The sequence below is a fragment of the Glandiceps talaboti genome, chromosome 5, assembly GCF_964340395.1.
Source record: "Glandiceps talaboti chromosome 5, keGlaTala1.1, whole genome shotgun sequence".
Taxonomy (NCBI): domain Eukaryota; kingdom Metazoa; phylum Hemichordata; class Enteropneusta; family Spengelidae; genus Glandiceps; species Glandiceps talaboti.
This window is the reverse complement of record NC_135553.1, coordinates 14,997,875-15,275,000: the sequence shown is the minus strand read 5'-3', so window position 1 is coordinate 15,275,000 and position 277,126 is coordinate 14,997,875. Positions and strand designations below refer to the sequence as shown.

The 277,126-nt window shown below is 35.7% G+C and overlaps 11 protein-coding genes and 1 non-coding gene across 15 annotated transcripts; 5 read left to right on the top strand and 7 right to left on the bottom strand.

The window, feature by feature from the left end:
• Window positions 1-33,735: 33,735 nt before the first annotated feature.
• Window positions 33,736-40,105, bottom strand: LOC144435783 (Golgi to ER traffic protein 4 homolog). Its single transcript, XM_078124403.1, has 8 exons — window positions 39,984-40,105; window positions 38,398-38,476; window positions 37,744-37,825; window positions 37,139-37,294; window positions 36,025-36,163; window positions 35,394-35,534; window positions 34,538-34,692; window positions 33,736-34,163 (listed from the first exon to the last, which is right to left on the bottom strand). Exons 1-8 carry the CDS (start codon window positions 40,094-40,096, stop codon window positions 34,090-34,092), a joined length of 939 nt encoding a protein of 312 aa, XP_077980529.1. The 5' UTR covers window positions 40,097-40,105; the 3' UTR covers window positions 33,736-34,089.
• A 264-nt stretch (window positions 40,106-40,369) lies between these two features.
• LOC144435604 (diphthine methyltransferase-like) lies at window positions 40,370-47,595 on the top strand. The gene is made up of 10 exons (XM_078124195.1): window positions 40,370-40,493; window positions 40,993-41,393; window positions 42,103-42,272; window positions 43,105-43,183; window positions 43,480-43,574; window positions 44,151-44,308; window positions 44,622-44,694; window positions 45,292-45,357; window positions 45,770-45,942; window positions 46,407-47,595. The coding sequence occupies exons 2-10, from the start codon at window positions 41,127-41,129 to the stop codon at window positions 46,556-46,558; spliced, it is 1,233 nt and encodes a 410-aa protein (XP_077980321.1). The 5' UTR covers window positions 40,370-40,493; window positions 40,993-41,126; the 3' UTR covers window positions 46,559-47,595.
• Window positions 47,596-47,690: 95 nt separating this feature from the next.
• LOC144434946 (protein flightless-1 homolog) lies at window positions 47,691-72,116 on the bottom strand. 3 transcript variants are annotated; one of them, XM_078123475.1, is made up of 32 exons: window positions 71,852-72,116; window positions 70,312-70,419; window positions 69,919-70,071; window positions 69,337-69,422; window positions 68,663-68,739; window positions 68,163-68,247; window positions 67,460-67,680; window positions 66,876-67,092; window positions 66,194-66,275; window positions 65,620-65,776; window positions 64,911-65,005; window positions 64,548-64,621; window positions 63,812-63,945; window positions 62,312-62,329; window positions 62,082-62,128; window positions 61,493-61,558; window positions 60,949-61,188; window positions 60,184-60,299; window positions 59,596-59,725; window positions 58,603-58,684; window positions 57,978-58,065; window positions 56,429-56,542; window positions 55,971-56,081; window positions 54,541-54,658; window positions 53,940-54,020; window positions 53,367-53,463; window positions 52,755-53,023; window positions 52,284-52,477; window positions 51,695-51,815; window positions 50,889-51,068; window positions 50,035-50,148; window positions 47,691-49,908 (listed from the first exon to the last, which is right to left on the bottom strand). In XM_078123475.1, exons 1-32 carry the CDS (start codon window positions 71,912-71,914, stop codon window positions 49,774-49,776), a joined length of 3,873 nt encoding a protein of 1,290 aa, XP_077979601.1. In that variant the 5' UTR covers window positions 71,915-72,116; the 3' UTR covers window positions 47,691-49,773. The 3 variants fall into 3 exon arrangements, with proteins under 3 accessions (XP_077979601.1, XP_077979603.1, XP_077979602.1); XM_078123477.1 differs by lacking the exon at window positions 55,971-56,081; XM_078123476.1 differs by lacking the exon at window positions 62,312-62,329.
• Window positions 72,117-74,414: 2,298 nt separating this feature from the next.
• LOC144435400 (cytosolic Fe-S cluster assembly factor NUBP2 homolog) lies at window positions 74,415-78,002 on the bottom strand. Its single transcript, XM_078123996.1, has 6 exons — window positions 77,806-78,002; window positions 77,328-77,437; window positions 76,479-76,633; window positions 76,027-76,137; window positions 75,120-75,189; window positions 74,415-74,575 (listed from the first exon to the last, which is right to left on the bottom strand). Exons 1-6 carry the CDS (start codon window positions 78,000-78,002, stop codon window positions 74,415-74,417), a joined length of 804 nt encoding a protein of 267 aa, XP_077980122.1.
• Window positions 78,003-80,355: 2,353 nt separating this feature from the next.
• Window positions 80,356-83,094, bottom strand: LOC144434942 (small ribosomal subunit protein uS5). The gene is made up of 5 exons (XM_078123471.1): window positions 82,843-83,094; window positions 82,435-82,542; window positions 81,470-81,643; window positions 80,847-81,006; window positions 80,356-80,638 (listed from the first exon to the last, which is right to left on the bottom strand). Exons 1-5 carry the CDS (start codon window positions 83,068-83,070, stop codon window positions 80,475-80,477), a joined length of 834 nt encoding a protein of 277 aa, XP_077979597.1. The 5' UTR covers window positions 83,071-83,094; the 3' UTR covers window positions 80,356-80,474.
• A 385-nt stretch (window positions 83,095-83,479) lies between these two features.
• LOC144435681 (uronate dehydrogenase-like) lies at window positions 83,480-87,032 on the top strand. The gene is made up of 2 exons (XM_078124287.1): window positions 83,480-83,836; window positions 85,719-87,032. Exon 2 carries the CDS (start codon window positions 85,725-85,727, stop codon window positions 86,661-86,663), a length of 939 nt encoding a protein of 312 aa, XP_077980413.1. The 5' UTR covers window positions 83,480-83,836; window positions 85,719-85,724; the 3' UTR covers window positions 86,664-87,032.
• Window positions 87,033-90,481: 3,449 nt separating this feature from the next.
• LOC144435573 (guanine nucleotide-binding protein subunit alpha-12-like) lies at window positions 90,482-117,829 on the top strand. Its single transcript, XM_078124158.1, has 3 exons — window positions 90,482-90,968; window positions 109,568-109,618; window positions 110,034-117,829. Exons 1-3 carry the CDS (start codon window positions 90,507-90,509, stop codon window positions 110,601-110,603), a joined length of 1,083 nt encoding a protein of 360 aa, XP_077980284.1. The 5' UTR covers window positions 90,482-90,506; the 3' UTR covers window positions 110,604-117,829.
• A 1,587-nt stretch (window positions 117,830-119,416) lies between these two features.
• On the bottom strand, window positions 119,417-123,400 carry LOC144435866 (essential MCU regulator, mitochondrial-like). The gene is made up of 3 exons (XM_078124505.1): window positions 123,321-123,400; window positions 119,903-120,136; window positions 119,417-119,682 (listed from the first exon to the last, which is right to left on the bottom strand). The coding sequence occupies exons 1-2, from the start codon at window positions 123,387-123,389 to the stop codon at window positions 119,936-119,938; spliced, it is 270 nt and encodes an 89-aa protein (XP_077980631.1). The 5' UTR covers window positions 123,390-123,400; the 3' UTR covers window positions 119,417-119,682; window positions 119,903-119,935.
• A 2,068-nt stretch (window positions 123,401-125,468) lies between these two features.
• On the bottom strand, window positions 125,469-127,329 carry LOC144435966 (uncharacterized). Its single transcript, XM_078124610.1, has 2 exons — window positions 127,041-127,329; window positions 125,469-126,421 (listed from the first exon to the last, which is right to left on the bottom strand). Exon 2 carries the CDS (start codon window positions 126,404-126,406, stop codon window positions 125,630-125,632), a length of 777 nt encoding a protein of 258 aa, XP_077980736.1. The 5' UTR covers window positions 126,407-126,421; window positions 127,041-127,329; the 3' UTR covers window positions 125,469-125,629.
• A 1,433-nt stretch (window positions 127,330-128,762) lies between these two features.
• Window positions 128,763-146,995, bottom strand: LOC144434990 (hydroxyacylglutathione hydrolase, mitochondrial-like). 2 transcript variants are annotated; one of them, XM_078123522.1, is made up of 9 exons: window positions 146,925-146,995; window positions 133,918-134,123; window positions 133,072-133,136; window positions 132,542-132,659; window positions 131,951-132,056; window positions 131,447-131,550; window positions 130,790-130,891; window positions 130,045-130,124; window positions 128,763-129,458 (listed from the first exon to the last, which is right to left on the bottom strand). In XM_078123522.1, exons 2-9 carry the CDS (start codon window positions 134,020-134,022, stop codon window positions 129,362-129,364), a joined length of 777 nt encoding a protein of 258 aa, XP_077979648.1. In that variant the 5' UTR covers window positions 134,023-134,123; window positions 146,925-146,995; the 3' UTR covers window positions 128,763-129,361. The 2 variants fall into 2 exon arrangements, with proteins under 2 accessions (XP_077979648.1, XP_077979647.1); XM_078123521.1 differs by lacking the exon at window positions 146,925-146,995 and adding an exon at window positions 135,890-135,957.
• LOC144435399 (equilibrative nucleoside transporter 4-like) lies at window positions 136,820-148,862 on the top strand. The gene is made up of 8 exons (XM_078123995.1): window positions 136,820-136,834; window positions 137,416-137,917; window positions 143,453-143,527; window positions 144,615-144,856; window positions 145,304-145,475; window positions 145,913-146,100; window positions 147,558-147,798; window positions 148,717-148,862. The coding sequence occupies exons 1-8, from the start codon at window positions 136,820-136,822 to the stop codon at window positions 148,860-148,862; spliced, it is 1,581 nt and encodes a 526-aa protein (XP_077980121.1).
• On the top strand, window positions 148,062-148,135 carry Trnat-agu (transfer RNA threonine (anticodon AGU)). Its single transcript has one exon. It is a non-coding gene; the product is annotated as a tRNA-Thr (tRNA).
• Window positions 148,863-277,126: the final 128,264 nt, after the last annotated feature.

The window sequence follows — 277,126 nt, the reverse complement described above, 5'->3', positions numbered from 1 at the left end:
TTTTTGTGGTTAAATTGAATTTGTGTGTGTGATATTGATCAATTGACAGATTGATTTTAATGGTGATATAAAACGTTTAATCCTTCTTTCCCTAGCTACTTTTCTGTCTTTCAGCTGTGTATAACTACCTCTTTATTGACTAAACAAAGACACCTTGTCCATTCTTCTCCTCTTATCTAAATTAAAACAACCATAATCTTATAATTACCAAGGCATCGTTTACAGCACAGACAAGTATCTTCTTTTACTTGTCTATGATTACAGCAACAAACGCCTTTATCTCTTATCTTCTGGGAGATTATCCCACCGAACAAACACTCAGCCATCCACAAACTAGTATGTCTTTCTTCCTTGTTTGTGCATATGGCTAAATGTTTGTTCTATGGGATAATCTTCCAGAAGATGTTTTTCGTGCATAATGCAAACACTGTCACAATGGTATTTTAGTGTTGCAATTTTTTTATTAAATCTTGGGCACATTAAATAAGAACAAGGGAATACACACATGCATTTGTATAATCCCTTAGTCATACAGAAGTAAAAGTGTTTGTGTTTTTTATACCAAGACTTGTTTTGTACTAGTTCTCTTAAAGTTCGTCCGCGTTAATCAACTGCATTGCAAATTACAATGACGTCATCATGTAGAGTGTAGAAATATATGTGCAGTGCATTGCGTCATGCACTGAATTTGACACGTATTTTATACTGCATTGCATTCCTTTATGACACATGAAAAGTGAGTGTTGTGTGTTGTTCATTGTATAGAAACTTGTTCAAAGTCAATTAAGAATTCTTACTAACCTTCTTCGGAGACATCGGGCTTAGGTGTGAAATCAAAAGACGGTAGTGTTATAGAAATGGACAAGGGATTGTCTAGTGCAACACTGCTTCCAAACCAGCGATGTCTTCCATCGTCGTACGACTCGTAGTCTTGGATCTGTTCCCTTTCGCTGTCTGAGTAATTCACAGATTCCACGTCTCTTCTCGCTCTCTCCCTATCAAGACGTTCGACCTTTACTTCGATATTGGTGGCTGTGTACTCTAGCGATTGTTGAAGGTTAAGAAACCGAATTCTCTCAAAATAACTCTGCAGGGCGTGAGTCAACCTGAAAGGAATCACTTCATAAGGTTCGGCGGGAAGAACTCAACTAGGTGATTGGCCGAACTGAATTTGAATATCCACTGTAGCCAATGATGTTTCGTGTTTTTTTTCGAACTCGTTTAATACACTTGCCTTTAAGTGCTGCCCAGGTGTTGCGTACAGGTGGTTCATGTACATGAAGAACCCAAATTTTGATTGAATAGAATGAGTCCGAGGGAGTCATAAACTACTTTTGAACCACATCTTGAAAAACAATGGGAATTCTCATACAAAACCCTGCTTGCGATGATACAGTCGAAATCCCTTGAGTGAATGATAAAACTATTGGTATCTCATCCTGCCTGTAAGTGATTATCTTCAATCACATGCCAGGCAATGTACAGGGGGTGCATGAAAAAGTGACCCTATCAAATGACCTTCCACAAAAATTACTGACCCCCTCTCTATCATTGAAAATGTGATGAAAAAAATCGTTGTATAGAAAATAGTGACCCTTCCATAAACAGTTGCCTGACAATGATGACCCCCCCCCTCAATAAAAGTTTTTAAAATATAACAAATTAAAAAATCATTGGCGCCTATCCATGTAATTTGTGTCCAGTCCCTAATTTCTTATATTACCTGGAGCATGCGTAGTTAGCAATTCGTAAAACTTCGATCTCGACTTCAGACAACTGACTGATTATTTGCACAAGTATTTCTCCAACATCTTGCGTCAAAGTTGTATCCAAAATAGTCGTAATCCTCATCAAGGCAATCTCAAAAATATCAGCTGATAATTCCACATCAACTTCATTAATTAAGTGTGGATGGTTTAGTACATGCTTAATGTCCGACATGACTTTCAGGACTTCAGTGGCATTCATACCATCATACGCCTGGAACTGTAATAATAGTAAGATGTAGATTGATATTAAGTTAAGGTAGAAAGCGTCTCAAAAACAAATATAATGGTGAAATAAAATCGTGGTTGCAAGGAGTTATATATGCATTCGTATCAATAAACACGTAGTACACCGATGACATTCTAATACATTATCCAGATATAACTGTAAAATATACAGTCCACATTATTTTCTCCAAAGTTAGTTAATTGTGTTTTTTCATTGTGGCAAACCTGGGCGGGTTAACATTACTTTGTTTTTCCTGTAAACTGTAATGGGTACTGCCCACTCCCTCCCCACTTGCCCATGTTGCGCTCTCTCTCTCTCTCTCTCTCTCTCTCTCTCTCTCTCTCTCTCTCTCTCTCTCTCTCTCTCTCTCTCTCTCTCTCTCTCTCTCTCTCTCTCTCGTTCTCTCTCGTTCTCTCTCTCTCTCTCTCGCGCTCTCTCTCTCTCTCTCGCTCTCTCTCTCTCTCTCTCTCTCTCTCTCTCTCTCTCTCTCTCTCTCTCTCTCTCTCTCTCTCTCTCTCTCTCTCTCTCTCTCTCTCAAAAGAAAGACTGCATGGTATAACCACAACTCGACTACATTGATGAATAGAGGAAGTTGTTCCATAAACTAGACAAGGAAAGAGAAAAAGGGTAATAGCGATGAGATGTTAAGCCTTAGGTTAATAACGTTGTACGATCAATGATATTAGGGTCACGATTCACGTAAATGACTGACATTCAACGTCCGAGTAATGATTGCCAAGGGAGACGTCAAGACCGTATATATGGTTTTCTATCTGCAATAAATATGCTAATCTATGTACGTCCATGTACATACTTACTAAATCTTCTTTCAATTTAACGAGGTGACGTGTTATAGGAGACTTCCAGTTGCAGGCGGTTGTGACTGGTTGATCCCAGAACGTCTCGTACTTTCCGTCTAGTGTCGAAAAAAAATACTCGCATCGCCTATAGGCTACATCACTGAGGTTGGAGTCCATTGCTCCATGGGGACATTCGACTGTTACATTTTCACCAGCTCGACTGCGAGGCCAATAAAACAAGCCCTTCAAGTCTTTCCATTCTTCGTATGGACATAAATCTTTTAAAAGAAAATGAAAAGTAAGAATCATTATTGATGAGCAAAATTAATTTTGTCTACACGAGTTATTATTATAATGTGTTATGACCGCAACTTATCATGTTTTAAAGCTAACAAACGAAAAGATATATGTATATGTGAATGGTTTTCTATCTATTTATTATTAATAATAATGTCAGCAAATTTAAACAAGTGTTTCCATTATATGGATATAGTTAAATGACAATAAACAAGTATAGAAAAAGACAGGCTGGCAAACAGACAGACAGACAGACAGACAGACAGACAGACAGACAGACAGACAGACAGACAGACAGACAGACAGACAGACAGACAGACAGACAGACACAGACACAGACACATACACAAAACCCAGACAGACAGACAGACAGACAGACAGACAGACAGACAGACAGACAGACAGACAGACAGACAGACAGACAGACAGACAGACAGACAGACAGACAGACAGACAGACAGACAGACAGACAGACAGACAGACAGGCAGGCAGACGGACGGGCGGACGGACACAAACAGATCTAGACAGACAGACAGACAGACAGACAGACAGACAGACAGACAGACACACAAACCATACAGACAGACAGACAGACAGACAGACAGACAGACAGACAGACAGACAGACAGACAGACAGACAGAGAATCTCACTGACTATCATTACATAGACCAATACATTAGATTTAGTGTTTGACCACAGCTACGGTTACGACAGGATGTCCATCGTTATAGATCGCCCTCTGGCAAGTGATGTGATATTGAAGACAGTGCAATATTGAACCATTCACATTATCTTGTACAGTGATAGTACATTTACAGTGTGGTTTGTCTGGTTTTAATGATAGTTCAGTTTGTTTGACAGGTGATAGGCTTTGAACGGAAATGAGATACAGTAATTGCTGATCGTCTCAATTGTTCAATATTTTTACTTCCATTACGGTTTGACATTGATATCTGTAAATCGTACATAGCTTTCTTTCTGTTGATGGGATCTTTGACAGTATAGCAATGATGAATCATTCCGTCAAAGCTCGGAGGTGTAATTTGCTCACGAAGCTGATAAGGTTTTAACACATCATCCTATCAAGATCACTTCAAAATGTAGCCGACGTTGACAGCAAATATTAATTTTCTGATTTTGCGTTGGGATTTGGACAATCACAATTAAAAAATATACTTGGGGATGTATGTTTACCGGATGTACTAAACACGTTGTTTGCAACATTGCATGTTGTCTTTCTTTTGCTAGAGGGAAATCACCATTAATTTCGTGAATTATACTAGGCAGTCGTTATTTCTCCTTTTTTTTAGTAAACCTTTAAGCTTATGTTTGCAAAATAAGAGTTTCAAATAGTATTATGGGTCATATTTGTCCTGTGTTGCACTCATAACCGCCATGGTGCCATTTTATTAGATTATTGGATGTGTTGTCGATGAATACATCTACATGAAATAACTCGGCTTATTCAGAAATAATAAAAAATACCTTTTCGTAATCAAACATAACACGAGCACAAAGCATAGTATACAATTTTGAAAAATGAACTCGAATAGGAGGGTGTGAGAGGGTGCATCCCCCCCCCCCACCGGTACCACCACCACCACTGAAACATTTTTGATGCTGGAGGCCATTTTAAGGCATATAATAAAGAAAATAACAAACCGTACAATTAATTTAAAGCAGTTGAAAAGTTGTATAAAAATATGGTCTTCGATACCTCACCTGCACCTACAAAAGCTACAAATGGAATATTATTTTTTCGATCATATAACCAACAATATATTAACTGAGATTTGTTTACAAATGTAAAATACCAATAATAAGACACTATATATGTAAATTAGATGTCGTTTTGGGTTTTATCTGTAAGTAGTATAATGATAAGTTGAACAGTGATTCAATGGGATGCTGCTCAAATTATGTGTAGCTCTCTCTCTCTCTCTCTCTCTCTCTCTCTCTCTCTCTCTCTCTCTCTCTCTCTCTCTCTCTCTCTCTCTCTCTCTCTCTCTCTCTCTCTCTCTCTCTCTCTCTCTCTCTCATAGGCACAACTTCATCATCCATAGTTACAACTAGTGTACTATTGTCTGTAGAATTAAACGCCTGGGGTATTTTCTCATGAAAATGACAAATGAATAACGCCCATTGTATAGTAGACCGACTTGTCTGAGATCTGACTTTGTGTGAAAACAAATAGACATTTCAATCATTGTAAGATTAGGTAAGCAAAGACAGGTTTGTCAATTCACACGTCTTCGGTTATCAAAACGAGACAGGAACGTGACGTGGTTGTGTACAACACATTACAATCAACGTATTCCTAGTCTAGTTCCTATACAACACGAGTTACGATTACATCCACTCTCTCGTCTAGTCAAAGTAAAAACAATTACCGCTAAACCCCATGCTGGGCGAAGGGTACACGGCGCATGTCAGTTGTAATCCATCACAAACTAACATGCAGTTGTAATTGTTTACTTCCTTCAGACAATTGCTCATTTAATAATAATATTCAATTGGTACAGCTGTTTTGACTATCGCGGGAATTTACCACCTCAGTCTGAAACTAAAATCATGTCTGGACGCGATAACGTCATCACCTTTGTATGAACACTGTGGCAGGTAGCACAGATTTACATGTATGTGCTAGAGTAACGACCTTATAGAGGGAGTGGATGTAATCATAACTCGTATCTATAGAGCTGGAGATAACATTTCCAACAGCTAGCTGCAAAGGTCTATGTCCATGTAATATAAAGTCCATGGTCTATGTTTGAATCTCGAAACTATATTATGACAACTATGTAATCGAATCAATGAAATTATCTGACAGAAATGTTTTTCAATTCTTCGAAAAATGCTTCAAATAAATGTGGCTTTAATTACTACATCAAACTTTGACTGTTTGGTATGATGAAATCAAACGTAATATCGAAAACCATATGCCGTGAGTTGCAAATTTGATTTCGAAAAATCCAAAATATATTTTACTATGGGGATTTCAATTGAAGTCTCTACACCTGTTGCCCAATCTGATTAAAATCAAGGAGAAGGCTCGATTAACTTTATTGACAGCATTTCCTGTCTACTGTGTTTGCTCATTTAAGTTCTCTTTTGTTCATATTTCTCGGGTGATCGCCTTCCTCACCTGTTGCCATACAGGAACCTTCAATGAAATGACAATGTACTTCGACTTGTTTGTATGATTTGACACAATCAAGTGTAAAAGTATACTGTTTTAAATGACTTTAAGTCATTATCCCAGTATGTGGGATCTCAGGGATTAATTTACAATCAATCAGCCAGTATCTTTCTGATTGAAGTATATGTACACTTTCTTTCATTATTATGTGGCCTCGACAAACAAAGGACATTGAACTAAGAGACCTTCGATTACAAATGGTTGTTACGAGCTCGTGCTCCGTTGAACAGCTGACTAAGGCCATGCAATTAAAAGAAATAATTAGAACTAAATTATTCATACCAAAGGGCGAATGAAACTATTAAACTAATAGCACAAGTGTATTTACTACCAAACCTGTGGAGTTTGTGGAGTATTTATTAGGCGGCACGGTGCTTTTTACATTTCACACGAATTGGAACAAATTATATTAGGTACTGATAGCGCACACACGCATGAAATGTTACATTTTATCTCACTGTGAACACAAATTTACAGTTTTGTGTTTGAATCTTACTTGTTTCATCCGACAGTGATGTTGATTTGTGTTCACGGTAAGATGAAATATATCATTTTATATGCTTGCGCACTATCAGTGCTAGACTGTCAACAGTCGTCTTGACTTTTTTGTAATTTGTCTTTAATACTATTGTTGCCGTTGAAATTAATAGAATTAAACAACCAATGGTGTGGGCAGGACTTTCCATGAAGTCAAGACGACTGTACGCTAGATTGTATTTTATGTGTTCGAATCCTCAGTGTGCATGCTGACTATTAAGATTGTATGTTATAGGTTATGTATTTGCACACAACTAGTATTTAAATATATATATTTCAGAAGGTTTTTTTTAGGAATACGACAAGTGGACAACATACAATCTGCGTCTAATACAGACTATATCAGTACCTGTATTTGTTTTTAATGTGTCATTTGCAACAAAAATCCTTGTTTGAGACGTAAAACACACCATACTGCCTAATTGAAATGCTATTGTTACTCTGTTTGGTAGTAAGAGATGATAGCTGTTTAGGTGTTTGACTGTTTTGTTAGAAACCTGGTGTAAATCGAGCACACCTTTCCTATTTCAGTAGTCAATGGTTGAACCATAAACACCAATTTACTAGTGTGTTCTCTGTGGCATATCGTGTACAGCTATTATGAAAGCAATAAAGAATTTATAGATTTAATTACCAAAAACTATCGGATGTAATTACATTGGTTACACTCTATGGCCGTGAAGTTGTATGGTTATTTAAAATGATAATATTGGTTGACGATGGTAACCTTGTAGGAATATACACACGTGTCCGTGACCTTATAGAGGAGGGGAGGGGTATACTCCTTTTAGATCACCACTCACCAGGACGTAAAAGCTCTAATTGACAATTTCCCAGTATCTCCAGATATCAATTCACGTTCACTAAATATAATTCACCATTCACCAGTAAATCTTGGTTAAATTCACCAATGTCAAACATACAAAGTTCGTCATAGTTTGAAATCATTAACACTGATATAGTACATACAACCAATTTACTTTTTTTAAAGTCTACGTTTTCTAATTTGGTTGTCTGTCAAAGTACATTACTATATCATTGAAGTTCCAACCTTATGAACCTGTTTACTGAAATAATACTGATGTATATATGAATCCAACATTCTAACATTTTCCATTTGCCTGTCTGTCTGTCTGTCTGTCTGTCTGTCTGTCTGTCTGTCTGTCTGTCTGTCTGTCTATCTATCCAGTAGTATTTTATCGTACTTCCAAACTAGTTTACCTGTTATCTCTGTACAAGAAAGACTGACAGATTAGATCTACATATAAACACAAAATCCTACCTTACATCTTTCACCACCACGTTCTATACTTCTTCCTTATCGATGATAACCTTTGCCAGTGTATGTGCAATGTTAATGTTGTGTTAAAGAAATCGTTACTGACGAACTTGACGTGTGTCTTACCTTGCCTGCACACATCGGGCAAATCTTCGTTGAATTTGTACCATTCTTCTGGCGACTGAACGGATACATCATTTGCCGACAGGAGGAATGGTGTGATGGAGTAAAACTGAAAAGTATCCGTGGAACTGTAGTTATCACTATTATCTGTATAGTTGCTAATGCCATATGGGGATACAGTCGTAATGAATCGAACAAAGACGAGAACTGCGTAAAGCTTCATCTTACAAATGCTTTACTTCGTTCGTCAAGTCGCTCAAATAATTTACTACAGTAGTTGAATTATGCGCATCTCGTAGTCGCGTACGTGTAGTTGCTCACTCGAGGAATATATTTATGAAAAGCTCTCGGCCGTGAGTGTCAAATCAATCAATCAAGCGATACCTCTTGTGTTCTGAAAAGCTCTCAGCCACGAGTGTTATTTTAACATTACATTCTCATCTTTCGTTGTCATTTATCAATAATGACATACTTGTCGGCGATATCCCCGATTTCGGTGCATCGAACGATTGGTGTCTGGAAGAAAAAAACAACACGCTCTAGTGTGATTTCAGATTGATGATGGAACCGTATGAGACATATACACCTGTTGATCTATATATTACACATCTACATGTAGCATATATTTACCATGGATGACAGAAAAAAGCTTAACCTTTCAACGAGAAACAACGCGTACAGTGACGACGTGAATCATTTTATAGGCTGCTTATTTTGATATCATCCTTGATCGTTACCAATGTAATTATAATATGCTAATTATTACATGATTGTAGACCTACATATATAACATAAATTATTTATTTCTAAACATGTAACTCTAAAAACACAGTATTTGTGTAGACAGACAGACAGACAGACAGACAGACAGACAGACAGACAGACAGACAGACAGAAAGACAGACAGACAGACAGACAGACAGACAGACAGACAGACAGACAGAGATAGATAGATAGATAGATAGATAGATAGATAGATAGATAGATAGACAGACAGACAGACAGACAGACAGACAGACAGACAGACAGACAGACAGACAGACAGACAGACAGACAGACAGACAGATAGATAGATAAATAGATAGTTCATGTGTTCAGTGTGTTTGTGTATAAGTACACACACTTCAATGTAAGGTTTCAAAGAGCCTTGACCAAATACATTGATTGTTATCGTGTAGTCCTGTACATGTAGTCTTGAATTCTACTGTAAAGAGAATGATATTGGCTATTTGAACCAAGTAGCTGTTGTATTAATAATAATAATAATAATAATAATAATAATAATAATAATAATAATAATAATAATAATAATAATAATAATGCTTTAATTCCCAAATAGTAATCGGATATAAATATTTTAGAAAATGTATACAGCAATTACAAGAAGATAGATGGAAAAACGGGGAAAACGGAAATTAATTGTCTAACAAAACTCGACAAATATCTCTGGGCGAACTTCGTATTTTCTGAAAATAAATGTACAATGGATTTCTTCATTACTGCTGGGGTCCAATATTTACAAGCCTTCTCTCAAGAAGTTCACAAATGTTTAACACTGAACTTTACAGGTGTAACAAACAAATTGAGGGAAAGACATTCATTAAAAGCTGAAAAAAGACAAGAACAAGTGTGACACCGAGTGATGAAAGTTGAGATGCAGTTAAGGATAATACATAACAAGATTGATTATTAGTTGAACTGAAGATGATCTCTGTATAGCTGTTTAACGTGGCCTCTACAATGTTGTATTCTTGATTGAGTCGGGAACGCTATTCCAGAAACTCATGAATATTCATGAAGTGTATCTAAAATTGGGCATACTCACCCAGCTATAATTCAGCGGAGTTTCTGTTCGGAGAAAAGGATCGATGACAACCAGACATTCAATTCATTTTGACATAATATGGACGAAACTATTAAATTACGTGGTTTAGACCAAAATTAATTATGTAGACAATCTTTTTTTTTTAATGACGACAACTTAAGAGACGAATATCACACTGCGTACAGTGATGACAAATTATGAAGATTAAATAGAATGTTTACTGAGTCGTTGTTTTATTCTTTATTGGTTTTACCTTGGGATGTAATAACGTCTTTACCATTATTACAATCACAGAAATATACAGTTATGTTAATGAAAGAAAATATATTGACCGTAGACTAAACACTGCCAATAACTTCACAAGCTAAAGACGTATGAATATACATCGTTTTAAACTACTAATGCCACCAGGACAGACAAGAATTACATATAATACACCCTGGATAATATTTCTAGGTAATTCATAACGTTTCTCGGTGTGTGTGAAATTTTACATGAATCTCGGGTTTTAAGTCTAAGAATCTAAACAGGTCCCTCGGTCGACATAACATCGTACACAAGTTGTAACTCCTTATTGTATATTGGTAGTAAACGTTTCTTTCAGTCAAGTCGTTGTTTATTAATTAATGTTTACATTTGAAAACAACAGAGTATCAATGTATACGGCTTGGGTCGCCACTAATATGCATCCATCCAAGCCACTGAACTGTGTACGTCTTATAATAACACACACTTTAAATGAGTAAAATGTGTGTGATTAAAATATGTCTGGAAACGGTTGGTCTTATAAAAGTAATCCTGTGCACTCTCTTATGGCCCTAATGATACACGTAAGAGGAGATGACACTCATGTGAGAACTTCGGATTGAATCATTGGCCTTTAGATAAACCAGTTATGTCCGTAAGTGCTGGGTCATTGGCTGTGCAGTTATACCTTGTAAGGAGTGCTATTTTGGTGAAGATAACCATCTTTGCTCAATTAAAATCGGTGTGATATCCATTGAAGAGTCATGAGTATGCCTAGTGTACCTGGACCTACTTATCACATGAGATTATTTGTAGTCGTTCATTTTCGTGATTTACGTTAACATCTGGAAGGTATTTAATCGTCTGGATGTCAACGTGGTCTCTAATGAAACAATGTCTGGTCAAAGACGTCCCTCCAACATCACAAAGGGTTGTTCATCCAATCATGAGTGAACCCCAACTGTTATATTAATGACGTAAACAGTGTATAGCATCTTGAGCCAAATACTGTATACCTCTGCTGTATACCATATTTTAACATTACATAACTGCCACAATAAAGACTAACTTTATGAGAGACTGTGTTATTGGTTAGAATTTTGTGATTGATTAACAGACATGATGGTAATGACTGTGTGGGTGGCTGTGCATGAATTTTAAATTGCATCTCATGCATCTCAGGACTTCTAGAGTAACGACTTTGACTATACTGTGAGTGGAGGTGTAAATGGCAACGATACCGTATAGGAACTAGACTAGAATTTTAAAGGATCATTTGTATTTCAAGAAAACAATTGTCTATTGCCAAGTTTCGACAAATGGTGTGGCACTGTTAGTTATTACTAGAGCTTACAATAATGAAACTATCGCCATGTGTCCAGGGTGAAAAGCCTGGGGTGAACGTTAGACTCAGCATGCATTGAAACACTATGACACGGTTCGACTGATGTAACTATCGCTATATTTCCAGGGTAAAAGCTGAGGGTAAATGCGAGACTCAGCATTAAAACACTATGACAGGGTTAGCCACAGTCACTTTATCTGTGGTTAGACTGACATATTATGAACAGGAGATAGAGAAATAAAACCAAAACTTACCAATGTTGATAGAGGAATAATGATATATTCTTAGTCCGTACAGAGTCTGGTATGGCCTTGTTGAACTAATACGGTGTGTTTATAACGAAGACCTTCTAACCTGCACTAGTACTGTTATTCAAACTAGTTGTCTGTAATGTATATTCGATGGAGACGTTGTTGTCCGTTACATGGTTTGATAACACGCTAATTATTCATAAAATCAACGACAAACCCTCCGCCAACCAACCAACCAATTATAGATGAGACCGAAATCATCTGAGATAATCACAAAATGGCATTCCGGTATTGAGACAACATGTGATAGTGTGTTTGTGGGGTTTTTTTTTACGTAATTGCCATTCATTATTCATGCACACAATGGTCCATCCATTACCTTTTCCGTCCTTTTCAGATTCTAATGGTTAGTCTGTGTAAACGTTTCTAATTGTTACGCTATGTAAATAGTGTCTCGGAACCTCGTTTTACGCTTCAAGTTGGACTTGGAGATTTCATTGTAATTTGCTCAACTAAACGGAAATGTGTTGTGTTTGATCTCAGACCACCGTCATCAACAACACAATGTTTGCTGGTTGGTTGTCTGAGGTTCGATCCCGTCGACTACTGTTGAAATAGTTCAACCCTTTAAAACTGTAACTACAGTAAAAAATACCATCACAGTGTATTTATAACATATCAATTTGAATATATGCTAATGATTAAGCATTACGTAATATGTTAATTATACACACGTGTACATTAAAACTTTGATATTTGAAAAATGAAATGACGATAGTGGATGGATTGATGGAAACCCGGGGATGAAACTCAACAAACACACACACACACACACACACACACACACACACACACACACACACACACACACACACACACATACACACACACACACACCCCGGGGGACACACACACACATACATACATACATACATACATACATACATACATACATACATACATACATACATACATACATACATACATACTTACACACACACGCACGCACGCACACACACACACACACACACATACATACATACATACATACATACATACATACATACATACATACATACATACATACACTACTTACAATCGTAACATGTAACATTTGATAAAGTGTTCACTTCCATTAACAGACTTCCGTACAACGCATTTTGGCGAAAACTTGTTAATATTTATTTTCATGTTATAATCAAGGAAAACTTGGTAATTGAATGGTTTGTTGAATTACGCAATTATTTAAATACGTAACCCAATTATCACAAAATGCGTTTATTTCATTTTTGCAATTCGAAATTATCGACTTCTTTTTCAAAATATTTGTAATTCTATTACCTATTATGAAGTTACGCGATTACGTTGTTTCGAATTACGCTGACTAAAGGACAATGTTGATAATTAATATTCCAAGTTACTGACGACGACGACAACAACAACAACAACAACAACAACGACGACGACGACGACGACAACAACGACCACGACGACCACGACCACGACGACCACGACAGAGTTCAGAGTGAGTGACGAGATTACATGATATTGAGTGGACCCTTATATCAGTCAGATCAGATCTTACACATTTCCGTTTCTCTGCTGTTTTCGTTAAATAAAATTGAATGCAAACGACGCCACACAATACTTATTTTTAAGTTCATTTCCGCAGAAAATGAAACTGATGATTACAAAATTCACAAAATCAACACCAACATCTGTAATATGTAGAGAAGGTTATACTGAAGAAATATATTTCATCTGTCATATATGATAAATAAGATAAAACAGGAGAGAAATGTCAACATCTAAAACCTACTCTATATGAATGAAAACTGTCATACTCCTTCAGTGAGATAATATTGTATTGTATTAAACAGATAGAAGAGAATAACATTGCATACATGCTACACTCTGTATTCTTAACGTCTATATGTCAAAAACATAACTTGACCCCAAAAAATGATTCCAAATCAATGATCAAAAGGACTGACCACTTTGATTCACACAAATTAATATTGTTAATTGCGTGCACACTTGTTTTGTTTATTTGTTCCGAGACAAATAATGAGTGAATCAAGGAGGCTTATATATTTGTGTATATATGTATAAATATATATATATATATATATATATATATATATATATATATATATATATATACATATACATATATATATATATATATATATATATATATATATATATATATATATATATATATATATATATATTTATGACTGATAGACAGGTTATATACATTTCTTCGATACCAGTACAACCATAAACGCTACTAGCAAAGTAGAATGTCCAACTTACAATAAAATATATTCAAACAGTGTGTCATAACATTGTTGGTTTTGTCATAGAATCTTAGATGTTATTCATTTTTTTGAATTGACACTGGTAAATTTGTACATTGTAAGCTTTTCCCTGGGTGAAAGACACATCATTCCATGTATTGATGTCCAACATTGACTTACAACGATACATTGAGACACGTTGTTTGCTTCTCACGACTGCGAGTGTGCTTTAAACGGTACCGGTCTAGTATTAGCTGACTACACTTTAGTTGAAGGGACACAACTTGGAGGTACTGTCGTCAGGATGGGATCTGACGATGTTTCCAGCTTGGTTTGTTTGCTAGTAGTCAGAGAACTACTGTCTCTAGACAACGGTGATCGTGTCATTGAACTCATCCACGTCTTTCTGATTTCCTTCTGACGTGCACAGTGGAAGATAAATATGAAGAAACCCTGGAAGGCCACACATGTCACAAACAACGCCTGTAAGAACAACAATAAACGTAAATCACGGTACTGCATTTAAAATGTTTATTCGGTTGTCATACAATCGAAGGTAAATTTGAAAAGTAATCTTAAAAGATGGTGTAAACGTGTGACAAGGGGATGTCAGCAGAAGCGAGACTGTGGTTTGGTTTGCTTGTTACATACAGTAATAATAGAAAATTTATAAATCATGATAATACATAATTTAACATGTTAAATAACTGCGGATTTAGCGACCAATAACTCATCTATTTAACTTTTTAAATATTCATGAGCCTTCACTGTATGGTTTCAGATCCCCATTATTTAAGATCCTCAAAGTCACCCTTTTCAACAACAACCCCCCCCCTCTCCCCTCCGAAATTCTTCCTTACCTGGAAAACCACTTGTATGTCTTGCAGTCCCTTACCAACCTGTTCGTAGTTAATAGCCGCAAAGCCACTGAATGCCCATCCCACACCAAGTAACACTAACATAGAAACAGCGCCACGCAGTTGATCAGCAGTATGAGATCGTACAGCGTCTGTGTGAAGAGTGAGAGGGAGGTTACACATGGTGGGAGGGGGGGGGGTTACACTTAGCGGTATACTTTGCCAACGTTACAGGACATAAAAAGTCTGATGTAATGGATTTACTTTTGTCAAGGTTTCTCTTTCTTTCCACCCAATACTATATTTCATGTTTATGGCATCCGTAGCCACATTGAGACTAATCGTTGCCATGGAGATGACTCACCGGTTGCCATTGTTGTCTTTCTGCGCAGAATTCGCATGACCATACAGAAAACAACGCTGTTTGCCAATATAATGACAGCCATGGGTACCAGTAATACATAATACAGCGTTTTTCGAGGAAGCCTACACCTGTTTGGAGGCAATAAAAGAAGGCTATCACGTACTCGGTCTCTTGTTGTACATCTTTTCAAGAAACTAATATCTATCTTCAAATTAAATTATATATGTAAAACATGTAAATATTGTGTTTTTTGTTTTGTTTTGGCACACGAACGCACGCATACATACATACATACATACATACATACATACATACATACATACATACATACATACATACATACATACATACATACATACATACATACATACATACATGCAAGTTTATTGACTACATGGGGCGTTCTGTACATCAACTTCATTGCACTCGGGGATGTTTATCAACTGAAGTGTACGGGGTCCATTTGTTAATTGCACAGTACGAGTAGGCGCTTTACTACTACATACTTACATGAAGGTACAGTTAGATTCCACAGAGTAAAATCCATCATACGCAGTTCCAGACTCAAGTAATGGTACAAGCACAATAATTACTGGAACAACTGAACAAAGATATTATGGTAAAATGTCACCCTTCGCGTATCACATAAATCATAGTTTTGACAGTTATGGCAATCAGCGTTAATCGAAGTGACGTGTGATAAGATAGTATACAATTGACTGAAATAATATCCTGTGATGACGTAACTTAATATCCATTATATTGTATGACACTGTGTAGTGTCAGAGGAAATTCAAAACTTACAAAAATTGAATTATAAATAAAATGAACCTCTGTAACTTTAAACTCACTCTACGAAACATGACCCGAGAATAAGGCATTGGCAATATGTCTAGCAACATCCATATGATGTTTTACTACTACAGGATGTTAAAAACATTTGACAATAAACTGTCGCATGTATTTCCAAAGGAACTCATAGTATGAAATTATCAATTACTACATTTTTTTTATAAAACTGTTTGCAAACATCGCCTTACAAATTGATTTGTGTGAATTGGGACAACTTCTACAAAAAAATCAAAATGTCAGTTAGGATATAGCAGAAATTGTGAAGTAGCGTTAGTCCTTCAAGTCTACAGGTAGGCTAGCTGTCATCTAACTTTTTGTCAACAGTGCAGCAATGTATTCTCCAGTGTCAAGAGTCTCTCCCAAAAAATACTTACCCCACGCAATGATTGCACATTTAAGTACAAAATGTGAGACGGAGATCGGAAATACCCGGATTAACGACAAATACATATTTAGCCCCTCAACACCATTCCACATCAGTGCAACAAGGATCAAGTACACCCGAAGAAAATTGGCAACTCGGCAGCCATCTTGGTTGTGTACGAACGGGATGAACACTAAGAAAGCCACCATTTGGACTGACAGAGCGATACACAGATTTAACAGTATTAGGGTGGGTCGACTTTTACGGAGTCTCCTATGGAACAAGGGAAATAAAGGAAGTTATGTTACGCTTTATCTCGTCTCCGTCGTTAAAACCATGTTTTTTTTTCAATAAACGGGACACCTTTTATCATGAATTCCAGTGAACAGAACACTGCAGTTTGAACACAATCAAAGTGACTTTAAGTGTTAGTAAAACTTGTTAACCATCGCAATGAAACTAACCATTAGTACACATGTTGCCATGGCTAAGACTTTTTTCGATGGTTTTACACCTGTTCTTGGTAAGCACGAGTCCATGAAGTGTGCATAAAAAAACGTTCGATATTTCAGCTAATTACCTCTCTAGAGATCAACAGTTCAATGAAGGCTAAAAAACTCAATTCTTTTAGTTAGGCCTCAGACCCCCGCTCCGACCCCACACACTTCTTAAACTACATGTTGTAAATTGGCCAAAATTGAAAAACATTTCATCAGACCGAACAATCAATTTCAAATCAGAATGTAGTAGTATGTAGTGCTATGAATACAAAGACGCATCTAAATGAGTTACTTTTTCAAGGAAACTGTAGATTCAAAGAACGAGATGATGGACACGTATAAATAAATTGTAACATTCAACAACTTCTTAGACAAGTATCACTGGTTTGCGCAATGAATGATTATTTTCCAGTAATAGCGCCCTCTAAGGTCAATCCTAACAAACGACACACATCTTATTTGCATTTCGATTATGCAAAGTTACATGTTGAAATGCAAACTAAAGTAAAATACAGTGACGTGATATAACTTGTTCGTTTCAACTTAACCATCGAACGTTGACGTTCTTCAGTTCTTAACAATTTAACAATGACCTACCTGAAGATGGTAAAAGTTAAAATAGTCGTAACTAAGGATAGCAGTGATATTCCAAAGCCAGTGTAACTGTAGATAGATATTATCTTTATATTTTGGAATCCCTGTAAAGTTCATACAACAAAAAATGTCCAAAAACAAATAAAGAAAGATAAATGGTGAATAAGCTATCAACAAACAATTAGTATCATTAGTTACACTTTTCCCTCAAATTATGAAGTAGACCGAGCCAGACCTGTATATCAACTCACTCACCCATCAATTTCTGATTTTCTGACAAAATTAGTCTTTGATGGATGGATGGATAATTTGATTGGTTGACTGACTGACTGACTGACTGACTGACTGACTGACTGACTGGTTGTTGGATGACTGTATGGCGGGATGTTGGTTGGTTGGCTGGCTGGCTGACTGACTGACTGACTGACTGACTGACTGACTGATTGACTGACTGACTGATTGACTGACTGACTGACTGACTGACTGATTGGTGACTGACTGACTGACTGACTGACTGGCTGGCTGGCTGGCTGGCTGACTGACTGACTGACTGACTGACTGACTGACTTAGTGATTGAATGTGAGGCAGTTGGTCAGATGGACGGACAAATATACTATACGGTAGACAGTCAGACGGACGGGCAGGTAGGTAGTGGGTAGGTAGGTAGGTAGGTGGGGGTCGGGTGGATGGGTAGGTACTTCTAGGTGGGTAGGTGGGTTGGTAGCTAGGTAGGTAAATAAGCAGAAAGATATAATAATTACTTACCAAAAAGGCCATGCCGCCATCAAATATCTGAGAAATAAATTTAGAGTAATGTTATAAAAAGATAATATTGAAAGTTGCACTAGCTGCTACTGGAACGTGTTTATTTAATGGTTTGTTAAAAACAATAAATTACTTGTAATATCGTACACCGTGAATAGTATTGCATAATATAACGTGTCGGTAAACGTATTTTTTGTAGCTGCATACACAATAAATGAAATCAAATTGATCCTGGGTCCACATCCAAAAATCAGTGCCCTCAACGGTGATCATTATTTCAACCTGTTTCTGTACTGTTTATGGATAATATCGACCACTGATTAACATGTGCAATATCTAATTATGTTTTAACAATACGTTGTGGTTTTCTGATCGAAAAATGACACTCCAGTTATAACTAGTACAGTTAAAGATGGTGACAGATTCAAAACCGAGCTTCCGCTCAATATTTAGACTTGCCACTACACTACCTACATATAATATTGGCCACTAATTAACAGATACAATGTCTTTCTATAAGTAACTTACAATTGTTTAGTCAATATATCTTTGGTTATTTGCTTTAAAAATGTTCTAGTTGCAGGTAGTGCAGGTTTTAAAACTTAACAAAAACAAAATAGAATTTAATGTATGTAAATTTATGGAAAGATCATTGATCAGATTACATTATCCCACTCGGTACCCTAAATACAGAATACCATACCAAAAGTACATTGATTGTGTACCACGTATCTTTAAAACCGCAAAATGCATACGTGTAGTAGCTATCGTTGCAGCTCTCAACCTATTACCACACATTGCACTTGGTAACGCATATTGTCGCGTCTTCAAATATGGAAAAATAGAACAAAAAATAAAACACGTAATCTTTTTTAGATGGAAAATATGAAACTTACTACTGAGGTACCAGTTACCGTATCCGATTTGTCTATCAATAGATAGTAGGTGCCAAGTAAATAACACACACAGCTAGTGGAGTATTCAGTGTTATTAACCCGATAACACCCTTCTGTATAGTCTGAAGGTCAAACACACAAGAACATATAGGGGGAATATATATAACTTGTAATCTCTCCAAAATTCGAATTATTCACACCATGGTTTAAACAAAGTTTAATACTACAAGGGTGTGTGACTAACGACGTCCAAGTAAAATCCGAGTCTATCTAGAGATGACATGACGTAATTTCAAACTATGAATTCGTATTAAGCGATCAACAGTTAGAATTACATGTGATTTTGGAATTTGGTTTGGAGTCAAAACTTAGGTTTTTTTGCGTATGATAAATACCATTACATCACTGACAGATGAGAGGTAGGTAGTCGAGACATCACACATTTTACTGTTGAAAAAAAGGTTAAAGATTTTTGACGATCCCTTTAACGTGTCCTATTATTTGGCTGACCAATAAATCTAATTAGGGTGGGGGTGGGGGCTTTTGACAGATTTGTATGACTGGACACTGAAAGGTATTACATTATTATAAAAGTGGTCATCAATGTTATTGTGTGAAACCACCACTTTACACACGATTGTTTTTTTTCTGAGATGGGTTTATAAAGAAATATGATAGAATAGAATAGAATAGAATAGAATAGAATAGAATAGAATAGAATAGAATAGAATAGAATAGAATAGAATAGAATAGAATAGAATAGAATAGAATAGAATAGAATAGAAAAGAAAAGAAAAGAAAGGAATGGAATGGAATGGAATGGAATGGAATGGAATGGAAAGGGATGGGATAGAATGGAATGGAAAAGAAAAGAAAAGAAAAAGAAGAAGTGAGGACACGTTGAATCCATGATACATAAAGTGTTTAGAATCGTTGTGTATATCATTCTAATCTGTAGATGTACTTACTTTCCTTTCCAGTCGATAACATATTTGGGTCAACACCACAGGTAATGTTCTGCCAATTTATCTATCAGAAATCAAAGAGAACAGTCTTCTGAACAAAGGTTTGTAGATATTAAAGGATATGTAAATATAGACAGATATGGAAAGTTAAATAACAATAATCAGGATTGAAAGGATTAATAGCATGCAATGTAGAAAAAATAGATAGTAAGACATATGTTGGATTGTAAAGATTGGAATTTTGGTGAGGAAAAATGATTTTTGTGTGTGGCTGATTTATACAATTCTGAACAAATGGATGATCCTAGTTAATCCTTATGGCTATACTGATTAAAGTCGCACAAGCTGGGTTTATAGCTTTTTACGCAAGTGAAAATATTTGAATATAAAACCCCGATTAAACAATTCTAGTATAATGTTAATGTCTATGAATGCCTTCTATGACATTAGTGATGTCTTATGGCATGCATTGTTTGAACAGTTGATTGCATTGGAGGGATTTCTGCGATATTTCATACGTATTATAAATGACGTCATCGGGTCGTTTACAAGCTATATCTTAATACCAGGTTTGAGTTCAGTCAATTAAGGTAACGAGTAAGTATGCTTCAGTAAGTAGAATACCGAGAGTATCTTTAAATATGCAACAAAACTTACATCCAAAATGTATTAAATGTATAAACTCACCCTGTGACCCTTCAAAGATAACACTGTGACTAACACGAAACACGAGATTGAATGACAGGCCTACCATGATAATCATAGTTACAAACAAAATACAATTATGAATGTATCTTGCGATCATAAGATAATAATACACAAATAATAACTAAAAAAAAAACCTGTCACATATGAATATAATATGTAGTTACTTTATACACAACTTACCAGTTTGTTGACGGACTTTTCATATCTGATGTTGATTGGTTCCTCAAGTTCAGTCTTCATTATTCCATCCACTCTAATGGCAGAGTACGTGACAACGCTCGACACGGCAGTCCAGACAGTTTCTTTTGTGTCGTCACCCGGCAAGTTATCGTGCACAGCAAACAAATTGTTCTTGAAGTAAGTAATAAACATCAGTCGATCATCCATTGGTTTTTGCGTGTCTTTTTTACCTGAAATAGCGGTATCGGGTCTATGTATTAATAATTTGATAAGCAAATTTCATCAGCTTTAATATGTACCGCTTTACGGTATTATTGAGGTAATGGTATGTACTCATGTCAGCAAGGCATTGATTTATACATCAATAAACTTGATATGTACCGTTTTACGACATCGCTTTGTACTCACCGTGGAATTGCCGGAAATGACGTTGGTGTGTGATTGCCGTTGATTTTCCATATTTCTTCACATTGCATTTGTAGTTGTTTTAGTAATTGAAATGAAGGCGAAAGTGACAGTAATTGTTGTTGAAATGGTACAAGTAATAGAGCATTATTAGGGTATAACTTAGTTTGGTATGTACCACCATAAACATGTAGTTGTCATTATTTATACAAGTGAGCAATATTTAGATATTATTCCTTAATATTTTGTTCGTTAACGTTCAGTCAAGGAAAACTCCTGACCTAAGGGGCTTGGTCTACCGACTCGTTGTGACAAGGCCCCTTAGGTCAGGAGTATTTTCCGTAATTATACCTCTTCAAGTATAATTTGGACTATGTACAATAGACAACATTACACGATGTATTTACGTATGACGAGCACCCGTTAAACTTAAGAACAAGACACAAATCACCCGTTACCTTGGAGACCGAATGCATCCAATGGAATTGAAATAAAAGATGACATAGTATTGTTGTTAGGGAAAGTTCTCTTACTGGACCAATGAAAGCTTCCTTTAAAGTCGTCTTCATTAGCATAATAGCTATCGTTACCAATGGTTACGTAATCTGTATTTACGTCTCTTTCGAAATCTGTGACGTTGCTTGCATTTGGATTTCCGTGATTCAGTTCCAGTCGTAGTATTTCAACCTTAACGTTGGACGATACATACTGAAGTGTCTGTTGGCCATCACGGAGTGGTAACTCATGTACGAACCGTTGAATGACACTTGTGATCCTAATGTTAAGGGATATATACGTCATGTTACAAATCGTATAGTTTAGCCGTCTTGGATAAAGATACGTGAGACAAGATAACTAAGATTGTCAGCCATTTCTTGTCCTCTGTGACATTATCCATCGATCCAAAAATGTCTCTAAAGTATAGAAGCATTCGGATAACGAAGTAGCCATAGTAACCTTGGGTAATGATTTGACGTCAGATTCTTACTTATGAAGAAAGTTTCATAGACAAAGTTTTGAATTATGATGCATTGCATGTGTCTTTTTAAAATAATACAACAGAAGTGCGGTACGTCTACCAACCAGCAGATATGAGATGTTTCTATGGTTACGGAACATGTATCCCATGATAAGATGCTTTGGATGCTATTATGAATCACGTGACTAGAATACTTTTCTATCGTCCATTTTGATTTGCTTACTTATAAACAAGATACCTATAAAAAATGTTAACGAACGAATGTATTTTCATTTACCTCGCACATGCGTAGTCTGCTCTTTGCAGTATTGCAACTTCGATTTCAGATAATTGGCTGACTATTTGGATTAAGATTTCTCCCAAATCTTGGGCGACTTCAAGTGTCAGATTCGTCATATCTTCTAATATAATTTCAAAGATATCAGCCAGAATTTCAACGTCGTCTTCGTTCAGCAGTTCAGTTTGGTTATCGAATTCATGCATTGTTAAAACTGCAATACTAGAGTTGATGTTTCTGTTCGTCTGTTAGGGTTGCCAAGAATAATGGAAACATAAAAACTGAATCAAAATGATATATTCGGGGAAACACCGATAAACATGTAATAAACTGAAGCTCCAAGAAACACACAATACACTGAAACACCAACAAACACACAATACACTGAAACACCAACAAACACACAATACACTGAAACACCAACAAACACACAATACACTGAAACACCAACAAACACACAATACACTGAAACATCAACAAACACACAATGCACTGAAACACCAACAAACACATAATACACTGAAACACCAACAAACACACTGAAACACCAACAAACACACAATACACTGAAGCACCAACAAACACACAATACACTGAAACACCAACAAACACACTGAAACACCAACAAACACACAATACACTGAAGCACCAACAAACACACAATACACTGAACCATCAACAAACACACAATACAGTGAAACACCAACAAACATATTATAAAATTAAACCATCAAGCATCACCAATGTCGAGTGTGAATTATCGTTAGGACTAAAAAAAATTGTTTGGTTCCGGTTATCCACCCCCCCCCCGCCCCACTCTAGTTTTTCACTGCCGACCCTAAACTTTCTCAAGGAAAAAATAATAAAATCGCGAAAACTGTGGCGAAGTCTCGCCAGAAACAGTGGACGCGGAAACTGATATCAATATAAAAAGACAATGTAAAACTGTAATGTCTGTACATCTGATGGGAAGAAACCAATAACACAGACCATATGGAAAACAACGGAAAACATAACTACCTGAACTTAACTACTCACATATGAAAAAATAAAATTATTCAAAAAATAAAATAAAAAATCTACCTACCCCATCTATTCTAAAATTGAATGTAATCGGAACCACACAATTATTTTTTTACGCCTAATTTATGTCCAAGTCCCTTACTAATCTTACACTCAGGTAAAGTGATGCACAGTTAAGATTGTTATAGAAATATTGATGAAAAGATTGGAATGAATCTTAGGTGATGAAATATGAAACAAGTTTAGAAGGGCTAAATACAATTATAAGTTCCTCACCAACTCAGCCCTAAGGTGATATAATTCTCGTGTTATATAGGACTGCCACTCACAGTGTGTTGTAACTGGTAGTCCCCATGACACTCTGTGTCTCCTATTATCAAAATCGTACACGTAATGACACTGTCTGTAGGCTACAGTTGATACGTTTGGTTTGATTCCTCCATATGGACATTCCGTTGTTACATTGACTCCAGCTAGAGACAGGGGCCATTGTATTGTACCCTTCAAATCAGTCATCTGCTCACCAAAACATACATCTAAAATGAAATATATAAATTGGAAAACTTGCAAGGGGGCTGACGTTCTCTGTGTACTAAATAGAATTAACCAAGTATAATTTGATTTCACAATCTAAGCCAGGCTCCTGTAAAAAGATTTACTGTAAAATTCACTAGATACTCGAGATACGTATGTTCACATGACGTTTATTTCAATTGCGTCCAGGAAAATGTTGACGTCCGTTTAAAAGTAAAACGAAATAAAATATCTAGGAGTTAATTTATCTGAAAATAATTTTTTACAACTGCATTGAAAAGCCAACATATGGCTGCTATATAACCTCTAATCTGTTTACATGTATTTCACTTTAGTATACTGCAAAGTATACTGCACTATAGATAAAATTACATTAGCCTTTTCCTACCTGTTCGACACACATCGGGCACATCTAAATTGGCTTCAAACAATTCCTCTAACAACGCATTTTGAGCTGATTTCTTCATACGTTCTTCTTTTAATACGCTTGACACTGTGGAAATTAGTCCATCATTTGCTGCCTTTGATAGTGTTACTCCAAATACAGTAAGCAAGATAGTCGCAGTATACATGGCCGATGAATATTAGTTACATATACACGTCACATTGTGTGCAGCTCCATCTCTCACAAGTACAACAAAACTATCACTGCAAGAAAGTATCAGTGCTAAAACGCTCGTCGCCACTTTTGCTGCGATGTCGTCATCATTCACTTATACCTCGAAATAAAAGAAATAATTTAAAGGCAATATTCGATAAGAAAAAATATGTGAGAATATTGTCCATCACTTTCACCTGTTGAAATATACGTTAATAAAAAGTAATGGTGGACATTAAAATCGATTATTAATGTGAGTATCACTAATGGCTTTGATTTTATTAAGGGATCAAAAAGAAAGCATTTTGAGAGAGGGACGGGGAGGGGGTGAGAGTGGACAGAGTCAAGGGGACGAAGAGTTATAGGAATTAGGCCAGAAAGATCGACAGGAGAGACATGCATAAAATTCACTTTACCTTACTCAAACCAAGTTATATGACGTTAACATAATTATCGGTTCCGTGGATGACGTAAATTGACTTATCGGTTCTGGGGATATCGATAATGATGAAATTTCAGTTCTGTTTGTGATTCTGTGCAGCATGACTTAATGGTACGTAGAGTTATTAGTTAATGCTACGGATGACACATTCGCAATTGTTAGTAAAATTCTCTATTTTACCCACATCAAGTCCTACTTTGATTGAAAAGTGAGTAAAAGTGTACTCGGGGTCATGATAACGCGGTCACTACGAGCCAGTTAAGAAAACAGTATGCACTTCTCACATAAACTAGAACTTATGTTGATCATGAAGGACATGGCAACTCCCTTCTATGACTCTTATCATGGTTTACATGAATTATGTAACCATTCATGTGCGTTCATCCATGTAAATTTGTACGTACATATATCAGAATAAACAAGAAGTAAACTTGAAAATACGACAGTTGTCAAGTAAACTCATCTATCAAAGCAGCTGTATAAATCGTATATACTAAATATTCACATATTCTAGGAATACCTAGGCTAACGACCGAGTTAAAATGATTTGTTGGATTAATTTCGTATTTTTACGATTTCCCATTTAATTTCTGTGTAACTAATCCACTAGTGTGTAAGCAGTACAGTACTAGTCTACTTGACCTGGTTTTATGGTTACTTGACTAGTACCGTATATGTATAATTGATTTATGTCTGATATTAAACTTTTTTGGAAAAAAAAAAGCAAATAGAGAGAGAGAGAGAGAGAGAGAGAGAGAGAGAGAGAGAGAGAGAGAGAGAGAGAGAGAGAGAGAGAGAGAGAGAGAGAGAGAGAGAGAGTGTCGTTACGGTAATGCCTGAGATTTCGTCTCTCTGTGTAAGCAAGTTTAATGCTTTTCGACTACCTTCTCCATTTAACCATAGACAGTGGGGAAGAAACTTGAACTTCAGTCTTACCAATTGTGCCCAACTATTACAGTTTTTGTCTGCGAGATTGGCATTGGGTACGATATGGATTGTCAAGCAGGCGATGCTCTCTCTGTCTCGGTCTGTGTGTGTGTGTGTGTGTGTGTGTGTGTGTGTGTGTGTGTGTGTGTGTGTGTATGTATGTATGTATGTATGTATGTATGTATGTATGTATGTATGTATGTATGTATGTATGTGTGTCTTTGTCTGTGTCTGTCTGTATGTCTGTCTGTCTGTCTGTCTGTCTGTCTGTTTGTCTGTCTGTCTGTCTGTGTGTGCGTGTGTATGTATGTGCCTGTGCGTGTGCCTGTGTCTGTGTCTGTGCGTCTCTCTCATCTCTTTTTCTCTCTATTTTCCCCCTCATTTTTATCCCTCCATCCGTCCGTGCGTCTCTCTTTTTTTGCCAATAAACTACTGGTTTAGAAGTCTCCGTTTCTGAAGCTGAACACTCTTCAGTAACCCTTTGTGACGTTTAGACATGACAACATGTATTCCAATACAGAACAGGGATATGAACATGTTACCATGCACATCTGAGACGCTCAGACTTGACAACACCTATTCCAAATATAGAACAAGAGGGTATAAATGTTACCATGGATACGTTCTCGGCGTAGAACAACCATACGCAATCGACGGAAAGTAACACGTGCACGTTATTACCATAATCAAATATTGACGGCAGAATATCTTCAACTTTGAAGGCGGCAAGAATGACAGCTTTTTATCCCCGTGTGCGATCAACTCCCGCGTTCAGACGGCCAGTCTATACTGATCATTTCGATGTTTCAACAGCGACCTCTACTGACATAGAGAGGAGATTACGTCATCTAGAGAGCGCACTTCATCACTTTCAACAAGTAAATTCCGGCATAAATTCTGGCATAAATACAGCCGATGATGAAAATGTATATCTAAGAAAGGTGAGGCAATTTCTTTGGATATTTTCTTTTAGAAAGTATTCTCCAATAAGTTGAATGATTAATGATAGAATTATAACCTTTAGGGCACGTATGATAGCAATAAGACCTAGGCTAGGTGATAAAACAGTCTAAGTAGATGCAGGGAAGCCTACCCTGGTCGAAGACGACATATCGCTCTTCTGTTTGTATTATCGCTCTTCTGTTTCAAAATCGCTCTACTGATTGAAAAATCGCTCTACTGAAAACAGATTGAAAAATCGCTACTGATTTAAAAATCACTCTAATGATTAAAAAATTGAATCGCTCTTGTTTCAAAACGCTCTACTGATTGAAAATCGCTCTGTAAATCAGTAGAGCGATATTTAAATCAGTAGAGCGATAATACAAACAGAAGAGCTATTTTTGTCGTCTTCGGCCACGGTAGAAACGACAATAAAGTTGAACACTGCTTTGTGAATATCAGTTTGACGATTTTTAGAAGATTGCCAAATCCCTTTTGAACAAATCAAGGAAAGTGCATATTATAAATGTAAGAGTGAGAAGGCAACGACTAGGACGTCACAAGAGGGTTGGTTAACCATTTAGCTGGGTAATATTTACAGGTGTAACCAAACGGTTTCAAAGTAAAGGCACAAACGCTAGAAAGATTGACAAAATTAGTGGTCAAAAGTCTGCATTTCATCCAGAAACTAAGGGTTAAAAATCTCGGGAAATGTGAAAGTTGGCATCTTGGAAACTACATTGTCCAAAATATGGGATCAAAAGTCATACGTGCATTCCAAAAAATAGGGGTCAAACATCTAGTACATAATTCTTCAAACATCAAGAGTCAAAAGTCTAGAAAAGAGGGGGAAGGGCGATCAAAACTGCGGCTTGTACGATGTAGATACCCTTACTACGTGCCAATGAGTACCCCTCATAACCCCATAACAGTGATTGTAGGTCACAAGTAATGTGTAACGATAGCTATAGTTTAGTATACAGAACGACTTTTTTCGAGGTGTCTGACAACTGGTACTGACCGAATAATTGGCATGAAACTGTACATTGTTTCATCACTACAGCTGTGAATACCAAGAACAACTTTTTTTTTTAAATGTCGAATTACCAGTATTTCACCCATTTAATGCATACATCCTCATTTCCCTACTCATTAGGATCTACTGGTTACTAGGAACAGAACTAGGGAGTTGGAACAAGAAGTTCAGGTGAGATAAAATAAATCTATACTTTCAATATAATGTTTTAATATAACGGCTATAATATCATATCCTGGAAACAATGAAGAAAGTGTGTATTAAGTAGAGATATATGAATGTTTCGTCAAAATCTCATAGGAGCGGCAAAGAAAAGAAGTGTTCCAGTACACGCTTTACTTCTCGATCAGTTTAACCACAGACCCCAATCTGATTAAAATCTGATGTTAGATAGGCTGGTATTCCTGTACTTACCTTTATTCCATCGTTATTGCGTCTTTTACGTGAGGTTTTTTTTTTCCTGGGCGTTCGCCCAGGAAAAAAAACTCACGTAAAAGACGCAATAACGATGGAATAAAGGTAAATACAGGAATACCAGCTTATCTAACATCAGATTTTAATCAGATTGCCACAGACCCCTACGGTGGCCCACAGGAGACACAGAATAATTAATTGTCCCTGTGTCTTCTATGGGCCACCGCATAGACCACCTGTAGATTTTCTATAGTGGTCTGAGGTTTAAATTTGTTAATACTTCATATTCAAAGATTTCATATTTAAGATGTTATATCGAAACGTTTTATATATAAACTTTTCATATCAACGAAATGAGTAAATTAAGATAAGAAAACAATTCTAGCATATTAGACTTTATCTCTGTTCGTTAATCATAGCAGTGATCATTGTCCTGCAGTCCGGGTGATAATGAAGATTCCATTTTCTTGCAGGGAATGAAGTTTGATGTTCATTGTTTGGAGAAAAGAATAGATATATTGACAGAAGCTGGGAATATAGCAAGAAGTGAGAGAGACGCCGAAAGAGAGGCTAGGCGGAAAGCAGCATGGGAAAATTTCGATTTGAAAAAAGAAAATACAACACTCAGACGAATACTTGACAATTGTAAATCAAGGCATGTGGTATGTGTTCAAATTTGGACGATGTGGACTGTTTAGGTTTCACTTGCTTCTTTTATTATTATTTTTTTTTTCTCAATGAAATGACTTTCTATTCTAAGAAAGAACGAACTAGACATCACAAAGAGGTGAAGTGGAGAAGATGAATGATGTCCATGTACAAGACATAACACGCGTAAGGGAGTAGATATGGTGGGAGGGGGGGGGGTATCTGTAACTGTACATTTTGGTTTGTCCTTGGAGTATTTGTTGGAAAGTACCCTCTTGAAACATAATGTCATACATCGCTTGACGCTGGTGTTAAATACCAGTCTGTCAACTTTGACCTAACTGATAAAGAGAGTTAAAACGATAAATTGAGATGTTCGTTTTAGTTCACTTTCCAAACCTAAATTGACTGTGTAGAAGACAAAAAAAATGTGTGTGCTCTTTCTCACATTTCTTTCTTCGACAAATAAAACAAGTTCATTCTAGACTAGAATTAGGGAAACAGTACTTAGTTATCAATTGGGATCAAAAGTTCAAAAGATCACCTTTCTCGCCCCCCCCCCCAACCCAAACAACCCCCTTCTCTAATCATATTTGAGCACAATAGTCAGGTCATGAACAGGTGCCAAGTTTTAATTAACGAATGCACTCTCAAATTTCAGTTTCTACTTTAATATGAAATATGATAATATATGCTTACTACAATATCTAAGTTAATTATTATTTTTTTTTTTACCTTGATGTACTTTTCAGTTTTTGTTTTTCTTACAGAAATTCTACGGTGATTTCGGCGACTCGTCTAGTGAATCAGCGTCGGCGGGAAGGTATTATACCCCAGACTACATCAAAAGACGATCAAATAAGCCATATGGCGAAAATACGCGATATATAGATTCATTGTATTTTAGGAATAATACATTACCTCAATACAGAGCACGATTTAATCTTCACGACTCTAGTGACTCAGATTAGGTGAATATTCAATAAAAGTTGTCGTGTTGTGTTCAATGTCTTTGCAGTCTCATCGCCTAGATGCGTGTTCATAACATGACATATTGTGTTCTTAGCGATGTGTTTTCTGAGTGATATATAAAAGTTGCCATGGAAACAAATATACAGCCCATTTCATGTTAGTGCTCATAGGCTGTGTTTGATATAACCACACAGAAACCATTAAGAACTTATTGCACATTCTACATTTTCAGATAGCAAGATATCAATTTCTTGCTACATTTTGTTGGAATGAAATAAACCATACTGCAACTAGACACAGACACAAAGGCGCCAATGTTTTGATGTCTATATTTAATTTGGTGTCTGCATGGTTGCACATTAGTTCATGCCATATCGACAAAATGTAGCAAGAAACTGTATTCATTCATTCAATCTTGCTATCCTAAAGTGTAGCATGTGCTGTTTCCTATTGGCTTCTGCATAGTTGTATCAAAGAGTCAGTGTACACTAACATGAAGTGGGCTGTACTAGTATTTGACATACCGAAGGAATCCCAATTATCATATGTTTGCTATTATTGTCTAATCAGAAGTTTCACTTTTTAAACAAAGAGGGTACAACAGCAGGTTTCATTCACAGAATAAGATTGTGATTCCCAGAAATTCGATGCACTGAAATAGGGGCGAGTTTAAATTGGGGCGAGTTGACACTAGGGCGAGTTGAAAATGGGGAGCGTTGAATGGGACAAGACTAATTTTAATGAATTACTAAGCTTGGTGTAGCACTGTTTATGTACAGACAAGGCATTTTAGTCAATAGCAATATAAAGCGAAAATAAGTCTTTAGCAAACATTCCCAGCATCACCGTATCATGTTCATCCATTTACTACTGTCATTTTTGAAAGTTTTGGTTGGGATTGGCAACAGATTTCCAATATAAGGACAAAAATCACAGAATTAAAAATGTTGATGAAAAGACAAGACTAACCATGGCACACTGACCAATTTCAATCATGAATTTAAGAATTGCAATTTATTCAAAAACTCGTCAGTTATATATGGCAGAAAAAAGTTGAAAGAGTATAAAATCATAGAGTTTTATATTCCACAAACCAGTTATACTATTATATGAAGGGTTTTTTAATTAAAACAATAATATACAATGATGTAAGTCTATGGATTCAATGCAAAATATACACTAACTGTACAATTGAAATGAACCAGTCACCCCCCTGATGAAGATGTACAATCTGTGTTAGAATACCCACAATGTTGCATATACTACGAAATCACTTAATGTTTTGTAGAAATATCTCCTATCAAGGTTTCAGGCTCTTTGTCTGAAAGGGAAACTGTCCAAAACTTCCTGACGTGTGCTCTTGTTTTTTTTTTTCTGTTTGTGTTGATTTTATCTACCTGCATAGTGTAATGAAACACTTTTTTTTTGTGGGTAAAATTACATAAACTGTGTTTACTTGCGAGTCACCACACAGTAAGAGATATAGTCTTGGTTACTCAAGACTATAAGAGATAGGGGAACATTAACTTATTGAGGGTCACTCTCAAGAACTTTGCTGTGTATCGGTGACACTTTGACGTTAATACCCAATATTTTTCTTTGATCGGCCAAGGAAAATATGAGTGACCTAAGGGGCCTTTGTCACTACGAGTCACTAGACAAGTAATATCTAAATATTTGTGTTCAAACAGGTTAAACCTGGTTTGTGTGTGTGTGTGTGTGTGGTACAATCACAAAATAACACCTACTGTAGTTTTGGACTGTGTCCCTTTACTATATCAATGATTCAATATATTATTTTTAAAAAATTGGACTGTTTGAAGTGTATAAACAAAACATAATGTGAGTAAAACTTGCAGGTTGAAAGTATAGCATATTGTTCTAATCTGGTACATGTTCTATCCTTTACAATGTACCTTTGGTATGACTTATGACCCAGGAGTTGTTTTCACTTTTGATAACAATAAAATAATCCTCATATGAGGGAGACATTGCTTAGCAATCTGACAGAAATCGTCGAGTTTGACATATGTTCAACCAGCGGTATGGAATAGCGCCCTCATTGCTGAACCTGAAATTACCTACTGTTTTTGGTTATAACTATGTTACATCTTTCAAGTTCACTATCGTGACTTCCTTATACATGTTTTCCATAAATTAATTTTATCTTTGTTCAACAATAGTACTACTCTGGCACTCTAGGTCTCAATTTACTAAGATGGACATAAATTAAAACTACTGTGACATGCTGATACGTGTATAAGCTATCGAATGTGAGTTTGTTTAAATTGTATTCACATCAGCATTATTGATGACTTCCATGATCTTGTAGAATACATTTTTAGGGATTTCCTATGTTTACACTATCTTGATCACCTGGTGATTAGACTCCAACAATGGAGACACTGCTATCACCCCCTTGTGTGATCTACCACACTGAACAATTCACCAATAGTTTTAGTTTGCGTCTAGTTTATCTTAAAGAAGCGAGACCTCAATTGCCACAGTAGTATCAGCATTAAAGGCAAACAAATTGCCCTTTGCGTTACAAGAACTGAATAATCAGCAGCGGTCGGTTAAAATGTGAAGCTCAGACTTAACACTTACATTTACAATTTGTGTTAAAACCTGTAGAATGAGAAACCTGAGACAGATTGAAGTTTTTTGTTATTCAAAAAAAAAATCCAATTGGTTTAAACTTCATCAAAGGAGGCAAGTCTGTAGTTTGGTGGACCCTCCACATTGAAAGAAGCTAGGGAGTTTAGCTTGGGTAAGAACTTAGAACTAGACACCCTAGCATTAACCTGATTTGTATTGCTATTGACAGTGGGTCCATTACTCTGCCCCCCTAGGATGACATAACCATTTGATATTAGATCAGTCTATTGGTAAATTCTAGTGGATTTCTCTGAAAGTGTAGCCTAGATTCTATGCTGGTGGTTTGTTTGGCTAATACCCATAACTTGTGCCTAGAATAACACCTTCAACATATCACTTTAACGAAGCTACAGCCAAAAGACATGTGCAATCTTTCAGCAGGTTTCATATTTACCTGTGTCACACACATTAGCGTCACCACAATACATGATTAGAATTGCCGGGGGGGGGGGGGGGGGGGGGGGGGGGGGGGGCAGTGGCACTGTGCAAGTTTAACACAATTTCTATACTCAATGGTAATCACAAAGCCAATCACAAAGGATGGACTAATACATATCTAAGTAGGGGCCAAGCCTTTGCTATTTGAAATCATAGTGTAATTCTATGTTTGAATACAAAACCATTAGCACCATTCTAGGCAAGAGTTGTGGGTAATAGCCCAAATCAACGACAAACATAGACTTTATCCTAGTAAAAGGTTTGAACTGAAAATCACACCTCTACCATCTAAAATACCTTTCCAAAACTTTTTTTAAATGGTAAAAAATGTACACTATAGGTTTGTTGCTTGTGACTGTTTCAATACTTGATTCCACGTCACTTTCCAGTGCTTGGTAAAATGGGTTTACGGTAAATCAATCTGTTAACTCTGACTTGAATGGAGTATGGATGTAGCAATAAATTAGATATCCTTTTCTTGTCGTATAATCGATTACCATTAATCTGTGTCTGGATTAAAAAGGAACTGAAATGTCTGATCTGGCAGTCTAATCCAAGTCAGCAAAGTTGAAATCTTCATCAAGAATTTCTTCATCTGTGAATAAACTCTGAAGTAAATTTCCTGAAAAATAAAAACCAAAAAAAAGACAACTTTCAAAAATATGACAATCAACAACAGTATATTATTAACTCTAAAAGACAGATTAGAAAAGCAGGTTAAAAATGTGAGAGCTAAATTCACTAAATATATAGCTGGCACAGATATGATTACGGGGGTCAATGCACATACAACAAATATGGCCGCCATTCAGCCATATTTGATTCAGTCGCAAAACAAAGAGACATGCATATGTATTACATAGCAAGTAACCTTTGTGCCAAGTTAAACTGAAATCGCTCTACATGCCAGAGATATGAGGGTATTCTCGTCATTATGAATGTTGATTTAATACATACAGTAACATATTTGTAACTATCTCTAGGTCAATGACATACCTAAAGCTCCACCTGGCTGTGAGTTTTCTTGTTTTGGTGGTGGCATACCAAAGAACAGTTGTCCAATTCTACCTATATAGTCCATGTAACTTGGATCTCTATTTAATGAGGGCTGGTACTTTTCACACAACACTGAGAAAACTGTCAATTTACCCCTGTAAACAGAGTAGAAAACAAATGATAGAGTTGACTTCATGATGAACATTGATTGTGATGTTCATGCACACACACACACACATGCTTACATAGGCACACATGCAATGTATACATACATACATACATACATACATACATACATACATACATACATATATACATACATACATATATACATACATACATACATACATACATACATACATACATACATACATACATACATACATACTTACATACATATATACATACATACATACATACATACATACATACATACATACATACATACATACTTACATACATATATCCATGCATGTATGCATGCACGCACGCATGCACACACACACACACACACATGCACACACACACATGCACACACACACACACACACACACACACACACACACACACATGCACACACACACAGACAGACAGAGGCTGTAAATGTTGTACGAGTGTTCATGTACCACATGCACCCAAATTCAATACAATCGCATGGATATTAGATTGACTAAAGACTATTGATGAGAAACAGACAGAATGTGAGAGAAACTCTGGTAAGACATGCCTACTAAATTGTCAAGCTTCGTTTCATCTGTTCACTATCCTTGACAAGTAAATTACATGGTACCAATCACTACAAATACCCCCGGTACATTGCCAAATATCTAAGTATCTCACAACATTGTCAACTTACCCCTGTACTGCAAGCAATAAAAACCAAATGAAATTCAACAATGGCTTTATAAACGGTGGCCCCTTCTCTATATCTGGGTGTTGTTCTGTATATGCATAAAATACCACTGATGCAGTTTTCTCATTTTTCAAACATAAAAGTCTGTAAAAAAGAAGAAGATATAAATAGAGAAATTAAAATTTTACAAATTTACTTCTTGTTTGTTTTTCATCTAAGCTTGTCAACGAGTGCTCATTAAAACAACATAGCCGTGGGTGTAGCAAATCGAGATCGACAAAATTTGGCTGAGCCAGGACTTTATAGATTATAACAGGGAGCTTGCAAACCCACCATGTTGAATGTTGCATCATGGGAAATGTGATAATAAATACTAATCAAATAGTATTGTAAACAATACTGTTACATAGTTTTTAACCACAAATGACCAATTCATAGTCACCCTGACCATTGTGGGAGATTTATTTTATCGATAGCTCCTGATTAGGTATTACGATAACTTGACCACAGATAATCCCATAGTCTTTTGCATCTGAGCATGCTCAGTCTGGATGGCAAGTTCCCTATTCAGTTGTGCTATAGAAAAAACCCAGCAAACTCACTGAAAAAAACACACACAAAAAAGACTACTTACTGGAGTACTGTTTGTGCTACAAACAAATCTTCTTCATTTCTAATACCCTTAACTGTTGAAAATTCTACAAGCATAGTTGCACAAGCTTCGCCATCCGATGAATGTAAGAAATGATACCTGGACTCTCTATAATTCTTTTCTGTTTTAATAAATGATAACAAGTGATGGTAGTGTTAATAGTATGCATTACTGATGATAATTCCAATGGCATGAGTTGATTGCTGAAAATGTTAGGGCGTTCCATCCACAGTGACAAAAGTGATGTACTCAAACTTGAATACTTTTGTAAAGGTTCCAGAAAATGGTGTCTGAGGGTGGGGTGGTGGGACCAAAGTCTGGTGAAAGTGTCATAGATTCAGCATCTTTGGTGGGGAACCAAATCACAATGTCACACTGTGACAGTATTACGAAATGCACAGTATACACAGTTCATGTTCAATGAAACTTAGTCATCAGTGTGTCTGATATTATGAAACGTACACAGTTCATGTTCATTAGAACTCAGTAATCACAGTGTGTCTGATATCATGAAATGTACACAATACAGTGTTTATTGGAACTTGGTAATCACAGTGTGTCTGATATCATGAAATGTACACAATAGTGTTTATTGGAACTCAGTAATCACAGTGTGTCTGATATCATGAAATGTACACAATACAGTGTTCATTAGAACTCAGTAATCACAGAGTGTCTGATATCATGAAATGTACACAATAGTGTTCATTAGAACTCAGTAATCACAGTGTGTCTGATATCATGAAATGTACACAATACAGTGTTTATTGGAACTTGGTAATCACAGTGTGTCTGATATGAAATGTACACAATAGTGTTCATTAGAACTCAGTAATCACAGTGTGTCTGATATCATGAAATGTACACAATACAGTGTTTATTGGAACTTGGTAATCACAGTGTGTCTGATATGAAATGTACATGTACATAATCATTGGGATTTTGTAATCACAGTGCGTCTGATGATAGTGCCATGAAACTTGATGTGGACATACAAAGAATAGACTAGTACAAATGTGTGTGTTCTATAGTTTTGTTTAACAACTGGCATTCAAACCAACCAAGTTTACTAAAAGTCTACAAAAACTTGACTAACCTTGCCAAAATATCATTGCTAACTGTCTATGAAGATCTGGGTGACCCGTTTTGTAAGAATTTTCACTTTTTGTTGACCATTTTAATGATGCATTAATATATTGTGGTCTCTCTGGTGATTCAGGATCTAATAATCTGTATAAGCTACAAAGTTTACCTGCAAAGATAAATATATACAATTTCACTCTATAAAAATAAATATTTTGATACCCAAAAGTTTCAGTGCAAAAGTATCTTTTCAAATTTGGGCATTAATTTAATCGCTGGATTGACGGTGACAGAATTCCTACACAAAAGAACCATCATAGTGCAAAACATACATATGTCTACACACACACACACACACACACACACATACACACACACACACACACACACACACATACACACACACAGACAACCATACACACAGACAAAGGCAGACACACACACAGACACACATGAGCGCACACAAAGAGACAGAGCCAGACACAGACAGACACACACAGATACACTCACACAGACACACACACAGACACACACACACACACACACAGAAACAGACAGACAGACAGACAGACAGACAGACAGACAGACAGACAGACACATACAGGAGACTTGACTTACCTAAGATATCTTTATTTACAGGATGATTTGTCTTATTTAATGCTTCAACTAACAACATGGATAAATCTGCTCCACTACCATGCTGGAATAAAACATACATGTAGCATTATGTAAGAATTATATCAAGTACAGATAATTCAACTTATTGACAAAATTTTCTATCAGGCAGAACAATTTCATTCTTGCCTGTTATTGTGTCATTCAGTTACTATTTATGAGCTGTTGTCTTAACTGACAGACATTATTTAGCTCCCATTCTAAGTGCTCATATGTGTAGTATTCACTGTATTTATTAAAGACAGTACATTTTGTATTTGGCTCTCAGTCTCAGCCTAGGCTTATAAAATGTAGGTGTGGGATTGAAACACTTTACCAAATCATTGATAGTGTTGAATGCATTGCCTGTGAGAGTCTAAACATACAGTGTGTGTTATGTCTCTTGCAGGCAATGTATTCATCACAAAGTAACAGTTAAATGCTGTGTAATTATACATGCTATAATATAGTGTTTACTTTGCCTAATCACATCAATATTTTTAGTTTCAATTATCGCCATAAAACAGATGTCATTTCAAATGATTTGTATCAGATGAAATTGGTATTTCATTTACATGTAAAATGTCTTAAAAATAAAAGAAAAACAAGCAGCAATACCTGGTCATGTTTCAATAGGAGATGAGCACCTGAATATAGTAATTCTATCACTTCTGCATGTTTTTTCTGTGTCATATACCTAGAAAGGAAAAAAACAACATACGGCCTATTAAGATTACTATACCACATAGTCTAGGAGGTATCCTTGGTTTTCAATCTCTCTCCCTACATCTAGTCAAATGCCATGTGGATGTATGTTGAACAAATTGCAAATTACCATCACAGCTGTATTTAATCCAATTGCCACGAGTTACATTTCGCATTTCTGAAGTCTTCATCTTCTCATGTTAGTCTGAAGGGCCTAGTCGTTGGTATATGTTACCAGTCACTATTATATAAGCGGAAACTAAGACTGGAACTTTCACTTTCAGTCTACTACTAGTCATGCTCGTATCCTCACCAAGCTACCCTCACCAATGTCCCTACACTACAGCTGCAATAATTGTAGCTTTGTTTTCATTTACAATATTTTTTTAAATATTTTATGGCGTGTGCCGCCACATTTTTCATTTTTATTTTCTTACGGGGTTTGCAAAGGAAAACTAGCAGAGGACAGCGACGGAGCGAAATCTCTACAGTACTACAATGGTATCCAGTCAAAACGTCCCCGGGTCAAAACGTCCCCGGTTTCCATAAGTCAAAACGTCCCCGGGTCAAAACGTCCCCAGGTCAAAACGTCCCCGTCTTTCCATTTTCCTCGACCCAAACTATTTGTGTGAGTGAGTGTGTGTGTGTGTGTGTGTGTTACATTATATCCTTATTTCTTACTATTTCTTACATCACAATACAGTAATGTGACTGCGTACCCACCTCAGGTGCCCAAAATACGTTTATGCGGCTCCCATGGATCGGCTAACACAAGTGCTAATTAGCGACACAAATGAAGAGGGCGGTAAGGTTTGAAGTCACGCGTGGCGACGCTTCAAATACTTGAATGTTGCGATTGATCAATGTATTTAGCACATCATGCAAATATAGTTAATCGTGATGAACGAAAGTAGTATGCACTGGCAAGTCGGTGAAAACTAAATTGTATCTTTCACGGTAAATCACGAACAGAAAATGGTTCGGAATATGGGCATCGATACTTGACCGTGTTTTAGGGAAGGAACGGAAACTGTTACACAGTCAAGTGTCTTGGTTAAATTTTGGTCATACCCGAGGACGTTTTGACCCGGGGACGTTTTTGACCCGGGGACGTTTTGACCCGGGGACGTTTTGGTCATACCCGGGGACGTTTTGACCCGGGGACGTTATGACTGGTAAGCCTACAATGTCCCATCTCTCCGAGAGTCTGAAACATACCATACAACTATTGACACGTCATTCATAAAATGAATGCATTTATTCACTGAAATACAATAACCCATCGGTTATGATACATTCAAATTGTTGTTTCTAATGGAAACGTGGAAAGTACGTTCATCTCTGGGACACAAGCACGCGTTTACCAGAAAATAATGCAAGTGCTACGAAGTCAAAGACCTCCATCGTCCGGTTATTCTGAAGATGTCCGAAGTGGTACAGCTGGTTGGACTTTGTTTCTGACGTTCTGCTTTTATATGGTAAATAATAACAAAACGTACCTGAAGTAAAGAGTCCTGTACATTTGATGGGCTTCATAGTAATTGCCCGCCTCGACACTGGCTTTTAATTTCCCTAGTACTCGTTCAACTCCACCACCTCTGCTCGTCGCCATGTTGTTCTTCACAGTGAAAACTCTGTTGGACCGAAGGATTCGTTATTTGTCAGAAGTAACTAAAATTTGTTCAGTGTTATTATTCGTCAATACCCCAATTTGGGTAAATAGTATATCAAACCAAGTGATTTATCTATCCCGTTGTCAATATGTCGACAAATACCCAAAAAATTGAGATTTGTCTTTCTGGTCCTACAAATAAAGGTGAAAGGTTAACATTTCTGTAGGCAGCTGTGGTGGCGCCATTTATATTTATCCACACGTGAAACGCAGTACACACACAGTGCGGTTTATGTGTGTGTACTCAGCTGCATCAGTTCTACTCGTGTAAAGTAATATAGTGTTTTCGATACAGGGTTTACACATGGTGTGTTTATTCACCAAGGCCTAGTCAGTGGTATGTATGCTTATAGAATAATGATCTATTAGATGACTGTATCCACATTATTTATCAAACTGTATTGCTGTTAAAAAAAATTAAAAGTGATATAACTTATAAGCTATATAACTTATAAGGCATGGGCACTTGAATTAATTATCTGTATGAAAATTGTTTTAAAAAATGTCTTGTAAAAAAGAGCTCTTTTTGATATCTTTTTTATGACATCAACATGATATCAAAATTAAGTCATTTGAGAGTCAATTGTGGTTGCCAAATACTATGATGTTAACTAGAGATCTATGGGAAAACAAAAGATTGACAATTTCCTGGAAACCGGTAATAACCCTGAATTTATTTTATATATTTCCAAATTAGCTCCAGAAACAAACTGTATGATATAGCACATTTCTGCTAAAGCATTGCATACATCTTTATCAAACTAAATTTATGTTATATTAATTTTTTGAATTGGTGGAAACAAATGTTATTAAGATATTTACATTCTAAATTTCAGATTCTGTGCAGTGCACTCTGAAGTCAGACATAAGGCAATGGAATATGACATACCAGTATTGCAATAAAAGTGACTTGTGGTCTGTGTAGATGAAGATTCTAAGGGTGTGACTGTCTGCAGTTACTATTAGTCTCATGGCCTCAAGTATGACCTCGGAGTCACCTGAAGATGTTGATAGTTCTGTCAGATCGCTATGGAAACAAGACACAGAATACAGTGCTGATGCTGTTGAGTGGTGTCCAGTTGAGAACTACAAGCATGTCTTAGTCTGTGGAACTTATCAATTGGTAGACCCTGACAAAGTGACTGAGGCAGAAACTGAAGTGACAGAGGCAGACCCTGACAAAGTGACAGAGGCAGAAACTGAAGTGACAGAGGCAGACCCTGACAAAGCAGCAGAGGTAAACAGGATGAAAAATGCAATGAAGAAGTATATATTGCATTATTTCCCCCCCCCCCCCCCCAAAAAAAAAAAAAAAAAAAAAAAAAAAAGTTTGATTTTTTTTACCCTGTAATAGCAGGATATCAGATTGGGAGAAAATCAACTCATGCAGGACAGCACTTTCACCCAAATATCAACAGCTATATGTACAATACGATACAATATTCGTTATATTCAGTGAATATAGCTTTATATCATTGGTTAAATTATTTTTCTACATTTTAGTAGCTAATCACAAACTCCCTTGTATCCTTATAGGAGTAATGGACAATGTAGACTCTATATATTACTGGTCAGCTCTGGGAATAATTATAATGCTCTGAAAACTTGAACGCATCTCCATTCTCAGAGGGACAGAGATGTGTTGGAGTTTTTAGAGTAGATATTTCTAGAGCTAACTGACTGGTAAATAAAACATCCCACACTTCAGTTTCAATGGATGTACTTCCTAATTAGGATGTACGACATTGACTGATTTTTTACACTTAAATTTTGAAGATACACTTTCAGGGCCACCGCGAAACGGATCTACTATTTTCACTATAGCCACTATTTGGACAAGAAGTGTTTTGTATCGTTGTCAGTTCGTATGACTACACACTTCTTCTGTAGACTTTAATGTGACTTATTTATAATGTTCTTCATCTTTTTAAATCTGAATGCTTCAGGAGGATTCTGTATCAGTGCCCGATGAAAATGTTGACCAGCCTAAACAAAGAAAAGGAAGACTTTTAATGTACAATTTAGAAGTTGTAGAAGATACTGATGATGGTACAGGGTCAGTGAAGTTAAATGAAGTGTTGAGAGAAGATTGTCCGGCTATCTTGGATTTAAAATGGTAAAAATAATATGATTCAATGTTTTGATGACATAATGAACTACATGTATATATATTAATAAGCTGTAGAAAGAACCCACACTATGATAAAAAAATTTACATTTTGAACTTCCACCTTGTATCTATAGACATTAGTGAAGATAACTTGATTTCCTTACCAAACACACAAACTCTGAAATAAAAATAGTATTAAAGCAGCACTAGCTGCAAGTAGAACATTTAAAAAAAAACTGTTTTGTTAGATATAATGACATTCATAATATTGTACACCCTGAACAGTATTGAATCACCTGTGGGTAAATGTATTTGTATAGCAGTACACATAGAATAGTGCTATATTAGCAAATGAAACAGTATACTTTTATACTTGATATGGATGCTATAAACAATTGTGGTACATACAGAAAACGGTGTTATGGGTTGTATATTCAATCAAATTGTTTTTTGGGGTCTGCACTCAAAAATCAGCAATTCCAATGAATCATAATTTCAAATTATTACTGCACTACTTATAGATAAAATAGACCTCTACTTTGCAAGTACAATGTCTAATTATTGGTATTTTAACAATTTTCATTGAATAATATTGTTGGTTGTCTGATAGAAAAAAAATGATATCCCAGTTACAGCTAGTACAGTTTTAACAAGATAAAGTTCTTTATCACTATTTGATCATCTATGAGTAAATGAACACCTTTCACCATCACATGTTTATGCCACTGCCACTAGAGGGAGCTCTTTATGTAAGAATGTCTGTCAGTTGGTTTCCACTGTGTAAAATTTCAGTTTTATTCAATGTATTTCTTTTCTTCTTATCTATCAATATCTTCAGGGCTCATCACACTGTGAATGACAAACCATGTCTTGGTATAGTGAACGCTAGTGGAAAACTAGTCCTATACCAAATTCAGGTAAGACCATAGGGAACAGGATGAAAAGTTAATTTTCACTGCGCAATATGTTAATTGATTGAGCAAATGACATGTGAGTTTGTTCTAGGATTAGCAATCTACTAATTAATGCAAAGTTGCTGCTCGGCAAAAAACTCAAACCTAGTATTAAGATATAACATGTAAATGATCCAATGACGTCATTTATTTGTTTAGGACAAAACCTTAACCATCATACTTCATAACAAATTCTTTCAAAATTATTATTCTATTTATCATGTTTTCTGAAATATTTCAAAGCTTTGATATCTCTTCAGGATGACAAGGCAATATTAGAAGAAGAGTGTAGTCTTCAAATTGGTGGAGAAAGGTTGGCTTTATCTTTAGATTGGTCAACTGGTGTAACTGCCAGGTAAAAACAATTTAATGATTTCCTGTCATTTTTATTGAAGATTGCGACTCACTTCGTCCCAATTTCCACTCGTCCCTTTCTCAACATGCCCCATTTCAACTCGTCCCATTCTCAACTCGTCCCTTTTCCAACTCACCCCAATTTCAACTCTTACCGGGGGTACCACTCTTTCAAAATCATGTAGGAAAGTAATTTGCAGACTTTTGCAATATGATTTACGTGTAATTTAGTTATAAAAGATGTTACGATACTACGTCAGTCATCTTAAAGACGTAAAAAACACTGTCTTAAATCTATACTGACTTATCTGTTTGGTTTATCCCTCCTTTGTTTTGGTAGGAAAACAATAAAGGTCTTGTTACCATCCAAATTTTATCAAACTTAGTGAATTTACAAGCTATCCTTTCCTGTTAAACACATCCAGATCAACTTACTTGTATTTTGACAATCCTGGTTGCTATTTGCAGTTGACCACTAGATGGCAGTGTTTATCACTCCAATCTAGTTGTTGGTACCAGCATAGAAAGGTGCAACAAAGATATAATCTAATGCTTGTCATATGTTTGCATTTACCAGTTCCACTCCTAGTATTATAGTCAGTGATTCAGCCGGTGAATTAACACTATGTCAATATCAACAATCTAATATTGTCAAGACACTGCAATGGTCAGCACATGACTTTGAAGCATGGATTGCTGCTTTTAATTATTGGCAGCCAGATATAGTGTATTCAGGTATGTCTAGCTAGTATGTATCTAGCTATCAAGTGTCATTAGCCAGATATAGTGTATTCAGGTATGTTCAGCTATAGTATGTATCTGGGTACCAAGTGTTAACATCAGCAATGAAGTTGATATCTTTGTGGATAATTTGGTGATTTTGTCATGCAAACACATTGCACCCAGAAGGACTGCTTTCTCTTGTATCAGAGAAAATATAGTATGATGTAAGCAGTTATTTTTTATCACACTTTTTTCGGATCCTTTCCCAAAACCGATAAGATGGTAGTACATGTACAATAAAAGCCAGCGTTTTGTTACATTATAGGTGGTGATGACTGCAAACTAAAATGTTGGGACACAAGGACAGATTGTACACACCCAGTCATTGTTAGTAAAAGGTAAATAGAGGGGACATCTTTACACACCTCAATATATAAATAATGCAATCTTATTGCTATAGGAACTATTCCCATAGCAATAGTTCCTATAGCAATCTTATTGCTATAGGAACTATTGCTATGGGAACATCTGAGATACTTTTTAATTAGGTGAAGCCTAAATTAACCCAAGGCAATATACCATAAAAAGTTGTACCTTGTGGAGCCAGTTATCTATTTTCCAGAGTTCATTTCATGTTCCAGCCACAATTTAATCCCCCTTAAGTTTGACACACACACACACACACACACACACACACACACACACACACACACACACACACACACATGCACACCTACACACACATACTCACAAATACACACATGCATACCTACACACACACATGCACACACATACACATGCACACCTACACACACATGCACACACACATACACATGCACACCTACACACACACACACACACACATGCACACACACACATGCCCCCCCTCCCACCCACACACACACACATCCACACACAATTTGTATTCCAAGACATTTGACCTTGAGTCATATGGAAAAGACATGCATTTGTTTTTTATCTCTCTTGGTTTATAGGCATGATATGGGTGTATGCAGCATTCAAAGCAATAGATGCAGAGAAAATATACTAGCAACAGGAAGGTAAGCATAAATATACCTAGCAACTGAAAGGTAAGCATAAATACACCTAGCAACTGGAAGGTAAGCATAAATATACCTAGCAACTGGAAGGTAAGCATAAATATACCTAGCAACTGGAACTTAAGCAAAAATATACCTGGCAAGGATAACATATACCTAGCAACTGGAAAGTGAGCATGATACCTTGCAAAATAATGAATACAATTGAAAGATATTCAGTTTTAAGAGTTTTTAACCCTGAGATGCCGTAGACTTTTCATACAAAAGACTCCCTAGGCTAATGACTTTTATCACTACAGCTATGAATACCTACCCTATTGTATTTAGTCAATGCATAGTTAAATCAAATTACTGGACCCAGCTTGTAGGAGTGAATTTAGTAGATTAAAATATGACATCATTTGTGTTTCAGCTATGATGAGAATGTGTTGCTATGGGATACAAGGCAGATGAAACAACCGTTGTGTACAACTGATGTAGATGGTGGTGTATGGAGAGTGAAATGGCATCCACTCCATGGAGACTGGTTACTGACTGCCTGTATGCATAATGGGTTCCATATATTAGACTGCACAACTATAACAGGTATAAATATGGAAATACTTCAAATTTATATATATACTTGGATTATTTCATTACATTAAAATAAAATGTTTTTATATAACAATTAACAAAGAAGGGAGATGTATTCAGTGATATGAGATGTACAGCAACCATGGGCATGCACCATAGCAACAACCAATCAATAGTATGTATATGTATATGTTTTTAAATCTATTTATTTAACTTTGACATTAGTCAGGTAGTCCACACAGGTGAGGAACACCTATAAACGTGGACCCCAAAAACAAATATACATAGAAATAAAAGACAACTGGCAAGATAACAAGTGATAGGTACTGAAAGATGCCTCCACCCCCCCCCCCACCCAATCAACGACTTTGAAAAATTATTTTATTTGTTACCCAACCACTACTTTTCTACCAGTGCCATTAGCACTATATTTTTAACACAGCTTAATTTCCACTGTCTCCTTTCCCTTTCTACAGAAGGAAGTGTGGAAATCCTGAAATCTTACCATGGCCATGATTCCTTAGCCTACGGAGTGGACTGGTGTCAGATGGAAGTACAGAGACTTCAACAACTTGTAGCTTCTTGTTCTTTTTATGATCATGTTCTTCATCTTTGGGGTTGGAGTTAAGAGATATTGCATGGTGAACTGATGATATATATATGCTGGTACAAGTAGTAGGCAATTGTATTCAGAAAGACGATTGGGATGGGGTAGATATATGGCTGCATGTTAACTCAAAAACTGAGGTTTTACATATGCTAATTTGTTGTAATTTTAGAAGGGAACAAAGACGTGGCTGATTTTGACCTACTTTAGTTGATGACAGCAAGTCACCAAAAGTCACTTCCACCACCTCTGCACCACAAAACTTCTCTAAAAAATAGGAGAAATATATTAAAATTAGCTATAAACTGACCTCTTTCATTGGGTAGGGAAGTCTGTGTACCATACCCAATTACTTATGCTATTAATGTCATCATTAGTATCCCAGTCACCAAGAGCATTAGAGTCTGTATCTAATGTTTCCACATTACAGGTCTTAGGTAGGAAGAGACTGATAGATAGGGGTACTGGTGACATCAGCATAAGTAATTGGGCACCATACCCAGAACTCCCTACCCCTGTCAGAGGTCAATTCACGGTTCAGTTTGAATAATTCTATTTTTAGAGAAGTCTTGCAAATATAGAGTAGTGAAAGCAACTTTTTATAATGGGACATCAACTAAAGTAGCCGTGACAAAAAAGCCACACCTTTGTAACCCTACAAGTTATTGAGAACTGCTTTCAAAATGATCATGCATGTAGAGTCAAGAATACAGTTTTGTTTGACTAAATATGAATAAATTACATATAGGAAGGGCTCTGTGGTATATCAACAAATGATACTTTGGCCAATATAAGTGATGTCAAAGGAAAGTATTTATAACAAGACATTCCAAATTAGTTGTTTGATATCATCCACAATAATACTGTTACACTGTACGGATGAGTTGTCAATGATCTGAGCATTTACAACATTTATTTTGTAAAAACTACTTCAGAACTTTTATGTTCTGTTCACTGATTATCCCGTAAAAAAAAGTTTTTTATCAAATACTGAACATGATTGGACTCTGAGCAACTCTTTCATTGTGATGTGACTTGATATATATTTCTCGCAAAACATGAGATACCATTAAATGTAAAAATATTTGGGTTTTTCTTAGAATAAATAAAGAAAGACAAATGCACAAAAAGATGTAAATATTCTGACTCTGAGCTTTATTCTTGGAATATGAAAGAAGTAGTCGTACAAATAATAAATACAATAGAGAGATGACAAAAACCTAACAGTAAAAGATGAATTAGTGGAACATGTGAAAATTACATACTGAGAAAAACAATCGAGTCAAATTTACAGTAAAATAAACTGGATTTCCAAACAAAATTCAGAACACTTACATTTTACTAATCGAAAAATGCACACCATAGTCACAAAATGGAAGCACATGGCTATAAAATTTATATTGGAAATTAGAGCATAACAGGCCACTGGCATGTTTGCATGACCCTTTATGTACCAGAGAGGGCGCTGTTGGTAGGTAGGTGTGAGTTATTCTTTCATGTCCCAACTTAAGTTACAAGGCAAATTCAGAGCCCATCATATTGTTTGATACTACTTGGTTTACACTGATCTGGCAAAATATTAATTATGGCCTGGATTAATGGTGCTTCCTACAACTTTATGTCATTCTTAAGGTGATTTGGCAGTCAGTAGAAATACTAATACCTATCATTATCAATAAACACATGATTGGCTGCAGTACAATCTATCTCAACATCTACATAACATACTTATTCTAGTTCACTTAATCACAATTTTAAAAAAACATGTTACATTATATAAGCTATATATTAATTATAAAATAAATAAAAATCAAATTGCACCAATTATTTAAACAAAGTAAAACAACTTACTATAGCTGATTTCTGTCGTATAAGATTGCAATCACATAATAGAGAATTAGCAAGGTATACAATACACAGTATTGAAGAACTATGCCAGGACTATAGGTCAAAGGTCAAAGGTGACACAAGTGTAATTATTTTTTAAGAGCATATCTGATTTGAAAAACACTGCCTATAGTGTATACTAATCTTTGCCTACATACTACTACTCTGGCAAGATCATTTTTTTGACAAAACTACAACATAAACATTGTGATACATTGATATCTGTAAACCTGGAATTCTTTTGCCAAAAGACTTATTTTTGCTCATTTCGCTGGAAAACAAAAGCGCAAAAATAAGTAGTGACTACAACGCCTTCTTGTACATTAACACAATGTACCAGTCTCGTAATTATAGTAAAATTTAGTTTTTGAGAACTAGTTGAAGACTGTAAAATTACAAAAAATGTTCTAGTGGTGAATACATCTAGGTTTACAGAATCATTGATATGATTACACTCACAGTACAATGGATAAGTCTATAGGAAGACACATATAGTTTTTCCCTTGTGCCAACTTCCAATGTACATTTTGGGGCCGTTCAGTATTTACACTCTCTTCATTACAGTGTGGTTATATGCACATCACCAAGGCACCAATGTCACCCATTTTATGTAACCTTTTTTAGTTTGTCTGTTTTGGCTAGTTAAAACTAAGGGTACACCCATTGTAGACTACACTGTAAGACATGTTGTGTTGTTCCGCCCTCACCGGCCTGTGTCAGGGCGCCCCGTAATGGCATACCTCACAGACTACTTGTAGACAGGTTAATATTAAACAGGATACAAGCAAATACAACAAAGACTTGATCCCCATTTCTCTAAACATTTAGCTACGGTTAATAGCACCAGAGTCACTCACAACATGTTAGCTGTATGTAGATTTAATCATTCTGGATGTTAACTTATACAACTACATGAATAATGTGCTAGTGCTGTATAAGTCTCTGCCTTTGACTTAACTTTGAACGTTAATATATTGTTATATTGTGTACAATACTAAATATTATTACAAAGTTTAGCAAAATACAAGTGCAATAATGGCTTAATGGTTGGATGATTATACAGTAAAATACAACAAACTGAAGAAATGTTATCTATTGTTATGCAAAACAGACACAAAATCTCAACAAACACAATCTGTCTATCCAAACTACATCGCACTAAGTACAACATGTGACGTTGTAACAATAGTGAATCACTGTCTTTGCTATAGTACTGATACACAGTTAAATACATATACTACACTACAGTGTTTGCTACCTACAAAAACAGTCTTAATACATGTATGTGTTGAGATGTCCCTGTTTGTGGTGCCTGATGTAATAGTCCCCATCCATGGAAACATCTGACTTTATTCCGGTGCCTGACGGAATAATCCCCATCCATGGAAACATCTGACAAATTTCCAGGGTTCCTTACTTTTCTTCACCATTAATAACTTCCTTGGATTTTCTGGATCTTTATTCTTCAAATGTTGGATGTAAACCTACAAAACCAAAATCAAATTTGTGTCAAGATTTACAGGAAGGAAGTCAGATGTACACGGGTAGCTTTAAGTCAACACACTGTGTGTTTATTTGTAGTTTTGATGGAAGTACACAGAATGACATACCTGAGCACTCTTGAATGATAGTTTGATTTCAATATCACTTCCAGCTGATCCAACCCACAGGAAGACTTCTCTGCCAGTGTCTAATATCATGATGTCATCATCGGCAAGATCATCCTAAAAATCAAATCAAATCTAATATCAATCACATCATCCCTAGCATTCACCACTACTTCAGGAACAACATCTTAGGAGTATGAAACAAATGTATTTATGGTAGCATAAATGAGAAGAAATCTCTAGTATATTTTGGCTAGCACACCTTTACATGCAAGTGATGTAACTCATGTTTTAGGAATTATGATGTAACTACCAATATTTCAATTTTATGCAAGTATTTCCGAGTGGTTGTACAATGCACTTGCATTTACATTATGGAAAATTCCATCACATGTAGTGGTTATGCTATTAGCCTTACATATTCTTCAAAATGAAATATTCAAATCAGGAAGTTAATTGTCACAATTTGTTACAATGTATCTGCACGGTTACTTTTACATTATCAATGTATTAATATTGTATGCATCTTTTCACATATGGTGACATTAGAGTAACTTCAACAGTCTCCCTACTGATTCTATCACTCACCTGACAAAAGTCTGAACACTTCTCAGACACTGTAAAAGAATCATTTCTCACTGGCACACCTAACTCACCTAACAAAAGTCTGAACACTTTTCAGACACAGTAAAGAATCCTTTCTCACTGGCACACCTAACTCACCTGACAAAAGTCTGAACACTTTTCAGACACAGTAAAGAATCCTTTCTCACTGGCACACCTAACTCACCTGACAAAAGTCTGAACACTTTTCAGACAGAGTAAAGAATCCTTTCTCACTGGCACACCTAACTCACCTGACAAAAGTCTGAACACTTCTCAGACACAGTAAAGAATCCTTTCTCATTGGAACACCTGAAGAGTCTAGACTTCCTCATGTAATCAGCATCTGTGTCATATGACTTCTTTCCACCAATACCAACCCAGAAGAAATTCTCTGGTTCTTCACTTTCCAATATGAGTTGCATACTGTAAGTCTGTATGGGAATACAATGACATTGATTGAAAAGGTATAACACAAAATAAATCACAATACTGGAGATGATAACTGAAATAACTAGTCACTTTGTGGTACAACAAAGCACTGAAGTTGGTAACAGAATTTTATCTAGTGTACTGATAGTTGACTTTTTATGCTATGCTTTCAGATTGTGTAGCAAGATCAAAACTTTATTATTACTATTGTAAGTTTTGCACATTTTCTGCTGTTTTTATTTTGATCATCTGATCCTTTGACCAAAATATACATTTTTTGTTCATCAGACCAAGCACAATAGGGTCAGTGACCCACAGTTCAAATAAACAAGTAATCATCATTTGTTTACCATAATAATAAAAACAACATTCACAATTTGAAAGTCAAAAATTGTCTGCCACTTTTCAAGATGGCCACTACTTTTCAAGATGGCCACCACTTTTCAAGACGGCTGCCACTTTACAAGATGGCTGCCACTTTTCAAGATGGCCACCACTTTGAGTTAGATACCACAAAAATTGGCTATCGTAATTCTAAATTTACCATTTGGTCTCAAAATGGTTTCTCTCTCCCCCAATGCTGAGTCTGTATTTGAAAATATTTGATAACTGGAAAGAGTAAGCTTACTTCAAACAGATCCCTAGCAATTTCTTCAGTCAGCTTGGCTTCTTCTTCATCAGCCTTGCTACCAATCCATATGTAGATAATACCATTTTCTTGATTATCAAATGGAACTTTCAGAATATAACTGCAATAATAATAATATAGTAAAGTACATTTGTGTATAATAACAAGCCTTCACTCATTTTTTTAGATTCTCGCAATTCATTGAGTTACAAACACAGACTTTGTTTATGCTGTTTCACTTTTTTTTTCAAGTAAGAAAACCCGGTACATTGCTTAATCAAAATCCAAAATTAATACCCCATTTGTCGTCCATGTGGCCACTTCCAAGTTGAGTAATTTGGCTGAAGGGTTAATTTGTACACATTCATGACATAATACTCCATTTTATCTCCCCCTCCCTCCTCCTAACTCAAACTACAATCAAGTTACCAACTTACCAGAATTCTAAGTTGAGTAATTTGGCTGATGGATTAATTTGTACACATCTAGTACACAATGCTCCATTTTATTTTACAACCCCCACAAACACCCCCACCCCACCCCCACCCCCACACCCAACCTCACAACTACAGTAAAAGAACCGACTTACCAGAATTCTGAGTTGAGTAATTTGGCTGATGGATTAATTTGTACACATCTAGTACACAGTGGTCCACCATTAGATCTCACATGGTATAATTCAGCCATCAATTCGCTACCTGGTTGCTTAGGAGCTTTTCGTTTCCCCCGTTTGATGATAAACTTCCTCTTGAAATGTGACATGAATTTCAAGTTTTCTTGTTGCTGTAAGTCAACAATACACAAAGTAATACAACTAACTCTACTATCTAACATGTCCAAGTATGATGAAATTTAGAGTCCTGACTTTTACTAAGATACAAATATACTAGAGTGATGAAATTCCACTCTATAAGGATCTTCTATCAGTAATCTCGTTGTTAAACCTGGAAGTTATTTTCCATCTGTTGTGATCATTAATCTCCAGAATAGTCCTCTGTATATACACTTTCTACCTCTTCTCTGTTTGATTACATAACGCTAAATAATGCGATGACCCTACCTGACATAACCGTACAACTTCCAACTTGTCACCAAACAGACTTTCAAATTTCTTCTGTAGACTGAAGGTAAACGTAAGCCATCCCATGTTACTGGCATCTCTACCTTGCCAGAAATACACTACATACTGGAACTCATCGACCTCATCGCTTCCCTCCTCTTCATCCTCATCACCTCCACCCTCTGCATCATCTTTGCTATCATCATTAAGATCCTTGGGGACCCAGTAACGACATAAGAAGACATAGCAGTCCCCAGAATGGAACAGACCTTGAAGGAGAGAGACAGGAAGTAATGTACTTGTTATCACATTTTAAACCTTTAGGAATGGGGAAATAATGCACCGATTATCACACATTATTAACCCTTTGGGTGGGGAGGAGAGAGAGGGAAAGTAACATATTGGTTATCACATATTCAACCATTAAGAGGGGGAGGGGAAATAATATACTGGTTATCAAATTGTAACTATTAGGGAGGGAGAGGGGGAGTAACACACTGGTTATCAAATGATAAACCTTTGACTCACAATGACAATGCACCTCATTATCACTCCTATCTTTCTTGACTAAGCAAAGAGAACTATTGATACATAATATTAATATCTAATTACCTGTTTCTTCTTCTGGTAACCTGACAAATTTCTTGCCTTCCAACACAAATGGCTCCATACTGTCTAAATCCTCATTCCATTCTTCCATCAACTGATCCTAGAAGTTAACATTAAACATAACTATTAGTTTGCATTGAACAGTGAACACTTTATATCTCTCACAATAATGAGTAGAAGTCACCTGTGGGCTTTCTTGTAAAAGACTTGGGAGGATACTCTTGTAGGTACTAGTAAGATCTCAAATCTGTGCTTGGAAGGTTGTCAAACATAAGCCGAGTATGGCAGCACCCTCTGGTATCTCAGGCAAGCCCTCAACGACACTTCTGGCACTATGAGACCTGTTGTCGCTTTCAAAGTGAGCAGAACTACCTAAGGGTCTAGCAGCTAGACTACTGGGAGGCCATACAAGTTATCACAACATACATGCAACTCATTATTAGTAAAATACAGTATTTACACAGTAGGTATCCATAACTTAAGGCTTGGCCATAAAAAAGATATAGTGAAACACAAATCTGTGATAATTTTACTGACTTCAGATTTCATGATGGTATACATGTAGTATTAACTTACAGCTTCTGACTGTGACATAGGTGGTTGTCTTGGCATAAATAGGGCAGACAGATCTGTCTTGATCTGATCTTTCTTGGCTTCCTGCAAGGATATGGTTAAAACACATTGAATTACACACAACGACTATTACGTATATACTTTATACATGTATAATAAAATTGAGTATTCAAAACCTACTGAAAATAGTTACAAGTTAGTTACCAGTAATATTGAAATGACTATGAGTAGGAGAATGGGGAAAATTTTACATGACCATTAACTATGAAACAGATATTAAGGTGCTAATACACCTGGGATATTAGAGAATTCAACTGGGATATTAGGGAATACAACTGGGGTACTAGGGAATACAATGGGATATTAGGGAATACATTTGGAATTTTATGGAATACAACTGGGATATTAGGGAATACAACCAGGGTATTAGGGAATAAAACTGGGATATAAGGGAATACAACTGGGATATTGTGGAATACAACCTGGGTATTAGGGAATAAAACTGAGATATAAGGGAATACAACTGGGATATGAGGGAATACAACCAGGGTATTAGGGAATACAGCTGGGATATTAGGGAATACAACTGGAATGCTTGACATACCTGGCCCTTCACTGCAGCTTGTTGAGTTTTGAATATTGACTGTGCTGTACGAGTATAGTCAACTGCAATCACGTCATCCCAGTTGGCAAATTTGGACTTAAATACCATGGTTTCAGTCCTGTAAATTGACACAAGATATTCAAATCACTTGATTGATATATAGTACAGTGTGGTAAGACTAGCAATACAGTATTAACAAGTTTATATTCTCATTCTTACTTTTCAAACAGTTGAGAAATAAAAGACAGAATTTCTTTACATTTCACTTGCAATGTGCGGCACATAACATTCAATCCAACCAGCACAAGCTATACAAGGTGCTGTAAAATACAACGGCAGGGGATTTACAGCCAACACACAGCTGCCAAACAACAAACCTGCTGGAAAAAACAATGGGTGATTAGTACTTATACAACATATATTATAATTATATCTCTGCTAGATGTTAAACCTACAAAGCAATTTGTTTACTAGAAAGGGAAACAACATCCTGGACTTTAAAGTTTGCAAGGAAACACTGGTGATCAACATTTTCATTTCCATTAATTTTGTACAGTTCACCATACAATCTGTTTTCTGCCAAAAGCACTGAACTGTACTGTAAAGAAAATTGTCACAGCAAAAGTTGGCAGAAATCAAACTTGGTATTGTAACTCTTTTTGTTTTTATTACTCAATACCAATATTATATTTGGTATGAACTGTAGTTTATGATATTCATTGGACGGTGTTTACCAAGTTCAATGTTTGACTTGAACGACATATCTGAATACAAGACTAGTTTGGTTCTGACATCACTGTTAGTCTATGTTCACTTTGCAGATACAAGACCAGCTTAGCTGTGACATCACTATTGGTCTGTGTTCACTTTGCATAGATACAAGACCAGCTTAGCTGTGACATCACTGTTGGTCTGTGTTCACTTTGCACTGATACAAGACCAGCTTAGCTGTGACATCACTATTGGTCTGTGTTCACTTTGCACAGATACAAGACCAGCTTAGTTGTGACATCACTGTTAGTCTGTGTTGACTTTGCACAGATACAAGACCAGCTTAGTTGTGACATCACTGTTGGTCTGTGTTCAATCGATAGCTTTACATTCAAAATGTCACATCTTAAAGTTGTGACAGCGACAGAAAAATGCAATGAAAATGAAATACCAGTGTATCAATTATAAATATTTACTTGCAAACTTTTTAAGTGTAGGTGTTATTTCCCTTTGATTAAGGATCAACTCCTCCATTCCTAATTCTCTCTCCATGCCTTTTTTTTTTACAGAATTGTAACTGTGCCTAGAGAAAACTGTGACATTATCTGTGTTTAGTAATTACATAGAGAGTTAGTTACATGCATAGATTAGCCTTGTGATTTTTTACACTTGAGTAGTAGAGTTGACAAGAGCAGAGGCAAAGCATAGCACTGTCTTACCCCATTCCCTCTAATACCATCTTCATGACTTGTTCAGCTGTTCGCGAGTAATCAACGTATAAAACATCGTCCCAGTCGTCAAACTTGGACTTAAAAAGCTGGCCCTCATGTCTTATATAAAGAAGGGTATAATGAAATGAGAGAAACAGACAAAATACAAAGGCATGGAGGAGATATGAAAACAAAACAGAAGAAAATATAAAAATATACATTTAAAAGTGCACAGAAAAGTTTATCAAGCAATGAAGACGATGGAAGGCAGAAAGGAATATAGATTTATTTTATAAGGGGAAAGTAGAGGACACAGAACTACATGATACTGTACAGACAGAGAGACTATCTGGACGAAACATGTTTTACAAGAGAAAGATTACCTTAAAGAATAGTAATTATCCTTTATCAAATGCAGAACAAGAGAAATAGAATTCATCATGCTATATACTATTAGTATTACTTACGCCTCAAGGTTTCTAGTTACCATGGCAATATCTGGTCTGCGAATCAGGCTGCATATTTCTTGGGATAACTTCAATGCTGCTGCCCTCACTAATCGACTGGATTTTCGACCGATCCTAAAAACCAAAATGAGGATTGACAATTTGATTATTGACGTAAATAGTAGTTTACACTTTGATGATAGAATCAGAGTCCAAATACTTTATGTTTTACTGGGTATATATATATATATATATTGGTAATGACCACTTGTTTCAATAAGCTAATTTGGATACCGACTAAACCTAACATTGTGGCATATATTATAACATATGTACCAGAGATTACTTGCAGTGCACGCGCATACTAGTAGTATTTTCACAGCAGTGCAATACCGAAAACATTATTGAATACAAGCATGCAAATGATATGTAAATGAGGATGCGGTTGTTTGCTACACACGAAAACGTATGTAATAATAACAGAACCCTATGACATGTGAGTTCCAGTGTGGGTACTCAGGGGTATTTGCACTCATGCTTGCAGTGTTTTCTGTTGCACTTTTACTCGCTACACTAGTGAAAGTAAGGGCACAGAGAACACTGCAAGCACTCATGCAAATATCCTGTGTATGACGCACTTGCAATTGTGTGTAATGGGGTTCTGGCATACTACTACATAAATAGGTGATATCGACACTTCTTGGTAGTGCAAAACCAATCAAATACTTGTTGTGAATGTAGTACATCATATAAATGGGGGATAGCAATGCCTTGGTGATTTGAACACTGTCCCATTATAACAGCAATAGTGCAAATACTGATAGTCGACAAAAATGTTCTCTGGAAGTTTATAAAATAAAATTACTGCAAGACCTTCTTTAGAGTACACTATTCTTTCATGACTGGTAAAACCTAGATATTGTGCTGGTCTAAGACAAATTATCAGAGACACATCACCCTACTGTAGGAGTAATGATCAATGACCACTGATAGATTACAGTCAGCATATTATGGTTATGATAAAATAAGTTAGAATGCACCTTAGGGACAAATTTTGTTGAAAATTGAAATTTTTATAACCTCTCTGAACTTAGTCATATGAAAGCTTGTTCCTGTCGTTTTATAATTATAAAAAAAATAGCGGGTTCATCGTCTTGTTTTCAAGGAAATCAACTGTCTATATTTTCACATAGTTAACGGAATATTTTGGTGGCCATATTGGATTCTAAAATAATTCAATTTTGATATCATTTTGACCTGTATTTTAAAATTCTGTACGGTGACCTCTGATATTTTCATGAACAAAGTAAATCAAAAGTGTGAAGTTTATTTGAAGTTTATTTCCAAGGTGTGTGTCACTTGTCAATATGGATCTTGCAACCACTATATTTTGTAATAATCCTTTTTCAATCATAGAGTAGTACACCCCTGAAAATTTGTAATTCACTTCCAATAATTTTTTTGACTCTGTGAGCAGAAAGTTTAATTTTACTAAGTACGAGCCCGGAGTCCATGAAGATTCATTCTCCCACATAGATAAGATTATGTTTACTGAAATAGTTATACTTACCACACAAAGACATCTGAATGGCAGTCCAAAATGTAGACACCTTTTGTGAGCAGTAAGTCCTGGGTTAATTTCTGTCTTCTCAGATCAACTGGAAGGAAACAAACACAGTATTTACTAGATAATAAACTTTTTGAAACATTGTTATTTGTATTAAGACATTTCACTTCATGTTATATTACTGTATATATTTTCCCTGGGCCACAAACCCGACTAGGTTGAAGAAACTATGCTTGTGGTCCAGCCTGGAGTTTAAAGTTATTTTTTTACTTGCTTTCCATTCCTGGCATATTTATTTAACTAATTCCTTTTCCTCACTTGATATGTCAATTTTCTTTTCTTTTCGACTTCAGGCAAATAAAATTTAATATGTATAATACAGTATGATGGATAAAAGGCACTGAACACATGAAACCATTACTGTATTATACTATTATCAATCTTGTGAAACCTGACATTATATTTGCATACGAAACTTGCCTACATCTTTAGATCAATTGCTACACCTAGCTTATACCATTACTGTATCATACCTACCTGCAGTTTTACATCAAACTGTAATCTCAATATTACCCATGCTCTGCCACTGAGGGCTCTCACATCCACCTGATGACAATGATTGACTTACCTTGTGGTAATTCTAGGTAGCCCATACCTAAACCAACTTTGTACAGTTTTGGACGTACTGGAACAAAGTCTTCTACCCATGGCTACAGTAGAAAAATAGGAAAGACTTTATTGTTGCTATACAGCACAAAAATAAACATAGGTGTTTGATGAGAATTTAGAAATATTTCTACACACAAGAACTTCATACCACCATGTTTCTATTTCTGGAGTACAGGAAGAAGTGTCCAGTCGGTACAATATTAAACACTTTAATTTTAAATAGTGGGATAATAACTTTATGGATTCTGACTGATTCACAACAAAAACTGTATTCATTTTATGACAAATAAAGGTATATAAAGGTCTAGGTCACAAAATCAAATGCCATGTATACATGTATGAACCCTCTAGTGTTTCACATGTGTGCTACATTTGGTTGAAATTGAGTCATGGGTGTCTGAGATATGGCTGACCATGGGTGGATCATACATGCACACACAGATGAATACAGGTCATTCCTAAAGCCCCATCCTGATTATGCATGTTGGGAGCTAATGATAATAATCTTAGATTTTATATAACACTTTCCCCTTCTGTACTCAAAGCACACATCTAGAATGGAACAAAAGCCCTTTATATTTCTTAACTCCCTGTGAGCATACAATCCACTGCAGCCTCTGTATAAGGATAATATTAAAGCATTCATATTTCAACCTCTATCCTACCAGGTCCCTAACCATACAGCTTGGATAGCCTGGGGCACAACAGTGGTTCAAATATTGCTCAACAATTTTAACCATTTAGCAGCAAACGGCAGTGCCGAGACGAGACCTGTAATACGCAGACTCCAACTTAACCACTTTAACCGTTTGACCATCATGACTCCATAAACATGACAAAGATGAACTATCTTCACAACCAGTAATTCTTCCTTCCCCTACTTCCTCTATGATCAAACTTGAAACGGCTGCATTTTGGAATTTGTGTTTCCGTACAGTTGCCATCCACTTACCTGCACCTCAAACCAGTCTGGTTTACCACTAAGTAGTTTCCAGAATTCCTCATTCTCCTGGTTTTGATAAAACGCTACAATTTCTGACTGGTTCTTTCTTTCGTTTTTGTTGATCTTCTCCGACATCAATCTGTACATGAAACACATCAGTAGTTCATTATTCAGAAATTGTAACTACACAGTCACTGTAGTGTGACGAAATGAAGACAGCGCCCTCTCTTGACACAACCTGAAAAAATGTCTCAAGATAGAATCAGAACTTATAAGTTGCAAATGAACAGTATTCATATTTATCGAACACTTGTCTTGTGTATACACAGCACGTCTTCATCAAAGACATGTACAGTACATGAACCAAAGTATAACTTAAACTGACACGTTTGCCATTTTAACATACCAGCACTGACGAAAGTATAACTTACAAAATTGTCATGCTTTCCATTATAAAGGATATATGAAACCAGTTTCAATCAAAAAACGATTCGCTGGACGAATACACCAAGAAATGTCCAGTCCAGACATCTAAATATATTCATACATTGAACAGTATGTACACTGTACTTTACATATAAACTGAAAACACCTTACCTAGCTTTTGATTTGGTGAGTGATTTACACTGGTTACCGTACCATAGATAGATAGTCTTTCCATAGTCTAAAATAAACACAAACTTTGGATCCAAAGAGAAAACTTCCAGTGGTACCTACATCAACAAATAAAATCAATGAAAACATCAAGTGAAATTGACATCATATCAACATACAAGACGGTAATGAAAATCACTCAAATATTATAAAACAAAAACAAAAACAATAATTCTGTGTTCCAATAACATGCCACAGAAAATAGGATTGGTAGGCTGGGATTTTAATTTATTTCATTTTAAAAATATTTTTTGAAAAATGTGGAAGAAAAATGATCAGAATATCCCGTCTGTGATAGTTTGATGAAATATGTACAGACAACATTGGGGTAAGAAAACAAATGTATATGAAGGTCAAGAAGACAAAGAATTTCTCATAATTTTTTTTAACAGATAAAATTATGTTTATGCTTGGCTGCATAAACTAGGGTCAGTCGGGTTATTGGAAACACATCAATTTTTTATTTGGCCTAAGGAGAATACTTATAATAATTCATTTTTATTACAAATAGAGAAATCAATGACGTAATGAGTGGAAAGTACCATTCACACCACCTGTAAACGAGCATGAATCCCTATGCCCCAAAATGTTATATGCACATATTAAATGACAACTAAATTCGACATGTCAGATGCTACAACATTAGTGGCTGTTAACAGTAAATACGAGGGTAAGTATGACAGGGTGCATAAATCTTGTACAACTTACAGGTTCTAGATGTAGGTTGGCAGTTCCAGACACCCTGTACAATCTGGTAGGATACTCGACATCTTCAACAGAGTAAAATCCACTAGCTGAACCACCTTCAATGTATGCTATGTCATTGTCAAATAAATCCAAGAATTCGTCACTTTCTTCTCCCATCTCTTCACGTATTGTTCTAGTTTCAGCACCCAGCATGTTCCTCAGATTGACAGCATGAATGGCAGAGCATGCCTTCTTGTCAAGCTGTGAATAGGCAAATATGAATCATTGGCAGGACAGGCCTTGATTTAAAACTGCCAATAGGCAAATAGGTATATTATATGATAAACAGCAGAGCAAGCCTTCTTGTCAAGCTGTGAAATCGCAAACAGGAATACAGAACATCCCTTCTTTTCGAACTGACATTAGGCAAACTGGCCTGACATTTGATATATGGCAGGCCTTCTTTTCAAATTGTGAATAGGAAAATAGATGTCATTTGATAAATGGTAGAGCACACTTTCTTTTCAAACTGACAAAAGACAGTCATTATTAATGTTATACTTACTGAGGTTTCACTGCCAATCCAGAAATAGATTTGCCAGTTCAGGCTGGATGTGTCATCAATGAATGCCTGTCAATGGTAAACATATGAAATACAATTGTATAGTTCATAAGCTTCATAGCATTCACTTTGCAAAAAGATGACTTGCATTGTATTATTGTTGAAAGTGATTCAGTGAAATCAGTTCAAAACTGGTTTCTGTTCTCAAGAGAAAACTGTACAATGAACCAGTTTTGAACTGATTTACTATTTAATCAGTTTGAAATCAACTTAGTGTACGTGGGGACAGGAGAACCGACTTCCATTCAATTTTTAAACAAATCAAAATTCAATGTGGGAACAGGAATGGTAATTACACACATAAGTTTGGAGTAAGGACTTGTCAACTTCACTATCTCAGGCTGTTTCAAAAGTTGTGTGAATCAATTGTCACATCTCTATAACGAACTTTGATAGCGTTAAAATTGTTATAACAAACATCCTATAATGTCTTCTAAACTTATATTCCCAATAGAGTATATACTTCACAACAACAAACATTTTCCGGTCTTCCAATGAGTTGATTATAAAGTGTTTACAATGTAATACTTACATGTAGTATAATGTAACAGTCCGCTTCATAAAACTTGCCATACAGTGCTGCAAGACCAAAGATGTACAATATCTAAATATTTCAAATACACCAAAAATTCCACTACCTGACAACCATCACCACAACACACATTTCACATTGAAGGAAAACAACAACAACAACAACAACAACAACAACAACAACAACAACAACAACAACAAAAGATGTAAAGAACTTATGTGTGTAATTACCACTCTCTGGATCAGATTCTAATTTACATGTCCCAGGCAACGGTACACATGCAAGAAAGAAGTCACAGAATAAACAGCAGAGAACAGGAAATAAACATGCAACATAACAAGTACAAAGTGCATTGGAAATCACAAGTTGACAACGCATTGTGTAAGAGTGTCAAGTTACTTACAGGTAACAATGATAATGCAAAGTGAGCATTATGGCTTATCAGAGCACACTAAAGTGAGATATTAAGAGAATGAACCATACAAATGTATGATAAATGCCCATGCAAAAATACTACTTTATTTCATGATTTTACAGAGAACAGAAACATTCATACATGTGTGTATCTATTATGCTGAGCTAACTAAACAACATGAACTGTAGACACGGTACACATTGATAGAAACATAACATGTAAACATACATATGTATGTACAGACAGACACAGATATATACACAGACAGACAGACAGACAGACAGACAGACAGACAGACAGACAGACAGACAGACAGACAGACAGACAGACAGACAGACAGACAGACACACACACACTCACACACACACACACACACACACACACACACACACACACACACACACACACACACACACACACACACACACACACACACACACACAGTGAATTGTGTGGCTATATACACAGTCAAAACATATTTTGCCCGTTTCATGCTTTATCATCAGCCATGCACTTTTAAGAGAGCAGAGCAGAGCTGATGAGATATTTGGATAATTTGCATTTCAATTTTTTTCTTCAAATTATTTGCATTGCCAGTCACTGATGTTTTCTATATTTTCACATCTTTATGATGGATATAACATTAGTTTACTTTAAAATGTATTAGCTGCAACTGGAGCATTTTTTGAAAGTCTTTTGTTAGATATAACATCTAACTTGTCCTATGATACAGCACTGAATTACCTGATGGTAAATGTATTTGTGTTGTTTTACACATAATATGACACAATAAATCGAATCAAACTGATTTTATGCTCACACCTAAATTCAGTACCCCCAACATGATCACGATTTCAACCTGCTGCTGTACTAATTATGGATAAAACTGACCTCAAACTAACATACAAAATGTCTAAATATTGGTATTTTGACAACTTCCATAGGATATATTGTTGCTGTCTGATCTATATAATACTCCAGTTACAATGAGTGCAGCTTTAACTTCACATAATAATGTAAGCTCAATCAATTAGCAATGTTTATGTAGCCTACCTTAAAATCACATTTGATCAAACAAAAGTAAAGAAGTAATTTATCAGGTAAAACACAGATTTGTATTAATTTACTAAACATAAGTATATTTTTCAATCCCACAATCTACATCATTGAAATACTATACATGTAAAACTTCATTATTTTTGACAAATAAGTACTGATAGTATTTTTGGGGTATTGTGATCATAAAATTTGTCTCAGAAAGCACAGTGAAGAATAGATACTGGAAGCGAGTCATGGAAACATTGTTTATTCATACCTTCATCCACTTCTATTGGTAAAAAATTTTCAATCTGCCAGACTGTCAACCCAGGCAAGTTTCCAACTTCATCTGTGAAGAAGTCACTATAGTCGAGCTGTGGTTTTGCTAAGGCAGCCAACCAACTCTTGGGTCTACGATATAAAATAGATTAGGTAAATAACATTACAATATATACAAAATTAATGTTTGGCATCTCTGTTTTATCAATTATCAATCAATCCAGTCTATCGATCAATCCAGTATAACATACCTGCTGCTGTATGGTGAAGGCTAACTTATTTTACAGCTGCAGCAGTTTTTACAAAGGCTTGGGAACACAAATAACAGAGATAACAGAGTGGGGGGGGGGGGGGGGGATTGAAAGTTTGGGAACCACCCTAGTAACAGAAGAAGCTGAAAGGTGAGGAGCCTCCAGTAATAGAGAGAAATGGTTCAACATTTTGGGAACCAAGGTACAGAGAGGGTTCAACGGTTTGGGAACCTAGTATCAGGGGGGGGGGGGGGGGGGGGTGTTTCAATGATTTGGAAACCCAGTACCAGAAGGGGTTCAAACATTTGGGAACCCAGTAACATAGGGGGCTAATGGGAACTCAAGTAACTTATCTGTGCACTACTAGCAGTCAACTTGACTTCAGCATTATGAAAGCCAAGCTATATTACAGGATTGTACATTTCTAGCTGTGTACTCCTTATATGTACTACTCATACTGGTACTAAGTTCTCTTCTACTTACTTGACCTCAGATCCTTCCTCAGCCCCTGCCTCAAAGCCCTGCTTGTTCTTGGTTTCTGCTAAATCACTCATCCCCTGTAAAACAAAACATATGGAATGTACATCTTTGAAACACAATGTCAAGAACACACCAACCCATCAAGTTTTAACAAAGAAATTTCTGTGTAGGAAAATCTTGAACTGCCTTTTTTTACTTGACTGTATTGTATATTCAGTATAACCATTTTACTGAGACTAAGTATTGCAATAATTCCACTGTCGTCTTTAAACTAAAAAAAAAAACTTGCTAACAAAAATGGCATACATGTACTCTTATTAATTTTCCAAACTCTAATAAGTTTGTTATTGAAAAAAATCTCCTTACCTTGAGTACTTTGGCTTGGTCTTTGTCAGCGCTTTCATGTTGATCTCGTCTATGTTTCCTCAGACGCATTTTACGAGCTATTGGGTCTTTGGATGCTATAACCAAATCAGAATATTGCATTTGATACGTTGTGCTTCTTTACAACGAGTAACACTGAAGTAAAGCACTTTCTCTATGTGCTACACTCGTTTATAGCATTCATATTAAGTGTAAAAGTATACTGTTTCAATTGGTTTATTTACAAGGCTAGCCTGTGTGGGCTTTCTGATGTGGTCAATTAGCAAATGAAACAGTATACTTTGATGCCTGATATGGATTGCTATAGACGATTGTGGTACATACAGAAAATGCTTCACTGTGTTATGGGTTGTACTTGATATGGATGCTATAAACAATTGTGGTACACACAGAAAATGCTTTACTTTGGTGTTATGGGTTGTAACTGAATTCAACAAGCATTGAACAGAAAATGTCAATTCTTAAAATCTCTCCAAACTTTGCCAGATGGAAGTTTGATTCTGATCCATTTAGGAATAGGAAAAAAAATAGGGGGATCCAACATCATATTTTCAAGGAAATTGACATTCTAGGGCATGCTGGTTTCGTCCTGCATTAACACTGAAACCCACTGGCTTCGGGAAGACAAGTTTATGAAAACTTAAAGAACTAGCCAATATAACTAAAATAGTAGTAGCAGTGTGATTCTTACTTGGTGATTGTGGCAGGTTGCTTGGTGCAGCTCCTGCTAATCGTAGCTGTGTATTGAGAGAGAAGTCTATGTTATAGAAGTCTGGACCACTGCCTTTAGCTTGCTCCACTGGTTTGGCTGGCATGACCAAGTCAGGATTCTCTCTGACATCTAACACCTGATAAAATAGAATGACACAGTAGATGTCAGCTATTATACCACACATTAGCCAGATTGAACACACATGAACAAAAACTACAGTCAGGTTTTTATTACACCCTGGTTGTTCTATGTCAAAGCAACTCGCATCTACGTTACTGGTTCTCCAGTGATTGAAATATGAATCAAAACATTCCAAATCAACTGTCATCAAGATCAAAGTCAACTCCACACTGATCAATCAATCAATCAATCAATCAATCAATCAAATTTCTATAGTGTCGATTTTCAGAGCAATGTTCTGTTCAATGTATTGATAAGTGAAACTGAATGAAACCAACACATTTTATCTTGTTTAACATCCAAACATAGTGAATACATTAGGAATATCACCTTCCTTTAAAGTTTAGTAAAGAATACACAAAAGCCAACCTACCTCTAACTGAAGGAAATGAATGGCTTCAGGAAGTGTTATCAGTCTGTTACAATTCAGTACTAACTTCTTTAATTTACAACACCTGAAAGAAAGAATGTGATTTCCTAAATTAGAACACAATGTTAACAGTGATGATGAAATGAAAATATCCACAAAACATATAAATTCCAGTATAAGCTCTTAAAAAACTATCATTTTTATAATGAATCATATGCAACCATACCAAGATCAGAATGTCTCTAAGTTAGTACTTCAGTCACCAGTCCATGGACAGAGAAAGAAAAGAAGACCAGTAAAATGTTATAACTTACTTAGACTGCCTAAAATCTGGCACTGGCCTTATACCTGATGATATCAGAACTGTTACGGAGGATCATACTACTTGTAGGAGCACTTATGTTATGTCCATGGACTCAAAACAAATAACTAATGATATCAATTTTCTGTGAATAGGGTCTCATGCTTTGTAGAGTGAAAAATGCCTTAGACAGTGATCAATATACAAAACTGACCTGACAATAAGAATTCCACTGTACATACCAAGAAAATAATTTGTATAAATTTGATATTTTTACCATAGCCATGATATATCATACCTGTATATGTTTTGTAGATAACAGCTGAAAACATAAATAGATTACATTTCAACTAAAAAAATACAGGTGACATGTTTACTCCTTACCTGCACAGTCCTTCAGGAATAGTTTCCAGATTATTGTTAGCAGCCATGAACTGTTCCAAGTCATATAGTTTACCAATACCAGATGGGATTCCATCAAAGTCGAGTTGATTGCAGTTTAAATAGAGCCTTCTCAGTGATAGACACTTACAGATTGCACCAGGTAAGGACGTCAGTTTATTTCTTGATAAGTTTAATGTATGTAAATGGATCCAATTATCTGTGTACATAATGCAAATACAGTAAAAGGTATGTCTTCAAAGGATGTACAGTCTCCCTCACTTTACAGCCATGACCCTTTCTTACCAGCAAACCATTTGCATGTAGAGCTCGATCCAAAATGAGACATGTATGTATTTCCACTGTTCTATATTACATTTGAACAAGATTTGAAATACACGCACTTAAAAATTACCAGGAGTGTCTGCAAAATCCAAAACATCAAGATCAAAATCAGGCCAAACCCCCCACCCCCACCCCCAGCACACATGCTGCACTATTTTAATTCAAACTCCAACCCTGTTATGTTTGGCCACATATTATCATATAAATAACATACAACTTACTTTCCACAAACAGCTACTCACCACAAAGTGTTGATAATTCTGTAATGCAGTTATTGCTAAGATTGAGTCTTTCAAGGGACTTGACAAAATAGAATGCTTCAGGAATCCTTGTCAGTTCATTATAAGATAAATCCACATCAACAAGACTAATTAACATATCCAGCTGAGGTGGGATATTGGTCAGATTACGCTGAGTGTGACGTAGATGTAACATTGTCAATTGTACAAGGGATGTCAGCTGTCTGCAATGATAAAAAAAAAAATAGTTATACAATAAATGTACATTTTGAGAGTACTGTAGAGCTACAAACGTTTGTCATAAAGTCATTATAACGTCTTCCTCCTCAAATAAAGTCAATGTATTGATTTCTTACATTGTGTTATACTGCATTATTTGTACTCTTTTCATATTGTATTGCAATTGCACATTATATTGCACTGTATTGCATTGCATTGTATCATGTATTGTATTATCATATTGCATTGTAGTGCACTGCACTGTTGCAATGTATCATATTATATTACATTGATACATTGCATCTGTTGTATTACATTGCATTATGTTGCATTGTATTTTTATTGTCTTGTGTTATATAGTATGTGTTGAATTGTACCGCACAACTTGCATTGCACTACACGGTATTGTAGTGGACAGTGTGAATTTGCCTTTGTATCAATCGCCATGGTTTTCTCCCCATCAAAAATACATAAACAGAAAACATACCTGAGTTGTGCATGTAACAGAGGATTATTGTTAAGGATTAAAACTTGAAGATTGGACAGTCTTCTCATCTGAGGTGGAAGAGTCTCTGTGAGAAGAAAATATAAAATTATGCTCTGAGTTACTATTGTACAATAACTTCATCACATTTAAATACAAATAGAATAAACTTTTCCCAAAATCAGTTCTCCCCTTTAGTGTGGTCAAATGAGTAAAAATAACAACAGATTATGTACATATTATATTACAATGTTCACTCTAAAGATCACAACAGACTTTTGGTTCATGAACCAGAACCTCTATCAAATGTTTGTCTTGACCAATGCCATCATTGTCACAACAACTGCACTATACCACCATACAATAGGTAAGATGTATTCCTCCGAGTCTCTGATTCAAACTTACTGGCTACTGCAACACTACAAGTATCTACTGTTAGTGTTACTCCTACATACAGCATACATGTATATGATTTAGAAAGTGAATACACTGTTAGAACTCACCTAAATGATTGTCACTTAGATCTAGATGTATCAGATCTGTCAAGTTGACAAATAGTTGACTGGAGACAGAGTCGATTCTAGTGTAAGCAATGAAAAGTAATCAGGTAAATGAACAAAGTACAGTGTGTCTACCAAGCTCATACACATTTCGGTCTAGTTTTGTTACATGTAGTAAAATGCACAAAGAAAAGCACTGTTCTCACCACTATAGAGAAAGCATACCAGGTGCTAGCACCATCCTTGCCATCTATGCCACCATGCTTGACAGGTTTCTACCATGCTTCAAACGTGTTCTACCATCCTTGAGCTTTAGTAATCTTTTGAATGACTATATTATAATAATACTTTCACATGAAGAGAAATAGTTGATCCCAATATCCATATATGTCTGTTTTAAATATATACATGTCAGAGTATGTTCAGTGTTGAAGACATACATATATATTATATATGTTAATCACTATGCAAACCAATATGTAAATTATTATCTATATGCAAATTAACAAAGTTGCTCCATCCTTGAAATCTTTCCTGGGGAGAACACTGGATAAGACATGTATTGACAAAATACTTTATGTACTGTTTCAACATGAATGCATTGTTTGTATCCTCCTGGTCTGAATATGCCACACTGGCATGTTCCATCCTATAACATATTATATATAATGACTTACCTATTATGACTAAGGTTTAGCACCAGCAGTGATTTGGCATTCTCTAAGTTATCTGGAATTGCATATAGCTGATTATGACTGAAGTCCTGACAAGATAAATAACAAATCACAATTAATGAACAAGTCCTTACAATACAAGACACAGTCTCCCCCCACAAGCTCATCCCATCACCCCCGTCAAATACTTGATTGTCTTTGTATTCCCTGTACATACTAATTATACTTAGAAGTAAAACACTTGTCCTATGCAGTAACAGTCAAACATTCCATACAACATGACTTTAGCTGTAATCTGACATTATCGAGTCATGGGGTTGAAATTGATTTTTTTACAACACATATGGATTTCATTTAATCACTAAACCTGAGGGTCACAGGGCCAGGTTTTAAAACAATTCAAAGTTCTTAAAAACGGCCACTGAAGTGTGAAACTAACTAGTAAGTTTGCCATTTTAACTCGTTTCCTGATACATTTTGTATTTCCTACATTACATGTATGACGATTATTAGCAAATTGATACAATTTTTTTATTTCCTACATTATGACTGTCTTTCAAATCACACGATAACTAGAATACTTACGATTGTTGTTAGTTCTTCAAGTTCAAATATATCATTAGGGATTCCACCATTTGTAAGTTTATTGTGACGACAATTAATCGTTCTCAACTGACCAAGTGTACACAAGTCACCATGAATTTGATTTAAGTTGTTTCGAACCATTGATAAATGCTCCTGTGAAACAAAAAAACCAAAAGTAACACTTGTCATTTTCAGTATCTGGATCTGTGTCTGTCACTGGAGTTACATTTATTGCTTCTTCTTCCTTGATTCATTTGAAGGAAAAATGAAATCTGTATTCCTGATAGGAATGCATCTGTCTTCTGGTAAACTATCAAGCAAACAACTTGGAAAAATTATGTTTTTAACTTTAACAATGTTTTGAATAGCAATACACAATCACCATTAACTTACCAATTTAGCAAGACTTGATAGTTCTTCTGGCAAGAGAGAAATTCCTGTTCTGTTTACCTTCAGCCATCGTAAACTACTCATGTCAATAACATGACCAGGAAAGATTTCCTACAGGGAAGTAAACAAGATACAATTTATTAACCATGCAATATAAAAATACATCATTACACAATAAGCTCATTGAAAATGAAACATTTGTTTTGATTATTCAAACTATGATAAAACGTTGTCTATCCTGGGATCATAAAATCATAAAAAAATACAAAGAGGAAGTAACTTGACTTTGAAATAGAACTTTATTGTTGGATATTTAATAATGATTTCAGTCACAAATGACACATAAGTATGTTATGTGCCATTTACAGTTCCAAATCTCGCAACTTGGTCAGTTTTTCGGTATAGCGACTCATCATGATCAGAGGTACGGTAAGATCATTATTTAAAAAATGACCTCAAGACATAGAAGAGTGTTTGATAAGTAACATAATACTCAAAGGGGACATTCATTTATGAATATGGGTTTTAAATTTAACTGACAGAATTTCCTTTTATTAGAATTAATTTACAGTTTAATTTTAATCTACCTAAATTTATGAAAAATTGTAGTTTTGTTGCCATATGTTCTACTATATATGTTGGAGAGACTCTCTTTAACATCTATGTAACATTGGTTATTATTATCATGTACTGTATTTTAAGTCTTAGTATTTTGTCAGATATTGATACTGTAGTTCAACATTACGTTATTGTGTGTGTGTGTGTGTGTGTGTGTGTGTCACTGTGTTTGAATTTATCTATGTGGGTTTTTTTTTTTAATTTACTACACCCCAGAAGTTAACAAATATGTAATAATTAAAGCTCACTATTATCAAAATTACCTAAATACAGCAAGATGACTATAAGAAAAACATATTCACTGCTTCATTCCTCTCCATACGGAGGAAAACATAAGTTTCCGACAATGACATCTTTACTTAAAAAAAGACCTATAGTACATAATTTTAACCATCAAGACCTGAAGAATTTGTAAATATTAAAACAACAACTTTCAGTTCTGCAAATAATTTCATCTGATGAAGTATCAGATCTCCCACTGCTATTCAATTAGAATTTCGAGTGCAAAATCAACATTATATTATGTATGTAACATCATGAACATTGTAATAATTTTAAATCTTCATGCATAATATTAATAATATTGGCACAAAACTTTATTTTTGAAGGCCAACTCGAAAGTTACACTTTTCTAAATAAAATAGTGTTACTGCTTGAGGTTATGACGACGTGTTTATCTATATTTAAAGCTGCGACATAAATATGTGGTTCTCTGACTCATTACTGCATGCAATTTGTTTGAATTGCATGTCTTCCATGATAGATGGGCCTAGCTAAGGCCCGTATTGTAAGTCTTCAGTTAGACTTGCTCCTTCCGTAGTCGTTCATGCGATTTTCTTGTTATCTCTAAGCGTATTAATTTCTCAAGAACTTGGTTTTCATTAAAGTAACTACCACACTTCTTTATTTCATGCGATAACTGTACCTGGAAATCATTCCTGCTAAAATCCACACCACGGACAAACGGCAAAACTCCCGTCGACGCCATTTTGTTTTTTTCTGTATCGGCAGCTGTGCAGTTACTTGTTCTTCGCCTAAGCTAGCTTCGACGAGTTCTTGGGACGTCGACGATAAAAACTCTCAGAAATGAGACTTTGCAGTTACATGTTTTGAGCTCTGTAGCCTTTTGATGGAAGGCGATTTGTCTGTTCACAAGACGGAACAAAAAGTAAACTCGTATGAACTCAAAAGTGAACTCCCAGAGGAAGAATGACCTCTTGATGACCCAGAATGCCATGCGCGGAAACTTGCTTGGGGCGTTTAGTTTTGCTATTGGCACAAGATTTTTTTTTATAAAACTTTGTTTCATACATCTTTAAATGTTTCGAGTTTCTTATTCACTTTACTTCCTCTATGGAAAATGTCCTTCCTTTTTTAAAAAAATTATTTTTCCCAGATTTCCCAATTGCTAGCCTAATAATCACCAGGATGGGCTTTCACATTCACTCGACTGTTGGCCTAGTAGTAGTCACCCAAGGCTATACATGATCTCACCACTGTTTTGCAATCACTCAGGTAGCCTGAAATCCATGCAGATTTGATTTTTTTACATTTGACATTAAAATTGGAAAGACAAATGTAAAAATCCAATCTGCATGGATTACAGGCTATCACTCAGGTGGCTTTTTCACACAAATACATCTGTTTCAATTATTTATTCAAATTTGAAATAAAGATTGAAAATAGCCTGTAGACTTAAGCAAGTCTAGTTGTGGTTCTGTGATTCCACTCAGCTCTTCGTGATCCATTTGTACTATTATGAGCTAGGGTCGACATCAACCTATTATTGAAGTTTGAAATATCTGCTCAAACTGATTGATTGAAATGGGGAATCAGTAACATTTAGGCTAATATTACATACATTTGTACAAAGAAACTTGATATTAGGAATCACACTGATTTGGTGCTTGTGACAACTTGTATGGTATAAAAAGTAAAATTTAAGTTTGGATTTGACTCTCAGGGATGGGGGTGGGGTCTCAATGTAAAATACAGTGCATTTAAATAAGATATATACCTTACATACTGATATACACACACACTTACACACATATAAGTAAAGTTTTGTCTTTTTATTTTGCGATCAACAGATACAATTTGATCATTTGACACCCCTTTCAAAATGTTTGTAATATATGAGTGACCTAAGGGAACATGTCACTATGAGTTACTAGACTATCAACTAGCAGTGACAAAATTCTTAGATCACAAGTATTTTCCAGCTTCTTAGGTCACAAGTATTTTCCAGCCGAATGAAGAGAAATATTGGGAATAATATCATTATACCTCCTCAGGCTTAGTTTATGAAAAAAATCAGGTAGAGCATTATTTTGACTCATGCTCTGAGCACCACAGAACCAATAGTATAGATGTGAGTTCTCATGTTGAAGAATAACCAGGGTATAAAAATCCATACTTTTTGTTCAAACACATTCAACCTGGCTTGTGCTTGCTATAATTACTTGTATAGACAACTACATGTCTACCACCAACAATCACTGTCCCACGGTGTCCCTCCCACCCTCTGCATTCTCAGTTCAAAACTATTGCCTTCAGTCAAGTGCTATAGAATGCCACTTGCTCGCAAGAATGTTTTCAAGAAATCACAATAAGCATTCTTAATTCAGGTTCATTAGAATTAACATATTAAAGTCTTTAATGTTGTGCTGAATCTTAATGTCATTTACATTCTGTTCTTTGGTTCCTTTATTGTATGTATATCAGTATTTTAGTCGTCAGTTGTCTATATTTTGCATGTAAATTATATTCATGTTTCTTTGGAGTGAATTAAGCTAAAGAGACATTTCCAATGAGGATAATACAATTATATTGAATTGAATGTCATAGTCATAGAATTTAATACTATGTATCTTTTGATTAATATTTCAGTGGATGTTCTTTTCAACATGGCCATTTTAATCATCCTAACTGGGTTTCGTGTACAGTGCCTTTGAACATTACTGCAAACTGGATTGTGTATCTGTAAAATGTTGTGTATCTATAGAATACAGTGTAAACATAAAACCATACACAGATACCACAGGGAACAGGACAAATAAATAATAATCCGATTTTCCGGATTTCTTATATTATTTTCTTATTATCTCTATATTTCACATAAAGTTTTAAATATTGCAATCATAACTATTGTTTCCTCTCACTGTTTTTTCCTATTTCCTACAATAGAGTCTATGACTGATCCGACTAATGGAAGTACACAATTGTCCTGTTCCCTGTGCAGATACGCAAAAACTGAAGCTGGTAGCAAGTTAGTAATAATGAGTATGTTGAGCAATAGCCATGTGCTTTATAAATGTTTTTGATTGATTGTTTGATTGATTGATTGACTGATTGATTGATTGATAGACAAGCCTTGGAGCACATTCCAAAGACACTTGATGGCTTTCAAGGACAGACTCAACACCAAACTAATGTTATAACGATAGTCAATCCAAATATAAAATTTGACTCCAGAATCAAATCTATTACTAGCCAATCTCCATACAATCTGTATTGCTATTTTGATTTCCTGTCAGTGTCCGTACAATCTCACCAACAGCCTGTGATGTGGGTGATAATGGCATTGCAGTTATAAAATTTTCACCGTTTTCTATACATCTAGTTAATTGTGGATCCAATGGTATACAACCTGAAAAAAATAAGGAAAAATGTTTCAGAAACAATACTTACATAATATCTTTCATTGAAAGTATTGTCAGTTTTTCTATAATATGTTGTTTTGAAAACATGAACATATTAAACAAACAAATCAGGCTATATAGAATTGTTAATATTTTCAGCAAAATCTTTGAAGTATATTAACATGCTCGTCTTGCTGAATTCATGGCATGGAATTTGGAAATTGCCTATAGAGCAAAGCCAAGGTTACTTCAAACACTGACCAACATCCCCATCACTGGGAGATTTAACTTTCGCCATCCAATTTACTGTCCAATACCATACAGGAACTATGCACATTTTATCAGATTTTACCTTTCTTTCTATTACAAGGGGTCTCAAATCTTGGAAAAAAACGTTGCCAAATTATTTAGCTAACAAACATTAATTGCTATCATTGTTCTCATTGACATGATAGCTGTCTACATTTCCTTGACTTTGAAAAGGGACACTTAGTTTGCAGTTTAGTAAATTTATGATGCATCATGGAATTATTTCCAAGATAACAAACTTACCTAAGAATGGTACTTTTGTTTCTGTTGCTAGGGCTTCACCACCTCCCTTTGAAAACACATTGGTAGATTCCTGAATTTAGATAGTTGAATGATACAAATATCAACATTGAGTAGAAGCACCCTCATTGAACTGTTCTATTTCCATGTAAGCTCACAGGGGCTGGAGGAACAGATGTGTCAACATTGATTCAAAGTTACCTCACTGAACTGTTCTAACTCAGTGTATCAATTCTAATTCAGTGTAAGTTCACAGGGGGCAGGAGGCATATAACGCGTCAATGTGTACATTTATATTTGTTTGATTGTATGACTGCTTTTAAGCTTTTATAAAGATAAGATAAATATGTCTGTAATGCAATAGAAATCTTCTTCCATGTCATGTTTTCTTTCATATCAGTGGTATAAAGTGGTATTATTATATTATATCATATAAAATATCTGAATGAATATTTTGAACCCCTTCAGTGTCTTAGCATGCCTTGGAAGTCAATACTAGAAAACTGTAAATCCAACTCTTGGAAGAGGTATTATGACAAGTAAGAACACAACATACATTTGGACGCCATGTTTAGATGTTTGATTTACAGGCCAAGATCGGGTAAGGATTAAAATTTAGATGTGAAAAACAAGTATCTGGTAGAACTATAGAAAAATTTGGTTCAGAACGAAAGAATAATCCTATGTAATCCTTACGGATCCACTGATACGATAACAGTAATATGAGAACCAGTAATTGAAACCCAGGCTTTTAGATGTAAATTTATTTGATGATGGCACCTGATATACTAGCTACTTCAGTGTCGCACAGGGGTCATGAAAGTGGACCATTGGCCAAACATAATATCTGACTCATCAATGGTTAACCTCTGTTATTGTGACTTACTACAGTACATCTAACTGTACATACCTGACAACAAGGGCAGACAAATCCACTCATATTTTCAACAATACCAAGTACAGGTACTCCAGTTTTCTTACAGAATGTTACTTCTCTCCTAACATCACCTACTGCCACAGCCTGCAAATAAAGAAAATAATGTATAGTCAGACATGAAACTTAAACAATATGTATTTCATACATACTTTACAAGATGTATTCATGTGATTATGTCATATACAATGTACGAAAAAACAAAGATTGAATGGTTTGGCCACTAGGAGATGGTTTATTCAGAAGCTGAGTTAAGTGAAAAAGTGGTCATAGGTGTGTACCACCCTCCATCTCTGTTGAATGCTGGTTTATATGCCTGGGTGTAAATGGCTTCCTTTCAAGTTTGTGTTTGGAACAAATGTTGAATTCGATACTATGATTTACCAACACAGACAGATTTTCATTTGGAGACATTCTGGTATACTTACTTGCGGTGTTGTTACAAGAACAGCGCCATCAGGGTTGTATGGTCTAACACTCTCTACTACTGTAATGTGTTCATCTGATGTACCTGGTGGTGTATCTATCACAAGGTAATCTAACTCTCCCCAGTAGACATCTGATAAGAACTGTTTTATCATGGCTGTATGGAAATATGAAAATAAATTCAACAAACTCTTGTTGCGTTCTTGTCATTTTTGACATGACAGAGCACATGCTTTATATGTTTTGAAGCATAATTTTGCTGCATATCTTAAAAGATACAAGCATATTTTATAACCATCACTTGCATTGACTGAACTGAAACCTAGTACATTTGTATTAAGATACATCTTTAATATATTAACAGTCCAATGATGAAATTTTTCATACTTACAAAAAATTGCCAAAATAAATTGTATTGTAATGTCCTAGAAGGCATGCAATGACATTAACAGCATACTAGAATACTTTCACCAATCTTTTATCTAAATATTTTTAATTTCGTAAACAAATTTACAACCTCAAATTGAGCCACTTTGTCGGTGAATTCATCCATCAAAAATTATAAATTGCAAACATTTTCATAAACATTTATTTAAAAAAAAAATTAATTCTGCAGAAATGCACTATTGTAACGTTAATACTAATATTGATGAACATGAACAGTTATGTTGATGTTGACTTTGTTTATTGTCTTGTGAAATGCTTTAACTTTAAGATGGGTTTTATTGCAAACAAAACTCATAGCTTTTGTACAGTTAAACAGGTCTACTTTTAGATGATGGAAAGTCACTGAATCTACCATTATGAGTGTGACTTTAATGATTTCATAACTTCATTTATTTCATACTTACCATTCTTCTTGGGTCCTCTCCATACCACAGCATCATCTTTACTATTCAGTAGGAAAGCTATTGACATAATGGATAGTTTCTGTTCTTGATCTGCATAGACAGGAACCCAGCTAAAGGAATGGAAAAGTCATGAGTATACTGGATGTCATGTCATTATGGTACTAGTAATATAGTGGTCCCTCACTAAGTTGGGATCTTGGGGGTTCATCAACACAGTCAAGACTTACCAAGCATCAAGATTTACAGAAGTGCTAATCACGTGTTGCCAGTTAGTTACCTTTATTGTAATCTTGGTAACACTTACATAAGAATTCTTTAGCCACTTTAAAAGAGTGTGAAACAATGGACATTTTCTCATCCACATATACACAGATGCATATTCCATAGTGATACATTGGACATGACATTGTCAATGGTGCCAAGAATCATGAATCATCTTGTAAATATAAGCCAAAACTTACTGTTCAAACATACTTACCCCTGTGGACATTGGTGAATATCTTTACCATCTACATTCAGCATACGTGGTATACTAGGACCACATAGATCAATATCTAGTATACCAACTCTATTGCCTTGAGACAGTAACGATAACGCTATTTGTGTAGTAACAGTACTTTTACCAACCCCTCCTTTCCCAGACAACACCAGGATAATGTGTCGTATTCCCTGCATATTATCATCCATGGTTTCTATAAATAACACATTTAGGTAATGTCACAGTCTGCCTACAATTAGATATTATTCCCCAATATTTTTCTGAACAAGGAAAATACGAGTGACCTAAGGGGGCTTTGTCACTTCGAGTTGCTATTCATGAGTATTTATCAGCTGAAAGAAAAAGAAATATTGGGGAATAATAAAATTATACCATTGTCAGTAATATTAAAAAAAAGTAGGAAAGAAATGGCAATTTTGAGAATTTTGACTCATATCGCAAACACAGCAGAACCAATGTAAACACGCATTGTTGTGACGTAGAACGACCAAAGTATAAATTCCATATTTTTTGTTGAATCTGGCTTGTGCATGGTATAATATGGTATAATAGTACATGTACGTATATAATATATAATATATATATAATGACCTACTGATGACCTCAGAATTAAAATTGCTTTGTCATTCTTAAAATTTTAATACTCCTTTGAAATAACAATTTAAAAACAAAACACCTCTGGGGTTTATTTATGTTTTGAACAAGAACCTCTTTGTTCTACATTCACATGACAATGTTGTTGTTTTCAAGTTTATTTATGTTACACATACGAAGCAATGTTTTGCGTTGGCACTCACATTTTGCCTACATCAATAGTCCTGCTTGCAGACAGAGTAAGTCAGGACGACATTCTGACATTGTCATTTTTTTCTCCTCTGAGAAAGTATGGGACACTAAGGACTGGACATTAATTATGATAGGGTTGATGTTTGTGGGGGGAGGGGAGGTGAAGGTTTTTTGCAGCATAGCAGACGATATTATTATTATATTAAACCTTATGTCCGAGTTGTGTGAAATTTCATTTTTTACTGTACAGCAGGACAGTATGAATTCAATGCCAATGCCAATGCCAAAGCCAGAACGAGCATACATGATTAAAATTCATGAAATTCACGCACTGGACATGCGAATGGTGTTCATCGAGCAATAAAACGAAACCACTAACACCATGATCACAATGCACGTTACCTTTCGTGTGAGCCGCCATCTTGCAATTTGTATCTAATAATACCCATACTGTTGCAAGAGGGCGCACTTTAGATTTCAGAGCAAAAGAGCATATCATACTCATAGAGGTAAACCACTTGGTATTTAGGGAGCTCGGGCTTGGGAGGCGCAGGAAGATTTCAAAACCAAAATGTTGCCGGCAAAGAGAAAAAAAATTGTCTCTAACTTACGAGAAAAAAAAGTTTGCATCAGGAACTAAGACAAAAAAACCTGTGGCCATGCTGGTATTGTTATAATATTGTATTGTAATAAAGAAAAGCTTAATTTTAGGGTTTAGAAATGTACATGTTGAAAAGAATACCATACACCACCAGATGAAGACATATCTGGAGAGATTTACACCCAACCATGTACATCTGCCATGACTCACTGAAGTCATTCCTGGACATAAACCTTTTATTTCACTTTTAATTTGTAGTACCCGTTAATCAAAATTAGCTGCATACTTTCATGGTCAGCTTTGGTGCTTCAGAGTTCATTGAAAGCATGTCATGTATTTTTCCAATACCCTGTAAAAAATAATCCTACTTGTGGTCTTGATTCCTTTAGAATCCATTAAAATAAAGCCTTCCCAAGTTAGACCAAGTTACTGGGCACGAGATAGGTTAGAAAACAATGGAGGTATGACACCTATTCCCTCTACTTTTAATTGCATTAATGGAGAAAGTAGAGCTGTAGATATTTCAAACCATTGGAATCTGTGTATGGCCCTTTGCAATCATTAGAATCCGCCTCCTTGGCCCTTTGAATTATAGACATATCCCCTAGCCCTTGCCTTCAGCAGTGGCAGGTAAATCAGCATCTATGTACCATGGGTGGTTTTAACCATGCATACAGTTTGCAAGGAATGAGAGTACTGTTCCTGGAAGTGATGCAGATTCAGGCTTGCCTGTACAACTTGCAGAGGGTAAGCAGAGCTCATGCACAGGGTGGGGGAATACTTGCCTATACAAGGTACTCTTACATGTACTAGTATTCAACCAACTGACATACTCAAACTACCACTTGCTTTTGTTTGAACTGAAAATGACATGTATTGTCCTTACGCACACACACACACACACGAATACACAAATGCATACGCTAGTCAAATATCAAATCATCTCTAATTCCATTAACAGTACAATACGACAATTTTCAATCCACTGATATCAAAGTTGGTTATAATAGTTGCATCAAGATTTTATGGATTATAAATTCAGTTCATGCCACTGCAAGTTGGACAAATTAAACTGATAATGATATTCTTACACCAAGCCTAGAAATTTGGGCTACAGACAAAAAGACAGACATAAACAATAATTAAAATTTTGATCTTTTTATTTAACAGCTTCTTGAAATGTACATAACAATCAAGTTTCAATAATGATCACATAACTGTGACATATTCTTGGTTTTCTTGGCGAGTACATCTCAGAAGCTTAATAGGATTTTGTCTCCTGGTGTTTAGCTTGTACCTGGGTGTGTGTTTTAGCCAGGTAATCGGTGAATTCCTGGTATGGTGATTTACCAAACACAGTCTCCTTCCACATGTCTGGTGTCAGGTAACTGTAGGTTCTGCTGATTGCCTGGAATGTTGCTTTGGCTGTGTAATAAAAATATAACAATTGTCATATATTAGGTGAATTAGAAATCTGCAAGATACATGTACATATGTTGTGCCTCACTATCAGCAATTTCTCCTTGTGGTTGAGAAGCCCGCTAGAGCTGAAAAACAAGGTGTAGCTTTACAGTTTAATGAATTAGTTGTACTGCATTTGCTAAACTGTTGAAGTCACACTACAAATACTCACCAAAGTTACCAAGGGTAGCGGTCTGACCAGTGGCCTGTGTGTAACAATCATCAATACCTGCCATGTTGAGCAACTTCTTGGGGACGGGGGCACTGACAATACCAGTTCCCCTGGGTGCAGGGATCAAACGTACCAATACACTACCACATTTACCAGTCACCTATCAAAAGCACAAATCAAAGAGTTTCAAAACTTGAAATAATTATGTCATGATATACACAAACTACCAATGTACTTATGAATGCTTGACACAGTTAACTTGTGTACTGGCAGCATTTGTGGATTCTGGTACAAGATGCTTCATTAGCTGTTCTCCTGGCTGAATGGGACTTTGCTATGCTTCTCATTTGATAGTGGGAATATGAGTATTGTTTAGTCACATATTCAACCAATGAGCCAAAGAGATACATAATGTAGATACATACTACGCCTGTCTGTGTCATACAATGGTTTCTACTCCTCCCTAGTACAAACTAGTGAAATAATATGCCTGGCTTTATGTACTGGTTAGGGTATGAAATTGATAATTATAGGGAATAGTTGACATTTTGTACTTTCAAGTTTCATACATGATATATAAAAAAATTCACTGTGCATTTATCATCTAAATCAAGTCTCCTTACCTTACAAGGTACTGTATGTGGTTTACCAATTTTGTTACCCCAGTAACCACGACGTACTGGAACAACGGAGAGTTTAGCCAAGATGATAGCACCACGGATAGCAGTAGCTACTTCTTTGGAACACTTCACTCCCAATCCAATATGGCCATTGGAGTCTCCAATAGCAACAAATGCCTACAAAAGCAAGTCACATTCAAAATAAATAAACTTTTATAGCAATATTCCAATTCAAGCTGCATTATACCATGCACAAGCCAAGTTATTGTCTTTGAACCAAAAATATGGATTATTTATATACCCTGGTCATGCTACATCACGACACTCCATGTCTACAACACTGGTTCTGCGGTGCTTGAAGATTCAATTTTTTTTTTTTTTACAATTTTTTCATGATTAGGTTTGAGGTATAATTATATTGTTTCCCAATATTTTTCTTCACTCAGCCGGAAAATGTTCGTGACCTAAGGGTTTGTCACTGCTCATAGCAACCCCCCCCCCCCTCCTTTTTAGGTTACTCATATTTTCCTCAGCTGAACAAGCAAGAATATTGGAGAATATTAAACGTCTAAATATCTACAATGAAATTCACATGACCAGCGTGAAAAGAATAGACACAGCTGAGAATTTCAAGATAAATTCAATGGATAAGACCCTGTATATAAACAATTACACTCTTTGGAAAGTTCAATTCAAACAATCATAGCCAGGTGTGGTATTGGATAACAGGAGGTGTAAAAACAGATGTCTTGTGTTCAATATCAGTCTCTTGTCCCCACCAAAACTATTCAAACTGGTTTAAACTGAACAAATTCTGTTACATATTGGTTCGAAACAGGTTTTGTTCCAACAAGAAAAGTGAGCAATGGATTTGAATCGATCCAGTCCACTTTTTCTTTTATATACTAAACTGATAAACAATTTCACTGTGAGAACAGGGCTACAGACTTGTATCTATCTATACATACCTTAAATCTTGTGCGCTGACCAGCACGTGTCTGTTTCTGTACAGGCATGATCTTCAGTACTTCATCCTTCAAAGCTGATCCCAAGAAAAAGTCAATGATTTCATGCTCCTAAATCAAGACAGACAGAAAGAACAGGTACTCGGTTAATTACACAAGAGTTCACATGTATGTGCTCATTGCTTTTTACAGCAATGTAGTCAAGAGAGTTGTCTTTGGCTTTGTAATCTACTAATCCTATATTGATGATCACTGATGATGCATTCCAAGTACTACATCCATGTCTCTGGGGCCTGGGCTAGCAAGGCTCCAACCTGCAACCCACAGATTCCAACTCGGTCACTCTAAAACCACTGGCAGCTAATGGCCAGAATACATTATTACATGCATCAGAAGTTGTTTTAAACTTACCTTGATTGGCAAAGAGTACAGGTAGATTTCTTCTAAGGTCTTGATTTTCAGATCTTTAACTAATCTGCCTAATTTAGTTACTGGAATCCATTCTTTGTCATCAGCCTTTCCACGGCCACGACCTCTACCACGTCCACGGCCGCGTCCACGACCACGGCCGCGTCCGCCAAAACCACCACGGAATCCCCCGCGACTGCCCGTGCCACCGGCTGAAGCTGCGTCTGCCATTGCTATAAAACAACAACAGAAGTTTCTATGTCAAATGTGAACATATTTCTTTCGTAACGAAAAACATAAGCATTACAATGAACATACCTCGCCTCTACATCATATCACATCACATATACAAGTACAGTACACACGTTTAACGTTCGGAGCAAGTCGACGAAAATGTGCGATTTTAAGGTATTTACATGTCTGTGCTTTCCAAAAGCACCCCGATTCACGTAAAACAATATTTATTTTTCATCTCCATCTTCAGTAAAGTACTAAAACATCTAGTCATAGCGGGATGGGCTTCGATTTTCGAAGGGCCAAATTTTTTAAGGCTGCCATACTTACGTGAACGTTTTAGGAAAGACCGAAAGCGAGGCTGGGTCAGGAGTCATCTTTTTTGGCACAGCGCCCCCAACACACATACAACAAGAACAATAATAATAATTATCATCTTCACATTGCTGATTTGATCTATGATTTGATACACTGAATTGACTTTCGTGGTACATGTTTACGTTTTTATCCTGATCGCCTCCTCTACGATAAAAACGTAAACATGTACCATTTAGGCAAAATAACGAAGGTAAAATAACAATGAACGATTCATACATCTACACGGATTTTACATGTAATCAGATTGATACATGTGATACGTATGTAACATCTTGACGGTAACGCCCCTTTCATACCGCTGCACACGTACACGTACCAAGTTTATGATCAGTAATTTAAGAAGCATCCCTCAAGAGTCGACGAGCAAGTACACCAAATTGTTCGGGTGAGTATTTTAATTTTCATTTAATATTTTGACGATCAATGTCATGTACTAGTATGTGTATGAGTATGAACATTCAAACCATTGGCATTGGTCCGGTACAAATATTAAAATTAAAGGGAGACTTATATAATCATTGTCTGTGCCTCTGTCCAGTGAGAGACAATGTTATGCCACCTATGCATCTCACCACAAATAAATTGCTAAATGTAATTACTATATCACAAACATCACCAGTGTGAGGGGTGTAGAAGAATGGGGGGGGGGGGGTACTTATCAGGGTCCTGGGTCAGGGTACCTGGAAAAAATTGTGATTTAAAAAGGGGGGATTAGAAAATATATTAAACGTCCAAACTTGTTTTATTTGTGTATTGTTTGAAATTAATACACAGCAAACCATAGACAGTGCAGTGGAGCTGCCTACACTATGTCTTTATGACCAAACTATTCTCTGGAAATATGTCTAGTCCACAAAAACGTGTCAGACTGAATGGAGCACATATTTCCAGAGCTAACACCAAACCAATGATTGGTAGAGATTGGGATTACTATGAATGCACTACTAGCATGTATATGTTTGCAATGTCATTGTATTACATTGAAATCATTCAAATCAGACCTATTATTTTCTGTTGCCATAATCATGTTAAAATTAATTGTTTAAAAATAACATTCAAATTAAATCAAAAGCTACCTTTTGTGCAAAATTTTAATCTCTTACAGTGCTATTGTATAGGCCCAGTTTGGATAGGTTAACATATAATAAATGTAAAAGAAAATGCTCACTATGTTGGAAAAAACATTTTTTTGTACTAAAAGTGATCCTATCTAATACTTATGACTCCACTAATTATAAGACATAACAGTAATTAATGCAAGAACCTGGGATTGAATCATGGACCAGACACAAGAATTTATTTTGAGGTGCACTAAATATTTGCCTCAGAGTCAAACAATACATTTAACCATAGTGTGCAGTGAGCATGTAATTGATCAATCAATCAATCAATCAATCAATCAATCAATCAATCAATCAATCAATCAATCAATCAATCAATCAATCAATTACATGCTTGCTTCACCATGTGATTTAACATACTTGAAACAACATCATTCTAATGGATTGAATCCCCATTTGCTCAAATTAGTGCTATAATATTATCTTAAAACAGTTAAAAGTTGAGTCAGGTAGCCTAAGGACATTCAAAACCAAGTGCCATCAGTGTGGCTCAAACCGGCAACTCAGAGACTGTCAGCAAACAGTCACAACAATTTGACCAACATAATTTGATTATAGATTAAAAGCACTAGAGGTTAAAAGTAATTGTTTTTGTTGAAGTTGAGTATTCAAGGGTAGATTTGTTCTGAACTTAGATTTCAAAACAGTGAAATTACCGAAGGCAATACAGTAGCATTCTAGTTGTCTTGTTTTCATGTATGTTAAGTACATATAAACACTGGGGCCCACAAGTTTATTTTATATCACAGCTACCTAAGTCAAAACTACAATAGTCAGTACCCAGAATTCATTTTGTGACTCAGTATATTACATCATTTCAGTACATTACATCATCACATCATCAGATTCTTGTGAATTTATTTATTTTTTATTTACATGTGTATTTATTTATTTATTTATTTATTTAACTTTTTGTGACCTCTTTAATCTTGCATTGTTCATTTTACAAGGATCATTGCCCCCCCCCCCCCCCCCCCCCCCCCCCCAGGAAATAACAGAAGAGTAAAACTTGACACGTAGATGTAATGGCTTAATTTATGCTAGGGGTATACAACATTTGTACGAAACTTTTGCCAATTTCTCAGGAAACACTATTATACAAAATTGTGTATTAATATATCATCATTGCTTTATAATACTTTGTAGATCAAGATGTTGAGCTTTCTGCAGCAGTGTAAGGACAGTGGTCAACTCTGGTGTGTTGCTGTATCCATTGGTGTTGGTGCCAGTATTGGTTATGGTGTGCATAAATGGTGGCCAAAGTATGACAAATGTAAAGAACCAGTGCCCTATCCCATAGATGATGCAAGTATGAAACGTATCGGAATCACCGGGGCTGCAGGTACTATTGGGATTCTCTTACGACAGAATCTACCAAGTATGGGTGATTTTGAACTGGTGAACTATACACTCCATGATGATGAAATTGAAGGCTCTATTGGTATTGATTTGAGTGATTCCAAGGCAGTGAGTGGCAAGTTCCAGGGATTAGATTGTGTTGTTCATCTGGCTGCTGATAGCAATGTAAGGGCATCATGGGAAAGTGTAAACAAGAACAATATAATAGCAACGTACAATGTCTTACAAGAATGCGTCAAATCAAATGTAAGAAAAATGATAATAGCAAGTTCCAACCATGTCATGAATGGGAACGTGATCAACAATTTCCAAAATGCAGAATCTCTCAACACCACTAAAATTGCCTGTGTAAATATGACTGAGTTCGATGACCCCTTACCTGATTCTTTTTATGGAGTGAGTAAATTAACGGGTGAGGGTCTTTGCAAACTGTATGCAGCTGCTCATGGAATTGACATTGTGTCATTTCGCATTGGCTGGGTGGACAGTAACGACAATCCTACAAGACTGAATGGCACTGAAGGGGAGGCGTATCTGAGATCTGTATATCTAAGTCAGCGAGACTGTGTTCAAGCATTCTTTAAAGCTATAACAACAAAACCTGCACAAAAATTTATCAACATGAACCTTACGTCAGCAAACACTAAAGGCATTTATTGTCTTGATCACCTTAAGGAAATGATTGGTTTTGTCCCACAAGACAACTCAGAACAGTTTTGGTCAGAATTGTGATAGTCAAATGGTTAGCTCAGAACTTGCAGGTTTGCTCATGAGCCTCCCTGCTGCCGTTTGTCTCTGAATGCATGGCCAAAGACCTAGGGCAAGATTTGAACCACATTTGTGCCCGAGTCAAGGCAAGCTGTGTAATTAGGGACTTGGTTTAGGGTTTAAAACTTTGCTAGGAGCAATGACAACTTGACCCTCATGAAAAGAGTCTAAAGAAAGTATATCATTATTGAGTACTATTAAATGTTAACCAATGTACACTTCATACTTTGATAGGCTGAAAACTTTTGAATGCAAATTGTCAGTCTTGTTCACTCTATGATAGATGGCGCTGTTTATTATTATTATTATGGTGATATATGGCATGTACAATTAAGGGGAAAACTTTGTGCAATAAAAAATGGTATTAAGAGCTTGATGATAATGGCTTGTTATCTTTTTATTTTAACAAAAAACATACCTGATCATTTACAGACTAGCACATTTATCACTGGGTTTCAACTTTAATCCCACTGGGTTTCCACTTTAACCCCACTGGGTTTCCACTTTAACCCTATTGGGTTTCTACTTTAACCCCACTGGGTTTCCACTTTAACCCTATTGGGTTTCTACTTTAACCCCACTGGGTTTCCACTTTAACGCCACTGGGTTTCCACTTTTACCCCACTGGGTTTCCACTTTAATCCCACTGGGTTTCCACTTTTACCCCACTGGGTTTCCACTTTAACCCCACTGGGTTTCCACCTTAACCCCACTATGTGTTTCCACTTTAAACCCACTATGTGTTTCCACTTTAAACCCCACTGGGTTTCCACTTTAACCCCACTGGGTTTCCACTTTTACCCCACTGGGTTTCCACTTTAACCCTACTTCAGTATGTGTTTCCACTTTAACCCCACTATGTGTTTCCACTTTAATCCCACTGTGTTTCAACTTTAAACCCCACTGGGTTTCCACTTTGACCCCACTATGTGTTTCCACTTTAATCCCACTGTGTTTCCACTTTAAACCCCACAGGGTTTCCACTTTAACCCCACTGGGTTTCCACTTTAACCCCACTATGTGTTTCCACTTTAACCCCACTATGTGTTTCCACTTTAACCCCTCTGGGTTTCCACTTTAACCCTATTGGGTTTCCACTTTAACCCAATCGGGTTCCACTTTAACCCCACTGTGTGTTTCCACTTTAACCCACTGGGTTTCCTCTTTAACCCCACTGGGTTTCCACTTTAACCCCACTACGTGTTTCCACTTTATAACCCCACTACGTGTTTCCACTTTATAACCCCACTATGTGTTTCCACTTTATAACCCCACTATGTGTTTCCACTTTAACCCCACTATGTGTTTCCACTTTAACCCTATTGGGTTTCCCCTTTGTTCCCACTGTACCAATATATATCACATGAAATAAACCTGACACTTATTGAAGTTATTCATGTGCACACTCTCATATTATGCTAATATTGCCTTCTGAGGTTTCACCAGGAAAACATGCAGCCATTAATGTTTTTTATATTTATAGAATTTCATTGTTTTCTATTTGGATGGTATAAAGGAAACTGTGAATACTTATAACTTTCAGACATTGAATAGAAATTGAAATGTTTTTATGGTGCATGCCAACAAAATGCTTTGTTACAGTGTCACAAGGAAGTTAATTTACTCATGCATACCAAAGCAAGATTTAAGGACACTACCTCATAAACAACTACATCATACATATATGACAGTATATCAATTGTACATCAATTTCAATTCACTTTGAAAGTAAGCCACATCCATCATGTATTTCAATTCAGTTCAATCTTTAATTACTCAACTCACACTACTAGGGAGTGTGGTATGGTATTACAATGTATTATTATGTATTTGTCTCCTTTTATGAGGAAATTCAATTTGAGAATAACAGGTAAATTTGTATATGTATATATGTATGTGTGTGTGTGTGGGGGGGGGGGTGTGCGTGCGTGCGTGCGTGCGTGTGTGTGTGCGTGCATGCATGCATGCATGCATGTATGTGTATATGTATGTATGTATGTATATACAATCATCAAAGAAACTTAAAAATACTGCCAATGGCAATGTACAAAACTGAAATCCAATATCTGACATACACATGGCAGATCGAGAAACACAATTCAAACATGAAAACACTCCTACAGGATACACCGGCACATCTCTGACTGTTTTGATGGAAAATCACTTTTTTGGATATAACTTGAAAACCACTAATCTGATCACCTACATTTGAACAATTTTCCATCTACACACCCTAAGTGAAGTCCCTACCAAGTACCAAGACAATCAGTCGGTTAGTTTTTGATTTTAAGTGGTTTAAATTCAAAACCACACCATCGTTGCAAACCATGGCCTGTTTTATGGCAATGTTCTTAACGAACCTCCGAAATGTAGTGGTAGAAATAATAACTCTGGTTTGCGAGAATGAACCACACACTCATACACACACACACACACACACACACACACACATGAACACACACGAACACACACACATACACACATACACACACCCACCCACACACTCACTCACACATACACACACACACATTTCATAGCACAGGCTACTGAACTTCAGTTCAGTTGTGCTAAAAAAAAACGTTGATCAATAGACACTGGACTGGAGTTGTAAGTAATTTACAATGTGGTGCAGTACAACATGATGCAAAACAATAAAATGGTCAAATTTAAAACATATTTCCAAACAAGAAATTTTGCTTTTAATACCTCTAATAGTATTAAACAGGCAGAAAAAAAATTGCTTCCTAGTTTGTCTTGGAAAAAAGAAATTCCTATTGTGGTGGATGAAAAATAATTGATTTTGGGCCCAAATCCTGCAAACCCCCCCCCCCCCCCCCACACACACACACACACACACCCCAACATCAATGATTTACCCTTTAATCCCTTGTTTTCAATTGTCTCCTGAATATGAAAAAAAATGAAAAAAACCTTAAAGTTGTATTTCAATATTTTGTCTTTTAAAAACAGGATGTAAATTAGACACAGCGGTTGATAATTTTTTTTTATAAAATATGATAACTTATTGTGATTCATATATTTCCTGTTTTGATGATTCATTACTTTGTTTTACATTTGAACAACTTAATTAACATTTGACTAGCTCAGTTTCTGAAATAAAGTAGTAATTTAATTAAAACAAACAAGTAAACAAATAATATAATTGGTTTAATGATGTTTCAATGCATACATATAAACAAATGGTAATGGCTTGGGGCAATATAATAATAAATAAATGAAGTAGCCTAGAGAGTGTAGTCATTGGATTTCAAATCTGGCGATTCCATTCAGAGCTGTTATATCTTCTGTGGACGGCACGTTTTGGATGATGCCGTAAAAGAGGCCATTTGTGGTTTGCAACGATGGGCGATTCAAAATGATTGCCATTTACAGATTTGAATGCCATTGACTTACTAAGACCAATATAGTCTATAGGATATAAATGGAGTGGAAATGACCACTAACTATAAAATTTATACTATATACAATTTTATATACTATAAAAGCCATTTCTTTCAAAAGTCTGTCGAATACAATTAATAATATGAAACTGCAAATTTTAAAATGTTTTTAAAAATAAAAATACAATCTTCAAATTCACTTTAAGTTTCAGTATTGGTGAGCTTAGTTTCCGAGAAAGAAGATACAGTAATCACCGTTTTCTTGTTGGTGCAGGTAATTCAATAAATCATCTACATGTTTATAGGCCATTCTAGAATGTGTTCAAAGTTCTCTTGTCACTGGGATTCTCCGTGATGCCTACTTCCGGTTGATGACGTCATGGGCGTGGTATCGCTAGCTTTCATCATGGCGGACAAACTGTTCACATGTTGTTTGACGCCTGATGAACTTGAACAACGACAACAAAGTATGAGGATCGACCGTATATTAGCCAAAGAGAAGTCACTACATCGGAGACTTGTCAAGATTCTTTTACTGGGTGCTGGTGAGAGTGGTAAGAGCACTTTTCTGAAACAAATGCGAATTATTCACGGTCAGAAATTCACCGAGGAAGACTTACGAGAATATCGAACTGTTATCTACAGTAACATTGTAAAAGGAACCAAGGTCCTTGTCGATGCCCGAGATAAATTACACATACCGTGGGGAAATAACGAAAATGAACAACATGGAGAGGCGATAATGAAATACGACAGTGGCGTGAAATTAGATGTGACAACATTTCCCAAATACGTGCCACACATCAAAGCTTTATGGGCTGATAAAGGCATTCAAGACGCTTTTGATCGGAGAAATGAGTACCAGTTGGTAAGTACGCACCGTACCGCAGTACTTAATGGCCACTTAGCAGCTTTGTTTTAATTACGTTTACTAATCCAAATAATTAGGAAGAATATCGATTTATATCCGTGGTTCAGTATTGTTGTTTTAATGTGACGCTGGTTTGACCCAAAATGAGTCAACCTGGGGTCACTGATAAACAACCCCCTATCACTTTCTGCAACTGAGTGCAAGTACACAAGTCATACACCCAGAAGGATATTTTTTTCATGCCTATCATAAAATTCAACACGTTCTTTTCAAAGGCAGCATATTTCAAGGGATATTAGTATTTTGTACTTGGAATTTTTGTGAATTGATCACCTAAAGTTGTTGTTTAAATAAAATATTGATTGTGACCTCCCAAGAAGACTTGTGTGGGGGTCATAGGTCAACAATGCCAAACCCTTAGTTCTTTAAACAGTGATATATGGAAACAAGACAGTACAGTGCTTGTCTTTCCGCACCTGTTATTTTTGAAATTGAAAAATAGTTTTTGTTGAGTTATCTCTAGACATTGACCTACATACATGTGTTGAAAGGGGTCATGATATGTGACAAAAGATATCCAGTTGATTACACGAATGGACAGGCCTGGCTTTCAATTTACAATTAGAACTATAAAATTGGCTGCCACTGTTCAGTTGGTGAAGAGGTCAGAGTTCACAGCACTGGTGAAAATCAGTTGTCATAATTAGACATGGTAGCTCTATGTACATCATTATGTTGTATGGGAATGTCATCGTTGAGTTGCAAGAATCCTAAGACTCCATCTTTGAAGGCAGCTGTTAGGATCAAAATAGAAACTTATCACAGCAAGTTATTATTTAATACCAACATTTTTCTCAGATTCAAGGTCAAGCATGTAGAAGAAGTGGCAGAGCTAAATAGATAATACAAAAAATGTATTTGCCTTCAAGTGAAAATTCATCTGTGTATGTAAACCTTTGTCACTGGTTGTGCCAAATTAAACTTTTGTTACAAATACAAATTTGAAAACAATAGCTGATATTATTGACTGCACTATTCTATTCAGTGTTTTGTTAACATTGAGCCAGTATTCAGAATAATGCAGTAAAAATGTACTGCTATCAAAACTAAAGAGTTAGGGCTGAGTTAGGGTTAAGTCAGGGATAGATGAGAATAGGGATGTGATTAGATCCAAACTTATAAATACTATGGTAACTGTTATGTACTTACCCTAAGATTACTAATGATGTGGTAATTATTCTACCCTTGCCCTAAGAGTATAAAAGTTGTGGTAACTGGTCTACGCTTACCCTAAGATTGCTAATGTTATGATAACGGTTCTACACTTACCATGAGATTACCAATGTTATGGTAACTGTTACACACTTACCCTGAGATTGCTAATATTATGGTAACTGTTATACACTTACCATAAGATTACCAATGTTATGGTAACTGTTACACACTTACCCTGAGATTACTAATGTTATGGTAACTGTTATACACTTACCATGAGATTACCAATGTTATGGTAACTGTTACACACTTACCCTGAGATTACCAATGTTATGGTAACTGTTATACACTTACCATGAGATTACTAATATTATGGTAACTGTTATACACTTACCATGAGATTACCAATGTTATGGTAACTGTTATACACTTACCCTGAGATTACTAATATTATGGTAACTGTTATACACTTACCATGAGATTACTAATATTATGGTAACTGTTATACACTTACCATGAGATTACTAATGTTATGGTAACTTATACACTTACCATGAGATTACTAATATTATGGTAACTGTTATACACTTACCCTGAGATTGCTAATATTATGGTAACTGTTATACACTTACCATGAGATTACTAATGTTATGGTAACTGTTATACACTTACCATGAGATTATTAATATTATGGTAACTGTTAAACACTTACCATGAGATTACTAATATTATGGTAACTGTTATACACTTACCATGAGATTACTAATATTATGGTAACTGTTATACACTTACCATGTGATTACCAATGTTATGGTAACTGTTATACACTTACCCTGAGATTATTAATATTATGGTAACTGTTACACACTTACCATGAGATTATTAATATTATGGTAACTGTTAAACACTTACCATGAGATTATTAATATTATGGTAACTGTTATACACTTACCATGAGATTATTAATATTATGGTAACTGTTACACACTTACCATGAGATTATTAATATTATGGTAACTGTTACACACTTACCATGAGATTATTAATATTATGGTAACTGTTATACACTTACCATGAGATTATTAATATTATGGTAACTGTTAAACACTTACCATGAGATTACTAATATTATGGTAACTGTTATACACTTACCATGAGATTACTAATATTATGGTAACTGTTATACACTTACCATGAGATTACTAATGTTATGGTAACTGTTATACACTTACCATGAGATTATTAATATTATGGTAACTGTTACACACTTACCATGAGATTATTAATATTATGGTAACTGTTATACACTTACCCTGAGATTACTAATGTTATGGTAACTGTTATACACTTACCATGAGATTACCAATATTATGGTAACTGTTATACACTTACCCTGAGATTACTAATATTATGGTAACTGTTATACACTTACCATGAGATTACCAATGTTATGGTAACTGTTATACACTTACCATGAGATTACTAATATTATGGTAACTGTTATACACTTACCATGAGATTACTAATATTATGGTAACTGTTATACACTTACCATGAGATTACTAATATTATGGTAACTGTTATACACTTACCATGAGATTACTAATATTATGGTAACTGTTATACACTTACCATGAGATTACCAATATTATGATTATGGTAACCGTTACACACTTATCCTAAGACTATTAACATTGTGTCAACGTTTAACAGAGATTGGGTTTCTCCTTTTTGTCTGATATCGTCTTTGATGAATTGAAATAGTGTAGATATAACGTGATATCCTTTCTACCAGAATAGTCCTCATCATCAAGCTATACACTTGTCAGTTTGTTATAAAGAACATTCCTGTCTGTCAATTTAATATAACAGAAGTCATCTCTCTTAAAAACAAATGTGGTATGGTATTGAAACCAGATAGTTTATGATAGCAGTAGCACATCAGAAGTCTCTACTTTGTCATAAACGTGGTAGCAGTAAAGGATAGGTTCGCACAATGTTGCACCATAGACAGTACTGTCTATGGTTGCACAAGCTCAATAAACGAACTTTGTTCATTTAGTACTATAAAACCACCTCCCCCATAAATGAATGTTCAGAAGTGCAACATTGACACGTTTGTATATGATGTAAACCATGATGAAAATTGTAGTGGTTATACCACTACAATCGCTTAACTCAAAATGACCCCACCCCCAAACGAACAAAGTTCATTTATTGAGCTTGTGTGACATTGTGCGATCATCCCTAACTCACTAGGAGAAGTGTGTTTCTATGAAAACACAGGTATAATGTACAGTAATTGTCTTGTCATGAATTTATGACGCACCATAAAATGGCAGTATTACATATGTACCAGTAATTACTTGCACCAGTGCCAGTCACGAGTGTAAATACTCAGGGCACGCATGATGCTTGTGGTGTTTTCTGTTGCACAGCCACAGAAAACAACCCAAGCACTGATACAGATACCCTGAGTATGCCACAAGCAGTCATGCATCATTCATACTACAATGTATAGGGTTTTATCGTATGGAATGTGATTCTGTGACAACATTGTGGCATGTTCAACCTGCCTTACTCTCTAGTGCCAAAACAGCTAGAATGAAGCTCAAAATCTGCTGCCATGACAACACAACAGCAATATCTAGAAATTAGATCTCTGCTTAGCTCCTATGATAGTAACATACATAGCAATAGTTACTATCATCAATTATAGATGGATGAAATTGGAAGAATGAATGAATGAGAAATGACTGGTTTTCCAACAGACTTCTCTCTTGCTCGTACATTTTTTCTAATTAAAAACAGAAATTGACTACCTCAGTCCTGATTCATCTATATATATGTACATGTGCAATGTATTTACTCCATAAAGAAAGTGTCATTTACTATCTACATCATCATCCATAATCCATTTATCTTTGATTTATAGCAGTTAATTGAATAAATGACAGCTACATTTGTACATGACCAATTAACAGATACACGTACTCTAAATTAAGTCTCCAATAACATTCAACAATTCTAAAATATCAGGTGATAACCCCATTAATTGCAATGATGGGTGTGTGTCTGGGTGGGTGGGTGGGTGGTTAAAGTGTGATTATTTACCAAACAGTCATACTTATTATGCAAGAAGTGGTACAGTGTATCTTGTTTGGATTTCCCTGCACTGTCCGCATATATAAATGAAAAATATTCATTTGATCTTGCCAATAGCTACATGTGACATTGATAACACACATTTGCATAATCCCAATGCGGATATACATGTACACTGCTGTACATGTACTGTAGGGAACACCACTCCAGGAAATAAAGGCATTTTTATAAACTTGGGGTTCTTGAGAGTCATTTTAAAATTTCACATCCCTTATATTACACGTGATTGCCAAGAAAAAATATCAAATCCTAAATGCTTTCAAATAATATAATCTGAATATTTATGTTCAGCTAATGCATATTCATATATGTTGAATCCCATGATGCAGTGTGTGCTCAAGGCAAGGAGCTGATCTTGAAACAATAACTGAAGAATAAGTTCAGCTCAATACATGTAGTAGCCAGGATTGGAAATATGGCCAAGAGAACCTGGTTGATTTGAGTTTTATTTGTATTGTCAAAATTTCATGCTGTATCTATTGTTCGTTAAGTTTAATTGATCAATTAATTGTTACAAATCAATCATCTGATGGGGAATAATTACACTTTCTTTACTGGAAATAATTTTGTCTTCTGCCATCTGTTATAGTTAAGAGTTGAATTGAAATAAATACAATCTGTGTCTTTATGACAAGTGACCATATGTTTTCTATGAACCTCTCCATCATTATGATATTACAATATTACAACATGTACATGTAAGGAGTAAAGAGAAATATGGCAATGGCATTATTCACCATGCATGATGTAATAAGGTGTAGCAGTTGTTGAAATCAACTAGTGTGTTGGTATTATTAAATCTTTATTACGGACTCTGAAGTGCAGAGAATAACAAAAAGTACATCACAAAACAACTTGCCTATAATATTACAGATATTGAGACAAATCACAATGATATGATGTACATGTATATTGGGGACAGATCTGTGTATCATGCATTTAAACCACTGTATCAATAACATCACCTTTTCCTTAAACAACAACAGTTTCACTCATGTCAAACTTATACCTGTATTATTATAATACATGGTAAGGCTTACATGTACATATTTTCAAGAATTCAATGTGATATGGCTCATTTTTTCCTAAGTATTCAGTGTGATATGTCATACATATTTCCAAGACTTCAATATGATAAGCCTTACAGATTTCCAAGAATTCAATGTGATATGGCATACAGATTTTCAAGAATTCAATGTGATATGGCTCAAATATTTCGTGGAATTCAATGGGATATGGGTGATAAATTTCCAAGAATTCAATGTGATATGGATCATATATTTCCAAGAATTCAATGTGATATGTCTGCCACTCACGATATTATATATTTATACTCACATAGTGTGTATTTCCATGGCCCACATATTTCCAAGGAGTCAATGCAGCTTGTGATATGGCTCACATATTGCCAAGAATGCAGTATGATGTTCTTTGATAATATAACATCTTTGCTAATCGTATAATACCTCACCATATACACAAACAAACAATCAAACAAACACACACACAGAGGAGAAATGGTTTATACATTTGTGTGCATTCAATGTGATAATCTGGTATGGCAGTTTTATTTGCCGTGCAGCTTTGAGCTTGCAAGCAACCATGACACTGACTGTTTATTGTCCAAACTGTTTACTTTGCCTTAAAAGTTACATGTTAAATACTAACTTCCAGTCATCTTTTGGTTAGTCTAGTTCTAAACTGGTACAGTATTACGTATAAAAAAAACTTCATTACTTTTCCAGTCTGGTCAAGGTAGTTACGAAAGGTTTTAAATTGTGGTGCTCCCCTGTAGTGAGAGAAGTGCAAAGGGTGCATGTCAGTAGTAATCCATCACAAACTGACAGGCCATTGTCATCGGACAGCACTGATCTGCAACTGTCAACCAGTACTCCACCTTCAGTCTGAAACTAAAATCACGTGGGGACGCAACGACGTCATCATGTTTATATGAACATGGTTGGGGGGAGCACAGGAATATGTGGTCAAACAACTGCCTTGACTAGACTGGAAAAGTAATGGATGTAATACTGTACCAGTTTAGAACTAGACTATTAGTAGAATTGTCCAGATCTCATATCGTAAATTTTCAGTACAAGTCAATCAGAACATGATATAATGTGTATGGAAAATAGTTTGACATTGAATGGAATCTATATTTTATATTAGAAGGAAGGTGGATCAGAGCTACATGGTAAATTTTCATATAGCAAATACATTGTTATGTTTAATTGATAAAGATGGAACCTACTATTCTATAATAAGACATGTTGACCCCTTTGATTATCAGTAATTTTATAGAACAAAGACCAAATACCATCAATGACAGGGATTTTACTGGTGAACCCAAGGTATGGTCTGGTGACAACCATCCCCCTGAGTAGTGCGTGCAAACCCCTCAGCATGTACACAATACATGCCATTATATAGAGAGATGGCAATGCACTTGAAACCGACAATAGAACTCTATTAAGGCCTGGAGAGAATGAGGATAGGAATGCCCAATATTTCAGTTTAGGAATGCTCAAAAGAAAAGTCAATATTTCAGTTATTTGTCATGTGGTGACATGTACTTGCATTGGTGTCCATCTCATGACAAGTCAAGTATTTGAAGATACACCTACATGTGTACCTGACTGATAGCTATTGGAATGGTGAGGAGTCACCTTTGAGTGTATGGGCTTACTTTCATTCAGTCATAAATTACATACAATTGAAAGCTATACATTTGTTGTACAAGTGCTCACCGGTATATATAGGGTGATGAAATCCATGGACAATGACCATAAAAAGTTATAAAATTTCCATAGTGAAATAGTACATTGTGTATTCTATTACATTTTCAACAAAAGAAAGAGTGAAACACTAAATATTAGACTATACTGTATTATTAATCTAAGGCATGGTGGAAAACCCAGAATTCATCATGTGTGATGGATCGGTGCCATATACATGTATAAATACTTATGAAATTAACATAAATTATGCATCTATTGATAAACCATACATGTACTTGTTGGCCATAAACTATAGTGTTTGTAATAAGTATATTTAATTGAATAGAAGCAATTAAAATCATACAATGAAGGTTCATGTAGGATACTTGTAATGATGCATTATGTAACCATAAAGTGGGCATATGATCATATCATTACCCAATTGTTATCCAAAATATCATTTCATTAACACAAACCAGTAGTGGCCCATTTTGCCCTTTGACCCCTGAAGTATCTTAAATGGGGCAGATAATCATACAATATTGATTATTGATGACTATTGGATGTATGAAATTAATGAACAGTACTTTACAAGGCTTGAATTTAACTTCTATGCTTGGTAGTCAGATTCAGCCAATACAATGAAACTATTCGACTGCAGTTTCTATTGGTTTCCATTGGTCTAATGGACTACCACCTTGTTTAGTTGTATATATGTCATGATTGGACTAATTTGGTTGTCTAGATACAATATATAGTGCCCTGGACTACTGCTAATTTGGTAGTCTACATGTAGATGCAGTGTTTAGTGCCCTGGACTACTGCTAATTTGGTAGTCTACATGTAGATGCAGTGTTTAGTGCCCTGGACTACTGCTAATTTGGTAGTCTACATGTAGATGCAGTGTTTAGTGCCCTGGACTACTGCTAATTTGGTAGTCTAGATGCAGTGTTTAGTGCCCTGTACTACTGCTAATTTGGTAGTCTACATGTAGATGCAGTGTTTAGTGCCCTGGACTACTGCTAATTTGGTAGTCTACATGTAGATGCAGTGTTTAGTGCCCTGAACTACTGCTAATTTGGTAGTCTACATGTAGATGCAGTGTTTAGTGCCCTGGACTTACTGCTAATTTGGTAGTCTACATGTAGATGCAGTGTTTAGTGCCCTGGACTACTGCTAATTTGGTAGTCTACATGTAGATGCAGTGTAGAGTTTAGTGCCCTGGACTTACTGCTAATTTGGTAGTCTAGATGCAGTGTTTAGTGCCCTGGACTACTGCTTATAATTTGGTAGTCTGGCTACAGTGTTTAGTAGTTTATGTGCCCTGTACTACTGATAATTTGGTAGTCTAGGTAAAATGTTTAGTGGTCTATGTGCCCTTGACTACTGCAAAACGTGATTCCTGTTTTATAAGTGTAGTGTTACATATTGTATCTGTTACAACATAAAAACAACAGTCTAATTGTAATAGCTTCTTGTTGTCTAAAACTAATAACATACATTATATTAGGGAACACCCAGGGTTGATTAGTCCATAGACCTTACACATGTAGGGTGTTTCATGATGTGACACATTGATGAAGGAAAGTGAGTGAAACTGCATGAGTACTGTAAATGAATGTATATTTAGTCTGGTGTCACCCACTCAGTTGACAAGACACAAAAACAACTCAGTTTATCAGCATTGTGGCATTGTGTATACATACGTGGTGGTGATTCATGCGGTTATGTTTTATGAAGACCAAAGTTCTTATTATTCATACCCTGCTGCTTGTACTTATGCCTACATGCACAGTACATACTGTGTAAGGTGACCAATACAATGCCAGGAGAATCATTGCGGTCTGTTGACTTACAAATTACTGTGTTTCATTCAACAACCCAAACTGCTGCTTTTGATGTAGTAATGGTTTCTATGTGGTCTTCAACCCAAATCTGAAGCAGCAGTGTTTTCTCTGCAATCTTCAACCCAACCTTCTGCTGCTGTGCACTATTAAATCAGTGTACATGTGTACCCCAGGATGTATACATGTACAGTGTTTTCTTTGCAGTCTACCCAAAGGTACTGCAGCTGTTCAGTACTGGTCAGGTTGCCTATATCAATGTTTTCTCTGCAGTGTTGAGAGTGACAGGGTCTATTATATTATTTATCTATAAAGTCACACAAGTCAACATACATGCAAATTAACTATGCAAAGTCTCAGCTGTCCTATTGAAGACAGTGTCTTTTGGAGGGAGAAATCTGAGGCACTAAATAAACCATTTCAATTTGACCTATATAATCTGAAAACCAAGTGTAACTCCATGTACTGTATAGAGTCAGGTAAAGAAACAATCAGGAATCAACTTGGAATCTAAATGCCAAATGTAACTAAGTGCCGTAATCCACAGCTTTTTTTTAGACACACTGCCAAGAGGAAGAAGCTCTGGTTTGCGAGAATGAGGTACTGCAAGGATTCTAGGGAAAACAAGAAACACTGGCATACATTGGATAAATTTGATATACATGTACATGTACATAAATGACATGCAATAGCTGTGCTTTAACTGCATTAGTTTGGATTTAACCTAGAATCCAGGCAATTTTGAATTTTGAATTTTGATTTCCCCTTTCGAATTTAAACCCCCCATTCCACATGGCAAGTAACAAATTTAAACTCCCATTCCACGTGGGGAAATAACACATTTAAACCCCCATTCCACATGGGGAAATAACAAATTTAAATCCCCATCTGAATGGATTCCTGGTTAGTTTGGATTAAAAGGAGAGACTTAGTAATTCAGGCTCAAAAATCTCTGTAAATATTTAGCTTGACATACAAAAAATGTACATCTGAACAAGGAGAGAAATTCTGATGAGCAGACAACTGCAACTTCCCATAAAAAAGGTCATTAGATCTTAGTTGTCTAACTGGTGTTTGAAAAGTAACCAGGTTAGAGCAGTTGTCATTATCATTGACTATTAAATTGTAAAGAGAAGCCATTCCTTGTGTAAAAACTGTAAATAGAAACACAGAAAGTGGTAATCGTGAATGTTGTTATTGTATATTTGAATTACAGGACAGGAACTTCAACTATTTCCCTTTGACTCATTCAGCGGTATTAATATTTTATTTATACTTTCATAGCAAACAAAGAAATGCATATATCGGAATGAATAGCACAACCCAACGTTGCCATGTTCTCTTAAATAGTAATGAAATGGCTACTCACAGAATCAAATAAATTCTTGGAAGTGAATTCCAAATTTTCACCGACATCTCGTCAGCATCATCAGGGGTGTACTACAATGGGTTATTGTCACTCCTGACCATGCTGACGAGACGTTGACGGAAATTTGTGATTCACTTTCAAGAATTTTTTTGACAGTGAGTAGAAATTTCATTACTAAGTATGAACCCAGAGTCCATGATTCATTATCGCATGTTTTCTTTAGTTTATGTATTGAGGTCATCAGAAGGCAAGTATGTATGTATGTCATTTCAGTAGACAGCGACTGGTATTCTAGATTTTATTACAGGCTATGAACTGGGTCATCAACTCTCCTCAGCTGTAAATGTGTTATTATGCAGTCTTCTGGTGAACATTCCCTGTTTTAGCTGTAAATGTGTTGTTATGCAATCTTCTGGTGAACATTCCCTGTTATAGCTGTAAATGTGTTGTTATGCAATCTTCTGGTGAACACTCCCTGTTGTAGCTGTGTTGTCAGGATATTGCTATGTTTTTGTGTACAGACATAGGCCATTGCAATATTTATGATTATGTAAAAATATATAGGTCAGACATTACAAGTTTTGTGTACATACACATGTCTGGTAGACAACTGCTGTGTGCATACATGTATGTGATCCAGATCCAGCCCAAATTAAACTGATCCAGATCAAGTTAATCCGCATTTAATCCAATTTCCATCCATATTAAAAAATTGAAAAATGGATTTTATTCGAATTACATAAGCGTACATGTACCTGTTCACACTTGTACCAGATTCGATTTGGATTATTCATTATTAAACTAATTCCCTTGAGTATGCGCCTGTCCACATGAGGCCTAACTCAGTAACTGATCATGATCTGATTATAATTACTTTGATCCGGATGAAAACCACTACCGGAGTAGGCTTCAATCCAGATCAGTTAATTCAAATTAGGTACGGATTACCCACAACTATGGCCAAGTAAATTGCATTGGAACGGGATCTGATTTAGTAGTATGGACACATTTATTGATAATTGAGTTGTGTTTACCTTGACATCAGACTCATAGCCACCCCCTAGTCAACTGGCTGCTGTTATTGACCTTCTGATCTTTTGTTAGACACAGAGATTCTCCATAAGCTGACAATGTACAAATGTAACACGTACCTGTGGGCAGAACAATTTATTTGATAGTGTAATAAAGTACATTGTGACATTGAAAGACCTTAATTCCTACATGTTTGTGAAAGGGTGGGGTTTGTTGTGTTTAAATGAGATCATGTTTTAAGTCTTATTCTTTCTTGCATAATAAAACCCTTAATAATAGCAAAAAGAAAAGAGCCTGGATTGTGAAGGCGTCACAGGGCATGTCACAACTTAGAACAGGACAGCCTTGATTGTGAAGGCATCACAGGGCATGTCACAACTTAGAACAGGACAGCCTAGATTGTGAAGGCATCACAGGGCATGTCAGATTTGAGAACAGGACAGCCTGAATTGTGAAAGCTGAGAGTAGAATTTTAGATGCTTGTCACATACCCATACTATACATGTACATACAGATCACATTGTGAATTGTCTACATACATTGACCATTGCTGTACGTCAGGGTCTGGGTGTGGTCACATGTATAGTCCCAATTAGTTATACTGAGTATACATGAACACTGTATAATTTACCGTAACAAGCATTGTTGGCATGGACACAATCTGTGTTGGAACCCTTGGTGTGTCCCTGGTGATAATGTTACTGTGAATGTCTTATTTACAAATTCAAGGAAGTATATCAGTGAAAATGGAATATAATTACAAACATACTCGGTATGTCTGGAAGTTAAGGAAGTGTGTGGATGAAAATGGAATATTGTACATGTATAAATGAACGTACATTATACATGTACATGTATGCGTGGAAAATTGGAATATTGTTATTTTGTTATTATATATAATATATATATATATATATATATAGTTTTGGTAGTACTGGAACTCTTTCTTGGTTGTAACTCGGAGTTTCACGCATGGTGCGATCATCAGACACTCTCTGTGTCTGATGATCGCACCATGCGTGAAACTCCGAGTTACAACCAAGAAAGAGTTCCAGTACTACCAAAACTATTACGCTCTGCCACTGCGGTATAGAGCACTGTCTTAGCAGATTGATACTCACCGAGTTATATATATATATATATATATATATATATATATATATATATATATATATATATATATATATATATATATATATATATATATATATATATATATATATATATATATATATATATATATATATATATATATATATATATATATATATATATATATATATATATATAATCTAGACTCTGAGACTCTGTTACAGCTCCTACTGACTTCACTAAATTGTCTTACTTGCAAATTACATGTAACAGTTTAATTAGTGCAATCTCCTACTAGTATGTGTTCCTTCTTCATCTGTTTACATACCGTGGTATATGACAATCCACTCAACATGGGTGTGCAAACTGGTGAAGCTCACTACATGTAGCTTTGCCAGTTCAACCACAATGTCAAGTGAAGGAATGAGAATTTCTATTAAAGCAATGTTGTTCTAATGTTTACTCTCCAGTTTACACTGCAGTGCTCCTTTAAATACCTGTGACCTTGACCAGGCAAATCTATTAACATGTAGCTTGGATGTCTTGTTTTCACATGACCTTGACATAACTATTGTATGAATTGAAGATAACTGATTAATTTAGTTATTACTGACAGTACACTATGAAGACTCGTGAGTCCCATACCTTACATATGGGTCAATATAATGTTATTGTCTGATACAGGTTTTAGTTTCTGATGAAAGCATTTATGTAACCTTGTACACGTATTTGATATATGCAAACACCCAGGGTACTGTATTTGACATAACCATAGCTGCAGGGGTAGTGTATTTGACATACTGTGTAGTACATGTAGCCATAGATGCAGGGGTACACATATTTTATATATCCAAACACGGGCCGAGGGGTACACATATTTAATACATCCAAACACCAAGGGGTACATGTATTTGATACATCCAAACACCCAGGGGTACATGTATTTGATATAACCATAGATGCAGGGTACATGTATTTGACAACCATAGATCAGGGGTACATTTACATTAGCATACCAGTACATGTATTTGACATCTTTATAGACCTAGGGGTACAATGTACATGTATTTGACATCTTTAGAGACCTGCATGTAAGGGTACATACATATACATGTATTTGACATTACAATGGACCTAAGGGTGTGTGGCATAACCATTGACCTACTAATGCATATGACATAATCATAGACCTAGGGGTACATGTATTACAGAGTTTTAATATCGATGTCCTTTGGTACATTATTGTCAACATATTTACTGATTGATTCTTGGAACCATGAACAATATATTGTCAACATATTTACAGTTTTAGTTTGTGTCTGTATGAGCTTGTTGCAGATAATCTCAAATGTAGTGATGTGAAGCTATATTTGTGATGTACGTTTACACTACGTGTTGTGAGTGTGGTTTCATCTGGTGGAAGTAGTGTCACTCCCATTTCCAACAATTACCCTGTCACAATGGTATCTCAGTTGAATGAAAGCCATACTCCCAAACACAATGAAAGTGAGCATTTAAAAAAAAACCAACAGGCTACAATGAATGAACCATTTATAGACAAAAACACAATAAAGGCAACCAATTTAGATTAGTAATTTGTCTAAATATAGCCAACATTATGTAAAAACCCGTCCATTTTATTCACAAGTTGCAATGATAACCATAACTGGCCGCCTTCAATTAATGAACAATGTTGCTATGATTTATACTGACAATGTTACTTCTTGAAGACATGTTCTGTGTGATCGTTAGAATTTTATGACCGCAGATGTGAAATGTGTTTCGTTGACCTCTGACCTCTCACAGTCACAAAGTCAATATATACAATTCAAAACTTAGATATATGATTCAATGATTTATTGTTGAACTACCAGCAGAATGGTATAATCCAAACATTTAGTAGATATCAGCGTACGATACAATAATTGTTTTCTCTCAGTGTTCTCCCCAGGAACAAATGTCAGGGCAGTTACTAATTTGCATAATGATCTACATTGTACATGAGTTATTTTCAACTTTATTGGACCAAGGGCAAGTTTTAAGCTACACCTGTTATGAGCTGTATGTATGTATGTGTGTGTGTGTGTGTGTGTGTGTGTGTGTGTGTAGGTAGGTAGGTATGCATGCGTGCGTGCGTGCGTGCATGCATGCATGCATGCATGCATGCATGTATGTATGTATGTATGTATGTATGTATGTATGTACCATATGTACTTTAACCACTGGCGAGTACAAAGGTTACACCACTTGCCTCTTACCACTACGGTCGGGGTTCGAACTGCATTCAGGGTTTGATTAAATTTACCATGCTGTAAGAAGAAGAGCGTTGTGAGTTTGACTCTACCAAATAATGCAGGTTTCCCCAAGTATTTCGGTTTCCTCCTGAATTAACACTGAACCCATGAGGGATGGCCCTCACTGGACTTCTTGGGATACAAGTGTTTATATACTATAAGAACTATCCAGTATAAATAAAGATTATTATTAAATGATAAAAATAACTCTTTTATTCCACATTGTCAGTCAGTAAAAAAGAAAGCCTGAGTCATCAGAACTGGTCTCATTTATCTACTACTACACACAGCGTAAGTAGACTTTGAAAATGTAGATGTACATAACTGCAAGCATTGTAATCACTTTATAGCAGAGAAGTTACAACATCAGCTGTTGTAATGGTTTTGGTGTGTAACATCTGAAAGTTAGCTTACGAGGGAGAACCAGAATTTATGCAGTCATAGCACACACATTCTAGCTACATATTACATTGAGTATAAACTAGATACTAGTAACAGTGGCATTTATAACACTGTTGAATAAATTGATACTTAAAAAGTCTTATTAAGGTACTTGCTAATAAAATGGAATTACATGTACATGTACACCCTAATTCACAGGGTGTCGCGTTACCTATTACTAGCAGAAGAATTGTAAAGACTAATCTCTAGTGCAAGTGCCACACTGACACCTACAGGCTATGCTGTCCACTAACACTGCAGTTAGTCCTCGTAACTTACAAGCATGGAATTGTATTGCATTGAGCTGAGGCAGTGTCATAAAAAAACTGATCCAATTGATTTAACACCAAACGTATACAGGGGGTATTAAATCAAGGCAAATTAGAACTTTGTGCTGCGTACAAAGTATTCATTTATTCCTTTGACAAAGAAACGTTACCTCAGTAGGATAGTATGTGTGAATGTTTTAGTGACACTTTAAATCATAGACACTGTCATTTGCAATGTATTGCAAGTGTTTACATCCATTCAAGTTTAGATTATCAATACAGTGTATAGATAGGCTGTAATAGTGTACATTACATCTATATTCCTGTGTAAAGTTCCTCCTAGCCAGTCATGCCAGACAGTACATCTATCATATCAGATTGCACCAATAATTTTTGCTGTTTGAGTATCAACATCTCTATTAATAGAAAGTACATATGGTGTCCTAATCCTGTGTTGTAATGTTATACGAACCCTACTGAGTCACTGAGATTTCCTTATATTATTGTCTTCTTTCAGCCATATATTCTACATGTATAAGATATCATTGTTATTATTTCTTTTATGTCAGATGTCCCATAAAAAATATAAAAACATACACAAAGAAAAAGACAGACAGAATAATATTCAACTAGCAACTATCTTGTACTGTACATGAAAATCCTATAATTTCTCCAAAAAGTTTGAACAAAAATATGCATCAGAGTCAATGCAGATTCAAATTAAAGTATTGTTACTCTCTACAATATGTCTGTTAAATGTATACAGCAAACTTAATATACATCTTAAAGGGGTTCAAGCCTAGTTTACATTTGTATATGGTTTGTTGGTGTAGTTGTTGCTGTATATTAAGTAAAAGATACCCGATGTATTCTAATTAGTGAGAAGGGTGATATAACCATCACTTACAATAAGGAACTTGCAATCCAGACTGAGCATGCTCAGACGCAAAGGACTATGGGATTATATGTGGTTATCGTAATATCTTATCTGGAGCTACCAATGAAATAAATGCTCCCACACTGGTCAAGCTAAATATGAATTGATCATTCATGGTTATAAACAATGTGACAATATTGTTTACAATACTAATTGATTAGTATTTATCATTACATTTCCCATGATGCAACATTCAACATGGCGGGTTTGCAAGTTCCCTATTGGTAGAACTCAAACCTGGTATTTGGGAGTAACACCTATAATTTATTATACATACATTAACATGTTGAGGAAACTGCTAGTATATCGCATGTGCTAACGATGCTAGAATACAATTTCAATGCTGTCAAATTGATAGCTAGTTATGATTTTATGCAAATATTATCACTTGAGTCAAATAGCTTACACAGTCACGTTGTGCCACTTTTAAATGAAGCAATAGACATCCTTAGTTTTACTAAACCAGCAAAGATATGCTTCTAATTTGATTTAGTCACAATCATTGCCACTAGGGTAAAAATAAAGTTTTATTTAAAAATCAAGCCATATCATCCTATGAGGGGTGGGGGGGGGGGGATTCAGACATTTTCTCTACATATTTTATATGACGATGATTTTGATAATATAGTCTGTATCTATAGAATAGCGTGTAAACATCCAGAGATAAATTATCACATACACAGACATGTAACACACTGTTGAGGTAGCTGTCATTAATGAGTCAATTGACATTGCATCCTGGGTTTGTAGACACTGTTTATATGGTGTACTGGATGGAGCTTCCATAGTGTTCAGGGGTAAACAGTTCCATGCAGGGTTTATTCTTGACAGGAAAGAATGTTGGTATGAATGTGTTATTGACAGACTTGTTGATAACATTTGATGTAGGGAGTTGTAGACAAATGTGTGGTTGTGGATGAACTGATACAATTGATACATTTGTCGACTGCAACTGTTTACATGTATTCATTTCATGAAGATGACACTTTCTGTACAATTTATAGTTGTTTAAGGCTTTTAGAAGTATAAACATTACTGAAAGGTCATGTCATCAGGCAAGGAGTTTTGTAGTAAGTAAATACTTTATTGAGATCCAAATGACTATTTGGTTAACAATCACCATGTAATTATCACTAATAGTTCTTAAAACAAATGAAACTAATTAAAGTGAATTTACACTAAATGGCCTTTCCTGTATTGCCAGTACATTGTCTTCTCCACAGTCTATATATATATGTATTCTCTCCAGTAATGGTAGCCTGTTTATAGCGTAGAATCCAGGCGAATGGAGATTTTGAATTTTGATAAGTGATTGATGGGGAAATAATGAAATCCCCATTCATATGGATTCCAGGCTAGACTGTTCACTGTGCTGTTGAGATACATCATTAGCTGGTCATACCTCCTAGCCCTCAGTATTGTTACAAGATACATCATTAGCTGGTCGTACCTCCTAGCCCTCATATTGTTACAAGGACTTGTAGGTACATGTATGACCAGCTAATGATGTAGCTACATGTAAACAGCACAGTGAACAGGCTACAGTAAAGGTTATATATTGTGTTCTCTCTATTACATGTGGTAGCTGATTTCAGTCAATTTCGTGATCAACTACATGTACATTACAGAAACAACAAACATACACACCACTTCAGTTTGTTGACACTTTTATTAAAATAAACCATGCCAATTAAAGTAATTATTACTATCAACATACCTGACACTGAAGTGGTTTTAAAACCACCATTGATGTATAGCCAGTATAAATTAATAGACAACATTGAACCAACTGTAATATACATTGGTTGTACAAACTCCATTGTCCTTTTTTTTGCTGTCATGCCAGAAGAGCAATGTATTCTGGGATGATTCAGCAATGATCACCCTCCCTAGATTTCAGCAATAATCGTAAATCAGTGTATCTTATCATTAATCACTGAATCAGTGTATCTTATGATCAGATGACAGTGAGCTATGGTGTACTACTAGTAGCCCTGTTTGATTTCAGGTGTGTCCTACAGATGCAATGCTTGTCATGTTATTTCCAGTACTTCATCATACATGTAGTACATCTAATATTGAATGAGTGTGACAATCACTGAAAATGTCATATGAAAACTAATCACCCAAAATGTCATGTCACTTTGTCTTGTAAATTGTTCTAGGTCGATAGTTACTTGTCTTTATACTGATGTATTATTTTGTGTCTATTTTACTTCAGGGAGACTCTGTGAAATACTTCCTGGATGAGGTAGATCGTGTTGGACAACCGGTAAGTTATTCTACATGGCATCTTACACGGACTGAATCAGTATCAATTGATAGAGATAAGAACTGTGGAATGTTTGATGTAGATTACGCCCTCAAGGTAAAATCTCCCTGAAAATCAAAGTTCCTCAAATCCCTCTAAACCTTTCCACATGATAGCTATTCAGTCTGTCGTCCTTTTGAAATAATAAATTTAAAAGAAGTTTATGTTGTGGTAGTTTCTAATGTACACCGTGACGACGCACCCTCATGTATCAGCCAACCTCTTTCCCAGGTGCTGGCTAATGAGGGTGGAGCAACTCAGCATGTAATACAGTCTTTTGTATTGGCTAAGAAGTTGAATTAGAAATATAGTTGAAAAATCTTACTTCTTACATATGTAAAATATCTAAAGACATACATGCATTATTTCATTTCAGAATTTTACTCCAACCAATGCAGATATTCTACACTCTCGTAAAGCAACAAAGGGAATTGTGGAACACAACCTGGACATCAAGGGAATCCCTTTCAAGTTTGTGGATGTCGGAGGGCAAAGGTCACAGCGACAGAAGTGGTTCATGTGTTTTGAAGGAGTAACGTCTATACTATTTCTAGTGTCTTCAAGTGAATTTGATCAAGTATTAATGGAAGATAGAGTCACCAACCGATTAGAAGAATCATGTAATATCTTTGAAACGATTGTCAATAACAAGTCATTTGCCAATGTTTCAATCATACTCTTCCTAAACAAAACAGACTTGTTAGAGGACAAGGTGAAAGCTGTTAACATAAGGGACTACTTCAGCTCATTTCAAGGCAACCCACAAGACACAACCGATGTACAAAACTTTATCCTTAACATGTTTGACTCAAGAAGAAGAGAACGTACAAAGCCATTGTTCCATCATTTTACAACGGCAATAGACACGGAAAATATCAAATTTGTGTTCCAAGCCGTCAAAGATACAATCCTACAAGACAACTTGAAGTCACTCATGCTGCAGTGAGCGTACTGCTGCTGTACATCTCTACCAGTAGCAGAGAGATGGTTACCTGAAGTAAGAATTGGGCTGTATGTTTTACCTGAAGTACAAATTCAGCTGTATGTTTACTAGTGCACCGTTCTCACTGCATTTGATTCCATGGCACAATCCTACATATTTTTCCAGACACTGGCAACTCCGGAAAAAAAAGATAGAGTAATCGGGATAACAATTTACTAATACTAGTCCTTGCTGAGTAGTTTCGTGTAATCATACAAACATTGATTTCTTTTTACAACACAAAAAGAAGAAAATATCAAGTCACCCACAGTCACCAAATTTCTTGAAATTCTCAGCACCTGCAGTAGTATTTTACAGCGTGTTGGAGGATCAAAAATGGAACGAGAAGGTTGACTTATTCTCACATGCACCTATAGTAATGCATGTGGAGCAGAAGTCATGATGTCAACCAAGATATCGAATGATCATTTTTTTATGACATACCTGGGTGGTAAAATTCTATTTTAGGTAACAAAAAATGAAGGAATATAGATTATCGGTAATGGAAAGCAGTCATTCACATTCCTTCAATTTCACAATTACGTTGGTTGAAAGCCACAGCTGTTGTAAAATCATGCACCTGTTATAAGCAGTGTGCCCTCTACATGATAGCCAAATTTTGTTGTTGTCAGTCAAAATGAGAAAAACTGGGATTTCTTGTGAGTCACCACATAGTAAGAGATGGGGACACCAAATTTTGGTACGTCACTAGAAATTATGTGCGTCAGTGGCACTTCAAATTAGCTTAGAGGGCACACTGGTTATAGGTATTTTGCCTTAAAAAAGTGGACTAGTAATTCATACAAAACTGACCAAACTATTGAAAAGTGATATCTTAACCTGTCAGGAATTGAATTTTAGTTAAGTTATCTTGTGGTGGTGTAGAAGTGCTAAAAAAAAGTATTGGCATAAACTCAATTTTGTCCTGATATTTCTATGTACTAAATATTTACACTTTGCTTAAAAAGAATAACTTTGACACGATTATAAGCTGTACACACAACATTCATACACTCCTGAAAAACTCTCAAATATTCTAGAATTTTGAACGCCCTTCTGGAAAAACTTGATATAACGACAACTTTGAGGAAAATAGTTTTATGAAATGATCTGGTGTACAAATTGTATAATTCACGTTGGCTAATATTAAAGTTCACCAGATATTGTAAGAAATCAAACGGTGGTCAAATGGCGAGATTTACAAAAAATAATATAATAATATTCACCCCTAAAAACCCATAGAAAACGAATTTCTTGAATATGAGTGCTATTAAACTGGTTTATACTGGTTTAAACTGGTATGAACCCAGATTTGCTGACAACAAAAGTGACTCACTATACAGAAAACTATATAAAAATACATATTTAAACAATTCGATATTGTCAATTATTACAGTAACTGTGGCATAATGAGATTTGGCTTCCAATCAATATAGAGATAAGATTTTAAGATATTGTCCATTTAAATTATGATTTTACAATCAGTCTGATTTTAAACAAATATGGGGAGCCTGCATGATGTAATGAACTTGGTGAGAGGGGTCAACAGATGACCTTACAGATATGAACTATAGTAAACGTACAAATAAATCAATAATTCCAGGGTAACATGTTCTTTTTGTAACAAATATTTTCAGACCAAGTGAGTCAGTTTTGCTTTGGAAACAAAGTCTGTTGAGTTGTTTTTAGCTGTTGCTGTTGAGAATGATATTTCAACTATATATTTCAGTCTAAGTCTTGTCACTGCAGTAGTATTCCATTTGATAACAAGAAAATACTTATTTGATGTTTAAAAGCCATAATTACACAGGGGACAGGATTTAACTTATATTTGGCAAATAGTACAGTATGTAGGAGAGCTCTATGTTTACACTCAACTGGTCATGTCAAGAGGAAGGACAGTTAGTAAAGCTAGTTCTAAAATATGGGTGTATACATGCTGAACAAATGTAGAATATGTTGAGGATAAAGTAAGGACATTCCTTTGGGTGTTGTAACTCAAGAAAATATCAGTACACATCCATAACACTTAGTGTACATACAGATATGAAATCTAACGGTAGTATGTGTGGCCATAAGGCTAGTAATTAAGGTAGAATGTGCCTCAGGATCAATCTCCTTGAAAATCAAATTTTTGAAAATCTCTTCAAACTTTGGAAGCTCGCTGCTGGTCTTTTTGAAATAATATAAAAAAATTGGGGTCCGCCATCTTATTTTTATACAAATTGTCAATCTTTTATTGCAGCACCAACACAATATTTGGCGGCCATATTGGATTTTTAAAAAGATGGGTATAATTTTGTTATCACTTTGACCTCTATTCCAAAAGTTCACATGGTGACCCCTGATTATTTTTCTTGATTTGAAGTGAGAATGGGTTGCAGTTTTCTTGAACAAAGTAACAGCAAAAGTTCAAAGAGTTTATTTCCGAGGTGCATTCTGCATTAAAGACTCGTCAGTGACTGAAACAATAAACTTGTCTTCACAACAGTATAATGAATATTGTCCTTGAAATGAAATTGAACTTGAACTGAAATGTTTTAATTAAGAAAAAAACGAATCGGAATTGTTGGTAACTATATCATTGCTTGAATTTGATACATACAGAAATGTACTATAGAAATTTGCTGCTCTTGTAAGATTGGGAAATGTTTTTAAAATTCGATAGTATAAACTGAACATTCAACACTGACACATTAAATGTAGTAGTATCACATAGCCGAGTTAATTCTACTCAACCAACACTGATAAATACACAATTATTAAAACAAGAAACCACCATATTTGAATGGATTAGCTACACATGGTAACTTTGAAGACAACTTTTATTTAGATACTGACATTGAAATATTTGTAACTATTTTTACCAGAAATTAGTGTGTAGTTATTCAAAATTTTTTTTTTTTTTTTTTGGTTTAAATATGAACAGCACAGAGACATTACCTTAAGTGATTTTTAATGACCTCATAGATAGTTGTCAAGGTTAGCAACACGGCCAGTTAAGTTTGTAAATTTGTATATTAATTGTTTTGAAACTCAGCAAATTTTGAAAGTATTTCTAATGAATTTATATTTTAGAGGCTGCAACTACCTTTGTAGGGTGACAGCACTTGAGATGAGGGATTGTGTCAGATAAAATGGGTGGATTTGCCTATTATTTTTATAATGACACTCTGATAGTAGTGTCAGATAACATGGAAATTGTTAGCCAGTGAAGTATATATGAGAACAGAGAGTCTTTGAAAACCTCAGCTAAGTGACCTTTGAACCGTTCTCATCACCAATTTATAAGAGATGTGACCTTTCACCCTTTCTCATCACCAATAAGCTATCTGGGGCATGTTCGGTAGCCAAAACGTTCTGTCATTATTTGGCCAGGGCGCCCTGGCCCTGTTTCGAATCGCATTATACATGTTGCGCTTGAAAAACAAAAGATGACAATTAGTCGTTCGGGAACAAAACTTTTTCGAAATGTCCACGGGTGTTTTGTCTACCGAACACTCCCCTGGATAGTGTATAGATGTAACATTCTGTTAGCCCATGTCATGGTGTGGTGTGGTTGTTTCAATCACAGAAATAGTAGATTTGTCAACATTTTATTAGTTACTGTTAATAATTCTCCATTGATTTCAAATAGTTAATATTTTACCATCTACTGTCAGTAATTCTCCATTGATTTCTGTGTCCAATTTAATGAAACATCTTCCACAATATTGGCACAAATTGCTCCTGGATTCCATACCCACTAACTCTGTCAGATGATCAACATAAGTAACATCCCTATATAGTGAAGAAAGTTGGAGTCACACAGCATAACAACAGGATCCAGCCATCACAAAGGAAACTTTTTTTTATTGATTCAATCGTGACTCTCCAAGCAATATCACAGTATCTAAGCAGATGGAATTGTTACTACAAATAAACAGCATTTAGTCTAGTTTTGAATACTGCATAATCATTAGCCGATTTTTTTTCAAAGTGCATGTTGGATGAGACAACACCATCAACATCATACAGCAAGCTGTGTCTTTGGTGATGAGATATTTCTAGGGTCACAGGAATTTGCATCTTCGTAAACCACAGCCTCTTTTACGGCACTGTCATGGAAGAAATAACAGCTCTGGTATGTGAGAATGAGGAACTTGTCTGTGCAAGTGATATTGGTGAAATTGACCGTATTTTGATTATGTGTATTGGTGAAATTAACACAGGATGGCTAAATCATGGACAATCACCATTTCATTTTGTCAAACATATTTCCCTCTCTGAAAAATACATTGACCACACTTAAAGAAGCTTTGTGCTTTTTTATCAACTTCTAAATTGTGTCATTACTCATTGTTTTAATCTGATGTGTGAGTAGGGGTGGGAGGTGTGGGTGGATGGGGGTTACACAAACTGTACACCAGCAGCTATTTATGAAACACATGTCAAAGTCTTTAGATTCTAGATTTATAGCTAAATTTTGTAGAGTTACAGCAAAACTTGTGCCTTGAACATTGTTCTTAGTCATATAAGAATCTAATACGTGGACAGAACCTTTTCTTGGTGCATAGGTGGATTCAATCTGATTAAAATCCGATGTAGTGTACATGTCACAATTTCTTTTGGCTGTTACGTTTACTGAAGTTTGCTCTTTTGTGAGCGCTCGTTACATACATTGAACACAATACCATAGGTTTTCCCAATGTCAGATGTATTGTCAGATGTATGTAATGAGCGCTCACACAAAAACAAACGACAGTTAATGTAACAGCCAAAAAGAAATTGCGATGTGTACACTATATCGGATTTTAATCAGATTGAGATGGATTTTGGTGAGGAGTTGATAGTGGACCACAATTAGAATTTTTTTTTGTCAAGATGCACTACCTATTTTATTATAAAGTTCCCCTTCTGTCTATTTATTGAGTACCAGTACATAACAGTGAATGACATGTGAATATGTACAACTGTCGACCTAGTCTGACGAAGTTTAATTTCTTCCAAAAACAAACATGAAATGATGCCATGAGAGGACTTAAATGCTAAGTTCAAGTATGGAGATTGGAAGAACTGACAAGAAACAGAAACATCAGAAAGATATTCAGATGAATTTGGGACATTGATTGATTTTGTATTGAAATTGTCTTTGTGAAATCCAAGAGTGTTGATATGATATATTTAAAAGTGATATAATATAACCTCAACCAGGAAATGACATGTAAAATTTATAGTTCACCATTCCTGTCCTATGCTGTCTTCTGAGTACCGTATTTACACAATTTGTACAAATCACACACTCTTGCTGAATATTTTGTATAAGAATGAACACACACTGAGGGTTTCACATTAAGTTTTACTGTGCCATATTTTTGTTGGAACTGCAGTCCTTGTTATCTTTGTATATTTAGAGGGACTGTGTTTGAGATGTGGTACTTCTATTTGAGAACTTACTTACTCATCTTGAGTAATAAAGGCTTTCTGAGTAGAATAGAAAACTAGTAAACATTACAAACCACCCAATTGGGTATTGAGTTGTTGATGACAGCCAATCAGATTGAGGTATCCAATTTAACACTGAGTTGTTGTTGACAGCCAGTCAGAATGATCGAGGCATCCAGTTTGGCATTGAGTTGTCGATTGCAGCCAATCAGGTTAGCTATTTGGTTTGTATGAAAATACATCACTGTGTGTGAATAGACTTCAAGGTATGGAGACATACTTCTAATGCAGTCAGAATATCTTGCATTATTCAAAATCTGACTGACTTACATGACATTCTGTAGTTTTTGCACTGAATAGACCTTCATATGTATGCTTTCAACAGTGTAGAGTGAATCTGGTTATTTCAATAATCTGTGGCTATATGATGACTTGAGGCTACATGTAGGTGTTGACTTTCAAATCTGGTGACAGTTTCCAACAACCAGGGAAGTTTAATTTTATAGATACAAGTCTAGCCTAGCTATCATGCAGAGAAGTTAACAACAGTGCACGTCAGTAGTAATCCATCAGACATTGACAGACGTTTGTAATTGGTTTATGTTTGTTTACATCCTACCTGTATCTTCCATTTTGAAAATAAGTCACGGATGCCAATGTGGTCTCTAACTAAACCACTAGTGAGTAGAGGTGTAAATCGTATAGGAACTAGACTAGTAATGTGTGGACACGATAACATCATCGGTTTATATTAACGCTGCAGTTGCATGAATTGCTGTTGGTGGTGATGTAAAATTCAAAACAGAAAGTTATCCTAAAAATGGATTTCCTTGGTCGTTGGAAATGATTGCCAGATTCAAAAGCCAATGACTAGTTTGTAATATAAAAATGTGATGATGACACCACCAGCATAAACATAGGCAGTGGTCTTCCTCAACATGGTCTAACTACCGATAGTTATGGTCTATCTACCGATAATTATGGTCTATCTACCGATAGTTATGGTCTATCTACTATCTACCGATAGTTATGGTCTATCTACTATCTACCGATAGTTATGGTCTATCTACTATCTACTGATAGTTATATCTGCAGACCTCCCTCTTACTGGAGTTTAAAAAAACACTACATTTCAAAGCAGTGTAATGTCAAAAATTTTTATCAAAACAGTCACCCAACTTCAGAGATGTTATTTTTAGCTTCTAGATGTCTAAAACTGTATTTTTAAGAAGGTGTACATTTCCTGACTCATCTTCAACCAGTGAAATTTTAGTCCTAACACTTTTAAATGCCTTATCAGCAGTATATATTTATAGTTATTTTTGAAAGTGCCATGGTGAGGAAACCGCTTCGTTTCTCATTCAACATTGTTCAGTGATAGGCTAGATAAGTTTGCTGTATCTCAGGATTAGATTGTGTAGTTTGTACACCCATTTAGATTCCACATTTACCGTTGGTAATGTTTGATGAAGTTAAGTTAAGGCTATGTTCAGCGTATACTGAAATATGTTGTTTACACTGTATTACTCTTAAGTCTACCACATATTCCAAATTTTTTTTTTCGCAAATCCAAAACTTCCTTTTTTTACTGTTTTAATTGTAATCTGTGAATTCTTTACAGAGTCCAGGAGTTGTTATTTATACACACTGTATAATTTTAGCCATTTCAGATATTTTTGTACTGTGTATTTCACAGTGTCATATTGTAACCCTGTGGTTGTGTTGCTTCCAACTAGAAATAAATTATCACTTTTCTGGTCATTGTACACGTTTTTGTGATCATTTGTAGTGTGAGTGGGAATGATGGTGCTTGTTTTGTGCTTATGTGTAGTTATGCTTGCAGATCTCACACCTTCATTTTCACCTAAACTGAGGTTCAGTAGTGCTGTAGGCGTGGTGAAATGTCTGTGTGTCTGTGCCTCTCTGTCCACAACTTTAAGTCATAAAAAGTGTTGCACCGCTTGCCTAGTCTGGATACCAACTGGACGTTTGATGGTAACCATACTGTATAGAAACTAGACTACCGATTACTATGATATTTGGTGAAGCTATTATTAAGGATGTGTACTTGGGAAAATGGCTAGATATGAATTTGTTCAAGGGAAAGTGATCAAATCAGAAAATTGCAAGTTACATCTAAAAGGGAGATAGATTTTCCATCAAATCAGTCAGTGTTCTTAAGTATAAGCTATCCAGTATGTAACCAAACTAAGATAAAGTCGTGTTGTTCAGTCCTATCAGGCTTCTTAACCAACGAGTGCTGGCTGATAGCGTGGTATGAATGTCTATATTACAGACTAGTATGTAACTTACATAATCATTGCAGTCAAAGTTTAAACTTTGAAACTACTTGGCAGATCTACGTACTGAAAGGAACATCCCCTTACAATAAAATTATGGATTTTAGTATTGGTTATGCACAACCAGCATTGATGATAATTTGAATTTTTACTAGGCAGGGGGAGAGGCTACTGTTAGGAGTCATCGGTATATGCATCTCTGTCCACCCATATCTAACACACGACTTGTACAAGGCAATTTTAACAAAAATTGACCGTAATGTTGGACACTATAGTCTGCGTATGCACATTACTTTGTTTCATGACATTTGTTCATATGGCAATATTGCAGCCAAGACTGTAAGAGACGTCATGTCGTTCCACCCTCACCGGCCTCCTCTTACAGATGTGGGAGGGGTTCATCGATGTGTGAGGGCGCCCTGTCACAGAGTACCTTACAGACTATATTGCAGCCATATTTGTCTTTAAAATGCACATTTTACATTTTACTGCCAAAATTTCATAAGAAATGTATCTTGAGACACCAGTGAGTCTACCCTGACATTATCAATAGTGAGCTTCTAAATTCAATCTTGAGGTATGACTGACTACCATGTCAAATGGTCAAAATGTATCCATGTCCGCTCATACTGACCGCACAAACATGCACAGGGCAATTATGACAAAACTTGGCAACATCAGATACCAGTCCAATGCTCTCAGCTTTCACACACTCAATGACAATGGAATGGATATATGCATATATGTTTTCATGTCGGTCAACTGGTTTACATAGCATTGCAGTTAGACCATACAGTTGATGTAAGCACCATGTGTGGGTGCTACCAAATACTACAAATATACTTATCATAAATGATTGTTTTGATGACTTTTCTGACAACAAAGACAGTCACACACACAAAGTAAAAGTGTTTTTCTAACAAGAGACACAGAGTAAAAGTGTTCCTCTGATGATAGACACAGACACACAGAGTAAAAGTGTACTTCTGACGAGACACACACACACAGTTAAAGTGTACTGATGACAAAGACACACACGGTAAAATTGCATAATAAAAGCCTGTAGATACTATTTTATTACCAGTATGCATGAATTACAGAAAAAAAAATGAAGTATTTACATTGCTTCGTATAATCAATACCACATTAATTGCAAATGAAATGAAAACACTGATCAGTGATGTTACTTGACAACCATGCATGTTCAGATCTGTAGACCATACATCAAATAAATAGTCATTGTAAAAAAAAAAAACATTGATTCTTCTTCTATGTCTGACTGCATTACATTACACTGAAGATTTAAAGAGACTGCCAATCTGTGGAGGATAGAAAACACAAACAAATCACACATTAGCAAGTCAAAATACAAACATAATTTGCTGTATACAATATAGTAGCAGATACAACCTTATTACACTGGCATGATGAACTGAGTTTAATATGATATAGGGATCCTCATTACCCTTTTGGCATACCTTGTTTGCTGCTCCATTTTACACAACAAATGTACTATGTAGAGCAAAATATTTCAATTACCTTATCATACACAGAAATGTTTAGACTTTAAATTTAGTCATCATCATCATCTGGAACAAATATATCATTTTCTTCTAAGAAAGCAGCCCCTTCTTTACTCATGGTAGCTCCAATGTAAATAAATGGGAAAGCCACCACAATCACTTTGGTTAGCCCCAAACGGCTCTTTGGTGGATTGGACATCATCGCACCAGTGGGTGATGTAGTTTCATAGCGTACAATAGTTTGTTGAATCTACATGAGAAATACACAAAACAAGTCAAATGAGACAATCAAGTATAAAACACTCCAGGAAGAAAAGGTGATAAAATCTGGGTTTCCTTATTTCACCTTACATAAATTTCATGTGATTACGGAGAAAGATCAATTTGAAACTCTTATGTCACCTTCACTGCTCTGATTATGGTCCATTGTTGCATCATTGGACTTGCCACACCCATACGTACATATGTATACTATCAATTGGACGACCACTGTGTCATTGGACTTAGCACACCCATACATAAATATGTATACTATCAATTGGACGACCACTGCGTCATTGGACTTAGCACACCCATACATACATATGTATACTATCAATTGGACAACCACTGTGTCATTGGACTTAGCACAATCCATACATACATACATAAATATGTATACTATCAATTGGACGACCACTGCGTCATTGGACTTAGCACACCCATACAATACATACATATGTATACTATCAATTGGATGACCACTGCATCATTGGACTTAGCACACCCATACATACATATGTATACTATCAATTGGACGACCACTGCATCATTGGACTTAGCACACCCATACATACATATGTATACTATCTATTGGACGACCACTGCATCATTGGACTTAGCACACCCATACATACATATGTATACTATCAATTGGATGACCACTGCATCATTGGACTTAGCACACCCACACATACATATGTATACTATCAATTGGACGACCACTGCATCATTGGACTTAGCACACCCATACATACATATGTATACTATCAATTGGACGACCACTGCATCATTGGACTTAGCACACCCACACATACATATGTATACTATCAATTGGACGACCACTGCATCATTGGACTTAGCACACCCATACATACATATGTATACTATCTATTGGACGACCACTGCATCATTGGACTTAGCACACCCATACATACATATGTATACTATCAATTGGATGACCACTGCATCATTGGACTTAGCACACCCATACATACATATGTATACTATCAATTGGATGACCACTGCATCATTGGACTTAGCACACCCATACATACATATGTATACTATCAATTGGATGACCACTGCATCATTGGACTTGCCACACCCATACATACATATGTATACTATCAATTGGATGACCACTGCATCATTGGACTTGCCACACCCATACGTACATATGTATACTATCAATTGGATGACCACTGCATCATTGGAATTAGCACACCCATACATACATATGTATACTATCAATTGGATGACCACTGCATCATTGGACTTAGCACACCCATACATACATATGTATACTATCAATTGGATGACCACTGCATCATTGGACTTAGCACACCCATACATACATATGTATACTATCAATTGGATGACCACTGAGTCATTGGACTTGCCACACCCATACCTACATATGTATACTATCAATTGGATGACCACTGAGTCATTGGACTTAGCACACCCATACATACATATGTATACTATCTATTGGACGACCACTGCATCATTGGACTTAGCACACCCATACATACATATGTATACTATCAATTGGATGACCACTGCATCATTGGACTTAGCACACCCATACATACATATGTATACTATCAATTGGATGACCACTGCATCATTGGACTTAGCACACCCACACATACATATGTATACTATCAATTGGACGACCACTGCATCATTGGACTTAGCACACCCATACATACATATGTATACTATCAATTGGACGACCACTGCATCATTGGACTTAGCACACCCACACATACATATGTATACTATCAATTGGACGACCACTGCATCATTGGACTTAGCACACCCATACATACATATGTATACTATCTATTGGACGACCACTGCATCATTGGACTTAGCACACCCATACATACATATGTATACTATCAATTGGATGACCACTGCATCATTGGACTTAGCACACCCATACATACATATGTATACTATCAATTGGATGACCACTGCATCATTGGACTTAGCACACCCATACGTACATATGTATACTATCAATTGGATGACCACTGCATCATTGGACTTAGCACACCCACACATACATATGTATACTATCAATTGGACGACCACTGCATCATTGGACTTAGCACACCCATACATACATATGTATACTATCAATTGGATGACCACTGCATCATTGGACTTAGCACACCCATACATACATATGTATACTATCAATTGGATGACCACTGCATCATTGGACTTAGCACACCCATACGTACATATGTATACTATCAATTGGACGACCACTGCATCATTGGACTTGCCACACCCATACATACATATGTATACTATCAATTGGACGACCACTGCATCATTGGACTTGCCACACCCATACGTACATATGTATACTATCAATTGGACGACCACTGCATCATTGGACTTGCCACACCCATACATACATATGTATCAGTTGGACAATTAATATTCATGACTCCTAATTGCTCACTAATACTACCTTCAGTGTTTTTGGTGTTCTTGGTAATCACTTGGAACTTATGTGATGTGAAATCATGAAACGAGGTCAACAGAAGTTTGAACCCAAAGTTTATGAATACACATTGCATTATACTTGTATAATGTACCTTTCCTTCCTGGTGTGGTGTTCATAATGTGTTCTATAGACCAATACATTCATATTGCAAAACTCAGACCACTAATTAGTGGTCTGGGTACAAACACAAGACAACCGCCATAGCGAAGCGGGCCTAATGAAGAAGAGGTGTTTTGACATATTTGTGATTCACCAGTCTCAGGATGCATATATTATTACATTATGTAACACACAAATGGGTGTTGACATAGTCATGGGGCTCAAGAGTACTTGTCTCGGAGTTCAGTGAACGTAAACAGTCCGATATAAACGTGTATAACCAAACAATCTCAACACTTAAATTCAACATTCTATGCAGAAAACGAAACGTAGTTATAAGAATGACCATGGATGTGATTTGTTTTTATATAATCTCCCGTCATTTTCAGTGCAAAATGGCAGACCCGGACATTGGTGCCACTGTCAACAAACCACGGTTAAAACCATTGAATGACCCATTTCTCTTCTATGATTTGACTTTCAAAAGATCTGTAAACATTCTCTTCCATTTTTGTAAACAGATTACGGAAAAGTTACTGAATCATACCTTTCCTTGCCGCAGATTCTGAGGTACAAGTTGGAGACTTCGTCGTAACAACATACCAAGGGCCGCCATTTTGTCCCACCCTGTTGCTAGCTACTTATCGTTGATGGCGCTGCCGACAGGTGTTGTCGCCAAGCTCGGTGTACAGCATGATCGACATATCGTTCATATCTGTCCTGTTTGTCAACATTTATCTAAAGGTTGTGTGTTTGTTTATCGTAAGCAAAACCAATTACATGTAAGCCCGGGGCCCATGTGGGTGTACCGTACACAAGACAAACTGCGCAGTCTTTCGCATTATTCATTTTCTTCATTGGGTATAAATACTGATTCAGAACTGAATGCTCACAAGGGCAAAGTACACCTTTCAATTCGAAATTCTGAGATAACGATCTACGATACATACACTGATAGTTACAAGTAACTTAATCGTATCAAACTTTATTCATATCTGAAGAGTACATTCCGTTATTTGCGAATTTACCATTAGGCTCCATCCATAAGGCTTGTCTTCCTTGAAATTCCCAAAAACATACCTGCGGGGAAAAAAAACAAAAACAGGAAAAAAAGGAAAAAACCCACAATGCTATCATGTCATGTAAAATTCACTTTCCTGTTCATTCATTTTCTGTTTGCACCTTAGTAAATCTACTACTCTGATGAAATATAAATGTGAAAATCCTAAGTTTGATTGTATTAAACAACTGCTTGAGATGTGTGTAGTTATTTGGAAGATGTTTGTACGGTTTACAATAGGCCTTTTGAGCAAAATGAAGTTTGTTCGTCTTAATTTTCTAAATCTACCCAAAAACATAGCTATCAGCACGTGGACGGCAAACAATTTAACTGGTGGTGCCTTATCAACTAAACTAACAACAGTCGCTATTAAATATCTCAGAAGCACTCTTCTTGTGTTTATCCCCCCCCAAAAAAAAACAAAAAAAAAAAAACAAACAAACAAACAAACAAAACACCAAAAAACAACCCACCAACAAAAACACAACACAACACAACACAACACAACACAACACAACACAACACAACACAACACAACACAACACAACGCAACGCAACACAACACAACAAGAACGACAACAAACAACAATAACAATAAGGTTTGTTCATCATCGGTGACCAATTTTCTTCCACACTTTGCCACATGAAGCTTGTTCATGGTCCTTTTGAAAAAGAAAATCTGGAGGTTCGTCTTCTTGTTTTCAAAGAACCCAATCATTTATTTTCCCATAGAGTTTATACAGTTCTTAAGATATGGTCACATGTTCAAAAAAGCAGATGTCCTATAAATCTTGTTGGTGAAACGTTTAATTCTAATAAGTCATTTGCATAATTACTGACTTTTGGTACGTAATCAGGCAAGCTTTACATTTCATGTGCTTGGCATATACAATTATAACAACGTGCACATGTCCGATGATGTAGTTTTTAATTTTAATCAATCAGACTTCTGGCAATTAGGCAATATCTTTAGAATGCAAACATGAAATGTCATATAAGTTGGTATATGTGCTGATAATAACAAAGGATACCGGATATATAGGCTTAGAAATCTTACAGAAGGCATACAGTTTACATCGACTGGTGTGTTTATAAATGTATCTACAATGTACTTATTTGTTAAGTGCTGCAAATCATATGCATGCATTACGGTAAGGCTAAGGCCAGCAATACATGTAACATCGCAAAAACCTCACGACTTTGTTACTGCTTTTTGATCTGCGTCATGCATAGTACATCTGGTTTTGTAGAAACAATTTAAAGCACAAATATCGATCAAGACTACGAATCTACTTTCAAGTTTTTCTCTATGAATGTACCATTACCAGTACGTCTTCCATTCCACATAGGGGGTTGTTTGTTTTTACATAATATTTGCATTTACTAAGAAGGTTTATCTTTATATACCGTAGGTAATTACATATATATATATATATACTTGATCAGTAACTTCATCAAACACTGTTAATTCGTCAGTCTGTCCGTTACTCAGCCCACCTTTTCCATCCATCCTTTTTTTCATTCCATCCATCCATCCATCCATCCATCCATCCATCCATCCATTCGTCCGTCGGTCGGTCGGTCGGTCGGTCGGTCGGTCGGTCGGTCGGTCGGTCGGTCGGTCAGTCAGTCAGTCAGTCAGTCAGTCAGTCAGTCAATCAATCAGTCAATCAATCAGTCAATCAATCAATCAATCAATCAATCAATCAATCAATCAATCAATCAATCAAACATGTATAATACGCAATGAAAATTTTGTTTAAATTTTGACTTTTCCATCACACAAGGCAAGGCATTCATGGCAGAATTCTCCTTTCAAACAGTTCCTTGTAGTACGGCAAAGCCTCGTCAATTCGGATCCGAGCCTGATGAGGTAACTGGCTAACATCCACTGCGTGTTGATCAGGAAGCGGCTTAAAGTTGGTACTGTTTACGGCGCTGCTAAAACATGTATCTTGGAGGACTGGGTGTTTGTAGATATCGGGAAAGTGGTGGATGTTACCCGGTTTCCAGCTAAGGTAGCTATCTTCAAACGGAATACCTGTTGCTGTACAGTATTTCTTGATAATACTTTCAGGATGGTGAGACAAATCATGGGCATCTATAATGATACTATCTTGTTTTAGCTCAGTGGTGACAAATTTGTGTAAATCATACACTGCTTTGACTCCTCCACTCGCTGGTAGATGCTCCAAAGGTGTGTCAGTAGCACCGTATGTTTTACACATACTCGCCAGACTTCGACGAGGATCACGAATCAAAAAGGTATGCAGATATCCTTTGGGTAGGCGCTCCAACTTTCCATCTAAACAGAACGGCAAATCCTTGCATATTATGACATTTTTACCAGTGTAATCTGCTTCTAGCGTGTCTTTGACGTATTGGAAGGAGAATCCGGGAACAGTGACACCTGGATTGGGAAATAGTCTCTCATCTCCAAAGTGGTAAGCAACTGAGTATATTTCATGAAACATTTTAGTTGTCGTTCTGCTAGCCAAAGCCAACTCTAGAACAGTAGATAGTGTGCGTGGATGTGCCCACAGCATCACTCGGCGTGGTTCTGAATCTGCCATTGAAACTGTGCACTGCTGTGTGGGGAAAAAAGGCGCCATCAATGACATGTCGTGTTTTGTCTACAAGTCTTTGTATGGAAGTCTATATTAAACCTTCTACTAACTATAAAACACAATACTTTACCCACCGATATTCTTCGGATAAGTTAGGTTGTACTTTTTCCAAGGAGTAAGATTTTCATCTTTATTAGAATGCTTTGCACTTTCATACCTTAAACCGGTTTTTATATCCGTTTTAATCACCAGTAGATTATCAACATTACTGACCTGACCTGACCCGACTTGACTTGACCTTACAGCTTATCTCAATATGTACATTGTATTAGCGTCGGTGTTATAAATATGTATTTGTAACACCGACGCTAATACAATGTACGTTTATATGCATTACTAGTATTAGGCGTTATTTCGAACATTATCAGCGTGCATTGGGAGTTATGATCTATTCATTATGTTTAGAACCTTGATCCGATTCCCTTCCCTCCACAGACTCAAACTATTACTATAGATAGTGCCTACACAGTTCAGTTTGAATGAGAGCCCTCAGTATTTCCATAACAAGTGGCCTACATACGTACACTAAATACACCCAGAAACAAGTCATATGTAGTGGAGATACGATTTTAATACTTACCAAGAGCTATATAGATAAAAACAGACGAAAATATATGTGTACTATACGAAGACTTGGACGACGAGAGATTGTACACTGTTAAGTACTGTCAGTCTGGTATAGACTCAACTTTGACGAGAAAATGGCAAATCTCAACAGCCGTGTCGCGCGCTCCCTAATATATCACGTGACCATGGAAGGCTTTCTGGTCCCCTGATGTAGTTCACTGACCTTGACAGCAATGTACACGTAGTACTTTACGAATATTTTGCAAATCAATCTGAGCTCTGTTAGCACACAGGTAGTCACTTGATACCCCTCCCTTTCAATGCAGCCATAAACAAACACACTAAACTAATAATATACTTACACTGACCTAGTTTCATACATCACATAATCCAATCATCCAATAGGAACTTGTCGTCGGTAGCTGCAATGATTGTATGTTTCGCTAGGTTTTTTTTTTACTTTGAACTTTGACTTCTGCTTTTTAGCTTGTTATTCTTCCGGGGGTTTGCACTCTAAACTAACGTTTTTTCGCGTTTTTAAAACCCAGGAACGAAAAAAGTTTTTACAAAAAGAAAAGAAAAGAGCAACACTAACATCAAAACTAACCCTTTAGTATTGCAGCTACATCATTGGTTAATTCAGAATCTATAGATTTGAAAGCCAATGACAAGTCTCTGGATTGGAATCATCCATATTCAAATATAAGTTTACGTGTATGCATTTACATTAACAAAAATAACAACATCAATGACATTGTCATTGATTGTAGCAGAATCAGAATTAGAATTATTTGTATTCATGTCGCTAGGGGTAATTTATTTAAAACGACAGTTCTTGGAGGTAAAACAAAAATAAAAGCAATACAAAAGATAGCATTACATATATTACACAACATACTAAAAACAACAGCACAGTACTAAAAAGAACGACAATGATTGCTGTTAAGAACTGAGATAGCGGATGGGACAGAAGACGATTTAAAACGATTGGTTTTGGCCCCGGTTTTGGCTACTGGTGCTCCAGTGAAAACCATGGTGTCTACCACTCCTTGAAATAGCATAACTAAATTTACTGAATGAGATGTATAGAGCTGAATAATGTGGCGATGCATAAGTTTGCAGAGAACCACACTGTAACTACATTTTTGTGACGAATACAGCAGTACCCTTCTCTGCATTGATTTTGAAGTGTACTCATACTGTGTCATGTTGGATAGTAGTCACTTTACGTGTAAAATGGACCGAGATGAGGTAAGGTGCAACAAACTGTACATAGTAAAGCTATAGAACATGTATTCTACAATACTTAATAAAGGTAATGATAGTGTTCTACTTCATTATCATGTCCTAACTCCCGATGACTGACACAAATTTTGTCACTGACTGAAGCAAGGAGCATAGCCACCCCCGGCATGGACCATGTAGACTTGAGTTTGCACGGTCTTGAACTAGTCTGACGCCCCCACACGTTAAGACTGAGAGAGTAAAAAAATTAGCCAGTAATTTGTGTTCGCTAAGTCCATGATGACGTCTCCATCATATCACATTTTCATAAAAGTGACATTATAAGAAGTGATATTTCAACAAATAAAAATGGAAGATATCCGGGAAATCTGAAGTATGGGTACAATTTTCATCTTGGACTCGTGGCAAACGTGCTTAATGATAAAAACTGTCAATGTCATATATACTGTACAGATTAAAGAAAGACAGAAAGACAAAACTATTTTCTCAAAGACGTATTTATTTTGCAGCATATTGATCAGGTGTACTTTGAAAGTAACAAGTCAAACAGTCGTTTCTGATGACATCCATGATTCGGAAGAGTACATTTTGGATATTTCCAATATTTATGGTATCATGATCAAAGGCTGATTAGATTCGCACATTGAACAGATAGATGCACTGCTTTCATCAACTTGTGTAAACTACCACATTGAACAATAATAGTGTTACTTTGTGTTTATCTGAGACCCTGGTTGCCAGAGTAGTATATGGTATAGCAAATGAAAACACTGTATTTGTGCATATTCTGTTTCATGACCAATTTAATTTACCTCCTGCAGTTTTGATTCACACACAACAAATTTCACTATTATTCCACCATCCTCACCCCATCCCCACCCAAACAAAGGACTCACATTTGTAATGTGTCAGTTTCTAAAATCGATGACCTCTACACATTTCTATATTTGATTGTTCTCCATGTAAATTCAATAGGCAATAGTCATTAAATCAAATCTGATAACTGGTAAGCAATTCACATCTTGTTACTCAAAATCATGAACACATAACCAGTGGCCATAATACAACGTCTCCATGGTGACATAGGTATTAAACCTTTGCCTTGAAACCATCTTTTTCTTTTCTTAATTCTCCCATTGTTGCTATGGGATCGTGCTGACCTACATGCTTCTGAACAGACTCCTCTCTGTTGAATCAAACAAAGCAATTAAGTTATATTTTACTTTGACAAGGTTGATACAGTAAGCAAGTTGATACAGCAGGAGGACAGACATGATGATTTATGTTAACACATGGTAATTTATGTTAATATATGGTAATTTGCAGTGACATTTTATATTTAACACATGGTAATTTATGCTGATATGATAATTTATGTTAATATATGGTAATTTGCTGTGACATTTTATAATTAACACATGGTAATTTATGCTGATATGATAATTTATGTTATCAAATATCAGCATAAATTTGCAGTGACATTTTATAATTATGTTAACACATGGTAATTTATGCTGATATTTGATAATTTATGTTAATATATGGTAATTCATACTGATATCTTATAATTTATACTGAAACATGGTAATGTTTGCTCATATTATAATTCATACAAACTCAAGGTAATTTATGCTGACATTTGAGAGTCTTGTCACTACCTGTACTCATCTAGTGACGCATAGTAACAAGGCCCCTTAGGTCACTGAAAATTACCTTGGCTGAACGAAGATCTAAACATGTCAATAATATTTCTGTACATCAGAATGACTTACTTGACTCTCATAAATGGATTATAAGTGAATTCATCACCAATGGTTGACGGAATAGTTGGTTCATTCTTGGATCTCTGCATCTATATTGAAGATACAAATGAATTACAGCAATTTAATGATACAAAAATCACAGAACTGTTGGTTTGTATCATGTGTTCAAATATAAAACTTACACACTACCATGGTGATGTTCACAGAATTAATGAAGTACAGCTTCTACTAAATCCTGCCCTCTAGTGGCTGAATATTGCAGACATCGGGAAATAATGAGCTGAAGCATTTAACAAGGTTCATTCTGATTGGGTAGAAAACGTTGGGGTAAAAATACAACTTCAGCCATTGCACAAGCCTCACTTTCAACTAGATATGTACCTGTAAATGATTATGATACTCGATAAATCACTGAACTTGAGTGTTATGGGTTGTAATTGATACAATCATACACCTTTTCCATTCAAATAACTGAGCTTAGTTTAATACTCCCAAAATACCAACAAACTATATCATAGCCATGACAATAACCCCTAGTATCCATTTGAGAAAATAAAAAATAACAGTAAGACATATCAATGTTTTTGTTAAGGGCAGTAAGCAGGTAAAATTTACCTGAGTTCCCCTGTCATTTTACCGGAGTTCCCCACCAAATCTATGATATAATGTATTGGAAACTATGCCAGTTTAACATATTCCATCTTTCTATTACCGGAGTTCCCTAAACCTTAGCAAAAACACTACATATACATACCTTTGCCCAGGTTAACTTTTCTTTAATAGCGTTATTGTTTGGTTCCACATGTTGTGCAAATGTTAAATTATTTGCAGTGTATTCATGGCCACAGTATACTTTCTAAAAAAAGGAAAAAATAAAACATGAAGGAATATCCATCAGTTTGATCTGTCTTGGTTGACAATCCTCACCAGAATGACAAATTCCATACAGTTACAGCTGACCACTAGGTGGCAGTATAATCTGTCTTAGTTGACAATACTCATCAGAATGACAAATTCGATAGTTACAGCTGACCACTAGGTGGCAGTATAATCTGTCTTGGTTGACGATCCTCATCAGAATGACAAATTCGATAGTTACAGCTGACCACTAGGTGGCAGTATAATCTGTCTTAGTTGACAATACTCATCAGAATGACAAATTCGATAGTTACAGCTGACCACTAGGTGGCAGTATAATCTGTCTTAGTTGACAATACTCATCAGAATGACAAATTCGATAGTTACAGCTGACCACTAGGTGGCAGTATAATCTGTCTTAGTTGACAATACTCATCAGAATGACAAATACTATACAGCTGACCTCTAGGTGACCTCTATGGATTTGATACACAATACCAGAATCAACCAACAATCCAGGATTAGAAACTGAGAACTAGTTTGCTATACTTACTGTACTTGGAGGCAAGGCACTCAAAACTTCTATCAGTGCTCTATACATTTCTTGTGGAGTTCCTTCAAAGAATTTACCACAACCAGCTACAAAGAGTGTATCTCCTAGAGAACGGAAAACACAAACTGAACTGAGCTACTTTTGTTCAGCCAACACATATGAACCTTTTTCTCTGGTAACATTTTTTTTTTTTTGAAATTCAGTTAAATTTGTTTCAGGTGCTCTATTTTCTGATGTTTTATTGTGTCACCAACACAGATTTTGTTTATTTGCTTTCGCATTCTTTTGGTAAGTAGGAAAACATTATGATAGTAGGTAAAATTGTTTTATCAATAAAAAAAAAGCCAAAATAAATTTTACCCCTTTCTCATGGCCACTTTTATCAGTCATTCACTGTCACTAATTTTGGGATTTCCTTCATTTAACTAATTTGAATAGATTATCAGAAACTTTTGCTTTTGTATCTCCAGTATAATATAATAGAATGCGATGTGTACACATTACCTGTGAAAACAGCTTTGTCTTGGTCTGGTTCCCCAGTTACATAATAACATATGTGTCCTGATGTATGGCAGGGTGTCGACAAACACTTTACGTTTAGATCACCAATCTAATAATAAAAACATACACTGTTTACAACTTAACACAAGACATCATGCTATACACTGCTAATGTGAGAGGCAACTCAACTAAAAAAGGCATGTATTCATAGAACACCCCCCCCCCCCCCCCCACCGCTCAAATATTATTTCTGTGATTAATGCATTAATGCATCAATCTGATTGAACTCTAATGTAGAAATATGGCTTGATTTCTTTATTGACCTGTACTGGCCTTTATTGACCTTTATTTCCTGCGTATTTTACACTGTCGTATGTTTTAAATTTAGTTTTTCTGGCAGTAAACACCTTCTTACTATATTTCATATACATTGCATGTCAGAGAAATGATATCTTATGGAGGGATTGACAGACAGACAGACAGACAGACAGACAGACAGACAGACAGACAGACAGACAGACAGACAGACAGACAGAGCCCATTGTAATAGTCTCCTTCGGGAGATTAAAAAATACTGTAAGAGTATAAACTCACCTTAAATTCATCGCCATGTTTGACTTTTTTATTCAAAGCACCAATTCTATCATCCCCACCATAAACTGCCAATCCTTGTACCATGGTAACCAATTTTTCATTTCCACCAGCATGATCCCTGTAAATTATATTGACTCATTTATCACAATAGTTTTACTATAATCCTGTATTTTTGTTTTTAATAATATTAAATCTTTTTAGCCAAACCAATGTTGTGTATATTTGTCTTCTTCTACCTTTAAACATATTTAAAAAACAAATTTGCATCAAATCTGGTTCTCTTCACTCTGTCCAAACTTAGGTATAAAGACCTCTCTTATCAAACGCTGACTTAAGTACACAAAGAAACCAGTTTCTTTAATAAGAGGTACTGATTGTATTGAGCTTCTGTCTTTGATGTAAACCACATAACTTAATAATCATTTCAAATGAGAAATTGTCATTTCTTTATCTCTGCAGACATAAAGTTGAACTATAAATGCCAGTGTTCTTGTCAGCCCTGTATAGGATATTCTTACACCAAATCTTACCAGTGATGATGAGTTGTTAATACCGTTGTCAAGGTAACATTTTCTTCTTTCACTGCATCAACAACCTGTATAAACACAGAAGTTTAAATAATGCTGATATAAATGATACTTTTTTGAAATCTGTGCAGTTATTTTCAATTACGAAAACCCATAAAATTGACCATCTTCCAAAATATGTTTGACTTCTGTGATCATCACTGTTTTAAAGATACTTAATGAAAATGAAAATGAAGGTTAAAACCTACACAAACTTCTGTATCATCTAACATCATCAGGACTGATATGGTAAACCTGGAAATGTTCACTCAAGACTTACTTTCACTTATTTTGTTGGAAAACAAAAATGCAAAAATAAGTAGTTATTAAAATTCCCAACAATAAAATGTTTACCAAGTACCAAGGGATAGTAAGATAAACAAATCAAATGGGTAAACATAAAAGTAAGATAACATGGAACACCTTAGATATTATTCCCCAATATTTCTCTTCGTTCAGCCAAGGAAAATATGAGTGAGTGACCTAAAGGGTCTTTGTCACTACGAGTCACTAGACGGGTAGTGACAACCGTTAGGTTATGAGCATGTTCTGGCTGAATGAAGAAAAATATTGGGAATAATATAATTATACCATCGCTAGAAATATAAAAAAGAAATTGTGGAAAATAATTTTGAACGTTTTGACTCACATTTCAAACACAGCAGAACTAACAATGTAGACACACCTTGTCGTGATATAGACACACATTGCTGAGATGTAGAACGACCAGAGTATATATTCCATATTTTTTTGTTTAACCAGACTCATCCGTGGTATAAATGTCAATTCTATTCCCAGTGATATTCTCACCTTTTCTGGTTGAACAGGATCAACTATGGCTGCAGTCTTTGACTTCTCATCAACTAACAAATACATATAGTTATCATCCAAAGCTGGTAGAAGACGGACTTTCATATCTGGTTGTGTAATTGTTACAGGTCTGGAGTGAAATTGCTTCTTATCAAATATACTCGGGAAAACCACAGGTTTGACAAAACTCTTCCTTGTAATGAGAGCTGTAATATAGTAAAAAGTTTTTAAAAAATTACAGAAACTTTAATTTAGTTCAGCAGTCAAGCGATTCACATACACATGTCTCAGGGTTCCACACTATAAAATCCAGATATAAGGGTTGCTACACATAATGTCAAATTCTAGGACTTTCCAGCACTTTTCATTAGTTTTCCAGGAATATCCATATCAACTTTGGTCATCTTCCAGTAGTGTTGACCAGTGATATACATTTTGTTTGTCAACATAACCTGTTGCCAATATGTCACCTATTTAATCAACACTTTACAACAGTACTGTCAATCATTTATTTGATCTCTGAACATTGAACAATTTTCCAGAAGTTCCAGGAGTCGATCACATTTTTTCCGGGATCTTCCAGAACTTAATTTTCAGAACTTAAAGTTCCAGGAGCATATGAACCCCATATATGGATACACACACAAAAAAAAACATTGTTTGTTAACAGCAATTTACATGATTTATGACACTACAGCTTTTGTTTAACACCAACTGGTGACTTGACATTCTTGGTCGGGCCAACATCAGTTTTGAACACATATCACTTTATCTTACTCATACTATAGTGCGTTAACTTTGTGATGACAAATTTACACCAAATGTTCCAAAATAGACCTTTTACAGCAAATGTTATCAAAAGCCTTGTGAAAATAGACAAAACATCTCTAAAGATGTCTGCTGGTCACTACAACCAAGGGTACAACAAACCTACTTTTCAATTGCTTATTTCAGTTCAAATTACAAAGATGTTATCAACCCTTCTTCTAATAATGATGTACAAACTTGTACTAGGCACTCTGACTACAGAATGACAAATTCAGTAAAATTTCACTGCAGTGCAGACTACAACAAGAAGCACTCTCACAGTTAGTGGCTGACATCACGTAAGTTCCAAAGCAATTCAAATATTGCAAACATCAAATGCAAGAGAGCAAAATGCTGAAACACCAACAGTATAAATTATAAAATGATTGACAAGAAAAGTGATAATTTCAGTATGAACCCAATTTCATATCAAATAACTTTTTAAGTACAATTCAACTGTGTGGGTTTTTTTTTTTTTACCTTTAGAGGGCTTTTCTTTTCCCTGCTAATGTCTACAACATGCAACACTACTTGATCTCCTATACCACAAAAAACGCTGATTCATATTTGTTGTTTATTATATCGCCCCCAACGGCCATTAGGTCAAGTGCGCGCTGTGCTTTCAGCCTGCTTTACACCATGTACATGCATGGAGTTATGTACGTATCACATGTCCTCCATGGAGGAATAATAGAATACATTCTGACGTGTATTGTCATAACATAGCATGGATGTTAAAAAGTACATTGTATGTGTAATTCCCGGATAAATTATCCGTGAGCCAGGCATTGGCGGGGACAAAGATTTGGACCAGTCCCATAGTCATACGCTTGACAATGTCATGACAATTGACATCAAATCATGTGTTTGTAATATTGCAATGCTACCGAATACTGAAATGTAATTTTTCATTTGTAAATATATGTAATAGATACGATGAAACATTTCTGTCTTGTCCAAAAAAGAAATTAAAAAAAAAAACACGCGCATCATCTTTTTTGTTGACGTCCCTGGTCTGATCTGTACCCTGGGTGACAGCGAGTCGTCTGGCATGGCCGGCCATGCATGAAGTTGACGGTCACTGAGCGTAACTGAGTGAGAGGGTTATCTACAGTAGTGTCCAAGTCATAGCCGTCGGAATACCTGTGTGATATTGATCGCCTACCTGTTTTTCCTCCCACAGATATACATGCAAACTTGTGTAGCACTCGGGTTACTGTGGACCACATTGGTTCAACTTTGATCCGGAAGTACAGGGGGTGTCACATCACATATATTGGCACGATGTTGTACTATATATAGTACTGGAAGTTGATTTTTTTTAAAATTTGTGCCATGCTCGTTTGCATGTGTGATTTACGTAAACAACAACAACAACAACAACAACAACAACAACAACAAAAGCACCCAAAGAAGTCCATAATATCTGGCCTACAACACAATTTCAAACTAGAAGCAGTCCAATTACAGAAGTTCTGTTATTTTTGTTCTTGTTTTTGTAATCAGTGTTGAATTTGTTTTGACTTGGAGTACTGTTCTGGGTGAGACAGCACTGGGATATGTTCCACGACAGTGATGGTGTCAAGGTCGATGATGCTAACACATGACATTAAATTTGACAAAAACATTATTCTAAAGAACAACACACGCGGTGTATTAATAGACGTGAATCAATTGTCATATCAGTGGACGATATTAAAATCATCTGATGATGATAGAATACTGACATTTTTGATAAGTAATATTCGGAAACTTGTTACTAAAGCACCTTTACATTTATCTTGGTGAATTCAATGTCGAGTTGTTGTACCAATGTACAGACATTTTTACAGCTATATCACACGAGTTGGGGAATTTTTGTTCCCAACTCCTGTGCGATATTAGCCTACCTCTGCAGACTTCAAGAACTATCGTTACTTATGCACTATATTCTCCTTTCCTAACTAACATTTTTACTTTTTCGAATTTACGCTCCGAGAACGGGAAGCGTTTATCATGGACTGGGATAATTACTATTCCTGACTGCATTCAGTTTACATCTTTGTTCTTGTATCAATTTGACGTGAGATAGGTTGATAGTTTGACTTAGTTATTGATGAAACCATTTTTAGTAATTGTCTGTTAGTTTGGTTATTGTCACATATGTAAGCTTATACGACTTATATAGGTGTATTTATTTTGTTCACACGTCGCGTAGGTGAGATTCGTATAGTTTTACAGCACATATAGATGAGATGATGCGAGAATCGTAGATATTTTTTTCTCTCTCATCGTCAACCAGCTAGCATCAGTGTTAAATGCCATACACGAGCCGTTAAACGTTTACTCCAACGTGACGCTGATTTTATTGCTGTATATATTACCTTTCTAAAAGATTAATTAGAGCAATTACTGATGACAGATATCTCAATATCTATGTTGAATACATATTTTACCGGCAATTTAATGTTAGCTATGGAAATACAAGTACATGTGATGTCTGACTCGGATGACGGCACATTGTCAACACACAGTAGGTATATATATGTTAAATGTAAACATAATGTACAAATACAATCAGGACATTCCATATACTTTGCACCTGCGCTGTTGGAACTCCGGGAATGAGAGATGATGTATTAGATATCGCCGAAAGGTGTCATTCCAGACCCATTTACACGTGCTTGACTATTACCAATGCTATCACATCAGATGTACGAACGAATTGATATGGACGACATACAAGAAGAATCGGCGGACAATTTCAGCGAGAGAGGAAGAATTATCCCGGACTCTCCACTCGAGGGAGACGGAAAAGAAAATGGCGGCGAGAGACGTATCGGCGTTGGGAATGCACCGAAGGACAGATATAACTTAGTGTATTGTGCGATGGTGTTGTCGGGTATTGGATTTTTACTCCCATACAATAGTTTCATTACGGCGGTCGATTATTTTCACATGAAATACCCCGGCAGCACCATTGTGTTCGATATGAGTCTTACGTATATTCTGGTGGCTTTTGGTGCCGTCCTCTTAAACAATGTTTTAGTCGAGACGTTCAGTTTACACACAAGGATATCATTCGGTTATCTCATAGCGTTCATTTCTCTGACATTTGTGGCAATATTTGAGGTAGGATTAGAGGTATTCGCACATGATCTCAGCTACATCGTTATTTTAATAGCGGTGGCCGCGGTTGCCCTTGGATGTACGGGTAAGCAATTATTACCAATTTTCTTAATGTTATAGCCATATTGATTTAATTAAGTTTATCTTGTCACTTCAATTGACCTTCATTAATGTTTCATGAATTCGTTACACAGATATTGTATTTTTTTTTCAATATTCATATTTATATAATTTTGTATTTGCCTTATGTCATTACATCACGTCCGTAAAAAAAGTAGAGGCTATATATTCGGTGCAAATATTGTATCATTATTATTATAAAATTAAGTGATATTACAATAATGTGATTTGTGGATACTCAAAGCCATTAGTACAATTCTATCTCGTTCTACGTCCATGTCGGGTTTCTTACAACTGTACATGTGTGTATGACATATCAACAATCTTCTCACTGCGTTGTCAAACACACACTTTGCTATTAATCCTTACGATTAGATCTTGTCAATTAAATACATGAGAATACACTTTATTTAAATGTTGTCTGTTAGTTTACCTCATCTGGGATCAATACACGTCTGTTCTAATTTGAAATGAGCAAAGTCCTATTTTTTTTATCAACGTCGTGTGTAAAGCTATATAGCCTGGTCATATATGGTAAAAACTGTGATGATATTCTTCACATATTCTTCCTCTTAAAAAGTACAAAACGAAAAACGAAGTGTGTACGATTATAGCGTCGAATTGTCGTTACTTTTAAATCCAACATTGAGATTTGTTTGCTACTAGGATGATCAGATTAAACAAAGTGGATTTAAGGGCTTACTATTTAAAGATGCGACCTCGTATAAGAATGAGTAGTATAAAGTCAACCACTTTGTGATGTTACAACGTAAAACCTAATATAACTCGGTGATGTTGAAACTGAGTTACTCGAATATACTGCGTATCAAACACTCGGTGGATTTTAACCCAATATGACTGCATGTATCAAACACTCGGTGATTTTCATGCCCAAAATGACGTCATGTATCAAACACTCGGTGAACTATGACGTATAAGACACTCGGTGATTTTCGAGCCCAATTAATGTGACGTCACGTATCAAACACGCGGAAAGTTGTGACTCTGTGATTTAAACCCAATATGACGTATCACATTCTCGGTGATTTTCAAGCCCAATATGACGTCATGTATCAAACACTTGCTTGGTGATTTACTTGTAAAAATCAAACTCTTGGTGATTTTCAAGCCCAATATGACGTATCAAATAAACAGTATATGCAAACAAACAGTTGGGTGATTTCCAGACATTAATATATTGATGAAGCTCATAACGGAAATGACATTTATAATTTACCATCTATATTAATTGTATGCAGCAATCAAAAACGGAAGCCAGGGCATTGAAAAATGTTGAAATAGAAGCAAATATTTTAATAATTGGGATGTTGTAATATTTAGAAGTAAAGGTTGTCTGTCTACTTCGTGTTTAATATTTTGGCGTGCAGGTGACAGGTAATTCGATGTAGGTGGTGGTGTTTGTGTAGAAAAGATTTCAGGACCATGTTATTTTCAGCATGTGGTGTCCACTTTATTGCTTCTTTCAACTATGTAAACGTACACCTGAAAAAAAGCGACGAACTGGGAAATATGTATACAGTTTAGTGAAAGTTCGCATGTACAATAGTCTAAAAACCATGTCTGCCCCATGTCTTTCTTGTGTACAGGAACGCTTGGCCACCAAGCTATGTAGAGCAATCTGATTAAAATATGATATTATAGGCTTACGGTTTCCTTTATTTACCTTAATGTCTATCGTACAGTGTCGTTTTGTTGTCGTTGTCATTCTATGAGTTGCTCGTTTCTTTGGATGAGGACGGGACAACGTAGATCCAGGTTAATAGGACGGGACAAGAGATCCACGCCAATATTTTATTTCAATATCACTATAATTGCTAATTATAGGTCTCTGTTTTTGTAAAGAATAAGAAACATATCTCACTTTCTTAACGAAACCTCCCAACAAACATGTATGATTCATATTTGCAGATATAATACGGTATAACCTAAAACATTTCAAGTATATAGAACGCGGCATGACTAGCAATTAATCGTTGTGGTGAACAACTACTCCAAGGTCAAAACCCAATATAGAAATATTCACGTGACTACACCCAATCAAATAAGTCATTCATTATAGGACTTATTAATTGCGACATTAAGAGCTATTCATAGTTGTTATGGTAACCGTTGATGTAGAGCTCTCTTTCACCGCGATATTTGCAAAACACAAAACATTGCAATTATGTACTAGCTATAGTTACAGCAAATAATGAAATTTAGTAGTAGAAGTTACTGTGTGTATTACAGAATTATACATGCGGCGAAGTAATCGTTTTGCCACTTATCAACTCATAATTGTTCTCACGCTTCATAGTCAGGACCCCGACGATTGCTTTGATGTACAATATTATACAACCAGTTTCACGTTACTCTTTCACTTGATTCAATCATGCAGAAACCAACACGAAACTACATACTCTAAACTTACAATGTAAGATGAAAGAGATAGATTGTAATTTCTTGCTACATTGTGTCTAATTATGAACTGAGCCATTTAAACATACTGCAATTCGGTGCAGACACGCCATTGTTTTGGCGTCTGTATTTTGATGACTGCACCGTGGCAGGTTATTCACAAAATGTTACAAGAAACTCTATTCATTAAATTTTGATCGCGTAGTTTCCTATCGGTTTCTGTGTGGTTGTATCAAACAAAGTAGGTGAATGGTGACATGAAACGAGTTGTAAGGCAAGGCAATCGTTTAAATGCCCAGGAATTCGTTGACCCTAAAGGCTGGTTCTAATGTTGACGACATAACACTAGTATAAAAGGAAACTGTGCATGGTCATACAAATATGAGTATAAGAGTAGAGCAGATACTGACGTCGTCATCATCATCATCATCATCATCATCATCATCATCATCATCATCATCATCATCATCATCATCATCATCATCATCATCATCATCATCATCATCATTTTTAAGGAACATTTATTCCAGTTTAAACCCTGTTACAATTAAGAAACTAAAAAAATGAATGCAAGGGTAGCATAGCAGGACGAAGGTACACAAGTGAAATGATGTACAAAGATACCTGTCAGTTACAATATTATCGGTAGTGACAAAGTATGTAGACGGGTTTTGTGTTGACACACATTCTCATTATTTTCGTGAAGGAGAGTTCTGATCGAAAAACGGTGAAAAGGACGGGAAATATGGTAATGATGTATGCACAATATTAACAGTGAAAATGTATAAAAAGGACGAATTCGGTACACGTAGTACTAGAAAATTACAATTGGGTGGTTAAAAGTCTACTTGGACTTGACCGTTGGTGACCTTGTATATTGTGTTGTCGTCGTCCCCATCATCATCACGACACTAAATACATTTCAATCTGAGTAAAAATGAAGAAATAAAATGGGCATTCGATCGAATTGTAAGTCATTATCGCAAAACCGCAATCCTCTTTCGTGGAAATGGTACAATTACCCATTGCGATTTTCTGCAACCCCGGTATCAAAATGATTAATTGTTCTTAGTACGTAAGGAAATGTCTGAGATTCTCTTCCGATTGAAAAACTACCTACCCGCCCTTGATTTCTGTTACATGTCCCTGAAGTCCCCGTCCACTTAATACTGTTGCATCTAATTCATGTTCAATTGGCTATTCCCACTACGAGTGAATATACAGTTTGCCATGGCGGTGTCAAAGGTTACAGATTTACGTTCAATATCCGACGTCACAAGTGTATCGCAAAGCCCACGTTTACAAGGATCGATCTTGTATGATTAGTATCAGATAGTCTAATTTTGTTTCCATGCATAACGTATTCATCGTAAACTTATCAATCATTAAAAGTATACTTTAAAGGGGCATGTTACAATCCCATGTCATCGCATTAGTGTTATCTTAATAAGGATTGAATGACGTCATATTCATTTGTTTGTTCTAGGTTTTTTACACCTAGATTTTAATCCTAATCCGATGCGAGGACGTGGTAAATTGCCATGGCAACGTTACGCGTGCATATCTCAACCATCGCTAATTATTTATTGCATATTCATGGACAAATCTGTACAGTTATGATTTGTATGCCTTGCAATACATTGTGGTGTCACTTTGTATCAACTTCACATCAGGAATACTATTACATTAATCAAATATTTATATATCACTGTAAATGTGGCAATCAAGGTCACAAAACGCATCACCGGATATCTACATTGAATCATTTGTGGTCATCTCACGTAGACAGATGGCTACCTACGTACGTCTTGTCATTTGTGGTCGGTCAGCATCAGACTGCCAGGTGGGCGGCCGACTCCGTCAGTAAAAATTGTTTATCACGTACATTAATCATTCACAAATTGAACTCAGATACAACTATTATTTAAATCCTGAAATCCTAGTTTTGTAATAAAAATTGTTGTCATTCTAACTTTATTTCTGCGTACCCTATATACGTACATGTATATTGTTTATATGTATTGTTCTTTTCACCTGTACCAACGGAGTCGGACATTTTTATTCGATAATTACATGTAGTAAGTTGGAAGAACATCATCCTCGCAAACCACAGAGCTGTTATTTCTTCCTCTTCCGTCTTGGGCGGTGCCGTAAAAGAGGCTGTAGTTTACGACGATTGACTAAGAATTCACCGCGCAACACGAGAAACAACTTGCAACAGTATAGTTGTAGAAAATCCGAATTGCTTCTGATTGCTCTCTAAGTTAGATACTAAAGTCATACAGTTACACGGTTAGTTTATAAAAATGGTTGTCTAACTTTATTTCAGTCTAATCTACGAATACGCCGAGTGAATCAAATCGGATCGCAATAAAAATATTTACACAGTAAAAAGCTATCTAGCCATCGTTTGTAAACAGTAAATCATAAGCTCATATATATAACATTTAGATATATAGTCAGGTAGTGACCTACTATATATCTTGCCTTGATATCCTAGGATAAAGAATATTGATTCGAAATGTCAGGATTGAATTTATTGATCGGGACTGTTTCACTCGTTCCTTATGCACTTCTATATATATATGCTGTTTATTGTATATGTTAAATGAAACTGCTTAATATATATATATATATATATATATATATATATATATATATATATATATATATATATATATATGTGTGTGTGTGTGTGTGTGTGTGTACAATGTCTACGTTGGAGTAAACAGTGCTCAATATATTATATGTATAGTGTGTGTGTGTGTAATTATGTGATTAATAGCTAACTACATTGACTACAATATCTATTGCATATTTTTATTTCACCAATACTTAAACACATTGCATTGAAAAATAGAATGTGAATAACATAATATCTGCTGAAGCTAAGTTAAATATTGTATTTGATTTATTTGTCCATCAATAACACGGTTTCACCAATAATCATGTCTGTTCTATTTGTGAATTCAATCATATTGCATGCTTCTATGCCAATTTTGGTTTCCATAGCAAAAGTCAGTTCTATAATAAGTCATTAAATACACTACATCTTTAACTTCCTGTCTCTATTCATTCCTAGTCCAGCAATCAAGTTTCTATGGTTACGCCAGTATGCTTCCTAAACGATTTACCCAGGGGATTATGACAGGAGAGAGTAAGTTGGAACACCTACGTATATGATATAATGTAATGTACTGCGTGACGATGAAAGTCATTTGTTGTCTATATACCAAGAAACATTATTTTACATTACATTACATTACATCACATCAAATTACATTACATTACATTACATTACATTACTGTATATTATATTACATTACATTACATTATATTAATTTACATTACATTACACTACATTACATTATATTACATTACTTTACATTACATTACTTTATATTACATTACATTAATTTATATTACATTACATTACACTACATTACATTATATTACTTAGTACATTACTTTACATTACATTACACTACATCACATCAAATTACTTTACATTACATTACATTACATTACATCACATTAAATTACTTTACATTACATTACATTACATTACATTACACTACATTACATTATATTACATTGATTGTGTGCCCTTCTCTAAATGATTCATGTGAAAACCTCTTCGATATAAATTTCTTGTCGAACATGATTACATAAGGCCTAAAAAAATTTGTGATTCCGATGACGCTGAATTTTAGAATAGGTGGGGTAGGTAGATTTTTTAAATTTTATTTTACTATATATTTTTTTCATGTGTGAGTGTATAGTTCAGGTTTTCCATTGTTTTCCATATAATCTCTGTGTTACTTATTTCTTCCTATCAGATCTACAGCCATTAATACAGATTGGAAGAACAGTTTTAGAGTGTCTTTTTATGTTGATGTCAGTTTCTGCATTCCCTATTTCTCGTGAGACTTCACACAATTTTGAGATTTTATTATTTTTTTCTCGAACACGTAAACATGTTTTAGGGTCGGCAGTAAAAAAACTAGGCGGAACCAAACAATTAATTTTTAGGCATAATCATTATATATATATATATATATTCTACGAGTTTGATACTATTTACTTTACTATATATATATATATATATATATATATATATATATATATATATATATATATATTTGTGTGTGTGTGTATAATATTATATATATTAGTATATATATACATGCATAAACTAGTGGAGCTGGAGGTGTAATATTATGTGATTATCTTTCTACTGCAAGGTGCCGCCGGACTGCTGACCTCCATCAACCGAATTGTTACAAAGCTGTTACTTAAGGACGAGCGGGTCAATACTATTATCTTCTTCTGCATTTCTATAGTCTTTGTGATTGCATGTTTTATCTGTCATCACGTGACCAGAAGAACTGATTTCATTCGTCATCACATGATGCTGATAAAGAATGCTAAAGCATCAGAGGATGAGAAGTGCGTGGCCAATGTGGATGACGAAGAAGTAAGAATAGTAAGCAAGTGTAGTTATAGACGATATCATTGTCCATCGGTGTTCATCAGTATACATAGTAACTGTTGTGTTTGTTTAATAATGATGAAGTTTGTAATTTGGTTAAGTTGAAGATGACTTCCTATAACACATGTAGTTTGTACATATAAACATAGACCCCCCACTGGAGGGGCTATGATATAAACAAACTGTTTATAAGTCTTTGATGTGGAGTACTAGATATACACAATAGGTGTAGACCTATATGCAATAAAATACAGTATATTAGACTTATAAAATACATAGATTGACATCATTTATGGATTGACAGATTTACAAAGTATATAGATTGACCGCATGTATAGACTTACAAAGTACATAGATTGAAAAAAAAAATAACTTAGATGATAAATATCTAGTGAAATTTATTTCTCAAAAATAATAACTTGTTATACTTTCTATCCCCAGCATGCTCGTGTTAGTTCTTCTCAGGTGTCATGTGATCAAGAAATGACGTCATATGACGACACAAAGGATCCGTTTGATCCTAACCAATCACCGGAGAGTGACATGACAGTTGATGTACAAATTTCTGGTAAAGCGCTCAAGAAATATGTTGGCATGGCAACTGCCATTAAACGTAAGGTCAAATTCAATTATTCGGCAAGTATCAACGTGTTTATATCACTTTTTATATTTTTTTTGTTGCATCCTTCCATGAGAGAGAGAGAGAGAGAGAGAGAGAGAGAGAGAGAGAGAGAGAGAGAGAGAGAGAGAGAGAGAGAGAGAGAGAGAGAGAGAGAGAGAGAGAGAGAGAGAGAGAGAGAGAGAGAGAGTTGTGTTTTATTTGAACGAATTTTTAGCAACTCCGTACAGTGTGAAAAAAATCATTCTGTTAATGTTCATTACCTGGAACCAGTATATTAATGATAACGCCATCGTGTAAGAAGGAAATAACTGTCACGGTTATAATATAACACCGGTCGAAATGAAGCAAATTCTTCTGTTAGAGTATCATTATCTGCATGAATTCATCTGACTAAGAAACTGTCTTTACTTATTTTATTGTATACCTAGGTGGTATTATGTTAAGATATGAAGCGTCCCGCACACTGTGGACCTATATGTTATCTATCGGCATGGCTTACTTCGTAACACTCTGTCTATTTCCCGGTATTGTGTCAGAGGTAATCAGCTGTTCATTGGGTGAATGGATGCCAGTTATATTAATGGCACTTTTCAATGCATTTGACTTCATTGGCAAGGTTAGACACTTTCTGTACTCTGAATGTTTACAACGTTACGGTGCTTCCAGTTATCAGTTCAATTACATTGATTTAAACAATTCCGAGACATACTATACTGGCACTACAGTTATAGACAAAAAAATGTACATTATACATAATTACATCATACTCTTACATTAAAATGTATTAAGATGAAACTAGCCAAATTTTACGTGCAATTATTCGTATTCGCTGATCGGTGTCTATGATAGCAGGTACAGATCAACAATGTATAGCAGATGCCCTGTTTTATGTAAGTTATTGTATGTGCTTCCATTGCCCAAATGCCAAATCGCAAAATGTGGGGGAAAATTGGCGTTGACGATAGTATTTTGATGATTCAAAATTTGCGAACGCCAAGCAGGGATGATTACACTTTTTGTCATAAATACTTAGCATTTTGGTATTTGAGACACACACAATCCCTTGTTTGAGACACACATGCACATATATTCAACAAGATATGCAAAAACTAAGTCATATATTGAGGTAGTTTACTGTAGTATAAAGTCTTGGACGTGTCTTTGTACAACCTTTGAATTAAAATTGAGTTGAAATATAGTCATCTAGGATAGCGCACACCCAGGGCGCAGGGAGCATGGTGATAAATGATTTTATTTTGTGTTTTTTTTTTTCTTTTCCCTGGCTTATCTTCGCTTCCGGCTAAAAATTCACTTCATCATGTTAAAATTTAGTGACTTCATAAAAACAATTTGTCCATTCTTTTACTCCTCAAATCCTCTGTCTAAATGAAAATATCTCTAACTATTATTACCAAGGTATCAGTTAGACTGACACTTTACCTTGCGTCGTAACTCCCAGGAGATTATCACACCTGTCCACCAAAATATTCAATCGTATGCTGATTATGAAGTGTAGGTATAGACCCCACATGAAGTGTGTAGGGTTGATGGTGTAAGCTGGATGAACGAATGAATACTTAGCCGGATGAGAGGACTAGTCAGGGAAAGAAAGAAAGAAAGAAAGAAAGAAAGAAAGAAAGAAAGAAAGAAAGAAAGAAAGAAAGAAAGAAAGAAAGAAAGAAAGAGAAAGGAAAGAAAGAAAGAAAGAAAGAAAGAAAGAAAGAAAGAAAGAGAAAAGAAAGAAAGAAAGAAAGAAAGAGAAAAGAAAGAAAGAGAAAGAAAAATCAACAGAAAAGTCGGTTTTATTCCATCTCAAGATAAATAAATGAATATATACGTATATTCTCTTTCGGTTATTTCACAGGCTAAACTTTTTACCGTACCATTTTGAAATTTACGATTTATATTACTCCGAAACTTTAGGTTCTGTAAAACGGTTCCCCAACCACTGATTGGTCAAGCGCCACCGTGACAATCGCCGCCTATCAGTAACTCTGTATACTTTGGCTCCGCCTTGTCGAAGTATAAATATATATATATAATACTATATCATTTTATTTTTTAATTTTGTAGATAATTGCAGCTATACCTTACGAATGGAAGGGCGGTAGATTAGTATTAGTTACATCATCACGTATTCTGATTGTACCCTTGATGATGATATGCGTTGCACCACGTGACTCTCCCATCCTATCCCACGAATCTTGGTCTATGATATGTTCAATTCTCCTGGGAATTACTAATGGTTACTTTGGAAGTGTTCCGATGATCCTGTCTCCGGGAAAAGTTCCTGCCGAACAAAAAGAATTATCTGGTAAGTTGGTAGCACAGGAAGGTTGAATCGTGCATGTAGTGTGGAACCTCTGATGTATTTAGAAACTCGCGTAACTGTATCTCGACTAGGACGCTGCATAAGTTGATTCACCAATTACTTGTACCAAGAAAATGTTTACTGAAAAAGACAATGGCGCATTATACTATAATAACAACGACACAAACAATGCAAAGTCGACAAAAGCGAATATAGTTTACAATACAATTCTGAATACGTGGCATACCACTGCTTGCACGCGGGGCGGCGCTGTGGCTTAGTTGGTTAAAGCGCCTGTCTAGTAAACAGGAGATCCTGGGTTCAAATCCCAGCAGTGCCTTTCTTTTACCGTTCCAATGCATTTTTTTTGTTATAGCGACTCCCAATCTGATAAAAATCCGATGTGATGAAAGCGTCTAAATGCTTTATTTATATCTATTTTCATCGTTTTGTGTCGTTTGTTTTCGTACCGAGTGATCGCCGCCTTCCCTTTTGTAGATTACACCGGTTCAGATGTGGGAATAGAAGGCGGCGATCACTCCGAAGAAAACAAACGTCACAACACGATGAAAAGAGGTACATAAGGACATCTAGCTGCTTTCACCACATCGGATTTTAATCAGATTGAGCGACACCTATAGCGCCTACAGCGTTGGAACATAGTGCATCCGATCCGGAAGTAGTACATTCGCTAATGTAAATTTTCTTTTTTTCAAAACATTACATGTAATCGAGTCACTCCTCCATTTATAATGTATAGGTCATCGACCTGTGTTGTGTACACTCTTTGTAGTGTATGCTTTTTTACATACATGCATTACTCCACTTTCCCATCTCTGTACTGGAAGGAGTTACAGGCAGTCGCCATTTTCTCTAAAACCAACTTGTTCATTATCTTTGGTTTGTGTTGTTGACTTACAGGAAATATCATGACATTATCGTATAATATCGGATTAACGACTGGTTCAGGTGTGGCTTATCTCCTCAACTTTATCCTCGGACCATCAAATGCATCAATGGGTCGTTGTACAGCCTTCAGTCCAGACGTCACACTGGCTCCAACTTGATCATCGGTATAACATGGACACAGGCTATCAAAAGACCTACTTACCATGCTTACATGTATCCAGGAGCAGGGTCTAACAGCATACCTCTCGGCGCAGGACACTCCTCCAGGCCGGGCACCTCCAGGCGCAGGCCGCATTGTTTGCGCATGTGCAGTTCAATGTAAACTTAAACATAGATGGCGTTCTCCGTTAGACTGTCGACAGTCGCTCGCGCCTTTTTCCCCAAAGTTTTATCTAAACTCCGATCCGGCGCAACACTAGTCTAATCGCAAACTGATATCGAGGGCCGAAGGCCCGAGCTTCGCAATACGGCCCTCGAAATCAGTTTGCGATTATACTATTACTAGTGTTGTGCCGGACCGGAGTTTAGATAAAACGTAGGGAAAAAAGGCGCGAGCGACTGTCGACAGTCTAGTTCTCCGTGTGCGCAGGGAAGTACACCACATGCACTACAAGATCCGACGAAGATGGATGGATGTCGGTGTATGTCGTGAGCTTGACGAACTGGAGCAACAAGTTCGGCTTTGTAGGGGATGTTGCTCCAGCAGACCCAAGTTCATGTCTTTTCACTGCCCACTTTAAATGTGGTAAATGTTAATGTACTAGTCTAATATGCTATTGTAAGTAGCTCCAACTTGGGGACGGTCTCGGTAAATGTTAATGTACTAGTCTAGCATATGCTATTGTAAGTAGCTCCAACTTGGGGACGGTCTCGGTAAATGTTAATATACTAGTCTAATATGGTGTTGTGGGTAGCTCCAGCTTGGGGACGGTTTCGGGAAATATTAATATACTAGTCTAATATGGTGTTGTGGGTAGCTCCAGCTTGGGGACGGTTTCGGGAAATATTAATATACTAGTCTAATATGCTGTTGTAAGTAGCTCCAACTTGGGGACGGTCTCGGTAAATGTTAATATACTAGTCTAATATGCTATTGTAAGTAGCTCCAACTTGGGGACGGTCTCAATAAATATTAATATACTAGTCTAATATGCTGTTGTAAGTAGCTCCAACTTGGGGACGGTCTCGGTAAATGTTAATATACTAGTCTAATATGCTGTTGTAAGTAGCTCCAACTTGGGGACGGTCTCGGTAAATGTTAATATACTAGTCTAATATGCTATTGTAAGTAGCTCCAACTTGGGGACGGTCTCAATAAATATTAATATACTAGTCTAATATGCTGTTGTAAGTAGCTCCAACTTGGGGACGGTCTCGGTAAATGTTAATATACTAGTCTAATATGCTATTGTAAGTAGCTCCAACTTGGGGACGGTCTCGGTAAATGTTAATATACTAGTCTAATATGCTATTGTAAGTAGCTCCAACTTGGGGACGGTTTCAGGAAATATTAATATACTAGTCCAGCATATGCTATTGTAAGTAGCGCCAGGTGGGGGTCGGTCTCAGTCAATGTTAATGTACCAGTCTAATATCGTATTGTAAGAAGCTCCTGGCTGGGGACGGTCTCGGTAAATGTAATTGTGCTAATGTAATATCATATTATAGGTATCTCAAGGCTGGAGACAGTCTTGGAAAATGTTCGTTCATTTAAATACATCTCAACTAGGCTATCCCAATACCAGGTCTTTGAATTATCATCTAACTTTGACACCTTAGTTTTTTTTTCACACGGTCTTTCACTCACTCCTATTTCAATAGGCTTGTGCGTTTCAAATTTACAGACAATGATTTAGCTTTCCGTAATATTGTCGAAACTGTGAGAATTTATAATTATGATCTTAGCAAGTATTTATGCATGTTTTCTAAATAAATTTGTAATCTATTTTAGTTTTATTTCATCACATTTTACTTTTAATTTCAATCAATCAAGTAAGAATGCTATGGAATACTCGTCTGGGACTTGATACCTGGTTATCGTAACAAAATAATGGCAACCTCATTGATCTGTTTCAATTTTATTCTGCATTGTACTTGTCAATTTTTTGTGTATACCCAGTAATGAAGCATAATAAATAAATAAAAACATTAAACAATGGTGATATCATAGAGTGTAGCAATTAGTTAAATAAGTAGCCAGGAATTATTATTTTAGATGTATTCACAGTGTTCTTTTAGTCGTATTCAAGGGACCCCCTTGATGTTTATAAGAATATTAATCCTCCCCCCCAGCCCCCCCCCCTTTACTAAATAAACTTTTGGGTGGTTATGTACATAGTGTACTTATAAGCCCTCCACTTGGAAGAGTGGGCCTACTTCGAATGAGATCACATTACATGTCACATGTTTTATATTTTAGCTCATATTACAGTTTGAAATGACACATAGTGGAATGGTGGCAATGTTGTGCACGTAAGGTTGTTTTCTACGGCTTTGTTTTGTGTTTTTACAAGCTTACATCGAGTGACATGTGACGTAATTATAATAAATTGTAATTTATTACTGTTATGTCAATGATCCATTAGGAATTTATATATAGCTCGCTGTCAACAAAATAAAACAAGAAAAAGTGTACGAAATGCAATATATTTAAACACATACAGAGACACGTGATAAGGAAATTAAGAGATAAAAAGCAAAAAATACAGTTTACAAGGACAACCTAATGATTTCAATTCCTACAAAGGGTAAACAAGAATATCGATAAAAAGGCAGATGGACAGAACAACGATAAACGTACGCTTACAGTACCACTGCGAACGGTATCGTTACACAAAGAACACAAGGATAAACGAAAGCATTTCACGAACATGTTCCTAGGGGGGCGTCCTGGGCTTGGAGGTGCCCCGCCTGGAGGAGTGTCCTGCGCCGAGAGGTATGCTGTTAGACCTGTATGGTATCCAGGGTCATATTTTTGTGATGGTATATTTAGGGACTGGACAAACTCTCCGAGGGGGGGGAGACATGTAGATGTTTTTCATCGACACAACACTAAAAATGCCTCCAAGTCAACTTCCTGTGAAAAGCAAAACCGGATTCCCCGACAATCTTTAAAAGGAATGACCCCTTAAAACTTAACGACCATAGTACATGGGCAATACCAATACCTAACCAAACTTTCCAAATACATTTTCAGGTTCAGGGTGAACCTGGGCTGTTCAAGTCTCCAGATCATATAAGGTAACTTATCATCGGTGCCCAATGTACGCACTATTTGATGGTTGGATTCAAATTATGCGAATTTCGTAGCGTAAGGTTGATAAGTCTAATAACGAACACGTCAAGTTATGAACTACGTGCCCATAGGGAACTTCCGTTACCCAACCCCTCACACTGGGGATTTTTCCAGTGAAACGTCGTGATGAGCAATCCACCCCGACCGAAGATTATGACTAGTCCCTTGTACAAATATAACAACACACTACAGAAGGTAGTAGGTCATATTTGAAACGATGACATCCTATTCTGAAGATTTACAAAATCCAACGTATCGTATTGTGATCTATTCATGTACTGAGCTCAGAATCTATACTTTGGACTGGTTTTCTACAACTAGACACAGAGAAACGGATCGAAACATAGATTAGATTAGATTAGACACTGAGAAACGTATCGAATGTTAGCTTCTAAGCAAATACCAGTGGTTATGTATTTTCTTAGACGTCGATGTCGATAGACATGTTTACTGAACTTAGATTCGTGAGAAAGTGTAAGTAATGTATAGAAAAGAACCGTTCAGAAAGAATACTAGTATTTTCATATTCCTTTATTTGTGGTGTGTACTCAAGTTAAACTTGCACTATAGCACCCCCCCCCCCCTCCATCGAACAAACAGTGGATTCACTGGAAAAAATCAATTACTTAATGTAAAAAGCAAAAACATTATAGGCGACTGGTTTAGTAGTGCTTGAATTTCAGTGGGGGTAAAAGTTTGAAATCATAAGCGAGAGTTTGCTCTTGTGTTCAGTACCTTGTTAATTTTCGCCTTGATACCTACGAGTATATGTCAAGGCGTGTCTCTGGAGTACTATTGGACCATGTAAATACACCATGTTCTTGTCATTGGAGTTATATAAATGTACATGTTTTGTATTATTACATAGTTTATGATATATTATATCAGTGATATAGATAAAGGGTTTTTGTAAAGTCCCGTTGACGTATGTACTGTGTACTGTGTTCCCCGTAGTCTAGTTCCTAACAGACCGTATTCCGTACTACGTTTATCTTCATATGCTATACCATGAAGATAACGTAGTAGTACGGAAATCGGTCCGTCAGGAACTCGACTATAATGTTCCTCGTAAAGTGGTAAAGTCATCAGCGATTTCTCCAAACCGGTCTGTGGCTTTATGCATTTGCAAAAATCATATCAGCTGATCCTCTCCTCCACACTGAGCTGCCTCCCCTCCACTTCTCCGTCAAATCGTAATAAAAGTGCCTGATGTTACAGGTTTTTTTTGTAGACACGTATTGATTGTGATCACTGTGAAATAGAATATAATAGAATAGAATAGAATAGAATAGAATGGAATGGAATGGAATGGAATAGAATAGAATAGAATAGAATAGAATAAAATAAAATACGAGAACAGTATTTACATATTGTATATAAAATGGCCATGTGGATGAGAAATAAAACAATGTGAAGCAACATGTCCAAGTCCGTGTTTGTAGCTTAATATATTTTAAAAATGTAAAAAAAGTTTATTATTGTATATATAGGAGGTCTACTGGAAGTGATTTGTAAATTAGTCACGTGTAAGTTGTAATCACAAGTAAACAGAGAAGTAATCAAGTTATTTACACTTCGTATCCATGGTGATGTTTCAATATGTGGAAAGGCAATCTGGTTATAATCTGATGTCGTGAATACAGCTCTGTATCTTTATTTACCTCATATATTTCATTTGTTTATATATTGTCATTTTCCACTTTCGTTGTTCAGGGAGTGAACGATCGCCTTCTTCACTCCCGGAACAACAAACTTGAAAACAAACGACATAAACTTTGAAACGTGTGAAAAACAAACCCGTAGTCACCATATTTTAATCAGATTCACACCAGACAATTATGGAGAACTCCATTTAAATGCTAATTTTTCACAATTTATAAATATTCATTCACAGATATGCAAGGAACGTGCATCTGAAGTTTGATATGAATATACGATTATTCAAATTAACACTTACACAATTCCTTGTACTATTAAAGCTTATGTGAGTTGGGGTCAAACACTCTGAATAAAAATACTTGTGAATATGTAGTATGGGATACATATTCAGTATTGTATCATACCAGCCTATAATGTAAGAGGTCAGATCTGTCAGCGACTACTCATACTAGTACACTAGGCATATTTCAGTAATTAGTAAAACATTTTTATTTTCAAAAAACAAAACAAAAAAACATTCACATAAATTCCAGAGCAGTTAGAGCATGCATGTCCCTTTATTCTGAATGAATGGTAACTTTGATATAATACCACGATGTAGGCCTAAACAATGTGAATTAAATAAAAGGAACGGGAAACACTCATTCTCCCTTTTCATGGTAATGATTGATTGTATAAACATATACTGACATAACCTTAATGCCATGGTATGCATTGTAGGTATTTTTTCCTGTTTTGAGATTTATTTCAATCGACAAACTTTTGTTTCAAAAATATACATGGATGAATAACAATTAGGCTTAAGATAATTTTAAAAGGTTGAATCATCATTAGTTATTCAATACATCGTAGTGACACGCTCGAAAATTTACTAATTTTTTCGAGGTTATTTCCTGGTCAGAGGCTGCGAAATATATTTGAGAGTGCATTTGGACGGCTGCGAAGAAAAAAATACTGACCGATGTAACCCCCCCCCCTCTCGCCGGCCGTAAATTTTGCTCGTTCCCTAAAGACATAGTTACGAATATGTTCATCCTCTTAAAAACAAGTCTGTATCCAAAACACCGTGTTTACAACCGTGTTCTTTGTTTTAAATATACATGTAATTAAAATGAATAACTTGAAGAAATGTAGGCCCATTTTCGATTTTTTAATCTGTAAAACAACTTTATAATGTTTTTTCAACAAAACAATGTCAAACAACATATATAATGTCAAGTCCTTGATTGTAACTCAATAATTGAAAACAACAACAACAACAACAACAACAACAACAACAACAACCATCAGAAATATATAAAAGGTTTGTTATTGTACGTACAGGAAGTGATTTCTAAACAAACCGGGTAAACGCAAGTAATCATCATTGTCTATAGAAATCCAATCGCGACTTGCATGTCGCATGTCGCGATCGGATTTCCATAGTTCTCTGCCGTACAGATTGTTTTATATCATGGTGGGTTATTCATAGAGCCCGCGGGTCAACTTAAACGGCTTTGTCGCATAAAACAACGCCAGTGCTCAGTGGGGAATGTATCTTTTTACTATCAAGTTTTTGTCGGTGTGTCTCCTATTGTGACGGTATGGACTTCTAGAACAAGAAAGATCTTAGAAGACGTCTAATCTCCACGTCTCTACTTCACCCCCAGATCGCCCAGGAAAAGTGTGTCTGTAAGACTAGTAACGAGGAGTCACACCCCCATTTGTAGTGTCCATCACCAAATATGTTTCTCTCGTCTCGTCTCTGCACTGCGTACATTAAAAATTCTTTAAAACATTCACATGTATGTGAAGAATGCTTCAGAATGCGATACAACTTGCGAAAGTGTAATCATGCGCATAGGGCTAGGGAGACAGAAAAAACAAAGATGATAAAGCTAAGTGTGCTATTCACCGAGGTCATAAAAGGTCAAGGCAACACATCGCGATTTATTTGGTGAGGTGACCGTCTTATGCCGCCGATCTGGTAAGTGTATACAAGCAGACACATGGTTGTATCATTAGTATTTGATGTTGAGCTTTTTATTGTTCCGGGGTTTGCACCCAGTTTTGACGTTGTCCCCAGCATTTCTTCGATCGCCAGGGAAACTGCAGAACCTACGCTTACTCCGTCTTAGCTCTGGATGTATATTAGTCCTGCTTGCATACGGAGTAATCCGGGACTCGATTCTGACAATTGTGTTTAGAGTCAAGTCAGTAATACAGACTCGTGCACCGTCATATAAGCAGGACTAGTCAAGTCAGTAATACAGACTCGTGCACCGTCATGTAAGCAGGACTAGTCAGTGAGATACCAGGATGAGATAGTATGCATTCTTTTTCATGACCGCATTACTAAGTTCTTTTATGAGTGTTGTTTGCAGTATGATTTGGGCCTTGTCTGTCAATACTAACACCTGCGTATACTGACATTATTGGATTTTATTACATGTTCTGGTACGTGTTTTACGTCAAGTCATCTATCTATCATCACATCTATCTATTATTTTTGTACATAGTGTGTATATGGTGTTAGCTTATCCAGTGACTGAATCTGTCAGGTGTTCACATTGTGCACTTTAATCCACTGACAGCCCACATAGCAGTTGATCGCCATCTACATATAAACACTTGGCCACCAACAACTCATATACATGATACAGTGGTCAAACCTCCATCTAGCTTAGCTAAGGTACTTGGCCACCAACCCATATAGTAATATATCACCATCTGAGCTAAGGGGTTGACCATTTGATATCATGGGGGGGGGGGGGGCTTGGAAGATTTCGGGGGGAAAAAAGATGGAGTTGCTTGAAAAAAAATCCGGATATGAATGGGTGATGGGGAAAAAAAGATGGACCACTGCTGCTAGAAAAAAAATGTCTTGGCAGGGAAATGATGCACAGGTCCGAGTATACTGTTCAACTTGCTCGTACCTCTCCAACCAGGACACTTGTCAAATCATGACAAACAGTTTCAAACACATGTCAGGAACCAGACAGTTTTGTTAGCCTGTGGTACAATGTACCACAGGCTAACAAAACTGTCTGTATTTGTTCTTGTCTCTGTTTCTTTCATAAATTGTTTAAATATTACTTCATGTAAGGGTTCAAACATAACTATACATAAAATTATACATATAATACATGTATTACCTAGCTACCACACTAGTTACAGAACATGCCGTGTAAGTGTTTGGCTGTTTCACAATCAGTGCTTCACTTATCTTGCACTTTGGGGCAAAAGTGAACTTGAAGGTTTTGTTATCGTAATCTTCATACTATTAGATAGTTTATAAAAGAACTTAATCTAAATTGTTCTAGTCTCTTCAGTATTAATTCGTCAGGAGGGATGAATATACTTCCTATTTCGGACACTACATGTATCGACACCACAACTCAAATTCAAGTTTCTATTGTACACTAGGTATGACCTCCTAAAGTACTCTAACACATCAGTAACTTTACAATACATGCAATATCAATACCCCTATACCAATGTTACAGGCCCACTTTTATAACATGGAAAACTTATTTAAAAAGTTATATTTACTTTAGCTTTTCGAAGCTTGGCAATATATATCTCAGAGGCTATGAATAACCTAAATATTGCCTAGATAGAAACAAAAAACTGCAGATCTGCCGGGGGGGGGGGGGACCCCTTGGACTCCATCACCCCAGAGGCCACGCATTCGTTAAACCAACAATAAGATTCACCAAAATTGGTAAAAAACTTCAAAAGCTTCTAGGGGAGACCCCCTAGGACCCCCATAAGAGGTAGACATGTCCAAGCCTCAAATCAAAGTTCTTCCCTCCACCTCTTACTGTCAAGATGCTGTGAAACTTTATTTCAAAAATGTTTCAACCATGTGTATTAGAGCTGTCTTGTAAAGCTTGCAAATTATTGTCTGAAAGTGTCTGTTAATAGCCTGAAAATTGGCTTTAAGAGTAAAAATCCTCCTAGAACCCCCCTCCCCATTCACACACACTCACACAAGAGGTGAACATATCCCAGTCTCAAAGCTCTTTTGTCCACAGCTAGAACCCCCCCCCTCCCCCATAAGAGGTAGACATGTTCTAGTTTCAAATCAAAGTTCATTTCTCTACCTCTTACTGTCAAGATGCTATGAAACTTTATTTAAAAAATGTTTCAACCTTATGTAGTTGCTTTTTACATGTTAGAGCTGTCTTGTAAAGTTTGAAAATTATTGTCGGAAAGTGTCTGTGAATAGCCAAGCCCCCCCCCCCCCCCCAGGATATCGAATGGTCTACCCCTAAGTATACTCGGCCACCATCTGATCTAAGAATACCCGGCCACCAGCCCATAGTAACAGATCACATCTGAGCAAATTATACTCGGCCACTGACGGCCTTTTGTAGTAGATCACCAGTGTTGTCATTATGGAACATGTATGGAAATTTCTTTTATGAATAATTAACCAAAATTGAGAAACTTTTACATTTCAGGTTGCCATTGATAACCAACAAAGATGGCAGATGCAGATAGTGAAATTGACAATGATGAGGATGAAGATTTCACAGCTATACTGTCATCATCTAGAATGTGGAATTTATTATCTCCAGAAGAACAACACCAGGTAAAGAGTTGCTACCATAGAGTGCTTATACAGGACAATCATAACAGATTACAGAGGCTACTCCATTGTGGACTGAGTCCTGAAATGGAATTTGAAATCGATCAGATCTTTGAGGTCTTCTTGGAAAATTTGGACAGCATTCATGCTGATGACCCCGACATTTACAATCTGTGTTCAGCTCTACAGGTTGCTGTATCTAGCAGCAGTGTGAAGTGTGTCAAGTTATTACTAGAACATGGTGCAGACGTCAATCGTAGTAAACCATACACTATTTTATCCAGAGCATGCATGTATGGTAACCATGACTGCCAAATTGTACAACTTTTGGTAGAACATGGAGCAGGTGTCAACGCCAATCACCCTCTGTTGGATTGTGTTGGTAGTGGATGCGTCAACTGCGTCAGCTTACTTCTGCGTTTTGGCAGCATGCCAAGTCAAAGCGTCCCAGCTTTAGGAGGGCCGTTACATCTCGCTGTCGTGACACAAAATCCAAGTAATATTGACATAACCAGAACTCTACTTCAGTATGGTTCAGATGTCAACTTAAAGAACATTGATGGCGAACCGCCTATATTCATTGCTGCTATGTGTGGTCATGTGACCATTGTTGAGTTACTACTAGAGTTTGGTGCATCAGCAAATACTCTGAATATCGAAAATCAGACAGCGTTACATCGAGCATTTCAGTGCAGTACGGTCGGCTGTATTAAAACTCTGGTCCTCAACATGGACAATTTAAATACTGTCGATAATTTCAATTCTACTGCACTTGACTATGCACTGAAGAAGTGTCTATCCTTCAAGCTGAACCACCGTGGTCATTCTTACAGCAGTCCGGAGACCTTTGTAGATCCAGTACCTTATCTATATCTTATGATAAAGCACGGTGCACAGACACATCGGTTTGGAAGTAGTGATGTTGCGTCACTTCTTGAAAGTCCACGCCATACAAAAGAGCTAATAGGTATCATAGTCAATTCCTATCCAACCTGGAATGTTGATCTTTGGGATTTTAAAATACCGGAAGATAAACTGAAGACAGAAAGAGAGTTTTATCAGCAGTTGTTAAAACTGAATAGAAGCCCAAGGTCATTACAACACCAATGTCGCTGTGGATTGAGAAATCATTTTCAAACCAAATTTTCTACAGTTGTACCAGCTTTGAATATTCCACCACAATTAAAGGCGTATTTACTGTTGGAAGAACCATGTGATTTCCAACAGTAATTTTCAATGTCAAGATTGCATGTAAATTGTAATGCGTATGTTACTTGTACGTATCTGAACATTTCCATTTAGCATTATTGAGATTGCATGCATGGGAACTTGTATGTACACCCCCGTATCTGAACATTTCCAGAAGTATCATTGAGACTACATGTGTGGGAACTTGCATGACCATTTACACTACATGGACAATGGAACCATGGGAAAAATAATTGTGAGAGGCAACGTGTGCAGAAATGAAATGAGTATTATCGTACCACAAATGGCACACATCGGAAAAGTGGCAGCTTGATCGGAAATAGTTTAGGATTTCCCACTGTTGAATCGTGATTATGTACTCTCTCCACCAACATTTTATCACTTCTGTATCAGTTCTATCTTCAAACTTAAAATTAGATTACAATTTCATGTAATATTGACTCAACATCACTTTTATTGACAGGTCATATGTTGACATCAATACTATATGTTTCTACATTTTCTTTCTGATCGAGACTGGTACCTTCAGCAGGTGGATTTTGACTCTGTCCTCTCTCCATAAACATTTATACATGGCACTACTAGTTCACCTTAAAGCTGCACTAGCTGCAACTGGTACATTTTTTTGATTAGATACAATAACTGACTCATAATATCGTACACCGTGAACAATATTACATCACTTGTGGGAAAATATGTATTTTTTGTAGCTGTACACAATAAATGAAAAAAAAACTGACTTTAGGTCTACACCCAAAAATCAGTGCCCTCAACGACTATCACGATCTCAACACGTTTCTCTACTGCTTTATGGATAATATAGACCCCTTGTTAACATGTACAATGTTTGATTATTGATACTTTAACAATTTTCAGTGAATATATTGTGGCTGCCTGATCTAAAAATCACATTGTAGTTACAACTAGTAAAATTTTAACATGGTAACAAATTCAAAACCAAGCTTTCACTCAAAATTTAAACTTGCCACTTCACTACCTACAGACAATACTGACCACTAAATAACAGATATATTGTCTTTTTTTTAATAAGTAATTAACCAATTTATACTGAATATATCTTGGTTATTTGATAAAAAAAATGTCCCAGTGCAGCTAGTTCAGATTGAATGATTGTCAGCCTGAAAGGGAACACAAGGCCTTACTGTGCTAGAACACAGTCCGTGATAGAGGAACTGAGGCTCGATGATGATGTTAGTAGCATCCTCACGTGATGTGAACATTAATGAGTTGGCCTGCAACAGAGACAGGATCATTCTGATTAAAATCCGATGTAGAGTACACTGTGCAATTTCTTTTTTGCTGTTACATTTACTGTCGTTTGTTCTTTTGTCAGCGCTCGTTACATACACATGATAAAACACCATAGGCATTCCAGTACTAAGTCTCGCACTTACGAGTAGCCAATCAGAATCCATCTTACAATACAACACTCAACATTCGAAACTGACAGAAAGAGAAAGACCAAACAATAACGATAACATTGTTGTCTGTGCTCTGTGCTCGAGCTCTTTTCGAACATAGTGCTTTGTAGTATTGTACCCATATGTTTCGGCATATTACACATTCTCATTCATTGAGTGAATTCACTCAGCGCTTAGATTTGGTAAGGGAATGCCTATGATATGGTGTCAGATGTAAGTAATGAGCACTCACAAAAGAACAAATGACAGTAAACATAACAGCCAAAAAGAAACTGCGCCATGGACACTACATCGGATTTTAATCAGATTGACACAGGATCAGCCAATCACGAAGGGAAGAAAGCCCACTACTTGATGTTTTTTGAAAAACAGTTTTATGAAATACTGAGTGATATCTAATTCATTTGATATCATAATCAATATTGTTTCATGTTATTTTATGAAGAACTTATTTTGTATTATTTTGGGTGTAATGAACATATTTCTGGAAAGTTGAGTTGTGAGATTAAATTCAATTCAAGCATCAAAGAACTGATTATAACACATACAGTTGTAGACAGTAATATATTTTTATATCTGATATATTTTATTGCTTTTTCTTCAATGTTTTTGTGAAGGGTTGTATGTAAGAATGTTGTCTATAGAGTCCCTTGCCGTAATTGTTCTATGGATGTCAGCAAGCACAAGTACATCACTTGCCAAATTTGCAGTTATTTATACACCTGTTTCATTCACAAAGAATTGACAGTGTTCAACATCTTGAACAAAGTGGACACTCACTTTTGTGAACAGCTCCCTCTATGGTAAGATTTAAAAAATATATTAAAAAAATTCTCTAAATACCAGTTGTACAAAATAGTATATCAACAACCATGCACCTATGAACATGTAAATATGGTTTAATGTTGGATATTCTTTTGTACTCATTTTTTGCAGAAAAATGAAGAGTGATGCACTCTAGTGACTGTTAATGAGTTGGGTTTGTTTTGTGTCATTTGTGTTACTATATTCATGTGGATATCAAACTAAACTAAAAAATATACATTCTTTAGGATAAATACACTTTGAAAAAGACATATATCAGTCTCAATAAAATGCAAGTTGTAATTTTAGCATGTCTTGAGACTAAATATCTGCCTATCTATTTGACATCAGTAAATATAACTGTTTGTCAGTCTGCCAACCGTGCCTTTTTGATGAGTAGTTGGCTGGTTGCCCTTCCAACTTTTTTGATAAAAATCCCCTCAAGACAAGAGTCTGGGGACATGTAATCTCAAGTCTCCTGCTGCAGTTCTATCTCCCAGCACAGTTCATTCTGGGAGGGACTACTTCACCTCCAACTTTGCACACTGAAAATCCAGGTACTTTCGCAACAGGTTTGCAAGTCTAATTATGAAGAACAGACCTTGTCAGTTTTTCATGACTTGGATGAAATTTACTGGATGACGTCTGGTGTGGGCAATTTGGATTATGTTTTCCTAGACTCTTGTGTTGGTGATCTTGTAGTACTAGTAGGGCCCCAGTAGTGAGAGTCTGGATAACCTGCACACACGCGCACACACACACACACACACACACACACACCTGCACATACACACATACATACATACATACACACACACACACACACACACACCTGCACATTCAGACACACACACACACACACACACACATTCTCCATGCCTATAAAAATACTGCCAGCCTGAGGAGGAATATTGTCAAAGGTTCATAGTAATGGCTTACTTTATGCCAATACTGTGCAAACATACAACACACTGACTTAATACAAAGAAGTATCCACCAATTGGAAAATATCAAAATATTTGTTCGTTGTAAGAATTTCAAATGTGTGTTGAAACCACCTGTATGATTTGTGTAAACTTGTAATTTTTCTGATGATTTCAATTACATTGTTGTAAACTCTTTTATTCAAAGAGGTAAGAGAATTGTATGCAAGGTTTTATTTCTCTTTGAGTCTCACAGCAGCAGGTCCAATAGAAAAAGGGTGCCAATGTCTTTCCCAGTAGTCATTCATTAAGTTTGAAAACTTGTAGATATTATCTTGAGATGGTGTTTTAATTGCTACCTGGGACTGTACCTTTTAACAGTTTCTATTCAAATCTTTTCACAAAAGGTGCTTGCTTCAAATGACCCAGCAATTAGAGACAATCATTAGCTAATGTAGACTAATCACCAGTTTCTCACTTTTAAGGAATGAATTCAAGATGAAACTAAAGTTTTGGCAACAATAAATTTTTCTGATGCTTCAAACTTTGTACAGCACCAGTGAATATTTCCTTGCATCATACCCATACTTTTCCTCGGTGAATAAGGGTTTTCTACTGAAGGAGCTAGAACAATAGAATTTAGTGATAAACAAAACAAAGTGTGACACACTTCAGTGTAATTAAGTCATTGTTTCACCTCTTGTAGAAAACTATTTCAAGTAAGTTCAAGTAGCTCTAAAGTGAACAGTTTACATACAGATTTCCTGAAATAAAGAAATTCATAAATTCAATAGAAATTACTGCTATATCAATCAAGACTTCTTTTCATAGTTTTGGCAATTATGTACCTGGTTTAATATTTCTAATCTATGGAGTTCATTCTGTTGGACATGGTTTGCTGGAGTCTTTCAAAGTATTGAAAGTTCCAAAGTCTCAATATTCTTTGAGTTACAAAGGCAAATTGAAAGTCAGTTAGAGGAAGTGTAGAGAGGGATGTAAATTAGTTGAAACCCTGACAAAAATGGTCATGAAGAGGTCTTTGGTTATTTTTATCTTTTACTTTCATCTTCAAACTTTATCTAGAATGTTTGAAATTAGGGTTGCTTGCATGTTTGTTTAGTTCGGCTCCAAGATCCTTTTTTATTTTTCTTTCCTGAAAGAAGGTGTCAGCCTGCTTAAGAAAACTGTCAAAAGTTAAGACAACATCTACTTCATAGAAATTGCCTAGTTTATACCAATACTGTGATAAAATAAAACACACTCCAAGTTCACTGCATAAAACATGAGTCTGCTCCAGGACTTCAGTGGGAGGAGACTTCTTATAGAATTCAGTTTGAAGTGAACTAATTACAGTAATAAAGTATGGAAATCATACTGTCTGTAAACTATTCCATTCTCACTCACTTTGTCTTGTCTTGTCTTTAGTATGAATTGTATTCAGGTTTACACACCACAATGTCACTCTGCATGAATACTGATGTGATACCAGATCACTTCCAACATAATGTCGAACCAATTTAGTCATAACAGAGCAGTGAAAAGAAATGTCAAGCTATTCAATTAACCCCATGTTATGATGATATTGAGATAGCAAACCACTTTCTAAAAGTTACTTTGGAAGAAAGAAGGTAACCAAGTATCCAACAAACTTTTTCAGACGAACTCTCCTTGGTATGGATTCATGATTGTTTGAGGAGACACATACTGTAACACACTGCAGTTGTTTTTGGTGAGACTCTAAACACACTACAGTTGCGTTGGTGAGACTCCAAACACACTACAATTGTTTTTGGTGAGACTCTAAACACACTACAGTTGCGTTGGTGAGACTCCAAACACACTGCAGTTGTTTTTGGTGAGACTCTAAACACACTACAGTTGCGTTGGTGAGACTCCAAACACACTACAATTGTTTTGGTGAGACTCTAAACACACTGCAGTTGTTTTTGGTGAGACTCTAAACACACTGCAGTTGTTTTTGGTGAGACTCTAAACACACTGCAGCTGTTTTTGGTGAGACTCTAAACACCCTGCAGTTGTTTTTGGTGAGACTTCTAAACACATAACAGTTATTTTGGTGAGACTCTAAACACACTGCAGTTGTTTTGGCGAGATTCTGAACACATTACAGTTATTTTGGTGAGACTAAACACTAGAAAAACAACAATCGTCAGATTTTTTTTATCATCAGTAAGGTGACAGCACAAAATAAAAGGACATTTTTTTGGGCAAATATGTGTTATTTTGAATGAAGCATGGTTTTCCTTTTTTTAAAAAAAAAGAAGGTTTGAACAATGGGGATGAGATGAATAGTAATATAATAACATGCTTGCCTTGAGAGGTTTCTGTCAGGTTTCTGTTAACTGTTATTGGAAGTGCGCCCTCTAGTGTTGTGAGTTACTAACCACAGATACTGAATGAGAGAGACCATTTCCCATGCATTTTACCGCTGAATATGCATGGCCTTACTTTTTTGACAAAAACAAAATAAACAGAGTTTACAATTTGTAACACTATAGATGCTTTGTCCAGGTGCAATACAACATATTTGTGTAATGAGATGGATATTGTGAAGACGGGTGTACCAGCAGGTATGAACTTTTGTTTAATGGCTGATCTCTATGTGAAACTCATATTAAGCCCCACGTTCTCCCAACTAGATTTTGTGTGTATATATGCTAGTATATCAGTGTATCTACTATTATTAATTGACTCCAAGAGGTGGGAGGGTGTAGGGTTGATAGAAGAATAGTGTAGTAGTGATAGTCCTTTGAGTCTAGAGGTAGGCTAGAAATTGTGTATATACAATGCAAGTCTAAGCCATTATTTTTTAAAGTCTGAGAAAAACACCAACAACACCAATTAACATAAACATAGTATATTTATGTAAGGCTTTAAAAAATTAATGCTTTTTGATAATTTGATAATGCATTTGACCAAACCTTCACAGCATTGTGATGATGATGATGATGATGATGATGATGATGATGATGATGATGATGATGATGATGATGATGATGAGAAATCTAGTCTTTTTTCACTGTCACTTGGGAACCTCACACTCCTCTGTCACAGTAGAAAGTTGGCAAGTAAATTAGTTTAAACTTAAAAGTTTGGAAATTTTAGAGTGAGTGATTTGTCATCTTTGCAGTAATAAATACATAGTATTGACATTAAAACTTGTTAGCCACTAATACATGTATTTACTGTGTTTATATCTCATATCCTATAACATACAGATGTGTTTATTTGAACAATCTTTCAATGTTCTTGATTGCCACAACTACATGTATCTTGGTCAAGGAATGAAAGTTATTGTTTGTTTGTTTGTTTGTTGATTGGTTTGTTGGTTGGTTGGTTGGTTGTGCTCCCAGCTATTTTGTATCCACACAAATGCACACATTAACACAACCATACATCTCTACATAATTCCATTCAAGTATAGGCCTATACGATAGAGTTATGTTGGGTGCTTGCCATCATGTTGCTATGGAACTGTCACGGCTTTCCCATTTATTGCACAGTCTATCACAAAGTGTAAGGTGATGTTCAAAAAAAGAATTCTGTAAATAATGTTGATTCCACACTCAGTTACAAAAACAACAACATTCACAGAATCATTGTCAAATCCTCAGACAAAAGTTCATGAAGTTACATCAATGTGTCAAAATTGCATCGTTGCAAACCACAGCTTCTTTTACAGCACCATCCAAGATGCACTGCCAAAAAGGTAGCTTTGAAGAATGAGAAATTCACACGTTATAGTTTCAGAAACAAACATATGCACACATACTGTTCTATTCCTGTATGAGGTGCCAAATGAATCTTTGAGAAAAACTAGAAATAACACAATTTAATTACAACTTACACAAGTCACATGCTGATATTTGTGTATTGTTGAGAATATAAATACTTTAAGACAAATGAAAGGTGTTCAAAGTTTTGTGTGTTTCTTTCACACATCAATTCTCTCAAACTGAGTTTTTCTTCTCAATATCCAAACTCTTGTTAAGTTTGTACACCAAGTTGTGGACCTCATGCTGATGAAGTAGAGAGTGACAGCTGTCAATCTTCATCTCACTTTCATCTAACAAAATACAGATGTCAATGATTTTGACTTTGATCCATTCATCTATTCATTCAATATCAACTTCAAATGTGTCATTTCTCTGTATCCAGGTTGATTTTACTATTATTCTAAATCCCCCTCAGTTCACACATCCTGAATAGTTTTATTTACCAATGTGTCAAAGTTCTAAAAAGATTCACTCAAAGGGGCAGTCCCTCACTGTTTTAGGGCCTTCCTTTCTCATTGTTTATGAACAAATAATTCTAAGGCCATCAACACTTTCTTCAAAGTAAAACAGAAGAAATTTACATGTCATTGAACTAAGTTAGTTCAAGGAAAGCTAAGTAAGTAAGGCTAAGAAATGTCAAGGAGTAAACAGTGAGTTTATTTTATGAAATGATTTGAACATTACCGCATAGTGTGAACTGGTAATAGAAAATCAAATACAATAGTGTGTGTTTGGTGGATGGGTGGGGTTGGTGGGGTGGAGGGGGAGGTACTTGGTACATGGGTTAGCATCTAATCTGTGTGTAGGCTACATAGCAAGAGTAGCTACTAAATTTCAACATCACAACCACATGTAAACTGACGGCCTTCTGTAAGGGCAATGAGTATGCCTTTAGACTGTTGTTCCTACTTGAAGTACCATACATAGTATGCAAATGGCTCATTAGAGTTAAACACTACATCAATGATATACAGTGGAGGGGAAACCAGCTATATAGAAAAATTGAAAATGCAGTTTGTTATCATTGATGTATGAACCAATGTATATGAAATTTGAAGCTTGTATTCTTCAGATATTGCCTAATTGCCAAATGTAATTATTTATAAAAATGACATATTGAAACAAAAAGCTACATCAACAACTTAAAACTGGCATTTTTATGATATTGCCTAATTACCGATGGCAGATTTATAAGGGTGACACTTAGGGCGTAACTTAACAACTCCCACTGTCAATCAACAAGTGGTTGGCAGATTTTATTTTTATTTACAACTTATGAGAGTAGTTACAAAACACTTTAAAGTGAACAATGCTGCACATGCTCAGTAATGTCCTCTGGTGAATACCTTAGAAACCACTTTAGGCTACCTAGCAACAGTAGCTTGTGAAGTTTAACATCAAAATGATATCTGCCGAGTTACCACCTTTCACCAGGGTGAGAATTACAAGTTCATTTGCAATTAGATACAGTACAGATGACATTGATTTATAAGGGTGACACTTTACAGTTTAACTTGACAACTTCCCACTGTCAATCAACAAGTGGTTGGTAGGTTTGTAAACTCACATATACTTGTGATACTAATTTGCATTATTCTGCATATAATTAAGCACAAAACCAAACCAAGGTGTTGAAATGTGTAACACTTTTGAAAGTAAATCCCCCTAACTGTCCCAGATTTGTTTGAAAATTTACAAATATCAATGTTTTATTCCAAACAAGTTACACTTGTAACATAAATATTATCAATTTTCAGAGTTTGAACTGTTAATTATAAAGTTGATATTGACTAGGCTAAAAATTAACAAGTGTGAGACACACTATGGTGTGAAAACAATAAATTGTTTAGAGATGTCCCATATTGTAGTGTGAAAAGTATAAATTGTGAAATAATATGGTGTATAGAGATGTCACACCTTGTAGTGTGAAAACTATAAATTGATTAGAGATGTCCCACATTGTAGTGTGAAAAGTATAAATTTTGAATAAATATGGTGTATAGAGATGTCACACCTTGTAGTGTGAAAACTATAAATTGATTAGAGATGGGTTTATAAATAAAAATTCACATGTAGCAGTGAAAATATCCTATGTCAGGCTGGTGACATCTATTTACACGTTGATGAAAGACAATTATCTAGTAAGGTACCTGATATATACCTACCTTTATCATCAGCCATTCTCTAAATTTGATTAAGGCTTGGTTTGCAAGTTGAAAAGCTTCCCCATCACAGTGTAAATTATAAATCATTGATACCTTGGTGATAACAGATAGTCAGATATTAGACTATTTAGCTTTAGATTTCACACACACTTATCAACTGTCACCTACATACAGACTTACTCCCCCTCCCCAAGGACTCTACTTCACGCAAGTGTAAATATGATATGTTTTCTGTTAGTCAGAGAATATTTCAAAGGACAAACTTGTGTATTTGAAATCTATTAACAGCTATCCTCTCTCCAAGTTTTATCATGATGATTAAATCATTTCACAAACCCTATCAACTGTTACCTAGATAGTAGATATAGACTGATTCCTCCTTCCCATGATTGTACTGTTTAAAGTTTCCCTCAGAGAAGAAACTCAATATGAATAATGATGTGTCAAGATATTTTAGACAGATTTAAGATACAAATGAAACATTAGATGTGCATTGTTAAGTATAAAATGAAGTTTCAGATAATTTTATTGATGAGTTTGTTTGTCAAAAAGCTGTTATTATAAGCAAATCCTATACCCGTGACCAGTATAAAACCAAATGTCAAAGGTCAATATAAAACAAACTGTTTAATATCTAACATATTGATATTGTCTTTTCTCTCTCACTTCTCTCTGTCACATCCATACAACTGGTTTTGTATCTTTCATCATCACTAATCAACCATTTTTCTTGGTCAGCTTGCTACACAAAGACATTGGTGCGTGTTTCTTGTACTTGTCACACTTAGCAAACATTCTTACACACTACAAGAAGACTTACATGAAATGTTGACTATTACAATTTGTAATATTTACTGGAACTGGTTTTCTGGTATTTGGTGGTAAATGACCAATATGTCAGATTGGATTTAGTATTGAATAATGTACTAAGGAAAATGACCCGTTACAGTGTTGCATGGGGTCCCATGATAAGTTTTTAGCACTTGTAGTGACGTCGAGATCTCCTGGCACCAGATATAATTACAGTACAAAGGATACAAAACCAGTATCCCAAGCCGAGTCAACATTTAATTGGCCAAGAATGGAGACAGAGAATTTGATTTTTCATCGGCCATGGCCCCAGACTGGGGTATAATTACTTAATGTGTTTGTACAAACAATGGATAACTTGGCATTGTTTTGTTTTGTTGTAATTGTGTGTGAATGGTAGTGATCGTGATGGTTAGAAAGTTATAGACTTGCAGTCTTCTGACTCTGAGTAATAGCCCAGTATAATGAAGTCAATGTGGTAGATAGTCTCGTTTTCCAGACTTGTGTCTTCCTAACTTCCAAATTGGATTGACGTGACGTCGATGTGCTCCGTCCGCCGATGGCGGCGCACAAGCACTCCTGTTTCTTACAGCATAGCCTACCACACCAGGAGACTTCAAGGACTAATATAGACCCCCCCCCCCCCCCGGTATAGACCATTCACCAACAGATGGTGGAGGGCCCATGGATAGCGGAATAGTACTTGTAGCATTAGTCCTTGAAGTATAAAGGTAGGCGAGAGGCCAAGCGCAACTTCAAAACATCAAGATGTCAGTTAGGATAGCGGAATAGTATAGTAGCGTTAGTTTTTGAAGTCTGCAGGTAGGCGAGCCTAGATTTTACGTCGATGCGCAAAGCATCGACCTCTTGCAGCAAGAGTATGTATTACTTAGACTGCATGGACCCGAGGAAGAAACTTGTGCTGGTGCTGGTTTAGTGTGTTTCGTTAGAAATCTGGAATTCATAGGAATTGCTACCTCCTCAACATATCATTTGACAATGGATTAGTTCTTGTGAGAAATATTTGATATTGCTGCAAGAGGTGACAGTTAGGTCATTGTCCCATAGACTACAGTGCATTGTCCATGGTCGACGGTCCGAATTTTACAGCAGACAGATCCTATTAACTCTTTGACAATATGTTAAATTGGTGATATACTGATAAATCATATTCTGTCTCATCTGGTAGCCTTCGAACTCTGCTCGCTGACATTACATGGGCCAGGTGAAACGTCAGGAAACAAAAAAAAAACGTGATAAATTGGAGCCAGCTTACGTTTCGAATTCGGAAAGAAAATAAACGAAAATTGTAACTTGCAACTACTGTACTTGATAAAAATGAAAATAAACTTAAATCAAGATTAAATTACCGTGAAAAAAATGTATGCTACACACCTCAACTCATGTAAATGTGTAGCTGCAGACGATCGGAGTACAAGTTGGGATGATTGTCCCTTGTAATACCAACAAGCTGGGGTCATAAGTGCCCCAGATACGCGCTCGGCCGCTGCCGGGACCAGAGTCTAAACCACATAATTCAGGACATCTCAGGTAAATGGTATTCCTGTTGTTATCTGCAATTATTCGTCGACTTTCGATTTTTGGAATGAACAGATATGGTGGAGTATGGCGGAAAAGTAAAAGTAGTCAGAAAAAGTAGTCTGCTACCAAGCGCATGCGCACATTGTTTGTAACATTTACTTATTTAGCACAATTTAGCACTAATATTTTGCAGTTCCGCGCATAGTACATGCATGGGGGGGGGGGGGGGTGTCCGTGAGGTATTACTCATAATATTTACACCGTGAACACTACTGACTCATCTATGGCTTAACGTATTCTTTCCTGTTATGTACACAATAACCAAATCAATTTGATTTTTGGGTCTGCACCCAAAAATCAGCGCCCTCAACGGCGATCACAATATCAACCTATTTCTCTGTATTGCCTATGGTTGATATCAATTTCTGATTAATACCTAGTGTCTAATTACTTGTATTTTTATTATTTTCAGTGAATATATTGTAGTTGTCTGTTTTAAAAAATGATATTTCGGTTACAAGACAAAGTAGTACAGTTTTAACATGGTGACAAATTTCAAAACCGAGCTCTTGCTCAAGATTTAAACTTGCTACTACACTACACATCCATATAATATTGACCACATCAAACATAGACAGACTATAACGAATACGGCCCGGGACAGGCAGCAAGCAGATTCAATCACAAACAACTAAGCTTACAAATCAAGAGAACCAGATTGCACATCAGCAAAATTGTTTCAAAAATAACATACGACCACACTACAGGGATATCCACCTGACCACTTTATACTCTGATTACGGCTATACACACATCTCATACCACAAAGACTCAAACAATTAAAATTATTTTCAATAAATAAATATATTTAATGAGATTCAAAAAAGGACATATAATAATAATACTTTAATATATTATATAGTACGCCGTGCTGTGACGAGGTGCCCTCACACGCTGGTCAACCCCTCCACTGGTGAGGGCAGAACGACATGACGTATATATCTTACAGTCTAGATTTAATAATTGTATATAATAAAATTCGATAATATATATAAATTTCCAAAATATAGATCTAAATAACAATGCTCTGTACAATTATAGACACTGAGTAGTATAGGGATTTTATACTACACACACAGAAATCTTATATATACATATATATACATATATACAGGGTAATAAAATAATTATTTACTAAATATAGTGTTGGCCGACAAACTTGTTATGTCACGTGGAAACTAAGAAATAACAGAGTAAGAACCTTCAAACACAGAAACCAACATTCCTGTTTTTACAATTGCCTATAAACAAAAAGGAACCGATTGGAATATGTACATTTGTTCTAAAATCAGTTATAATATATAAAACATAACTATAGATATTGTCAAAGATATTGTTTGTAAATAATGTATAAATAGAATAAATAAATAAGTGTCCCCAAAATTTCATAGTGCACACTTAATCTTATCATACTCGTTGGAGAGAGATGATCTAATATCGGTAATCACAAGTGTAAGAGTTGCTTTCTATTAATGATTAAAGTTTATCAAGCAAACGTTATTTGGTATGGACGTCGTTTTCCTCCGGTACTTAAACTAATGATTAAAACTTAGGTCGGCTAATGCACGTCGTTTTGCTCCATTCAATTTCAAAGCAATGTGATTTAGTCCTACTTCACACAGTGATCTATACAGTCTACCTTTGGTACACTCTTCAGGACTTTGAACTTTCCACATATGTAACATCTGAAATGCCTGTTCACGGACATTACCACGATGAGAATGTTCAATAGAACACAAGTCAGTTTCCTCTACGGACAATGCATGGCCAAGAGTTCTCCAATTGTGCATTAGAAGTCCTGCAATGTCAAACAAATTCTTTTCACTCAGTTCCTCGTTGTCGTCTGATAGTACTAGATCTCTACGTGCCTTGTTACGACGAAGAGGGGATGGAGAAAATGAAACAGAAATTTGTGCCGGTGACTCCTGAAAAGATGTCATTGACAGAGAAATTGGACTATTACCAGTATAGATTGAAGACTTCGATGGTCGCCGTGGAGGAGAAGGTGTCGACTGTTGGTGCAAAACTTTGTATGGACCATTTTCACCAAAGAATTGAACTGTTCCGGGACATTCGGGTGTCCTCTCGGGAGCATATATTAGTTGTTCAAACTTCGTTTCTCTGGTTTGTAGTGAGATATTCCTTGTTTGCGGTGTATTGTCGTTGGTAACATCACGAAGAGGACTGCGACATTGTCTCTTGTTGGGGCTTTCATTTTCACATGATAATGAAAGTGTCCTCTTCTTGCAACTTTGTTTTAGATTACTAATATCATCTGTAAGTGAAACAAAATTAAATATTTAGTAACTATAATAGTACAATAAAACACGACATTCCTCTCCTTCAATGATATCCAGATATTTGACTCCTTGCAATATTGTTCAAAAAACGTATTTAATCATTGCATTATCCATCATGCATTTATGAACTTGTATCACAACTGTTACTTTAGAGACAAAACTTTACAATACACATTCTTATCGCTTGCATTAATGGACTAAATATTTGCTTCTTCTAAACAGAGTCTAAATAAAAAGTGACATACCTTTATTTGGTGTAGACAAATTCGTTGAGGAACTTCCAAAGCTAAATAGAGATCGCCACCTTGATTTCCCTTGCTCTGGTGCCCTGGTTGGGGTACATTCCATGGATGTTGTTTTGGTCTTCACATCACGCATTGCTTGCAGAATTTCACCCTGTGTTCCTCCACGTTGCATGAAGAGTGACAAGATTTGACAGAACGGATCCAAGTTGTTGTTAAGTGTTTGGTCAATCTCATGTCGAGTAAATCCAAGTTTTCTGGCAAAGATTCTCAAATTTTCACCACTGGTAAGGTTTTTTATACCTGATCAAAGAGAATAATAATATTTATTAATAAATCATAAAAATATATGATTTCCAAGTTTTTTCGAGGAAGGAAAGCAAAAGAGCAAACAAAAGCAGTACAGATGATAAAGTATAGAATCTGCATTAATATCATACATGTAATTAAAAACACAGCACTGCATTCATTTCAAATATGTGATCTTCAAACTTGGAAACAGACAACAAAGAAGACACGTGACTAACTTGAAGAGAGTTGAAAAGTTGAATAAAGCAGATGAGAATTTGAATGAAGCAAGTTAAATAAATGACGGAATATAAATGTCTTGAACACTCACCTGCAATTTCTCTGAAGGCTTGTATCGTCCAAGGATTGATTTGAATTGTATTTTCATTTCCAATCTGGAGAAAAAGAAATATATTTGGTCAACAAACTGTCATATAGAGAACACCTATGATGAACACAAGTCAGCTATCAGATATCTGTTTCAACTAAATTTGAGAGTTATATCATCGCCGTCAATGTACAATTTTTAAATCTTTTATCTTTCAATCATTTATTCTATTGGCGAATATTCGCATCCAACGCAATAGTTTCGTATATTTAGCATGAAAGTCTCACCTTGATAAGATTGAACTTGAAGATGTCTTCTCTGTGACCATCAGGTAGAATTCTTTCCAGAAACACTTTACCAAACACTCCCTTGTCTACAGGTCTGTTTTTGAATTTACAGGCAAATTGTTTCTCAAACTCCAACCCTTTGAAGTCTTTCTCCAGCTGTTCTAAGGACGGATCTTCCCCTGAACTGGTGTCTGCCTCAAAACATTCTGAAACTAGCCTCACTGCTATGTCACCTGGTGGACGAAAGGAAAGAGAATATTTAAAAACCATCGAACGGGTAGGGACGTTAGTGCAAGGAAATTGCAAACGGGAAATACGAAATCAGTCCTGGAATCATGCATGATATAGTATAATTTTTTCCAGTTCGTGAAAAGCAGCTCCTTCATGTGAAGGGATTACAATTTATATATGTACATGTTAATGACTTCTTGATTTCTTACCTTGTTTTATTATTTTAGCAATCGCTGATCCTCCAACCGGATGATGATAATTTGCCACTTTCGACAATTTCTTATCGGAATTATAGCAGAGGACATCCAGACCAAAAGTGTGAGTGTCTTGATTTTCAACCATACGAGCTTGACACTTCATTTGACAATCTGTAATAGAGGAGAAATTTGAAAATATAATGGTTGCTGTAAATGGCTCTGTGTTTCATCGAAATGTTTACGGGTACCAAGTGAAGTTTAAAATTTTCCTTGATGTATCAATGTTTGAAACTTACAATGGATATAAAAGTCATCAACGTATACTACCTGTCTATCTCAATAATTTGAATGCTGAACACAAGTTAACACAATAAACGGTACTATACCGGGCGCCAACCCCGGGGCTCCAACACACCAATCGACGTGTGCCTACTGCCCCAAGCACGTACTCGACTGCATCCACGATATGCATTAAAATATTATATTAAAAACTTAATGAAGTGGTACATACCTTGAAAATAATGACGAAAAATACTTCCCAGCGTCATGATTATTCACTTGCAAAGATGTTTGTTGAACTTTGAATAAAATTACAATATTTAGACTGTCGTCTCTGAGTACAATGTTACAGGTATAGTCATTCCTTTACATGTACTCTACTCCGACACTACAAGACATTTGACACAATTTTGAATCACCCGCTACTTTTAAACGCGTCAGTGGATGTCACGTGACCTAAGAGAGCTTTGTCATGGAAGCTGGTTGAGAAGCCATTGTCACAACATTCGAGTTTTCGCACATTTAATGATATGCAGTGACAACTCTTTAAAACAATTCTGATTACATTTGGGCGTTGCTTCGTTTTCCTGCTACCTTATTGGTTGAAATGAATCAAAAGCAGAACTGGCGGGAATTATGAAGTCTAATGACTTCGAAATTAACAAATGCATGTACCGATAATACAACAAATGACACTTGCTGCTTCGTTTTCCTGCTACCTTATTGGTTAAAACTCAGACCACTAACGAATAAATTAAAAAGCGGAACTGGCGGGAATTATGAAGTCTGCTGAATTCTCAAAGTAAGGAAAATAAAATCACAAAAATATTGCAAACAAACACTTTCGACATGAATATTTTGCTTATATTCTCTGTTCATTGTGGTGGTCAATTATATTTGCAACCACCTGTTGGATTGAATCATAGACGACGCTGGTTTACTCAGTTCCAAGGTTTATCATTGATACTTTTATTTCTCCAATACATGTATAAAACACACATTGATTAGTTATGTAGAACATTGGGCATCTCCCCTTATACCTCCGTGGAGAGAAAGAATGAAAACTTTACCAATTGCAATCTGTGATACAGCCTGCCGGTTGGCCTATCAGTATGCCCCATTTCTTTATGTGTTTATAAGGTGTTCACAGTTAAGCTACTCGGGACATACTTGTGAGGGTCATAAGATGATATGGATATCCCACAGACTAACACAACTTACTGAACTAGGTTCGTGCATGTACAGTCCCCAGACCCCTCTATATGGTCCACGTACATCAGCATTATGCAATGTGTTGCCATACATGAACCATGGAAGCATCACCCACACTTCCATACATGAACCTATTTGTTGTTCTGCTTGACTCGTTCTCCCTAGCCATACACACTAGCTACACATACGCGTGTAGCTATATACCGTAACTGAGGAAATGTGATCACCGTTATCGATGATCAATAGAACGGTTGCCATCTAATAGTGTTGAAGACCTTGATCAGTGTATACATATATCGGTGTCATATTTGTTCGTCATCTACACAAAGAATGCATATACCTTAAATCGTTTTACAAGACTCATGAACCATGACTGGCTATTACATGTAAACTGGTGAAGACCTTGGGTTGTTTATATCGGCATTCTATTTGTTGTTATAGATACAAAAACATAAATATCCAATCGTTCTGTTGGAATCATTCACCGTGTGACCTGGAAATCTGAGCACTGTAATCTAGTTTCTAAGAAAATGTTGACATATAATCTAGAAAAAATAAACCGCAGAATAATGGTTTGGTGTGACCGAAGAGATGTGACTGGTGGAGGGGGAGGGTACTTTCACTGACTGTAACTAAGAAATTGATACGTACAGTTTTATTAAACAGACACGACGGGTAGTGATATATATATTACGTGTATATCAGCCTTTAGCAAGGAAAATAGTGAGTGTCTGGGAAGGTTGCTGTAGTAATTATAATGTAATGTAATGTATCTTTTGACCTGACTCCGAATATGAATAGCAATGTCTTGGACAATTACAAAGTTGCCGTTTCTCAGGACAATTACAAAGTTCCTACCACATCAACACCTTTTACCAAAGACGGAACTACTACATCAACACCTTTAATAAATGCGAGACGGATTGGTCGGAGCCCAAACGTAATAATAGTGACGTCAGGACATATACAGTCACTAGAGTCAAGACATAAAACATTGACAACTTATACATTGCTATTTGTACTTTAATATGCAATTAAAGACAGAACAATCAAACATATCATCACTTTCCACTAGCACTGTTTTTGTGTAACGCCGATTCTTTGGAACTGTATATTATCGTACAGACGTCGGGGCTATCGAAATTCATAAGTTGTGACATTTCATTAATCAGTTAGTCTTCACACCAACAAAATGTCAATCTAGAGCAACTAACTCACTCCAATAAACAACTCAGCGCCTCCTACAAAGGCGGGTACCGATTCCTTGGGTGGAAAGGGTAATCCTACTGTAGAGGAGCCTAGATGTTTGGTACGTTATCAATTTAGCTTGAGTTCAAAACCCGCCTAGAAGTTTGGAATATTTGAAATCAAAATTCCATGAAGTGGAGATATCAATGGAATGACAATAATTATGATACATTTTGGTCTATGATGGTTCTATATTATGACTTACAGGATTTCATTAATTTTAACAGATATACGAGTTTCAAGGTCCATATGTATTTATCAATACCAAAATGAACGTAGCAATCGTTTAGACAATTACAAAGTTGCCGTTTCTCAGTACAATTAGAAAGTTCCTACCAAAGACGGAACTACCACATCAACACGTTTAATAAATGCGAGACGGACTGGTCGGAGCCCAAACGTAATTACAGTGACGTCAGGAAATATAAAGACACTAGAGTCAAGACATAAAACATTGACAACTTATACATTGTTATTTGTACTTTAATATGCAATTAAAGACAGAACAATCAAACATATCATCACTTTCCACTAGCACTGTTTTTGTGTAACGCCGATTGTTTGAAGTCGAACACTACCGTGCAGACGTCGGGGCTATCAATATTCACTGGTCACGGTTCCGGCATACCTTTTCACACCAAACCCCAACGTCACCCTGGAACAAACTCACAGCAAATAAAGGAATCCTACAAAGACGAAAGTATTTTCATTTACAATAAAGAGATTCAAAAAGAATAAACCTTAAACTCATTCTGTCAATAAACGGGAGGCCCGGGGATTTCTTCTCTACCAAAACAATAATATGAGAGACAGTCAAATCTAGTTCACGTTTGCTGCTCCCATAGTATCATATTTCTGTCACAACAGATTAAACAAACACCGATCCATACTTCATTATTACACACCACCATTAGGGCGTGTTTCTGTTCCAGGTGTGAAAGAGTTCATTCAGAACAGAATTCAGAACAATGCTTATTTGCATATGACTGACTCCAACAGGTTGTTGGTTCAAAGACTACCAGAGACAGAATTTGATTCATCAGTATATCACAAAAATAATAAATATATCCGAGTTAGTACATGTCGGAAGTAAAATTAGGACAACAACCTAATAGTCATTTCTTGCGGCAATATCAAATATTTCTCACAAGAACTATCCATTGTCAAATGATATGTTGAGGAGGCACCAATTCCTATAAATTCCAGATTTCTAACGAAACACACTAAGTCAACACCAGCACAAGTTTCTTCCTCGGGACCATGCAGTCTAAGTAATACATGATATTGCTGTAAGACGTCGATGCTTTGCGCATCCGTGTAAGATCTAGCTATAGGCTTTCACCTGTATAGTTCAAAAAATTTACGGTACTACACTATTCTGTTATCCTAACTGACATCTTGATGTTTTGAATTTGCGCTCGGCCTCTCGCCTACCTTTAGACTTCAAGGACTAATGCTACTAGTACTATTCCGCTATCCATGGACCCCCCCCACCATCTGTTGGTGGATGGTCTACATTAGTCCTTGAAGTATACTGGTATAGTCTATGCTGTCTTCATTAGAAACAGGAGAACATCATTGTGCGCCTCCATCGGCGAACAGAGCACATCGATGTCACTACGTCAATCCAAATTGGAAGTTAGGAAGACACACTTGACTACCACCTTGACTTCATTATGCTTGGCTATTACGTAGAAGACTGCAAGTCTATAACTTTCTAACCATCACGATCACTACCATTCACACACAATTACAACAAAACAAAACAACGCAAAGTTATCCATTGTTATTACAAATACATTAACTAATTATGTCCCAGTCTGGGGCCATGGCAGATGAAAAATCAAATTATCCGTCTCCATTCTTGGCCAATTAAATGTTGACACGGCTTGGGATACTGGTTTTGTATCCTTTGTACTGTAATTATATCTGGTGCCAGGAGATCTCGACGTCACCACAAGTGCCAAAAACGTTTTTTAAAAAGTTTGATACAAGGGACCTCATATAACACTGCAATGGCTTGTTTTGCTTAATACATTTATTCAATACTTAATCCAATCTGACATATTGGTCATTTACCACCATGCACATACCAGAAAACCAGTTCCAGTAAATGTTACAAATTGTAAAAGTCATTATTTCATGTAAGTCTTCTTGTAGTGTGTAAGAATGTTTGCAAAGTGTGACAAGTACAAGAAACATGCACCAATGTCTTTGTGTAGCAAGCTGACCAAACAAAATGGTTGATTGGTGATGATGAAAGAGATACAAAATCAGTTGTATGGATGTGACAGAGTGAAGTGAGAGAGAAAAGACATTATCAGTATGTTAGATATTAAACAGTTTGTTTTATATTGAACTTTGACAGTTGGTTTTATACTATTGATAGTACAATAGGTAAAGTCAACTGTCAACTAACTGATCACAGGTATAGGATTTGTTTGTAATAAAAGCTTTTTGACAAACAAACTCATCAATAAATTATCTGAAACTTATTTTATACTTAACAATGCACATCTAATGTTTCATTTGTATCTTAAATCTGTCTAAAATATCTTTACACATCATTATTCATATTGAGTTTCTTCTCTGAGGGAAACTATAAACAGTACAATCATGGGAAGGAGGAATCAGTCTATATCTACTATCTAGGTAACAGTTGATAGGGTTTATGGAATGATTTAATCATCATGATAAAACTTGGAGAGAGCCTAGCTGTTGATAGATTTCAAATACACAAGTTTGTCCTTTGAAATATTCTCTGACTAACAGAAAACATCTGATATTTACACTCGCGTGAAGTGGAGTCCTGGGGCTATAACTTGACCTGTGTCAGTCAGTCCGTCAATCCATTCATCTTCTTCTATAAATGTCTTTATTTAATTCATTTACAGCTCATCAAGCTATCACAGAAGTATTGTAACCATTGAGTATCTTGTCTGTGGCTCAAAGCAAATTCCCAACAACAAAAAATAACAAAATCCCAACCAAGTTGAACTAATCTATCCTATTTTCTGAAGGCATGTTATCAGAAACATACCATTTGTTATTATTTTTGCATTTCCAAGTTTGGCCAATCCCAATACTGTTGTATTTATCTTATGATGTGTACATAGTACAGCTCTCAAGGCAAGTCAAACTAACATGAAACATTCAAAAGAAGCTTTCAATCAAGATTTCAACTTGTTACTACACTACCTACAAATGAAATGAACGACTACTTAAATGGTAAAATGTCTGTTTATAAGAAATTGAAGGAATCACTGCCCAAGATGTTTTTTTTAGAAATTCACACATTGAAACTTCAGAAACAAACAGATACACACATTTTGTGTGGTTTCTGGATGGGGTGCTAAACTAATCTTTGAGAAAAACTAGAAATAACACAATCTAATCACAATTTACACAAGTCACATGCTGATATTTGTGTATTGTTAAGAATATAAATACTTTAAGACAAGTGAAAGGTGTTCAAAGTTTGGTGTGTTTCTTTCACACATCAATTCTCTCAAACTGAGTTTTTCTTCTCAATATCCAAACTCTTGTTAAGTTTGTACACCAAGTTGTGGACCTCATGCTGATGAAGTAGAGAGTGACAGCTGACAATCTTCATCTCACTTTCATCTAACAAAATACAGATGTCAATGATTTTGACTTTGATCCATTCATCTATGCATTCAATATCAACTTCAAATGTGTTATTTCTCTGTATCCGGGTTGATTTTACTATTATTCTACATCCCCCCTCAATTCACACATCTTGAATAGTTTTATTTACCAATGTGTCAAAGTTCTGAAAAGATTCATTCAAATGGGCAGTCCCTCACTGTTTTAGGGCCTTCCTTTCTCATTGTTTATGAACAAATAATTCAAAGGCCATCAACACTTTCTTCAAAGTTACACAGAAGAAATTTACATGTCAATGAACTAAGTTAGTTCAAGGAAAGCTAAGTAAGTAAGGCCTCGGAACACTTCATCTGAGGTAAGGCTAGGAAATGTCAAGTGGTAAATAGTGAGTTTAATTTATGAAATGATTTTGAAGATTGCCGCATAGTGTGAACTGGTCATAGAAAAGTAAATACAGTAGTGTGTGTTTGGTGGGGGTGGGGTGGAGTGGGGTGGTGTACTTGTTACATGGGTCAGCATATAATCTGCATATTTTCAGTGTATACCAAAGAACAGTGCATAGCAAGAATAGCTAATAAACTTCAACATCACAACCACATGTAAACTGAAGGCCTTCTGTAAGGGCCATGAGTAAACCTTAAATTTAGATCGTTGTTCCTATTTGAACCACCTACCATACAATATGAGTCCTTAATTGGTAAATTTGATTAATTATGCCAAGGATCATTAATGTTAAACATTACATCAACCATAGACAGTGGAGAGGAAACCAGCTATATAGACAGTTTGTTATCATTGATGTGAAGCTGAAGATACTGCCTAATTATCAAATGTAATTATTTATAAAAATGACATATTGAAAGAAAAATCTAGATCAGCAAACTTTATATGACAAGTTTACTTTGTTATAATCCACGTAGATTCCTAGTTCTATGGGTTTGAATTTTAAATGAAATATCATCAATAATATGCTTTGTTATCATCAGTGTATTTGAAATTTGAAACTGGCATTTTTATGATATTGCCTAATTACCGGTGGCAGATTTATAAGGGTGTAACTTGACAACTCCCACTGTCAATCAACAAGTGGTTGGCAGAGTTGTCATTACTTTTCACACTTTTAAGGTTCATGATTTTAAGACAAAATAATCTAAAGTTTACAGTGCTGCACATGCTCAGTAATGTCCTCTGGTGAATACCATAGAAACCACTTTAGGCTACATAGCAACAATAGCTACTGAAGTTTAACATCAAAATGATATCTGTCCAGTTACCACCTTTCATCATGGTGAGAATTACAAGTTCATTTGCAGTTAGATACGAGATCACATGGATTTATAAGGGTGATACTTTACAGTTTAACTTGACAACTTCCCATTGTCAATCAACAAGTGGTTGGCAGGTTTGTAAACTCACATATACTTGTGATACTAATTTGCATTATTCTGCATATAATTAAGCAGAAAACAAAACCAATGTAGATACTAGTACATAGTGCAAAACTTTTGAAAGTAAATCTACACATGCTCTGTGGCACTCACACATTACCAAGGAAACAACTGTATGTTGCCTAACAACAGTAGCTACTGAAGCTTAACATCAAAATGATATCTGCCCAGTTACCACCTTTCATCAGGGTGAGAATTACAAATTCGTTTGCAATTAGATACAGATGACATTGATTTATACTGGTGACACTTTACATTTCCCACAAATGGTCAACAAGTTTGCAAACTCACATATACTTGTGATACTAATTTGCATCATTCTGCATATAATTAAGTACAGAACAAAAGCAAGGTGTTGAAATGTGTAATACTTTTGAAAGTAAATCCACCTAACTGTCCCAGATTTGTTTGAAAATTTACAAAAATTTACAAATGTCAATGTTTGATTTTCAGATATACTCCCCAAACTAATTATTACACATTTAACATAAATATTATCAATTTTAAGTGTTCGAACAGTTGATTAAGAAGTTGACATTGACTAGTCTAAACATTAACACAAGTGAGACACACTATGGTGTGAAAACTATCAGAGATGTCACACACTGAAGTGCAAAAACTATACATTTTAAAATAGTATGGTGTATAGAGATGTCCCATATTGTGGTGTGAAAATTATCAATTGATTAGAGATGGATTTACAAATAACAATTCACATGTAGCAGTGAAAATATCCTATGTCAGGCTGGTGACATCTATTTACATGTTGATAAAAGACAATTATTTAGCAAGGTACCTGATATATACCTACCTTTATCTTTAGCCATTCTCTAAATTTGATTAAGGCTTGGTTTGCAAGTTGAGTTGAAGAGCTTCCCCATCACAGTGTAAATTAGACATCATTGATACCTTGGTGATAACAGATAGTCAGGTATTAGACTATTTAGCTTTAGATTTCATACACACTTATCAACTGTTACCTACATATAGACTTACTCCCCTCCCAAAGGACTCTATTTCACACGAGTGTAAATGTGAGATGTTTCTGTTAGTCAGATGTCAAAGAACAAACTTGTGTATTTGAAATCTATCAACAGCTAGGCTTTATTATGATGATTCAATGACTTCATAAACCCTATCAACTGTCACCTAGATAGTAGATATGGACTGATTCTTCTTTCCCATGATTGTACTGTTTATAGTTTCCTCAGAGAAGAAACTCAATATGAATAATGATGTGTCAAGATATTTTAGACAGATTTAAGACATGAGATGAACTAAGTATAAACTTATAGTTTTAGATAATTTATTGATGAGTTTGTTTGTCAAAAAGCTTTTATTACAAACAAATCCTATACCTGTGATCAGTTAGTTGACAGTTGACTTTACCTATTGTACTGTCAACAGTATACATTCAAATGTCAAAGTTCATTATAAACAAACTATTAAATATCTAACATATTGATAATGTATTTTCTCTCTCACTTCCCTCTGTCACATCCATACAACTGATGTTGTATCTTTCATTATCACCAATCAACCATTTTGTTTGGTCAGCTTGCTACACAAAGACATTGGTGCGTGTTTCTTGTACTTGTCACACTTTGCAAACATTCTTACACACTACAAGAAGACTTACATGAAATGTTGACTTTTACAATTTGTAATATTTACTGGAACTGGTTTTCTGGTATGTGCATGGTTGTAAATGACCAATATGTCAGATTGGATTTAGTATTGAATAATGTACTAAGAAAAACTAGCCGTTAGAGTGTTGCATAGATAAAGATTAATATAAAGCTAGGTTTTTGGCACTTGAAGCGACGTCGAGATCTCCTGGCACCAGATATAATTACAGTACAAAGGATACAAAACCAGTGTCCTAAGCCGTGTCAACATTTAATTGACCAAGAATGGAGACAGAGAATTTGATTTTTCATCTGTCATGGCCCCAGACTGAGACATAAATACTTAATGTGTTTGTAAAAACAATGGATAACTTCTCAGTTTTTGTTTTGTTGTAATTGTGTGTGAATGGTAGTGATCGTGATGGTTAGAAAGTTATAGACTTGCAGTCTTCTGAGTAATAGCCCAGTATAATGAAGTCAAGGTGGTAGATAGTCTCTTTTTTCGGACTTGTGCCTTCCTAATTTCAAAGCGCACCAACTGCGCTCAAATTGGATTGACGTAGATGAAATCCTCCGTCCGCCGATGGCGGCGCACATGTACTCCTGTTGCTATGAAGAAAGCACAGACCTTGCTCGTCTTGCTGCGATACGATAAGCGAACGAAGCTTGCAGTGCTCAGATGTTCCATCCTCAATAGCAATGTTCGTTCGCGTGTCATATTATATTGGAAGAACACCCGAGGTCTAGCAGCTAGGCTAAGACCTTGCCTACCAGTAGACTTCTAGGACTAATGCTACTACTATACTTTTTTGCTATCCTAACTGATATTTTGATTTTTGGAATTTTTGCTCTAAAAATCAAAATGTTGTGTCAGACCACTAAATCGTTAGTGGTCTGAGCACGGGTGTGCAAAGCATCGACGTCTTGCAGCAAGATTATGTATTATATGGTCCCGAGGAAGAAACTTGTTCTGGTGTTTCTGGAATTCATAGGAATTGGTGCCTCGTCAACATATCAATTGACAATGGATTAGTTCTTATGAGAAATATTTGATATTGCTGCAAGAAGTGACAGTTAAGTCGTTTTCCTAATTTTACAGCAGACAGATACCAACTCTTTGATATGTTAATCTTGGTGATATACTGATCAATCAAATTCTGTCTCTGGTAGTCTTTTTACCAACAACCTGTTGGAGTCAGTCATATGCAAATGAGTATTGTTCTGAAGTCTGTTCTGAATGAGCTCTTTCACACCTAGAACAGAAACACTCCCTAATGATGGTGTATAATAATGGAGTATGGATTGGCCTTGTTTTTTTAATCTGTTGTGACAGAAATATGATACTATGGGAGCAGCAAACGTGGACTAGATTTGATTATCTCTCATCCTATTGTTTTGGTAGAGAAAAACTCCCCCCTCCCCGTTTATTGACAGAATGGGTTCAAGTTTTATTCTTTTTGTGTCTTGTAAATTTAATGAAAATACTTTGGCCATTCCTCCGTTCGTATTGTTGTATCATTGGAGTATACCCGAATGTTATACTCCCTGGCACGGTCGTACAATGGTTTGTATATTTACACAAAGATACAATTTCGAACCTAAACTATATATTTTAGAATCTGTACGTCAGACAGTATTATTACGTTTGGGCTCCAACCAATCCTTTTTTCATTTATTATTTCTCTCCAACGTCTATGTCCTGACGTCACTCTTAATATTATTATTAAGTTTGGGCTCCAACCAATCAGTCTCGCATTTATTATTTCTCTCCAACGCCTATGGTAGAAGGCGCTGGTTTGTTTATTTGCTGTGAGTTTGTTCAAGACTGACGATGGGTTGGTTTGAAAACTATGTCGGAACCGTGACCAGTGAATTTTGATAGTCCCGACGTCTGTACGATAATGTACGGTTCCAAAGAATAGGCGTTACACAAAAACAGTGCTAGTGGAAAGTAATGATATGTTTGATTGTTCTGTCTTTAGTTGCATATTAAAGTACAAATAATAGCAATGTATAAGTTGTCAATGTTTTATGTCCTGACTTTAGTGTCTGTATATGTCCTGACGTCACCATAATTACGTTTCGGCTCCGACCAATCTGTCTCGCATTTCTTAAAGGTGTTGATGTGGTAGGAACTTTGTAATTGTCCTGAAATACGGCAACTTTTTAATTGTTCAAGACATTGCTATTCATATTCGGAGTATATTCAAAAGATACACTTTGTTGCAATTTAGAATTAACTCATATGTAGTGTACCAACTACAGACAATTCATCAAGGTTGATAAATACATATGGACCTTGAAACTCGTATATCTGTTACAATTAATTGAATCATGTTAGTCAGAACATACAGCCATCCATAGACCCGCTGGTGGAGGGTCTATGAACCATCATAGACCAAAATGTATCATATATAATTATTGTCATTCCATTGATGTCTCCACTTCATAGAATTTTGATTTCAAATATTCCAAACTTGTAGGCGGGTGTTGAACAAATTGTCTCAAGCTAAATTGATAACGTACCAAACATTTAGGCTCCTCTACAGTATGATTACCCTTTCCACCCAAGGAATCGGTACTCGTCTTTGTAGAAGGCATTGATTTGTTTATTTGGGGTGAGTTTATTTGTTCCAGATTGACGTTGGGTTGGTGTGAAAACTGTTAGTACCATCTGATTAATGAAATGTCGAAACTAGTGAATTTTGATAGCCCCGACGTCTGTACGATAATATGCGGTTTCAAAGAATCGAAGTTACACAACAACAGTGCTAGTGGAAAGTGATGATATGTTTGATTGTTCTGTCTTTAGTTGCATATTAAAGTACAAATAGCAATGTATAAATTGTCAATGTTTTATGTCTTCTAGTGTCTGTACATGTCCTGACGTCACTATAATTACGTTTGGGCTCCGACTAATCCGTCTCGCATTTATTAAAGGTGTTGATGTGGTAGTTCCGTCTTTGGTAGGAACTTTGTAACTGTCCTGAGAAACGGCAACTTTGTAATTGTCCAAGACATTGCTATTCATATTCGGAGTCGAGTCAAAAGATAATTATATTACAATTTAGAATGAACTAATTTGTAGTGCACTGCCATGGTTATTTCTTCAGAGCGATTGACCAGGGGCCGTAACTACACTGTGTGTTCTACCCCTGTGTTTGAGTGATAACCGTGGTGCACGGTACCGTTCAACACCCAGTCACTTGATATAAGATATTATTTTTAAAAGAAAAACTGCAGCAACCTTCCCAGACACTCACTATTTTTCCTTGCGAAAGACTGATATATACGTAATATATATATTACTACTCGTTGTGTTTGTCTAGTAAAACTGTGCGTATCAATTTCTTAGTTACAGTCAGAGAAAGCACCCCCCCCCGCCACCAGTCACATCTCTTTGGTCACACCAAACACTTATTCTGCGGTTTATTTTTCTAGATTATATGTCAACATTTTCTTAGAAACTAGATTACAGTGCTCAGATTTCCAAGTCACACGGTGAATGATTCCAACAGAACGATTGGATGTTTATGTTTTTTTCTATAACAACAAATAGATTGCCGATATAAACAACCCAAGGTCTTCACCAGTTTACATGTAATAGCTAGTCATGGTTCATGAGTCTAGTAAAACGATTTAAGGTATATGTATTCCTTGTGTAGATGACGAACAAATATGATACCGATATATGTATACACTGATCAAGGTCTTCAACACTATTAGATGGCAACCGTTCTATTGATCATCGATAACGGTGATCACATTTCCTCAGTTACCGGCGGTATATAGCTACACGTGTAGCTAGTGTGTATGGGTGTGTATAGGTGAACGACTCAAGCAGAACAACACATATGTTCATGTATGGAAGTGTGGGTGATATGCTTCCATGGTTTATGTACGACAACACATTGCATAATGCTGATGTACATGGACCATATAGAGGGGTCTAGGGACTGTACATGCACGGACCTAGTTCAGTAAGTCGTGTTAGTCTGTGGGATATCCATATCATCTTACGACCCTCACAAGTATACCCCCAGTAGCTTAACTGTGAACACCATATAAACACAGAAAGAAATTGGGCATACTGATAGGCCAACTGGCATTCATTCTTTCTCCCCACGGAGGTATAAGGGGAGATGCCTCTATGTTCTACATAACTAATCAATGTGTGTTTTATACAGGTGTTGGAGAAATAAAAGTATCTATGATAAACCTTTGAACTGAGTAAACCAGCGTCGTCTATGATTCAATCCAACAGGTGGTTGCAAATATAATTGACCACCACAATGAACAGAGAATATAAGCAAAAATTTCATGTCTAAAGTGTTTGTTTGCAATATTTTTGTGATTTTATTTTCCGTACTTTGAGAATTCAGCAGACTTCATAATTCCCGCCTGTTCCGCTTTTTAATTTATTCGTTAGTGGTCTGAGTTTTAACCAATAAGGTAGCAGGAAAACGAAGCAGCAAGTGTCATTTGTTGTATTATTGGTACATGCATTTGTTAATTTCGAAGTCATTAGACTTCATAATTCCCGCCAGTTCTGCTTTTGATTCATTTCAACCAATAAGGTAGCAGGAAAACGAAACAACGCGTGAATGTAAATCAGAATTGTTTTAAAGAGTTGTCACTGCATGTCATTAAATGTGCGAAAACTCGAATGTTGTGACAATGGCTTCTCAACCAGTTTCCATGACAAAGCTCTCCTAGGTCACGTGACATCTACTGACGCGTTTAAAAGTAGCGGGTGATTCAAAATTGTGTCAAATGTCTTGTAGTGTCGGAGTAGAGTACACGTAAAGGAATGACTACACCTGTAACATTGTATTCAGAGACGACCGTCTAAAAACTGTAATTTTATTCAAAGTTCAACAAATATCTTTGCAAGCGAATAATCATGACGCTGGGAAGTATTTTTCGTCATTATTTCCAAGGTATGTACCACTTCATTAAGTTTTTGATATAACATTTAATGCATAGCGTGGATGCAGTCGAGTACGTGCTTGGGGCAGTAGGCACACGTCGATTGGTGTGTTGGCGCCCGGTATAGTACCGTTTATTGTGCTAACGTGTGTTCAGCATTCAAATTATTAAAGATAGACTAGTAGTATACGTTGATGACTTTTATATCCATTGTAAGTTTCAAACATTGATGCATCAAGGATAATTTTAAACTTCACTTGGTACCCGTAAACATTTCGGTGAAAAACACAGAGCCTGTTACAGCAACCATTATATTTTCAAATGTCTTCTCTGCTACAGATTGTCAAATGAAGTGTCAAGCTCGTATGGTTGAAAATCAAGACACTCACACTTTTGGTCTGGATGTCCTCTGCTATAATTCCGATAAGAAATTGTCGAAAGTGGCAAATTATCATCATCCGGTTGGAGGATCAGCGATTGCTAAAATAATAAAACAAGGTAAGAAATCAAGAAGTTATTAACATGTACATATATAAGTTGTGACCCCTTCACATGAAGGGGCTACTTTTCACGAACTGGAAAAAAAAATGTTACTATATCATGCATGATTCCAGGACTGAATTCGTATTTCCCGTTTGCAATTTCCGTGCACTAACGTCCCTACTAGTTCGATAGTTTTAAAATATTCCCTTTCCTTTCATCCACCAGGTGACATAGCAGTGAGGCTAGTTTCAGAATGTTTTGAGGCAGACACCAGTGCAGGGGAAGATCCGTCCTTAGAACAACTGGAGAAAGACTTCAAAGGGTTGGAGTTCGAGAAACAATTTGCCTGTAAATTCAAAAACAGACCTGTAGGCAAGGGAGTATTTGGTAAAGTGTTTGTGGAAAGAATTCTACCTGATGGTCACAGAGAAGACATCTTCAAGTTCAATCTGATCAAGGTGAGACTTGTATGCTAAATATACGAAACTATTGCTTTGGATATTGAAATTTGAATTTTCGCCAATAAAATAAATGATTGAAAGATAAAAGATTTCAAAATTGTACATTGACGGCGATGACATAACTCTCAAATTTAGTTGAAACAGATATCTGATAGCTGACTTGTGTTCATCATAGGTGTTCTCTACTCGACAGTGTGTTGACCAAATATATTTTCTTTTTCTCCAGATTGGAAATGAAAATACAATTCAAATCAATCCTTGGACGATACAAGCCTTCAGAGAAATTGCAGGTGAGTGTTCAAGACATTTATATTCCGTCATTTATTCAACTTCTCATCTGCTTTATTCAACTTTTCAACTCTCTTCAAGTTAGTCACGTGTCTTTGTTGTCTTTTTCCGAGTTTGAAGATCACATATTTGAAATGAATGCTGTGCTGTATTTTTTAAATACACTTTATTATGTATGGTATTAATGCAGATTGTGTATTTTGTCATTTGTACTACTTTTGTTTGCTCTTTTGCTTTCCTTCCTCGAAAAACTTTGAAATCATATATTTTTATGATTTATTAATAAATATTATTATTCTCTTTGATCAGGTATAAAAAACCTTACCAGTGGTGAAAATTTGAGAATCTTTGCCAGAAAACTTGGATTTACTCGACATGAGATTGACCAGACACTTAACAACAACGTGGATCCTTTCTGTCAAATCTTGTCACTCTTCATGCAACGTGGAGGAACACAGGGTGAAATTCTGCAAGCAATGCGTGATGTGAAGACCAAAACAACATCCATGGAATGCACCCTAACCAGGACACCAGAGCAAGGGAAATCAAGGTGGCGATCTCTATTTAGCTTTGGAAGTTCCTCAACGAATTTGTCTACACCAAATAAAGGTATGTCACTTTTTTATTTAGACTCTGTTTAGAAGAAGCAAATATTTAGTCCATTAATGCAAGGGATAAGAATGTGTATTGTAAAGTTTTGTCTCTAAAGTAACAGTTGTGATACAAGTCCATAAATGCATAATGGACGATGTAATGATTACATTCGTTTTTTGAACAATATTGCAAGGAGTCAAATATCTGGATATCATTGAAGGAGAGGAATGCCGTGTTTTATCGTACTATTATAGTTACTAAATCGTTAATTTTGTTTCACTTTCAGATGATATCAGTCCTCTAAAACAAAGTTGCAAGAAGAGAACACTTTCATTATCATGTGAAAATGAAAGCCCCAACAAGAGACAATGTCGCAGTCCTCTTCGTGATGTTACCAACGACAATACACCACAAACAAGGAATATCTCACAACAAACCAGAGAAACGAAGTTTGAACAACTAATGTATGCTCCCGAGAGGACACCCGAATGTTCCGGAACAGTTCAATTCTTTGGTGAAAATGGTCCATACAAAGTTTTGCACCAACACTCAACACCATCCCCTCCACGGCGACCATCGAAGTCTTCAATCTGTACTGGTAATAGTCCAATTCCTCTGTCAATGACATCTTTTCAGGAGTCACCGGCACAAATTTCTGTTTCATTTTCTCCATCCCCTCTTCGTCGTAACAAGGCACGTAGAGATCTAGTACTATCAGACGACAACGAGGAACTGAGTGAAAAGAATTTGTTTGACATTGCAGGACTTCTAATGCACAATTGGAGAACTCTTGGCCATGCATTGTCCATAGAGGAAACTGAGTTGTGTTCTATTGAACATTCTCATCGTGGTAATGTCCGTGAACAGGCATTTCAGATGTTACATATGTGGAAAGTTCAAAGTCCTGAAGAGTGTACCAAAGGTAGACTGTATAGATCACTGTGTGAAGTGGGACTAAATCACATTGCTTTTAAATTCAGTGGAGCAAAACGACGTGCATTAGCCGACCTAAGTTTTAATCATTAGTTCAAGTATCGGAGGAAAACGATGTCCATACCAAATAACGTTTGCTTGATAAACTTTAATCATTAATAGAAAGCAACTCTTACAGTTGTGATTACCAATATTAGATCATCTCTCTCCAACGAGTATGATAAGATTAAGTCTGTCTGTCTATTATTTATTTATTCTATTTATACATTATTTACAAGCAATATCTTTGACAATATCTATAGTTATGTTTTATATATTATAACTGATTTTAGAACAAATGTACATATTCCAATCGGTTTCTTTTTGTTTATGGGACACTTATTTATTTATTTTATTTATACATTATTTACAAGCAATATCTTTGACAATATCTATAGTTATGTTTTATATATTATAACTGATTGTTTCTATGTTTGATGGTTCTTACTATGTTATTTCTTAGTTTTCACGTGACATAACAAGTCTGGCGGCCAACACTATATTTAGTAAATAATTATTTTATTACCCTGTATATATGTATATATAAGATTTATGTGTGTGTAGTATAAAATCCCTATACTACTCAGTTTCTATAATTGTACAGAGCATTGTTATTTAGATCTATATTTTAGAAATTTTATATATATTATTTATTATATACAATTATTAAATCTATATTGTAAGATATATACGTCATTTCGTTCTGCCCTCACCGGTGGAAGGGTTGATCGATGTGTGAGAGCACCTCGCTACTGTACGGCGTACCATATAATATATTAAAGTATCATCTTTATTATATGTCCTTTTTTTGAATCTCATTAAATATATTTATTTATTTATTCATTGAAAATAGTTTTAATTGAGTCTTTGTGGTATGAGATGTGTGTCATGATGTAAAGCCGTAATCAGAGTATAAAGTGGTCAGGTGGATATCCCATCTCTGTTCCTGTAGTGTGGTCGTATGTTATTTTTGAAACAATTTAGCTGATGTGCAATCTGGTTCTCTTGATTTGTAAGCTTAGTTGTTTGTGATTGAATCTGCTTGCTGCCTGTCCCTGTATTCGTTATAGTCTGTCTATATTCGATGTCAGGGTATCACTTGAAGAAGAAAAGTGAAACCAACATATAAATGATCCTAGGGAAATTTCGATGTATTACTTGTATTGCTGTATATCTGCTCTAGCTGCACCTGGGACTTTCATTTCATAAACTCACCATATATATATAATATAATATAATATAATATATATATATATATATATATATATATATATATATATATATATATATATATATATATATATATATATATATATTCACTAAAAACCACAATGTATTGACTGAAAAAAATTAAAAATACAAATAAGTAAACACTGTAGATGTTAATCAGAAGTTGATATTAAACATAAGCAGTACAGAAACAGGTTGAAATCGTAATCGCCGTTGAGGGCGCTGATTTTTGGGTGCAGACCCAAAAATCAAATTGATTTAATTATTGTGTACACAACTACAAAGCATACATTTACCCACATATGATTCAATACTGTTCACGGTGTACAATATTATGAGTAAGTTATTGTACCTACAAAACATTTTAAATAAAAAACAACCACAAAACGTTCCAGGTTGCAGCTAGTGCTGCTAGCTTTACATGATGTATACTATATTTCATGTATTTTACATGTTTTTTTTGACCTCACGGACACACATGCATGTACCATGGGCAGAACTGCACAATATTAGTACTAAATATATATTTATAAATAAGTAAATATCACAAACAATGTGCGCATGCGCTTAGTAGCAGACTACTTTTCCGCCATACTCCACCATATCTGTTCGACGGTCATTCCCAAAATCGCAAGTCGACGAATAGTTGCAGATAACAACAGGAATACAATTTATCTGAGATATCCTGAGTGGTATGTGTGTCATGTAATTATGTGGTTTAATAACTGGGCCCGGGCGCGTTTGTCCCCAGCTTGTTGGTAAAAAGGGACAATCATCCCAACTTGTACTCCGATCGTCTGCAGCTACAAATTTACTTGAGTTGAGGTGTGTAGCATACATTTTTTTTTCAGGGTAATTTTTATGTTGGATTTTACAAACTATATTTGCATTTGTTATGTACAGTAGTAGTTGCAAGTTACAATTTTCATTTATGTTCGTTACGAATAAACTTAAGCTTGCTACAATTTAACATGTTTTTGTTTCCCGACGTTTCGCCCTAGCCCCATGGCCACGTAATGTCGGCGAGTCGAGGAAACAGTGAAGCCACTCTAGAAATGTATCATTTTTTTAAATTTTGCATAAAATGTTTCAACATTTGAACATTTGCTGTTGCTATCGAAAGCTAACATTCAGTGACATCAACGGACGTAGCGTAGTCCTGCTTGAAGACGGTGTACAGGACTAGATTACTGACATGACCATCAAGAATCGAGTCCCGAATTACTCCGTCTGCAAGCCGAATCTAGGACTACATACAACGGATGTAGATAATAAATATTTACCGCTACGTAGACTACCAAACATGTGTAGCTCAGTTCGTACGTACGTACGTATGCATAGCGTTTGTTTTGAAATACATAGCATGGATTGAATGATTAGATCAACTTCGTCCTACCCGAAGAGATGATTTTGGAGTACATACTACATCGCGATGCATCGTATCAATAACATGTAAGTAATGCTGGTATCAATTTCGAATCCCTTGCTCCTTATTACCTGTAACAGTGTAGTAGTAGTACTAACATGGACGGTCTTTTAAACCGTTTCTCATCGTAACACATGAAATATGGGTCAGTCAGAAACAATTTTAAATATATATATATAAAAAGAGAGTGAATGTGTACATGTTTGTGATACTTTAAATTCATAATTTGACATAATCACACTTTAACAGTCTGAATGGCTTAAACATGACAATTAAAGTAAGAAGGAAACTGTGAGCCACTTGTTTTAATATTAAATAATAAAATTTTTAAAAGGGTTTAAATTTTAGCAATTAGCTAATTTCAGCTCAGACACTTGCTTGTTTGGTCAAAATCTTCAAAAAAAAAATCAGTGATGTCTGTCTTTCGAATCCTGTCATGGATGACATCAGTTTTTTTTATTATTTCATAAGATTTTTGAAACAAATATAGGGTCAGTCGGTCATGAGAAATGTAGGATTAAGTAAGGCCACTCTAAAAGAAATTTGCCACATTAAGTGTCTGTAATGTGCAAGAAATAAGTTGCTTTTGGTAATTAACTCTAAAGATCAAAGATGAAATTGAAGGTCTCAACAGAAAACTTGCACCTCATAATATGGGGTGGGGTAGACACTTAAATGGAGTCTCTAGCTATTACAGTAGTTGAGCTATCCAGTAAATCTTGCTTTTTAATATGGCCACTATTTAGATACTGTTGCAAAACAGCAAATAAGAAGTTTCTTCCCCTCAGTTCTAATTCCTGAAAATAAAATTACTTGCATGTTTGTTTAGTTCGGCTCCAATACACTTTTTAATTTTACTTTCCTGGAAGAAGGTGTCAGTCTGAGTAGAAAAACTAACAAAAGTTGAAATAACATCTACTTCATAGAAATGGCCTGGTTTATACCAATACTGTGATAAATCAAAACATACTCCAAGTTGACTGTATAAAACATGAGCCTAGTTCAGGACTTTAGTGGGAGGAGTCTTCTTATAGAATTCAGTTTGAAGTGAACTAATTACAGTATTAAATGAAGTGTGGCTGTCATACTGTCTGTAAAGTTTTCCATTGTCACTCACTCTGTCTTCAGAACTTTATGTAGGTTAGTATAGCTCATATACAGGCTAACAAACTGCTTGGTTAGTGATCACAATTAGTAAAAAATATGATTTCCTAGAACTTTGATGAACATATTCCTATCCTGATATTGTTCCAATGGTAAATTATCTGATGATTTCAATTACATTGTTGTAAACTCTTTTATTCAAATAGGCAAGAGACTTGTGTGCAAGGTTTATTTCTCTTTGAGTTTCACAGCAGCAGGTCCAATAGAAAAAGGGTGCCAATGTCTTTCTCAGTAGTCATTCATTAAGTTTGAAAACTTGTAGATATTATCTTGAGATGGTGTTTTAATTGCTACCTGGGACTGTACCTTTTAACAGTTTGTATTCAAATCTTTTCACCAAAGGTGCTTGCTTCAAATGACCCAGCAATTAGAGACAATCATTAGCTAATGTGGACTAATCACCAGTTTCTCACTTTTAAGGAATGAATTCATGATGAAACTAAAGTTTTGGCGACATTAAAATCTTTCTGACTCTTTAAACTTTGTACAGCACCAGTGAATATTTCCTTGCATCATACTCATTCTTTTCCTCAGTAAATAAGGGTTTCTACTGAAGGAGCTAGAACAATAGAATTTAGTGATAAACAAAACAAAGTGTGACACACTTCAGTTTAAAGAATCATTGTTTCAACTCTTGTTGAAAATTGTTTCAAGTAGCTGTAAAGTGAAGTTTATTTACAGATTTTCAGAAATCCACAAAGTCAATAGAAATTACTGCTATATCAATCAAGATTTCTTTCCATAGTTTTGGCAAGTATATATACCTGGTTTAATATTTCTAATCTATGGAATTCATTCTGTTGGTTTGGAGTATTTCAAGCTTTGTACCTTTGTTTACATTGATTTACTTTACCCAGATTCTTTTTACCTTTGTCCATAAAGACCACCATACTGGTACTAAAAACTACTATCTTTCTATATTATCTTTACATTATATGTACAAAACCCTCCTCCCATACCAATTACACTGTTGAATTTATTTGTCTTTGCTCATTACCTGAAAGTAAACAGATTTTGTTTAAAATGATTAAACGTAAATAAAGTATTTTAGTTCTTCAGAATGCGAGATTGGACTTGAATTATTGGGATGGGTCTGCTCCATGTATAGATTGTTAAAGATACATAATGTCTTCTGCCCTCACCTTGGGGTTGGACCGGTGTGTGAGGGTGCCCCATCATGGTGTATCTTACAGACTACTCCATGTTTTATGGGCAGTAAAGTAGTTTAGTTGAGACCTGTCAAATCAATCATCGACTTAACTTAGAGGTTGTTGTGAAACACATGAAAAACTGTGATATCTGACCATTACCTCCTATCAATTCATTATGATTTGACTTTACACAGTTATAGCCTCCACACTGTCAATCAATGTAAAATGGAGAAGTGGGAAACTGCTGATTGAAAAGTTGTGATCTCTGAAATGTATTCATCATTAACACACTTACCTACTCAATGATTTTTACTCCAAACCTACATCAACCTATCTAACTTTATAAAAACAGACTAATGCGAGACTTGAAATCTTTAGTCTTCCAAAGTATTGTTTCATGGGAAAAAGTTCCAAGCAGTGAATATTCTTTGACTTTAAAATAGGAAAGTACTAACTTTTGATACTGGTTTGTGCTGAAGATTCTAAATTGAAACAGTTGACCAAACAAATACATCAGTATACTAGTACTTGTTCTGTACACTTTTAGATGTTTTGGTGAAAAGAGTTTCAAAGTCTGAACATTCCCTGATTTGGAAGGGCACTATCCATATTACTAAGTTTATGCTAAAAAGTTAGAATTGAAATTCCTCATAGGTTCTCAAAATTAAATGAGTGTTGAAAGGTCTCAGATAATTGTTATTTTCATCTTGAAAAGTTTAGTTACTGTGATAGAACTTTTTATTTGAGGGTTACTTGCTTGTTTGTTTAGTTCGGCTCCAAGAATCTTTTTTATTTTTCTTTCCTGAAAGAAGGTGTCAGCCTGCTTAAGAAAACTGTCAAAAGTTAAAACAACATCTACTTCATAGAAATCGCCTAGTTTGTACCAATACTGTGATAAAATAAAACACACTCCAAGTTATCTGCATAAAACATGAGCCTGCTCCAGGACTTTAGTGGGAGGAGACTTCTTGTAGAATTCAGTTTGAAGTGAACTAATTACAGCAAAGGGGTGTGGCTATCATACTGTCTGTAAACTATGATTCCATTCTCACTGTGTCTTCAGTATAAACTTTATGCAGGATGGCTGCTTATAAGTTATAAAGGCTATCAAACTTCCTGATGAGTGATAACAATGAGAAAAGAAGTATAATTTCCTAGAACTTAGAAGAACATATTCTAATCTTCAATATACTTAAACTCCCTCTTCAAACAGTTTCAAATTAAACTAAAAAAATATCATCAAATGCTTAAAATTATTGTTTGTTAAAACCACCTGTTCAATGTCTATAAAGTAACTGGTAAATTTTCTGATGATTTCAATTACATTGTTGTAAACTCTTTTATTCAAATAGGCAAGAGACTTGTGTGCAAAGGTTTTATTTCTCTTTGAGTCTCTCAGCAGCAGGTCCAATAGAAAAGGGTGCCAATGTCTTTCCCAGTAGTCATTCATTAAGTTTGAAAACTTGTAGATATTATCGTGAGATGGTGTTTTAATTGCTACCTGGGACTGTACCTTTTAATAGTTTCTATTCAAATCTTTTCACAAAAGGTGCTTGCTTCAAATGACCCAGCAATTAGAGACAATCATTAGCTAATGTGGACTAATCACCAGTTTCTCACATTTAAGGAATGAATTCAACATGAAACTAAAGTTTTGGTGACATTCAAATTTTTCTGACTCTTTAAACTTTGTACAGCACCAGTGAATATTTCCTTGCATCATACCCATACTTTTCCTCAGTAAATAAGAGTTTTCTACTGAAGGAGCTAGAACAATAGAATTTAGTGATAAACAAAACAAAGTGTGACATACTTCAGTTTAATTAATTCATTGTTTCAGCTCTTGCTGAAAGGTGTTTCAAGTAGGTCTGAAGAGATTGTACTCCGCTGTTTAGTCCCCTGAAGGAAGGGGGACTATAACAATGGCCTCCGTCTTTCAGTTTGTATGCATGTATCTGTCCATAACACAAAATTTCCCTGGCATCCAATATCTGATTTGTAATTTCATTCAAACCTTGGCACAAAGATGAAATATCAGTTGCGATGTATGTAAATTTGACAACATGGCAACCATATTTGAATTTCGGGTTTGTTTTATTTGATAATGAAGGACGAGAAACTGCTTAGAGGGTGTTTATTTTAGTGAAACAGGCAATCAGCACTGCTTTGTTGAAAATGGGGTACAAATTCAACAAAAAATGTCTTTTTGACAATTAATTGCTAGCATTTTGGATCAAAATTTCAAAATTTTGTCTCAACAGATTTCGACTTCTATAGCTATGATGACAACTGTAAAAAAAAAATTTAAAAAAATCAAAATTGCCTTCTACAGATTGGAAACTGTGAAAAATCTGATATAATGATATACAAAGGTGTCAAATTTCATCATAATTTAAACAAACTATACTTTAATGTTTTTAATGTTATGATGAATATTAAAGGGACAAACTCTGAAAATTTGGAGTCAATATCGTTATTTTTAACAAAGTTTCAACAATATTTCTACAATAAAGAATTGGATGAAAAATAGCCTATACAACATATACTGCATAATTCAGCTGTAATTCATGGAGACTCCATTCAAGTGTCTATCCCATATTGTTATCAGGTGCTAGCTTTGACCTTTGATCATAACATTGACTTTAAGGTGTCAAATATCAACAACAAGCCATTTCTTGCATATCACCGTATCACAGACACTTTGTAGTATTTATTTGCTGTGAATTTTTAAATCATAATCACAAGTAATCGCAAGTGCCAGTGTGATGAAGCTATACAAATTTCATGACCCAAGAGAATAGATTACCATATATATGTCTGCCTGAATTAGGCACAGTAAACTTGCTTTTGAGTGCAAAAATTAAAAGAAAAGAAAATAAGGGTTTTCTATGAAGAACCTTGCCAGAGAGGGCAGGCTTTTATGAATAATGTAAATTTGAAGTGTAGGAGCTTGACCAAGTAATCAGCACACATATGTATACATGACAATGTATTGTTTGTGAAAGAAACAATCCATTTACTCTTTCAGAAGATATATATTGGAAAGAACAATAGTACATTGTATCTGCAATGTGGAAGACTGATGAAATTGAAGCAATCAGGTGCCATTACTACCAAAACTAAAGACAATGCACCAGATAGCAGTGAAGACAGTGACAGTACAAAAAGTAGTTCTGATTCAGACATAGTGGATGTCTAGAGATTGATTCTTGAGAAGACTGGTATCTGGTTGTATTCATGCTAGATCAGGACGAAGGGTAACAACAATTACATGGTAAACAAGAAATTACTGATTTTACTAATCACAAGACACATCTCTCAGTATTATTCAAATTAATCAACAAACAGTATATCAGTAATTCATAAATTTATATTTACTATAGTATAGACATCCATCATGTGGATGAATGTTGTAACTGTGTTTACAGTTACACTACATGTGCAACATTCAGTGGTTCACTCATTGTATATAGATTCTAAGCATAAATGTAGTATGGATATGTAACACCAAATTCCCAATGTTCCAAGTTTCACTATAGCAACTCAAAGTTTTTTCTCATTGTCACCAAGTTTCTGAGGAAATGTAAAGTTCATACAACTGTAGTTATATTACTCCATGGGTATATGAAAGGAAACAGATTTAGTGTATTTGTTGTGTACATTCTTGTAGGTTTTTGTTGTTGCAAATACTGTGAGTTACGAACACATAAACTGTCATATTTTCAGTGTTATTGTCATCAAGAAACCTAATTCAGTCGATGAATGTGTTCTTATGGATATATATGGATAAGATAAGTAGGAAAACCTAAATATTTATACGACTATATATAATCAATTCAAAACTGAAGGTGAACCATTTTGAAATGATTTACAGTACGTAACATTTTCATTCAACCCAGTCAGTAAGTGGGGGTGGGGGTGGGTATAATTAAGAATTATTGAAACAAGGGAGGGGATATTATATATGGGAAGGGGTGGGGGGTTGGGGCGAGATAAAAAAAAAGTGTGTTGTTGAAAATTCTCCCACCCCATCCACAGCTGTTTGTGAATGTAGCTTTAGTAGGAAGACTTGTCCCTGGGTACTCAACTCCAGTTTCACCATGCTTGCATTTCTGTTGCTGCACACTGTGTGGAAACTATAGTCATATCAACTTTCCAAAGTTCTCTGTTGACTATTGATGGTCATTAATCATGAACAGGTACAGTCCAGATCATTAGGCTATAACCTGTGTCTATCCGTACGTCCGTCGATCCATTCATCCACATCTCTCTATACTCGTCTTCATTGCTTCATTTACATCTCATCAAACTATCTCTGAAGTATTGTGACCAATGAGTATCTTGTCTGTGGCTCAAAGAAAATTCCTAAGAACAAAAAATTAAATCCAGACTAACCTATCCTATTTTCTGAAGGCATGTTATCAGAAACATACAATTTGTTTTTATTTTTGCATTTCCAAGTTTGGCCAATCCCAATACTGTTGTATTTATCTTATGATGTGTACATAGTATAGCTATCAAGGCAAGTCGAACTAACATGAAACATTCAAAAGCAAGCTTTTAATCAAGATTTCAACTTGTTACTACACAACCTACAAATAAAATCAATGACTACTTAAATGGTACAATGTCTGTGTATAAGTAATTGAACTAATTTTAGCATATTTGTTTGGTTGCTTGATGAAAAGAATGTTACAACTACAGCTAGAAACTAACTACACACCTTGCAAATGTATGCATGTGACATGTCACTCACCACTTACGATTTTTTTTAGAAATTCACACTTTGAAACTTCAGAAACAAACAGATACACACATTTTGTGCTGTTTCTGTATGAGGTGCGAAATGAATCTTTGAGAAAAACTAGAAATATCACAATTTAATTACAACTTACACAAGTCACATGCTGATATTTGTGTATTGTTGAGAATATAAATACTTTAAGACAAATGGAAGGTGTTCAAAAGTTTTGTGTGTTTCTTTCACACATCAATTCTCTCAAACTGAGTTTTTCTTCTCAATATCTAAACTCTTGTTAAGTTTGTACACCAAGTTGTGGACCTCATGCTGATGAAGTAGAGAGTGACAGCTGTCAATCTTCATCTCACTTTCATCTAACAAAATACAGATGTCAATGATTTTAACTTTGATCCATTCATCTATGCATTCACTATCAACTTCAAATGTGTCATTTCTCTGTATCCAGGTTGATTTTACTATTATTCTAAATGCCCCTCAATTCACACATCTTGAATAGTTTTATTTACCAATGTGTCAAAGTTCTAAAAAGATTTACTCAGAGGGGCAGTACCTCACTGTTTTAGGGCCTTCCTTTCTCATTGTTTACGAACAAGTAATTCTAAGGCCGTCAACACTTTCTTCAAAGTAAAACAGAAGTAATTTGCATGTCAATGAATTAAGTTAGTTCAAGGAAGGAAGGAAAGAAAGTAACTAAGGCTAGGAAATTACAAGGGGTAAATAGTGAATTTATTTCATGAAAAGTTTGTTGTGATCATTGCCATAGTGTGAACTGTTATTAGAAAATTCAAATACAGTAGTGGGGGTGGGTGGGATGGTTCTTGGTATATAGGTTATCATCTAATCTGCATATGTTCAGTGAATACCAAAGAAGATGTATAGGCTACAGTGCATAGCAAGAATAGCGACTAAACTTCAACATCACAACCACATGTAAACTAAAGGCCTTCTGTAAGGGCCATGAGTAAACCTTAAATTTAGACCGTTGTTCCTATTTGAACCACCTACCATACAATATGAGTCCTTAATTGGTAAATTTAATTAATTATGCAAATGAAAAAGTAGAGTTATACATTACATTAACCATATACTGTGGAGGGGAAACCAGTTATATAGAAAGTGTTGTTTGTTATCATTGATGTATGAACCAATCTATATGAAATTTGAAGCTTGTACTCTTAAGATACTGCCTAATTGCCAAATGTAATTATGAAAATTACATATTGAAACAAAAAGCTAGATCAGCAAACTTTATATGACAAGTGTGCTTTGTTATAATCTGTGTAGGTACCTGGTCAGCTCTATGAATTTGAAACTTGTATTCTTCAAGTATAGCTTAATTACCATAACTTAGTAATCAGCGAAATAACACATTAAAGGGGAAAACTGCACCAGGAAATACCTACAATTACTTGTGATTTCAGAGAAGCATCAAGTTGATCTTGAGTTGCACACTAAATATTCATGAGTCCTGAGTGTGTATACCCTTCAGTGTATAACATCTCTCATGAATGTTCATTGTACAAGTTGACTATATTATTTCTGCTGACTCCCATGATGCAGTGTCCCACAGTAAAGATACCCTATTGAGGCACAAAATGAACTTGATGCCTTTCTGAAATCAAAACTAATGTAGATGATGTAACATCATGAAATACCTCTCCAGAACCCATATAGTTTATGAAAATGACTTCATATCCTGGAGTGGCATTTCCTTTTAAGTGAAAAACCTACATCAATATGCTTTGTTATCATCAATGTATTTGAAATTTGCAGCTGTCACTTTTATGATATTGCATAAGTACCGATGGCAGATTTATAAAGGTGACACTTAGGGTGTAACTTGACAACTCCCACTGTCAATAAACAAGTGATTGGCAGATTTTATTTTTATTTACAACTTATGAGAGAAGTTGTCATTACTTTTCACACTTTTAAGGTTCATGATTTTTCAAAACAATTTAAAGTGAACAGTGCTGCACATGCTCAGTAATGTCCTCAGGTGAATACCATAGAAACCACTTTAGGCTACCTAGCAACAGTAGCCTGTGAAGTTTAACATCAAAATGATATCTGCCCAGTTACCACCTTTCACCAGGGTGAAAATTACAAGTTCATTTGCAATTAGATACAGATGACATTGATTTATAAGGGTGATACTTTACAGTTTAACTTGACAACTTCCCACTGTCAATCAACAAGTGGTTGGCAGGTTTGTAAACTCACATACACTTGTGATTCTAATTTGCATTATTCTGCATATAATTACAAAACAAAACCAAGGTAGATACATAGTGCAAAATCTTTGCAAGTAAATCCACCTTGTAGTGAACAATTGTACACATACTTCGTGGCACTCACACGTTACCAAGGAAACCACTGTATGTTACTTAACAGTAGCTACTGAAGTTTAACATCAAAATGATATCTGCCCAGTTACCACCTTTCACCAGGGTGAGAATTACAAGTTCATTTGCAATTAGATACAGATGACATTGATTTATAAGGGTGACACTTTACAGTTTAACTTGACAACTTCCCACTGTCAATCAACAAGTGGTTGGCAGGTTTGTAAACTCACATATACTTGTGATACTAATTTGCATTATTCTGCATATAATTAAGTACAGAACAAAATCAAGGTGTTGAAATGTGTAATACTTTTGAAAGTAAATCCACCTAACTGTCCCAGATTTGTTTGAAAATTTACAAATGTCAATGTTTGATTTTCAGATATATTTCCCTAAACAAGTTACACTTTCAACAGAAATATTATCAATTTTCAGTGTTCAAACAGTTTAAAATTAACAACTTAGGGACACACTATGGTGTGAAAACTATCAATTGATTAGAGATGTCCCACATTGTAGTGTGAAAAGTATAAATTTTGAATAAATATGGTGTATAGAGATGTCACACCTTGTAGTGTGAAAACTATAAATTGATTAGAGATGTCCCATATTGTGGTGTGAAAACTATAAATTAATTAGAGGTGGGTTTATAAATAAAAATTCACATGTAGCAGTGAAATTATCCTATGTCAGGCTGGTGACATCTATTTACACTTTGATGAAAGACAATTATCTAGCAAGGTATATACCTACCTTTATCTTCAGCCATTCTCTAAATTTGATTAAGGCTTGGTTTGCAAGTTAAGTTGAAAAGCTTCCCCATCACAGTGTAAATTAGAAATCATTGATACCTTGGTGATACATGTAGCAGATAGTCAGATATTAGACTATTTAGCTTTAGATTTCATACACACTTATCAACTGTTACCTACATACAGACTTACTCCCCCTCCCCAAGGACTCTACTTCATGTGAGTGTAAATATGATATGTTTTCTGTTAGTCAGAGAATATTTCAAAGGACAAACTTGTGTATTTGAAATCTATCAACAGCTAGGCTTGCTCCCAGTTTTATTATGATGATTCAATGACTTCATAAACCCTATCAACTGTCACCGAGATACAGACTTACCCATCCCCCTCCCCAAGGACATTTTGTACTCTACTTCATGCTAGTATATATATAAGATGTTTTCTGTTTGTCAGAGAATATATCAAAGAACAAACTTGTATATTTGAAATCTATCAACACCTCTCTCTCTCTCTCTCTCTCTCTCTCTCTCTCTCTCTCTCTCTCTCTCTCTCTCTCTCTCTCTCTCTCTCTCTCTCTCTCTCTCTCTCTCTCTCAGTTTTATCTTGATGATTCCATGATGATGTCCTTGATTCTGTTTTCATTCCAAGTACACATGATCATGAAAGGATGTATCATGAAAAGAAACCCATAGAGTGTCTGGTAGAATTCTACAGTATAAAAGATGCAATTAAAATAAAAACATCGCAATGTTGACAATATATATACTAGTGCTGATAGATAACTAACAAATTAATACTGTATATGAAGTTCAATTTCAAATTACTTGCACCATGGTTCTCATAAATAGAGTTGAGATTATGATAGTGTTATTAGCATAATTATATTATTAGTAGTCTAGATTTGATATATATTATTTTATTATATAAAGTTTGTCTTAAAATTACATAATAACACATTTTCTTGGAGGTATTCTAGAATGAGACATCTTTAATTCTGTTTTCTGTATAATCGACAATAGTACACATTTTCTGGTGAGTAGTCTAGAATGAGAACACTTCTTTAATTCTGTTTTCTGTATTTTCAACAATAGTACACATTTTCTTGGAAGTAGTCTAGAATGAGAACACTTCTGTTCTCATTCCTGGAGTCCTAGAACCTGAGAGGTCCTTGATAGGAAACTTGATGGTGATCAGAAGACTGTGAAATATGTGATGGTAATTAAAGATTAGAGTTATATTTAACTCTTTCATAATATTGACATTTCTCACAGTCATGATGTGAACACATCCATATATTTAAACTTTGATCACAAGATTTTTTCTGAAATCACTTTGATTGTCATTAAAGAATGTTGACCACTTTAACATTGTTATTGTTGGTAAATTTTAAGGACATCATTTATTGAAGAGGTGAAATTCTACAATTTTCTTTTAATCAACTTGTCTGAATTAAGTCATATATCTGTGACCAGTTAGTTGAAAGTTGACTTTACCCATTTTACTGTCAACAGTATAAAACCAAATGTCAAAGGTCAACATAAAACAAACTGTTAAATATTTAACATATTGATATTGTCTTTTCTCTCTCACTCCCCTCCTCTACAAAACAAACCATGTAAAACATGTCATTTTCACACATGCCTTGATAACTGCTAAGACTATGTCAACGCAGCTGGGATTACCTTTTATTATGCTTTTGTAGAAAGAATCTAAGAATGATGAAAATCTGATAAGAAAGTTACCATAGAAACAAGTTTGGTTTAACCACTGAAGTATCACTGACATGGAAATATCCTGTGTGATGCTTCCAGAGACGTCTATGGTTGAAACATGGCAGTATCACACATACCTCCATGGTTTGAAATAAATATTATATATAAAACTATGCATGTAATATCTAGTACACTTTTAATTTGTCATATTGTAATGACACGAAAATTGACAAAATATTAAAATTTATGTACAGAGTTCTAATAAACTGGAGATTATCCATTCCTCAAACATTCTTGTTTACTTCTCTGAATCACAAGTAAACAGATCTCCTTGCCCACCTTCAAGTTCAGTGTTCATCTATAGGTATGTCTAGGTGAAGTGTTTTTTGTTTGTTGATAAACACAGTGCATCCTGTCAACAGTATGTAAGCTCTTACCTATAGCCATCCCAAGATTGGAACCACCATGTGGTAGAAAGCTTCTGTGGATGGTGCCAATTAGAGTTCATTTAGGAATAAAAATCTTTTACAAATAATCTGAATTACTGGTCAGAAAGAAAGTTTGCTTGAACAGAATGTCTATCAAGGGACCTTGTTGAGGCAGGTGTATAAGAATGAGTGCACTGTTGTTCAGAGAAATATGACAACATTGAAAGTTGATTTATTTTGGTGATTGAATAATGATTGGTAATTTCTTTTGATAGAAGGCAAAGTTACAGAACCATGAACACTTTGTATTTATAGAACCATGAATACTATAATATAGAATCATGAATACTATAATATAGAATCATGAACACTTTGCATTTATAGAATCATGAACACTATAATATAGAATCATGAACACTATAATATAGAATTGTGAATACTATAATATAGAATCATGAACACTTTGCATTTATAGAATCATGAACACTGTGTTTAAAGAATCATGAACACTATTTATAGCTTGTGCACACTATAATACAGAATCATGAATGCTTTGTATTTATGGAGTCATAAACACTATTTATAGATTGTGCAAACTATAATATAGAATCATGAACACTTTGCATTTATAGAATCATGAATACTATAATATAGAATCATGAACACTGCATTTAAAGAATCATGAACACTATAGATTGTGCACACTATAATACAGAATCATGAATGCTTTGTATTTATGGAGTCATGAACACTATTTATAGATTGTGCAAACTATAATATAGAATCATGAACACTTTGCATTTATAGAATCATGAACACTATAATATAGAATCATGAACACTTTGCATTTATAGAATCATGAACACTATTTATAGATTGTGCACACTATAATACAGAATCATGAATGCTTTGTATTTATAGAATCATGAACACTATTTATAGATTGTGCAAACTATAATATAGAATCATGAACACTTTGCATTTATAGAATCATGAACACTATAATATGGAATCATGAACACTATAATATAGAATCATGAATACTTTGCATTTAATGAATCATGAACACTATTTATAGATTGTGCAAACTATAATATAGAATCATGAATGCTTTGTATTTATAGAATCATGAACACTGTATTTATAGATTGTGAACACTATAATACAGAATCATGAATGCTTTTTATTTATAGAATCATGAACACTATAATATAGAATCATGAACACTTTAATATAGAATCATGAACACTTTTTATTTATAGAATCATAAATGCTTTGTATTTATAGATTGCGAACACTATAATACAGAATCGTAAACACTTGCATCATGAACAGTATCCCAGTATAATATAGTTGTGAACACTTTGAACTGTGAACACTTTGTAGTTATAGAATCATGAACACTCTATAATATAAAATCATGAACACCTTGAATTTATAGAATCATGAATAGTTTGCATATCCCATTTAAATTTGTCAGTGTCTAAAATGAAAAATTACATGACCAAATTTGTTTCAGTTTGAATGATTTCAACTCAAGTTACTCTGTGCATTTTAATCATCCTATCAATTGGTTATCGGTATGACCCAAAGGACTTGCAATGAGTCTACTTTAGGCATTATATAGGTGTAACTACAGTTTCAGTTTTGTCCTGGATGCATGAACCAGCCATGGTCTTTCATCATCACAAATCAACCATTTTGTTTGGTCAGCTTGCTACACAAAGACATCGGTGCATGTTTCTTGTACTTGTCACACTTTGCAAACATTCTTACACACTACAAGAAGATGTACATGAAATGTTGACTTTTACAATTTGTAACATTTACTGGAACTGAGTTTTCTGGTATGTGCATGGTGGTAAAAGACCAATATGTCAGATTGGATTTGTATTGAATAAATGTACTAAGCAAAACAAGTCATTGCAGTGTTGCATGGAGACCCCTGTATCATGGAAGTATCACCCACATACTTCCATGCTAGTATCAAACTTAAAGATATATTTTTGACACTTGTATTGACATCTCCTGGCACCAGGTATAATTACAGTACAAAGAATGCAAGTCCAGTGTTCCTAGCACTGTGTGGATGGATTGATACACTACAGACTTGTCTGTTCATTGAAAGTGTGAATCCCAAGGTCTGACTATTGGTCATGGCACCAGATACAATATATCCTTAGCAGTGTGAATGTCTATAATTACCCAAGAATGGAGACAGAGAGGTTGAGTTTTCATCTGCTATGGCCCCAGACAATTGTTACCCAACCCAGTCCCACCCCTCCCTTTTCATTTTGTTCATCAATTGTGTTCTGTATTGTAGTCTTTTCCTTTGTATTATTGTGGATAATAAAATAAAATAAATAAATGAAAACAAGCTATTAGAGTACTGCAAGGAGTCTCTTGTATCAAATTAAAGTTTCAGAATACAAATAAATCTTTAACATGCATTCACCTAGAATTACTTCAATTGAGATACAATGTATCTGTACTTACTGTGAAAGTCTGTATGACCAGGTGACAGATTTCACCAGGAATTTGATCCATGAAACAGAAATGTATACTTAAGATTGTGACCTGCTGAAAGTCACTGTTCAGGCAGTACTCCACTAGAAATGAACAGAATTGTGTTAGCTATACATTATTATTCTATTATGAAGTGAGGTAGATTTAGGGCTGTTTCCTCAAGTTTGACGATTCATGGTACTAGGTATAGTGACATAGATATGTATGCATAGGCCTGTCTACCACCACCTGTTGATGGTATTATGTAGGTTTGTTATATTATTGAAGACAATCAAAGTAGAGCTGTGTAATGACTAACATGATTTTCCCATCTCCAGAAAGTTGTCAAACACTAATACAGCATGGAGAGTGATGATTACCTAGTAAGAAAAGATATAGATAGATACAGTACAGGCTTGTCTCCTCAGAAGTGTGAATCCCTCTTGTCAGTCTACATGTCATGGCACCAGGTACAGTATATCTCTAACAGTGTGAATGTCTAATTACCCAAGAATGGAGACAGAGAGTTTGAGCTTTCATCTGCTATGGCCCCAGACAATTGTTACCCAACCCAGTCCCACCCCTCCCTTTCATTTTGTTCTTCAATTGTGTTCTGTATTGTAGCCTTTTCCTTTGTATTATTGTGGATAATAAAATAAATAAATAAATAAATGAAAACAATCTATTAGAGTACTGCAAGGAGTCTCTTGTATCAAATTAAAGTTTCAGAATACAAATAAATCTTTAACATGCATTCACCTAGAATTATTTTATTGAAGACTATACATTTTGAAAGTAGAGCTGTGTAATGACTAATGTGATTTCCCATCTTCAGAAAGTTGTCAAACACTAATAGTTCAAAATGCTGTTACCATGGAGAGTGATGATTACCTAGTAAGAAAGGATATAGATAGATACAGTACAGGCTTGTCTCCTCAGAAGTGTGAATCCCTCTTGTCAGTCTCCAGGTCATGGCACCAGGTACAGTATATCTCTAACAGTGTGAATGTCTAATTGCCCAAGAATGGAGACAGAGAATATGATTTTTCATCTGCCATGGCCCCAGACTGGGACATAATTAGTTAGTGTACTTGAAAAAACAATTGGATAACTTCTCAGTTTTTGTTTTGTTGTAATTGTGTGTGAATGGTAGTGATCAGCATGGTCAGAAAGTTATAGACTTGCAGTCTTCTGGCAAATAGCCTAGTGTATGATGAAGTGGGAGACTGTATGGTGCCCAGGAAGAAATTTAATATGTAATGTGCTGGTGACGTCAAAATTACTACCTGTGTTTTTGTTTTATTTTGACTGTGGTAGAAAGTGTTAACCACAATCTATCTATGCACCAGTGAAACATTTAGTACTTTAGTAATTATCATTACCCCAATTGAAGATATAATGGTCAGATTTCTAAATAATGTACTGGAGATAGAATTTAGCAAATTATTATTGACAACTCCTGACACTATTTTGCATAACAGTATGCTGAGACAGTTCAGTGGTCATTGTTTTTTAAATGCCCAAAGTCTGTAGTGTCTTCAGGTCATGGCTCCAGGTATAATTATTACCTTATATACTTAGCAGTGTGAATGTCTATATAATCACCCAAGAATGGAGACAGAGAATTTGATTTTTCCTCTGTCATGGCCCCAGGCTGAGACATAAATACTTAATATCTTTGCAAAAACAATGGATAACTTCTCAGTGTTTTGTTTTGTTGTAATTGTGTGTGAATGGTAGTGACAGTGGTGATGGACTTGCAGTCTTCTGGCAATAGCCTAGTATGATGACGTCAGTGGTAGTCTACTGGCAATAATAACTATGACAACAAAGTCAATGTAGTAGACTGCAAAGTGCCAAGGAATAAAATTGTTATGTACTCTGCTGGTAACATGTCAACTACATACATTGGAACATAGACCCTACACGATTTCATGTAGGGCATATGTTTGTAACATGAAGGTACAACCTGTTGGAGTCAGTCATATGCAAATAAGTATTGTTCAGAAGTCTGTTCTAAATAGGCTCTTTCACACCTGGAACAGAAAGACAACGCTAATGATAGTCTGACCATGGAATCTGATTGGTATTGTTTTTAAAAAAATCTTTTGTGACAGAAAAGTGATACATCATTTACACAAAGTGATAGAGGGACTGTCCTTTATGGAAATGTAGACTATATCCAGTTATGGAAGAATCACTCATGGTCATGATCAGTGAATGCAGTGAAGATCTTTCATATTTAAACCTATTTTTTTACTGGAACTAATTGAAGAGTATTAGCCTTCTGGGGATGTATTCATTGTTCATATCTTGGCAATTGTTACAGTTCATCCATGTCTTATCCCAGCTTATTTCATCAATAGACCTGAACTCTAACTTAAACTAGGATCAGTAAATACAGTTTGTTGGCTAATTGCATCGATTAGTATTTTCTAATGCTATGTGATTCTCCTAATTCAATCTTTATGAAGTAGTTTTTAAAAGTAAAGATTAACTGACACTCAAGTCATGGTTTTCCAATTAAAGATGTGATAAATGAAAACAAGAACAGTTAAGCCATGGACGTAGTGTGGGATACAGTCTAGGTACTGACTGGCACCGTATTACGTACTCAATGTAGTCCTTTTACTATCCCCAATAAATGGACCAGGAGTACATTGAGTACGTAATACGGTGCCAGTCATTGTCAGAACCTAGATTATAGGTTATGGTTAAACTCATTGATCTAACACTACAAAACTATGCCAATGTGTGTGTGTGTATGTTTGTGTATGTGATCGATTATTGCTAGAGAGAGAGAGAGAGAGAGAGAGAGAGAGAGAGAGAGAGAGAGAGAGAGAGAGAGAGAGAGAGAGAGAGAGAGAGAGAGAGAGAGAGAGAGAGAGAGAGAGAGAGAGAGAGAGAGAGAGAGCGTATGCCTTGAAAATGGAGTATTTAATTAAGAAGAGTTTTTAAAACGTAACATTTTCTGTCCGAACATGGAAGTAAAACGAGATTCTACCACAATGATGAATCTCCCGGAGAAGTTACTACCTTGAAGTTCATATTTTGTAGGATGAAGGAAATCGGAAACATTGTTATATGTAGTTGTTGTGTTTTTATTACAGACGTCTTTGGTTTTAATTAGCCCACACACTTGGTTATCTGGCTTGAAAATGTCGTTCACGAGAACATTATACTGTCAAGCCGAGTCACATAGCCGAGAGACCCTAGACACGGTTAGTTGAGGGTTCAGCTGAACGAAGAAAAATATGAATCACACATTCAACGGTGTGCCACGTTGTACAAGGGCGTTAATATCCACTAACCTGAGTGGTGATTGAACACAGACCTATATAGTGAAGCATAGTAACAAGTGCTAAATCTGTCCATTATAATTATTTACATACGAAATTCCATGTTTCCGCTCCTTGACAGATAACGCATCGTAATTAAAAGACACATTAATTTTGTTTACGGTTGCACAGGCTGAGTTTATAGTCTAATGAACTTGTGTGAAAATATACACACTTAGTAACCCATAAAACCATGATAGAAATTGTACTAATATAAATATTCACACCAATCCATACCTTCGATAACACATAAATAATATTCTGGCTGGTGTTTTAGTATGATCTAGCATAATATCGGTTTCATCGACATTTTATCACTTGCATTACAAATTATATCATCGAATCATTTCTGTATTTATTCCTTAATACCCGGTTTGAGTTCTAACAATAGCAAGTGATGTTGTTAAGGAATTAGAACACAGCAGGTACTTACTTAATCTACAGCAACAGTAGCGGCCCCAAAAAAGTAAAAAACTCTCTTTTTGAGGAACATACTACAATTAATTTGTAAAACCGTGAATCAGGTAATTAGCTTGTTAGGTACTTTTTTCAAACCATTTCACCATAATATTTTCTGAAATGTATGTATGTATGTATGTATGTATGTATGTATGTATGTATGTATGTATGTGTGTGTGTGTGTGTGTGTGTGTAATGAATAAATAAAGAATATATAGATGAAGACCATGAAAAAAGGGAAAAGGTTCATCCATAAACTATTTCTTTTGGTGTATGGGGAAAAAAGGCAAAGTATACATTGACAATGTGTCTTCATTGCAAACTCTAGTTTATTTCACTTGTTCGAAACGCTCAGCGTTTAACATTCAATGATATACAGCACAAGAATATATATAATTATTTACATTTATACACCACGTGACTGTTCTTATTCCGTGGTGGGGCAAGATTTAGATGTCATGGAATACTTTATTATACAACACTATTTTCAAATGAATACATGAATCAATAGTGATCGTGAAAGTTATCTGCAAATTACACAATTATATTACATAGTTGTATAGAACAGTCAAATTATAATGATTGTCATCTCTTATTATATCATGCAAATGCCCTTTCGGCCATAACTTGGAAATTGAAGAATGTAAACCAATCAAAACATAGATAAACCCAAGCTCAGCCCCCAAGCTGGTTTGAGAGTCGTTTGCACAACGCTCGAGCAACAGTATGCGACCATCAATTGATATCTGTACTAATTTGGAAGAAGAAGAACTCGAATAAATACATTTCAAAGTTTCATAATGACTAAAGAATCGCCTGCGTATTCTGGTAAAACTTGATTGACATCATGCAAATAGTTACGGATATAAACACAAAATTTCAATTTATTCTCATCGAAACGTTATATTATTTCACGAGATTACTAAATATTAAGATAGGAAATATATACAATTTTTTTTGAGAGAGAGATTGTGTACATTGTATACATTTAGAGATTTTGAAATCGATCGTTATGGTGACTTTGGTCACTAACACTTTTTAAATAATTCATAAATTAAAATAAGCTTTTTAGCATCTAGCATTCATAATACTTGTCCTCTTTCATTCACAGTTAATACTTCTTTCGCCCAATGGACGTCTTTTTCCTCGACATTTGAGGGCAATGTCATTTAGTCCCACTTCACACAGTGATCTATACAGTTTACCTTTGGTACACTCTTCAGGACTTTGAACTTTCCACATATGTAACATCTGAAATGCCTGTTCACGGACATTACCACGATGAGAATGTTCAATAGAACACAAGTCAGTTTCCTCTATGGACAATGCATGGCCAAGAGTTCTCCAATTGTGCATTAGAAGTCCTGCAATGTCAAACAAATTCTTTTCACTCAGTTCCTCGTTATCGTCTGATAGTACTAGATCTCTACGTGCCTTGTTACGACTAAGAGGGGTTGGAGAAAGTATAATGGACGGCTGTGTGTAGGTAGGCGTTGAGCAAATGAAAGACGTCAACCCGGAAGATGAAGAGTGTGGACTATTGTTGGGGCTATTGGCAGTCACCGGTGGCCGTGATGGAGATGGCGTAGAAACTGAATGTTCAATGTATGAATTGTTTCTGTCGACAAAGTCCATCGTCCGTAAACTCCCAGATGTTGTCTCTAGATTGAAGGATCCAAACATTCTTGTACCAGTAAGAGGTGAAAACCCCGCATCCATGTCTTTGGAACTAATACATAGTCGTTTGGTGATGCCATGGTTTTCATCTTCCAGTGATCGACACATTCTCTTCCTACGTGACAACGGTGTTTGGTTTTGTATTTCTGGATTAGCCGCATCTGTGAACACATATAGATAGTCAAACATTAAGTATTGATCTCCACATGCTTTAATAATACTTCCATGATTCGACTCTGCATGTCAGAGAGAGAGAGAGAGAGAGAGAGAGAGAGAGAGAGAGAGAGAGAGAGAGAGAGAGAGAGAGAGAGAGAGAGTCGGATAGAGGAAGGACAGACAGGCTGAGAGACTGTACAAGTGTATCCAGACTTTGTTTTCATTTTAAACAATTATTTAAGTATTATACAAGTGTATACCTTTATCTGGTGTATAGGAATAGATACTCTTCGGTAGTGGCGAATATTCACATCCAAATAACGACCCTCGTCTTATCATGTTTATGTTTTGCTTTGAGTTAGGTGTACTTTCTAAAGGTGTTATCTTCGGCTCCACTTCACGTATTGCTTCCATAATTTCATCTTGTGTGCCTCCACGTTGCATGAAAAGTGACACCGTTTGTCCCAATGGATCCCGACTGGTATCGAGTTTCTGGTTGATTTCATGGCGGTTGAAACCCAGTTCTCTAGCCAAGACTTTCCAATTGTCACCAGTTGTTATATTGTGTATACCTGTGGAATAGACATAATGACATAATATTATTATATTGTTGTCCAAATAGGTTCCGAACTAATACCACAATCATCACCTTGCCAAAAATAAGTGGCCGACCAACTACATTCCACTCAATGTTGGTGATGCTAACGACAACTTTGATTTGTTCAAAGAGTTTGCAATTTACCTGCTAGTTCTTTGAAGATTGGCAGAGTCCATTCATTACTTGCTGTTGAAACACAGTCTTCATTGCCATGCTAGTGAGGAAAATAAAAACAGGTGGTGAAAAGATGACGAAAAAGGTTCATAACTATCAACATTGTATAAAACCCATGGGAAGATTCAAGTGCTAGCTGTCTATTAACGAGTATAGTCATCTCACCTTGATCAGATTGAACTTAAAGATGTCTTCTCTATGACCATCAGGTAGAATTCTTTCCACAAACACTTTACCAAACACTCCCTTGTCTACAGGTCTGTTTTTGAATTTACAGGCAAATTGTTTCTCAAACTCCAACCCTTTGAAGTCTTTCTCCAGCTGTTCTAAGGACGGGTCTTCCCCTGCATTGGTGTCTGCCTCAAAACATTCTGAAACTAGTCTCACTGCTATGTCACCTGGTCATGAGAATTAAATTTGAAAGAGGAGATCAATGGACACATTCAAATGTTGATGGAGGCTCTTCGTTGTACAAACGAAATGTTGAAACGTGACGTTTATGATTGCATTGTACAATAAAATTATTCTTTTTGCTTAATGTCACAAGGAAAATATGACAGATTATTCCTGACGCAACACTTAAAATAATTCGTAATAAGATTCTTGTCAAATTAAAAAAGTTCTTCGCACCTTGTTTTATCGACTTTGCTATTGCTGATCCCCCAACTCCTGTATGATAATTTCCTATTTCAGAAAGCTTCTTGTCAGAATGATAGCATAGCATAACCAGTCCAAAGGTACGTGTGTCTTGATTTTCAACCATACGGGCTTGACACTTCATTTGACAATCTGTAGGAGAGAGAGAGAAAAAAAAAAGATTTATTGCTCACAGTTGCCTAATACTTTACGAGTGATAAGTCTGAGAATATTGCAAAGGGAATACAGTCTGAACAATGTATTTGCAAATTTGTTATCGTCTATCCCGTGGTTCTAAAGGGGGCAGGTAGGTCATAAGTTGTGAATATCCACGACTGTATAGACAGGGTCGGCCATTCACATGTAGACAAACAAAGGAAACGTCAAAATGCATAATCTGAGCTATTTCGTAGTTTCGAGGAATGGTTGCGAAATATTTCGTTTCTGTAAAGAGAGCTGCTCAATTTATTCACACGGTTTGTTAAGATCAAACACTTTTACTTTGTAAAGTTATGTATACTGTTGATGAGTTTACTTAAGTTACATGGATCTAGAAATGGTGATATACGTGATATCGTATCCAAGTAAAGTGTTCTGCACTTCTCTTAAATTTAGAAACGAAAAAAAACTATATATGCCTGTTTATCAGTCTCGTGGTAAACGACATGTTTTGTATAGAGTTAGGGGGTACGTTTCCGGTTCATTTATTGTCATACTAATTTCGCTTATCTCATTTAAATACAGGTGGTTGACTGAACAAGCAATGATAGCAGTTAATAACGTATATCCCTGACAGTTATAGTCATTCCCCCTGTCTGGATTTACATGGAAAATACTACGACAATTCTCTCTCCGTAGATATTACCACAATGGATTATATGCGAGTTGCAGATAGAAGAATCTACTTGATGTGTGAAGGATAGCGGTACAGGATGATCCGAAAACATCGTTTTTCCCTAGATGTAAGGGTGATAACTTACTAAACTCATTTGTCGTTGTGTCAAAAATTCCAAAAGAAGTTGTGGAAATACCAAGTTAGGATTTAAGACAGGTGAGAACTGACAGTTGTAAATATAACTATTTCGGATTTCAGTGTTAACACGTAGTATAACTCTGGTTTTTAAAACTGAGATACGTGTAGGTCCAATGCACATTCTATTTATTTGTTTAATATTTTCTTGTGGAACTATGTGAGACACACAGATTATGGTCTGTTTTACTTAAGATCACCAATATGACAATCAACAACACGGCAAACGGCAATGTTGGTGGTATTTATTTTTACATATTTCTACATCGGTCATTCCTGGTCCATGCGTACAAATTTAGATTTTTGTTAAATTTACTTAGTATTGTATCAGTCGTACAAGACATGGTGTATTTACACAGTCGATATGATATCTATGTATTTTGTAAGAGTATCCATTCGGGGTAAGAAGTGGAAAACACGTCTAGAAAAAAATGGTGTGCGTTCAATTCGGATATGTGTACTTTAGCTGTAAGTTGCACTCTTTAAAAGTAGGAGAAATAACCGTGTAGTTGCTACTACAGATGTGAAGGAGGGGATTGATCGCCACTTGTAGAAAGTAAGAACCCAAAGCAAGAAAGCCAGACAAACACATCATTTAATACTTCGATGTGTTTTGGGGAGCTCGCTTAGAACCTAGAATTAGGAACGGTTAGAATATGTTTCGGAAAATTCTTTTCAATTGGACACAAAGGTAGCTTTTCATAGCGGACTTCTTATCTCCGACTACTCGTGGAACGGAAATGTAGCATTGGTTGTGTACACATAGGTAAGCTGTATAAGAGATCATTTTATAAAGGCCAGACTAACTCATAAAAATCAATCATTGTCTGTTGAAGTGAATGTCTAGAGATTTGCTTTGATTGCGCTACGAGCATCTAATATGCAATTATTCAACCACGAAAAAGTTTTGACCAAACACATTGGAAATATTTTCAATTGTTAAATTTTGGGTTGTTTTGATATGAGTATGTAGTAAATACTGGGGTTATATATGATACACATGTCATGAATGTTGGTCATAGGTCCAACTGTAGCAGACAGATATCAGCTGTATCAAACAGTTTACAAAGGGTGGCGTAGCTTGTACAGCCAAAGTGAATCAATTTTCTCATAAAGCAAGGCCGTTTCACTTTATAATACGGGTGTAATAAGACACATGGCAAACATATCATAAGTCTACACATTTCATCGCTCGTTTAGATAAAACAGACATGACCCAAGGACATCATAGAGATCAGACTATGTGGTAATCACTAACCTATCCCAGAGACTTAAATATGGGGGTAACGAAAAAACAGACGTCTAATAGGTGGTCAATCTCATTAATAGTTAAAGGAGTAACTGTTGCGGGTAGTTTGGGCGCTTACGGCGACGCAATTTTTAGTACAGTATTGAGGGGAAATTGGACTGTCTCTGGGGTCTTCTTCTATCGACTTCGAAGTTGCATCGTGAAAAGTGGATGACATGAGATCCATTAACAATCTTAATGCAATTTAGAATGTATGAAGCAAACGGGATGTGAATCTGGTCTTAGAATATTGCAGAAAACTTATTTTAGCGTTAGCTTCGATTTACTGCTCAGTGCTTGCAGACGACGTAAGTTCAACTTGGTAAATCGACTATGTCTTCATAGAAGGGGCATGTGCCTGGACAGTGTCAGAATCGAGTCCCAAGCAGGACTAGCTTGGAATCATGTGTCCTAGATGAAGAAAATTTTGCGCGAATTCAGGTCGAACAATTACCGTCGTTTTGCGCTCAAATTTTGCACACGGTCTGATATGTCAAAAATTTATAATCACACTATTACATCAGTGTACACGATATAATGGCGTTGGCGATGTGACGTCCACGCATTTAGCCACTGTAATGCACCCGTTTACAAGGTCTGCAAGACAAACAAGTGTACATGTATTTGTATACGTATTGATCAAAGTCCAGGGCGGGAAATGCAAAAGTACAAAACAACAAAAAACTGTCATTATGACCCCAGATCGAGGTCATCTCAAGCATTGAAGTGTATCACTGATATAGGGATTTGGAAATGTAAGAATTACTCATTTACAAGTTTTATGGGATTTTGCGCCTGATAACCAAACACTTCTTAATCTTGTACACATTGATGTAGATTTAGAAATGATACCCTCCAGCTCCATCCACGTATACATCGGCTATATATATTTAAGCATAAGTATATATATATATATATATATATATATATATATATATATATATATATATATATATATATATATATATATATATATATATATATATATATATATATATATATATAGTAAAGCACCGTCCTTCTTGATTTTATCTGGTGGATGGACTGTGTGACATGAGATTTGGTTAATTCATATGCTAGCTAAATACCTACTGTATATGCATTTATAGTGTTGTTTAATCTGGCTTCAGTTCACAGTCGAAGTAAACTCTGCGGTGAGGATCGATACTATGGTACATGTAGGTTCATTGTGTTATATGTAGTAGGAATAGTTTGTTTTATATACGGTAGGATACAGCCATGATTCGTTTGAATCAATCGATGTCCGCCATGGATGCCCAATCAGAAAATAATGACGCTGTTAGCTACTCCTGAAATTCCTCCCTTGATATCACGAAATAATTGTTGAATAATTTTTGTATTATTTTCGCGATATCCAGGAGAGGTATTTTTTTTATTTTTATCATCCATTCATTTATCTCAGACTGTGGTAATGGTATAGGACATTCAACTGGCTACCTCTCAACAAACTAGTTAGGGAACCACGGGTCCGTTATTCTATGCTTCAGTGTGGCTACTGCAGATAATGTGCTACTTGTATGTTGTTGTATAGCCTATTTTCGGCACTGGTGTATTATTCCGATCGCAATCCCGGACTCCGATAGCTTCGGAGTATCACATCAGCCGAAAACACTGACGCTAGTGTTGTTTGTGAGTTACATGTACCTAAACGGGCTGAAAGGATCTAAAATAAAAGAACTGCATAGAATTGGACGAGGGCGTTTGAATACTAAAAATTACGAATTATGCTGGCATTACTCTGTCTCCGGGATACTGTACTTAGTTCTGGAAATATGCACTCCGATATTAAACTCCGACACATCTCCGTTACTCCGGAGCCCGGTATCGAAGTACATATTTCCAGAGCTATACATGTATACACTGTACTGTGACGACCTTTTGATCATGCATACGAAACACCTATCGTGTACCAAGCCCTCTGGCGTTGGGTTTGAGAAACAACAAGAAGAAGGGGCGCTTACGATATCCCAATACTGATTGGTGTGCATACATTTAGCAAGCCACCAATGATCTTCAGTGTCTCTATATTCGTTTATGTGATAAACCACTCAACTGTCAAATCTAAAAATATCACAATAAACACTTAATTCCAACCTTATCGTTGTATTTGGCACGTCTATTATGAAGCGAAAACCTAAACTCCAACCCCATGTTTGCATGGAATGCATTTCTACAAATGTTATGTTACTACTATCTTATATCTCCTTAGCTTTATTCGACATCCGTTAAAACTAAGCTGATATTGAGGAGCGACGAGGACGGGACATAGTCTTCGTCTATGTCTAAGCTTAAATCATTCTTATTTGGTTCGCAAGCTTGTGGCCAGAAATGTAACTGTGTGAAAGTGTAAACCTCCAATGGCCTGATTGTAGTCTGAAAATAATACATGTTTAATGTTTATGGAAAGAAAGAATTTCGTCCATTAGACAGACAGACAGACAGACAGACAGACAGACAGACAGACAGACAGACAGACAGTTAGACAGACAGACACACAGACACACACTTAGTTTAATATATACCGAGTTGAGAGAATCTGTAACACTTTTTCCGTATACTAACTGGATTCAATTGGGGACTGTACCATAATCCTAATCTACTAAATGTACATCACAAACATTTAAAATCTTGTTTTATTCTTTTTCAGTCATGGCCACCAAGCTAGTCGAATGTATGTGTTGAGTGTCCACAGGGCTGGTCGACGATTGAGCGTCAAGTTTACAACCTAACACTTTGGGCCAAGCTGTTATCAGTAATGGTAAACTGTCGAGGTTTGATTTAAGAGAAGGGTATTCGTGTACCTATCTATTAAGATATAGATAAACTGATCGATTCAAATTCACTTATGTATGGTTTTGTGTTTGTTGTGTTGTTGGTATTGGGATAAAAAAAACACTGACCCCCAATAAAATGTTATAGTGTACCTGACGTTACCTTTGTCGGTGTGAGTTTTTGTGGACTAGCTAGGATAGAGTATAGTAGACAATAACACACTTGAATTATCTTATCAACATTCTCCGTCACTTACTTATCCTATATTCTTGTATTTGAAAGAGTTGAATAGGCACAATAAAAACCATTACAAATAACTTGCCAAACACGTCACCTGAGAGGTGTGGTCTGCATTCCAATTTGAGAAAGGTGTCACCAGCTCAATGTTATCCGGGTCATTCCGTACTGGATCGTTCTCGGCATTTACCTAGATTAGTTACTACAGTACGTGGTCCGCCAAAATATAGACAACATAAAGAAGCCGGTAGAGTACACAAAAAACGCCGGTACGTACGCGACTTGGGCGCTTTTGGTGGTATTTAACGGTTGGTTGATCGCTTTACCTTGGTAAATCCGTCGTACCATGAAATGTTTGTCAACAACTATTGAGATCTTCAAGAGGTATACCCTTCCCCAGCGATAAACAGATTTCTTTTCAAACTAAATAAACATAAAACCCCATTCTCGATCCATTTTATGAATAGGAATATCTAGATGCTTTAGACGGTATCGATATCCAAACTGACTTATTTTTTTTTTGAATATTGGAGGACATTTGGTCAGCGAACTTAGTGAATAGGGTGTATTGTCAACCCTCGACCCACCCCGTATTAATGTCACTATATTAAGTTACGAGATTTTAGGCACAATAGCATTGGAATGGTTTGCCTAGAACATTACATCGAACCAAAAACTGTGAACAACAACAAAAAACCCATAGAAATGTTGTGAGACAGACAATAATTTACTAGGTCGCAACTGCTTTACACACGTAAGTAGTAAGCACACTTGTCCAGTACACTAACTTTATCACTGTCGTTCATATACTAACGGTACAGCAATGAAACGGCGTACCTTCAATGGATACCTTATTTGCATACGACAACGTGAAGGCAGTAACATATGTATTTATCTCATCATAAATGTACGAGGAACATAAAAAAATCCCCAAAGTAGGTGACTGCAACCTTGATTGCCTCAAAGTATACCCCTTCCTTGAGCACAGCAGCCTTGAACTGGTAGTTAAAAATATCATGACATCTATTGACAACTTTTTATACCACAGTGTCAATACTGCTACTAGGGAGAGGGCATGTCACACAGTGTTTACTGTTCGATTATTTTTAAGAAAGGAAAAAACAGAATATTTTCAGCGCAATTATGAAAAGTTTCCAAGGGTTCAATAGTTTTAGACACATGAATAAAATAGAGAACTCCTAACGTTACACTTAGTACATACGGTTTTTTTTTTCGTCACGCGTGGCCTAGACAACCTTTCATGCACAGTTCGCCAAGCATAGCGTGATCATTAGATAACGGCCCACGTACGTCCCGTTACTTTAATACCAGGTGAAGTTAAGTCGTGAATATGAATTTATAGAGTATGGTAGGTGAAGTAAAATATGTTGATATGAATCATGCAATGGCATCAGTTTAGGTTCACCAAACAACTCACATCACATCATTTATAAATTGACAATTTGCACATTGGGCATGCAGGGGACAGTTTGAACTTTGATTCCTAGGTCAGTTTTATCGTCAACAACAACAACAATTGCAACTCGTTTACTATCTGCCCAGGGTCCACTCTTTCTGATTTTCCATCTATTTTTGTTCTATGTATAACGGTATAAATCTTATTCTTGCATCACCGGTTCAAAACGTTGGATTAAAGAAGCTGATACTTTTACGTTTTCCTCGAAGTGTCTGAAGGACACGCATGTAATATAATGTCATAGAAAACACAATGCTGATAGTGTTTTGAAATTATCTACCGTTAAAAGAGTCCATTCAACTATGATTCAACGATGAAATCATTTACAAAAATAGACATGTGAGCACGGCAAAAAATATCTGGATCCGGCTTTGTATGCAACACTTGTTGCTGAGAAGCTTGTTTGGACTCTAAAGTCTAAAGTCTAACAGAATATGAGTGGATGTGAAACCATATGGTAGTATTGTCATACACAGTTGCCGACAACTCTCTTTCAAAGTTCATACATTGGGGACCCAGGCCATTACACTACCTGTTTGTGAACAATACCATGAACACGGACGGTCACATATGAACACGACATGCAATGGAATCTGAAATGTATACACGTGTGGCAGACATCGGTCGTGTGTAACACGCGTTGGAATTGCAATTGTGCTATCAAATAAAGAGAAACATACCTTGAAAATACTGAAAAAGCTGTCGCAGCTTCATGGATACAGTTGTAATGTTGGCAAATGACAATTGATATTCAGACGAAATTATTAGTGTCTCTAATATAGACGATGTCTTCATACATTAATATCATTATCTCGGACACAGTCTCTTCTCATCACCTTTCAACATTAAGGACAAATTTTGAATCTCGCGCCTGTGTACTTCTATTTTTGTGGTCACGTGAACACAATAAAATACTATCTATGTTGCCATGGGAGACGAGCTCGAATGGACAGGCGATTCACCTTTCGCAAAGCATTGTTGCTATACAATGATTTTTTTCACACGCCCCTCGCCTACCAGGTAAACTTAGTCTCTGTCAAACAAGTTGAGACACGCACTGTCCACAGAGTATCTGATTGGTGGACTGAGTTGTGTACATCAGCATTGCAATATTCGCGCTATATTTATATACTTGTTTGATTTCGTTTGGAAATTCCCTCCTTACTTTTAGGCGGACATACACACGTAGACATAACGGATACACCAGGTACTTCGTGGTGGATGCCTGCTGCTAACGGCAATGGCACGAATGCACGGATCTATTCACATGTTTTATAACCTCTATTCTGAAAGTCACCTTGGGACTCTCAATACTCGCACGACTTATCTCAAAACAACAATGCTATGTTTTTCTCCTGATATATACTTTCCCTATGGCTGAAATTTCAGTTTGACCACCTGTTGGATTCAATTACTAAAAATCTCAAAAATACAGGTTGGCAGAATATAATCTAGATAACTTCTTGCGGTCGTTTGCAATTTTAGATAGTGGTTTACGATACAAAAGTAGTTGAACCATGGATGTATTATTAGAGGAGATACGACGGCCAGGCACCATGCATGCAGACTGTAGTCACTGTACTCTATTCATGAGACCAATCGTGATGGCGACTCGGTCGTTCGCACTGGCCTAAGTTTGTCGACATACCGTAGTCTCTCTCTCTATTGTTATAGAAACTAACCAAATTCCCGGTTGGCACCACTACTTAAATAGAAAAGAAGCTGTATTTTTGGCCTGAACAAATTTATTGAGACTCTAAGCATACGGCAAAATAAAAAAAGTCTGGCACGGAACAGGCACGCTGCTGATTGCGTGGGGGATGATTACAATACGTTTTAGATAAAATCAGGCAAACAAAATACACAAACACAAGCTGTTGACTTGGGTCTTTAGCTTGTCGGAGATAAGGTGGGTATGTTCAATGTACAAAAAGTTTGACATGATAGCTAGATAAACATCAATGACGCAACGATATCTGAGTATTTGATGTAACCGCATTCCCCCTATCACCAGTACAGTGGCAGTGTCATGGACTGTGATGAACGACAGTGTAACTACATGTAATGTATACACGTTTATGATGAGATTGGTTTTCGTTTTCAACAAGATTTAAACATCTTTAGCCTAGTGGAACTACAAAGTTCGCGGGATGTTTAATAATAGTAATAATGATTTCCATTTTCCTGTTCTACCTCTACCCTAAATAATAAGTACTTGTACAGATTCGGTTGCGTTTTTCTGATTATGAGTTTTAACAATATTTTATTTTGGTGTACTATACATAACACATTAGATATCGTGCTGTATTTCAGATCTGGTGACATTGAATAAAACTCATATTAATTAATTAATTAATTAATTAATTTATTTATTTATTTATTTATGCAATCAACAGCGCCGCAAGGAAGCCACTTACACAAACGAGTCAACTAGCCAACACTGTTATTTCATCTTATATAATTATTGTACCCAATGTAAGGATTTATTTATCTTCATTTTGAAAGAATTAAAAAAATGCAACGTATGGAGAAGGAGGACTCTTGACTATTTAAAAACCCCTTTCATTGCCAAGAGACTAGACCGAACAAAAACTTCGACTGTACGTGTGTATTGTTCAGCTTTCTCTTTTTAGGTTAAAATACAATCATACAAACATTGGTACTGTTTGCAACCTGTCATGGTTGTTGAAACTGCTCCACCTATGTATGGTGCCTTCAATAGTGTTTATGGAGACATCACTGAGGTGAAGTATGTCTCACAACTCTTGACGACCTGAAGTCTCTGGATCTGTGTCGATGGGGCTCTCGTCACCGATGTGAGAATGACCTCACCCTCCTCTGTATATAGTCACTTTCGAACAATAGACTTTGAATAGCAACCGCCCTAACAACATATGTACGTCGTCGTCTTTTCTAACTCTTGTAGCCATGACAACAAAAGATGTGAAAATATGCCAAGTCCCTTAACTAGCCCGACGCGCGCGTCGTGGGAGCACGACGCTTATTGCGTAGGACTTTTCACAAATCACTGAAAATAACTCTACAATAAATCAGTTCGGATAGTTCAATGAGTAAAAAGAACATCCTCAAGAGAAGTGACCGTCAACTAATTCTTTCATAAATAAAAGTATGTACATAGACGAAACAACGGGAAAGGAGAAAGGAGTTTCTAGTACCTGTACAACCGATAACTATTTAAAGAGTATAATATAGTATGTGTGCATGTCATCTCTTTATTTTGCAGGGAATACCGTTTGTTACAAAAACAGTCAGACCCTTTCACTTCTTGGGCGTTAACTAGAGATCCCATGACCTCGACCAACATACAGACTTGTGGGACACTGGCACTGTTTGCTTTTGTAGTATACATCATGTATATGATTACCGAATTGAAGCGGCTACCCTCGCCAACCATTTTATGTCTCTATACAGAATCAATTTAAGACAATTACTTTAGTAGTTATTCATCCATGGACCATCAATTTCTTTCTTCCAAAATACGCCAAGCATGATTATATTTATAGTGCACAAGTATATTGAATGACCATGTAGTGGACAATAGGACGAGATACATCATAAAAGACAGTGCTCTCACACCGCTACTTTTGGCGCGTCTTTTTATACACGATGTGTGTATACTTCAAACGCGTATTGTACATTTGATCGACACCGTTCTGTAATCAACGAACTTCTCTACGTTTCATTAATTCTCATCCGTCGATAAACTTATAAGTTTACCGGTTAACCGAACATTTCTTATCTTTATAGGAATGTATTTTGACCTATGTTTATCACAGTCATATCTCTCTGATAATATTGGCAGGTAGACGCACCAAATCGATCGAGCTGTATTCATGCTTATATGTGAGAGAGTTGAAATATAACTTGTTCGTGAAATCAACACGAAAGTGCACTTTCTCCAGCTATCTCAGTAGTCCACCTCTGTCTATCTCCTCAGTCACGTAACCACAGGTAGGCAGCCTAACTTCGACTTTAGGTAACATCAGGGTTATTACCCATGGGGGGGGGGGGCGCATTAGCATATTCTAATTCCATGTTACATGTATTTGTATTGATAGTTTTCAACAAATATAAGTTATAATTTAGAATAAAAGATTGCAGCACGTGTGCAACATTTACATTCAGACTGGCTTTGATTAACGGTGTCGATGTGAAATGGTAGTGTACTTCATCATTCATTTATTCCAGGGTCACTTGATCTCATTTCATTCTATCATTGATCACTAGGTCAGTCAGCTAGAACACTATCATTTTCCACTTGGGTGATTTTATGTCCCCATCTTATTCTTCCAAGGACGTCTCAAGTTATTTCAGATCATGAGACCTATTCGGACAACATATTTAAATTAGTACAAATGGTGCCTTCAATCATAAACAGCTTTTTTGTGTTTTTGTCCTCAAACCTACACTCCATTGTCATCATGCAATAGAAGATTAAAAAAAACCCAGACGTGTATTGAGGTCCTGAAACACATCACACACTTGTACATCGACAAGATAGTATATTTGCAAGTCAAGTTGATGATGCGTACATGGCGTACGTTCAGTCTTCATGGTTGACTGTAAACATTTTTACGACCCACCTCTGTCGCTTTTTTTTTGAGGAGACGCTTGACAAAAAAATATATAGTCGTTTGTCTAAGAAGTCTGTTCTTTAGAATAGCTGTACCTGAACCCCAAACCACGAGACACATTCATCTGCATGGTTTGAAAGTTGGTCATGGGAGATCAATTTCTGTTTTTTGTGATATTAAGTTTAAGTTTATTCATACCAAAGTAACCCCTATTCTTGAGACGGGATTTCGTCATAGTTTTCCAAATACATGTGATGGTGGGAAAAACAACCCATATATCAAAATCTGCATGTAGTTACTTGGCCTAAAGTCTAAGCGTATATCGACTTCAACGCTTTCCATCTTGAAATCGGTGCGCTTAGACTCTTGAAGTAGCTACAGGTTTGAAATCATCATTTACAGGTGTAATTCATAAATATTCCATGCGTGGGAATTTCTTTCTGCGATGTCAGCCGCGCCGACCGCCTTGGCCAAATGATGAAACAACACCTTTCCTATCAGAATACTTAACAAACATGTGTTTACGACGTATATCATCTCACCGTGACATTTTAATTAAAAAGCGATGTGAATAAACGTTATTTGGATTTATCATCAGAATGAAGTACTAAGCTCACTTTTATGGTCTCTTTTTGTCGTGCCGAATATAGTCATCAGCCGAAAATTACTCACGCACGACGCAAATATTTCACTAAGTCTCTAGGTAAACCCTCCTAATCCAACTCGTGCTACTACTACAGAGGTTCCGACCGACTGGCGTTGGAAATGGTGCCATCCGGTATTAACATTTAGAACTAGCCACATGTTACACTGTGTAATATCTTGTTTCCTAACACATGTTTTTAACGAAACTTGACTTCCTTGTCATACTAAAAGTTATCCTAATATTATAAAAATTGTCCCCAGAATAAGGAAACATTACATCCGACCACAGGCTTTTACCGAATTCGAACCTCAACTTGCTTGCCAAACTCAAGAAAAGTTATCCGAATATGTTTGTAAGTTATCCCAAAATGTTTATATATAAACATTGTTCCCCCTAATAAGGCAACATTTCCAACAATTTTCGAATCCCTACTGGTACATGGTTTATTCACATATTTGGTATCTATGTTATTTTGATAAACGGAAAAATTGACATCAAATCGTTCGAATTTTTTTCCACAGGAAGACATGACCAAACATCTAAGTATTAATGGGGGCATGGTACTGTAACATAGCAGGGACTGTTATATATTACGTATACGTTCCACGTGCCTTTGAAGTAGAGAGAGCCGATATATAAACATGTGTATCCATTGATGAATAGAAGTTTGTTTTCAGTTGATATCTGAACATAGATATTGTGGATTTTAATCAAGTTGGACTCTATCATTTCAAGTCAGGTTAAGTCTGTGGTAATCTACCATCAGTGACTGCTGAGAATATGGCAGATATTTGTACAGGTGTTTTGGAGTGTTGCTATGTCTACCGGATGTTAGTTATGATACAAATCTAAAGTATTTCCATATGTGGCCATTCATTTTGGTATTGATATTGAGAGCATTATCTTAAAATTAACAGAAGTGTTTCCATATGTGTCGATACAGTCATACCGTTATTGATTGTTGAGCCGTTTAACGGAAATGTGACAAAGAAATAAGACGAATTTCAAATACGATTTGCCACTCATTTTCTTCAAATTATGATAAGAAAGAAACCATAATTTGTTAATCTTCAGTCACACCAGCTTTTACTGTAACCACAGATTATACAATGTGAATTATACTAGTCAGAGACTACAGCACTGTATTTCAGTCATGAATGTCCTCTGATCGGGATAACTGGGATAAAAATTTATCCCGATTGAGATAAATGTTTGTATTCCTAACGGACCAAAGCAGAATCGAGTTCCGACTTACTCTGTCTGCAAAGTTGACAATAAATAACCATGCAGGTAGGAAGTGTTTCTATCTCGGTCCGTGGAATAACCAAGCTATATATAATACAACTACACATCTGAATGATAACTTTAGATCTATCAAAAAACAAATATCACCTGATCCCGATAGTTTGGATATAAATATTTATCCCGATCAGGATATTACATTTGTGTATGTCGATCGGGATAAGCGACCTCTGGGCGCTAGCCATGATATGGCTACCTGTGAAACAGGTAGGTATATTTCTACTCTCAAAGACCTATAAAATAAACAGGGGTCGGACACAGGTTGTCAAGGGCAAGTTTTCAGTATATGCCTTTGAATAGTATTTTATCTGAAATAATTTTATCCGTTTATCCCAATAACGATGGCACCTGTCAACAATTTATTTAAAAATTGTTTATCCCTATCGGGATAAGTACAGAATGTTTTTGAATATTATCCCGACCAGGAAAGTCATAGTCCCGACTTCTTTGAAGTGTTCCGACGCGACCGGCCAGGCCAATAGCATAAAATTTCATGCAATGGGACTTCCTTACTCTAATAGATACACCGCAAGAACAAGGAATGTCAGCCTTTATGAGAGCTTGCTCCTTCCTAGTGAAAAACCAATTTATTGATTTTGTTCTCAATACTGGCGTCAAATTTAACAGTAGGTCTACACAATTTACTATACAAATACCATTTAAAACTCTGTTATTTGAGAAAAACTTGACAATGTTGAGATGTGTCACACCTGTCAGTAGCAGTACTTCGTTGGACTATTACAATATTTTGATATCCAAGTTTCAAAACAATGTTTATTCTTGTTCCCACATTCTTCTCTATGGTACATGTATAACAGAGAAGAATATATATATAACCAAGCAATGCCTTTACACACCTGTGATTACTTCAATATCTTTCAGATTTTTAACTTCTATGTTTTTACGTGCAACTAAACTGCCACAGATTCATAAATTCACCACAAAGATGTATTTTAGTGTTTGCAACCTAGCCTGCATTTACAAGTTTTGTCCTTTATTTATACACGGTGTTACATTATATTATGCTTCACTATTTATTTCAATAATGAACACATATACCACGGTCCTTCTTACCTCCAAGCATATACTAGTACTTATACGAGGTCAAAACTCGAATTTACGGTTTTGACCAAACTACAACACATTTTGTCCCATCCAAAAGAATTTCTGGGTGAACTCCAAAAGTTGGAATTTAATGTGAAATGTGCCTTGAAAATCACCTGTTTCAACATTTGCTGTTACCTTGTTTAAAAACCCCCAACTCATTCTCAGTTAAAATCAAGAAAAAAATGAGGAAATATAGGTCAAAATTAAACCATTTTAGAATCCAACATGGTCACTGCCGTGTTAACATGTTAAAGGGAATATAACAAATTGGCGATGTCCTTGAAAACAAGATGGTGGACCCAAAATTTATATTATTACTTCAAAGAAGATGCAAAGCAAGCTTCCAAATGACAAACTGTACTTGGAGAGATTTGAAACCTTCGATTTCCATTGAAATTCGTCCCCCAAGGTGCATTCAACCTTCAGTCTGGATAAAAACTATGTAATGTGCCAGCTGACAGCAAGGTAAATTTTAATCTTTATTTTGAAAACCTCATAAAGACACACTTTGCAAAGATGCAATTAGCCAATAAACTGTATTTACTGATCCTAGTTTAAGTTAGAGTTCAGGTCTATTGATGAAATAAGCTGGGATAAGACATGGATGAACTGTAACAATTGCCAAGCCATGGATTTAACCAAGTTGTAACAACAATGAATACATGAAATCATTTCACTATTCAACGTCAATTTGCAAGGCTTAATACAGCAAAGTGGTCCTTAAAAAAGGACAGCTATAACGTTAATCTTGATTGAAGTGTGTTTTTCTAAGCCTTACATGGTATTTGAATTTCTCTACAAATGACACCAAATTACTTCATGACACATTTCAAAACTGGATAAATAATCATAAAATCTGCAGATCTGATTTGAGAATAATTTTCTCAGTCCTCTTGCATAGGCAGTCTTTCTGTTTAAAACAAACAATTTGTGGAGATAAATCTGGGCACTTCCATGATCTGGTCAACCTTTTAGGCAAGAGCAAAATACAAGTACAAGAGAACAATAGAATGTTTATAATGGTATGTACCACAGGTAAACATGGCAGACAAAAAATGAAAGTAAAAGTGTCCATACTCTGACATAACATTCTCACATTTGCACTGAATCAACTTCAAGTATCTGACAAGTAAGACAATATCATGTTTGGAGACTACATAACAGAGAGTGTGTAATACTCTTTTGGTGACTCTGGGAAAACCAACAAGACAAACTCTAAATGCTATACAAACAAGCAAACAACGTTTTAGCAACTGAAAGTCTCCCCCTGACCTCTTGTTTTCATAGCATTATGACTGGATAGGTTATGTGGTCAGTTTGGATAATACAATATGTTTTCATTTTATGTTTTATGGCAATATTCTTCAATCAAATCTGTTTCACTTGAAATAAAACAACAAAGAATTTCCCTTGAAGAAAAAATGTGGTGTTCTAAATTGTATTTCCAGAAATTACTTGCTTTTTTCATGTATCAAATTTATTTGGTATTTCCACAGACAAGTCTGGTATTTCAGAATAAAAACAAGACCAATCCATACTCCATTATTACACCATCATTAGGGTTGGTCTTTCTGTTCCAGGTGTGAAAGAGTCCATTCAGAACAGACTTCTGAACAATACTCATTTGCATATGACTGACTCCAACAGGTCATTGTCCTACACTGTCTCCCATGTGTAATAATTCGATCCCTCCTGTTTGTCACAAGATCATAATAATGACATTTACCAAGTGATATCTACCTTTTGTTTGTAATATGCATGTATAAACAGTTGCCCTTGAAAATCATAAATCTCTAGGAAAGATCTCAGTGTAAATCTAAACAGAGTAGCTAAACTGGTTATCACAGTATGGGTATTTCATACATCCATGGAGGTACAGTATTTTCCCCTTATATGTCCATAATACCTCCATGATAACAAACACCATCTCCTTATATCTCCATGCAAACACCTTGTCTTGTAACAAGACCTTGGATCTGAACTTGGAAGATTGCGGAACAAAAACCTACAATAACAGTAAGACTGATGCACTAGCCCCCCAATATCACATTTGGCACTAGCTGTGTGAAGACCTGTGGTTGCTTTTAAAGTTAGCAAAATTGTCTGAGGGTCTAACACCATGGGTGATTCATTTTTGATAGTAACATTAAAGTGGATTGACATGATGTTGTACAAGAGACACTTTCATTCTTATTTTCTTGTCTATATTGTCTATATATCTGGGTGTACAAAAAGAGTGGTTATTGAAGTGTGTCAGCATATAAATGTTGTACAAAATAGTGTCAGGGGTTGTCTAGCTGCTACATGTGGTAGCATACCAGAGATCGGCGAGATCATGGATAGTGCTAAACTATGTCAGGGATTGTCAATAATAATTTGCTAAATTCTACCCCATTAAGAAGTAGTGTAGTTAGAAATCTGACCATTATATCTTCAATTGGGGTAATAATTACATCAGTAATAAATGTTTCACTGGTGCATCGATCAAGATAATACTTTCTATCAGTCAAAGACACAGGTAATAATTTTGACATGTCACCAGTGAAGTCAATAAGTTTCTGCCTTGGCACCTTGCAGTCTACCTCATGTGCCTCATTGCTTTGCAGCAAGGTGTAGATGCTTTGCTTACTAGGCTATTTGCCAGTAGACTGCAAGTCCATAACATTCTCACCAAGATGATCACTACCATTCACACACAATTACAACAAACAAAAACTGAGAAATTATCCATTGTTTTTACAAAGACATTAACTAATTATATCCCAGTCTGGGGCCATGGCAGATGAGAAATCATATTCTCTGTCTCCATTCTTGGGCAATTAGACATTCACACTGTTAGAGATATACTGTACCTGGTGCCATGACATGTAGACTGACGGGAAGGATTCACACTTCTGAGGAGACAAGCCTGTACTGTATCTATCTATATCTTTTCTTACTAGGTAATCATCACTCTCCATGGTAACAGCATTTTGAACTATTAGTGTTTGACAACTTTCTGGAGATGGGAAATCACGTTAGTCATTTCACAGCTCTACTTTGATAGTCTTCAATAATATAGCAAACTACATAATACCATCAACAGGTGGTGGTAGACAGGCCTGTACATACATATCTATGTCACTATACCTAGTGCCATGAATCGTCAAACTTGAGGAAACAGCCCTATATAGTATATCTACCTCTCTTCACATTAGAATAATAATGTATAGCTAACACAATTCTGTTCATTTCTAGTGGAGTACTGCCTGATCTTTCAGCAGGTCACAATCTTAAGTGTACATTTCTATTTCATGGATCGAATTCCCTGTGAAATCTGTCACCTGCTGGTCACACAGACTTCCACAGTAAGTACAGATACATTGTATCTCAATTGAAGTAATTCTAGGTATGCATGATAAAGATTTATTTGTATTCTGAAACTTTAATTTGATACAAGAGACTCCTTGCAGTACTCTAACTTAGCTTGTTTTCATTTATTTATTTATTTTATTATCCACAATAATACAAAGGAAAAGGCTACAATACAGAACACAATTGAAGAACAAAATGAAAAGGGAGGGGTGGGACTGGGTTGGGTAACAATTGTCTGGGGCCATAGCAGATGAAAGCTCAAACTCTCTGTCTCCATTCTTGGGTAATTATAGACATTCACACTGCTAAGGATATATTGTATCTGGTGCCATGACCAATAGTCAGACCTTGGGATTCACACTTTCAATAAACAGACAAGTCTGTAGTATATCAATCTGTTCACACAGTGCTAGGAACACTGGACTTGCACCCTTTGTACTGTAATTATACCTGGTGCCAGGAGATGTCAATACAATGTCAAAAATATATCTCTAAGTTTGATACAGGCATGGAAGTATGTTGGTGATACTTCCATGATACAAGGGTCTCCATGCAACACTGCAATGGCTCCTTTTCCTTAGTACATTACACATACCAAAAAACCAGTTCCGGTAAATGTTACAAATTGTAAAAGTCAACATTTCATGTAAGTCTTCTTGTAGTGTGTAAGAATGTTTGCAAAGTGTGACAAGTACAAGAAACACGCACCAATGTCTTTGTGTAGCAAGCTGACCAAACAAAATGGTTGATTGGTGATGATGAAAGACCATGGCTGGTTCATGCATCCAGGACAAAACTGAAACTGTAGTTACACATATATAATGCCTAGAGTATACTCATTTGAAAAAGTGTTTGAGGTTCATACTGATAGCCAATTGATAGGTTTAAAATGCACAAAGCAACTTTGGTTGTGTAGTTTTTCACTGACAAATTTTCTTTGTAAATGGGAAATGCAAACTATTCATGATTCAAAGTGTTCACTGTTCTGTAACTGCAACCTATCATTCAATATTAGGATTTAAGGTATTATTTAGTGTTATTTCTCTGTATGTCATATAGAGTTTAAACACAGACACTACACATAGTAGGGCAAGGTGTATGGTTCTACCATGGGTGTATCACTACACATCATCTCTCGGCTGTCTGAGTTTGCACCTCAGATCTATTGAGGTACTGATTAGACCTTACAAGGAGATCTGTTTACTTGTGACTTGAGAAGTAAACAAGAATGTTTGAGGAATGATTAAAGTGGGATTACTTGATTAGAATTCTGTACATAAATTGTAATATTTTGCCAATCTTCAATGGATTCATGTCATGACAATAAGAAAAAATAAAAGTTTACATGCATATAGTTTTACATATAATATTCATTTCAACCATGGATGTTTCTGTTTAAACCAAACTTGTTTGTTTTGTTTGTTTGTTGTTTGTTTCTATGGTAACTTTCTTATCAGCTTTTCATCATTCTTAGATTCTTTCTACAAAAGCATAATCAAAGGTAATCCCAGCTGCGTTGACATAGTCTTAGCAGTTATCAAGGCATGTGTGAAAATGACATGTTTTACATGGTTTGTTTTGTAGGGGAGGGGAGTGAGAGAGAAAAGACAATATCAATATGTTAGATATTTAACAGTTTGTTTTATATTGACCTTTGACATTTGGTTTTATACCTGTTGACAGTAAAATAGGTAAAGTCAACTGTCAACTAACTGGTCACAGATATAACTTTATTCAGACAAGTTGATTAAAAGAAAATTGTAGAATTGTACCTCTTCAATAAATGATGCACTTAGAATTTACCAACAATAACAATGTTAAAGTGTTCAACTTTCTTTAATGATAATCAAAGTGATTTCAGTAAAAAATCTTGTGATCAAAGTTTAAATATATGGATGTGTTCACATCATGACTGTGAGAAATGTCAATATTATGAAAGAGTTAAATATAACTCTAATCTTTAATTACCATCACATATTTTACAGTCTTCTGATCATCACCATCAAGTTTCCTATCAAGGTCCAGTCAGGTTCTGGGACTCCAGGAATGAGAACAAAATGAAAGAAGTGTTCTCATTCTAGAATACCTCCAAGAAAATGTGTACTATTGTTGAAAATACAGAAAACAGAATTAAAATAAGAATACTTGTATTTAGGTGATGAATTATAATCAAAATGGCATCTCTCTATTTATATTTATAGTGTTCATGTTCTCTTTCAATTTCAAAATTGGCATTGTTACTCATGCATTATTAAAGTATACTCTACCTAGCAAGTATTAATGAAGAAAAGTACAAAGGTTCCTTGGAGGTGGGACTTAGTCTTGTATCTAGGTAACAGTTGATAAGATCTTATGAAGTCATTGAATCATAATAATAAAACTGGGAGAGAGCCAAGCTGTTGATAGATTTCAAATACACAAGTTTGTCCTTTGAAATATTCTCTAACAGAAAACATATCATAGTTACACTCGCATGAAGTAGAGTCCTTGGGGGAGGGGGAGTAAGTCTGTATGTAGGTAACAGTTGATAAGTGTGTATGAAATCTAAATCTAATATCTGACTATCTGCTATCACAAAGGTATCAATGATTTCTAATTTACACTGTGATGGGGAAGCTTTTCAACTTAACTTGCAAACCAAGTCTTTATCAAATTTAGAGAATGGCTGAAGATAAAGGTAGACATATATCAGGTACCTTGCTAGATAATTGTCTTTTATCAACATGTAAATAGATGTCACCAGCCTGACATAGGATATTTTCACTGCTACATGTGATTTTTTATTTGTAAATCCATCTGTAATCAACTTATAGTTCTCACACCACAGTGTGTCTCACACTTATTATTAATTTTTAGGCCAGTCAGTGTGAATTAGTAAATTTGACATCAGACATCTGAACTCTGTTTGTGGTCTAGTATTGGAAATATTTGTGAAAAGCAAACATTGACATACTTCAAGTCCAATCTTGTGCATTTTTCTTTTGATAAGTATTGAACATATACCCAGTATTTATACTTCAGTTTTATTTTGTGTTAAATATATGCAAAATAATGAAAATTAGAATCATAAGTTTGTACTGACTGAGTTTACAAACCTGCCAACCACGTGTTGATTGAGAGTGGGAGGTTGTCAAGTTAAACTGTAAACTGTCACCCTTATAAATCAATGTCATCTGTATCTAATTGGGAATGAACTTGTAATTCTCACCCTGGTGAAAGGTGGTAACTGGGCAGATATCTTTTTGATGTTAAACTTCAGTAGCTACTGTTGCTAGGCACAGTCCCTCTGATAGAGGGACTGTGTTCTAGATGGACTGCTAGGTAACCTACAGTGGTTGTCTTGGTAATGTGTGAGTGCCACAGAGCATGAGTAGAGTTAAAGTTCACAACAAATCCAAGCACCAAGTATTTGTCGATGTGGTACACTTTTTTCTCATCATTATTATACATGTACTTCAAGTAAATAAATTGCTTGTTCATTCTACTGTCTTGATAAGTAAAGTTTTCTTAAAATAAACTTTGTTTACCCTTGACATTGATTTCCTAGCCTTACTTACTTAGCTTTCCTTGAACTAACTTAGTTCATTGACATGTAAATTTCTTCTGTTTAACTTTGAAGAAAGTGTTGATGGCCTTAGAATTACTTGTTCATAAACAATGAGAAAGGAAGACCCTAAAACAGTGAGGGACTGCCCATTTGAATGAATCTTTTTAGAACTTTGACACATTGGTAAATAAAACTATTCAAGATGTGTGAATTGCAGGGGGATTTAGAATAATAGTAAAATCAACCTGGATACAAAGAAATAACACATTTGAAGTTGATAGTGAATGCATAGATGAATGGATCAAAGTCAAAATCATTGACATCTGTATTTTGTTAGATGAAAGTGAGATGAAGATAGCCAGCTGTCATTCTCTACTTCATCAGCATGAGGTCCACAACTTGGTGTACAAACTTAACAAGAGTTTGGATATTGAGAAGAAAAACTCAGTTTGAGAGAATTGATGTGTAAAAGAAACACACAAAACTTTGAACACCTTTCATTTGTCTTAAAGTATTTATATTATCAACAATACAATGCAATACACAACTATCAGCATGTGACTAGTGCCCTCAAGTCCAATGTTGGACTGATAGACTTGTTTGGTCTTAATTGGTCCCAAATAATGTAATTAACAATTTCACAATGGATGAAAGTCAGTGAAAATCATTCTTGCAAACCAAAGCATCTTGGACTGTGTCGTAAAGAGGTCTGTGGTTTACGATAATTAGTGGAAATATGCCTTGATGTTACATCAAGTCAATAAGGCCATCTCTGAAATATATATACATATGTGTGCAGGTAAAGGTTAGGTATACTTGCTCGAAGGATAAAAACTGGAAGACACTCAAACACTCCCTTAAAAGAGATATTTTTAATATAATTGTTTAATTTGTAATATACCTGTACGTTGCATAGTGGATGACACATCTTCTTCAATAGTTTGTCTTGTATATTCACAACTGAAACAGAGATTATTGAAAGAGGTAAAGAAGGGTATTCAGAATTTTGAAAACTTGCCAGCTACTCAATAACTAACTATGATAACTTGGTCACAGTGTAAGACATCCTATATGTGATATGACTACTAACTATGAAATCTAATATCACCATCCTACATTCCAGCTTACTATCCCTAACCCTGTCTCCTAGCCTGTAAGATATGTTGTTTTGTTTGGGCCTCATGGGCCTCCCCTCTCTCTGGGAGGGGGTTGACCGATGTGTGAGGGTGCCTGTCATGGCATATCTTACAGACGTACCTGTCTCCCTCAGTTAGTCTTTTTATTCCCAATCCTCATATAGAGAACATCTCACCTAAGGGAATGAACAGAATATATCAGGGCGGGATGGGGTGAGACAAAATATAGGATGCTTCCATGCTTCTCTTCAAACACCATAAAGTAGAGGAGGTGGGGGTGGGGGAAAGAATATATATATAAATTCTGCCCCCCCCCCCCACCCCCATGTTTCCCTCCAAACACCAGTATGAAGGGGGAGGGGATACTTGATCACATTTGTAATTGTTCAGCTTGTTGAATTCAGCAAAAATGTTGTCATACTTCAACATCATTGCTTAGGATAACAGGATTGTAAAAAAAAGTATATAATATCCAACAACGACAAAGTTTGCATTTGAATTTCACGATCACTTTATTTATATTTATTACATAAAATAAATATTTATAAAATTTGATAAATGCAAAAAGTGACAATTCAGTGACACTTTGGTATTCAGGAACGACACCCACATTTTAACATTATAGTTAGAAAGCTTTAGTTGATATAAATAATTGTAGTTACAATACATATAAGCTTTGCTTGACATAAATCTATCCCAAAATACCAAACTGTATTTGATATCATACACGATATAAGCTGTGAAAGGTGACAGGGAGAGTATAGGATAATTATTCCAAATATATAATGTAAGTAAAATCTATATATATAAATACAAATATAAACTTTCTGTACAATTATAGATGTCAAACACCTCAAAATTAGAATAAATACAAGGTAAATCAGAATACAATTTTCTTAGTTGCATATCTATATTTGACGTAGGCTTGTAAGGAATACAGTATAGCCAAAGTTCATTGAGACAGGAAAACAAAACCATAATAAAATGATAGAATGGCAGTAACACCTAACAGATATATAGGTATATAGACCTATTTCTGATATGTTTACATTTCATGCAAAACAAATAATAAAGCTCTGAGTTTAAAACGTTCACATAGTTGATATACCATATAAAAAAATATAAATATCTATTTTGTTCAACATCACTGCATTTCATAATTTACATGAAGGGAAATATTTCCTATGAGGATGATTATGATTGCTTTGATTTAATAATTAACACAGAGGTCAGCTAATGGACGTCGTTTTGCTCCACTGAATTTAAAAGCAATGTGATTTAGTCCCACTTCACACAGTGATCTATACAGTCTACCTTTGGTACACTCTTCAGGACTTTGAACTTTCCACATATGTAACATCTGAAATGCCTGTTCACGGACATTACCACGATGAGAATGTTCAATAGAACACAAGTCAGTTTCCTCTATGGACAATGCATGGCCAAGAGTTCTCCAATTGTGCATTAGAAGTCCTGCAATGTCAAACAAATTCTTTTCACTCAGTTCTTCGTTGTCGTCTGATAGTACTAGATCTCTACGTGCCTTATTACGACCGAGAGGGGGTGGAGAAAATGAAACAGAAAATTGTGCTGGGGTAAACAACGACTGCTGAAAAGATGTCATTGAGAGAGGAATTGGAGAATTATCAATACACATTGAAGGCTTTGTTGGTCGCCGTGGAGGAGAAGGTGTTGACTGTTGGTGCACAACTTTGTACTGACCATTTTCACCAAAGAATTGAATTGTTCGAGAACACTCTGGTGTTTTCTCACGAGTGTATAGCTGTTGGTCAAATGTACTTTCCCTGGTTTGTGGCGAGAGATTTGTTGTGGGCATTATATTAACAGCAACATCACGAAGAGGACTGCGACACTGTCTCTTGTTGGGGCTGTCATTTTCACATGATAATGAAAGTGTTCTCTTCTTGCAAATTGATGAATTATGTTTTTCAGGATGGATGATTCCTGCAAGTGAAACAAAAATAGATAAGTTAGTAATTGGAACAGTACTCGAAGATAAAGATAAATAAAGCTTACAATTAAGTACATGTAATGTGTATGTTATTGAAGACTAAATCATTCAATTCTGTACATTTTATGTTACAAATACAATTGATCCCCAACACTTTCATTTTGTTGGTGGACTTAAATATTTGCTTCTAATTATTACAAGTACTATTCATAGTGTTAACAAAAATGTACATACCTTCATTTGCTGTAGACAAATTCGTTGAGGAACTTCCAAAGCTAAATAAAGATCGCCATCTTGATTTCCCCTGGTCAGGTTCCTTAGTAGGGGTACATTCTGTGGATGTCATTTTAGACTTCACATCATGCATGGCTTGTAGAATTTCACCCTGTGTTCCTCCACGTTGCATAAATAACATCAAGAGTTGAGAGAATGGGTCCACACTGGTGTTCAGTTGCTGATTGATTTCATGCCGGGTAAAGCCAAGCTTTTTGGCCAATATTTCCAAATTTTTACCAGTGCTAAGATTATGTATACCTAGTCAATAGAAAAGTAAAATGTTTGTCATAAGTAAATCAGTGTGAATTCTGCTTATATGAAATGTGAACTATGGGCTATATGATTACTATGAGCCATATAGAGTAAAGATTACAGGCAGACGTATGCAGTGATTATGAAACTTGACAGTGAAAATATACTTTATGCAATACACAGTAAACTCAAGAACACTCACCTGCAAGTTCTGTGAAAGTGTGTAACATCCATGGATCAATATCTACAGGACTTTTGTTTTCATTGCCACTCTGAAAGGAAGGAATAGAGAAAACATTTGGTCAACAAACTGTAGTGAATTCATGGATGAGAAGATCTACAAGAACATAACTTTTCACGTCCATTTTAGCCAGTATTATTATCGGTATCTGCCAATGACCAACTTCAATGCATCATCCTGAAATCCTCATCATAATAGTATTTTTTCAAATTGAATTCTCAAATCTATAATTTCATATTTTACTATATTAATATGGACAGAAAATGTAATACTATTTTTTTCAAAATAGCTGTCTCACCTTGATAAGATTGAACTTGAAGATGTCTTCTCTATGACCATCAGGTAGAATTCTTTCCACAAACACTTTACCAAACACTCCCTTGTCTACAGGACTGTTTTTGAATTTACAGGCAAATTGTTTCTCAAACTCCAACCCTTTGAAGTCTTTCTCCAGCTGTTCTAAGGACGGATCTTCCCCTGCATTGGTGTCTGCCTCAAAACATTCTGAAACTAGTCTCACTGCTATGGCACCTGGTCAAGAAATTTGGAAGAAGTAACCGTAAGTAAAATATAGTAAATATGGAAACCATGAGAAGGACATGAGACAATCCGGCATCACAGCAGTCATACCATACGTATACAACGTGTGAACTTTTGTCAACAATGTTGAAGGAAAAGCATAACCAGTATATATTGACCAAAAACAAAATAATTCGAGCAATACAACTTTTCAGTCACGGAACTTGTTGTACAGGCAATAGTATAGCGGGTTCAATCAATACACACTGTGTGATAACCAACTGGCCAAAAATAGCTATAAACTTACTGTCAAATTTCGATTTATAAATGCGTAAGACCATTACGACAACTAAAACATTTACAGATCATTTTTCTCAAATATCGGCCAAAACATTATATAGGTGAGCGTCAGTTTTGTCTCGGGCAGTTTCTTACTTGTTTGTGGTAGGACCGAATGAGAAGAAGGGATGTTCTCTTACCTTGTTTGATTGTTTTGGCAATTGCTGATCCTCCAACCCTGTGGTGATAATTTCCCATTGTTGACAATTTCTTATCCGAATCATAGCAGAGGACATCCAGACCAAAAGTGTGAGTGTCTTGATTTTCAACCATACGAGCTTGACACTTCATTTGACAATCTGTAACAGAGAAGAACGGTGTACGTGATGTAATGGTTGATAAGTGAAGAGGCATAGTGTCCACGTGGGTGATGCTTCGAAGAACGACAAAATAGTAAACAAACTTCAGTATACGAAGGAAATAAAGGTAAAAAAAGAAAAATCTGGCCGTATTCCTAGACCAGATTTGCGGTTTGCACCAATTGTAAATGTTCAATCATACAGCAATGTCTAGTAACGGAGCCAAGGTAACTTGACCGACTCCGTACTAAATATAATCTCATAACGCTTCTTCACCGAAATGTTTACGGGTGGGATACTTCCATGCGGGTACTAACTGAAAATTTTCCTTGGTGCATCAATGTTTGAAACTTACAGTGGGTATAAAAGGTGTCAACGTATACTACCTGTCTATCTTAATAAATAGAACGCTGAACACAAGTTAACACAATACACGGTACTATACACCGGGTGCCAACCCCGGGGCTCCAACACACCAATGGACGTGTGCCTACTGCCCCAAGCACGTCCTCGACTGCATGCATCCACGTTATGCATGAAATGTTATATCAAAAACTTAATCAAGTGGTACATACCTTGAAAATAATGACGAAAAATACTTCCCAGCTTCATGATTATTCACTTGCAAAGATGTTTGTTGAACTTTGAATAAAATTACAATATTTAGACTGTCGTCTCCGAATACAATGTTACAGGTATAGTCATTCCGTTACGTGTACTCTACTCCGACACTACAAGACATTTGACACAATTTTGAATCACCCGCTACTTTTAAACGCTTTATGGTCGATGTCACGTGACACACGAGGGCGTTGTCATGGAAGCGGTGTTGACAAACCATTCACAAAGTTGTAGGCCAACAATAGAATTTTCTCAAGTTTAAATGTATTGTGACAACGTGTTGTTTCTTTTTTCCTGTTACTTTATTGGTTGAAATCACAGACACTTACTTGTCTGTGTTGAAATGAGTCCAAAGTGGGACTGGCGGGAATTGTGAAGTCTACTGACTTTGAAATTAACAAATGCGTGCACCGATAATAAACAATAATTACGCATGCCTTATTGGTTCCAACGGAGATGGGACGGAGTTATCCGAGCGCATACATGTGTTTCCATAGCTACTTGAATGTGCATGTTACTGCACGGAAAACTCGTATAGCTATATTTCTGCGGAAATTTAAGTGTCAAGACACGATAGGACACGGTAAAAACTGATTTCTGGGAATGCTCTAATTAAATTTGCTACTGGAGGGATCCCGCCTTCCAAGATTTACTTTAATATTTCCAAGTATGCATGTACGCACGACGAAATGATTCCGACCGAATCACACTGTAACATACTACATAGTCCTTCCCCACGATATCCAATAGACCATGGCCCATCCTAACATTTGAATACCATCGACGATGGAAGTATAACCCACTACTTCCATGCATCGACTGACTGTTCACCGAGCTTACTCAACTCTTGCCTAAACTATTAGTACTGCTTCAGTCCTTGGATCGTGCATGTCGGCGTCATATTTGTTGTCATAAAAACACATAAACATTCAAACATTTTGGTGGAGTCATTCACCGTGACTGGTGAAATCTGAACTCAGTAATTAGGTTTCTAAGAAAATGTAGAAAACGGTGTAAGGAAATTAATTGAATGGTGTGACTGGAGATATGCGTCTTAGCAGTCAGTCCGGATTGTGAAGAAAACACCGATACTGATAGATGCTAAAGAAATGTCAGAACCGAATATTTTACTCGTTCGTAGTGAAATCTTAACTGCGAACACCTTCACCAGTACTGAAGCCAACGTAAAGAATCGTCGATGCGCGGAAAAAAGCTACACCAAAACAATTCAGAACTGCGTGTGTGTATTGGTTAATTCCAGCGGCTGGCCGGGGTTTGAGTTCTAGGAGGATTTGTGGTTATGGTCTCTAAGGTGTGTGTGTCCGAGCACTCAATCATGGGAATAAAAAAGCCGACTTTCGTGATGTAATGTATCAAAATACTGCTGTTGAATGTTATGCACCTGAACGTGCAACGTCTGTAACTTGTCATGCTTGTTGAAGCTATACAGGAATGTATGTTGGGTTGAACGGTACCATGTTTGCACATTTGCACTGTTTCAACAACGGTTGTCAAACACACAGAAGTTGGAACGTGCTATGAAGTCACAGTCCCTGCACCATCGTTTGAGAGACGTCGCCGTGGCTTCCGTACAATGAACTAACTCTATACGTATTGCATGTAATGTGAACACTGTGACTTGCATGAAAAATATAACAAACTTTCAGAACGCGAGTGTGGAACATTTACAGCACCGCGGTCTCAATTTATCCCTACATGTCTGAAAACAAATAAAGTTTTAACATGCCACCACATTCTGTATAATCAGATTCGTTGGCGTTGAAATGTACTTTATCCATTCACCATAAAACACATCACTGACGCACAATTTCACACATTCGTACCATAAACATAAAAGCCTTTATTAGCACAAAATTTCGGCAATTCATACTACAGACCCGATCTCAGCTCACAAGTGACTGTGGTCGCATCGCACTTTTGTAGTTTCTCATTTCATATCTTCTAACATAAAGTTGATAATATGTGACATCATCATGGGCCATTACCGTGTCCAGGTATCTCAACATTCCAAAACATTTGCACTCAAACGTTTGACAAAGCGTATGCAAGACATACACCTAACATCTTTGACAGTTCTACGTTTACGACATTTTTTATGGATGATATTGTGTCGGCTTCGATTGTACGTTAAGGTGTAATTCATCAATCACGTTCAACCATCAACGTCTATAGTTCAGTGTGTCGGCTTTGATTTGATGTTTGGATGTAATTGACCGGTCACGTTCAACGCCATTCTTATGTGGTCGCCCACCAAATAATCACAGACTATCGAAACAATACAAGTGTCCGGTAGTAGGCTACCCTAAATCCATGGATGTACTAGTCACACTATTATACATCCATTCCTAATCCCATTAAAGGTTCCGACTAACGCACACTACCGAACGCTATTACATTGTATGTTTACATGTGACATTTTTATACATCAATCACCTGCCTACAATAACTAGTACCTATTACAAGCATAGGTAGTGGACGGAAACTGTCCATGCTACAAGTTAACAATGAAATATCCTATCCATCTCAAAAAGTGTAAATTTGTACTGTCAAATATAAAAAAGACTACTAGTATTTCAATAAGTTGTTCTTGTTTTGTCTCAGGTGTTAAAATTGCGTATAATATATTAGTATATAAACTGATTTTGGTGTAACGGTTATATAAAATGGGGATAGTGCATTTTTTCTCTCTCTCTGCAATTTGTTTTACGGTGAACATTGCTGAAATATCTACCAAAAGTGTCGGGCATGTGCACATGTCTAATATCATACCATTCATAAAGTGTAAAAGTCACCATGAAATCAACTGGACATGTGGTCGTTTGCATGTCGTTTAACGAACCACTCACTAAAATGGAAGTCTTTTTCCATATAACAAACATTAGTATTCCCCGTGACATGCAAACGACTATGTAACTATGGCAACAGTATATCACCGCTTACATATCCTTGAAGTGGTGGAAGCCGATATATAAACACGTGTATCCATTGATGAATAGAAGTTTGTTTTCAGTTGATATCTGAACATAGATATTATGGATTTTAATCAAGTTGGACTCTATCATTTCAAGTCAGGTTAAGTCTGTGGTAATCCACCGTCAGTGACTACTAGCTTTTGATGACAATATGGCAGATATTTGTACAGGTGCTTTTGAACATTGCTATAGTTACCGAATGTCAGTTTTAATACAAGATCCGGAATATTTGTGCCTGGGGCTCTCTGGGGAACAGACGCATCATAAATACTCTGTTTCAGGCATGTAAGCGGTTGTAAGGTACGCCGTGGTGGGCGCCTTGGAGCAGGCCGTTGAGGGCGGAGCGACATGGCGTATCTTAAGGTATCTGTGTGGGCTAGGACGTCAGGTGAATTTATCAATAAAACTATGTAAATCCACTCATACATATTTATTTAGACGCATTGGAGTCGGAACTAGCAAAGGGCATACCGTCAATAAGCAGTAACACAGCCACAAACTTTGACTGATTAAGAGTAATTGACATTTTGCTGGGGAGTCTGATGCGCCCTCTACGACAAATTCCTGAGTAACACACACACGGGGAGTGTGAGAGTCTGCCGTAAAGATGTTTTAGTATTTTAAATGCCTGACTGTAAAACGTTGAGTGTCGGCATTTTTGTCAATTGTTATAAATTTAAAGACGAAAAAAAAAAGTTTGATGGATGACAATTTTTTTGTCATCGTGAGCATGTGCTTCTGACAGAATCAGGTGCCCGCAGAAGTATCGCCCACACTCCGAGTTTAGCGTAAGTTCAGAAGTACGGCGTCGATGTATTATGTACACACGTACACGATCTCAAGTCAAATGATTTTCCTTCCACGTTTTGTTTTTCAAAATTCGGTGAAGGCTGTTTTATGATTGATTAAACTTGTTCTATTTCCAAAAGCCACGGTGTCATCTCTGAAAGCCGGGGCAGTCAATCTTAACTAAACTACATGTATTACTATTCACGTCGTATTCGTTTCTAGACTAAAAGGCAAATATAACATCACCGTCACATGTGCGAGTACGAGTTCACATCGATACAACCACAAGCGATGTATTTCAAAACAAATGCATGCGGTACGGTGAATACTGATCGAGCCAAGTTTGGTCTCCGTAGCGGTAAATATAATCCCAGTATGTCTCTACGATGTTAGTCGATGTCATGACTAGCTGATAGTGCCAACAAATATTGAACATTTTATGAACGGCTTAGATACATTTTAAGAGTCGCTTTCCTGAATAAAACAACCATTTTCAGATTGCATGCCGACATGGGCGACACATCAAGTAATCAAAGACACAACAACAAACAAATCCAAAGCAACTGTGTTTATTTATAGCAATCTGCGGATGGAAATCATGATTTTCCCAGGGAATGATACGTAACACACGTCAATATTACACTGAGGACCTAACTGAAACATTGAAACATTTCAATTTTGCTCACATTGTACATTTGAGTCGTCATGGACTATCGAACAGGCAATTTCAGGAACGACGATTTGCATCATACTCATAGACCTCATGTTTGCTTGTACCGCGCCGTTCACACGTGTGAGCTCACACTGTAGGCAAACTCGCTCGAGCTCTGTCTTCTTGGGCTAATGGAATGCGTATGGTTGCCTGCAGACACAAATTTATGGTTGTCTGCAGACACAATTTTTTCTATGTAATTTTTATTGAAAATGCGTAAAATACATAAGATTTGCTGTAGTTCGGTGCGTAGTTTCAGAGGGAGTAATTCGAAACTTTAGTCTGACAATTGTCCTCCAAGGTCATATTCATATTAAATCTACCATCACACCACGTCTGCAAGCATGAGTCATGACTAGATATGATCACACGGAAACACTGTCCCTCCATTCTCAGCCAAGGCCTCGTAACGAAGTTTGGAACGTCTTTTACCTATTTTCGTTTTCGGCATCGTGGTAGTGTATGCCAAATATGGTAGTGAGTCTTCAAGGGTTGTCCAGCGGCAGCTAAAAGTTTTCATAACACGCTGTAGAAAGTCCTGAGCGACCGTATGCTCCGTATTGAAATCAAAGATACGCATGCGCAATATGCATGAGTTTGTTGATGTCCCCCTAGCCTTGACACAGTTGATCGCATTATCGAAACGCTACATATTAGCAATGTAAGCGGCCATATATCAGAGTGTTAACCTGTTTTCAAGCCATATTACGATTTTTATTCATTCTAGAGGGTTCAAAGAGACAGAATCACTTTACGCGTTCGCAAGTATTGTTTTTACAAGTACCGCGAAATGGTCGCGAAGTTGTCAAAAAATGGGATTTTTTTGCCTTTTTGACCATTTAGAACGTTTCTTCATTTTACTCGTTCTAGCTTATTATACATGCTAGGGAATTCGGGTTTGTTTTATTTGATAATTGAGATGAAGGACGAGAAACTGGTTAGAGGGATTTTTTGTTAGTGAAACAGGCACTCGGCAATACTTTGTTGAAAATGGGGTACGCATACAACAAAATTTGCCTTTTTGACAATTAATTTGAAGCATTTTGGATCAAAATTTCAAAATTTTGTCTAGACAGATTTTGACATGTATATTTATGATCACAACTGTAAAAAAAAATTTAAAAAAAAATCAAAATTGCCTATTACAGAGTGGAAAATATGAAAAATATGATATAATAATATACACAGGTGTCAAATTTCATCATAATTTAAACAAACTCTACTTTAATGTTTTTAATGTTATGATGAATATTAAAGGGACAAACTCAGAAAATTTGGTGTCAATATCTTTATTTTTAACAAAGTTACAACAATATTTCTACAATAAAGAATTGGATGAAAAATAGCCTATACAACAACCTTAACAGTCTATTATCCAGTACAAGGGGATATAGAAGGAATCAGATTTCACAAATTGATCCCAGGCCGGGAGGGTCACAATTTACCTTTACACGTATGTAAATCAACAATGAAGCAGTATTGTGGAACGAGCCAAGCCTAGCCACTGAGTTCATTCCAGCTAAGAGACTCATTTTATTGGTTAGAAAGTAGACAGAGTTTATAAATTTGAACAGGTTTGGCTAAGTCAAAGACAGCACAAACACTACTACCCCCCCCCCCCCTTTTTTAGACCCATCACCATTCTATGCACCATTAGACAGCAAAAAGTGACAGGAAATCTTTAATTACAAATGTAAATAAAAGATAGCCACTTTATGAAGACTGAATTAGAGAATCACATAGCATTGGAAAATACTAATTGATGCAATTACCCAACAAACTGTATTTACTGATCCTAGTTTTAGTTAGAGTTCAGGTCTATTGATGAAATAAGCTGGGATAAGACATGGATGAACTGTAACAATTGCCAAGCTATGGATTTAACCTAGTTGTAACAACAATGAATACATGAAATCATTTCACTATTCAATGTCAATTTGCAATCTAAAATTAGCTACAGTAAACATGGTAAAATTGAGTCTAAATATCAAAGATCTTCATTGCACTCACGAGATCATGAGGATGAGTGATTTTTCTATTACTAGACATATTTATGTTTCTGTAAAGGACAGTCCTTCTATCCATGGATGTATATGGGGAGATATCCATGTTCTATCCATAGACCCTCCATGCTGTATCACTCTGTGTAAAGGTATCACTTTTCTGTCACAACAGATTAAAAAAACAACACCAATCCATACTCCATTATTACACACCATCATTAGGGTGTGTTTCTGTTCTAGGTGTGAAAGAGTCCATTCAGAACAGACTTCAGAACAATACTCATTTGCATATGACTGACTCCAACAGGTTGTTGGTTCAAAGACTACCAGAGACAGAATTTGATTCATCAGTATATCACCAAAATTAACATATCAAAGAGTTGGTATCTGTCTGCTGTAAAAAAAAAAAAGACAACCACATTATTGGTGAAGTTAAACTGGCACCAGTCCCTTGGGGGATTTTTTTTGTAGTATCATAATCTTTATGTGTTTTGAGTTTGTTAGTCACTTTAATTTTCTATGGAAATTGTTGTACTCAACTTTATTTTCGTATTTTTCCCAGTTACTAGTAGTCTCTCCCAGCTTATGTGTTCACCTGGTACTAATTTGCAATCACTCATTTGGGTTATCATTTCATCACACAAAAGAACACAGTATCAAAAAAATCATTTTATTCATGAAAGAGCTTGGAGACTTGAGCGAGTCTATGGCGAAGTCAGTCTTGTAGCAATACCATCAAAATAATGAGTCAGAATCAGCCTCTCTGTGTCTCCTTTGAGTTCTTCTGTAATTATTATTATTATTGGTAATATTAAAACTTTATTGCAGATTCTAAGTCAATAGAATAACAAAAATACACAACACAAAACCACTTGCGTGGTTACACAGTGTTACAAAACATACAAACAAAATCTACAGTTGGTAGATAAAAATCAATGTGAAATCTGCAGCCCAATTGTGCCTGAAGGCCCCGAAAAATTGAATGACATTTAACTATTAAAACATTTTGACTGTCAAGAAGGCATAACATACATCTAAATGCTGCCTTTCTTCTCAAAAACAGAAAGAATTAAACACACTGAAAACAAACATCCTCAAGGCAATAATAATTATAATATATAAAAATGTACTAAGATAGCATATTTTTTTTTAACTTTCCAAATGATCTAGGTAGTGTTTATAATCTTATTCTCCTTCCATATTTTTATTCATACTATAAATTCACACATTGCCAGCAAACCCAAGGATTCTTTAGTCCATAGCCCCTCAATCATAGAGGAACTGTGGACTATTATAGAGGGGCAGTGTATAGTTTAATCATACTAGGCTATTTGCTAGTAGTAGACTGCAAGTCCATCACCACTGTCACTACCATTCACACACAATTACAACAAAACAAAACCTGAGAAGTTATCCATTGTTTTTGCAAACACATTAAGTATTTATGTCTCAGTCTGGGGCCATGACAGATAAAAAATCAAATTCTCTGTCTCCATTCTTGGATAATTATATAGACATTCACACTGCTAAGTAAGTATATAAGGTAATAATTATACCTGGAGCCATGACCTGAAGACACTATTATACAGATTTTGGGCATTTAAAAAACAGTGATGATTGAACTGTCTCAGCATAATGTTATGCAAAATAGTGTCAGGAGTTGTCAATAATAATTTACTAAATTGTAACCCCAGTACATTATTTAGAAATCTGACCATTATATCTTCAACTGGGGTAATGATAATTACTAAAGTACTAAATGTTTCACTGGTGCATAGATCGTGGGGAACATTTTCTATAAACAGTCAAACAAAAACAAAAACACAGGTAGTAATTTTGACGTGTCACCAGCACAGTATAGTAACAACATTTCCTCCTAGGTAGATGTAGTCTACCATATTGACTTTATCATGCTAGGCTAAATTGCTTGCAAACTGCCATAAAAGTCCATAACCTTCTCACCATCACTACCATTCATACACACACACACAATCTTATCCGTTGTTTTTTTCAAACGCATTAACTTCTAGTAATTATGTCTCAGTCTGGGGCCATGGCTCATGAAAAATCAAATTCTCTGTCTCTCTCTGTCTTGGACAATTATAGACATTTACACTCCAACTTCCAAGGATATATTGTAATAATTACACTTGGTGCCATGATCTAAAGACTGTCAAAGGGATTCACACTTGAAGAGACAAGTATGTACTGTATCTATCTGTTCACATTGCTGTGAATACTGGTCTTTTTAATCACTCATTAGTGATGTAATTGGACCTGGTGCCTTGAATTTGGAGTCTAGCTAAACAACAACATTTTGAAGGAAATGGGTCTACATATATTTATCATTTGCTTGTGATAATTACAAATAATTGATGTCATTACCAAAGCTACACATAATTATTTACCATTTCCTGTGATAATTATAATTACTTATTGTTTTTGATACTGACAAATAATTGATGCAATCAATAGTTAAGTAGTCTAAATACTAGTAGACATCAGAGATGTAATTAGGAACAGATCTACAACCAGTATTGCCTCCAGTGTGCCCTCTGTCTAAGCCAATTTGATGTGCCACTGACTCACACAATTTCTAGTGACGCACTGAAATTTGGTGTTCTCCTATCTCTTACTCTTACTTACTCTTACAACAAAATTTGGCTATCATTAGAGGGCACACTGATTGCCTTCAATGATTATAAATACTCACACAAAATATTATGTCTATACAAGTGTCAAGGACTAAATCACACATGAAACACTGCAATGATCAAACATCAATATTTCTCACATAGTTATTTGCATGTAAGTTTAATCTTCAATGTTACAATTATAGTTACATCAAATCATGGATGCATCCTAATACCTCCATGATCAAATCATTGGTTGTGCATCTTTCGCTGTCTTTGATCTGAGTGCCAAACTCCTATATGGCGCCGGTACATGACGAAATGGCAATGCGAGCTCTCGTTATCTTGTTCGTGTCAGTATTTGTCTTTGTGAGTAGTACCTCAGCATTTTACAGATATGACCGTGAACAGTTACTACATACTGGGAAGAACGTTGGTGAGTTGCAGTTATACCCTAACTCAGTTTTATCACACGGCTCACCCATTGTTTGACATGTTACCATCCGGTACACGTTACAGGTCTTTCAAAGCCAAAACCAATCGTTTCAAAAACAGTTTTTATCCATCAGCTGTTCGTATTTTAAATGAGTCATAATGTTGTTGTACTTTCCTGTGTTTTGACTGAATGTATTTATTTAGTAACCTGTATATATTGTTGTTGTCATGATATTTTAACTCGAGTGTTTTTCTCACAGAACCACAACAAATTTCATTGTACATTACATATGACAATAAAGTAATATTATTATATTTTGTTAGGGACTGCATGCCTGTGTGTTGGCATCTATTTTGTAGTTGTACACTGTGCAAGCTTGTCACTTCTCTGATTATTCAGTGTGGTTTTGCATTAAGAATATGCTCCACATCAATATCGTTCCCACAAATAACTGAACTGTAGTCTTAGGAAAGTTAAGTTGTCAGTTCACAAATTTTACCCTTGAAATTTGACTGAAATACCAACTACACCAACATGAACTGGTGCACTTCAGGAGGCCATGAACTAGGAGTATGTCCACAAGACTGGATTGAATTGACCCAACCAAGTAGTGTAAATAACCAAAATGGCACATTTGACCCAATTTCAAAAAATATGTCATAAACCATACAAATAGTAAAGCAAACTTTGGCAATTTGTAAAAAGTACTCTTTGACATTTTTACATGATTTAAAGTGAAGGTGGCTGAAGGCACTTTAATATTTGTAAGAATCATGTGGAAACATGTTATCAATGAATTGTATGGTTGTAAATGGACTAGCAGGTCTATCGGGTTGCTAAATTGGAGGAAATCAGTTCAAGTAATATGTTAAAACTACTTACAGCTGCCTACATGCAGAGAGCTTGTAGGGGTTCCACAGTATATGTAAGTGACATTATAAGCTATCTTGTCTTGTTCTTCTTTTGACATATATTCCTCTTTTGGACAATTATGATTAAAGTTATCATATTACCTGTATAGAAACATAGTATGAAGGATTCATTATTGTTGTACCCTGTAATGAATAATAACAATTGTTGTTCTGGGACAAATCATAATCATGTGAGTTGATCATCACATATAATGGGATAGGTGGACATCAAAGTTTGGGGTCACAAGAAATTGACGTCGGTGTTGTCTCATACTGGTTTAGTGGGCACACTTGGTATAATGATGGCGACCTTAAGATGAAATGCACTGAGGAAATAAACTATTTAAACTTTTTGATGTTACTTGTTCAAGAAAACTCACACCCATTCTCAGTTCAAATCAAGGAACCAAATGAAGGGATCTTGTCATCTTTTAAATAGAGGTCAAAAATATCAATTTAAGATTTTAATATGGCCACTGGTGACCTGGGCTCGAAAATAATTCTTTTCTTTGGTGGTCCTAGTAGGCTGGCTACCAGTTTCAGAAATTGGTAGCCCAAGGATTGTGACCTGTAGTACAATATTCCTGAACTGAAAACAGATTTCCTCAATTGGAAAAATGTGTATTAATAAAATACTTTTATGTCCGTAAATCTTTCATGCTCATCAGATAATCAGTGGTAGCCTGTGTGGTCTATCAGCTGTAATTATGGTAGCCCCATGACCAGAATTGATAGTCTGTGGGCATGGGACTACTGTTAATTTTGAGCCCTGAGTGACTGTGTTAACTCTGGGAAAATAAAACTTGAAAACAACTCTCCAGATACTGACAAGAAATCCATGTATATATGATGACTAGCAAGTTGACAAAAAGTGGGTCTTCCTGAGGAGCAGATAACACTGGATCGATTCAAAAGTCTGGGCTACATTTAAACTGTGTACATTCTTTCTACAAAACTATAAAAACAGCAGTGTTGACATAGTCATACCAGTTATCAAGGCAGGTGTGAAAATGACATGTTTTACATGGTTTATTTTGTAGGGGAGGGGAGTGAGAAAGAAAAGATAATATCAATATGTTAAATATTTAACAGTTTGTTTTATGTTGACCTTTGACATTTGGTTTTATACTGTTGACAGTAAAATGGGTAAAGTCAACTGTCAACTAACTGATCACAGGTATAGGATTTGCTTATACTAACAGCTTTTTGACAAACAAACTCATCCATAAATTATCTGAAACTTCATTTTATACTTAACAATGCACATCTAATGTTTCATTTGTATCTTAAATCTGTCTAAAATGTCTTGACACATCATTATTCATATTGAGTTTCTTCTCTGAGGAAACTATAAACAGTACAATCATGGGAAGGAGGAATCAGACTATATCTACTATCTAGGTGACAGTTGATAAGTGTTTATGATAAAACTTGGAGACAGCCTAGCAGTTGATAGATTTCAAATACACAAGTTTGTTTTTTGATATACTCTCTGACTAACAGAAAACATCATATTTACACTCGCGTGAAGTAGAGTACAACATGTCCTTGTGGAGGGGGAGTAAGTCTGTATGTAGGTGACAGTTTATAGGGTTTATGAAGTCATTGAATCATCATAATAAAACTGGGAGAGAGCCATAGCTGTTGATAGATTTCAAATACACACGGCCGATAAGTTTGTTTTTTGACATATTCTCTGACTAACAGAAAACATATCATATTTACACTCGCATGAAGCAGTGTACAAAATGTCCTTGGGGAGGGGGAGTAAGTCTGTATGTAGGTAACAGTTGATAAGGTTTATGAAGTCATTGAATCACCATGATAAAACTTGGAGAGAGCCATAGCTGTTGATAGATTTCAAATACACAATTTTTTTCTTTGATATTTCTCTAACAGAAAACATATCATATTTACACTCGCGTGAAGTAGAGTCCTTGGGGAGGGGGAGTAAGTCTGTATGTAGGTAACAGTTGATAAGTGTGTATGAAATCTAAAGCTAAGTAGTCTAAAATCTGACTATCAATGATTTCTAATTTACACTGTGATGGGTAAGCCCTTCAACTGAACTTGCAAACAAAGTCTTTATCAAATTTAGAGAATGGCTGAAGATAAAGGTAGGTATATACCTTGCTAGATAATTGTCTTTCATCAACGTGTAAATAGATGTCACCAGCCTGACATAGGATATTTTCACTGCTACATGTGAATTTTTATTTATAAACCCATCTCTAATTAATTTATAGTTTTCACACCACAATGTGGGACATCTCTAATCAATTTATAGTTTTCACACTACAAGGTGTGACATCTCTAAACAATTTATAGTTTTCACACTACAAGTGTTTGACATCTCTATACACCATATTATTTCACAATTTATCGTTTTCGCACCACAATATGGGACATCTCTATACACCATATTATTTCACAATTTATAGTTTTCACACTACAATATGGGACATCACTGATCAATTTATAGTTTTCACACCACAGTGTGTCTCACACTTGATAATTTTTAGCCTAGTCTGTCAATGTCAACTTCTTATTCAATTGTTTGAACACTGAAAATTGATAAATTTATGTTAAAAGTGTATTCTGTTTGGAAAATATATCTGAAAATCAAACATTGATATTTGTAAATTTTCAAACAAATCTGTGACAGTTAGGGTAGATTTACTTTCAAAAGTATTACACATTTCAACACCTTGCTTTTGTTCTGTACTTAATTATATGCAGAATAATGCAAATTAGAATCACAAGTATATGTGAGTTTACAAACCTGCCAACCACTTGTTGATTGACAGTGGGAAGATGTAAAGTTAAATTGTAAAGTATCACCCTTATAAATCAATGTCATCTGTATCTAATTGCAAATGAACTTGTAATTCTCACCCTGGTGAAAGGTGGTAACATTTTGAAGTTAAACTTTAGTAGGTACTGTTGTTAGGTAACAACTAACATACAGTGGTTTCCTTAGTAATGTGTGAGTGGGGGAAGCTCTTCAACTTAACTTGCAAACCAAGTCTTAATCAAATTTAGAGAATGGCTGAAGATAAAGGTAGACATATATCAGGTACCTTGCTAGATAATTGTCTTTTATCAACATGTAAATAGATGTCACCAGCCTGACATAGGATATTTTCACTGCTACATGTGAATTTTTACTTGTAAATCCATCTGTAATCAACTTATAATTTTATACCACAATATGTCCTACACTTGTTAATTCTAGACCAGTCAATATTGGTGGTCTGAGATGTGAACTAGTATATTTGGCATCAGGCATCTGGACTCTGTTGAAAGTCTAGAATTGGAAATATTTCCGAAAATCAGACATTGGCATTCTTGAATTTCTTCTGGGTTCGAAGGCGTTATGCAGTTCAACACCTTGGTTTTGTTTTGTGCTTAATTATATACAAAATAATGCAAATTACCCAGTAGCATCACAAGTATATGTGAGTTTACAAACCTGTCAACCACTTGTTGAATGACAGTGGGAAGTTGTCAAGTTAAAATGTAAAGTGTCACCCTTATAAATCGATATCAACTCGCATCTTATTACAAATGAACTTGTAATTCTCACCCCGATGAAGGTGGTAACTGGGCAGATATCACTTTGATGTTAAACTTCAGTAGCTACTTTTGTTAAGTAACATACAGTGGTTTCCTTGGTAATGTGTGAGTGCCACAGAGCATGTGTTGAGTTGTTCACTACAAGGGGGATTTACTTTCAAGTTTCAAAGGTTTTGCACTGTGTATCAACCTTGGTTTTGTTTTGTGCTGAATTATATGCAGAATAATGCAAATTAGAATCAAGGTGGCATGACTTTATCCTGAGTTTCTAAACCTGTCAACCACTTGTTGATTGACAGTGGGAAGTTGTCAAGTTAAACTGTAAACTGTCACCCTTGTAATCGATATCAACTCACATCTTATTACAAATGAACTTGTAATTCTCACCCTGGTGAAAGGCAGTAGCCAGGTAGATATCATTTTGATGTTAAACTTCAGTACCTATGGTTACTAGGTAACCTACATATATTCTGTGGTATTTACTGATTGTGACATGTGCCCTGCCTATTCTTACTATTCATGAGCAGGTACATGAATATTAAATTTAATTAGGGTTTGGGTTACTCATTATCCTTGGCTCATAACTTTTAGTGTACCACATGTGGCAATAAAGAATGTAGTGTTTAAGTGTACTCTATGACTCTGGTTATCTTTCCTTAGTCACTACGCCAAATACCGGTCAACTCGCTACCAAGACCAGGATTAAGAACTTGAAACGGTTACACTGATCATATGCAAATTAGTTGTCAATTCATATACCAAGTATCTCTCCTCCTCCTCCTACCCCATAGTACTACTCGATGGCAATCATAATAATATATATTTCATTAAATATAGTCACTGTTTACCCCTTTATATTGATTTTGGTAGCCAGATTTAATGCCTAGCTTTCCTTGAAAAAACTTGGTTCATCAACATGTAAATTTCTTCTGTTTAACTCTGAAGAAAGTGTTGATGGCCTTTGAATTATTTGTTCATAAACAATGAGAAAGGAAGGCTTTAAAACAGTGAGGGACTGCCCCTTTGAGTAAATCTTTTTAGAAATTTGACACATTGGTAAATAAAACTATTCAAGATGTGTGAATTGAGGGGGATTTAGAATAATAGTAAAATCAACCCGGATACAGAGAAACGACACATTTGAAGTTGATATTGCATGCATAGATGAATGGATCAAAGTCAAAATCATTGACATCTGTATTTTGTTGGATGAAAGTGAGATGAAGATTGTCAGCTGTCACTCTCTACCTCATCAGCATGAGGTCCACAACTTGGTGTACAAACTTAACAAGAGTTTAGATATTGAGAAGAAAAACTCAGTTTGAGAGAATTGATGTGTGAAAGAAACACACAAAACTTTGAACACCTTTCATTTGTCTTAAAGTATTTATATTCTCAACAATACACAAATATCAGCATGTGACTTGTGTAAGTTGTAATTGAATTGTGTTATTCCTAGTTTTCCTCAAAGATTAGTTTAGCACCTCATACAGAAACTACACAAAATGTGTGCATCTGTTTGTTTCTAGAACTATAACATGTGAATTTTAGACAATGACATTGATGTGACTTTGATGTGGGGAGTTTACCATGTACTTATTACTGCAAAGATGGAAATTCATCCACTATCAAATTGGAAATTTTTATGAAGTTGTAACCCCTTTACTCTTCCAATTTGTACTGTGACAGATGAGTGAAATGTTTCCAAAGTTAGATTTTAAAATGACTAGATCTCTACAAGTTGACATTATACAGTTGTGCAACTGAGCTGCAGGACAACAGCTTAGCTAGAAGTATTTCCCTGGAATTGAGATATTGTATGCTAAGTTTCAACTGATATTCTACAAAAATCTTCGTCAGAGATTTCTCATATATTTTCCTGAATATGCTGAAGATTTGGTCAAATGCATTATCAAACTATCAAAAAACATTAGCCTTACATAAATATACTGTTTTTATATTGATGATGTTGGTGTTTTTCTTAGACGTTGAAAAATAATGGCTTAGATTGTACTCTATATACAAACTTATGTCAATTGTCATACTTATGAATATGACAACTGTATGCAAAATTTCTGATAATAACTGCTGTAATAGGACTTGATATTGCAAAGAACAAGAGAAAATAAATGAATTGATTATATTATATACATGCATACACAGCGTAATGGTAAAAAAAATAACCATATATATATATATATATATATATATATATATATATATATATATATATATATATATATATATATATATATATATATATATATATATAGGTAACTTTGCCTAGTTCATGAAATAGTCAATCGTGTTGCCCAGGTTATGACGTGGGTATGGTAAGATATCCCCGTACATGAAATGAGCATCTTTTATAGGACACACACAAAATAGAATAAGAATCAAACAACTTTATTATCATGTACTTAAAAACTCATCACTTCACAATTCTTATTTTATTATAATTCAGTGTAGCTTGTGTTTTTAATACAGTTCGATAATCAAAACCCCAGTTCAAAACTCTTGCCCCAAAAATTTAATTTTGCCCTTTTAGATCGTAATCTGTACTCTCAATTGCATAAGGTAGACCATTTCATGAACTGGGCAAAGTTACACTGCACATTTCATTAATTGGGCAGTTTCACGGATTGGGTGTAATACACTGTGACACATATATATAGCAATGTTTGTAAACTATGACAATTTCTGTAGGGTTTTAGCTTTTACTTGACAGTGGTAAGGATAGTTGTATTGACCATGTGTATTGAGTCACAAAATTTGCCTCCCCACTCCCCCATCCCCAAACAAAGCTTGAACGTTTGACATCCCTTTCCAAAATAATGTGACTTTGATATAGTAAATTCAGGAGTTTTGATAACAATTATTGCAACAGTTTTCGCTAAAATTATTCATTGCAGAAACATTATATAGATATACATGTATTAGGCCTAAAAAAAAAAATTGTTTGGTTCCAAAGGCAATAACCCAACCCCACCTAGCTTTTCACTGCTGACCCTAAACTTTTTTTTTACATATTCGAGAGAAAAAAACAATACAATTGCAAAAATTGTGAAGTCTCACGAGAAATAGTAGATGCAGACAAAAGACATAATGAAACTGTTCCTCTAATCTGTAATGGCTATACATCTGGTGGGAAGAAATAAATGACATATAGACCATTTGGAAAACAATGGAAACCTGAACTAGACACTCACATAGAAAAAAATAAATAAAGTAAAATAAAAAATCTACCTACCCCATTCTAAAATTGAGTGTAATCCCAATCACACAATTTTTTTTATTATGCCTTATATTGAAACATTTTTCTTGTTAATGAAGGATGTGAATATTGGTAAACATGAAATTCATGTATTTGAAACAGTTGGATGTTATCTTATGTCAACTGTTTAGCATGCTATTCCTTGTTTCTTATAGTATCCCAAGTAATGCCTGACAAATTGTAATGGTTACCATCTGTCCAATCAGATTTTTCTCTAAAATTGAAATTTACATAATAACTCTGGAAGTTATGTTCATAGAGTTACCATTCAATACGGAACTTGCAAACCCGCCATGTTGAATGTTGCATCATGGGAAAAGTGACAATAAATAGTTATCAATTAGTATTGTAAACAATGTTGATACATTGTTTGTAACCACAAATAATAACTTTATCAGTAGCTCCAGATTAGGTATTATGATAACCACAGATAATCCCATAGTCCTTTTCATCTGAGCATGCTCAGTCTGGATTGCAAGTTCCCTATTTTCTACACCAACAGTATCAGAGGTAATGATGTGGATATAAACATTTACGTTATGATAGACTCACAGTCTAGACTTGATCTTGTCTTATACTGGACTCATATGTGTATGTATATTTTCTGGATCCCGGAGTATATTTGGGTCACTTTACTTTTGAGCACCTATACTCATGCTATGATCGTAACACCGTAAAACAACATAAAAAAAGAAAGTAAGTGCATGTGTACATGTTGGTAATACTTTCATTTCATAATCACACTTTAATAATCTGAATGCCTCAGAAATGACCATTTGTACCATTTGTTTTATTACAGTTCCAAAATCACAGCAATAAATGGTACTTTTTGCTCAGATACACACTCATGGGGTCACCATCATACGATCAATGACTTGGTGATTTTCTTCTAATCCTGCCATAGAGGGCATCAATTTAAATCATTTTGCTAGTTTGAAGAAATATTATCGATTGGGTCATGAGAAACATAAGTACTATTTCAATTTGACGGCCCTTATGAGTAGGCTGTTAAGAATGATAATATGAACTTGCCAGTGAAGTTTGTAATTCCTGGGTCAAATTGAAAAAAAATATCTACATCACACAAGCCAAGTTGAACACCTTTGAATAACAAATGTGGAATTTATACCCTCGTCATTCTATGTCAGGACAATTTGTGTCTATGCCATTAGTTATGTGGTGCTCAAAATATAATAAAACATTTGCTTGTAACGGTATGATTATATTATTCTCCAGTATTTTTTTTGTTCAATCACCCAGAAATACTCATCACCTAAGGGTTGCAACTATTTGTCTCTCAACTTGTAGTGACAAGACCATTTAGGTCACTCGTATTTTCCACTTGTGAATCATGGAGGTAGAATCTCAGAATCTACCTCCATGGCTGAATGAAGAAAATTTCACAACATTTATAACAGTAAATACATTCATTTTGAAGATGAATATAGAAATTAAGTTATCAGAGACCTTTTTGATGTTTTTATTATCATCAGGGTTTTATGTTATTTGCTTCCTCTCAACACTTTAAATTATTCAAACACAAATGCTGCTTACACATAGAAGAGATATTCATGTGACAATTTTTTCTAATTAAGGTTTTAAATTTGCCAAACTTTTTTGGATGTAACTTTTAATGTAAAATCTTCATCACAAACCAATATCAAAAGAATATTAATCAGGCTTTTGAACTTTTTCCCATGAAACAATACTTTGTAAGACTAAAGATTTCAAGTCTGGCATTAGTCTGTTTTTATAAGTTAGATAGGTTGATGTACATTTTGAGTAAAAAAAAATGTATGTAAGTATGTAAATAGACAACTTTGAAAAAACAGTTTCCCACTTCTCCAGTAAACCATTTTAATCTTGAATGACAGCGTGAAGGGTATCGATTGTGGTAAGTCAATCAATGATAGAAGAAAAAAATGAATGGTCAGGCAATAGTCAGATATCAGAGATGTTAATGTGTTTCACAACAACCTCTAAGTTAAGTTAAGTGTATAATTGACTTGGTAGGCCTCCACTAAACTAGTTTATTGTCCTTACATGGACTTGTCTGTAAGGTATGCCATGAAGGGGCGCCCTCACACTTCAGTCAACCCTGTGGAGGCCGGTGAGGGTGGAAGAACGCATTGTATCTTACAGTCCACAGATAGAGTTGACCCCTCCCAATCAGTCAAGTCCTATCTCACATACTGAAAAACTAAAATACTTTATTTACATTTAATCATTTTAAACAAAATCTGTTTACTTTCAGGTAATGAGTAAAGACAAATAAATTCAACAGTGTAATTGGTATGGGAGGAGGCTTTTGAACATTTGACCACAACAATGAAATGTTGTCTATTGGAAAATAAATAATGCTATAATGTAAAGATAATATAGAAAGATAGTACCAATACATGGTAGGTTAAAAAGAATCTTTGGAAAGTAAATAAATGTAAACAAAAGTACAAAGCTGGAATACCCCAGACCAACAGAATGAACTCAATAAATTAGAAATATTAAAACAGGTACATAATTGCCAAAACTATGAAAAGATGTCTTGATTGCTCTACCAATCAGTTGTATTGACTTCATGAATTTTTTTATTTCTGAAAATCTGTACATAAACTGTTCACTTTAGAGCTACTTGAACTTACTTGAAACAATTTTCTACAAGAGGTGAAACAATGACTTTAATTAGACTGAAGAGTGTCACACTTTGTTTTGTTTATCACTAAATTCTATTGTTCTAGCTCCTTCAACAGAAAACTCTTATTTACTGAGAAGTATGGGTATGTATGATGCAAGGAAATATTCACTGGTGCTGTACAAAGTTTAAAGAGTCAGAAAAATTTCAATGTCACCAAAACTTAGTTTCATTGTGAATCCATTCCTTAAAAGTGAGAAACTGGTCATTAGTCCACATTAGCTAATGATTGTCTCTAATTGCTGGGTCATTTGAAGCAAGCACCTTTTGCGAAAAGATTTGAATAGAAACTGTTAAAAGGTACAGTCCCAGGTAGCAATTAAAACACCATCTCAAGATAATATCTACAAGTTTTCAAACTTAATGAATGACTACTGGGAAAGACATTGGCACCCTTTTTCTATTGGACCTGCTGCTGTGAGACTCAAAGAGAAATAAAACCTTGCATACAATTCTCTTACCTCTTTGAATAAAAGAGTTTGCAACAATATAATTGAACTCATCAGAAAATTTACCATTTATTTTACACAAATCCAATAGGTGGTTTCACCAAATAATGATATGAAGATTTTTTTTTTTCCATTTGTGAAAGTGCAACTGTCAAATTTATTTTATAATGTTTAAGTTGAAACTGTTTGGATAGTGAGCTTAGGTTTACCTGATCAATCAACATGTGTCGTGAAGATTACAATATGTTCTAAGAAATCACACTTTTTATTCATTGTGATCACTGACGAAGCAGCTCTTTACCCGGCATGTGAAATGACAAGCTAAAGTTCATGTTGAAGACAAATTGAGTGAGTGAGAATGTAATGGTTCACAGACAGTATCATATAAATACTTTACTGTAATTAGTTCACTTCAAACTGAATTCTACAAGAAGTCTCCTCCCACTGAAGTCCTGGAGCAGGCTCATGTTTTATGCAGTGAACTTGCAGTGGAGTGTGTATTATTTTATCACAGTATTGGTACAAACTAGGCAATTTCTATGAAGTAGATGTTATTTTAACTTTTGTCAGTTGTCCTTCTCAGACTGACACCTTCTTTCAGGAAAGAAAAATAAAAAAAGTATCTTGGAGCCGAACTAAACAAACATGTGAGCAACCCAAATTTCAAATATTCAACCACTGAAAGTACATTTGTCCTGAAGAAGCATTTTTTGACAACAAATTATTTCATACATAAATTATGCTACACATGAAAGAGGTCCAACTGCAAATATCTAACTTTTACTAACTTCGACATATTTCAATTGTAAACTCTTAGACATAAGTTAATATCAGGCTAAAAAAAAAAGAATTGAATCTGGTCAGGACAGTTTGTCTATTAAAGTGGTGCGACAACACAATTTTTTTAATGTTTATCTTTTTTTATTCTCAACAAACCTGTCACTCAGTCTACTATTTATGGCAGTTGCCGTTCTTCTTATTTAGTACTTTAGAGAGAGTGTGTATGTGGGGTAGATGTTATTTGCTTTTTCATGATTGGCTCTGTAGTTGTCTTCACTGAAGTAGGGAGGGTTATTTTTGTGTTCCTCCCCAGATCTGCAGACTGCATCGGTTGGACAAACGAGAAAAAAAAAGACCAACGCGAGGGGGGTATTCAAGTGATGAACGTGCTGACCAGAAATAATTTTTTTTTGCCTCAATAGTGCCTTCCTAAATCAAAGAATATGTAGGGGTTGGAACTCTCTAAGACAGAACAATATTTTGGAAGATTAAAACTGTTAAGAACAAGTAAACTGATGTGTTTTCTGTAGTTAACTTTTTACATGTGAAGTTAGATATACATAGCTTTTCAATCAGCAGTTTCCCACTCTCCTGTAAACAATTTTAATCTTGAATAATAGAGTGAACAGTGTGATTGTAGTAAGTCATCTAGTTTCGCTGCCAGACTTGTGACTAACATCCCTAATCTTTTTATATGCCAAGCAGCTGAGCTGCGAGAAGAGAGGGACTCAAGTCCCTCTCTTCTTGCGGCTGCACCGCTTAATATTATACATGTACAAAGCTTAGGGACGATTGTCACGAGTCTGGCAGCGAGATTATAAGTCATCATAATGATAGAAGAAAATGGTCAGACATCAGACGTTTTAATGTGTGACACAATAGCTTGTAATTTAAGTCTCTAATTGATTTGGTAGACCTCCACTAAACTAGTTTATTGTCCACACATTGACTTGACCCATCCCAATCAATCAAGTTCAATCTCACATTCTGAAGAACTAAAATACTTTATTTACATTTAATCACTGTACACAAAATCTGTTTACTTTTCAGGTAATGAGTAAAGACAAATAAATTCAACAGTGTAATTGGTATGGGAGGAGGCTTTTGAACATTGGACCACAACAATGAAATGTTGTCTATTGGAAAATAAATAATGCTATAATGTAAAGATTATATAGAAAGATAGTACCAGTACATGGTAGGTTTAAACAAATCTGGGGAAAGTAAATAAATGTAAACCAAGGTGCATAGCTGGAAATACTCCAGACCAACAGAATGAACTCAATAGATTAGAAATATTAAAACAGGTACATAATTGCCAAAACTATGAAAAGAAGTCTTGATTGATATAGCAGTAATTTCTATTGAATTTATGAATTTCTTTATTTCTGGAAATCTGTATGTAAACTGTTCACTTTAGAGCTACTTGAACTTACTTGAAACAGTTTTCTACAAGAGGTGAAACAATGACTTAATTAGACTGAAGTGTGTCACACTTTGTTTTGTTTATCACTAAATTCTATTGTTCTAGCTCCTTCAGTAGAAAACCCTTATTTAATGAGGAAAAGTATGGGTATGATGCAAGGAAATATTCACTGGTGCTGTACAAAGTTTAAAGAGTCAGAAAAATTTGAATGTCACCAAAACTTTAGTTTCATCTTGAATTCATTCCTTAAAAGTGAGAAACTGGTGATTAGTCCACATTAGCTAATGATTGTCTCTAATTGCTGGGTCATTTGAAGCAAGCACCTTTTGTGAAAAGATTTGAATAGAAACTGTTAAAAGGTACAGTCCCAGGTAGCAATTAAAACACCATCTCAAGATAATATCTACAAGTTTTCAAACTTAATGAATGACTACTGGGAAAGACATTGGCACCCTTTTTCTATTGGACCTGCTGCTGTGAGACTCAAAGAGAAATAAAACCTTGCATACAAGTCTCTTACCTCTTTGAATAAAAGTGTTTGCAACAATATAATTGAACTCATCAGAAAATTTACCATTTATTTTACACAAATCCAATAGGTGGTTATACTAAATAATATGAAGATTTTTTTTCCATTTGTGAAAGTGCAACTGTCAAATTTATTTTATAATGTTTAAGTTAGAACTGTTTGGATAGTGAGCTTAGGTCTACCTGATCAAGCAACATGTGTCGTAAAGATTACAATATGTTCTAAGGAATCATACTTCTTATTCATTGTGATCACTGACGAAGCAGTTCTTTACCCTGTATGTGAAATGACAAGCTAATGTTCATGTTGAAGACAAATTGAGTGAGTGAGAATGTAATGGTTCACAGATAGTATCATATAAATACTTTGTTGTAATTAGTTCACTTCAAACTGAATTCTACAAGAAGTCTCCTCCCACTGAAGTCCTGGAGCAGGCTCATGTTTTATGCAGTGAACTTGGAGTGGAGTGTGTATTATTTTATCACAGTATTGGTACAAACTAGGCAATTTCTATGAAGTAGATGTTATTTTAACTTTTGTCAGCTGTCCTTCTCAGACTGACACCTTCTTTCAGGAAAGAAAAATAAAAAAGTATCTTGGAGCCGAACTAAACAAACATGTGAGCAACCCAAATTTCAAATATTCGACCACTGAAATTACATTTGTCCTGAAGAAGAATTTTTTTGTCAACAAATTATTTCATACATAAATTATGCTTCTTTTTTTGAGGATATGATTCATAATATGGTCCTCTAAACATCTTAGCTGTTTACACATGAAAGAGGTCCAACTGTAAATATCTAACCTTTACTAATTTTGACATATTTCAATTGTAAACTCTTAGACATAAGTTCATATCACACTAAGGAATTGATTCTGGTCAGGACAGTTTGTCTATTAAAGTGGTGCGATAACACAGTTTTTTTTTTTTTATTCTCAACAAACCTGTCACTCAGTCTACTATTTATGGTAGTTACTGTTCTTTTGAATTAGTAATTTAAAAGAATAGTATATGTGGGGCAGATGTCATTTGCTTGTTCATGATTGGCTCTGCAGTTGTCTTCACTGAAGTACTGTGTAGGGAGGGTTATTTTTGTGTTCCTCCCCAGATCTGCAGACTGCATCGGCAGGACAAACAAGAGAAAAAAAAAACAATGCAAGGGTATTCAAGTGATGCACATGCTTACCAGAAATAATTTTTTTTTTTGCCTAAATAGTGTTTTCCTAAATCAAAGAATATACATGATTTGGAACTCTCTAAGACAGAACAATACTTTGTAAGATTAAAACTGTTAAGAAAAAGTAAACTGGTGTGTTTTCTGTAGTTAACTTTTTACATGTAAAGTTAGATATACATAGCTTTTCAATCAGCAGTTTCTCACTTCTCCTGTAAAACATTTTAATCTAGAATAACAGAGTGAACAGTGTGATTGTAGTATGTCATCTAGTTTTGCTGCCAGACTTGTGACTAACTTCCTAATCTTTTTATATGCCGAGTAGCTTAGCCACGGGAAGAGAGGGACTCAAGTCCCTCTCTTCTCGTGGCTGTGCCGCTCAACATACAAAGCTTAGGGACAATTGTCACGAGTCTGGCAGAGATTATGTCATCATAACGATAGAAGGAAATGGTCAGACATAAGACGTTTTAATGTGTGACACAATAGCTTGTAATTTAAGTCTATAATTGATTTGGTAGACCTCCACTAAACTAGTTTATTGTCCACACATAGACTTGACCCATCCCAATCATTCAAGTTCAATCTCACATTCTGAAGACCTAAAATACTTTATTTACATTTAATCACTGTACACAAAATCTGTTTACTTTCAGGTAATGAGTAAAGACAAATAAATTCAACAGTGTAATTGGTATGGGAGGAGGCTTTTGAACATTGGACCACAACAATGAAATGTTGTCTATTGGAAAATAAATAATGCTATAATGTAAAGATTATATAGAAAGATAGTACCAGTATATGGTAGGTTTAAACAAATCTGGGGAATGTAAATAAATGTAAACCAAGGTGCATAGCTGGAAATACTCCAGACCAACAGAATGAACTCAATAGATTAGAAATATTAAAACAGGTACATAATTGCCAAAACTATGAAAAGAAGTCTTGATTGATATAGCAGTAATTTCTATTGAATTTATGAATTTCTTTATTTCTGAAAATCTGTACATAAACTGTTCACTTTAGAGCTACTTGAACTTACTTGAAACAGTTTTCTACAAGAGGTGAAATAATGACTTAATTAGAATGAAGTGTGTCACACTTTGTTTTGTTTATCACTAAATTCTATTGTTCTAGCTCCTTCAGTAGAAAACCCTTATTTACTGAGGAAAAGTATGGGTATGATGCAAGGAAATATTCACTGGTGCTGTACAAAGTTTAAAGAGTCAGAAAAATTTTAATGTCACCAAAACTTTAGTTTCATCTTGAATTCATTCCTAAAATGTGAGAAACTGGTGATTAGTCCACATTAGCTAATGATTGTCTCTAATTGCTGGGTCATTTGAAGCAAGCACCTTTGGTGAAAAGATTTGAATAGAAACTGTTAAAAGGTACAGTCCCAGGTAGCAATTAAAACACCATCTCAAGATAATATCTACAAGTTTTAAAACTTAATGAATGACTACTGGGAAAGACATTGGCACCCTTTTTCTATTGGACCTGCTGTTGTGAGATTCAAAGAGAAATAAACCTTGCACACAAGTCTCTTACCTCTTTGAATAAAAGAGTTTGCAACAATATAATTGAACTCATCAGAAAATCTACCATTTATTTTACACAAATCCAATAGGTGGTTTCACCAAATAATGATATGAAGATTTCTTTTTCCATTTGTGAAAGTGCAACTGTCAAATTTATTTTATAATGTTTAAGTTAGAACTGTTTGGATAGTGAGCTTAGGTCTACCTGATCAAGCAACATGTGTCGTAAAGATTACAATATGTTCTAAGGAATCATACTTCTTATTCATTGTGATCACTGACGAAGCAGCTCTTTACCCGGTATGTGAAATGACAAGCTAATGTTCATGTTGAAGACAAATTGAGTGAGTGAGAATGTAATGGTTCACAGACAGTATCATATAAATACTTTACTGTAATTAGTTCACTTCAAACTGAATTCTACAAGAAGTCTCCTCCCACTGAAGTCCTGGAGCAGGCTCATGTTTTATGCAGTGAACTTGGAGTGGAGTGTGTATTATTTTATCACAGTATTGGTACAAACTAGGCAATTTCTATGAAGTAGATGTTATTTTAACTTTTGTCAGCTGTCCTTCTCAGACTGACACCTTCTTTCAGGAAAGAAAAATAAAAAAGTATCTTGGAGCCGAACTAAACAAACATGTGAGCAACCCAAATTTCAAATATTCGACCACTGAAATTACATTTGTCCTGAAGAAGAATTTTTTTGTCAACAAATTATTTCATACATAAATTATGCTTCTTTTTTTGAGGATATGATTCATAATATGGTCCTCTAAACATCTTAGCTGTTTACACATGAAAGAGGTCCAACTGTAAATATCTAACCTTTACTAATTTTGACATATTTCAATTGTAAACTCTTAGACATAAGTTCATATCACACTAAGGAATTGATTCTGGTCAGGACAGTTTGTCTATTAAAGTGGTGCGATAACACAGTTTTTTTTTTTTTATTCTCAACAAACCTGTCACTCAGTCTACTATTTATGGTAGTTACTGTTCTTTTGAATTAGTAATTTAAAAGAATAGTATATGTGGGGCAGATGTCATTTGCTTGTTCATGATTGGCTCTGCAGTTGTCTTCACTGAAGTACTGTGTAGGGAGGGTTATTTTTGTGTTCCTCCCCAGATCTGCAGACTGCATCGGCAGGACAAACAAGAGAAAAAAAAAACAATGCAAGGGTATTCAAGTGATGCACATGCTTACCAGAAATAATTTTTTTTTTTGCCTAAATAGTGTTTTCCTAAATCAAAGAATATACATGATTTGGAACTCTCTAAGACAGAACAATACTTTGTAAGATTAAAACTGTTAAGAAAAAGTAAACTGGTGTGTTTTCTGTAGTTAACTTTTTACATGTAAAGTTAGATATACATAGCTTTTCAATCAGCAGTTTCTCACTTCTCCTGTAAAACATTTTAATCTAGAATAACAGAGTGAACAGTGTGATTGTAGTATGTCATCTAGTTTTGCTGCCAGACTTGTGACTAACTTCCTAATCTTTTTATATGCCGAGTAGCTTAGCCACAGGAAGAGAGGGACTCAAGTCCCTCTCTTCTCGTGGCTGTGCCGCTCAACATACAAAGCTTAGGGACAATTGTCACGAGTCTGGCAGAGATTATGTCATCATAACGATAGAAGGAAATGGTCAGACATAAGACGTTTTAATGTGTGACACAATAGCTTGTAATTTAAGTCTATAATTGATTTGGTAGACCTCCACTAAACTAGTTTATTGTCCACACATAGACTTGACCCATCCCAATCATTCAAGTTCAATCTCACATTCTGAAGACCTAAAATACTTTATTTACATTTAATCACTGTACACAAAATCTGTTTACTTTCAGGTAATGAGTAAAGACAAATAAATTCAACAGTGTAATTGGTATGGGAGGAGGCTTTTGAACATTGGACCACAACAATGAAATGTTGTCTATTGGAAAATAAATAATGCTATAATGTAAAGATTATATAGAAAGATAGTACCAGTATATGGTAGGTTTAAACAAATCTGGGGAATGTAAATAAATGTAAACCAAGGTGCATAGCTGGAAATACTCCAGACCAACAGAATGAACTCAATAGATTAGAAATATTAAAACAGGTACATAATTGCCAAAACTATGAAAAGAAGTCTTGATTGATATAGCAGTAATTTCTATTGAATTTATGAATTTCTTTATTTCTGAAAATCTGTACATAAACTGTTCACTTTAGAGCTACTTGAACTTACTTGAAACAGTTTTCTACAAGAGGTGAAATAATGACTTAATTAGAATGAAGTGTGTCACACTTTGTTTTGTTTATCACTAAATTCTATTGTTCTAGCTCCTTCAGTAGAAAACCCTTATTTACTGAGGAAAAGTATGGGTATGATGCAAGGAAATATTCACTGGTGCTGTACAAAGTTTAAAGAGTCAGAAAAATTTTAATGTCACCAAAACTTTAGTTTCATCTTGAATTCATTCCTAAAATGTGAGAAACTGGTGATTAGTCCACATTAGCTAATGATTGTCTCTAATTGCTGGGTCATTTGAAGCAAGCACCTTTGGTGAAAAGATTTGAATAGAAACTGTTAAAAGGTACAGTCCCAGGGTAGCAATTAAAACACCATCTCAAGATAATATCTACAAGTTTTCAAACTTAATGAATGACTACTGGGAAAGACATTGGCACCCTTTTTCTATTGGACCTGCTGTTGTGAGATTCAAAGAGAAATAAACCTTGCACACAAGTCTCTTACCTCTTTGAATAAAAGAGTTTGCAACAATATAATTGAACTCATCAGAAAATCTACCATTTATTTTACACAAATCCAATAGGTGGTTTCACCAAATAATGATATGAAGATTTCTTTTTCCATTTGTGAAAGTGCAACTGTCAAATTTATTTTATAATGTTTAAGTTAGAACTGTTTGGATAGTGAGCTTAGGTCTACCTGATCAAGCAACATGTGTCGTAAAGATTACAATATGTTCTAAGGAATCATACTTCTTATTCATTGTGATCACTGACGAAGCAGCTCTTTACCCGGTATGTGAAATGACAAGCTAATGTTCATGTTGAAGACAAATTGAGTGAGTGAGAATGTAATGGTTCACAGACAGTATCATATAAATACTTTACTGTAATTAGTTCACTTCAAACTGAATTCTACAAGAAGTCTCCTCCCACTGAAGTCCTGGAGCAGGCTCATGTTTTATGCAGTGAACTTGGAGTGGAGTGTGTATTATTTTATCACAGTATTGGTACAAACTAGGCAATTTCTATGAAGTACATGTTATTTTAACTTTTGTCAGCTGTCCTTCTCAGACTGACACCTTCTTTCAGGAAAGAAAAATAAAAAAGTATCTTGGAGCCGAACTAAACAAACATGTGAGCAACCCAAATATTCGACCACTGAAAGTACATTTGTCCTGAAGAAGCATTTTTTGACAACAAATTATTTCATACATAAATTATGCTACACATGAAAGAGGTCCAACTGCAAATATCTAACTTTTACTAACTTCGACATATTTCAATTGTAAACTCTTAGACATAAGTTAATATCAAGCTTAAAAAAAGAATTGATTCTAGTCAGGACAGTTTGTCTATTAAAGTGGTGCGACAACACAATTTTTTTAATGTTTATCTTTTTTTATTCTCAACAAACCTGTCACTCAGTCTACTATTTATGGCAGTTACCGTTCTTCTTATTTAGTACTTTAGAGAGAGTGTGTATGTGGGGCAGATGTCATTTGCTTGTTCATGATTGGCTTTGCAGTTGTCTTCACTGAAGTACTATGTAGGGAGGGTTATTTTTGTGTTCCTCCCCAGATCTGCAGACTAGCATCGGCAGGACAAACGAAAAAAAAAAAAAAACCAACGCGAGGGGGTATTCAAGTGATGAACGTGCTGACCAGAAATAATTGGGGTTTTTTTTGGCCTAAATAGTGCCTTCCTATTGAATATATAGGGGTTGGAACTCTCTAAGACAGAACAATACTTTGGAAGACTAAAACTGTTAAGAAAAAGTAAACTGGTGTGTTTTCTGTAGTTAACTTTTTATATGTGAAGTTAGATATACATAGCTTTTCAATCATCAGTTTCCCACTCTCCTGTAAACCATTTTAATCTTGAATAACAGAGTGATCAGTGTGATTGTAGTAAGTCATCTAGTTTCGCTGCCAGACTTGTGACTAACATCCCTAATCTTTTTAAATGCCGAGCAGCTTAGCCGCGAGAAGAGAGGGACTGAAGTCCCTCTCTTCTCGCGGCTGCACCGCTCAATATACAAAGCTTAGGGATGATTGTCATGAGTCTGGCAGCGAGATTATAAGTCATCATAATGACAGAAGAAAATGGTCAGACATCAGATGTTTTAATGTGTGACACAATAGCTTGTAATTTAAGTCTATAATTGATTTGGTAGACCTCCACTAAACTGGTTTATTGTCCACACATAGACTTGACCCATCCCAATCATTCAAGTTCAATCTCACATTCTGAAGAACTAAAATACTTTATTTACATTTAATCACTGTACACAAAATCTGTTTACTTTTCAGGTAATGAGTAAAGACAAATAAATTCAACAGTGTAATTGGTATGGGAGGAGGCTTTTGAACATTGGACCACAACAATGAAATGTTGTCTATTGGAAAATAAATAATGCTATAATGTAAAGATTATATAGAAAGAATCTATAGTACCAGTACACAGTAGGTTAAAAAGAATCTGGGGAATGTAAATAAATGTAAACCAAGGTGCCTAGCTGGAAATACTCCAGACCAACAGAATGAACTCAATAGATTAGAAATATTAAATTAGGTACATAATTGCCAAAACTATGAAACGAAGTCTTGATTGATATAGCAGTAATTTCTATTGAATTTATGAATTTATTTCTGGAAATCTGTACATAAACTGTTCACTTTAGAGCTACTTGAACTTACTTGAAACAGTTTTCTACAAGAGGTGAAACAATGACTTAATTAGACTGAAGTGTGTCACACTTTATTTTGTTTATCACTAAATTCTATTGTTCTAGCTCCTTCAGTAGAAAACCCTTATTTATTGAGGAAAAGTATGGGTATGATGCAAGGAAATATTCACTGGTGCTGTACAAAGTTTAAAGAGTCAGAAAAATTTTAATGTCACCAAAACTTTAGTTTCATCTTGAATTCATTCCTTAAAAGTGAGAAACTGGTGATTAGTCTACATTAGCTAATGATTGTCTCTAATTGCTGGGTCATTTGAAGCAAGCACCTTTGGTGAAAAGATTTGAATAGAAACTGTTAAAAGGTACAGTCCCAGGTAGCAATTAAAACACCATCTCAAGATAATATCTACAAGTTTTCAAACTTAATGAATGACTACTGGGAAAGACATTGGCACCCTTTTTCTATTGGACCTGCTGCTGTGAGATTCAAAGAGAAATAAATGCACAAAAGTCTCTTGCCTCTTTGAATAAAAGAGTTTCCAACAATGTAATTGAAATCATCAGATAATTTACAGGTTACTTTACAAAAATCCTGTGATACAGTGGTTATAATAGAAAATGATTTACTACATTTAAGGAACTTTGTTTATTAGTTAAACTGAAAGTGAAACATTTAATTTACAGTATTTTAAGTTGAAAATGTTTGGATAGTGTGTTTGAGTCTATTGATCAATATCTGAAGATTAGAATATGTGTTTGTAAAAAATACTACTTCTTTTCTCATTGTGATCACTGACCAGGAAGTTTGATCACCCGCAGCGATACTACGTAAAGTTTATACTGAAGACAAAGTGGGTATGGAATCATAGTTTACAGACAGTATGATAGCCACTCCCATTTGCCGTAATTAGTTCACTTCAATTTGAATTCTACAAGAAGTTTCCTCCCACTGAAGTCCTGGGGCAGGCTCATGTTTTATGCAGTGAACTTGGAGTGTGGTTATTTTATCACAGTGTTGGTATAAACTAGGCCATTTCTATGAAGTAGATGTTGTTTTAACTTTTGACAGTTTTCCTACTCTGGCTGACACCTTCTTTCAGGAAAGAAAAATAAAAAAGTATCTTGGAGCCGAACTAAACAAACATGTGAACAACCCTAATTTCAAACTTTCTACCACAGTAAGGACATTTATTTTGAAAATGAAAATAACTATATATTAATTCATACCTATGTCATGCTTCTTTATTATGACCCAGGCTATAAATTAACAGTAGTCTCGTGTCCACAGACTACTAATTCTTGTCATTGGGCTACCATAATATGCAGCTGGTAGCCCACTCAGACTACCACTGATTACTGGTATGCAGTGATTTATATGATGGAAAATTTATGGACATGAAAGTACTTTGAGAACACATATATTTCCAATAGAGGATCTCTGTTTTCAGTTCAGGAATATAGGACTATGGATCACCATCCTTGGGCTACCACATTCTGAAATTGGTAGCTCACTATGACTACCAAAGAAAACATTTTCAATTTTGTTTAGATATGAAATTACTTTCTAACATTCCCAATTTTTAAAGAATTTTATTTTAATTTTAAACTCCAGCATAAATAGTGCCTTTCTAATATGTAAGTAAATATAGACAGATGGTACCAGTAAGATGGTCTCTATGGAAAAGGGTAAAAAGAATCTTTGAAAAAGGAAATAAATGTAAACCAACAGAATTACTGTAACTCCATAGACTAGAAATGTTAAACCAGGTACACAGATTTGATTGATATAGCAGTAATTGACGTCATTAATTTCTTTATTTCTGAAAATCTGTGAACAAACTACTCACTTTAGAGCCACTTAGAACACTTTTCAGGAGAAGTTGAAACAATGACGAAATCAGACTGAAGTGTGTCACACTTTGTTTTGTTTATCACTAAATCTATTGTTTTAGCTCCTTCAACAGAAAACACTTGTTTACTGAGGAAAAGCATGATAATGATGTAAGGAAACATTCACTGGTACTTCAAATGGTAAGGAAAGATTCAACATCACTAAATTAATATTTTTTATGTAGGCTTCATCTTAAAGTCATGCAGTAGTGAGAAACTGGTGATTAGACCCCATTAACTAATGATTCTCTCTAATTGCTGGGTCATTTGAAGCAAGCACCTTTTGTGAAAAGATTTGAATAGAAACTGTTAAAAGGCACAGTCCAAGGTAGCAATTAAAACACCATTTCAAGATAATATCTACAAGTTTTCAAACTTAATGAATGACTACTGGGAAAGACATTGGCACCCTTTTTCTATTGGACCTGCTGCTGTGAAACTCAAAGAGAAATAATTGCACAAAAGTCTCTTGGCTATTTGAATAAAAGAGTTTCCAAAAATGTAATTGAAATCATCAGATAACTTATCAGTTACTTTATAAACATCCAATAGGTGGTTTAACAAACACATTTGATGATTTTTTTTTTGAAAAGTGAAAGTGAAATTTAGTTTACAGTACTCAAATTCAATATGTTTGGATACTTTAACAATCAACTTACAACTTCAGACATCAGACTGTGGGCAAACAGAACCTGTTACCAACACAGGGAAAGGAAACAACTCAATTGGATTAATACTTGTCACAACATGTTGTAAGTATAGAGACTTGAATTACATTCCATCATTTGATAAGAACAGATTTACGGCCACTTTACAT

Bases quoted from the DNA above. Each gene is read 5' to 3' on its own strand.
- LOC144435399 (XM_078123995.1), top strand. The intron at 145,476-145,912 runs GTAAGGTCAAAT...TTGTATACCTAG, and splicing joins CATGGCAACTGCCATTAAAC to GTGGTATTATGTTAAGATAT. The intron at 146,101-147,557 runs GTTAGACACTTT...TTAATTTTGTAG, and splicing joins CATTTGACTTCATTGGCAAG to ATAATTGCAGCTATACCTTA.
- LOC144435783 (XM_078124403.1), bottom strand. From the start codon at position 40,096: ATGGCGACGAGCAGAGGTGGTGGAGTTGAACGAGTACTAGGGAAATTA. The intron at 38,477-39,983 runs GTACGTTTTGTT...TTTCCTTTCTAG, and splicing joins TACAGGACTCTTTACTTCAG to GTATATGACACAGAAAAAAC. The intron at 34,164-34,537 runs GTATGTCATTGA...TTTATTTTTCAG, and splicing joins ACAGCCAGGTGGAGCTTTAG to GAAATTTACTTCAGAGTTTA.
- LOC144434946 (XM_078123475.1), bottom strand. From the start codon at position 71,914: ATGGCGTCGACGGGAGTTTTGCCGTTTGTCCGTGGTGTGGATTTTAGC. The intron at 63,946-64,547 runs GTAAGTAGAAGA...TTTATATCGTAG, and splicing joins GAGGAAGGATCTGAGGTCAA to ACCCAAGAGTTGGTTGGCTG. The intron at 58,066-58,602 runs GTAAGTCAATCA...GTTTCCTTCCAG, and splicing joins CTACCTAGAATTACCACAAG to TTGATCTGAGAAGACAGAAA.
- LOC144435681 (XM_078124287.1), top strand. From the start codon at position 85,725: ATGTTGAGCTTTCTGCAGCAGTGTAAGGACAGTGGTCAACTCTGGTGT.
- LOC144435573 (XM_078124158.1), top strand. From the start codon at position 90,507: ATGGCGGACAAACTGTTCACATGTTGTTTGACGCCTGATGAACTTGAA. The intron at 90,969-109,567 runs GTAAGTACGCAC...ATTTTACTTCAG, and splicing joins GGAGAAATGAGTACCAGTTG to GGAGACTCTGTGAAATACTT. The intron at 109,619-110,033 runs GTAAGTTATTCT...ATTTCATTTCAG, and splicing joins TAGATCGTGTTGGACAACCG to AATTTTACTCCAACCAATGC.
- LOC144435400 (XM_078123996.1), bottom strand. From the start codon at position 78,002: ATGCAGGGAATACGACACATTATCCTGGTGTTGTCTGGGAAAGGAGGG. The intron at 76,634-77,327 runs GTAAGTATGAAA...ATTTCCATACAG, and splicing joins GAGAGGACCCAAGAAGAATG to CCATGATAAAACAGTTCTTA. The intron at 74,576-75,119 runs GTAAGTTTGTTA...TATTTTTTTCAG, and splicing joins AACAAAAGTACCATTCTTAG to GTTGTATACCATTGGATCCA.
- LOC144434990 (XM_078123521.1), bottom strand. From the start codon at position 135,953: ATGTGGTCCACAGTAACCCGAGTGCTACACAAGTTTGCATGTATATCT. The intron at 133,137-133,917 runs GTGAGAATATCA...GTGTTTATACAG, and splicing joins ATCCTGTTCAACCAGAAAAG to GTTGTTGATGCAGTGAAAGA. The intron at 131,551-131,950 runs GTAATGTGTACA...TCCGTTCTCTAG, and splicing joins AGACAAAGCTGTTTTCACAG to GAGATACACTCTTTGTAGCT.
- LOC144435966 (XM_078124610.1), bottom strand. From the start codon at position 126,406: ATGGCAGATTCAGAACCACGCCGAGTGATGCTGTGGGCACATCCACGC.
- LOC144434942 (XM_078123471.1), bottom strand. From the start codon at position 83,070: ATGGCAGACGCAGCTTCAGCCGGTGGCACGGGCAGTCGCGGGGGATTC. The intron at 82,543-82,842 runs GTAAGTTTAAAA...GTCTTGATTTAG, and splicing joins TGTACTCTTTGCCAATCAAG to GAGCATGAAATCATTGACTT. The intron at 80,639-80,846 runs GTGAGTATTTGT...TTTATTACACAG, and splicing joins CGCTACCCTTGGTAACTTTG to CCAAAGCAACATTCCAGGCA.
- LOC144435866 (XM_078124505.1), bottom strand. From the start codon at position 123,389: ATGGCGGCCCTTGGTATGTTGTTACGACGAAGTCTCCAACTTGTACCT. The intron at 120,137-123,320 runs GTATGATTCAGT...TTTCTCATGTAG, and splicing joins AGAATCTGCGGCAAGGAAAG to ATTCAACAAACTATTGTACG.
- LOC144435604 (XM_078124195.1), top strand. From the start codon at position 41,127: ATGGCCTCAAGTATGACCTCGGAGTCACCTGAAGATGTTGATAGTTCT. The intron at 42,273-43,104 runs GTAAAAATAATA...CAATATCTTCAG, and splicing joins GCTATCTTGGATTTAAAATG to GGCTCATCACACTGTGAATG. The intron at 43,575-44,150 runs GTAAAAACAATT...TGCATTTACCAG, and splicing joins TCAACTGGTGTAACTGCCAG to TTCCACTCCTAGTATTATAG.